At 39.3% G+C, this 259,400-nt stretch overlaps 6 protein-coding genes and 1 long non-coding RNA gene across 8 annotated transcripts; 1 reads left to right on the top strand and 6 right to left on the bottom strand.

The window, feature by feature from the left end:
• Nucleotides 1–1,292: 1,292 nt before the first annotated feature.
• LOC117827138 (plasminogen activator inhibitor 1 RNA-binding protein-like) lies at nucleotides 1,293–15,661 on the bottom strand. Its single transcript, XM_034703633.1, has 9 exons — nucleotides 15,160–15,661; nucleotides 11,671–11,890; nucleotides 11,253–11,393; nucleotides 7,510–7,581; nucleotides 7,128–7,202; nucleotides 6,653–6,839; nucleotides 5,274–5,339; nucleotides 4,921–5,112; nucleotides 1,293–3,065 (listed from the first exon to the last, which is right to left on the bottom strand). Exons 1-9 carry the CDS (start codon nucleotides 15,413–15,415, stop codon nucleotides 3,006–3,008), a joined length of 1,269 nt encoding a protein of 422 aa, XP_034559524.1. The 5' UTR covers nucleotides 15,416–15,661; the 3' UTR covers nucleotides 1,293–3,005.
• A 3,207-nt stretch (nucleotides 15,662–18,868) lies between these two features.
• LOC117826792 (3-keto-steroid reductase-like) lies at nucleotides 18,869–25,933 on the bottom strand. Its single transcript, XM_034703135.1, has 9 exons — nucleotides 25,746–25,933; nucleotides 23,636–23,839; nucleotides 23,415–23,507; nucleotides 23,148–23,262; nucleotides 21,412–21,606; nucleotides 21,038–21,142; nucleotides 20,867–20,923; nucleotides 20,658–20,756; nucleotides 18,869–19,086 (listed from the first exon to the last, which is right to left on the bottom strand). Exons 1-9 carry the CDS (start codon nucleotides 25,778–25,780, stop codon nucleotides 18,973–18,975), a joined length of 1,017 nt encoding a protein of 338 aa, XP_034559026.1. The 5' UTR covers nucleotides 25,781–25,933; the 3' UTR covers nucleotides 18,869–18,972.
• Nucleotides 25,934–27,876: 1,943 nt separating this feature from the next.
• Nucleotides 27,877–45,375, bottom strand: LOC117826682 (discoidin domain-containing receptor 2-like). Its single transcript, XM_034702935.1, has 19 exons — nucleotides 45,359–45,375; nucleotides 43,063–43,330; nucleotides 42,211–42,219; nucleotides 41,370–41,460; nucleotides 40,040–40,142; nucleotides 38,452–38,689; nucleotides 36,864–37,011; nucleotides 35,752–35,854; nucleotides 35,426–35,609; nucleotides 34,702–34,942; nucleotides 34,501–34,566; nucleotides 32,832–32,968; nucleotides 31,647–31,857; nucleotides 31,337–31,560; nucleotides 30,929–31,056; nucleotides 30,586–30,804; nucleotides 29,517–29,745; nucleotides 28,701–28,850; nucleotides 27,877–28,323 (listed from the first exon to the last, which is right to left on the bottom strand). The coding sequence occupies exons 1-19, from the start codon at nucleotides 45,373–45,375 to the stop codon at nucleotides 28,189–28,191; spliced, it is 2,901 nt and encodes a 966-aa protein (XP_034558826.1). The 3' UTR covers nucleotides 27,877–28,188.
• A 1,266-nt stretch (nucleotides 45,376–46,641) lies between these two features.
• Nucleotides 46,642–76,547, bottom strand: LOC117827354 (carboxyl-terminal PDZ ligand of neuronal nitric oxide synthase protein-like). Its single transcript, XM_034703919.1, has 10 exons — nucleotides 75,804–76,547; nucleotides 74,989–75,060; nucleotides 71,062–71,154; nucleotides 70,917–70,975; nucleotides 70,721–70,829; nucleotides 63,829–63,955; nucleotides 63,284–63,411; nucleotides 57,193–57,354; nucleotides 49,206–49,374; nucleotides 46,642–48,469 (listed from the first exon to the last, which is right to left on the bottom strand). The coding sequence occupies exons 1-10, from the start codon at nucleotides 75,906–75,908 to the stop codon at nucleotides 47,937–47,939; spliced, it is 1,557 nt and encodes a 518-aa protein (XP_034559810.1). The 5' UTR covers nucleotides 75,909–76,547; the 3' UTR covers nucleotides 46,642–47,936.
• Nucleotides 51,348–161,868, top strand: LOC117827356. Of its 2 annotated transcripts, none has more exons than XR_004634194.1 (3): nucleotides 51,348–51,729; nucleotides 133,567–133,674; nucleotides 161,750–161,868. It is a non-coding gene; the product is annotated as an uncharacterized LOC117827356 (long non-coding RNA). The 2 variants fall into 2 exon arrangements; XR_004634195.1 differs by lacking the exon at nucleotides 161,750–161,868 and adding an exon at nucleotides 142,539–142,975.
• rgs5b (regulator of G protein signaling 5b) lies at nucleotides 103,680–105,224 on the bottom strand. Its single transcript, XM_034703920.1, has 5 exons — nucleotides 105,095–105,224; nucleotides 104,891–104,980; nucleotides 104,725–104,789; nucleotides 104,456–104,619; nucleotides 103,680–104,337 (listed from the first exon to the last, which is right to left on the bottom strand). Exons 1-5 carry the CDS (start codon nucleotides 105,136–105,138, stop codon nucleotides 104,161–104,163), a joined length of 540 nt encoding a protein of 179 aa, XP_034559811.1. The 5' UTR covers nucleotides 105,139–105,224; the 3' UTR covers nucleotides 103,680–104,160.
• Nucleotides 149,957–184,376, bottom strand: LOC117827353 (BMP/retinoic acid-inducible neural-specific protein 3-like). The gene is made up of 8 exons (XM_034703918.1): nucleotides 183,884–184,376; nucleotides 183,402–183,714; nucleotides 174,972–175,174; nucleotides 169,216–169,433; nucleotides 164,914–165,019; nucleotides 158,388–158,624; nucleotides 154,226–154,448; nucleotides 149,957–151,252 (listed from the first exon to the last, which is right to left on the bottom strand). The coding sequence occupies exons 2-8, from the start codon at nucleotides 183,680–183,682 to the stop codon at nucleotides 150,118–150,120; spliced, it is 2,403 nt and encodes an 800-aa protein (XP_034559809.1). The 5' UTR covers nucleotides 183,683–183,714; nucleotides 183,884–184,376; the 3' UTR covers nucleotides 149,957–150,117.
• Nucleotides 184,377–259,400: the final 75,024 nt, after the last annotated feature.

Raw genomic sequence — 259,400 nt, 5'->3', positions numbered from 1 at the left:
CTTCTGAATGTACCCAGTGTTTGTTATGTACATCTAAAATAAAGTTTAGAAAAAACAAAATAAAAACTATTTATTCAGCTCTTTTTTTAATATTTTCCACAAGGAGCTATTTAACAAAACACAACATTAATTGAAAAGATTAATTGCATTGCACTTTAAAATTGACTACAAGAATGAAAAAGTACTGAGCTCCTCAGGATTTTTTTTTTGCCTTTTCTTTTCTATTAGTTCTTGTCAACATTATTAGTACTTCAATTTAATTTACTAATTTATCTTTTTGCATACAGGTACGGTATTATACAATTTAGGTTGATTTACTATCTTGTCAAGCTTAACCTATATCTTAAAAACTCTTTGTTCAGCTGCAAACTTTGAAAACAAAGAAAAAAAATAGTTTGTTTGCTGAAAATACTTTGAATGGTCCAAATACTGTTACCTTGTACATGCTTCAAACTGAGACCACAAACGTCCAACTCTCAATACAGAATATGTAAGATACATTATAGTATGTTCTTCACACTGATACTACCTCAATAATTTCTCATAATTTTTTAGGATGCTTTTGGCCATCTATCTAAAATCCTGCATTTGGTTTTATATCTTAATGTTAAATAGAACAAACAAAAAATAATATAAATATTCAGTGGCAGCCAAAAACATAAAAATCACATTAATTACATAATAAGGATTTAATGCATTTTTCTAGCTGTGTCAATTGGTTTAAAATTCAAAGTTATTGTTTATCTTTTTGGGTTACAGTTACCGAAACTAGCAAGACTACATCAGAAGCCCTGAAGTACCAAAAATACTTATCTCCAGGCAAAATAAGATTTTTTTTTCATTGAGGACAAAGTTGAGAATATGAAGAAACTATCAAAAACTACTACTCTTAATAATTTTACTTTCAACCTAATGTTTCAACATTTCAGCTTAATTCCCAATATGAAATGGAAAGGCAATCCACTTCTAACTTCTTAACCCAAAACGCTTCCATAATCTGGAGATTTCCACTATTGTGAAATTTTTTGAGGTAGTGGGATGTGGTGCTATTGAGTTCAAACATCCTTTTCAGACCTATTATTATGAATCAGGGTAGAATGAAATTTTTAAAAATCTTTTTACTTGTTTTAGTTAGGTGTACCTGAAATAAATTGTCTTCCAAATATAAATATAACCCCTCTAAGACCATCTACATCTCTGCCACATCTCACTGGGATTTACCTTGGATGACGTAGCACTGAAGTCTAGAACAGCTTCATTATGCTTCAATAGATTAAAGAGTCCACAGCATGTTCATTTACACTTTTAAAATCACAGTTTCGATTTCAAACAACCCAACAGCCACTGGTGGAGTACATGTAACACCTCTAAAGCAATTTATTAGAACAGGGATGTTTGCAGAGAAAGTTTCACCGTCATGTGGCTCAAACAGTCCTACAAGAAAAATATGCTCCAGCCGTCTGTATCAGTGCATCACCAGCTAGTCTTTGCAGAGCACAGCATGTAAAGCTTTAAATTCACTCAAATATGGTCATAATCCCCCCCAAATCCCACCCCATACCTAATGTGAAGTATACCCACTTCATTTGAAATTCACTGGAAATGCTGACACAGGTGGCTTGAAGCACCGTTAGCTTACTTTACATTCTGTAGCTCATGATTGTTCCACAATGACTGCTGATGTTTCTTTCAGACAAATTATGCATTTGGTGCTGCTGCACGAACAAAATAAAAATTAGAAAACAGCAAATATGGTTTACAGAGAGGGGGAACACAATCTTCAGAGGGCTGGTGCAGATAAAACCAAGTGCTTTGAGATCTGAGTGACGGTACAGATACTCTAAGAGTAAGATATGTCCATGGTCTATCTATTATTCTCACCTACATTTCAACAATCACATCTTCAAAAGATACCAGAACTTGCAGTCTGCCGTTTGTTTGAGAATGGCAAGTTCATAGCAGAGGAATACTTAAGATCTAAGTAACTAGCTGTCAAATTCACACATTCAACATCTCGCTTTGCTACACACACACATACACACAATCACACACACTCTCTCACACGCTCTCACATTCTCTCTCACACACATCCTCAAAAATAAAAAAAATACAATATTTGCTTTGTGGTCCTGAAGTTAACATTAGTACAGTCTGTGTGACCTACAAGGACCAGCCTAAAGATATACATTGGGCCCTGGGACAGCCTGAAAACACAGGTAGCACATGTGGATCAGGAGATACAAAGCATTACTAACAACTGGTCCACCAAAAAAAAAAAAAGGCAAGCTATCGACAGAAAAAAAAGAGAAAAAAGGAAAAGAGGCATTTACTTCACTGCACGACAAGCAGAAAAATACCAAGCTTTAGTAGGAAGTCCCTTGACCTAGTTACCCATCCTGAATTTGTGCCTCACAGAAGGATGGGTACTCAGGGTCAGAGTAATTACACTTTAAATGCATGTTAAGCCATACTTCAGATAACTAGGACAATATTCCTATGTAGTGTAGTGCTACCACATCAGTGTGTTTTTACTGGGAGGAAAAACTCCAGTAGAAAGTCTTTTCTAAGATGACCCCATAATACTGAGCTGAAGTCATGAGGGGGAAAAAGCACAAAAGCTTCAGGGGAATTACACACACTTCAAACTAATTGCAGAAATGCATTGATTCAAGCAGCACAAAAAAAAAAAATCAATGAAGTATGCATAATCTCTGAAAAGAAGGGGGAAAAGTATGAAAACATCCCTGCTTTCATGTTCCTAAATACAAAACTTCAGTGTAACAAGAGGTCCTTTTTGTCTTTTGTTCTCCTTTAAAACGGGTAAAATTTTAGTCCTCTGGTGGTGTGAGTGGTATGGGATGACAGTCTTTTTTTTTGTCATTTAAAATTTTTTTTTTTCTTCTTCTTTCTTTTCTTATATATTTGAAGATGTGGTAAGCATGCAAGCCTCGTAGAGGAGGGACCCGGAAGGGCTGATGGATGGGCTGGTGGTGGAAAAGGAGCCCTTAGGCCAGAGCTGGGAAGGCCTCAGGATCATCCACGTTGGGGACTGACACTCCACTAGCCTGTGAGGAAAGAATAGATTTAAAAAAAAAAACCTTAGCAGTGCTCATGCTAAATCTGATGCCACTCATACATGTGTGGTTAAAGCCATACTGAGCATTTCAGTGTCTTTCACCTCCTTGTTTAGCCTCTCCAGGCAACAGTCTTAATGTTTTAGGTTAGGTTGTAGGTTAATCCCCCTGTGGGGACTTTTTCAAGCAGAGTCCTACAATCTATCTTCTAATGAAGTTAGCATTAAATCAAAGCAGAGATAAAAATCTTATAAAAGCATTCAAATATTTAACTGGTTATACATCCTTTCAGAAATGTGCACTTTTTCAAAACAAAGCCTCTCAAACATTAAACAAAGTACAAAACCTTCAACCACTGAAATTCATATCTACCTCAGAGAATAGTTTTCAGAAGAGATACGACTTTCAAGTTCTGATTCAGATATGAAATTGATATTAAGCTTTTAGGGATCCATCTCATCCTGGACATGCACTTTTTGAGCTGCTACCCTCTGGCAGATGTTTTAGGACATTAAAAGTAAAAACAAACAGACTAAAAAACAGTTTTTATTCAAGAGCCATTACTGCTCTCAACACTGCTTGAGTATGGGCTTTGTGACTAATGACTTTGTGCAATATAGTCAAGTGCAATAATAACAAACTGTGCAATAATAAGACTCCGTGATTTGATTTGAATGTTGTGTATGACAGTGTTTTTTATTCCTGTATTTATTACTTTTTATACCTTGATTTTTGTTGTTTTTGTCACTTTTAAATGACACCTAATGAGGACTGCACCTTTCAATTTCGTTGTACTTGTCGCAATAACAATAAAGGCATTCTATTCTATTCTAATGTTAATTTTGAAAATAATGTCTTAATGTCCTTAAGTTGAGGACCTAAAAATAAACTTTAATTCATGTTACTTTAAATAGTTCCCAATCATGTTTACTCCTTTTATGTCATTTAATCCCATTTATATGTCCATTGGCAATATTAGACAGACTTTAAAGCTGACATCCATTCCATCTTTTGCATTTGTTTGTTGTTTCTAATGTGCCTGTGATCTCAACGGCATTGGAAATGAGGGAAACCTAAATGTTTTTTCGAGAATAAATAAAGGTTTTGAATTGAATTGATTTAGACTATAATCACTTACATGGTGAGCATTATATATGACCTCTGGCATGCAGATACTGTAGCTAACGTTATGTTGCTAATGTGACTGTCAAATGGCCCAGCGTTGTTAACCAAAGTAAGAACAATCATTCTTAACATATCTCAACATCTAGTTGTTTGTTGTAACTTTAGAAAATTATTGTACAATGTTGCTCATTGCTCATTAACTAGCACAGAGTCCCTCACAGTCATCTTGTGCTTCTTACATTTCTCCAGAAAAAAAGCAACCAGAGGGGGTTAGGTGGATTCACTGCCACTGACAGTGACCAAATGAACAGAGTTAACTTTTGTAAAATAATGAATATCTCTGGGTTGAACATTTTTGGAAGCACCTGGGATAACATGAGTGCACAAATCACCACGGGTCTAGACTGTTTGAGAAATTGTGACCAGAAAATGTTTGTGATGTCATGCTCTTCTAATTGTAATTTTAAAAGTTAATTATTTCTTGTCGTCAATCATTCACATAACTATGCACTATCACTCCGCCAAGCCCCCCTCTGACATGAGGTCACTGTGTGTGTGTCTAGCATCATGTGGTCACTGCTCTGTTATTTCAGGGATGTGTGTTTCACTGCAGGTTTTCCAACTCAGTGCTTTTACAGCGTGTCCGCAGTCAGTGAGCTGAAGCTTTTGTCAGAGACACTAAACCTTTATTGTTTGCAGTGACAACAGCTTTCATTGTTACCTTTTCGGAGCGTCCTCCCCCGCGTGCCGGCCTGCTGCCTCCCCCTCCACCGCGGCCTCCCCGGCCTCCACGAGCTCCCCCGCGCCCGCGGCCGGGGCGGCCCAGGTCTCCAAAGTTGATCTCCAGTTGAGATGTGATGTCGTTGGCTGGTTTGCGGAAGTGGTGGTCACTGGCGTCGTCAGGGTTGGCATGCTGAAAATAAAACGCCACAGTCTCAATTTCTGCAACTGCAATAAAACCATCACCGTTTCCTCACAGGCAAGTTTACACAGATAGTTGACACTGAATATTTTTATGGACTGTGTGGATAATGGAGGAGTGTGTGTGTGTGTGTGTGTGAAGGCTGCACGCACCTTTGGGAACAGAGTGTGTGGCTCTACTTCTGTGTCTGGGGTGTCAATCACAGCTCCTGCAGGCCTCTGGAATATGAAAACAGAAGAAGGCTTTCCATTAATACGACAACAGACACACAAGGATGTTCATCTGAAACACAGTTTGTGCATGCTACAAAGGTCTAAGATGTTCTACATAAATACATCAGTCATGAAGAGAGAGAGGGAGAGAGAGACGGAGAGAGAGACAGAGAGAGAGACAGAGAGAGAGACAGAGAGAGAGAGAGAGAGAGAGAGAGAGAGAGAGAGAGAGAGAGAGAGAGAGAGAATGTTAGGCCTTCAAGCAGTCAGCTTTCAGATTATGTCTGAGGTGTTGGCAGTGCTTCAGTACCGCTCATGTATCAAAGAACCGGGTCCTGCATAAGCAACCTCCTGATTAAAAATAGAGCTGAAACAATGACTCAATTGCTAAACAGACAGAATTGATCCACAACTGTTTCGTAACGGACTAGTTTCATTTGTTTCAGACAAACAATTACAGCTTCTTGAATTTGTGGATTCGCAACTTTAGGGCTTTTATCCTTTTTTAAAGGAGAAACAGGAAAAATTAAACACATTAACATGTGCTTTATGGAACTGTGCTGTGCATCTATAAGAATTTCTTACACTTTCATACACACCCTTAGACGAATGGAGAGAATAATCAGTAAAATAACTTGAAAATCTACCCTGTGAAACAGCTGTAGTTTGCACGTGTTTCCAGAGAGTCTGTTTGATAATATTTTTAAATAACTATGATTATTTTTATCCCATTAGATTTCATTTAGATTAAGTGTAGTAAGGGATCTGAAATAAATAGATGATGTATGTGCTGTGTTAAAAATAAATATATGTGAGGCGCTGGTGGCCTAGCTGTCTATGCGCCCCACATACAGAGGCTACAGTCCTCGTCGCAGGTGTCGCCGGTTCAATTCCAGGCCGTGATCCTTTCCTGCATGTCTTCCCCCGCTCTCTACTCCACATTTCCTGTCTCTCTTCAGCTGTCCTATCGAATCAAGGCAAAAAAGCCCCAAAAAATATAACTTAAAAAAAATATATATTCATGTACTTGCTCAAATCTCTGCTGGTGTTCAAGTTTCCTACATTTGCTCATCTTATAGTTCCTGATGTCTTCATTTTGAAGTATTGTTGCTTGTGTGCTGTATAATTTAAATGAATTGAAGTTGTGACATTTGTTATACTTAAAGCACTTTTACTGTGTCAAGAGTACTTATGCAGTTCCCAAAAGTTCCAAATTCCCAAACTGTCAACTGTGTGATGGGTTTAAAGGTTTAAAGCAAAGCTGGTGTTCAGTGAGCAAAGTGACTAAAATGTAAAGAAGTTTTAAACTCATGCAGCACCTCGGTCACATCTTCACTCTTGGACTTGTGCAGCACGTATCCCTTCTTCCACTGGCTGTCGGCTCCTTCGTTGGGCTTGCGAATGTTGAACTCCACCTTGGTGCGCTCCTTGTCCTGCATGGCCTTCCACTCGTCCAGGGTCATCTCTTTGGGGCCTTCATTTTTCACCTCTTGAACCTCGTTTTCTCTGGAAAGCCAGCACACAACAATGTTGGACCTTAAAGCTCAGAGTGCCAATCCTCTTAGCTCCAGACATGCTCTGTAATCCCCATGCCAAGAGGTCAGAAACAATGTTGATCCCATTTGCACTAAAGCTTTGTGATAGAAGTGCACATGAAGAGGTACTCTTGTGATGCAGGGCAACGTGATGGTGTAGAACTCTGCACTGACATGTTCTTTTGTAAAAAAACATTAAATAACTTGACCTCCAGATGTCCGCTGAAACCTAAATATCAGATAGTAAGTGGATACTCACTTGTTCTCAGAGCCGGCAGGTGCATTTTCCTCTCCCTCTGGAGTCGTCTCAGGAGCAGCGGTCTGTTCAACTTCACTGGAAACAAAGACACACAGATGATCACCAATACTGAAACATTATCTCTCCACTGCCTCACAAAGGCACAAATACACTTTATGTCTGATGCAGTTACACTTTATTTCCCATGGTACACTTTGGTACATGCAATGCCTTTATGTTTAGACACTCCTTTATCTAATGCACCACTGACAAGATTGAACTTCTCCATTTACACACAATAACAGAGCCACTTAACAGAGCACACTCACAGCACCACATGTCAGTGATGCGCTACCATCTCTGTGCAGTGTTGCTCACATAGACCGACGCGGTTTAAACTCACCTCACTTCTTCCTTCACGGCGCCCCAGTTGTTTGAGCCGCCTCCACCGCGCTTCTCCTCGCCTTTCTGGTTGCTGAGGGAACAGAAAGGATAACACGTTAGTGTATGTGGTCTAAAACTCCTTCAAGCCTCTGAATATTTGTTATAAAATGGCAAAAAATCATATATAATATTAACTGAGAGTCTTATCGAGCATCTACAATCATTTGGGTGAATATTAAGTCAAGAGATGGAAGCTCTGCAACCTCAGAGTGAAACATGCCAACGAATCACTTGATGCTCAGTTACACATTTATTGCTGCCCATATCATGGTGTGCTGAAACATTTTTAATACTGCCTGTAATTACTACTATTTAACCCATTTGTAACATTTGTATTTATCTAAATTCCATTTGTTACATTGTATATCTCTAAATTGTATTCTATCTTTATTTAACTTTTTTATTTAACTTATTTTATTTTACTAATTGGAACTTTTTCTTGATTGTACTTATGTCTGGGTTACTGCAACAACTGAATTTCCCCTCCGGTCCAGGGGATCAATGAAGTAATAGCTTATCTTATCTTATATCACGGTGTGCATCTAGCAGCATACCATACCATAGCTGAGACAACCCTTATTCTCAAAGCTATGGATGCAAGCTGACTTATGTCTCTGTAGCAGGATCTACTGCAATATCAGGATGAAACTAAACTCCACTGGCAATGATCAACTCGTGCCAGGAAATAAATAGACAGGTGCTGAAAGGACGCAGATAGAGACACAGCAGCATGTGACTGTTCCTATGAATGGTTCACGGATGATAAATGAATAACAGGTCCGGGATTGTGGGTATCCCACACCAAATACTGAGTTTCTGTGCGTCTGGCACTTGCATGGTTGTGTGCAGGACAGACGGATCAGCCTGGATCACTGGCGCTTCAGCTCCTTCTCGCTCCCCTACACACATTTATGCTGTGAAAATGGGAAGAGACTATCAGCCGACCACTGTGCGCCCTTCTGTCTGTGTGCTGTTAAAAAGGAAAAAACCTAACTCAGTAGTGGGAGGCAGTAGAAGAATAGCTATACATGAAGTCTATTTTGTCACAGAGCGGTCAAGGGTACTGACAACCCCCCTCCGTTTAAAAAAAGGAATTTTGGGCACTGAATTATTTCAGAACGACCACATCCAATTCAGATCTTATGTCAGGAGAGTTGATAAATACTTACAAGATAAGACTTCAAATTAACTCTGTTTTTCTAATTCATTTTTGGATGTTCAATAAAGAATTTTGTTTCCAGTGGCTTTAAAGCTAGGGTTGGTAGTCTCGGAAAACTAGCATGAATTTGAATGAAGCATTTCCTCATGACTCCGTCAGAGGGGACAGGCCCGAGGTAGAGCGAGAGGGGCAGTAAATAGAGTCAGGGGAAGCAGAGGGTGGGGACGAGGAGTACACGCCGAGGGAATGTACGCGCAGGAGGCGGGCAGAACGGCAGGACGGGATTTGAATGGTTTAAATTTTTGGCACCCAAAAAACGGTGATTGGTTGGTGTTTTCCCAGGTTTACTCCGGCTGTAGATAGCAGCTTTTTTTGGTTCTTTTTTAAGAACACATTATGTATTGATTGCCATCAGGACATAAAGATCCTTTTAACCAGTACAACAAAAAGTGTATCTAAATCTGACTACCAACCCCAGCTTTAAAGTACATAAGGAGGAGTGATGCTGCACAAACACCACCTTCCTGAACTCACGTCTGTATTTGGAACAAGCTTAGGGAACAGTTCTTGGAAAAAGAAGTGCAATGCTGATCTTAATCTGAGTGTTGAAAACAAGACTTTCTCAGGATCCTGCATTAGTTTCAAATCCACACGAGCATTGTAAAAAGTACAACATTTAACGGTTAACACCAGATGATTAAAAACAAACTAAAGAACAGGACGCTGGAGTAACTAGTAATTAGTGACCCCTCCAAGCTCTTCTGAAGGTCTTTATCACAATGGGTGGGCAATATGGCCGAAAATTCACATCCGGATTTTTTTATTTCTTTTTTGCTGAATTACAATTTTATCACCATTTATTGAAAAAGGGGCTGTTTTGCAAGTTATTAACGGGTACAACTGAAATTATTTGCCTCTTTCAAAAATAAGGTAAACAACAACAACGCTCAGATAAAGTGCACTCCTGCTACATAACGGTTAGCTTCTTAAGCTAGAATATCAGTGTATTCACTTCATTTAGTTTCTGAGGCAGCACTCTGTATAAAACTATTCATCTTAATAATAAGTGCATAAGTAAAGCAATAAGTAAACCTGAAAGGCATCTTTTTAATTTATTACGTGTGACAGCTTTGAAGCAGGTGACAACGACATGGAGACAACAAAGTCCACCTAAAATCAATTTATGGTTAAAAACAATTGAATGTGTATTAGAAGATGAAAGCATAATTTATACTATAAGAGATGATGTGAAAAAAATGCATAAAATCTACCCTAAAATCAGACTTGGCAGAATGTACAATTTCATAAACTTACATCAAGAATAGATAAGCACTAGACCACCCCCTTTTTATTTTTACTTTATTTTATTTTTATTATGATTATTTTTTGCTTTTGCTTTTTTTTTGTTCCCTTTTTCTTGAACTGTGTTAATTTTTATTTTGTGTGTGGTTGTTTTGAGTTTGGCTTATTTTATTATGTAATTTTTCATTTAACGTATGTAACAATATGGGAAAAAAAATACAATGTACTTGAAAGTACAGTGATCTGGAAAGTTGAAATTGTTTTGCAATGAAGTAATAAAAAAATAATAAGTGTATGCACGAATTTTGGCATCATTCACATGGTAATCTAAATATATGTAGGGTTTTTTCTACAGGGTTGGTGCATACGTTGAGGGTTGTACACGTTCCAGTCATGATGTTTAAATAGTAACTTTCTTTTGTTCTGCTCTGATTGTTAAAGATTATTCGGAAACTGTTCAGTTGAGAGTTGAGACTCTTTCCCCATGATGAGTGTTGTTTTAGACTTATTTAACCTACAATAAAAGACACCCCTCTACATTTTAACCAAGTGAACCATGGGTTGTTTTTACTTCTTAATGGATGTGTCCTCAGATAATTAAACAAAATCTAGTGACTTTCAAAAAGGAAATATTCTCAAAAATGCAGAAGGTAGTCTACCTCTAACTGGAAAGAGACAAAGACACCATCATCTTATCAAGTCTAACTTCAGAGTTCTAAATAACCATATAGTACCCATACAGGCAGAATCTGGTGTAGCAGTTCAATCTCCCTCAAACAAACATAAAACCAACATTTCATTATCTAACCTTGTATTTTGTTTCAAATAATAAAGTTAGTCTGATTGTTTTTTAACCAGTGTGAGACTCTGTCTTTGTGTTTACTATCTTTGCGTATGTGTAATCTGACACCAAGAGACAACCTTGCTGCTCTGCTAATGAGCTGATACACTTGTTGTCACAAACACTCAGAACTCGCATGAAAGCTCTTTCAATGCAGTGTTGACATACTCAGCATACACAGCTTATTAATGCAGTGGATTCACTTGATGTGGTGGCCATGCAGTGTGTTTAAGCCTGTTGTCTGCATTGAAGTGCAGAGTCTGTGCATTATAAATGATTTCAACATGCGTCCATGTTAATGTTGAGGTACAACGATCTCTCTGGATTGGTGGATCATGGACATGTTTGAATCCGTCAAAATGTAGAATTGTCCTATCACTTCTATTTAGGACTGACTCACGATTTGTCGCTGCCGCTGTGTCTGTCAAAGTCTCTCTTCCCGCGGGAGTCGAAGCCGTCTCCTCGGCCCATGCCCCGTCCTCTTCCACCACGCCCACCCCGGCCGCCACCACGCCCTCTTGGGGGCCTGTCTCCAGAGGGCCTGAAGGTCAGACATAAGCACAGTCAATTATAAACAAGTGAACCAACATTTCTGATTCAGAGCAGAGATTGGACCCTTTTGAAACAGGTGACATTTGACACTTTGGTGATCTGATATCAGTGCAAAAAGCTGAGAAAGCCCAGATGACTTGTGATGTGATGTTGAGCTTAAATGCGCAATTACTTGACGTTTGTGTATGTTCGTTTATCACACCATGAAGTCTTAAGATAATCTGCATGTTTAGCCTCACCCCTCATCATTCATCACATTCACTCACTTGTCTGCAGAGAACTCTCCTCCTCCTCCTCCTCCTCCTCCTCCTCCTCCTCCTCCTCCTCCTCCCTCAGGCTTGTCTTCAGCTGGCTTCTCAAAGCGGCGCTCACGTGGAGGTCTCCGGTCTGGCCTCTTGTCTCCGGGTCGCCCTTCACCCTGTCCACCCTGATGCTGAGATCCCGGCTGGCCCTGCTGGTCCGGTCTCCGGCCCACCCGCCTGATACCTGAAAACACAGAAACCATCAGTTTTTTGTCTTGATGAATTTGACTGACAATAAATACTTGCTGCCATCGGCGTTTCTAGACCATTTTTGGAATTTTATACCAGCAACGTCCCTAAAATTTGAGTTGTTTTTTTTTGTTTTTTTACTGTATATTTTTTTTAACAAGCTAGAAAAGTTTCAAACCACACAGTACTTGGTTGAAACGTAATATTTTAAAAACAAAAATACAGCAGCTCCAAAACTTATCAAATTATATAATACAGACAAGAAAGAAAAGGCAGAGAAAAACATTGAAAAAGTCAATTTCTGTTAATGTGTTTTCCATGTTGTGCATTGCATTTCAAATGAAAGTCAAAAAATAACTCCAATGTCAATTTTTGGTATTTTTGGTACTCACTATAGCAGGGGTTCCCAAAGTGTGGGTCGGGACCCCCTGGGAGGTCGCAGGACACTAATGTGGGGTCGTGAGATGTCTTCCAGAATTGTTTTTCTTTTTTAAATGATTTAAAGTTGCCTATATTACCCATTATTCTAAAAAATATTGATAAAAAGTTAAATTTCAAATAAAACCTTGCAGAATTAAAAATGTTTCATTAGTTTTCTATCTATCTTTGTTACCTGATGACTCTTAAAGTTAGGGTAAGTTAACAATGAATTAATAGATGCATTAGTAGCAGCAAGTTAATTCACAGCACCACAGGAAATACAGCCAGGTGTGCATGTAGGTGCTTAATTTTCTACAGACCAGCTAAATGAAGTATGAAACAACATTTAATCACTTTGAGGGGGGGTTGCGAGTATTTGGTACCTATATTATGGGGGTCGCGAGCTGAAAGGTTTGGGAACAACTGCACTATAGGGTGCTGGTTTACTCCAGTAACATACACACTGTTTATGTATATGTTGAGGAGCTGCTGTATCAAAATGAGTCGTCTTTCCCCGTGAATTAGTAGAAGTGTGAAAAAGTATCGATCCAGCATTATATCGCGATACTTTGACCTCCAATATGATATATTTCATCTCTTAATATCAATATTTTTGTAATAATAAAAAATTCACATTTTAGCCGAGTTGGAACTAAAATACAAGTTGTTTTCAATCAAATAGTTTTGACTCGATTTGTCCTTTCAATTTTGAGTAATATTGTGTGATTTACATATACACCATCCTTATTTTTTTCTTAGTGAACTGTGTAGAATATCGCAACATATAAAAATATTGTGATATCGTGATATATCGGAGGGCGACAGGGCTTACTCCATAGCTGCCCCCGCCCTCTTGAACTCCCTCCCCAAACACATACGCAACTCCACCAACCTACAAACATTCAAATCCCAAGTCAAAACTCATCTCTTCAGAACTGCTTTTAACTATTAATGATCCACTGTGTTTCTAATTTGTTTCTTTTATTGTGACTCTTATTGTGTGCTATTTATCAAGTGTCTTTGAGTTCTCTGAAAAGTGCTATATAAAATGTATTATTATCATTATTATTATTATATCGTGATACTATCGTATCGTGACCCAAGTATCCTGATGCGTATCGTATCGAGAGGTTCTTGGTAGGGATGCACCAATCCTAATTTTTTAGGTCCTGATACCGATATCGATACCTGGGCTTTGGTATCTGCCGATACGATACTAGCCGATCCGATCCCGGTATTGATTTAACAATCTCTATTCCTTAATGTGAGGATATAATCATGTTTTGGCAACTTCAGGCTTTTCTGACTTTGTAAACCAAAATAAGAGATAAGATTCAAACTGACAGTATCATTAGTCAAGAGATTATAAATATGTAGCAGCAGTTTGGTGAGTTAATCTTCATAACCGACAGATATTACAATTCATCTGTAAACCTCAGCAGTGGATAAGAGGAATTAAATATTCTGTATAAAAAAAACTGCTTCAAATGAGAAAAAAAATATACGTCAACATAGTGTTTCCCACAGAAGTACAGTGTCCCTGTGGCTGGGAGGAGGGCTATAGTGCCCGCTGTAGTGCCATATGGATCGGCGATATATATCGGCCCCTTGTCGCCGATATCCGATCTAGCTTTTTGAGTCCGATCTAGCCGATATCCGCTACCATTGGATTGGTGCATCCCTAGTTCTTGGCAATACTCACCCCTAGAAATTAGGGTTACCATATGTTTCTTTTATTATTCCAATCCATGTATCTTTTGCTGTGGCTCAGCATTTAAATAACCTTTATCAGATTTGATGGTTTAGTCACAGACTTTCCCAAAAATGCTTTTCTTTCACAAATGTGAGAATGAAATTGCATTAAAATGTACAAAACATACTAGTATCTGTAGTGGGACGGTCGCTATTGGACAACTACCTTAGGAAGTTGGGAGGGTGAGGGTTGGCAGGGTAATGGGGATTTATTTTCTATTGTCTTATCTGTCCTTTCTGTTTAATTGGGGATTTTTGTTATATTCTATGCAGATACTATGTCCTATCTGACTCTTATATTACATCTTTTTGTACTGTCTGCAAAAATTTAATAAAAAGATATGCAGAAAAAAAAATGCACAAAACTGTGAAATTTACCCCTTAACATCTGATCCTAGACTCGCCCCTGCTTGCTGCATTGTAGTATTGTATTAGCAGGAGTGTCAGCTTTCATGCAAAGTAAAGGTTTAGTCTGCTGGTTTACTTTCTGTCTGTCTGTCTGTCTGCTGTAAGTTTCCCTGCAACTATCATCACCACAGCTAACAGAGGGCCTCTCATTCATTGACACACTGCTGTTGTTTGTGATCGCAGTTTAAGACGAAAAGAAAAAAAGTATTTACTCAAGGGCGATATTATCAAACCAAACAAAGAGCAGCCTGTCTAGTTCTTTCAGTATCCGGGTAAATATTCTGCGCATTTGCTTTTTGCAGAGCCTCCAGCTGCTAACAGAGCTGCGCAGGCAGAGCACGAAGCAGCAGCAGCAGCAGCAGCATCCTCCAGCAGCAGCAGTAACACAACACCAACACTGACACTACACCTTCCTGTCGGATGCTGCTGCTGCTGCTGCTGCTGGAGGAGGAGGAAACCATCTTTGAAGCACAGGACGAACAGGTGCATTCACCTGAGCTCTCAGGATGATGCAGCCTCCTCTAGTAGTGCAGCTAACCTCAGTGAGAGCTTGACCTCACGCTGTGTTTGTCTCTCTCCAGCTAACGGAGCTAGAGGATTCTGCACATGACAGATGATGCGATAAAACACGAAGATAAACCCGCGGAGTGACCCGTGGATAAATGAGGGGGGGGGAGCTGGTACCTTCTTTCTTCAGGGGGACAGGAGCCTGGGACTCATCCTTCTTGTCCAGCAGCGGGTTCTTTCTGTCCTTCTGTGACTCCTTCTTAGGCTGCTTGGCTGCTTGTGCGGCAGTCTTGGTGGACCCAGCGGCGGCCCCCTCCTTCTTCTTGTTTTCAGCAGCTTTCAGGATCTCGAACGGGTCGGACTCATCGTCCAATAACTGGTCGAACCGGTTGGTTACGACACAGCCGAAGCCTTCTTGCAGGTGTCCGGGCATGATGGCGCCCCTTCAGCGGGATTCACCTCCGATTCTACGAGGCTTGATGCGAACGATTCGCTGGATGCTGCCACAAGATGGCTGGGAGAGCTGCCCCTTCTCTTCCGGTGCGAGCTCCATCCGGGACATCGAGCCGCGCCGCACGCACCAATCTGAGCACACTGTTTTTATTTACATTATGTAACGACGTGCTGTCATCTATGGCTGTCATCATGTCCTCAAGAACTAATCCGGGTTTTACTTTCTGAGGGGATGCTTCATGTAAGGAGAGCTGTCAGGGACTTCAGTAAACCAGGTGCTGCTGTGAAAAGGGGAGACCATCTCACATAAATTCAACTGTGTGTACTACAGTAAAAATATCACAAATTCACACTTCACAAAAATAAAATATGAGTTTATCTAAAGGCAGACCAAAAAAAGGTCAAGTCAAATAAACAGAGGGAAAAACAAACAAATAAATGGTTTTCAAAAAAGAATAAAACATCACTCAATGCCAAAGTATTTCCTTATTTTATATTCTGAAGTGCACATAAACAGATACATTAATAAACAACATTAATTTAATGCTAGATACAATTGTAAATAAAATTAGATGGACAGAAAAATCAATAAATAAAAACTTGACAAAAAGCTAGACTTAAAGCTGCTGTTGTTAGGAATGAATTTGGAGAAAAGGTCATAATGCCCATCTGTACTCATCGGTAAGTGAAGTCATTTGAGACTATTGCGAAATCTCTGCGTTTTCCAATGCCTTTGTATCAAGCATTGTTATTATTCCCCTTGTTCCCTTTATGATGGACCAATCATAGCTAATCTCCAATCCTCTGTCCTGATTGGTTAAGGGGCGGCCCCTGCTACATCCTCTGATTTTTTATGAGTCCTGCACTATCATGACTGCACACGCCGATCTGTGTTGGGGGGCCAAGAGGAAATCTGGTTGGGAGGGATAGTATTTACATTCGAAGTCCCTCTGTCTGAACAGATGTTTACTCTGTGGCTACTAACATCAGCTTTAAAAAGTATTGGGTAAACTAAACAGAGATAAATAAGCCTTTAATAATTGCTCAATGTAAAGCCTGCCTGAAGAATAACATTTAAAAAAGACCACTGAAACACAAAAGCCAGGTTAAATGATACAATTAAATTAATAATTCAATATTTGTTTTAGTTAATATTTCATACTATGACAAATGTTTCAAAAAGAAAACAAATTTAATTGCGCCGGAAGGTTTTTACCTCTCTCTACTCCCTCATTTCCTGTTACATAAATGAACATTAGGACGTAAACTCAATTAGAAGACAAACTAAAAGATAAAATTGAAAAATATCTAAAGATATCTGTGAAATAATGAAACAAAATAATAATTTAACAATAATTCAAGCCTTATGTGAGTCATAGGTCCTCAGTCTCCTTTAAACAATGTCAACATTAGCCTTCCAATCAAGTATTCAATCATTCATTCATATTCAACAATATGTAAATTACATGAGAAACATGTACAAGCATGCAGGTAAATAGAAGCACAATGGTTCCCTTCAAAAGAGCATGGACCTGGATTAAACATCAGTATATGTGAATAGGTGAGCTCTGCATGGAGACCAGACATTCATATCTATTAAAAACTCTGAATGTGCAGCTGTGACTCCATGCTGCTGTTACAGACACGCGTATCATGAGATTAGGAGGGATTTGTCGGTTTATAAAAAGCAGCAAATGGTGTGTTTAGGTCCAGCGAGGTCATGCTGTGTAACAGCTGGTGGTAACATATCCGTCAAGTCTGCCTTCAAACAGTCAGCTGTGCAGCTCACTGAGAAAGATGTCACACTGCTGGAAGATAAACACAGGCTCCTCTGGGTGTAACCTGAGGCCTGTTTGTTTTGGACTCAAGGGATAGAATAAAAGCCTGTTCAGGTTCTCTTAAGGGTTAAGTTACTGTTTTTCTGAAGTGGCTTAGAAATGGATTCTAATGCAGTGAGGACAATGTAGCCTATATGTATATATAGATCTTCATTTCCACTTGTGTTTTAAAAAGAATAGTTTGTATAATGACCATCTTTCTCTAAATAATAACATACTATTTGTAAGTATATTAGTATCTGTTACTATCTGTTATTTTCAATTACTAAGCAGTGCAGAGCAAGACTTTTTTGATTAGTTTGTCCAAACTTGGGCACTGACTTATATTTTGCAGTATATTTCTGTAAACAATGTTTAACTTTTGAAGGAATCTCCACAGAGCGGCAACATTTGAATCTACTGAGCTTCAATCTTTAAGGACCCAAAAATATGATCCAAATCATCCATTTAAAGTAAACACACACAAAGAAAGTTCCCCATTGAAATGCAAACAAGCTACTTGTAACCTGCTGCAACACAACCTAAATCCCTGATTTTAATAAAAGTGCCACCTCTGACATGACAAATAGCCAATCACAGTTTAGGATTTTCAGGGTGCCGGTCAGATTTCAGGGGTGGTCATTTCCTCATATTGGTTCTCAGTCATAATTTGAAAAAGGATAAAAGATTAAGTTTCTTTTTTTGAGTAATGTAATTTTTTTTGTTTGTAGAAAAATCAGTAAAAGTAGATTTAAAGTCCAAATGATATTCTTGTAACTGACTGCAAAACAAACCTGTTTTGTGTGACCTCGCCCACTCCTACAAGTTTTGACACAATGTCAGTAGTAGTCCTCCAGACAGAGGTGAGGGCATGCAAATACCTCAGGTAAAACCTCTTTGGTAGGGAAATTAGACTTTTTTTTTAAACTTTAGGGTAGAAAGTATCATCTACAGGAGATTCATAAAAATTGACTCCATTGAAAGGATAAATACAATTATTTGCATTGATGCTAAAGTCAAAGCTCATTTTAAACATTTGAGCAAATCTACATAGTTTATCTTAATTTTGTGCAGTTGAAGCATACATTTTAAGATTTCAAGTCTTTCCCTCCTTTACTGATGCTAACAATACAACAATGAAGGTTTCATAATTTTCCAGACGCCAGATTGCAGGATTTAAATTCAAACTGAGGAGGCAAAAAGCTTTGTTTATTAGCGAGTCAGCTGTGTGTGTCTGCAACAAACAGCTCAAGCCAGAAATTACACATTGAAGAATCCAGCAGGTGTTTCATTTTTTGAAATAAGCTGTGCTAAATGTGTGGGAGTGACATATAATTTGTTGTACCACAGATGGTACATCTGATGGTGGTGGGTCAAAGAGCCAGGAAACCAGAACATAAAGAAACAGCTAAGTAGAGTCTGTAATGTAAGAAGTCTATTGTAGAAGAAACATGATCCAGCTATCAGGTGAAGACAGTCAGCAGAGGTATCAACGTTACAGCAACACAACAACAGAGGAGACTTTGCTGGTGATCTCTATATTGAATGTGAAAGAGGCCGGTGCAGTCATATGAGTGTTGTGAGTAAATGATTTTCAATGGTGTGAACAGCAGGAATTAGGTTATAAAAAGCTTTTATTGTTCTTTATCACGTATTGCATTTGGTCCATTAATACAATCTTTTATTAAAAGCATCACTACTTCTGTTCCTCATGGAGGAACTATCCAGAAGCTTCCAAGTCAGCATTTCTTTCACTTAGTTTCCCTTTGACGTCTTTCTCAAGTTCAATAAGCTTTAAATAGAGGACCTCAGACATCTCTTCATCTATGTCCATCTGAAACATGAAGAGAAAACAGAACATGTTGAATTGATCACATACAAATACAACAACTTAATCAACATATCACATTCTAGATTTTTAATGTACGTTATAAAGTTTTTCTTCTTGAAAATTAACATGCATCCCATTTAATCCCAGTCTCTGTTATGGATTGTTAATTTTTGTCCAAAAGTGCGTTCAAACATATGGTGAAGCAAACTTCATATTCATGAGTACATCAGCAGGAGCCTTTCATGAATATTCGTCAAGCTGAGGATAGAATTAGCAAACTGAGGGGTATACTACGAAGCGAGTTCAACATATCCCAAATCTATTTGCCTGATCCGGCTTCATTGAACCTTACAAAGGAGATCACGCTAAGCTGTTACACGAAGCTGGTTATCAACATGATGAGTCAATCTAGAGTTACCCTGAGCACGTTCACATGAACGGGGGTGGAGAAAGAAACATTTGACCAATCACAGACACGGACAGTCTGCCATCAGCACATCAACATCATTTTTTTTAACTTGGAGCACTTGTATTCAAAAATATGGAGAGGTTAAACAAATAATCCAGACTAACATCAACACAGCTGTGTTTGAAACATGAAAGAATAACTAAGAGATAAGACAAAAACACTGAGAGTGAATGAGTGAATGAGCAAATTACATCTAATTTCTCATAATTAAGTGTGCATGAGATCTGACTATAATAACTCTGTTTATCCCTTGACAGAGATCTCTCTCTCTGATTTAATCTTGTGTCGTGTGTGACAGTTTGAGACTTAATATTTCAGCTGCAGCCCTGACGATATTAAACTGAGTGCTGTGGTTATAGGACTAATAAAATTGAAAACATGATTCAAAGTGTTGGGCACAGTTTTACATTTAATGCAGTACAACAACTTCACCTGACTCACCTGTTTTATATTGTTTTATCATGATGTCAGGAAAGAAAATCAATAACTGTCATCAATATTTTATATGTAAAATCATACAGGTAGACAAAGTGTCCTGACCGTCTCCCTCCAACTTGCGATCATCTCACAGAGCCCTACCAAATCACAACAAACTTTATCTCAAGATGCTTTTACAATCATAGCAGGTCCAGACCGTACTCGATGTTAAACTATGAACAGAGATCGAGCACCAAGACGGACACACCGTGAGTTAGACTCAGTCTGATCTCATCTTAATTCACCATGAGCATTGCACCTTGCAGTATGTAGCTAGTTACAGCGGCGATGAAAACTTCCTTTTAACAGGCAGAAACCTCGAGCAGAACTAGACTCATGTTAGACATAGTCATCTTAGTCATCTGCCTCGACCGAGTTGATGGTATACATCATTTTTAAACCTACCATAATGTGCAAGCTTTTCAGCAATGGTGTTGCTCACTTTTTGTAAAAAAGTCACTTAGTTCTTTTAAAACAATGTTGAAAAAATTAACAGAGTTGCATTGTTTGCTATTCCAGTCTTTGTTTAAACTTTGAGTATTTACACAAAAGCCCTCAAAATGTCTCTTCCTTCAGTCTAAACACTCAGTGGGATTTGGTACAATGTCAGTGATCTTCGTTTACTCACCCGTCGCGGCTGAGTGTAGTTTGTGCCGAGTCCTGAGGTCAAACTGTGATACTTTGCTCTGGGATCAAGACACTCTGGACTTTGAAGGAACAACCAGTTCTGTGACAGCAGAGCAGGAGTTCATTTTATCATATACATCACTATGAAAACACGACTTGTTGAGGTATTTACACAGGCACACACAATAACAGACTGGGCTGACAACATACCAAAGCCTCTGCCCCGTTGTGAGGTGTCAGGGTGAATGTGTTGGTGAAGATCCGAACCTGTGTAGATGAACAAGAAAAACGAATCACCAAAATGTGAGACAGTTCATGTGGCATGATAAGCAGCTCTGATCTTATTTACAAATATGAGTAGAATACAAAGTCCTCCACTACCAGCCACATGATGGGCATGATGAGAGTCCAGAAGAAGGAGGGGAGGATACCGTAGGTCAGATTAGTCATCACTAGTCCTGGACAGATTACAGAGGAGAACAGGCCCTGTTACAGAGAGGGGGAGACGAAATACAGCAAATTAGTGTTTAATCAAAGGGTATGTGACCCTCCCACTAACATGAACACAATGCCACCTTTTATTTGTTGCTATAATAAAAACAAAAGATCAAATCTATAAAAGAAGTAGAGGAACAATTGAATTCTGTTAAAGAGGTGGTACAATCTTTTTTCCATGACCTTGTATTATTTTGTAAAGACTTGTAAATAAAAGTCATGACCGTCCCAGTGATGTGCACATTGTGTGACAGACACACCTGACTGTTTTTGTGTCTGTTCAGGGCCACACTGAGCATGTCTGATGCATACTTGGAGGAGCTGTAGGGCTCTGTCCCATTTCTGTGCTGCATGTCCTCCATGCTGAAGGCAGAGCGGCGTGCATTGCTCGAGGAGGTCCACACCACCCTGGACGAGTGACCCGCCTGACACAGCAGAGGCTCCAACTCCCTGATCTACACCACAGAGAGACAAGGACATCAGCAGGGCAGTTATTATCTGACAAACTGTGCAGAGGTAACAGCCTGACCGGGGGAGACAATGATAGGGATTAGAATACAACAAAGAGTCATGTCATTAAGCCTTGTAAGACACCATGGATAAAGGTCTCATTATACTTTATCAACTTTCAAAAGTGTTTTAAAACAACTGTTTCTGGATTTAAAGAAAAGGAGTCTTCTACTGGCAAAAACATGAATTAAATGAAAAATTATGCAAATGTTGTGTGTTGTACTACTGAGAAAACATTTAACCACTGTTATTTAATTATATTCATTGTGTGCTGTTGCATTTAAGGTTTATCATAATCTCTTTTTATATATATGTGTTTTTATGCTAATGCTAATATTATCTCTGTGGTGTAACTCATCTTTTCTTCTTTTGAATTATGTTGAATTATGTAATAAATGTATTTATATTACTTAGTAATTTAGTATATGCTTGTGTTATTTTATTATTAATATCAACTATTGTCTTTATGTGTGTGTCAATTTAGTATTTTTTTTATTAATTAGTGATATTAGAACATTATTTGGGTGGAGGCTTCATATAAGCTCTCTGAGTTCTCTTCCTCTTCCTGCACTGTATATTATTTATCTTTGTTCTTTTTTCTTGTGTACTTTTTTAATTGTGCAAATACATACACATAAGCACCAGATATCACACTGTTATCTTGCTGCTTGAAATAAACAAAAGAGAAAAAAATGTAAGTATGAGACTGGATTGTGTAAATTATCTCAAGTAGTTGACTGTTTTAAAAACTGGGTGATATGAAAAATAAAACTCTAGGGATGACACTTTGCCACTTTTTAATATAAAAACATATAATTGCTTAAAAGCTGATAAAAAGTTAAATCTATGTAGGGTTGCCAACTTATTCCGTACAAAATAGGGGACACAATATTTTACTGTGGACTCTTTCAGGTTCAATGTTTGTTAGGTCACCACTGACCAGTTCAACCAAATGTCTTCTCTGTTTCCCATTGCTAGTTAAAGCTGCAAAGTCTTTTCTCTTTTTGCTGGTTTATCCATATTCTCGAAACACACTTTCCATTAACATATAGGAATACAATTATTTATTGGGACTTTTGATTCTGTGAGTATGTTTTGATGCACACAAGGGGTGGGCTGTGATGTCATGCTGTGAAAGGCATCACATGATGGACATGATCAGTGCATGATGGTCTACTGTCAGCACAGTGTTGTCCAGTGATTACAGAGAAGTAACGACAAGGGGTGACCCACTTGAGACAAATCAAGTTAGTTAGAAACACGGGGTAGTTAGAAACCCAAATCCATGTCATCCATCACTATCTTTTTTTCAAGAATCAGAGACATATGTGATGTGCAAATACATGCATATGTGAAACCACACCATATGCATACACTGTTGCAACAACATGTAACACTGAGGACTGTTTATGTACTCTGTCAAATAAAGGAATGTGTTCTCATTTTGAATATCTAATGTGGAGTTTGTGTGGAGATAGGGCTGTACCAGGATAAAGTGTCCAAACAAGTTGGTGGCAAAAACCTCCTGGAGACCATCTGAGTTGATCTGGTCCTGTTGAGTCAAGAGTCCCTCTCCTGTTGCAAACATGTTGACCACATTCCTGTAGAGAGAGGGTCACTGTTAAATCAAAACACAGAATCTGGATCACATGTTAAGATGTACAGACATCAAGCTTCAGCCAATATGAAATCAAAACAATACAGAGACACTAAAGAATGCAAAGTAGGTAAGGAACTGGGTTTGGTCTTTTACCTGGAGAACAGACCCTTGAAAAAAGCGTTGACGTCCACCTGTGGATTGGGCATAATTCCTGCATTGAGATACAGGAAGTCTACTTTGCTGTACCTGTGGAAAACACAAACATGCATTGAAGATGAATCAACATGTTTATAGTTGATAGGTGAGGAGAACAAGGAGCTTTAATATCAGCTTCTCAACAGCATCATGGCATCATTTTATCACGTGTTCAGTACCTGGTCTTGGCCTCCTGTGCAGCGGTCAGTACTGACTGCACAGAGCCCACATCTAGGTGGAGCAGGTCCACAAGGGCATCGGGGTGAGAAGTCAGGAGAGTGGAGCGAGCAGCCTCAGCCCGCTGCATGTTTCTGCAGGCCAGACACAGGCGAAGTGTGCCGTCCTCAGTCAGCAGCCTCTCACACAGGGCCAGGCCGATACCACTGCAGACAGATGGCAGACAAACACAGGCATGTAAACACAAATCTGAAGTGGGGTGATCGCAAAGACCTACTGACTAAATCAACTTGTCAACACTGATTGTCTTGGATTACCAGTTGAAAAAAAAAATCGTGTCAAACTCAGCAAACTCAGTTCTTGTCGTTGTTTTATATTTTAGCCTTACTTACTGCACATATTTATGTTCGATTTTTTAGAATGTCAAATAAACCATGCTGGTTCTAAAAAGTAAAAAACAATTTCCCTCCATTTCATTTTCATATATCGTTTAAATTTTGCCCCACCTGTAGTATTTTTTAACATAGTCCACAGTGGATATCAAACGTCTACACACCCTTGATAAAATGCCAGGTTTTGTGATGTAAAAAGATAGTGAGGTCATCTCCTGTGCACAGCCCTCTTCAGATCAACCCACAGATATTCAACTGGATTCAGGTCTGGACTCTGGCTGGGCCATTCCAAAACTTTAATCCTCTTCAGGTGAAGCCATGCTTTTGTTGATTTGGATGTATGCTTTGGTTTGTTGTCATGTTGAAAGGTGAAATTCGTCTTCATCTTCATCTTTCTAACGGAGGCCTGGAGGTTTTGTGTTAAACCGACTGGTGTTTGTAACTGTTCATACTTCCCTCCACCTTGACTAAGGCCCTGGTTCCAGCTAAGGAAAAACAGGCCCAAAGCATGATGCTGCCCCCACCATACTTCTCTGTGGGTCTGGTGTTCTTTATGTGATGTGCAGTGTTGTTTTTACGCCAAACATACCTTTTGGAATTATGGCCAAAAATTTCAACCTTCAACCATCAGACCATAAAACATTTGCCACATGCTTTTGGGAGACTTCATGTATGTTTTTGAAACATTTTGCCAGGCTTGGATGTTTTTCTTCATAAGAAACGGCTTCCATCTTGCCACCCTACCCATAGCCGAAACATATGAAGAATAGGAGAGATGTTGTCACATGTAGTACACAGCCAGTACTAGTCAGAAATCCCTGCAGCTCCTTTAATGTTGCTGTAGGCCTGTTGGAGGCCTCATCTTTTCATCAGTTTTGGAGGGATGTCCAGTTCTTGGTAATGTCACTGCTGTACCATATTTTCTCCTCTTGATGATGACTGTCTTCACTGTGGTCCATGGTATATCTAATGCCTTGGAACATTTTTATACCTTTCTCCTGACTGATACCTTTCAACAATGAGATCCCTCTGCTGCTTTGGAAGCTCTCTGTGGACCATGGCTTTTGCTGTAAGATGCAACTGAGGAAATGTGAGGAAAATCCTCCTAGAATTAGCTGATCTTTATTGGGATTAATCAAAGTCACTTTAAATTATGACAGGTGTATATTTACTACTATTTGTCATGAGTTTGAATTTGATTGTTTATTCTGAACACAGTCACATCCCCAGTTATTAGAGGGTGTGCAACCACATTGTTTTAGTTTTTTATTTTTCATTCTTCCTCCTACAAGATTTCATTTAAAAAAAAAATTGGATTGTGCACGTTATATTTCAGAATATAGATGGAAAAAGTTCTGACATGATTTATCTTGGTCTCATTTTTTACATCACAAAACCTGGCATTTTAACAGGGGTGTGTAGACTTTTGATATCCACTGTATATGTAGGCAGCCTTTTTCCAAATGCTATACAAACACAATGGATTGCAGAAACTTTAAACTACAATTTTTTATTAAAACTCGGGATTACAATAGTATGATTAAACCAGATTTTGAAGCACTTAATCTCTCTGTAGCATGTATTCCACTGTGTGTGGCAAAAGTTGAACAAGTATTCAATATTTACATCTCTCGCGAGAGGGGTTGTCACCAAAACAGACGTGACAATCCGGGTCTTTAAAGTCTTTATAACCATTAACACGTGTTATTCCTTTACTTACCTGTTAGCACCGGTTACCATTACAACTCGCTCCATGTCTGACCGAAGCTAGCAGTGGCTGTAGGTGAAAGCAGGACCAGTACAGAGTCTGAATCCAGATATGAGTTCCCTTTGGAAATGTGCAACCCATGGTCTCATTCCGTTGAGAAACATCAGCCTATGCGCTCAGCTGAGATGTGGTGTGATTGGATGTCAACAAACAGCTGGCCAATCAGAGTCCGGTACGGAAAGCGACGAGGGGAAATGCTCCAGTTGCGCGAAGGAGTCACTTCTGAATGCTCAACCATGAACCATGTACCTAAAAGCTCCAGGCTGTGGTGAAGAAGTGTCTTCTCGTACAGTATCAGTGGTCTTTAGCTGGACAGCTGGTGAAGTCCTTATTCTTGAGGAGAAAGACAACATGTTGAAATATGAAAAGTGAAATGTATTCAATGTTCTTTATTTCCTGTAGTATTCAGTTCAGTAGCCCTGAATACACGGTTATTCATAAATGCAATAAGGCAAAAATATGTGGCTCAAATATTAAGTGGAGTGAGCATTACATTTGCTTTATTTACAAGTATTTTAACAGTTATGTAAACACTTTAATAAGGTAAATTATATGTATTACTGCAAAAGGACACACAATGTTGTAAATAATCACCAAATACAGTGTTGCATAAAAGTTTTACACAATTTCAAATATTGTCATGAAATATTTGTGGAATTTTTTTTTGTGTGTTTCAAGCATTAGACAGACATAAACAAATACAAATTATTATTTTTTTGTTTATTGTTTACAAGTAAAACTAACAAAGCTAAATTCTTGACAGTTTCAATATGTCAGTTCTCAACATTGTCAGTATCAAAGTCAACAAATAACAGAGAACATTTAGTGTTCATCTAATTTAATCAAGAATTGTCTAAATGTTACAAGCACCTCTCATAAACAACACAAGTAATAATAACCATAATATATGATTAATTCAATTCCAAAACCAAGTAAATATTTAGCTTTATTTGGTGCAATACTTCACATTATAAGTTTTTTCTACAGCAGTTATATGTAAACTCTCTATAAATGTGTATCTGTAGGGAAATCAATATTAGTGACTATTTATTTGCACTCGGAAGGTCTCATCTTCTTCACTACTGTCTTACATGTACAGTGGTGGAAAACAAGTTTTCGGACACCCTTAAAATTTTAGAAAATCTAAAATATCGCCATGAAATATTTGTGGAAAAATATTTTTTTCTGTTTCAAGCGTTAGACAGACATAAACAAATACAAATTATATTAAGTTTTGTTTATTGTTTACAAGAAAAACTAACAAAACTGAATTCTTGACACTTTCAATATGTCAGTTCTCAACATTCTTGGTATAAAAGTCAACAAATAACAGAGAATGTGTTCAAAACTGAACAAAAAATAAATACACCTGGCTGTGACTGTACTAAAAGAAATTGCACTTGAAGACCTAAGAGTGATTCACAATGCAATATTTGGGGTGTCCGAAAACTTTTTTTCCTCCACTGTATTTGCAACGTATTCATCATTACTTACAGGGTCTTTTTTAATAATGTGATTTTTATTTTATACAGCAAAAGGACATAAATACATGAATAAAATATGAAGACAACTTTAAGTAAAGGCATACACTTCTTAAGTTATGAATATTGAGTATTCTTCATTTACAGGGGTCTTTGACAGTCATTTAAAATAATACTTCTTAATGTACACTTAATATATTTTTTGAACTGGATATGAACATGTTAAAAATCTATGATGTACTTAGATTTTCTCTATTTTCCCAAAATACTGATGGAACAATATACACTTAATTTACATCTGCATAGGATACAAACATTTTAAAATATGCAGGAAATAATTAATCAAAAGGTAACTGTTTAAGATGTACATTTTCTTTATGTCTGCAAAAGTGCATACATATTGATTAAATACTTCAGTACACTGCTTAAGAGTGAAAACACATATATAATCCAGCAACAGACAACACTCTCATTCTTTCATATTGAAGTTAAAAAGAAAATATGGCAAATATATATTAAAATTCATAAAATATCACATATTTGTTTTGACATTCACTAATAAATGTGCACTAGAAATAGATTTATGTACGAAGCAACTTTAAAAAAAAAAAAAAAAAAAAAAAAATGCTTCTTATAACCGGAGACTGACATTGAGTAGTCAAAAGAGAGACATGACATAGGAAAGAAAAATAATTCAATAAATACTCATATGTGTAAATAGTGCTAACTTGCATATCTATGATTTAAAGCTCTGTTCAAGTTTATACCACCCCTCATATCTTCCCAGTTACAGCATCATTGTGGTAAGTAGGCAAAAAAACTAATGAGAAACATTTCATTGGTTGTTTCAGACTTTCCAGACTGAAGGGAGAAAATGTGGCAGTGCAGGGCAGAGAGAAGATCTGTCCTGTCTGCTACGCTAGACTCTCCGTCAGCTGAGCGTGGATATCATGAAAGCTTGGCCTCTGCTTGGCATTCCTCCTCCAGCAGCTCAGCATCAGATCATTGTAGACTGAGTCAGGACAATAGGGAGGCTTGGGTAGGTACACCTGAGAGGAAAATATCAATGTAGGATCAGAGGAAGCAAAAGTTTACAAATTCTTTGCTCAAGCAGAGGTACAGATAATTGTGGAGAAAGGACTGGTAAAAGTAGCATTAGTGAGTCTACATGCAAAAGAAATGGTAGGGCGATTAAACTAAATGTTTTTCAGACTTCCATTATATGTATAATCCAGAAAATAATGACTAGTAACTTGTCATGACTAATCACTGTGGGATTAATGCTGAAAAGGGCTTTCAGTTGTGTTTTCATTTCGACACATTTTGAAAAAGCAAGGACAGGATTGTTGGAATTTTTCTCACAAAGAAACTAAAACTGAAACCACAAACATGTTATATTGGTCACTTCAACATATGAGCTTCTCACCTGTTTGCCCTGGTCCCTGAAGAACTCTCCTGTGTTTTCAATGACCTGCTCATCAGAGAGCTGTGAGTACGGCTGCTCCTTACACAGAGTCAGGATCTCCCATAGAGTCACACCGAACGCCCACACGTCACTGGCCATGGTGAACTTACCCTAAGATGACACACAGCAGAAATCAAAATATAATCCAACATAAACTCAACTTTACAATTATCAATGTGATCGAGTCTCTTCATTGATCTGTTGTCTTTTCAATGAAGGAGGTTAGTGAGGAAAATTTTGCACAATATGATTGGAAGACACATAAACAGAATATACACTGCTTCTGTAATCATGTGTCCGTACAAACTGCTAAGTTTTGTTGTGCTTTCCCACCTTGTGATAGCCAAAATTGCACAGAAATGTGTATTTTTTTAATTTATATTTTTGGGGAATTTTTGGCATTTATGGATAGGACAGCTGAAGAGAGACAGGAAATGTGGGGAGCAGAGAGTGGGGAAAGACATGGTGTAAATGGTCGTGGCTGGAATTCAACCTGCAACCTCTGCGACGAGGACTATAGCCTCTGTATTTAGGGCGCTTAAACCACCAAGGCCACCAGCTCCCCAAATGTGTCTATTTTTTTTTTATACTAGTTTGCCATTCTCTCATTATATCAAAAAGCCTGAGAGAGTAAACAAAAGCTAAGAGGGGATATATTGAGTCTGAGCGCCAATGCTTGGAATTAGCCCCTCTTTTGCATCAGAATATATAATCTACATAGTTCCTTAAAATAAACACAGATAATCAAGCATCTCCTGAACTCTACACTGCACTTACCAGCAGGATGCTCTCCCACGACATCCAACGAATGGGCAGCACGGCTCGGCCCTGGATCCTGTAGTAATCTCCTCTGTACAGGTTTCTGCTCATGCCGAAGTCAGCGATCTTTATGGTTAAGTTTTTCCCCACAAGACAGTTTCGTGTCGCCAGATCACGGTGGACGAAGTTTAAAGATGATAGGTACTTCATACCTGATGCAATCTGCACAGCCATGCCGATGAGTTTACTGAAAGAGAAGGTGCAGGTGATTATTGTTTCATATAGTGTTTATATTTACAGCCCAAAATATACAAACAAGACGCACATAGTAGGCATATGAATTACAAGTTGCATTAACATCCTGGTGTTTTTCCCGTACTCTAGAAACAAAGTGACCAACTTATATGTTGAAAGTTAACCCCTATTTCTTTGTTTTGTCATTGTTGCACAAAACCTAATTACATACATCTTATTTATCAAAGGTGTTCTTAACTCAACTTAATGAGGACACCACAAAATAAAATATGACCTATGCTTGACTGTGCATTCCCACACAGCTAACACAACCCATTTCCTCCAGCGTTTTTGAATCTGCTGAAAGGAAGTATTCCTGTTCTTCAAAGGAACCCCTCATTGAGTTTTTAAAATGTCTGTAATTTTGATAATCTATGACGAGTTTCTTCAAATCTAGCAAGTACCTTTTTTTCAAATTATGCTCACACTGTAAGATAAATTATTTCTGGAGATGTCATAATTTAGCTCTCTGGATAACAGCATGGAGATTTGAAGCCTGTGGGGAATTATATGTTACACTCTGAAGAAAAAGACATTCACATTTTCACCTAATTTATCCAGGAGTGCAACCAATATCGCCCTGAGCAGGCAAAGAAAAGCAAACACATGAATATTCAGTATGAAAACACAGCATGGGGTCTGCAATGCTGCTTTATTTGATATTCATATCCCTGCAGAATGATTCAATAGAAGGAAGACACAAGCAATATATTAAAATTCAATGCATTGTAACATAATGTTTACTCTGTGTATTATGTCATGATTCTAATCTAATGTGAGTAAATGGGCCTACCTGGCCATACTCTTTCCATCTGTCTCTTCTTGTTCTGCTCTATTTTCATCCGCACACTCTTTACGTCTCAGGCTGCACAGGAACTGGTTCAGATCTCCGTTCTCCATGTACTCAGTGATCATACACAGCGGGTCTGTGTCCACACACACCGCCAGCAGACGCACAATGTTTGGGTCCCTCAGGCGAGACATGATGCGGATCTCTTTCAGGAAGTCGTTCCTGCGGGAGGAAAGACAACTTCAATTTTCCGCTTGATTAACAACTGAATAAAACATTGAGTGGAATTATAACAAGCAGGTGGTGTGCATCATTTAAAAACAAGAATGTAACCAATTTCTTTCACCTTGCATTCTTATTGGCATCTTCCCGGAGTGTTTTCACAGCCACCAGCAGAGGTGACTCAGAGTTTCCCTCTACAGCCAAATCCTCATCCAGAAAGTCCTGCATGCCCTCTGCCTCACACAAGTGTACCTGTTTGGAAAAGTACTTTTCAGTTCATGATGCACTTGGCAATGCTCGGAGCCATCTGTTTAGCTCTGTGTAATATCACTAAGTGAAGCCTATTTGTCAGCATGCACTTGTTCTTTTACCACAAACATCAAAACAGATCTATCACGAAGTTTTCAGGGAAAAAAACCCTCAGAAGTTGCATCAACACAACACTGTTGGAAGGAGTCCAGAAGTGAATGAGTGTATTTCAAGACTACAAAATCATTGCCAGAAAACATTACAGCTACCAAAGTGCACATACTTCTCCAAACTGGCCCTCTCCCAGCTTCTCCTTGAAGGTGAGCTTGTGTCTGGGGAACTCTCTCATGGTGGAATCGGTGCCAGCGAACAGATTCATGTTGACGGCTGTGATGGAGTTTGTGCTGCTGTCTGAGGACTCCTGCAGGCTGATGATGTCTGCCTCAGCATAATGAGGAGCTCCCTCTGAACCACCAGCTGCAGGAGCTTTACGGGAGGAGATTGGCCCTGATGTGGAAATACACAATAATACACTGAATCACAGCAGCTGCAGCTAAAGCCCACTGTGTTTATTTTGCTTTGTAGAATCTTACCAAGATGATCTGTGGACTGAGCAAACTCAGGTAGTTTCCGGATGAGACGTGAAGGTTCCTGGTAGTCGGCGCAGAGAGGAAAGATTCTCTCGTAGGTGGAGTTGGAGGTGGAGCCGCCATCGCTGGTCAGAGATGAGTGAAGGGAGGAGAAGGCCTGAGACTGGACTGCAAGGCGAGCTGTCAGTTCATCATCCAGGATCCGGCGAGATGCCTATTCAAAATTGAAAATGTTAAATTTTAAGATTTGGTGTTTGTTGTGTATGCCAGTAATTGTGGAAGAGCTTTAGTGTAAGGAAATCTGGGAAGAGTGTCCAATTTGTCAAATGGACAGTTAATAAGTTTGGAGGTTCTAAACAGTGGAAAAGAGAGGCTGCCCACACTTAACAAGACATTTGATCTTCATAAAAGCTAGACAGAAAGTAGACAATATAGATGGATTAGAAAAATAGCCCCACCAATCATCAGGATATTTTATGATGCAAAATGTCACCAATTATCTAACAGTGCTTCACATAAAAACACATAAAGTCATTCAGAGTTTTACGTCTGATCTTTCATTTATATCACCAGGGTGCTACAATGCATTCAAAATGTTTCATTTTGGAGAAGTTTCTCTCTATATCATCCTCCTCAGGAGACTTTTTAATACCAATCTTCCATCAGCTGCTGATTACTTTGTGCACCAGTCCATTTCAGATCATAAAGCTCACCTCATAATAGCAAAAAACTCATCAACAAAGTCATTTCAGCTACCGCCTCTTTAATGATATAGGTCTCCTCTGGAGCTGAGGGAAACTTTATCTTCTTATCCATTATACTCTGATGTAAGTTATCTCTACCTTCACACATTCTTTCTCCTATGTATTGAAAACTATGTGAAAAGGTAGAACAATCATGTATTATATGTGTTCTGTGTGGGCTATAGTCATTTATGTGGGTTTATCCTGTGTTGTTTTTCATTTTAGATGTGTGTCTGAACATATCAGCGTATGGTGAACCAATTATTTTTCATTGTACTTTGTATTCTATCATAAAGCTCTACCCAACTACCATCCTATCATCCTCATATGAGAGTAACTTAACTGAACAGAGGATTTGAAAAGGAGTTTTGATATTCACGGTTTATGATAAAGGGAACAAACTACACTCAATACATCTAAACCAACAAAAACCCTCTCTCCTCACCTTCTCCAGCAGCCTTTGCCACACCTGCCTCCACAGTATGATGACTATGATGGTCAAAAGGATGGCGATGATGGCCACCAGGCAGCCAATCAGGATTCTGGTGTTGCTGTCGTCCACTTTATGAGTCGGATCATCTCCTGACCAACCAGACAAATGAAAGTTTGGGCGGATGAGTTTAATCCATCAGATCTTTAAATAGCATGTTTTTTTGTATAATCCCCCTCATCTATTTTGACAGAAAGTACCAGTGCAGAAAGAAACCTCTCAGTGTTTGATCATTCTGTCTCAAAAGCTAACAGCAGGGGGCAGTGTTCAACCAGGAAACAGTTCAGAGTGAAAACCTTTTTATGTATCTGCAGTTATCTAAATCAGGCCTATTCAATGGCTTTATTTCAATCAAATTTAAAATAATTTAAGTATGTGAACAATTAACCTATTTATCTTATAAAAAAGTGTTAGCTGTTTCAATAAACACACTGTTGAATGTAACTCATTTTGCTATTCGGTTAGACTCTTCTTTAAACCCTCCCCTTAAACTGCTGAGGTTAAATAATACAAAATATCTTTACTTAATATTAGACGTCACTTAAGACTGAGCAGAAAAGAAGACCAACATATTTGTATACACAATAATAAAAGATGTCCTTATGAATGAGCTAGTAACTAATTTGTATGTCTTTTCAACATCAAGAGAGGTAACGTCTATTCTAAACCTAATCCTAAATTCTAAATTCTAAACCTTCCTTTAAATTAAGGATTTAAAAAATGATCAAAGAACCTATCATATTTTGTTAAAGGGCCAACGGTTCATCCAATCCTTTTAAACTGATTTTCAATTTTTCTTTATATCCTTTTTTATTTAATTAATTTGATTGTATTGATTTTATATTCTTTTTTTAAGTATTATTTGATTATGTATTTTATTATTTTACCCATCACAGTTGTTTCCTGTCCCTCTGTTCTTTTGTGAAGCACTTTGGGCTGCATGCTTGTATGTCTGAAAGGTGATGTATAAATAAAGTTGAGTTGAGACCTGCGTTTGTTTTTGTTTTTTACCTTGACATGTTTCAACTACAAACCTCTACCTCCCAAAAGTCATGTGATGTTGCTGTGACATTGTCCATCAGCTGATTTATAGAGGTTTGGTCACCCTACCCTAAGCGGAAAAATGACCATGCCCCTTGAAAGTTTTAGGACAGCATCCCAGGTATGTGACAGCATGGCAGGAAGTCTGTAGTGGAAGCATGTTGTGGTAAAAAAAAGATAACACTGGTGTTGTTACAAGAACTGTTAAACGGGGCGCCGTTGGCCTAGCGTGCCCCCCATATACAGATGCCGTAGCCCTCGTTGCAGAGGTCGTGGATTCGATTCCAGCCTCGATCATTTCCTGCATGTCCTCCCTCACTCTCTGCTCCCCACATTTCCTGTCTCCCTTCAGCTGTCCTGTCCATTAAAGGCAAAAATGCCCAAAAATATAACTTAAAAAAAACAAAAAATGAACAGTTAAACAATAATATACAGTGTCAGACCAAATGAACCTATTTGGATAGTTTCGTCTGCTGCCACATTACTTCCAGGCAACCACAAATGAAGCAGCCTGAACTCCCTCTCTTACCTCTTCCTTTGAAGAGGAAGGGGAAAAGGTATCATGACGTATTTAGCTGCTGACCTGGCAGTGTGTTTGTGGGGTGTCCATGTTTGCGAGGAGTTAGAGAATTGTTGTACACTGCTGAGCCTACAAGAGAAAGAAGAGAATACAAAGTCAAAGATGAGACAGCTACAGGTCAGTGAGCATGACGACACTTTAAGAGTTTAAATGTGTGAGAAACAAACAGAAGACTTTATAAAATCAAAGTTTGAGTGAATCCACCTGACTGGAAGGCGACCTCACTGAACAGCAACCACTCATCGCTGAAGTGGAAGCGGCACTTGATTGCATTGGCAGTGCGGTCTCCAAGCGACACAGTGACAAAGCGGGCGCTCTGGCTCACATGGTCTACGGCCGGCCTGAAGGTCACGGGGTCAGCCTCCCAGTCTGATCCCGAGCGGAAGTAACAACCAGCCTGTCTGAACACCCTCACACCTCTGCTGAACATGTTGTTACAGTGAACCTGAGGAGGTGGAGTTTAGATTTAGACAGAGTCACTTGACAAAAATCTGTGGTTTGATTAAGTAATTAATCATCCTGCTAAATCTACAAAAAAAAGTGTGTTTTCCCCTCCTATTCCCTCGACTATGATGTCTAGAAGAGTGATGCAGAAGGGTCAGAATAAAAAGGAAAGGATGATGCAGGAGCAGGTGTAGTGATGACTAATCTGTTTTGCTTTAGTGTGGCTGAGAAATCCTTCATGTCTGGACACAGCACTCACACATCTTGTGATAAATAGCCTCATTATGCAGGGATACTTTGCATCATTTTATACATTTTATGTCTCAATAAAAATCACAGGAGCTACAGGAGATGGATGCTTGCCCTGTTTTTATGCGGCACATCTCACTTTGCAGCAGTGTTACCTCAGCATTTTCTAAATAATTCCCTTCTGTGATATTAAGCTGTTCGGTGCACTACTCTTATGCTCTGACCAGCTATTTACCTTCATGGAGGTGAAGTTTCGGACGTGGTCGAACTCAAAGATCATCTCTACGTAACCTTTAGGGAAGCTCTTGTTGTTCCAGCCCACGTAGTCGTAGCCGGGCCACATGCCGTAGATGTGGCTGTGGAGGAAATCACCCAGACCCCATGTACCGTCTGTCAGCTGGCCCAGGCCTTTTGTTGGTCTAGATGAAAAAAAAGGATGGAGGAAAGACAACATTAGCATAGCAGACACTTCCTTTATTGATTTTAAAAGAGTCCAAACAGGCAAAAATGATTGAAAGAAACGTTATTATGGCCTTTCTGAAAGTAGCTGAAAAATGAGACCTTTCAGCGGATGCTCCATCGTACACAGAGTCATTAAAGTAGACATCCAGGCCTCTGTAGATCATTTGATGTCCCTCTGGAATACTGTAGGACATCAGGCCATCTACAGAGAGCAAAGATCAAAGTCCAGATAAAAGACAGGAAAATACATGGACTAAATTACATACGAAAGGACTCATGGTTTTGAAATGCAAAATATGTGAGGGATTAAGCACAGTGAGCGGGTGTAGTGGATTAAAATGCATCTGTTAAAGTTCCTTCACTAAAACAACCTGCTTACTAAACATCACCCTGCTTGTTACATGAGTACTTACTTAGCAAAATCAATCATTTGACAACAAATGTTGATTTAAAAAGGATTATATCTCTCTTTAATAACTAATGGTTCAATACACTCAGTTTAAGCTGCATCTGTAGCAACAGTGGACTTTGTAGGGTTCTTAAAATGAACTCTCTTAGCTGTTATAACTCACACTAAACTGAACATTTCAACTAATGGTGAGGTAAAACAAGGTGAACAGATCCCTGTGAATCAGCGCCACGCCTCTGTCAGAGTCTGTGACATTTTCTTTTCCATTTATCAGCCCCTTAACACGGCTGGATATCATACTCAGTTCTGTTAAGTGTCTCATGTGCCATCTCCAATTTTGCAGATTTCTCTGCAGTAGCATGCAGTTTTTTAAGGAAAAGCAGAGCATTTTGTAACTGGCCTATCAGAATCAAGTACTTAAGACAGCCATGTAATAACAAAAAGTCTTACAGAGTCTCCAGATCTGGGATTTGATGCATGTGGTATTACATCAGAAGATTAATGAAATAAAAGATGATTCAAATTCCTGAGGTATAAAGCCAAGTCATACACATTTAATTTGCTCTACACCATCTAGGACACTTAAGTAGTATTCTCATAGCATCCTTATTAGATAGTTGAAATCTATGTTAGCTGAATTTAGAAGATTTTAGCCTTGAATCATATCAGGTGAGGGTGATTTCCTGCACTTCAAAAGTCCTATTACCACCAGCAAGTTCCAAAAACTGCATCAAGACTTGGGTTTCAAACAGCATGTGGATGAGAGATACTGCATTCTGTGTAATTTAAAGTAATAACTAACCAAGCCATTCACAGCCGTAGAGCTCCACTCTCATACACACGATCATGGAGTGATCCGTCACAGGCATGAAGCGCACAAACCGGGCTATGATCGGAGGCTCCAGATCCTTCAGCACCACATCATACGCATTCCTGTTCCCCTCGATCACCTGGCAGAGGACATGCAGAAAACACAAAGAAGAATGAGTGAAAGAGTGATAAAAAATCAATCCACATCAATATTCTCCACATTGATGTTTGATTCTTCAAGATAAACTCTGCTTTGCTAAAACTAGGTTGCTGTACTTTGAAATGGATATGAATTCTGCAGCATTTCTTAAGCTGCAACATTTCAACTTTGACAAATCTCTCGAGAAAATGGCATAATTGATCTTCTGCTTGCTCCACTGCATATTTTATCTAACCCATAACATCTGTAACTATCTGCTGTTATCTTTTGATCCCGCACCCTGACATATCTCAGCAGTGGTGAGAGAAGTTTTTTTTCACATCAGATGGTGTGATGATAAAATACATGGCTGTGAAACTCACTCAATCCCCACAGGACCTCGCATCAAAGTGCCAAACTTTACGGCAGAAATAAACATGTTTACAGCTTGATTCCAATAAACAGTTTCCGTGTCTACAGCTCATTTTTCAATCTAAATTCAACTCGGCTGAGGATGAATTTTCATATAACTCGTCCATTTTAATTGTATTTGTGGCTGAAAGTTATGCATCATTTATCATTTGATTGACAGGTGAGTGCTTCTGCCAGCTGTCTGATAGGTGACAGCTCATCAGTGCCACTCAACTTGACATCTCAGCTGTGTTTGTGTTCTTGGTGTCTTTTGGAGCAATACTACATCCTGCTGTGTAGTTCATTGTACTCACAAGCTGCCACAATTCAGTGCTCTGGTTGTTGCAGTGAGCGAGATTCTAGAGTTACTTTGTTTACATGAAAGCGTTAATCAGTAGGTATCACTGTCTGCTTTAAGTGTACATGGCTTGTTAGCTTGTTCAGTGTTTTTTTCTATTTGTCCATGAATAGGAGTAAGGGATGTCGTTGGCTTTTCATGCAGAGAGGGGAGATCATAATGAAGGGGACACAGACTATAAAAGATATGTAAATATAACTCTAAGTGATGTCACCTCATGATTACTGTAGAGGCCTTTGAAAACCCAATGACGGTGGTCACCATAAGGGTTGTATCACTTAGCCTTCAAAAGGAGCCTGATTCTGAGAAAAACAATGTGGTCGACTAGCTCATTCACCTGCTAATAAATAGCCATGAGCATGAACCTGTTGTTGACTGCTCATTCCTCTCCAGCTCTGCACTCTCGGCCAAATATGGTCACTTCCAAAGACTGTAACAACCATGACTCAGGTTTCATAAAGTCCACAAACTAAGGGGTGATGACACTGTGGCTACATCTACTTCTTACTATATAATATAAAAGTCTAACCAAGGCTAACCTTCAGCTCAACACCATACTGCACCTGATCAAACAGCAATGTCATGAAAATGTGCCGACGTAAACTGAATCAAGACTCTGATTATCTTGATAAAATGAAACAACAACACACAGTGATATCTGGGCATGCTTACCTGCCTTCCCTTCCTATCATGCCAGCCCACCCAGTTGCTGCCGTCACGGCTGTACTTGATCCTGTATCTCTGGGCAAACTCTTTACCCATCCCGTCCGCATGGCGACCTTGAGTGCCCACCAGTGTGATGAAGTGCAGTGAGCGCAGGTCCACCTGGAGGTACTCTTTGAGGCCGTCTGGCTCTGACATGATGTCAGGACACCAGGCTCCATCACCGTCTCCGTTATCCAGGTCAAGTCTAAAGAGGAGAGGAAAACATGAGAGAGTTCAGGTAGAGAGGAACAAAGGAAGAATACAAAGTAGCAAAGACGAGATGCAAGAAGGGGAAGGAGGAAGAAGAGTTAGCAAGAGAAGGAAACAAAAAGTGAATGTTTGCATGATCTCCTCTGTACTGATCATATTAAATTTGTATAACATTATCTTAGCTTTGTGTAAATATCTAATGGACAAACAGGAGGGAAATCTTTCAAAATGCCTCCACTAAGCTCTCACATAGGAAACTTTCATAAATGCTGAGCCTCAAACTTCATTCTTGACTGTGATGACAGCAGGTGACCAACAAATCTCACATCAGAGCTTTTTTAGTTGCTGTTTTGAAGCTTTTGGAAGAATCCAATGATCTTTGTCCCCTCATGTAGTTTGCTCAGTTGCCATTAAATTTGAACATCTATAATTTAGCGGCACTACATTTCCCATGAGCACCATCACCCACTGTCATAACATCGTGTCTACATTATAGACTGTACAAAATATGGACGTAGTATCCGTGACATTACCCATTGGTATCACTGGTGCTACAATACATGTCAGGATAATGTAAATATGCACACGGTTGAACTTTTTTTTGTCCTCAAAGAGCAATGAGGCAATCACACACAATGAAATCTTGTTCATGACCATTTTGCTCTTTTACCTGGTTGTAGATTTTCTACATCTAAAAAATTCTTCAACAGAAACCCGCTCCAGTATCAGCCATTGGTAGCCATTAGTGCAAAACATGATGTTAAGAGAAAACTACAAAATGAAAAAAACTCCTCCTGCTTGTTAATTTATTTCTTACTGCCAAACTTTACCAACACAGTTCTAAACATAGACACTACAGGCTGAGTGCTGATTATTGACTCAACTTTTTCCATGGAAAGTCTGACCGAAACACACTGATAATCTCACTGATAATATCACTGTACAGGCTGTGAAGAGGCATCAGTAAATAGTGACACTATCTTAAAGTCAGTTAAAAACTCCTCACAGTGCCTTGAGCGACAACTGAGAAAAGTGCATGTAGATCTTATGGTTTGATTAAAAGCTCCAGAAAAGAGACCAAAATAATCGTTTTGTGAGCAGTTGACACGAACTGTTTGGAACATCAAGTTTCATGTATCATTTTTATTACCAGGCAGTGGTTGCTTTGGAAAATATAGGGACAGAATTCAGCTGGAGTAGCTCTGACATTCGGGTTGGAAAAACTTTACAGGTTATAACTTAACATCTGTTTACCCAGACTTAATCAAGACAGGTTTTTACTGTGTTTTCCAGGGTAAATAAAATTAATTAAGCAAAGTTAAAGGAAAAGTGTCTTGAAACCTGCCTGCCGAATCTTGCAGCCGTTGACTCGGACCACTGACTGGATGCAGAGATGTCTTCGTCCTGAATCTGCCCACCGGTCATACCAAGAGGATACCGACACATTTCTAAAAAACACACAGAGCATCTCTGAGACACACTTTTATATGGTTCATTTTTCTGATTTAGTGTTAGTGTTTTCTCACGTGTAGGTTTTTATCCCTTTCGTGGGTTTGCAGGATGTGAGGGAGAGTAAAGTGGTCAGGTCCCCTCTCCCCCTCCCTCTAAGTCCCCTTTCCTGCAGCCCTGTTGGCCTCAAAGCCAAACAGAGGCATCACTGTGTGGGTGCCAGTCTAAGCAGAGCGAGGCGGGAGTGGCCTCAGAGATGCCTGCTCTTCCTTCTTCATAATTTCTACCAGATCCACGTGAAGGAGATTTTTGAGTTCTGTAGCACTGGCATGTGTGAGGTTACAACCCAATCAATTAAAAATGAACCTGAAAACATCAGAGAGGCTATATGGTAAAGAAACTGTTATGTGTATCTGCAACAGTGCATCTACTTTTGTGTGCTCTAACCATCTCTACCTGGTCATTATTGGACGTCTGTGTTTTATTCACCATCCCACACTGAACGCCTGACATGTGCTTCAGGAGAGCAGCAGAACAAATAAGCCTTTTACTGTGAGGAGGATATTCGAAAGTGAAATGACTGCATGTGTGCGCAAGCGAGCATGTGTGTGAGAGTGTGTGTTACCTACAGCTACACCTACAAATTTTCTAACTTTTTTTTTTTCCATGAATGCCCCCTGCTTGTGAAAGGTCTGCCTGTTCGGAGGATATTTGCTGTCTGACCATTAGGTAAACCACATACACACACACACACACACACACACACACACACACACACACACACACACACACACACACACACACACACACACACACACACACACACACACACACACACACACACTCTATCACACACATACACATACACTACATTCTTACATTCTTGCATTAAAAGCCCACCCACCTAAAATTGCTTCCTTTCCACATCTTGTCAACATTATCCACTGAATAAAATATAAAGACTTTTTTGAAAATGTTACCTGGCATATCCATGTGAACAGCCTCAACATTGTGCCTTTATCAAGCATTTGTGAAATGATGAAGTTACATTAAAATACCATAAAATTCCATTTATCCTTTTTTGTCTGACAGACGTGTGTATGGGACAGGGTGAACCTTTAGTGGGATACCTATGACAACTTCAGTGTACCCTGGTTTACATATTCTACCATTTACTTGATTGAATAAAAAAGGGCATGGATGTAAAAGATAAATAACCAACATACCTGGGTTAACTTGACATCGCACAGCAGCGGCCAGCAGCAAAAAGGAGACATGGTGTAAAATCTGTTGAACCGTCAGAACATTCATCCCTTTCTCCACACACCTGAGAGTTCATGAAAGGTAATAAGTCAAACAAAATATCTCTAAGATACGAAAATCACAAGCCTCAGAGTCACAACTGCTATTTTTTATTAGAATATGTGCATAAAGAGCTTGGTTGCTTGTTCTTAAAGCTGTGTGGAAAGAGTAGTATTTGATACATGTTACCAGAGGTGTGGACTCGAGTCACGTGACTTGAACTCAAGTCAGACTCGAGTCACAATTTTGATGACTTTGGACTCGACTTGACAATAGCATCAAAGACTTGGAACTCGACTTGGACTTTGGCATCAATGACTTGGACCTTGACTCGGACTTTAGTCTGATGACTTGAAAATACTTGAGATTTTGAGCATTAGATGAAATAAAATGACTGTACAATGTCTCCAGAAGTTAATTTGTTTTTGCACCGCTTAGCATTGATTACATCCTGAATGCTATGTCAGCACTCTTTTTCTTTGAGGTTAAGTTCTGTCGCTCGCACTGGTCTTATTTGTGTTTTCTACCTCTTTCAACAAAATGTCAAAAAGAGTCAATGTAAACACCTAATGAAGACCATTTTCTTTTTTTCTGTGACTAAGTCTGGTTTTATTTTATCAAAAGAATAAAACAATTCAAAATACATTCATTGTATTGGTCAAATTCAATAGATTGTTACATTGTTAAAATGGTATTTTATTTGGTAAACAGTGCTTATGACTTGTAAGGACTCGAAAATTTCAAGCCTATGACTTCGAACTTGACTCGACATGTCTTGTCTTTACTTGAGACTTGACTTGGACTTGGGATTAAAGACTTGAGACTTACTTGAGACTTGCAAAACAATTAATTTCTCCCACCTCTGCATGTTACTAAACACAAATGTTAATATCATAGTTGTAACTCTGGCTGTTACAAAAAGTTCTCCAGAGATAAACATCTATTCAACCCTGTCGAGGTTCGTGCCGGTAAAAAGCACACACAGTTCTCTGTGTAACCCAGAGTCTCTCTTCCACAGTAGCTGAATTTTACTATTCTTGGAAAAAGTCATCTGTGGAAGTCTTAGATATGTTTAACTTTAACAAACACTGCAGATATACTCAGCTTGCACCTAAGACTTCTGTTCAGAAACTGTGCCAAGTCTTTCACGTGGTGATTTCACTAAAGATATGCTGGGATGATGCCATTCTCTCCCAATGCTACAGTGGAGAATACAGGCTCGTGGTGAGTAATCTCATTATTTCATAAAAGACCTTTTTATACATATTTAATCTGGAAATCCAGTGTCTGTGATAAATGTTTCACTTCAGAGCCCTCAAGCGTTCACATGACCAACCACTTACTCACCAACTTTGTGAGTAGTAATACTATTCCTGTGTATTTATAAACTGCTTAAACAAGTTAAATACATATAAAGCGCAGATAGCTGCTCCCATTTGACCTTAATGTAAACATGTAGCTATATTTCTTATACTGTAGTCCTTAATGATGTATTTTCCAGTATGATACACACTCTATCTTGAGCCGAGCTGTGCTGGAACAAACTTTCTTCAAAGTCAGTCTCCCCTCTGAGGTCAATAGTCACATATTAAAAACAACAACATGGATTTGACTTACTTTTGCAAGTTCTTCTCTTGATACTATGAAACCATCAGTTTCAGGAAATATTCCACATCTACCGCTGTGAGTTAAGGCATTCAGTACTGAAGGCGCTGACCTCTTCCTCGTGAGGACTTTCTGGGAGTGGAAAAAAAGAGAGCGAGAGCTAGAGGAAGAGAGGGGAAATGAAGGCTGATGTAAGAGTCTTTCTTGCTGGAGGAAAGAAACAGAGAAAATAACACACTTTGGGAGTTTGAGGTGAGGCCCAGAAGTCCCAGAATTCCACCTGATCCACAAATGGTTTCAATTACGGCCCACAGAGGCAGCTGAGTGCAGCGGGGTCTGGCAGCTTCCGCCAAGAGCTACTGAAAAACACAGACTGGACTTCATTTTTCCAGCAGAGGAGAACCTGCTAATTACTGAAGGACACATGATGTATCTGGAAAAAAGAACTGGATGATAAAAGGAGGAGTTACAGCTAGGATTAAAAGGAAAAAAATCAACACAGTAGCTACAGAAGAGGGCAGGCTAATGCTTGTTTACATTATTATGAGTTAACATGTTAACCACAACACCTATGAATAGGTATTTGTATGTTATGCGACAGTGCCTGCTTACTCTCTGTTTCTTCCAACATACAATCTTTGGATAATAATGTTTTACAGTAATAAAAATTCAGAGATTTTCAGTACCATGCCTTCAGCAACCTTAAGGGATGAAATCGACTCAGCATTGAATTTTCCACTCACAGTCCTTAAGAACTGCTGCTGCAGCAGCACAAGATAAAAGTCTTCCTCCAGGATGTTTTGGGTAAAAACAAAGGCTGGTGTGAGAAAAAAGAAACAGAAAAAATGAAAAGTAGGGTGAGTAAAGTATTTTACAACAACTGTATATTCAGAGCCTCTCATGTTTCTCTCCTAAACACATTACTTTGAAGATTGTCTCTCTATCAGAGCCCTGAGTGCCAGCTGCTTATCACAAAAGATACCATCTCGTATTTTGGTGTTGTAAATGAAGTATTTTACATCTCATCTCATGGTCATTTAAAGAAATAGTTTAACACTTTGTTTATTTTAAGAGTTGATCAGTTTCAGTTTCTTCAAAATTAGCTCTTGTGTTCCTAAATTTCTGTTCAATTTAAGCCCTAACCTCCCACAAGATTTTTGGAAGCACTTTAAAGTAAATGAATGAATGAATGAACGACTGATTAATTTCATTTCGATCAGTAGCAGCAGAAATCGTCACAATCACAATCATTACAAGAAAAAATTAAATAGGCCCAATTGTGGAAACCTCCCGTTCCTCTTTCCTGAATACGCTGGGCTGAGCTAACTGTTTGCTGGTTAGCTTTATATTTAGCACACCTAAGTGGTATCAACAACTAGATTTTAAGCATTCAGACACATCTGTTCGATCTTTTAAAATGTCCAATGTTTATGTGAGGCTAAAGCTAACTGTTTGCTAGGTATAGCATCATATTTAGCATACATGAGTTGTATTAGTTGACGGCTGTTGTCCTTCTTCCCTTCTTAGGTTACTCTAGCTTGTTCATGGATTGAACACACACAGGTGATCTCAGTGGTCAGACTTTGTTATATAGCACACCTGGATAGTGAGATTTTATAAACCTACATTCAGACACAACCAGTCTAGTTTTTCAGCCCTGTTTCCTGTTTTTAAATAAGCTAAGATAAAAGATTCTGGATGTCAGCTTTAAAATTAGCACACAGGTGGTATCAGTTTGATTTATTACATTTGGACATCTGGCTTAACTCATCCCTGTTTTCAGTTTTCATGCTAACCTAGCCAACCGCTTGCTGGCTCCAATAAATGCAGAAAGCATCAGAGAGGCATTTATCACCTTACTTACATCTCTAATGAAAAAGAACAGTCATTTCCAAAAATGTAAAAAATGTTCTTCATTGGTTGATTAGAGATGAGTCATTCTGCCACCATTACTCTCTCTGTCACAGTGTATCAGATAATTTAAAAGGAGAGAGACAAACCAGAAGATTGAATCATAATAAATCCTGATGCCTGCTTCGGCTCTCAGGGAGACAGAAAATGGATCACAGACTAACATCTGCTCGAGGTTGGATATCACCTGGACTGAGTTTTGATTGGAATACTGATATTATGAATATGCTTTACTAAACACTAACTCGCTGGCATTGCTTGAATACCACAGGGATCATGATTAAACTATCAGGATTTATACTGTTGGGATTATAAATATTGATGCAAATTTTAATGACAACTCCATCTTTTACTTTAGAGATGTTTCATTGTTGACTGACATGTTTGACTAAATTACCATTCAAAGAGCCTCATCGCAGGTCTGACTAGAAAGACTGAACAAAGGGATAAAGGTTACAGTGACACATTTTTCCTGAATTAATCTTACCCCCACAGTAGTTGAGTGTGTGAGAAGAACGACCTTACAGACCATTTTTCATAACAATAACACAAATGAAAGCAGAGGCCACCTCCTGAAGGCCGCCCACTATCTGTGTCAGCTGCACTCACGGAGCCACAGGGTGTCATCACTGGCTGTAGGCGGATAATGGCTGATATTTTTCATATTTTCCAGCTTATCTGCAGCGTTACAGCATTAAGCTGCTGCAACCCTCTGCACACTCAGTTAGCTTAATGGAAGATGACCCCATTTAATGACCACAGTTGGTGAATTTCTAAGAGCTGCCGCCTTCGCTAAAGACCTTCTGCACGCAAGTCCACATCCCATTTTCTCAGCCAATTATGAATACCGGGACTAATGAGGAAAACATTTTGAAAAGGTCAGCACGGGAGCTGGAGCTGCTTATTGTTTCGTTAGAGACATATTTCTTTTCATAACACCACAAGATTTATTTCAACAATTTGTTACTCACCAAATTAACTGAAAGCATCAAAACACCAGAGGGTGTTTCAGAAAGGGCATGAAGGAGAAACATCTATTCGAGTGCACTTTAACTTTTAGTACACCTATGTTAACAGGCATAACCTTGGAGGAGAATACGGAGACTGACAGGGAAATATGGGTAAAAAGGAACTGCAGACAGATTGTGAGAGCTAAAGGAGAAAGAAGCGGTTGACAGGCTTCAGGAAAAGAGGGAAGGAAGGTTAGCAAGAGAAGAGAGAAGGGAAGAGATTTATCGATTTTGGAAAGAGCTCAAAGACACGTCCCCAATTCAGTGATTCAAAGCGCTGGCCAGCTGTCAGCAAGGTGGAGCCGCTGCGACAGCTGGCTCTGAGAATATGAAGTGAGTCTGGGAGTTTTATGTGCCTCCATCTTAGCCTGCTTTGGACTTTTGGAACAATTCATCTGAAGGGTGGAGAAACAGTGAGCTGTTTGGTGTTGCTGCAGTGTACTGTAGTATCAACAAATAGTACTGTCAGTATCAGAGACATTTTTAATGCAGCATGTATTGCAGCAGCACCTACAAACAGCTCTGATGTGTCACTGATGAACTGCAGCATAAACAGGATAAAGAATAGCATGACACAATCTTGTCTGTATTTTGTGCAACGTTTGAAAGTTTAAATCAAAAATGTTTTGAAAAGAAAAAAGATGAAAAAGAGAGATACACATGCCACATGTAATTATTGGTTACTTATTGTAACAAGCACAGTCAAGTTTTATTTCTCACACTTCAAAATATGTGTTAGCATATCCAGACTTCATAGACCTTCATTAAAAAACAGCATAATGAAAATGTCCATGCTGAATGTGTCACAAGTCCATAAACAAAGACATTACCACAGTGTAACAAGCTCAGTGAGAGGTGATGGCACCAAGTCAGCTACAACAATCATCAAACTGACACACACAGTATGCAAAACAAATACTAACAGACAGCAGAGATTAGACAGAGCCTAAAACACCAGACTGTTTAAACTATCAGACAACCCAAGACCAGAAAAGAAGCGGAGCTGTGTCACATTCATAAAAGTACACCTTCTTTTTTGGAAATGAGTCAAAATAACAGGAAATACATTTCTTTTCTTCTGAAATGCAGTTAGTAAATCCAGTGACTGTGAGGAAAATAAATGTTGATCAAGGAGCAGCTGATTTGATGTTTGAAATTTTGCTCCAAACTAAAACTTTTGTAAATGACTGAATACCTGCAAAACTAGAGATATTCCCATCACACTTTGTGTTTATTCTAATAAGCAAAACTTAGCATGGTAACACAGTCAGGAGTTGAAAGGTAGTGAACAGGGGAAACATTACACAAGCATGCTGTTAACATGGTGGCCTTTGTATTTGGCTCGGCATTAAAGAACTTTTAGAACTGCAGACTATTTAGTATTTAAGTCAGATTTAAATCTTTATGGTAAAAAACTTGATTTTTGAGGACTAAAAAAGTGGCTTTTTTGACAGTAATAAAATAATTTGTGATTTGAATTTTGCTGTCCAGCATGTCAGTCTGAAGATGTGATGAGAATTTCTGAGCAAACTTCTTCTAATTAAGTTTGTTTTCAAAGTTATGATTCAGGATGTAACCAAGTTTACTTAAACATGAGGCTCAAATTGATCAATTATACATCAACTTTAGTTCAGCTTTACATTCAGCTATACGTTCCTCTGTTGTTTTTAAATTTAACCCAAGGTTACTATGTTTAACCCATTATACATTTTTTCTGTGTATATGAAGTAAAAAATCTAAACTTCAAAGAGAAACTCAAAACGTAACTCCTCGCTACCTAACAGTAGCAATGCACACTCAGTCTGCACACTTAGTATCAACCACTAAATATTAATGCCTGCAGGTGACGCAGTGAGCTGTTTTCACAGCATATGACCTCTGTGTGATTTAGTCCCATGAGTTTCACCTTGTCTCATCTGGATGGTGCATAAATTCAGTCCTGCATGTGTTGCTTTGATTGCATCACTACACAGCCATCTCGTCCCCTAAGCAGTCCGGCAGACTGTCTGCATTCAGCACGTTAAAGAGTCGAGCTGCACCGTCAGCCCCAACGCCCTCCTCCTGACCCCAGCTGTCCCGGTCATCACTCTCATCTGTATTTGACTCGTACTCTGATCCAATCCCCGACTCCCTGAACCGCAGCAGCTCCAGAGCTCCCAGGACCTGCTCCCCCAGCGGCAAGCTCTCATCTGGGGCTCCGTCGCTGGGAGTCTCCTCCGTGTCCTGGCCCTGCTCCTGGCCGTCCGCCCCCCGAGAGGAGAAGCGGAAGCACTCCAACCGAACCCCACTGCTGCTTAATCCCAGAGGGCTGGCAGCAGTGTCCACAGTGCCCGGAGAGCAGGGCCCAGAGAGGCTAGAGGCCCAGGCACTGTCACTAATCTGGAGCATGGACTGAGCTGCTAAAGCACCAGAAGATGAAGAATAGGTGAGGGTGTTACTGGCTACACCTGGAGGTTTGGCACGGAAAGTGATCTCCAGAAGACTGTCCTGTGAGCCCACTAAGATAAGAGACAAAATATCAAAAGAAGGATGTATCAGATTCAATTGCTAGTTATCACCTTTTACTTAAAAACAGAGAGACAAACCATGAGAAAAGGGGACTGAGCAGAGCCAAGGAAATTCAACAGAGTTGGGTGAGGTCTGTGCTGACAGGATTTGATAATTTATGACTATATGGCAGCATATTGCCACTGGCTAAAAGCAGAGAGGGGGAGCAGAGTGCAGAACTGAAAACCCTTCGAGGGCTGCCATAGAATAATTGATTGTGTGCCAGAAATGAATATGAAAAGGAGCCATAATCACAGAGAGGAATCAAGAAGAAAGAGATGATTAGCAGATAAGAAAACACTGAAAAGGATGTCAAACCGAATACAAAGCACCTCGTATCTACAAAAGAAAGCTAAAGGGTGCATTTGGACAGGTGTGCAAAAGTGAATAACAAAAGACTCCAACAGTTTCCAAAAATATTGAGTTAATTTTTTAAGGAATTTTAAAAATGATTCCTGTAAGATTTTCCCACAAGTGTCTGCAACTTTACAACCAACGTTTCTAAAGATTTATTTTCCTTTTTCCAAGGAATGTTTCCAAAAAATTCAAGAGTGTTCCTGAAATGATTCACCAAGTTTCCCAATGCAAGTTTTGGAAACCTTCCAACCAATTTTTTGTTTTTACAAAAGTTCACAAAAACTTCCAACCAGGTTTAAAATTGCCAATGAAAAGTTGTCTGACACTTACTGGATGTTGGCTGTCCAGCAGCTTTGAGCTCCAGCTCCTGGATCTGTTTGACCAGCAGGGAAATGTGCTGCAGTAGGTCTGTGTTCTGTTGCAGCAGCCTCTGAACTCTGGCCTGGGCTTCAGTCCTCGCACAAACCTCCACTGAGAGCTGTTCCTGGAGTACATGAACCTGAATAGATCAACACACACACACAGACACATCTTAGAGAGCACACACACAGATTCAGTCAGACATCAGCTTGAAAGATACAGACCGAAAACTCCCTTATATTTCATCTTAATGACCACCGTAGACATCGTCATTTGATAAATCACCTTAGGGGAGGCAAACTGTTAATTGAACTGCAGAGAATCTCAAGTACAGATTTTATGATGCATCAGCATTATGAATCAGCCTCTATCAATGAGATCAGCCAGGATGGGCTGGAAGCTCTAAAACTAAAAAGAACTCTACTTCAAATCATCAAAGGTCCTGGAGCCTCGCCTCAGGCATATTTTATCTAATGAAAAACTTTCCAGAAGTGGATGTTAAAGTTTATAGGAATGAAAGAAGTGAGAATTTAATAAGCCCAAATACCTTGCCACATCTTATCTAACACATTGCTGGCTGAAAATGAGAAAAACAAATTATAATTATCATCCTCCATGTTTGATGAAACCAGCATTCTCTGCGGTTTTACTAATTTGCCTGAGATTTGTTTTATTTTGATTCTCATCACTCATTGGGGTATTACATCAAGGATTTCAGTACCTCTTGAGGCTTTAATTACTATTTTAACCATTGACAATCAAATCAATAATTTAATTGTAGTCTAATCGAAAGTTTGGTTCAAATTTAAGTATCTCTGCAACTGATTATACTAATAATCCAAAATGCAGGTGTAATGTGTGGTGAGCAGGTGCTTTTAATGGATTGGAATCTCGACAGGGTGAGCAGGTTTGTGTCAGTAGGGTTTAGTCCAAGCAGCAACCTCCGGTTTCAAAATATGAAGCCAATGCGGAAGTGTTATAAACTGCAGTTCATCAAGTGTCCGCTTGAGACTGGCTGCAGAAACACTGGAAACCACATACACACACACACCAATTCAGCAATGATGAACATGTTAACAGCCTGGTTCAAAAAACGGCTTTGGTCTGAATAGCTAATCTCTCTATCAGCATACTGTACTGGGGATGAATTTTTTTGTAATGTGACAGTTCAGAAGCTATTAAGATTATGAGTTTTTCCCATTTAAGGATATTACTAACTTGACTGACAGGTGGGAACACTGTTGCTGTTGGCTAGGAGGCTAAAGCCTGCCTCTTTACCTCTCCCAAGCTCTACAACAGTTAGGTTGTTGTCAGCATTTCCAATATGGTTCCTGCCATCGATTGGCTTCAAAACAGCACTTCAGAAACAGATGGGTGACGTCAAGGATACTACGTCCATTATTTACACAGTCTACCGTTTAGTCCAAACTCAAACCCGGTTTAGTTCAAACCAAACTCAAGCAAACAGAACCAGAACCAAACTCAAGCAAACAGAACCAGAACCAACTCAAGCAAACAGAACCAGAACCAACTCAAGCTCACAAAACCAGAACAAGAACCAAACTCAAGCAAACAGAACCAGAACGAGACTCAAGCAAACAGAACCAGAACCAACTCAAGCTCACAAAACCAGAACAAGAACCAAACTCAAGCAAACAGAACCAGAACCAACTCAAGCGAACAGAACCAGAACCAACTCAAGCAAACATAACCAGAACCAAACTCAAGCAAACATAACTAGAACCAATTCAATCAAACAGAACCAGAACCAAACTCAAGAAAACAGAACCAGAACCAACTCAACCAAACAGAAACAGAACCAGAACCAAACTCAAGAAAACAGAACCAGAACCAAACTCGAGCAAACATTATTAATGTCCTCAGTGCAGGTTGGCATTGAGAAAAATCTGATGGCTTTTTTTTTTTTTTTAAGAATTTTGAGAAACTCCAATCCAAGCACTCTTCTCGGTTTAGGTTTATGCTCTAATGGGATTTTTTTTAATCAAAATTTCCCATCTTTTTATTTTTCTTCTTTGCACTATTTGCGGACGCAACACAGACGTGCTGTTCCGCCTGCAGCGAACTGATCAGCTGTTCTGATCTGCGGGCTTCAGAGAGACAAAAACACCTCCTAACTAAAGACTGAGTGATGAACAGCACAGATGGCATGCTGTTTGCTGCGGACACACGGGGACAACTTTATGAGCCGCAGTTTATGGAGGAAAACGCGGGGAAACTTGTATGCGAACTGGAGAGTAGGGGAGACAAAGTTACCTGTTGGTGCAGGTGTGTCAATTTCTGTGAGCTTCTGCCCACTAACCGAGAACGTTGCTGTCACGAGTGGGACTTTTGGGAAACAAATCCCAGCAGGACTGCAACCTGTCCACCAGAGTCCACCTGCCCTTGTCAACGACGAAGTTTGTCCCCGACTTTCTTCATCGTTCAGGAGTTACATCGGGAAACCAGTAAAGCCGACTGGAAGAGCATCTTCAAAGTAAGTGTTCGGCTCTCATTGTTTTTTTTTTATTGCAAAGTGACACAACCCATGGTCCACACGGTAAGTTTACATGGTCAAAATTAACTGTCAGCTGCTGAAGGGAAAGACTGAGCAAAACTCACATTGTACTGTGTCCGCCGGGTGATTTCGGATATTGGGTGCTCAACGTAATGCAAAAGTGAGATGCAAAAATGTATAAATTCACAATATGTATAACGTGCATCATAGACTTACACAGCTGATTAGTGCGCTGCATGCGGATGAACACTGTGATCCATCCGCAAATAGTGCAAAACAAATAGGCTTATAATGGTAAAGTAAAGTGCTGAAATTTCTCAATAGAGGATACATTTCTCATTGAAGGGCTCGAGCAGATCGGTGTTGTTCTAGTGACATGTAACTTATACCACCCATAGACATTATAAATAATGGACGTAGTATCCGTGACGTCATCCATCTGTTCATGATCGCTGTTTTTAGGCCAATCGTCGGCGGGAGCCATATTGATATTAATGCTGAACTCAACCAAACTTAGTGTGATGTAAAGAGGCAGGATTTGAGGCTCCTAGCCAACAGCTATGTGTTCCCGCCTGTCAGTCAAGCCAGTTATGTCCTTATTTGGGCAAAACTCGTAATCATAATATCTTCTAAACTGTCACGTTAGAAAATATTTCACCCCCTTACATTGTGTGCCATTTTTTTAACCAGGGTGTAAACCATAGACTGTAAATAAAAATGGACGGAGCCTGTGAAGCTACTGTAACAAGCTCCGCCCTACAGCGTAGCGTCACAAGACGCTGTGTGCCCTTTCAAGTTTCCCTCTATGGCGGCTGTGAATCAAAGGAAACCCAGAAGTAAAACCCTGTTTTTTAAACTCTAATAACTAACAAAAAAGGAACTTCTCAGGAAAAAGAGGCCTTGAACACAAAACAGTCAAATAATAACTACAATGGGGGAGACAGATTTTTTTTACCTATACTGCAGCCAGCCACCAGGGGGCAGAAGCTCTGCTGAAAGCTTCACTTCCAGCCGAGCGAGATGCACCCCTGGTGTAAACATGTTTATTAATGCTGCAAATAACATCTTTTTTGAATTGGTGTGTATGTGGTTTCCGGTGTTTCTGCAGCCAGCCTCATGCAGATGCTTGATGAATTGCAGTTTATTACACTTCCGCACAGGCTTCATATTTTGAGACCCGGAGGTTGCCGCTTGTTTTGAAGCCAATCGTGGGTGGCAGCCATATTGGAAATACCGAACGCAACCTTACTTCTGTCGAGCTAGTGTGAGGTAAAGAGGCAGGCTTTGAGCCTCCTAGCCTACAGCTGCAGTGTTCCCGCCTGTCAGTCAAGTCAGTCATGTCCTTAAATTGGCAAAACTTGCAATCTTAATATCTTCTGAACTGTAGCGTTATAAAAAAATTCACCCCCGTACAGTGTGTGCCGATAGTGAAATTAGCTATTCAGACCGAAGCCGTTTCTTGAATCAGGCTGTAAACATGTTTATTATTGCTGTAAAGAAAGTATTTTTTTAATTGGTGTGTATGTGGTTTCCTGTGTTTCTGAAGCCAGCCACAAGCGGACGCTCAATGAACTGCAGTTTATAACACTTCGGCATGGGCTTCATATTTTGAAACCGGAGGTTGCCGCATCCCTTTTATTAACATGTGTATTATTTTTGATACTGGTATTTGAAACATCAGCATAGTGGCTTGGTCATGTTAAAACTAATTGGAAGTACAGAAGCATAGAGACACTAGCTTTGTTGTAGAGTAGACCCTAAATTTGCTTCTGACAGCCTCCTTTGTTGTCAATGTAAACACAGTGGTCCCTCTCGCTCCTGTGAAAGTGCACAATGATTTAACTCTTTCATCTTGTGACCATAGCAACCACATAAACCACTCCGAGGGGAACAATAGAGGCGGGTTTTTCTGGATTTTGAGTTCCAATAAATGTTGACACTTTAATAGCAGAGAACAGACAGATCAATCAAGAGAGGCTGACTGTGAGCTTTCGCTGTCTTTTTACCCTCACTTCATACAGTGCAGGCTTTCTTTTCCATCATAGTCGAAGGAGTAGTTCAACCCCCTCACACTGTCCTTCGGAGGACTTAAGGCTTGTCCTTTTTTCTTTTTTAACAAAGGCTAAATGTCGCCTATTTTTCTCTGCTGGAGGATGTGATGGCATTGCTTGAGTCTAGTAGTTAGGCTTGAGATCTGTGAATGAATCAAGGTGATATTTGAAGATCCAAAACTGAAAATGTGAGTATCTGAAGAGGTGTCACCGATAGAGGTATTAGCCTATATTTCTGAACAATGTGCTGAAAAGAGGAAAATAAGCTATTTAAGAACATGTTTTTAAAAACAAAAACAAATGAATGAACAAACATAAGTGCTGAACAAATCATCCTTTAAAAAAAGGCAAGAATACCAGAGCTTTACAATGGGAACGAATAACTAGATTATACTGATCTCAAAGGTTTTGTCTCAGCTGTGTCCATGTTTTAAAAGAATAAATCACAACTGTTGTAGAATTACATTCAGTAAGAGGCTCAGAATTTGGCAGGCTTCAACATAGTACGGCAAATAATAAAGTCTTCTAATAAGTACCCCTCCATAATTGGCCAGTGACTTACAGCTCTTCCCTCACTTCTTTCCATCTAAGTGGAAATCATTTTCAGATTTGCCAATTGTTGTCCTGAACATTTGGCAGTCCCTCAGGCTGCTGAAGAGATCTGTGTAGAACAGCCTTTAGATATGTTAGGATTCATTCCAAATGAAGGAGGACTGGTTAACACTGAAACATAAGCAGGGCTAATTCTACCAGTTAGAGATTAGGTAAAGAGAACCTAACTTCAGAAATCCCCAGTAAGAGAAGATAAGAGAGGGCTGGTTATATGTAAATGAAAAGATGGCAATAATTTAAAAGTACACTCACCCCTGGCTTTAGGAAATACAACAACTTCCTGTTTGTTGGGCGGAGAGGGAATATTATTGAGGTTGGAAAAGCACTTTGAGGTATTGAGTGCATTGTTTTTTGTTTTTTCATTTCCCGAAAAGTTATTTTGGGGTTTTATTTTTTTTAAAGTAATGTTTTTTGGGCCTTTTTTGCCTTTAATGATAGGATAGCTGAAGAGAGACAGGAAATGTGGGGAGTAGAGAGTGGGGGAAAACATGCAGCGGATGGTCGACCGGCTGGGAGTCTGCGATGAGGACTGTAGCCTCTATACGTGGGGCGCTTAGACCGCTAAACCACCAGCGCCCCTTTTGGGGTTTTATGTGGGGAGATCATTTTTGCCTTTTCATTTTAAGCAATATAATAACCTGTGAAAAATCATGCTGACTGAAAGGGAGTCATCAGTGTTTTGCGTAAAGCCTCTTTTCTAAATCTGCATTAACCCTAAGCAGCAGTGGCTGACGCAAACGTGAGTATCACATACTTGTGCGTCGATGTGTCCATGTCACGCAGTAATACTTGAGGGCAGTGTAGTCTCTCTGATAGTTGGGTCGCCTGTTTCCGGCCCTGCAATGTTTTCTGCTTGCTTTTTAAAAGCGATACCAAACTTATTATGTTAATTTTGAGCTGTTTGTTGCTGAATATCATACAGCAATGATCACATGAAAGAATAGAGAGGAGATGTTGGAGGAGATGAAATGCACGGCCAATGGACGGTGATTCTGGAAGTGCTGTAAGTGCAGGAAACACAATGCTGTTGAGCAGACCAATCACAAGGCTTGTGGTCTGCATTGATTTGACACTTTGTTACATTTTGGAGGAGAAGTGCGTCAGGCTGCAGACGTAGGCCTCTGTTTAGGTCAAGCAGCAAACTCCGGTCTCAAACGATGAAGCCAATGCGGAAGTGCTATAAACTGCAATACATCGAGAATCCGCTTGAGGCTGGCTGCAGAAACACCGGAAACTACATAGATATGAATGGGAAAAAGACGATCTTTGCAGCATTAATAAACATGTTTACAGCCTGGTTCAAAAAACGGCTTGGCCCTATGAAGCTAATCTCTCTAATGGCACACACTGTACGGAGAGTGAATTTTTTTCTAACGTGACGGTTCAGAAGATATTAGGATTACGAGTTTTGCCCAAATAAGGACATGACTGACGTGACTCCCGGTCGGGAACACACAGCCATTGGCTAAGAGGCTCACACTACGTCACACTCTGCCTGGTTGAGTTCCGCATTTCCAATATGGCTGCCGCCGTCGATTTGCTTCAAAACAGCTCTCAGGAACAGATGGGTGACGTCACGGATACTACGTCCATATTTTTTACAGTCTATGGTTTAGGTACAGGGGTAGACCATAGACTATAAATAATGGACGTAGTATCCGGGACTTCACCCGTTTCTGTTTCCGCAGAGCCATATTGGACATGCTGAACTCAACCTAACTTCTGTTGAGCTAGTGTGAGGTGAAGAAGCGGGCTTTGAGCCTCATTGCCACCAGCTACAGTGTTCCTGCCTGTCAGTCAAGTCAGTCATGTCCTTAAATGGGCAAAACTTGTAATCTTGTTCAGACCGAAGCCGTTTTTTGAATCAGGCTGTAAACATGTTTATTAATGCTGTAAAGAAAGTATTTTTTGAATTGGTGTGAATGTGGTTTCCTGTGTTTCTGCAGCCAGCCACAAGCTGACGCTCGATGAACACTTCGACATGCTTTATTCTTTGAGACCGGAGGTTGCAGCTTGGGGTAGACCTATGGCGTAGGCTACGGTACCAATCCTATGCACAAGTATAAACCAGGCTTGACTGCTAAACTGAACACATTCATAGAATGTGCTCGTATTTTGGTGAACATTGAACTGCATGGCTGTATTTGCAACTCAAGAATGCGTATGTGAGTGTAGTTGACTCTGGAGACAGTAAACAGCAGGCAGCTCACCTCCTGGGAGGATCTGTCAAGTATCTTAAGCTGCAGAGAGTTGCTGCTACTGTGGACTTTGCTTTATGGCCGCTGTAGTCGGATTTAGGGCCCCTGGCAGGCATAGGGCATGGCTTATGCTGTTAAGTCGGTAAGCCAACTATTAAGCTGACAAAATATAGCTATATGAGTGTTTTTAAGTTTTCAAAGCTGCTGATGTTTTATTGGGATTTTCTTGTCTTTTAAACTGAATATCTTTGATTTTACAGAAAGTACAGTAATTCATTTAGTTTATGAAATATCAGTGACTTAGGGCTCGGGATGAAGCAGAGAGGCTCCACTGAAAAATAATTAAGCTGCAGCTATAAAAATGAACGTGACCTAATTCATTTTTTGAACCATGAACTAAGTGTGAATTTAGTATGAACTTGCACAACAGAGTCATTCATGTTGTGTTTTTCCTTGTTTTGATATTGCACTCATGCAAATTCAGCCATCTGCAAACCTTGTGTAGATGACCATAAACAATAAAATAATGAAGAAAGAAAAATATATCTACCAGAAAGAGAAAAAACAGATGCCATCAGTACCTGTGCTGAAGCTGCCAGTGCCTGCTGTTCCTGCTGCTGCAGTTGTTTCTTTAGGAGCTGGACCTGATGCTCCTCAGAGAGGGGAGCGTCTGCTGCCGACTGACCCAACACAGAGGCCCCAAGGAGGGGGGAACTCAGCAGGAGAGATGGGTCATCAGAAACCTATGGAAAATACGACAGCAATTTAGCTCTACTGCTTCCAAAGCATCAACAAGTTGAAGTCAGGTGAATGGAAAATTATGCTGATTGCTTTTAACATCTGCACAAAAAATAGCATCTGCAGTGTCCACAGTACAGATACACCTGGAAACATAAGCATCACACAAAGACATTTAAGGAATATCAGGGAAAAAGCTTCTCAAGTCTAGATAAAAATACGAACAAACAAACTTCACATTACGTTTTTTAACAAGTTTAGGCAATAAATATATGTCACTGTTTGTGTACTTATGGCTGTAGATGGACCTTATAGAAGATAAAATTAGAAGTCAAGCAAATAACATTTTTACAGTGGGGAGTAAAACTTTTTTCTTTGCTAGTCTAGATACTTAGAGAGGTTAGAGCTACAGCGAGTCATTGATTCAGATGAAAAAAAACCCAAAGACATCCACTGTAACTCCTTAATACAATGATAATTGCTTTATTTCCAAGAATTTCCAGAAAGATTTTGTGGTAAAAACCTTGAATTATGTGTATTTTTGCCTGAAAATCCACAGTTCAAAAAGCTTTGAGCCGCAGAGTGAGTGTTTTTGTTTGTGCTGTATGTAGTGCAGGTAAGAAGATGAGGTTAAGACAGCTTCCCGGGGTGGAAGAAGAAGGATCACGGTTATTTCCACCATATGAAGTGTAAAAAAGAATACGGCGTGTGTTTTATTTCACACCAAAGGCAGATCAATAAAGAGGCCAACGGTGCTCTGTTGATGTAGGATTCTGTGTTGCTGCCTGCTCCTGTGATAGATTTCCACTTCACGGGTGAACTGTTTGATGAATGAAGAATGAAAGAGGAGCTTGGTGTTTGAATTTAAGCTACTGGCTCAAAATTATAAAACTTGCAAGCGCAAAGGCCTTCAATAATTTTGATTTTGTAATAATACATCAATCAGACTCAAATAAACACCCACAGAACAACTGGGTGGTGGCAATGGGTCATTTTGAGTTAAAATTGGTTAACCTTTTGCCTGGTTTTTAAATGTAGTAAATATTTGAAATCATGTTTTAAGATTTAAATGGAGCTTAAAGGTTGTTTCCCCTCTATCTAGGCATTAGGAGTCAATCAAGCAGGTCAATTTAACAAGAGACCCAGGATGAGAGTTAAAACTCTATTTCTGACTACAGATAGGAGGAGACACCTGGGCCTGCCAGATCTGAAATACGAGCAACGGGCTGCTCAGTTAAATGTGATAGTGGCATGGATTAGAAAAGATGAGGAAGCAGTTTAGAGTAGAGTCCAACTAAGGGTTTGTCAGTATCAATATCATTGAGTCTGTCTTCAAAATTCAAACTGAAAATGATAGATATAACATACCCTCAGAGTTTGGACTACAATGCTCAGGGGACTGGAGTCAATATCAAGAGCAGGGGGTCCTGTTTTTATTTGTTCATTTATTTATTTTACTAGTTTACCCTTTTTTTTGTGTATCACATAAGAAAGACCCCGACGTGAAGTTGTTGGGTTTCTATTTCCCATTACCACCCGCTAGCTATTCAATATCCATCTTATTGCCCAGATACCAACTAACTATAGAAACAAGCTGACACTAAGCATTGATCTAAAGATGGTTTCTTGATTTAGAATTTCTCCTTAGCCTATGTACCAGCCAAATTAACATTGAACATTTATTAGTATATTATCCTAAGGATAATAAGGTCCTCTTCCCCTCGACTTTTCTGTTGGTGATGGTTTTTTATTCGGTCAGTCCTGTCACACTGACAAAGCTCATGTTGTGTTGCAGTTTGAGGTCTCTTTGTGTCTGCTTTCTTCAATTTGGTAAACATCTCTCCTTATGCACTGTTTTCCAACTTCTTGTCTTCTTTTCTTTGCTGCTGGTTGTTCAGCCATTAATGACCAATCTAAAGTTTTATATACAAAATGTAATATATTTAGAGTCCGTTGCAAAATTCTGGGAATTTTCAAAGTTGAAAACTTTCAATGGGAATCTACTTATAACAAAACATATTTATGCTTGGATATGATACCTTTCCATTAAATTACCCTCAATTCCCAGTTAACTCCCATAAATTCCCATAATTCCCATGGAAAGTTTCCAATTTGGAATATTTCCAAAATTCCCCAGCTTAACTTCCCATGCAAATTTCCACCCCTTTGCAACCCTAAATATATATATTATAATAGAACAGTACACTAGATGTGCTGCGGATTGATTTAATATGTGTATCGTGTTGGATCAGGTTGTCCCTTTCAGAGATAATAACCATTGTCAAAGGGTTTTGACCAATCAGAATCAAGCTGGGGGACAAGTAAGAGAGTTACGTTTTTAATTGTTTATTCATTTTGGATTAAAAATAAAACCTTTGTCAGTGTCCTGTTTTAAAAATAGAAATAAAAAGCAAAAAATAAATAAAATTTGGGACATTAATGACAAAAGATGAATGTTTAGATGCTTAAGTGTAGTAAGGAAGTGGGAAATGTCAGTGTCATGTGTGACCTACTTTATGTTTACATATTATGATGATAGCAGCTTTCACTTTAGTTTATTGATTCTAAGTTATATTTTAAACTCAGTTTCAAAGATAAAGCCACTGTATTACTTACTTTATTGTATTATTTATCAGTATGTAGACGTGTGTCTTGGTACACAGCTACGAACATGTAGCTATGTGGCTATGCTAACTAGTGCTAGCCCTTATCCATGAAAAATAAAAATCATCCACTAGATCTTCAAATCTGCAGACATGGGGAGTAAAACCGACCTCTGGCAGAAAGGCAGCAGGACCTTTCTGAACCATTGGTCACAGATTTAGTGTTTCTTGTTGTTTTATTTGTCAGTATGTCGACGTTTATCTTGGTACACACCTACAGCTACAGCTACAGCTACAAACATGTAGCTATGTGGCTATGCTAATTAGCGCTACCACTTTTCCATGAAAAATAAAAATCATCCAATTGATCTTCAAATCTGCAGACGTGGGGAGTAAATCCGATCTTTGTGTTTATTAAGACAGCTTACAACTAGCATGCCTCCCTCCTAAGCTCCTTGTTGTGCTCCGTGTGCAGGTAATGAAAAACGGAGGGGGGATTCAGTATTATTTTATACAGTCTATGGGCTGAACAAGCTCCGAGCTCTGACTCCGTGACAGACCGGATATTGTTGTTACGTAACAAAAACACGGAAGTCTGAAACGGCTCGTTTCACACACATTTATAGAAAGGTGGAGAAATCAGAACAGGGGCAGAATGGATCTTTTACATTTTCGGGGGTTTTGTAGACATGCCAGGGAACATATTTCAGGTAGAGAACCATTAAAAAGTCGATTTTGCATGATATGTCACCTTTAAATAGACAGATTGACCAGACGGGCTGTTGTTAGATGGTTCCACAATACAGGAATCATGACTCACACAATTATGTTAGAGTGCTGCTGGGAGGAGGGCAGCCATGAAGGGCAGGACTTATCTGTCATATCTGAGATGGAGGATCAATATGGTGGACTCTGTTGTCTTTAATACAGGACTGTGAAGGACACTTGACCTTTAAAACACACAAAGGGGCGGTAAAGCTGTATATGGTATTTGAAACTAGCAGAACTGCATCATATATTGAATAATGAGAGTGTTTTTTCTTCAAGTGACTCTGCAGTTAGATATAGTATCTTTCATACCAATACACTATATGCCAGCACGGCAGTGGTTATATCTGCTGAGTTATAAAGCTGAAAGGGTGCAGACAAAACCGACAAATACGAGAGAGCTGCTTGTTCAACATCTAGGATCAGCAGAGCACCGAGGACCTAGATATGTTTTCATTAATAAATCATATGATGGCATCAATATTTAAGAACTTCATGGAACGTTTTCTTGACAAACAAGCTTTGAAGACACAGCTACTTGCTGCTTTTTCTGATCCTCATCCGGCTCTGAATGATGCCAAACTTTCATCCTGACCCAATAGCTGTAAACACCCAAGAAATGTTTATTGCATGGCGTTCAGTGTTTTTTGTTCTCATACTTGATGAATTATTGGTAAACATCTTCTGCCAAAGAACATCTCGTTTATGTTGAAGTGTTTCTTTTGAAGGGAATGAGCATATGTAGTTTAACAACTTGTAAGTGTTGCATCAGAGTGAGGGGGGGGGGCATTTTGTGAAGTTTTTCATGGACTTGATTTGTGTCACAGTTTTCAGCAGCTGCCTATAGAAGAAGAAGCAGTATAAGAAACAGGAGTTAAATAGTCAAATATCTGTTTAAAGGAAGGGTGCCTGGACTCTACAAAGATCCCTCTAATTTACTTAAGACTAAGTGATCCATGGACATCGACATGAAGTCAGAAATCAGGATACCTGATTTTTTACTGGTGAAATACACCCAGAAAAGCCTGCTGTAAAGGATTATGTAATTTCAACCACCTGTGCTGTAGCCCAGCCAAATATTCCTTGGCAAAGCTGCTGCAGAGATAGAAAGCTCCTTTAGCCAAAGAAGACGATATACAACTGTTTTCAAAGTCTGACTATGAGAGGACAGAACTTGGTTTTTGAAATAGGTACAATATTAAACCAAAAATGCCAAAGCTGACTTGGTTGTTGCTTCTCAAATTAAGTTCTTATTTAATATCTAAAGAAAATTTAAGATTTTGGTTGGTTTATTTTAGATGCAAAGACTTTCAATTTAGTTTAAACTTCTCAATATCTTATGAACAGTGTTTACAGTAGACCTTTTTTGGTGTGGTTGTTTTTGACCAATTTGGCTGGAAACATCCCAGAATTTTGGCCATATAGAACAACAGTCAGACATAAGCTGTGATTAGCCATATATGCCTAATAACCTACATTTCTCAACAATAAAACACGAAGAACTTTAAAGGTGTAACCCAAGTAATTAAATAATTTTTTTCTAATTAATTAATTCAATTATTAATATGAGGAATGTCCGTGTCAACCAGCTGCACTGAGAGGGAAAAGGTGGGAGAGAAAGAGATGTAAATATCATTATTTACTAGTGTTTCCAGACAAGCTGTCAAAACATATCCCTGTCGGTTTTATTTGTTAGTATAATGCAAATGCTATATTGTATAATATCCTGCAAATGAAAAGTAAGTTTGTTTTCAGCAATATTTCCCTGTGCGTTTCGCTCTTTAAAGCTAGCACTAGCAGCATAGTCCTCCCCCGTCCCTCCTGTCCCTCAGTTAAGTGAGAGGTGATCAGATTCCATCCTGATCAACTTACTGGAGACAGAATGCCGGCTGATGTCGTGCTTGTACACTGTTAATTCACTTGTGCATATTACACTACAGTTGATTGTTGAACCACCGCCCACTGCCAGTACGGGAGTCACCTTTTTACCGCCTGTCTCTTACAGAAATGAAAGTTCAGCTGTGTCAGTTGATTTCTTTTAAAATCAACCAAGAATGTTTGTTGTCCTGCTGCTTTTGTTGAGCAAACTTAATTGGTGATTTAGCATCCAGGTCCTGGGTTAGGGTAGTCACTGCTGTCTTTGTGCTGCTATATTGATTAGTAAATGTGATATTTGGTGTTTGGGTGACAGTAATCATCAGTGTGCTGTCAAGTATGCTGGCATGGAAAGCGTCAACCTCAAATACAAAAAATCTTTGGGAGCTATATGTTCATTTGTATTTGGCATTTCTTTCCCACCTACATTTTTTTGAACTGTCTTTATTTGGACAACGATTACACATGAGCCGGCAAATACCAGACTTCTCCTAGATCAAAATGTTGACACTGTTTCAGTTCTAGCCTGATGTTTGTTTCTGCTTTCCTACAAATTGGAGCCAAAAGCATCCATAGATTACACCTCGCAGTGTTTGCTTCATCATTGCAGGCTTTACAAACAATTTGTGTGTCTGATGGCTTTATACAAGCCTCACTGAAATGTTCAAGGACAACTTCTGTACTCTACCTTCCCGTCGTTATTGAAGGCCTCATCCTTTTTGCTCTTCTCAGGGTCTGATGAGGAGACGCACTCGATGCTCTCCTCTGTGGTGCCTTCAAGGTCGGTCTCCTCTGACAACGCGAACCTTTTCTTTGCTGCAGAGAGACCAGATGATTAGGATTTGTATGCAATTTTCACTGCTACTTTTGTAGTTTGCAGCATATATCTAGAGGCAGTGACAGCAGCAGCAGCAGCAGCAGAGCTGGCAGAAGCCCATAACATCTTTGATCAATGGCTCACACCAAAACACAGCTGCAGCTTCAGCCTGGCAAGCCGCAGGAAAAAAGAGTGATGGTGGATAATGACATATTTTCTCTGAGAGGTGTGCCTTGTGACTGCAGGTATTTCTGTTAGTGTGTTTCTGTTAGATGGGAGGAAAGGAGATTGTGTGTATGTGTGACAGAAGGAGAATAGGAAGGACGGAGACAGGGGCGGGGGGGGGGGGGGGGGGGGCGGGGGGGGGCAGGATGGTCTGGATTAGTGGGTTTAATGTGTGTGTAGGTGTGGGTCACCTGGCACTGCTTCCAACTCCTCCGCCTTCCCCTCCTCATCCTCCAGGTCGCTTTTCTGCTGCAGGGTCATCTGATGACACACATCGAACGCCTGACCCACAGTCCGCACGATCCTCATTGCCTGTGACTATAAGGAGGACATAGACAGAAAGTGTGTTTGCGTGTGTGTGTGTGTGTGTGTGTGTGTGTGTGTGTGTGTGTGTGTGTGTGTGTGTGTGTGTGTGTGTGTGTGTGTGTGTGTGTGTGTGTGTGTGTGTGTGTGTGTGTGTGATGAGGTTTTGGGAGCAGGGGCAGGGGAAGCAGCAGCATGAGCACAGTAAGAAAGGATGCACAGCAGGGGAGAAAATTAGATGCCAGAGGAAGAAAAGTGGAAGGATGAAGGAGAGTGTGCATGTATGTGGTTTGTGCACAGGTAAATAGAAAGATGATGGGAAATATAGACAATAGTGGCAGGTAGAAGAGGGAGACGGGAACTAATAAAAACCGTTAAGTATTATGAGCATGGAGCGTGGTGTCCTTGTCTATCTGCTCTGCATGCCTCCTGCTGTCACAGTGATGGATTGGTCAATTTCAGAGGCGAGTAACTTTGATGGCAGAGGGAGTGGTATGAATTTTTTTGCTATTGTAGGAAGCTCAGATGGCATGCCAGCATCACCAGGTCACCAGACAGTGACATTTTAATTAGTTTGAATTGAAAGAAAAAGTGTGTGAGTCCTAAAATCAGCATTTTGTCACAGGACATGTCATGCATATTCAGTATCCTGCATGAAACATTGTTTCCATAGAGACAACATTGAAATAAAAAAAAGATTTACTCCCGTTTTCAAGCAAGGATAAAAGATATTAAATTTTCATAAGATGAGTCACAAACAGCACTGATACATTACAACAGCACAGTTAATAAACAGTAAGAGTGACTCATACACAATATGTAAAAACAAAAACAGGGAATAAAAACAGAGATATTTCAGTAATATTAAAGGAATAGTTCTGTGTTTTGTGTTCTGTGTTTCCCAGTGAGGATGCTCACTGGAGTGAGATGCAGAGATTGACATCTCATTTCCCCCCATCAAATCTATATATGTATCAACCATAGGAGGAGAGCATCCAGCTGCAGCCCCTGAAGCTAAGCGCATTGTGTACCAAAGCCCCAGGCATGCCGGAGGTGACACGTGTAGATTTTTAAAATTCAGAAAATACTCTTATTAGTTATGGGAAAAATTACAATAAAAATGTCTGAAATACTTTTGAATCAAACAGGTTACATAAATAGATAACTATTTTTTGTAAGGTATACTTACAATACTTCATTGTATATGTTTTACATTTTTAGAATTAAAATCATATGTTATGTTAATGTTTAACCGTTAAGAAATGGTTCTACATTTGGGTCACTTCTGTAATTAAGAAGTAATTAAAACTTCATTCTACTGTACATTTTTAAAAGTTTTCAAGAATCAGCATCATATACTTTTTTTTAATAATTAAAAAAAAAACCAATAAATGTCACCTCTGGCATGCCAGGAGCATTTCTGACGCTATGGGGGGTAAGCTCAGCTTGGCATGAATCTTAAGCATGGAAACAGCTGGCCTGGCCTTGTTCACAGGTAATTAAATCAATTTTAAAACATATAATATGCTCACTAATGAATATACTTTATCTTCTTAAATACTTTCATGTCCAGTTAGTAGCTAAGTTGCGGTTGTACCTTATCATCTCATATAGACACATAAGACCCAACACATATCTTATTTTAAATCATCAGAAGTGAAAAAAAATCAAACATTCCAACCAAATTCTATAAGTGATGAAGTCGCTAAAAAAAAAGATAAATTCCACTTGAATGGTTGTCTGGTGATTGGAATGAGCTAAACAAAGTGTGACCTCCACCCAGAAAGCCTGGTGAAGAGTCCTGTTTGACACCAAAAGTAAACTTTTTTCACTGTTTGAACCAATCCCACAATGTTCCACCAGAGCATAAGTAAACAGTGCATTAAATGTCAGATGTTTAGGCTCCTGGGACGAGTTTTTAGTTAGGTTTGAAACAGACTGAAGTACTGTAACTATGTATGAGGCAAAGTGAGCCACAGAAGCAAATGTGACCATAATAGACAAGATGATTTATTTCTAACTTAAATGAAACTGCTGCTGTAGGTGGTCGTTAGGTGTCAGATTAAGTGATTAAAGAGGAGCTAAACCCCTGAGATTACGCTGAATCGCATTTACCCTGGAATTGGAAATAATGCCTTCAGAACGTTAAAAGTATCAAAGAGGGTGACGAAGAGTAGCATGGCCACTTATTCCTTCCTGCTGTCACCGTTGGCCGTAATTTTATAAAATCTATGCACCCCACACACACACGAAAACACACAAACATCAGCAGAGCTGTGGGTGACTAACAGAACCTATGGCCAGAAGTTCCTGCAGAAACCTATGGCCAGAAGTTCCTGCAGAAACCTGAGCGTTTATGACTATCTATATAACTCTTTGCGTCAATCCCCTCAGTCTCTCTGACTCAACAGAAAAATCAATGGAGAAAGTTTCTTAAAGAGGAAAGCTCGCCATCATTCTGTAAGAACTGCCAGAGCTGTTGTTGTTGTGTGTTGATGTACATATCATCAACTTACTCCAGTAAGCATGTCAGCTAGCTAATTAGCTTGACTAATGAAATGAACACTGAATGTTTTACTGCACAATCTCATCATCAGTATTCAGACAGTGGATCAGCAGTGTGAACAGCCAGTGAAGCAGGGGCACTACTTTCAGGTTGGTAGATGTGATTGAGGCAGAGGGTGGGTGAAGTGATTGTGTATTATTGATGGTGGCTTGCTAATGTTAGCTGTTGTTAGTTCATCCACGTATGTCCACTAGCTTTTTTTTTTAACTTATGAAAAGGATACTCAAAATAAATAACTAATAATTAATCAGCCAAGTAGCCAGGTTTCCTAAGAAACACTACAAGCTGAAAGCTAACCTACAACTAAAGTTACCTGCTAGCTTAAATTGGAAAAATATGACAGAACTACTTCCTGAAACTGCTGACTAACTTTCTTAATTTTAAACCCACAATTCTAAAACTGACACTAAAACAGCCTATTCTAACAGTACAATCCAGCTACTAAACCACAGGTCACAGTATAAATCAGTTAAATCAGGGTTTGGAGAGGAAAGCTGGCATCACATAAATCCCCTGCCTTCAGATCAGCCAATAGAAATATTCAATCTGAAGAAGGCTGTTGCGATGCACATATCTCACACAATATGAAGAATTTAAATATGTTGTACTCACAAGTTGGAAATTTGACTTGAATTGATCAACAACACTACTTAATACCCACGAACAGAGCTTAAAAAATGTTGTGGGTGTTTAGTTAATCTTTAACTACACACTACCGAAAAAGTCTTTGTTTACATTTTCCACAAAAATACATTTCAATTATGTACAGGTCAATATTAGTCCACAGATAACAGGTTGTACTTTGTCCACAGGATAGTGCCAAAATTGACAGACCAAAAGTTTCTCACAGGAGCTTTAAAAAGAATGAAATCAAATGCTACCATGTGTGTTTTGTAACAACCCAAACAAATGCTGCCGCGTGTGTCTGTGTGGTTTAAGATGAGATATCAGTGTTTTGACAAGCATCAGATTTTTAAAACCTGTTATAAGATTGCATTTGATGTTATAGGCTACTTTTTTTGGGTTAGAGTAAGGTCAGCTATTCTGCTGTCAGTCTTAATGGTTAGTGTGCGCTAACAATTAATCTTCCTTTTTTTATCAAGAAGATAAATAATTGTCTTTTGTATCTAACTTTTCCTTTAAATTCATAAAGCAAAACATCCAAGATCACCATATTTTTTCACTTTATTCTTGTGTTTGCATTTAATGGTGTATCTCCAAGACCAAGGTTAGGCCCTGTTAAACATATTGTGTCATTAAGCTGAATCGATTGGTCTGCAACCAATTAAATGTAGGTTTCATTGTTTCTTTAGCTGAACACACACCGATAAAAATCCAATGTTTGAGACACCAACACTTCCCTGTATTGATCCTTACATATGTCTTTCTCCCTAAAGCCTTAATACACAGTCTAGTGGCAACAACCTTATCCCCCGGAATTAAACATGATCCCCCATGTCCTTCCTCAGGCTCACTAAAGGTGAATTTTTAAACAGGTTTACTATAATGAATAGTGCCAGAGGCAAAATGGAGAAAAATAAAGCATTATTCAGGAAGCATTCAGGAAATATGACAATGGCACTCAAGCTTGAAGGTAGTACAATCAAGTGATGAAGCAAGAAATAACACAGGAATTAATTGAAGAAATAGATCATTTAACCATTAAAACTTATTTTTCATAGGCCAAACACAAAAAGATTTGTTGTCATTCTGAGCTGACATCTAAGCCCTGCTGAGCTTCAGCATGCTCTGATGAAAACAAATCAAATCTGCTCTTATCAGCTGCTCCATCTCCTCCTACTCAGCGCACGTGCCTCGTCTGCACTGTACCGATAAGGCTCTGCGGCCCCGGGGAGACAGTCAGGCACCACTGGCCATGTGTCCCTGACAATGTGGTGGGTGTTCACCCTGCTGCAGTGAAAATGTCTTTAAGTGTTAAGTGAAAAAGCCCCTCTATTTTTTCTCTTCCCACCACCGTGATTAGTATTCAGCCTCACTAAGTCACCATAAGTCTGGTCTCCATGGTGAAGGGACGGGAGACAACCTCGCTGATGCTCTGTCTTTGTCACAGAATGTAAAAATGCTCGCTGCTTGATACGCAGATAATGGAGATTAGGGAATTTGAACAAAAACACACACAGGAGCTCGGACTCTCAGATTAATTAGCCCGGGTTTATTAGCTTGTGTTCACAGTTGTGTGCAGTTTACTTACTGATCAATGCTGGAGAGAGTCCACGCTTGTGTTATTTTTGATAATTCCATTATTACACCAAATCCAACAATGGGATCGTCCATCCTTTTACACTCTGCATCATGCCCCAACTGCCCTGTAAATCTCTGGTCCCAGCACATCCATTCTCAAAAAAGACATAGACCTATACTTTTACATGAATAGTTTGATGATTTCACAAAGTATTTTTTTAAATTGTTGTCTCCAGTTGAGTAAAAATATTGACACCGCTCTTGTTTTTGAAGTTGCTATCGTTAGTAGCAATTGATCATGTCTTAGCACAAAGAAATGACAGAAGTTGTGAAAGGTAAATGGAATCTTATAGCCTTTCTGACCAATTCACACCACATTCACTCACTGATAGTAGAGGCTGCTATACTTACAGTAGGGACCATCACTATTAGCTAATCTCATTCAAACCATAGACTGTATAAATAATGGACGTGCTATCAGTGCTGTTTCAAGGCCAATCGGCGGCAGCCATATTGCTGCTGTTGAGCGATTGTGACGTAAAGAGGCGGGCTTTGAGCCTCCTAGCCAACAGCTACAGTGTTCCCGCCTGTCAATCAAGCCAGCTGTGCCTCTCATTGGAAGACTCGCAATCTCAATATCTTCGAAATTGCCGCGTTCACCCCCCCTACAGTGTGTGCCGATCGAGAAATGAGCTATCTAGACTACACTTGTCTTTTGTACCAGGCTGTAAACATGTTTATTTCTGCTGTAAAGATTGGCTTTTTTGAATTGGTGTGTATGTGGTTTCCGGTACTTCTGGAACCAGCCTCAAGTGTATCCTTCCACATTGGACTCCTATTTTTTTAGACCGGAGGTTGCCGCCTGATTCACACACAATCACACACTGCTGAACAACAGTGGGAGCAATTTGGGGTTCAGTGTCTTGCCCAAGGACACTTCTGCATCGAACCGCCGACCTTCCTATTGATAGACGACTATCTCTACCCACCGAGCAACAGCCACCCAATGCACTAACACAGTGTGACACAGTTAGCTTGTTGAAAAGGTGACAAAACCATCCTACATGCATATAAATCCATACATCTCTATTTAGTCTTTTCAACGTGTCTATGACAAGACTCATTTTTTAGTGCCTTCAAACATAGCAGAAGAGAGTTTCTTTCTCTGCAAAAACATAAGTATTTGCTACAAAAATGGGAAATTATCTTGAAATGGAATGGTTCCTCTGAAGAACAGGAATACATAACTTTAGGCTACTATCAAAAGCCATATCTTCTTCTGAAATTGCTTGCACAGTGAAGCAAACAATTCTTCAAGTCAAAATCTCACTCTTGATGGGACATTTTCCGCTGCTGTTTTTTTGTCTTGTTGAGCGGTTAGTCTCAGTGTGGTTGTGATGTTTGGTGAGCAGTAGAAAGGCTCATAGACAACTTTTTAAAAAATCAATTATAGCTTCTACAAGGAACTTTTGGATTGTGTTGTTTTGGCGCCCCTTGTGGACCAACTACGACTTATCTCTGCATACCTGAACAAATAACCTCATCCTGCTTTCTTTTAACAGTCAAAGACATCACCTATCGAGATCATTTGCTTTTTCTTCAGCATGCAATAAAGGGGTCTCACTTGACACCTACCCTGCAGCAGCAACATTGAAAATAACACATCGTCTTAATTTAATTAATTATTGTTTAATAATTACTCACAAGGGCTATAAGACAACACCTGCCTGTTGTCAGTCTTACTGCTTATACAACTAACAAATGCATACTCTAATATCACCAATATTTGTTCATGTCATGCAAAATAGCAGGGGTTATTTTTGAATAATGATAGGTTGGCGACCTGTCCAGGGTGTACCCTGCCATCTGCCCAAAGTCAGCTGGGAATGGCTCCAGCCCCCCGTGACCCCGAATGGGATAAGCAGCCAAGATGATGGATGGATGGATGGATGGATGGATGGATGGATGGATGGATGTTTTAATCATTTCAGTTCACCAGGAATCAAACCTACTTTTCTCTTTGACTTGAAAACATTGCAGCGGAAAACATTGCTCTGTCCCTCTCTGGCTATGTAACTGAAAATCTTCAGGTCTTGAGCATCGTGTGAGACATAGAAGATCCTGTTGAAATGAAGACAAAACACAATAGAGCTCTGATTAGCTTCATCATTTTGATTTATATGATTCAACACCAGTTACAAGCCCTACCTGAAAATGGGATCCTGTGTCACTAAAGTTGTATTTTCATCCCAGGACCATCCTTTTCTCTGCAACAACACAAAAACAAGCAGGGGTTTAAAGGGACAAAGCTTGGATATTCAGTACAAAATAACTAACATTTTACAAGACTTACCTTCCTCTTTTTGCGCAAAATCACTTTGACAAAGTCAGTGGATACAACAATATTGACCTTCTTTTTCTTGATGTTCTTCAGTTTGAATTCATACTGTGAAGGAAAAAAAATATATTCAAGTTAGCATTCAAGATCGTCAGAATAAATTAATCTAAAAAAGTTCCTTCAGACCAAATTGATTTGAATACTGTGTAGTGTGACTGGCGTATCACATGTGCTGGCTGAGATGGGGCTCTTTACATAAGATAAATGATGAACTGGAAAAGAGGGAAAGAAAAAATCATGAAGATAGGAAGATATTTTTGACTCTCTTCTCCTTAGGGGAAATCTGAGACTGAGTAAACATTGAGAAACTGTCGGTTTCTGTTTCTGGGAGCTCTTTAAGCGTTCAAAGGCTGGCGTCCCACAGGGAGGCAGACACGTGCGGGACACTTTCATCCCTCTCCAATGATTAAGAGTCTGTACCCCTGCCTCATGCCACTGCAGGATCAGACTCTAAATACCAGGGCTCAGAGATCTAAAAAACCCTAGAATCCATGTAAAATAACACGCCTGGCTTTGAAAACATACAGTCCAATACCAGATGATTAATTGATCAGATGAAGTTCTGATATATCACTAGTCTTCTCTTTGCTTGACAGACTTGGATATTCTCTGTCATCTTTTCTTTACTTTGTGTAAAAACAACTGAGCACTGTCTTTTATTTCCTGCGGGATTGCAGCTCTCTTCTCATTTCCACAATGACATTTCAGAGTAAAAGAATCCCACAGAAAGAAAGGAGATTATTGCTGCCAACACTCCAAGTCATATCTGGTGATTTTAGCACTAATGAGCGAGGAGCTGTTTTTCTATAAGCCTGTGACCTGTGAAAGCACCCAACTCGTTCAGTGTCATTTACTCTTCCTTGCTACATCCATCTAATGGCTCTGTGGGAGTTTTACAGTCAGGTATAGAGGCTCAGGTGAACATGGCTCCAACAGTATATACATGTTACTTAAGCTAATTCAGACTTAGACAACCAAACCACCAATCTTCACTGTCAGAAGGTGAAGATGGAAAGGTATCCATAAACTAAATACAGAGGTGAATAAAGCCACACTACCATCACGGATTGGTTAGTTTATCCACTTATGAAAGTTTGATATTTTGGCCATCACCATCTTGTTCAGAAAAAAAAAAATCCAATTAAGGGACGACAGAGCGGATATAGATAAGATCTCCATCACGTCTACAGTCCCCTTGAAGCAACTTGTCAATCACAGTTATTAATACTTAAAGCCCAACCAGCTCTGTTGTGTACGATAGATCAAGATATACAACACATCAGTGAACGGCACGACATGTTACGTTACGTTGCTTTACATTATGGTGCTTTACGTTATGTTGCATAGCTTTACGTCACGCAATGTTGCCTAACGTTACGTTACCTTCCGTTACGTTGCCTTATGTTACGTTGCCATACGTTGCGTTATGTTGCGTTACGTTACATTATGTTACGTTACGTTACTTTACGTAACATTGCACTACGTTACGTGACATTACGTTGCTTAACGTAATGTTGCGTTGCTTTACGTAACGTTAAGTTACGTTGCTTTGCGTTATGTTGTGTTTTGTTACGTTACGTTGTTTTATGTTACATTCCGTTATGTTCGTTATGTTATGTTACGTTATGTTATGTTACGTTAAGTAACGTGACGTTACGTTACGTGACTTGATGTTGCGTTATGTTCCATTACGTGTCGTTATGTTGCTTTACGTTGCGTTGCTTTACGTTACGTTGCGTTACGTTGCGTTACGTTGCGTTGCTTTAATTTACATTGCGTTGTGTTACGTTGCTTTACGTTGCGTTGCTTTACGTTGCGTTGCTTTACGTTGCGTTGCTTTACGTTGCGTTGCTTTACGTTGCTTTGCTTTACGTTGCTTTGCTTTACGTTGCTTTGCTTTACGTTGCTTTGCTTTACGTGAAGTTGTGTTACGTTGCGTTGCTTTACGTTGCTTTACGTTGCGTTGCTTTACGTTGCGTTGCTGTACGTTGCGTTGCGTTACTGTACGTTGTGTTGCTTTACGTTGCGTTGCTTTATGTTGCGTTGCTTTACGTTGCGTTGCTGTACGTTGCGTTGCGTTACGTTGCGTTACGTGAAATAGGAAGAAATAGGATCATTTTCCTATCTAGTTTTATTCACTTAGTCATACTGTACTGTCTATTTTAATGTTTATCAGTTGAGGCTACCTTAATACAGGATAATAAAAAGAAGGCAGATTTGATACACTTTTGAACTGGCTCCTCTTTTAAAACCAAGCTCTTTGTTCAAAGTTTTTCAGATACCATGATTAGTTTTGGTATTGGACTCTTAAATTGCCTGCTGCCTATTTCTGTGCCAGTCACTGTCCCAGTTTCACATCATGACCAATTAGTATTTAAAAAATATGAACTTGTTTCAGGTCAGTTATCAAGTGATAATAACACATAACAGTGCAGTAATGTCAGGTTAAGCTAGCAAAATGTCACCATTCAGGATTTTTCCATCAATATTGTATTTGTTTCAACTGCACAAGCCTCAGGGACTTGCCTAATATAGCTTATTAGTATTACTCAAGTCTAAGTATTGGTTTTAGTATTAGTATCAGAATGGAAAACACCTCCACCTAATGCTAACTAACTTCGACTAACTCTGCTCTCCAGCACAGTTCATGCTGTACAGGTTGTGTCAGCTCACCTTTACTCTTCTCTCTAAGCAGCTGTGAGTGTTTTCAGGACATGTACACTCTTGAATATTTAGCGTGAGTGACTTTCCCAGAAGCAGAGACTCTTAATTACTGAGCCATCACAGAGCTCACAAACAGCCCTCACTCTCCTGCTGACATGCTTTTATCTTATCAATTTAAATCTTGCTCACATTGGACATCATTTTGTTTATTGTATTCCACTCCTTTCTTCTACTCCTTATCTCCCCTTAGGTTATTATTTCTTCTGTGACGCCCTGCAGAAAAGCACTTTGCAAACTTTGCTTTCAGATAAGAGCCACATAACAAAGGAGCTAAATCAAAATGTGTTTGTTGGATGAATGAAAAAAGGTATTTCCATGGACACAGCTTTCAAGGTCTTCAAATGCCTTTTGATTAACTTTTTTTTAGGATGTTTCTCCTCATGTTTTCAGGTGCTGTATTGAAAGATGTTCAGTCAAATCTGCATGCAAGAGCCTCTAAGAGGCAGACACTGATAGAGAATCAATTAATCAGGGATCTCTGAGTGATTTGTGAGGCAAGAAAACTCTAAACACACAGCATCTTTGAATCCGTGCCAGCACAATCAAATGGTCATAACACTGCAGCAAACACGAGGGGATCAGGATTAAGTCTTTCCTTGGTGTCATTCTGGATGTGTCTGACCTCTGAGCGACACAGTAACTTGGGTTGTTAGATTAGATCTAACAGCTGACAAGCAGCTAAATCCTTTCCTCCCTTTGCGTCTCTGTGTGTAACGCTGCAGTCATGTGTAATGACAAGGCAGCGCTGTGTTTCCTGTGGCCTTGTCAGGTCTGCAGGGAGGCTGTGGAGCGAGTTGGTTTTTCTAATAGTACACATAAAACCTGCACGCTGTATCTCTCCTCAGCCATAAAATCTGTCCCATGAATCCTGCCATGATTTAGAACGCTGCTGACAGCCCACTGAATCTGCAGAGTGTGTGGTTTTACGTTGACTGGCGATTAATGCGTGGAGAGGGATTTTGAGGGGAGTAAGGATGCAGGGAGCACAAGGTGAGACATGAAATACAACAGAGAGAAAGAAAGAGAGAGAGAGAGAGAGAGAGAGGTAGAAAGGGTGCTTTAATGTGAAAGCACCCCATCAGTAGGCAGGTCTCTGTTAATGTGTTTAGTCTGATATCGACTCAGGGGTCAAGTTCAGTGGTGGGTTAAGTATCTTACTCTGATCCTCCTCATTGCAGCGACTATCTCCATCCTGCTACCGGGGCGACCCACCTCCAAACTGCCAATGTACTGCAAAACAAAAGAGATTGTAAGATTGGTGACTTGAGGGAATATACTCAGCTTATTTCTTTGGGAGTGCAGGTTTGTCCAACTGTTTCATTTCTTCTGTTGCTCTGACAGCTTGTATTTTTCTTACACTTTGGAGATACTTTCTGGGGAAATCAATACATCCCAGCTGCTACAATTAGTCTGATCATTCATCTGACAATTTTTCATCATGTATACCCAAAACACTGAGGAAAAAAGATCCTCACGGTCCCTCTGTTCATGTCTTCAAATAATAATTTGAGTACTTTGGGAGTTTTGAACCCCAAATGGACCTGAAAATAGTTTTTGACATTTCAAAGACCAAATATTTGTTTGCTTCATCAAGAAAACAGCCAGACATTTCATTGAATATTCCTTCGTGGCAGCCTCAACAGTTGTCCTGACTTTGCTTGGTCACAAAAGTTGAAGTCAAACATGTCAAAATGATCATAGGATTGTCCAGCATTCATTCCAAGTTTGTCCAGACATGAAGTAGAGCAAATAAGCAACAAGCAAAGCAACACTTCTCCATTCAAGGAAGGTCAAACGTTTTAAACTCGTGCAAAATGGATAAAAATAAAAGTACTGCAAGGATAAAAACACAATCAGTGTGTCACAAACTCGTAAATGAGGGTGCAGCTGTGACAGTTCAATAGTTGGCACACAATGACCATCATGCATTGATTGCTGTCACTCATAAAGTATGTGTTGCAGAGGGTCCCTACCTTCGCCTCGAAGCAGACCCCATGCTTAAACACCTCGTCGTTGTGCATGGGGATCCTTAAATCGTGCGCGTCATCCACTAAATTGTACTTGGTTACCCCTGGCATCGCTCTGATGCTCGCGGACTCTCCTGGTTTACGACAGCGCTAGAGCACCTGCAGATCTGCTCCTCTCCTCCGCCTTCACCGCTGCTGCTCCCTCCTCTCTCTGCTCCCTCACCGGAGAGGCGCGTCACTCCGGGGGTCATCCGGGTTCACGAGCGACGGATTGGTCGGTTTATGGATTCAATTAACACACTGATCGGTGATCGGTGATGACACCTACTGACCCTCCAGCTCCGGTCTGAGGCACGACGGACAGAAGCAGCACGCACCGCCGGGTTCCCGATGACGCACGGATCTCAACGCATGATTTTTTTTTTCTGTGCACTGTAGCACAGTGGCACCAATTTTGGTACTAATTGATCAAACTGAGGGATCAATATTCACGAGCACGGAGCGCGTACTGGACGCCTAACTGAGTGTAAAATGTAACAAATGACGACGGACTGTGATTATAATGACTCTATCAGCAGCTACTGTACAGATAGCGTTTGTTTGAAGGACATCTAGTGGCTATACAGGGAATAAACAAATCCCAAATCTATGTCCATGTGGATTCCAGGAACTCCCAGGGATCCTTGAGGGGTTATTGATCTAGCTCAGCGATGTGGGAATAATGTAGCCTTTGACTTCAGAGAAGGTCAAATACCTGTAGAAGGATGAAAAACAAGAAAGATGATAAAACTATAAAATAAACCAAACATTGATGGTCCTGTAGTTGACATGGAAACCAAACACACAAGGGCTTTGCTTTTGGCATTGATGGAGACACATGTGTTGTGGATTTCTTCACAGGGAAATTAGATAGTGGTACCTTACCTTTGTTTCTTGCAGTCTGGTGGGATTTATGCCTTAATTCATAATGTAAAGGTTTGTGTGGGGGACATGATGTTGATTTTCATGTCTTATTTGTTAATCATGATTATTTCCTTTTTATGGTTGACTTCATTTCCAGGTTTGGGTTCATGGGTGTGGTTTTACCTTTTAAGTACCTGTTCAGTTGTGTGGCGAGAGGTATACAAAGAGGCTGAGTGGGGTTGAATATTTTTTGTTGACCGCCATGCCACCGTTATCGTCATTATTATCGTTTATTTAGAGCTTTTTTAGTATTGAATTATTTTGAGTGTTTTGTTAATAAATAGAAAACTTTCCTTGGACTTTGATTTTGATTTATGGCAAGACGTGTCACAAACACAAGCCCACTTAGCCTCTGCGGCACTTTTCAATCTTAGCCGCTTTGGTTTGTATTAATAAAAGTAAAAAAAAAAAAATCCTAAACCATTGGCTGTTTGCCTTGTCAGAGGCGGGACCAATTAGGCTGAGTTGTAAGTAGCTGCTAGTACCTTTCTTTGCATTTGAAAGATGCACTTTTCCCCACATCATTGTGGCACATTAAAAGCAACATGAATATTGGATGCTCAAATGTTTGTGGTCCAATAGATATAACAAGCAGTGTTCTGCATGAAAGCAGAACTACTAAAGAAAATTAACAAAACACATTTTTGTATACACGGGCCTTAATAGAACCTCCCATCTAATCTCTACGGTTGTCTGTCTATTGCTTTGTTTGTCTGATTATTTCTGCATATGTATTTTGTTTCTATCTTGCTTGTTTTTATATTTTTGTGCCTGTGAAGCACTTTGTAACTGAGCGTTTTAAAAGTGCTATATAAATACATTTTTACCGTCTTACTTACTGACCCATATTTTGGTGATATCTTGATACAGCTGGACAGGAATGAGAGCATTCTCCATAACAAACAGTACTTTCAAAAATGATCTGATTTGAGTTTTCTTGCTTTATGGTACATCATTTAATTGGTAAAAAAGACTCAAACTAGATTTTCTTGGCTTTAATATGAATATCTGTTTATGATTCTATAGCAGAGCACATTCATTTAATTAGTTTCGGGAATGTCAGTGATTGAGGGCTAGGGATTAAGCAAAGGAGTCTCTACTGAAGAAAATAATGTAGGAACAGCTCTGACAAATTAACGTGGATTAGTTAATTTGTCAGAGCTGTTAAACTTGGTTCAAAATTGAAATGAATGAACATGAATTAGTTCATTTAACCTGTGTGAACTGAACTTTGAGCTCATTTTCAGTGTGACCTTGCACAACACTGGTGTCAAGTGGAGACAGTTCAGTAAGCTTTTAAAATGTGTGTGCACTCAGACTTCATGCCCCCCCTGAACAGGTCGGTTTGGCCACCCTGCCTCTTTTCAAAATGTATTTAAAGTGCCATAAATCTTGCATTAATTGTATCCCTTTGTTCCATTTCATTTTGAGTTCACATAAAAACCATATGAAGATCAAATCGTTAAAATACAAATTACAAGAGCATGAGAGAGATTATAGCCTACAAACCCACAAGGGGCTTGTAGAGTGGCATCCTCAGGCAGAATATAAAGAGAGACATTGATAATTTAAATCTGCAGACTCGCTGACAGGATCAGTCAGAATCAAATGCTAATAAAATAAATGGGTTTTCTACACATCCAGAATGTCCCACAAAGTCAGTACAGGTTCAGACAGTCGATAGTTTGGAGTAAAACAGCCAACCTCCTTGGCTTGGACTCGGGTAATTGGGACTCATCTTGGACTTGATTCCTATTCTTCTCTGATGACTTGGACTTGACTCAGACATGAACACTTAGGACTCCAGACTTGACTTGGACTTGAGTTTTGGTGACTTGACTACAGAGAAATATGTCCCAACTGTCCCTAATTCTACACTCTTGCCAACACATGCTTTGAAAGGGCTACAGCTTCATCAAATTAAGTCACACTCTTAAATTTTAGTGATTTCTCCTCAAAGTGCTAACACTCAGACAATTCGTCTTTGTCTTCCTCTTCTTCTTCCAGCCCACAATCTCTGATCCATTATAGAGTATTATGAAGCAGAGCAGGAACCATTACGGTGGAGCATTTTCTTTCATGTCAGATGATATGATACAAGCCCTGTGGTGATGTGGTTTGAAATATATATAGATTAGGATAAGAAATACAATTTGCCTGACTTGGAGAGTTTAAATGGCGGAGGATAAATTTACAATCCTGATTTAATGCCTCAGGGAAATTACTAAATTTATTTCCCAACTGTTAAAAGAAGTCCTTTGTGAGAAGCCACTGCTGGACCTTGCCCATAAAAGGCTGCAGGACAGGCCAAAAGAAGGAGATTCCCCTTGACCTTTTGTAGTGAGTGCATTACTTTTACATTCACTGTGAGATTTTTCGAGCTTGGGAAGTTTTTTGTCTCCTCTATTTAGGTAAGAAGATATATGTCCTGCTGACTACACATCCTCCACCGCCAAAAAGAGCACTGCCTTCTGCAATGTTCAATGCCAGCTCTCTCGTCTTCCGGCATCAAGTGTGGGCTTCTATACATTCAGATTACTCTGTCCACCCACACAACACTTACCGTGACCCAAGCCAGGTCAGGATTATGATATTTGGGCCACATTTGGCTTGCACATAACTTACTGTAACTTGAGCAGGGTCCAGCTCCTGTTATTTGGTACATATCTGATCCACTTATTATTTGCTGTAAACAAAGCAAGGTGTGGCTCAGGACATTTGGCTGACATCTGGCCCACAAAACACTTACTAAAGCTCAAGCCAGTTCCGTCTCAGGGTAATTGGGCCACTTCTTGCCCTTCACTTGCTGTAAGCTGATCAAGCTCTGGCTCATGATATTATTCATACAAATACACGCCTGGCTTACCATTACCTAAGTTAGATATTTAGGCCACCATCTGGTCCTCACAACACTTGCTCAACCTGGGCCAGGTCTGGCCCACTGTTCCACAACTAGCTTACACAACACTTATACCAACATTGGACAGGTCTGGCTCAGGACATCTGGTCCAAATCATGCCCACATATTACTGACCATAACCCAAATCAGGTCATGTTCATGTAGTTTCGACCACATTTGGCCGACACTTTAAATGCCTTAAACCGAGCCAGGTCCAGTTCAGGCCATCCCAGGCCCATCTGGCACATCAATTTTTAGACACGTCTGGCCCACACGTTCATTGTCATAACTTGAGCACTTGTTCATTACATTTCAAGATACAAGATTCAAGATTCATACATTTTTCCCAAGAGAGATTTGTTTCGGCCAACATTTGGCCCAATCATTACTTGCCATTATCAAAGTGATGTCCAGCTCATGATATTTTCCCAACATCTAGCCCACACTACACTTGCCATAAACCAAGGCAGGTCCGGCTCATGACACCTGGCCTTCATCTTGCTCATATAACACTTGTAACCCAAGCAAGGTCCATAAAGTCCTTCTCTGCGGATGTGTTATGTCTTACAGTGCAACTTTGCTGGTCTTGTTCAGTTCATGCATTAATAGTGTTTTCAGATGAAAAGTCTTGTTATGCTGTCTTTTAACAGTCAAAAGTATCACTGCTTATCAATATTTGCTGTGGCCAATTTTAAAAAAGGAGTGTCATGGAAGCAGATTTGGCCTAATGGTTAGATTGCACGCCCATATAGCAAGCAGCCCGGGTTCGATACATACCTATCAATTGGTCCATTTAGTCCTTCCTCGCTTATTTATTGAGAAGGTGATTTAACATCAAGCCTTGGCTGACAGGATGGAGTGGCTCCAAATGGTGTGCTGAGCTAATGTGAGTTGCACCTGGGTCACTGGTGTTTGCAGAGCACTGCTCTCTGGCAACTGGCTTAGTAGAAGTGTATTGTTTGGTTAGGTGCTTTATGAGACTAGAATTACAAGTCTTGGAAGTGGACATAGTCTTCTTTTCTGCACACTAACTACAACTCACAGCTATATTCTTGTCCTTTTACCTTGAGGAGGGAAAATGAATGCTGGTATTTTAATGACTTGAAGCTCATGTCTGAATGATCATCAGCCATTATGTGTATTTAATGTGCAAGATAGATCTATCTCCCAGGATGCTGCTGACGTAGGGCAACCTTGCCTCTAAGTCAGATGATTCATCTAATGTGGCAATACAATACCCTTTAAATTTCTGCTTCTCTTTATCAGAGCGGGAGGAATTAAAAAGTGATCTCATACTATTAATAGTCAGATAATATGACTCCACACAAATAATACCATCATTGTTAACATAATGCATATTGAGAAGCAGCTGTCTTTGCCTATACGTTCTCTAGATGAACAGAAGGGGAGGGGTAGGTCGGTGTTGTATTTAAAACTTGTTTCACTGCCCCCAATTGACCAAGAAAAATAAAATAATGGGATTATTTTCTAAGCAAACAGTTGCCAATTAGCAATAAGTGTATTTAAATCAGGAGGGACTTTGTTTTGAGTGAACTTGTATCTTTTTCACAAGTTTAGAAAATATGACGTGTGCAATGTCTCTAGACTCAATTCTAATGTCCTTGTGTACTCAACAGGGAAGTGAAGATGAGAGCAGGATAGGATAGAATAGAATGTACTTTATTAATCCCTGAAGGGAAATTCAGGTGTCTGGCAGATAAAATTATAAAAATCACTCCCCCATGGAGTCTAGACACTGGTGGTAGTGAATGTTGTATGCAGGATGAACTGAGCAGCTGGAGGTGGATACTAATGAAACAGACTGGAGGTGACTAGGGTGGAGGTGGGTTGAAAAACTTTAATGCTGAATTAAAAAGAGAAAAGAGGAAAAAAGATAACAATTTTTGGCAGCATAAGATGATTTCTTACTAGAAGTAGAGGCTAAACCTGGTTGGTTTCGTACTTGAAAGAGTTTTGGGTAGTAACCAAAAGAAGAGACCTTGGATACAAGCAGCTGACATGAGTTTCTTGAGAGGGGTAACTCAGCTTTAGAAATAGGGTCAGGAGCTCAGACATCCAGAGAGCTTGGAGTAAAGCTAGTGCTCCTTCACAGCGAGAGAAGCCAGTTGAAGTGGTTTGGGCATCTGATTAGGATGCCTCCTGGACGGCTCCCTTTAGAGGTTTTCCAGGCTTGTCCAACTGGGAGGAAACCCTGTGGTTGACCCTGAGCTGGTTGCATAGATAGTGTTTCTCATCTGGCCTTAAAACGCGTGGGACTCTCCTAGGAGGAACTATAGCGATACTGGTGTGAGTGATATCAAGGCTAACCTCCTGACAATGTGACCTGACCCCAGATAAGCAGAAGAAAATGGATGGATGGCGAGAGGGAGGGGTATTGACATGAATGAATGTTGACTTAAGAATCAGTCTCCCCACTTGAACTTACACTCGGCTTCATCAGGAGCAATATAATCATTCATGTTAACACCCTTCTATGTGGACCTGAATAATGAAGGTTAGATAAATAGTTAAAGGATAGTTCTGCCAATCTACGCTGTAAAGCCAAAACAATGAAAAATAGTCCAGAGTTGGGAACTGGGTTAACTGCATATAAGGAACTCAGCTGTTCAGCTCCTCCAACCTGTGGCTTTATCACTAGTTGACCTTTCCTATTCACAATTATTTGATATGACATTTTGATATCAGCATCTTTAAGTCTAACACATTTTTACACTTTGATTCCTTTTTTCTTTGATAGTTACAGAACTTTTTACTATTGATATTCTATAATTGAACAGAAACACAGGACATTGATGCATACTTGAGCAAAAAACACCTGTAGCTCACTGGCCCAGTCTCGTTAACTCAAAACACTACACTTCAAAAAGTAGTATTTAGAACCGACACCACTGATGAAAACTGTTCCATTTTCTCAGCAAACTTCACTCATACCATCCCTCCAGCAGGTGGCAACAGAGCTCTTTGGTACAGGACATAGTACTCTCAACAGCACAAGACCAAGCAGAAGAGATAAAAGTCAGCCACCCATTCTTATAATTTGAACATTCTCTTTTTTATTTTCCATGCCTTGTTCATCTTTGTATTGCTTGTCCTTCATTAACCTGCGCCAGGAAGCACTCAGTGTGATTGTTGTTCTCTGTACTTGTCAGTGTACAAGTCCAAATGAACAGAGTGCTCTGACACTTCACAAAATCACCTCATTCACTTATTTTTTTCCTTTTTGGATTACAAGTGTCTGGCTACTGTTTTCTGGGGACAACATGTCCTCCGAAATCTCACCGTATTGTGTCAGGTGCTCAAGAAAGACTTCCGTAAAATTGCCTGTGCACAAGTAGATGACGTTTGGGCCATGGCAGCCAGTTCCCACACGTGCCGTCTTGTGCCAACTGCTACGATGGCTGGTGACACGGTAATCACGTGTTCTCACATGTGTTTTCAAGTGTTTTTATGTGATTCATATGATGTGTTTGTTGGGTTCATGTGTGATGATGCACTTCCACAGAAGATGCTGTACGAGTGATTTTTTTAGATTATGAGGAGGGACAGATTTATGTGCGTCAGATGCTTAAGTTATTTTAAACCTCACACTCACTCGCAGGTAAGTCTGCTGTTTGAATTGTTGTGAGTGGGCAATCAGGGTCGTGCATTGTACAGTATTTTATATCTTTCTCAGATTCCCACCTCCCACTAAAAAGAGCTGGACACACACGCACACACAGCTGTTTTCTGTTCTCTACTCTGCATTAAACATATGGAGGAATCTCGACTTGTAGTTATTCCTTGAAGTAAGCCACATCCTCCATATTTGCTGCCTGACAAATGTCCCTTCTAGCATTTTTGTCTCTGGCCGCTGAATGCTATGATTGATGGGGTTGTGTTTCTTGATGATGTCACTGTAAGACATATTTCGGGATTGATCTAAATGAAAAGTATTGGACTAACAAGAATTTTAACCTGATGATTCGGTTCTGCATGAAAACTCAAAGGATCACTCAAAATTATTTTAATTCATCATCATTTGAAGCAATCCTGTCGCCAAAGAGTGTCTGAGGTCCTTCGCTCACTGCAATCCTAAGTATTTTGCAGTATTTTCCAGGTGGGATGCATGTGTGAATGCAAATAACAGAATCTATTCACCTGACTCTCTATTCAGACTTTGTCCTCCCAGCACCCAAGCAAAATGTCCTCGGGAAGTAAGGCCAGTCGATGTGTAATTGCAGCAGGTAAAAGTCTGGAACATTTCCTGTGACAGAGTGGGTGGATGATGACGTTTACATCGAGCAGTTTCAATCCTTTATGCTCTTCATAGCTGCCTCAGATGTCTGTATTGTGTTTTCTATTATTGTATTGCAGACACGTCCTTGTACAAGTTGAAGTGATAGAAAAAGGTCACCATTACAGAAGACTATTTCTTCTACAGCACAAGCCACCCATCAGCCCTCCTCACCCAAGCTAGGGATTAGGGGCAGCTATTGCAAAGGCTCAACCACCCCTGGTTTTTAGGTGTGTTTTAGGTGCATCCAGGAGCAGCTGGTTGAGCTGGAAGGCAATTGCAAGGAAAAAGCCCAAGTGTGATGCGCTCCTTTTTGTCAGGAGGTGAGCAGCAGCATTCTGAAGGAGCTGCAGGTGCTGAATGGATGACTGCATACAAAGCCCACCTACAAATAATTATAATAGTTCAGACAAGCTGTCATAAAAGCATGAATCACCCTCTCTAAATGTTTGGGAGGGAGCTGGGTCTTTACCTTAGCCATCAGTCTTAACTGGAAGAAGCTGGACTTAAAAGCACTGTCAAAGCCACTAGAGGGTTAAGAGTAGTCCCATTCAACTATTAATGGTGTTCAAACACAATGACCTCAGTCATTTTCTCGTTTACGTTAAAAAAGTTCAGGCTTAGCCATGACTTAAAGACATTCAGACAATCCAGCAAGGGCTGCGTCGATCCCTTCCCTTTTAGGCTGAAAAAACATTTATATTTGCACATAATCAGCAAAGCAAAGCAATGAAATGAGACATCATATTTCTTGAAAATAGACCCCAGGGGCAGAATTTACAGAGAGAATGGGATTGGGCCCAAATCAGACCCAAAAGTAAGACGGGGCCACCTAAAAAAAACAACTAATGGAGTATATGGAGCTGTAGCAGCACGTCCAAAACAGAAACCCTTTGAGGTGCTTGTGTTAAAGACTGAAGACCTGAAAGACCTTCAACTATGTTGAAAACAAGACTAGTACATATTCAAAAGGGCTTAGGAGTCATCCCCTGGGAACAAGGACTACATTCAATCTGAAAGCCTCAATGCTAAATTTGGATTTATTGCTCATGTCACACTTTAGCTGTGGCCTGTGTCAGACTTTTGTGTGAAACTGTGTAGTGTGACTAGCTAAAGGTCACAGCCCTGAACTGACCTGAATGCACTAAAGAATAACAACAAAGATGCCACACACAACGTGATGTTTCCAGAAGTTAACTTGGTTGCCACTGATTGGTTTACCCTTTCAATGTCGAAATGGATGTGCAGTAGAAGCTAATAAATCTCTGCACAGATGATAGTGAGGAGGAGAAAAAGACAGGGAAGATATACAAACAGAACTGTGACAAGTGTTACTCAAGAGTGGATCCAAAGTGGAATGCATTCACATTCAGACTGACATTACAAAAGATCCAAATTTGATTAATGCCCACATATGAAGGTGGCCCAAATCTGATTTAAACAGATCTTTTACCAAGTGCCTCGTAGATTCTTCGAGCAACTGTTGATATGCTGAACTAACTGACCATTACTCCAGAGGTACAATGGTAGTATTGGAGTCTTAACTTGGTTTACACACACACACACACACACACACACACACACACACACACACACTCACACACACACACACACACGACAAACCTTGTATGATTTGCATATTGTTATCTGTTTGCATGGTTGAGGAGCAGCCCAGGGAGTGAGAAGTCACGAAGGTGACCAGGAAGCATGAGGTTGTAACAAGCTCTCTGGTTTGTCTCACAGCTCTTTGAATGTGTTTAACGATGCAGTCATCTTATACTCTGAAGAGAATAAATACCATGTTGAATCTTCCGTCTGGGTCAGTTATGCAGACTTTGTCTCACTTGTTAGATCATGCTGCCAGCTGACCGCTTTGCAAAGCTCACTGAAGGCCTGAATAAAGCTCACAAAGACAAACTGTTGTAGTTTCAGTCTTCCATTTTCAGATCCCCCCCACTGTATGCCTAAACTCAAAATACAATCCATGCATTCCTATGCAATCCTGTGACAGGCTGATTTTGTTGAGGGGTGCAGTGTTTATTTTATCACGTATCTGCAAAAAGTGTGCTGTTGATACAAATGCCATCATTCACCTTCATCATTTTCATCGATGACTTTTTACAGGTGTTTGTTAATGGCAAATCCACAACCAGCTGCTGAGGTGACGTCAGTTTAATATATGATGCCTGCTGTTTTTTTCCACTGTTGGAAAACTACTACTACAAACACTACTGTTAGTAGCTCTGTGTCAGAGCCTTGCTGTATCCCAGTTTGGTGATACTTTAGACAGGATGTTAAGTAAGATATTTTGTAGTTTCAAACTCTTAATCATCACAAATGGAGATGCAATTCAGAGTAATATGAACTGAATGTCTGTCCACCACAGACACAATTAGTGACCGTTACCAAAGGGTAATACAGCCCTTTTTGTTTATGAACCCTGTGTGGTCATTGCACTTTATTTTGAAGTAAAATTATACAGAAATAAAATAAAATAATAAATAGCCACAATCGCTACAGACAGTTTTGTTTCTTGACTTTGAGTGATGGTCATTCCTCTATACCAGTTGTTCTCAAAGTGGGGTCCTGGGACCCCTGGGGGTGCGCGAACCATAGCGTGGGGGTCCGTGAAATAATTTGAATACATTTCTAATAAATTATAAAATTTAGCTCTGTCATAACAAAACAGCATACACCATTGTTATGATACCATTTGGTGGCTTGAAGGGATACGTGAGACTTGCTACTGTTAATTTTTTGAAAGTGTTTAAGATCAATTACTTGAAAAGTATAAATGCTGTCATGTTGAGTCCACAAGGAATGAAATGACCCTCTGTTTTAAAGTATACAAGTGGTATTTACTTGATTCACATTGAAGTGTTATCTCTGTTTATCACTATGGTATAGGTGTGAAGTATTTACATTGATACGTTTTACAATAGAAATAGTTCCAAGGGCAACTAAGAGTGCAAATGGTAGTAAGCATGTGCTTTAGTGATGGGAAGTTGGGCTCTTTTCAGAGAGTCGGCTCTTTTAACCCTGCTCCCAAAGAAGAGCCAGCTCTTTCGACTCCTGAACTCCTCTTATTTTAGGATCTTATGTAGCCGTATATTTTACCTTGACTTTGCAAAAAATAATGGTTTGTGTTGAAAACCCTTTTACATAAAGTGTTTTTATGAGAAGCCTTATAATTGCCCAATTTTGCGCATTTATTCTGTTACAAAACCATTCTTACCTTAACCCTAGGGTTAGGGTTAAGGTTATGATTAAGGTTAGGGTTAGGGTTAGAACCAGAACTTAACTTAAGCAAACAGAACCAGAACCAAACTCAAGCAAACCGAAGTGAATCAGTACTGAAACCAGAACCGAACCAGAACCGAACCAAATGGAACCAGAACCGAACCAGAACCGAACCAGAACCGAACCAGAACCGAACCAGAACTGAAACAGAGCCCAAACAGAACCCAAACAGAACCCAAACAGAACCAGAACCAAACTCAAGCAAATATAACCAGAACCAGAACCAAACTCAAGGAAACAGAACCAGAACCAAGTCAAGAAAACAGAACCAGAACCAAACTCAAACAAACAGAACCAGAACCAATTCAAGCAAGCAGAACCAGAACTCAACTTAAACTTGAGTTTGGTTCTGGTTCGGTTCTGGTTCGGTTCTGGTTCGGTTCTGGTTCGGTTCTGGTTCGGTTTGCTTGAGTTTGGTTCTGGTTCTGTTTGCTTCAGTGTGGTTCTGGTTCGGTTCTGTTTCGGTTCTGTTTCGGTTCTGTTTCGGTTCTGTTTCGATTCTGTTCTGGCTCGGTTCTGGTTTGGTTCTGTTCTGGTTCGGTTCGGTTCTGGTTCGGTTCTGGTTCGGTTCTGGTTCGGTTCTGGTTCGGTTCTGGTTCGGTTTGCTTGAGTTTGGTTCTGGTTCAGTGTGGTTCTGGTTCGGTTCTGGTTCGGTTCTGGTTCGGTTCTGGTTCGGTTTTGTTTCGGTTCTGTTTCGATTCTGTTCTGGCTCAGTTCTGGTTTGGTTCTGTTCTGGTTCTGTTCTGGTTCAGTTCTGGTTCGGTTCTGGTTCGGTTCTGGTTCGGTTCTGGTTCTGGTTCGGTTAGCTTGAGTTTGGTTCTGGTTCTGTTTGTTTGAGTTTGGTTCTGGTTGGGTTCTGTTTGGGTTCTATTTGGGTTCTGTTTGGGTTCTGGTTCCGTTCTGGTTCTGTTCTGGTTCTGTTCTAGTTCGGTTCTGGTTCGATTCTGGTTCTGCTACGGTTAGCTTGAGTTTGGTTCTGGTTCCGTTCTGGTTCCGTTCTGGTTCTGTTCTGATTGCTTGAGTTTGGTTCTGGTTGTGTTTGCTTGAGTTTGGTTATGGTTCTGTTTGCTCGAATCTGGTTCTGGTTCTGTTTGCATGAGTTTGGTTTGGGTTCTCTTTCCTTTAGTTTAGTTCTGGTTCTGACCCTAACCCTAACCTTAATCATAATCCTAACCCTAATCATAACCCTAACCCTAACCCTAACCCTAACCCTAATTCTAACCCTAACCCTAATCCTAACCCTAACCCTAACCCTAATCCTAACCCTAATCCTAATCCTAACCCTAACCCTAACCCTAACCCTAACCCTAATCCTGACCCTAACCCTAACCCTAATTCTAACCCTAACCCTAACCCTAACCTTTATCCTAACCCTAACCCTAATTCTAACCCTAACCCTAACCCTAATCCTAACCCTAACCCTAACCCTAATCTTAACCCTAACCCTAACCCTAACCCTAATCCTAACCCTAACCCTAATTCTAACCCTAATCCTAACCCTAACCCTAACCCTAACCCTAATTCTAACCCTAACCCTAACCCTAATCCTAACCCTAACCCTAACCCTAATCCTAACCCTAACCCTAACCCTAATCTTAACCCTAACCCTAACCCTAACCCTAACCCTAATCCTAACCCTAACCCTAACCCTAATTCTAACCCTAACCCTAACCCTAACCCTAACCCTAATCCTAACCCTAACCCTAACCCTAATCTAAACCCTAACCCTAATCTTAACCCTAACCCTAACCCTAATCATAACCCTAACCCTAACCCTAACCCTAATCTTAACCCTAACCCTAACCCTAACCCTAATCCTAACCCTAACCCTAACCCTAACCCTAATCCTAACCCTAACCCTAATCTTAACCCTAACCCTAACCCTAACCCTAATCTTAACCCTAACCCTAACCCTAACCCTAACCCTAATCCTAACCCTAACCCTAATTCTAACCCTAATCCTAACCCTAACCCTAACCCTAACCCTAATTCTAACCCTAACCCTAACCCTAATCTTAACCCTAACCCTAACCCTAACCCTAACCCTAATCCTAACCCTAACCCTAATTCTAACCCTAATCCTAACCCTAACCCTAACCCTAACCCTAATTCTAACCCTAACCCTAACCCTAATCCTAACCCTAACCCTAACCCTAATCTAAACCCTAACCCTAATCTTAACCCTAACCCTAACCCTAATCATAACCCTAACCCTAATTCTAACCCTAACCCTAACCCTAATCCTAACCCTAACCCTAACCCTAATCTAAACCCTAACCCTAATCTTAACCCTAACCCTAACCCTAATCCTAACCCTAACCCTAATTCTAACCCTAATCCTAACCCTAACCCTAACCCTAATCTTAACCCTAACCCTAACCCTAATCCTAACCCTAACCCTAATTCTAACCCTAATCCTAACCCTAACCCTAACCCTAATCTAAACCCTAACCCTAATCTTAACCCTAACCCTAACCCTAATCATAACCCTAACACTAAACATAATCCTAACCTTAATCCTAACCCTAATCATAACCCTAACCCTAACCCTAACCCTAATCATAACCCTAACCCTAAACATAACCCTAATCATAATCCTAACCCTAATCCTAACCCTAACCCTAATCCTAACCCTAACCCTAAACATAACCCTAATCATAATCCTAACCCTAATCATAACCCGAACCCTAACCCTAACCCTAATCATAAACCTAACCCTAATCATAACCCTAACCCTAAACATAACCCTAATCATAATCCTAACCCTAATCCTAACCCTAACCCTAATCCTAACCCTAACCCTAAACATAACCCTAATCATAACCCTAACCCTAATCATAACCCTAACCCTAAACATAACCCTAATCATAACCCTAACCCTAAACATAACCCTAACCCTAATCCTAACCCTAACCCTAACCCTAACCCTAATCCTAACCCTAACCCTAACCCTACCCCTAATCCTCACCCTAACCCTAACCCTAACCCTAACCCTAATTCTAACCCTAACCCTAATTCTAACCCTAACCCTAACCCTAATCATAACCCTAACCCTAACCCTAACCCTAATCCTAATCATAACCCTAACCCTAACCCTAATCCTAATCATAACCCTAACCCTAATCATAACCCTAATCCTAATCATAACCCTAACCCTAATCATAACCCTAACCCTAATCATAATCATAATCATAATTTTATAATTTATTAGAAATGTATTAAAATTAATTCACGGACCCCCACGCTATGGTTCGCGGACCCCCGGGGGTCCCAGGACCCCACTTTGAGAACAACTGCTCTATACAGCCTCTTTTATGAGTGTGTAATAAACTTTCTTTACCTTAGAAGATGAGCAGGAGATTTTAGGAGAGTCCGTGTTAAATGATCCACCAAAGGTAAGGAACTGAGTTATTACACAAGTAAAAGTGTTAAGAAAGTGAAAGGTTGCATATTTAAACACTTGGTACCACCTTGATACCAGTTTCTGATTGGCTAAATCGATGAGTTTAAGGTGAGAAACCATCTGACTCAAAGTAATTACTGAAATGTTTTGTTGACTAAAACTATACTATAGCTAAAACAGAGTCGAAGAGGAGACATTTTTAGAAAGATGTGTGTGAGACAGGCTCCATACTGAGTCTTGTGTTGATATATCACATGATTTAATTTGTTTTCCCTGCACTCTGTCATAAAACCCGGGCATTAATCTTGTTTGTGTAATCTGATAAACTGGCAAATAAAGATCCGGAGTGGTGTTTATAACCACAAACTGGCACGCGACAGATGGCAGACTCATATGAGATCAGCTGCTTTTCTGCTTCAATCGTAGGTCAATAAACACACAGCCAGCAGTGTTTGTGGGAGTAGCAGAGGACAGACCTGACCTTCCCAAAAACCCAATCACCTTGTGAGTGTGGAGGCCACACACATTTCTGTTTTTTTTTATCATTTAGTCATGTGGATACTGGAAGACCTACGTCATGCTGTTTCCTGTGTTGGTTGTGTACTCCACATAGAAAACAGACCTTGATATTTGTTATGTGCATCATTTATCCTCAGATTGAAGATTAGGTAGTAAAAAAAGCAAACAGACAAACTGCTGGTGGATTCATACAAAAGACTTATTCATCTGTATGGAAAATCTCCTTTGGCTTATCAATGCTCCTCTCGAAATTCTCCATGGTGGATACGATCTAAAAAGACATCCTCAATAGTCGAACACTACCTTGTTTCTGCTGGGTTGGAAGAGAAATCTGCTCTTGAGAAAAAAAGAAAGTAAGATCAGTGTCTGGGGAGTCTGGTGACAGAGAGTGGGTGAGAGGTGTCGAGGGAGATATTTTCTGTCCTAAACAAGCTGTCGCTTTCATCTGCTGGTCCTGACATTTCTAAGGCTCCCCTCCTGTTGCTGGAAAAGACAGACACAGCATATGATCTGACAAAAATAGTGTTGTGATAGAAATATAGCATGTCATTCTTATGTTCAGTTTAATGCAAAAGTGTAGTATGGGAGGGTTTTTTAAGGAATAGTTGACATTTTGGGGATAGCTTTTTGCAAAGAGCTGACAAGTATGACGTCTCTCTCAAGTCATTTTACTTAAAATTAAGCAGTCCAAAGTTTGTTAGCTTCACACCCACCTGCCTTTGCACACTGGATACAGGACATTTTCATTTTTTTTTAATTAGAGAAAATGAAGTATTCAATGAGAGGCTCGACAAAGACTTTTCATAAAATATGAAATCCCTTTCTGAATTAAATTAAAGAAAAAATTCAGCTGCCTGCAGTTCCAAGTGATTAGCTTCTGCCCTTTTAATTCAAAAGTACTGTAACCTTATTCAGTCCTCACAGGACTCCAGGCACCTAAAATGACATTGCCTACAGGTTTTTTTTTGTCTGTTTGTTTTTTATCATTATTGTTTATTAAAAAAAAATCTTTCCTCTTCTATATACAATATATATTTTTTTACTTTTTCAGGGGTAGAAATTAAAAATTATTTAAAAAACAAATATATATTTATATATACTATATATATATTTAAAATAAGTTTGTTAGCTATAGCTTAAAAAAATATTCAAACATTGATAAATTACCTTTGTCCAAAATACAACAACAGCACCTCAAAGGTTACTAAATCAAATATCATGTCTTGGTTGTGTAAGCATTACGTTGAAGTTAGTAGTAGTTAGTAGTTGGTGTGGTGCCATGTTCTAGCAACATTTTGTAATTTGGTAGTTTTTAGGTTTTAGATAATTTGAACTATGTAATTTACAGTTTTTTGTTGTTATGTATTTTTATTATTCCATATTTTACAACATTATATCCCAGGAGTAACTTTCCAAGATGCCAGTAAATCTTTAGGGTTAGGGTTAGGATTAGGGTTTGGGTTAGGGTTAGGATTAGGGTTATTATTAGGGTTAGGGTTAGGATTAGGATTGTGGTTTGGGTTATGATTAGGGTTAGGGTTAGGGTTAGAACCAGAACTAAACTTAAGCAAACAGAACCTAAACCAAACTCATGCAAACAGAACCAGAACCAAACTCAAGCAAACCGAACCGAACCAGTACTGAAACCAGAACCGAAACCAGAACCGAAACCAGAACCGAAACCAGAACCGAAACCAGAACCAAAACCAGAAACGAAACCAGAACCGAACGAAACCAGAACCGAACCAGAACCGAACCAAATGGAACCAAACGGAACCAGAACCGAACCAGAACCGAAACAAAGCCCAAACAGATGCCAAGATGCCAGTAAATCTTTAAATAATGTGTTTTTACCTCTACATAGTGGCCCACCACTACATAATACACTCATTCATTTTGGTGTATCAGGTCTGTTCCCCAAAGTTTCCTTTATGCCAGGTGATCAGAAAGGAGGCGGCTAATTCTGTCAGCTAGTTAACAGTGTGGCAGCTAACATTAGCCTACATGCTGCAATTTCAAAGGAATGTTATAGCATTGTGACTAAATGTTACATTAATGAAAACATGATACATTACCTCATCCTTGACCATTAGTTACCTCATAAAGAATTTAATCATTTCATCAGCAAAGGTGCGTAACACGAAGACAACAACTTCTATCATTCAGGACACTTGCTTCTGTTGTTTTTACTGAGAAACCTTTTTTTGGGTTTAATTAATAAGAAGAAAAATCTTGGTTGATGGTTTCATTCTTAATGCCATTTTAAACGCATGAACTCTTGGCTGTAGCCTCATATTGGGGCTTCAAATGATCCATACCAATACTCTAGAAAAAAAAAAAGATAAACATTTCTCCTAAAATGTAAAACCCTCTCTTGTAAAGCATGCTTGCCTCAGTTTGACTTCATGTTTACTCTGTCCTCCACTCTTCAGGACTTTGTGTTTCCATTTAAATAACTTGCTGTGGAGTGGAAACTTGACACTAATGCTTTAAGCTGTATTACTGCACAATTAGTGTCTGATTTATGTCTGGACTTGTCCAACACGTTATATAACTGTAAGGCTTTAATGGGTTCATGGGTTTCACAATATTGTCTGAAATGCAGTCCCATTAGAGGAATCCATCCAACTATTGTAGAATAAATTAAGAAGTAGTAAACAAACAGATCAAAACATGGTGGGGAGTGCTTTTAGGTTTTCAGCAGTGAAGATTTACTCACCTTAAATAATGCCTGTGGACATGTTGAATAAACTTCCTGTGTGAATAATGTGGGAATGGGTTTGATCTGAAAATGTGGGGACTTGTGTTGTGTCTTGACATGTGCTGCTGGTTGCAGACGATTGGCTCATTTCCCAAGAAGGCGGAGGTTGTTTATGTCATCATTAGGAAGTTTCCTGAAATCACTTACAGGATACTCTAAAATAACGGGAAGTGGTAAGAGCTCAGCCAACACCATGGAGGGAGTGTTTAATGGTGCTCTCTCCCTAAATGAAACACTTTAATTCAGACATGGTACTTTTTTAGTCTTGTAAAACATTACATTAAAGCAGGTCTACACAGGCCTATTTGTAACATCAAATACAGAGACCCAATCCAACTCCCCCATGGGCAAGCACTTAGCAACAGTCAGTAAGACAATCCTCCCTTGAACAGGGAGAAAATCTCAAGCAGAGCCAGGATAGATGGACAGCCATCTGCCATGGAGCCGAGAAAGGGGGATGAATTGGGAGCAGATAGAGAGAGATGTTTGAGAAAAACAACCAGATGGGCAGAGGAACAAAAAGAGCGCTTTCAGATACTACATATAGGCATAACATCATTAACCATTCTGATATATGACTATAGCAACTTTAATATTGACATTATATGGACATGGAAATGAACTGCTCTTATAGGACAATTTCTGATTTCTACACCATTCAAAGTAGGTCACATTCACCCTTTCACACAAACATTCACACTCTAATGGCAATGGCTTCTTTGTCAAGTGCCAATCTATCCATTCACACGCTGATCTCTATGCCCTGGGGGACAAGTTGGGTTTCAGGGTCTTGCTATTTGACAAAGGATGTAACTGAACATCAAATCAAGATATATGATTCAAGAAGCTGTGTCCACAGTGTGAACTACCAACCTTCCTATGAAAGAGATCTCACTCTTCCACAGAGCTGCTGCCCCCCCCTAAAGTACCTGTGGTATCACTAGGTGTGACTAATAGAATGAATTGTAGAAGTGGGAGTCCAGGAGGTCTACAGCAGCAGGCGGTTCTCCACAACTAACCCAGGATCTGCTTTCATAACTTTAAATGTCGTAGTTTTTCTGTCTACTTTTCTCTGCCCACACTGGGTGGAAGAAAAGGGTAACACCCTGGGCAGGCCTAAACATACAGGAAAATCACATCACACACTCCTACACACTTGTCTATCTTAAATCTGATTTGCATGTCTATAAACTGTAAGAGGACGCCTGAGGCCGAACTGCAGCAATACTGAGTCTACAGAGAAGTCACACCACATATTTTAAGGTTCAACATCCTTTTTTCCAGGAAGTTTAAACTTAAAGCAAATATTTGTGGCTTCACCTGAGTGAGGTGGACCATTAGTATGTGCTATAAAAGACTTTGCCTCCAATTTGGCCTTATGTAATGAAAATAAATGTAACCAGATGTTGACAAATCAGACGGCAGCTTTCTTTCTTTTCTTTCTTTCTTTCTTTCTTTCTTTCTTTCTTTCTTTCTTTCTTTCTTTCTTTCTTTTTTTCTTTCTTTCTTTTTCTATCCCCTCTTCTCTATTTCTGATTTTTGTATCCTCTTTTATCACACCAGTGCTTTTTATCTCAGGTAATCACATTGTTAGGTGTTTATTATACCTCTCAAGAGGCTTTTCAAAATAAGAGCACACAAAGGAGTTTATTTGTGGTAGCAGCCTATTTTTTCATTTTCAAGTCATATGAAATGAAAATAAAGCTCTTGTGGTAAAATTGAAAATTTTTAAGTGAGTGTTGGAAATGGAGAACTCTGCAGTGCTGGGTTTGTTCCCTTGGTAACCTGGTTTCTATGACTGCAGCTCTTTGTTTTTAGTGCTCTACCAAGTTTGAGCACCGCTGGCGATGCTATTAATCACCACTCACACAGCGAGTGCGTTTTTAAATGAGCCTGCTGACTCATTTTTACCAATGAAGTGGGTGCCCAGATGAAACAAATCCAGCATTTGAACAGAGCCCCGCCTCCTTGGAACCACATTATGTTTCCACCCTGCTGACATTTAAAGCAGTCCTCTTAAACTGATCCCCATTTAGAAACACTCATGGAGGTGCAGCCTCCCTCATAACAGCTCATACAGGTGTGGGACGAGTCTGATCACAGCACAGACAGTAAGAGTTTATGACCCTAAATATTTAGAAAAGGACGCCCTGAAATAATATTTGATCTTCTTCTTTTAAAAACATTGTGGTTATTTCTGGCCAGCTAACTGGGAATATCATTCTAAAAATAAAGATCACCTGACTGAGTCCAAGTTAAAAACAAAAGACATTGAAATAGAATACAATTTGTAAGAAAATCGCTGCAGAGGTTAATCTTTTTTCAGATACAATTTTTATTCTGAGTTTGATGCAGGCTGTGATGAAAGCTTAGAAAATATGTTTCTCTTTGAACATAATATCATGAGACAATTTACCTTTTATTTTGGATAATGAAATGACACAATAAGGCAACATTTAACTGCAACTGCATTATACTGAGAAGAGTAGATACGTTTTAGAAAAGTTCAAGGAAAAATTTACCTTGGAGAACTTTTTTTTTTTTTGACGTACATTTTAAGCATGCGCTCTCGTTTTGGCACTGAATCACAGTAAAAATGCCTCTTAAAGCTAGGATTGGTAGACACGGAAAACTAGCATGAACTTGAATGTAGCATTTCCTCAGGACTCTGTCTAACCCCTCCCCCCTCCCCTCGGAGCTCCTCCAAAATGATGCCTCCGCTCACAAGCACGAGCGCTGCTGATTCGTGACCATATGATCGTGACTGATTCAAAAGCACATGGTTTTTGTTTTACATTACGTCAACTCATCACTCACTCAGCGGTAAGAAAACACCAAAACATTATCATAGTGAAAACACAAACATGAAATGTACGCGCAGGAGGCGGGCAGAACGGCAGCACAGGATTTGATTGGTTTCATAAATTGGCTCGTAAAGGCACGGATTGGTTGGCGTTTTCCCAGGTTTACTCCGGCTGTAGATAGCAGCTTTTTTTCCTCTCTTTTTTAAGAACACATTATATATTGATTGCCATTAGGACATAAAGATTATTTTAACCAGTATAACAAAAAGTGTATCTAAATCTGACTACCAACCCCAGCTTTAAGCTCTTGTCAGCTGTGTCCCAGATGATTTTCATCCTTCTTTTGAAAGTGGTGGTCAAAGAACTCCCTCATTTTTCCTGAACTATTATGGTTTGGATTGGCAGCCTCTTGGTAGGGGAAACTCCAGCAGTTAAAAATAGCCTGATGAAAATTCATTGAGACTTATTTCCAACATTTTAATAGGCTTACCCTTGAATGCATTCTTTTTTCCTGGTAATTACCTTATGAAAAATAGCTTCAGGATTTATTGCAGACAAGATTGGGAAACGCTCAAGACAACCAATGTCATCACGCTCATCAGTTTCATCATGTTATTAATTGGTAATACACTGGTACTCATTTAGTCATGGTATGACGTAATGGTAATCAGGGCGGGCTGGTCAATGGATATTCTAGAGAATCACAGAGCTGCTTCTGGTCTATGACGGGTGGCAGTATGCCTTTCATTGTCAGTTTATTTTTCATTTGTCCACCTTTGTATTTGTGGTTCCTGCCTGATAACATTGAGGTGGAACAAATCACAGCTGATAAAGAAAATTTGCTCCTCAGCTAAGTTATTCAATTATACTCACTTATTACCCAGCTTTCTTATTGGTCTTCCAGTTGTGTAAGATACTTAGTTCTGATTGCCGACAACCCCTGGACAACGGTTTTTAACTTTCACTAACATGAGCAACGCCAGAAGCAAACTGATCATACGTAGTGTGCAAAAGAGTTCCGGCACATTTTTCTTCTGCTTGTTAACACCATAGATAGACGGTGAAGTGACGTGAAACCTCTTCCGTTTGCATTGTATTGGTAAGTAATGTGGTTAAAACATTAGGTTTGGTTTACAAGCTAATTTGGCAGGCTAAACAGCATGGATATTTAGAGCAGTGCTAGCAATGAGCAGAGCAGGTGAGAGCAACTTTAACTTAATGATCACTACAAAGAAACTTAAACCATGAGAGGTGGTGATGATAGCAGCAGGGTTAAGTGCTGTGACATTTGCCTTGTTTATTTTTAAAGGTGTGTGAACTGCAGAGCTCAGAGAAGAAGGAGAGCTGAATGAGGACAGCTTAATGTTAAAAGATAAAAATACAGTGAAGCCATGGAACGCTTCTAACTGTACACATAAATTATTTTACATCAATAAAATCTATATTTTTTTGCCAATCTGTCTATATCTTACGTTGGTAGCAGGTTAGTAACCAGCTACTATAACCCCTTCAGGGAAGACAAGACCCCAATGCAAAGTTGAGGGGTCTTGTCTCACCCTTTTGGGATTCTGTTTACTAACAGGATGAGACAATGTTCCTGCTAACCATACTTTATCCCTTACATTTTAAATAAAGGAAAGGAGAAACAAGACACGGACAAGGAAGTGTGTTCAAGAATTAGCCCCTCTCAAGTAATGAGCAGCTCACGAGGAAGGTTTGAGAGTATTTTACTGTATGGTGAAAAAGATTTGCTACCTAGCCCAGCTTTAGGAGACACAATCTGATTATAGTCATATGTTAGCGTAAGAATGTTGCGGTTTGGAAATATTATTTCTGCTTTATTTCAGATGCACAAGTTATTAGTTTTTCTGTATGTGAAGTGTATCATTAGGCTTTGATTTCTATGTGAACAATTTCTTAATCTTTGTCAAGTTCCTCTATAGATGGATAAAGTTTTTTACATTTTTTTAATTTAAAAAATATATATATTTGTGGCATTTTTGCCTTTATTTGATAGGATAGCTGAAGAGAGACAGGAAATGTGGGGACCAGGCGACCCCTGGGACGAGGACTGCTACTCTGTATGTAGGGCGCTTAGATCGCTAGGCCACCAGCGCCCCGGATATAAGGTTTTTAAAGGAAGAAGTCTGGCTCAGGTGGGAGAGTAAAGCAAGTCTGATATAACCTGACTACACTGCAAAGAGGACTTGGTATTTAATTAAAAAATATTGTCACAAATTGATATGGATTAATTTATACTCCTTATTAGATTATGACTTCTTTGGTTGTTTTGTCTTACTTTTGCTTAACAGCACAAAGAGGGTGAGTGGATGAAAGATAGGGAGAGAGGAGGAGAAACAGCAGGATGCAGTCAGGAGACAGAGAGAGAGATAGCAAGAACCAGGTTCTTCACGCATTTATTCCACCTCTGACTCTTTATAATGGGTTTTCGTCAAGTAACAAATATCTGGTGTGTAATGCCTCTTGAGTTGAAAATTGATAAAAAAGGATCACAGGAAACGAGTACAAAGTCCAGTCATGCTCTGACTGGTATTAAACTCAGTGTGATTCAGCTCCAATTTGCTTTCATCATTGTTTTCAGGCCTGTGGTCTGTTTACAGTTAAACACATGGTACAAAAATGCACAGCGTGGATTAACAGAAGTATTTCCTGTGTTTGATCAGGGCAGGAAACCTTCAGTCAGGTATTTACTCAAAGGTTTTTTAAAATTTTACATTGATCTGAGGAGCTGTTGCTGCATTAAACCAACTAACGAATCATTGTCTCCTTCCTGTGAGCGTTTCTCTCTGGTTTTATTCCACTGCATGAGATCTTTTGTATTGTTATTCATCTTAAGAGTTCAAAAAGCTCCCCGACTACACCTTGATGATAACACAATCTGAAGTTACATAAAAACAGAACGCCTCAACATCTGCTGTCCACCCACATACAGCCACACCTTGTCAGGTCTGTGCATGCTTTCTTAAGTACACAAGGACATTTTATTACACAGAGAAGATATAAACCACAAGCATCTGTCCAAGCAAACTCAAAGATAATAATATTTTTTAAGAAATCTTTTTTTATTTTCAATTAATCTCTTTTACAGTTCATCCACATTTAGAAGAGGCGTCATTACACATCATTCTGTGTGAAGAGAAAGAGGGATGGAGTGCAGTGACTGCCTCCATTATTTTCCACCAGTGTGAGAGTGGTTTTAATGACTTTGCCCTCGCCTCTTTAGGGCCTAAGTATTTGAACAGGACTTGACTGATGGAGTAGGAGAGTGTGGGGGGAGGAGGAGAGCAGCAAGGAGGTGGCAATGATGGACAACAGGAGAAGAATAGAGAAGGGGCTGATGAACAAGAAGGAGGGGAGGATGGAATGACTCACAGGCTTAGAGCTGCTGCTAAAGGAGTAAACAGACCTGCCTGTAGAGGTGCTCAGTATATTGGCGACCTCTGGCTCCATGGTGACCATCCATCACACTCACAGGCTTCCTGGCAAAATGAGCCTGTTTTTGAAAACACACAGAAAATAATGTGAAAAACCCCGACAGTCCTCTGATCAACAAGTTATGTAGGGTATTTTACAGAATGAGGTTAACTGTTTTCTCCTGTTTACTGCATTCATGCGGAACTAAACTGAGTCTGAAACATCACTGTTTTATTTAGGTTACTGACATGAGAGCAATATCAATGAACTAAGAAAAGGAAGAGGTGTGTGCTCCAAAATAGAACACAGATACTTATACTTATAAGATGATATTTTACTGGCTTGGCGGGCTGGTTAGCTTTGCTTAGCTCAGGTCAAGCTGAGTATAAATACAACGGAAAAAAATTACCTGTAAAGTTATCTAAACAAGTTATATCATGTGTGCTGTGTGGATTTTGTTACTTTTGACAGAGTCATGTTAGCGTCTGTACCAGAGCCGGCCCTAACTGACTTGGTGCCCTTGGCAAGATTTTCAACTAGTGCCCCTTGTATTGTAACCAACTCCAACAATCACATATACACTGAAAGACAACTGACAGCTTTATGTTTTACAGGTTTTCTGTATTTGAAAATAAAAATGACCTCTATAAGAACATTAATAAAATGGTAATAACACGGGAAAAAAATCATACAATTTCAAAATTCATAATGTAATAGTGGTTATACAGTATAAAACAATCATTTTCACAGTACAAGACACTTTCAACAAAGCAACAGTAATGTATTAATTGAAGCAGAAGCAAAATGCATTTTTAAGCCTAGTCTTCATTTTCTATCTAATGAAGCTAACAGCTTCCAAAGTGTAAAGGAAAAAACAAAAACAAAACAAAAACGAGTAAATCATGAACACTTGTAGTCTTCAAAAACTGCTTTGGAAACCATTTTTTTTAAAAACCAAAAGTGAATCACAAGATTTAAAATTTTCACTAGCATCAGTCCTCAATGTAACCCCAAATTGTATTAGATACATTAATATTATTTTGCCAATTATCTTAAATTTTTCTTCCTTACTCATTTAGGGTGCAGGCGGCGCCCCCTATGGACGGCCGGCGACCCTAGCATTTGCCTATACTGCCTATGTCACGGGCTGGCCCTGGTCTTTCCTGCTTTCAGTGTTTGTTTCAGGTAGGCTAAGGGGCTACTTATTATCATGGAAGTGTTTATTTTGGCATACTGAGAATGAGTGGTATAAATGTATAATTCATTTAACTTCCCTATGTTGCTATAAGCATAATTTGGTAGCTAGCTTACCTTGGCTAAGGACAGGAAACAGGGAAAAAAGCGGGTGTCTGAACTTATACTATACCTACCATCCCTAAAGTTCATCACTGAAAAAGTAATATCACTTCGGCGAGACAGAGCCTGGCCAGTTGCCCCCTCAAAGTTTTTTGATGTAATTGTGACTATACACTTTAAGGATAGGCTCAAACTGGATGAAAGATATAAAAAAAGTAGGCTTACACTGGGCAAAAAAGTAAATATGTAAACTTCCAAAAATGATAAACATATCTTTGTATTAGTTTTGTCAGATTTTAGTGCCCATAGTGAAGTACAACCAGGCTTGTGAGTATGGTGTTACTAAGTAACGTGAAATACTGTAACTCCACTGCTATTTGCAGTGACTAGTAGTGTATCTACTTACTTTTTTAATTAGAAATAATGCCGTTGAAATTACAATATTATGGGTGAATTAAAGGACTCATCGCTTGTTACTTTACGTGAAATAATCAACAACAACAAAAGATGCATCACTTGGCAGGCAAGGTTATGCCTACATCAGCACAGAAGCATGCAGGGAGAATATCCCATGCAGTAAACACACACAATGGCCGATGATCATGAGCTTTCTGTCTTGGAATTCCCAGCACTATTTTTCCCTCTTCAAGGGGAAGGACAAGAACATAGTGGTGAGTTGTACTCTATGTGCAGGAATGAAAACTTTGTCCACTGCAAAATACTGGTAACTCTGATCACATGAAGCAACTTACCAGATAACACGCTTCTACTGTGTAGCTTTCATGTTATCCCAGCAGACTGAGGAGGAAGTGCTCCATCCAAACAGCCAAAGCTTGATTTTAAATAACTGACAGCTCCACAATCTGTAGGTTAGGGAGGACGAAACAGACTGATTACAAGGACATGCTTCCCAAATCAGCTGTTAGGTCTGCTGCTTTCAGAGAACAAATCAGCAAAATCCGGCTGAGACGAGAAGCAGGGCACATTAATAAGAGTACTGAAGCACAGAGATGAAGCTCTGAAGATAACTTACCCAGTAACCAATTACTTTTATAATGCAGTAACTCTGTATGTAATGGAGTTATTTTGGGGTACCTAATTATAATTAATTTCAATTAAGTAATTTTCATTAGTTACAATAAACAGATTTTTAGCTTAGCATATCAAATTAATAATAACAATCCATTTTATTTATCACGCACTTTACATTCTGAACAAATCTAAAAGTGCTACATGACATATTGAAAGGGCAGTAAGAATAAAAACAGATGGTAAAAAGCAGACACTTGTTGAAGACGCTGTAGATTAAATAAAACAAGTAAAAGCAGCAGGAAAGGTCAGATAAAAACTATGGATAAAACCAGGGAAATAAAGACTAGGGAAATGCCCTAGTATTTATTTCCCTGGATTTATCAAGTGGTTTTATCAAGTGAAAAAAATGTGAATTGAGCCCTCATCAAATATTAGAAAAGTTTCCTACGAGCACATTTAGAGTTCTCTTATTTACTTCTTTGTGAGGTAAATGTTACTTTTGAGAGAGTGAGGCTAGCTGTCCCCTGTTTTTAACATTTGTGCTTAGCTAACAGGTTCTTACTCTTGAGAAGACTTTAAAGAAGTACACAGCTCAAACTACCTGCCTTTTCTCGCATTAAGAGTTGGATTTTAGTTGTCAGACAGGCTTTAGCTCCTCTGCTGTCTCATAATCGGTACAATAGGTCTGTATGTGTGTCAGCATTGTAGTTGTATGTCTTTAATTGTGACCTGTGTGACTTGTGTGTCCTGTTTGACAGTTTGCCAGGGTGACCACACTACTTGATCCTCTGGTAATAAGTAAGAGTTTACATTTTAATGAAGTTATCTACTTTTATGACTCCCAGTAGTTCTATAGTAAGGAAAAATGTGGTTAAAAATGACCTTAGTGCTCACCTCTCTCTGTCACATACACGTAAAAACTCGCTTCATATCTTCCATTCACGGTGACCCAAGGGAAAAGGAGTCATCCAGTCACATACTTGTGAAGTTGAACTGCTGAGGCCCAAAATTAGTTCGTAACTATGACAGCACACATGAGTAGGTCTTCTTTTTCCTTCCTGCTACATTTTTTCTGACCGCATTAACCACATCCTCCATCTCTCAGTGAAGACTTCAAGGAACAAAGAGTAACCTTTTTTTTTCTGTGGAAATTTCTCATCTTTTATTCACACACTCATTTTTTACATATAGTACTTCATATAAAACATTAAATACAACATTCACATATCAAAACTTAACTTAGAATAAATAATAAATAAATAAACTTTAGTGCATGGGAGTCTCTCCCAGTGGTAGCTGTGTGATAGCAACTTATTTAAGCTGCTCATCATTAAATAATTTATGCCACTGTGGCTGCTTTTCATGCAGCCCTGTATGTACAGTACAGGTGTCTCTTTTAGAGGCAGACATCGCTTGCAGCTCAGTCTTTTTCCAGTCTTTTCTCACAGCTTCATGTCTCTTTTATCCTCAAGCTTGAATTCTGATCTCTTCACAACCATAGGTGTCCACAGTGCCTCCACAATCCCGCACCATAGTCCTCAGACTGAAGTTTTCGTTCCATGTGAACCTTTGCAGTCTCTGCTGTGTGCAAGAAAGCTCATGTCCCTTTTGAAAGGGTCGTCGTCTGCTTGTAGAACAATAGTTTTAATATTTTCTTTTAGCCAGTTTTGGATTTTCTGCTGACTTCTAGGTATGTTGAGGACTTGAGGAAGCGAGGGTAGCAGTCTTTCTCCATCAGGGTGTAGATTTTAGCCTGGGACAGGTCAAAACAGGACTGTCCTGGGTGCTCTAAGTTCTTCTTTGTGATGGCTTTGGTCAGATGGTCGAGATTTACCTATGAGGGAACAAAATAAGTCATTAGGTCACTATCAGCTCATTGCAGAAAGATGAAAGAACGTCTAGAAGTGAAAAAGTATTATTAATTAATAATTAAATAAAGTATTGATATTTACCTCTCGTGGTGCATCAGTGCCGATGAACTCGTCGTAAATTTTCTTTGCTTTGCTGGCCTGTTTGGAGGGTTTTGTTGCCTGGTAGTCCTCACAAGCCAGGTAGAAAGCGATGTTTTCCTCACTGAACTCCGAGACCAGGAAAGCTCTGAACAGGCACAGTCCATCTGGAAGAGAGAGAGAGAAGAAAACACAAGATTAACATCTGGTTTTCATCCTAAAACATCTGGAATTACCGAAACATCCGTATCAAGTCTGAGCTGAGGACTTACTTTGACTGGACAGCAGCTTGTCAAACGACTCCTTCCATTTCAAAGGCTCGTCCACATTCAATCTGCTGCAATAGAAACACACTGTTAGGAAGAGTTCTTCAAATCACTGCTGTGCATTTTAAATTAACAGACATGCTTCAAAGGAGAATTTGAGAGTTTCTCTTACCTCAGTTTGTCATTTTTCTTTGACTGGCCGGTGATGCTCTGTTCGGATTTGTGTAGTAAACTTCCAAACAAAGCTTTCAGCTCCTTTGCCCTGGGAAAATAAACACAAGAGAGAAATTAGCAACTTGGTATACACATCAAACAATAGGAGCAAAAGAGAAATGTTTTCTATTAAAAAATAAGAAAAATGTGATAAAGTTCTCACCTCTCCAGGCAGGTGATGGGCAGTGAATCCAGTCCTCTGCACATGATGAGATGTTGGATATTTCCAAAGATTAAGGCGTTTGTTTGTAGTAGATGTCTCACAGAGCTTTTTGTCCCTGTTGGCAGTGAGTGAGCTCTCAGCTGGATTGCCGTCTGTGTGGCAGAGTGACTTCTTATAGGGCAGTCCACTCTGTGACATCACGCCTCCCAGCCAATCAAATGAGACGTGTGGGAGGATGGGGAGACTTCTCCACACTGATTTTCCTCCAGAGAACTTCCTCCACATGTGTGATGAAGACGGAATTACTTCACAGCTTGTAAATGTCTTAGTTCTCAGTCAGGGTGTGTGAATGTGAATATGTTTGTGTGTGTGTGTGTCATATTTAGGAGAGTGAATGTGTCTTGCTGTGTTTCAACACTTGTGAGGAGAGCCACATGTACTCACAAGGACTAAAAAAATACCCTAAAGAAAGGATGTTATGATACCCTTGTGTTTAAAAAGTATCAAGGTTTGGGGCAACAGGATCTCAAATCTAAATGACTGAACAAGAAGATCTGTGTTAAATCAAGTCCTTAAAAAAGCTACATAATAACATTTTAAATATAATATTCTACTCTATAATATTATTGTGTGTTTTAAAAAGTCAAAACTAAGTGTTTTTGTCTTAATTCTAGTAAAAAAAAAATCTCATTAGACCTTATATGAGCCTTATTTATGTAACATGTCTAGATAAACACCTTATTTCAAGATATAACGAGCTAAATAAAAGACGAGAATTGCTTGTGATGGGCAAAAACAAAATCTTCTGGGGTAAACACATTATTTATATTCATGAAATAAAATAATGTCTTTTTTTATGAATGTGAATGTAGTGTTTAAAGATTGGCGTTGTTTTTTTTTGTAATAAAATCTTACTTTTTCATCATATAATCCAAAAGATATTTAATTATTTTGTGAAGTTTCAATAAGGAGGGAAATTCATAAATCAACTTTCAATTCATACAGACATTTAAAAAAAAAAAGTGTTCTCATTAAAAGCCCCCCCCCCCCCCCAAAAAAAAAAAATCAGTATTCATTATTTTGATAAGCAACTATCCAGAAGAACTATGAGTTATATATGCACAATAAAAAAATGTAATCTTACTAGATATATTTGTTTAATTGCTGGTTATAGTAGTCACTTATAAGCCACATTGACCGGCTCATGCTAGAAGCAATTCAGATGTTGTTAGCAGTGCTGATGAAGTCGGCTGTTGTGAACATTTGAAAGAGTTTCATGAACAAATCAGGATGTATTACAACAGTCAAAAACGTAGGTTAAGTAGGTTTTTAAGAATGGAGGAAAATATATATATATGTATTATAAGAGAGAGTGAGAGAGAGTGACAAGTCAGGGAGCAATTTGTATGCTTGTCATCTCTCATAGCTGCAATTACTGAAATATTTCTGAATGATGAGAATGGAGGGATCATGAAATAGAGGTCCTGACAGGTGTGGTAACTAAAAAGTATGCTTATGTTGTGATGAGGGAAAGGTTACCTAATCCCTGTCTGGACTATCGTGTTGATTCTTCTATGTCCGTCCAGGCATTCCTGGGTAAAAATAGTTTGGCCTATATATAACCCCAGGATGGAGAACTATTGTTTATTGTGTTAAAACATCTATATTTAGACTGGAAGGAGAGCCACCTAACAGTAAACTTTAATAATGAGTGATTTCTACGGACATTCTTAGGAACGTATTCCGGACATTTCAAATCAGGCAGCAGGATAAAAAAGGAAAAGAACTCATTGATAGGGTGTGAGCTGGCTTCCCCTGCAGACAGCCACTAACAATACTTCACCTCTAGCTGGCTGCTGTGTCCGATACACAGCATACTCTGTGTCAACAGCAGAACGCCGACAGAGGCTGTAATAATAAGCCGCTTCCTGCCTTCTCCTTGTGTTGAACTCAGTCTTACAGGCCTGCAGGGAGAAAAGTGCTTCCAAGAAATAGCTGAGAGATGAAGCCTCCAGCAGTGGCTGTTATGTGTATTCTGAGAGGGAGAAAGGACAGCTATCCATAGTGTCTGATCTCAACACAAAGATTGAGAGGACCTCAAAATTGATCAGTGCTTCTCACTCTATGAAAGATTAAATGAAGGATATTTGAAGTGAAAATAGTCTGGGACACTACTATGTAGTTTAGTGTATTATATACATGATGTCTTTCTATTTCAAAGATGTCTGAAACAGTTGCTCTGTTTTATTCTCTGTTTTTCTGTTGTAGCTGAAGCTGTGTGGAATTATGGGATTGAATCGGGTGGATTTGCTTTGAAGCCAAAGGATTTTGGGAATGTCTCCACTTTTGTCTCTTCCTTGTAAAGATACAGGTGCAGGTTTACTGAAGATTTACCTGAGAGGCTGCAATACTGTTCCATGTCAGACTGGGAAATGAAATTTCATCCAGTGGGAATCACTCAGATTGAATTTTTCTTTTTTCGTAGAGCCCATTTATTCTTAAAGAGACAAATATGCACAGTTTCTTTCACATTACTTAAGACCCACTTCTTTCTATTCCAGGATGCAGAGGTTGATTATTGCGCATCCTGTTTTTTTTTCTAATGGAATGAAATGCTATTTGGACAGCTGTATTTTTAGACGTGACATTGAATTTCAAACTTTATGGTTTGATGTCTAAGATAGTTTAACCATACTTTTCTAAGCTGATGCACTTTATTTAAAAGCTGATCAAATTACTGATGATTACATACAGCACTACATACACGGGTAGTTTCTTATTTGTTGCTTCTATACACTGACATAACGACAGGCTGTATCTGATGCTCCTTCAGTGACACAGGTAGTGATTCAATGGACGTTATATCACCTGATATCAGTGTTATTTAACAAGAAGGATCCAGATGACTCCTTTCACCCACTGACACAGATACACCCACCGCCTGAACAACAACTTTGGTCCCCTAGGTTTTTGTGTCGTCCTCATTGACCCTTAATCTGGGTTATTTAACAAAGGAGAGAGAAATAATGATACAAATCCACAGCAGTTGCAGACACACGTATGTCAAGATATTATGTGTAAAACTCGGCAGACTGATACACAATGTCATAATAGGTTTATTCTCATTCTCTTCTCAACAAATAGGTCATGCTGTTGTCAAAAACCAGGCCATCCGAACAACATGAAGCTGACACGATGTTTTCCACCCCGGTCTTACTCATCCTAATTCAGCCCTTAAAAATGTCACTTACTTTTGTTATGAGAAAAGGGTTTTAGACTTGTACCATATAATTTGGATATTTTTTTCAAGGCTTTTTGGTATTGATATTTTTGTTGTGTCATCATCTATGTTGTGTTTCAACGTGGCATACTTTGCTTAGTTTGGATTTCTTTAAAAGATCAAGATTCAAGATTTATTTATTTGTTTCGAGGGAGATTTGTTTTGGACAAAAGGTTGCCACATAAAATACACTTCTTAAGGTGCATTTCGACCAAGAGTTCCGGGGTCTTTTAGCCCCCAGAACTACTTTCCCTGGAACTAAAAGGTTCCTGTGCCCCCATAGTTGTCTGTGTTTCGACCACGGACTGAAATCCCGGGTAGATTATGCAAATCAGGCCAGTGACGCATGGAGAAAAAAAATAAAATAAATAATACTGTGAAATCTTAATAAAAAACTGTATTCATTCTCAGGAACTCCCTCTGTGTTTCTACAACTGTGTTAACTCCAAAAACACCGTAACGTTCAACCGAAAGTCCCATGACCTTTGAAAGTACTACCCCCAAAGCAGGGGCTTTTCAGGGGGGAAATTATCTAACCCTGAACTAAATTTAGACCCTGGTTCCTCTGGTCGAAACGCACGTAGCTCCGGGGTAAACTCCCTAGTTCCAGGGTAAAGTTCCTGCGGTCAAAAAACGCCTATACAGTACATACGAGATATATGTATGGAAGAGTCAATGTATGGTTAGCATGTGGTTATGGGAAATAGAATCCTGACAGGGTGAGACAAGATGCAAAGTGGAGGGGTCTTGTCCACCCTGAAGGTAACTTAAAGTTGCTCTCACCTGTTACGCCTGTTGCTAGTATTGCTGCACAGGATCCAATATGTAAATGGCTGTGTTGTTTAGCCAGCCACATTAGCGGTTTTATCTCCCCTTTTCGGTCTATGGTGTCAACAAGCAGAAGCTAAAGGTGCCGAAACTTTTCTGAGGATTGATTTGACATGATGTGTGATCAGTTTACCTTTGTCATTGCTCAAGTTAGTGAAAGTTAATAACCGTTGTCAAGGGGTTTTCAGGGGGTTTTGATCAACCAGAATCAAGCATCTCACAGCAGTGTAATTATAATACATAACACAAGCAAAACCAATACAGTGAGTGCCAAATGACGGTCAAGTAACACATTAAAACAGTTTTTAAATCCCTGAGGGGTTAAGTGAAAAGATTAAAAGTAAACTCTTGTTAAGTCCAAATGTATATTGATGCTCCTTTTTCCCACATAAGTTGGAGAGAAGGAGCAAAGCAGTGTTTTTGCAGTGATGCAGTTTGAAATTTAAGCACAGAGAAGTCTAAGTTGACTAAACTCTGTGTAGAGAAATTCAGCTTTCAAAAAGAATTAATTTAGCATAAACATAAAGTTTACCCAGCATATGTATTTCAAATCTATCTCAGTTCAGTCAGAAGATGTACTAAACCTTAAAAAAATCAAGACGTCCGCCAATGGCTGTGATTTTGTTTTTAAGTCAATGCACATAAGTCCAGCTGTGTACACCTAAATTTCCCTCAGGCCAATAGTTTCATTGCATTGTTAATTTCCATATTAAACCTGTGTTTTCTTTACACACTATGGACTGACTCTGCACCCTGCCCCTCTCTCGCTGTGATGTTTATCATTCAAAGTCAGATCGGGGTTTCTGGAAGGCTCTCTCTAAAGCGGGAAGTACACAGCCATAATGGAATTCCCAGAGAGTCTGACGAGTCCCCGGCTGATGTGACCCTGGCCTCGAGCTGGAAACCCTCTAAAATCAACACTAATGCCTTCTTCATACCATTTCCTCTCTTCCACTGAAGCTCACATGCTTGGATTTGACTTCTTTTTAGCTAACAGACAGTTCCACCTCTAATCCTTGAAACATTGGACATGAAGTGGACCATTTCTTGCTTTGTAAATCTTATATTGTAAACTTAGTGCAGTATTCAGGCTGTGGATGCTGTGGGATTGGCACCATCTGTCAATGTACAGAGAAGCCATGATCAACATATTCACTAATCGTCCTATCTGACAGAGCAGGTGGACACTTAGCTAATGTATCCACACTAGGAAGCCCTGCCGATGGCCACCAGTGGTGCACATGATCCTATCTGTGTGTGATCAAATGTCATCTGGCCATTAAACATCTGGAGAAGCAGCAGCAAGGATGATAAATCAATGTTAACAAGCCTCAGATACGGTGGAATATCAATGACTGCACATGAAAAAAATAGATAGAGTGTCTGCAGAGCTGCTGGATTCTCCCATCTGTCTCTGTAGATCTCTGTGCCTACACTGCTACTTAAACTGAGTGTATTTTTAATTCTGATACACTGGCTTTAATGACTACATGCACAAATTGTTTTTCACCCATCTGGTATCAAGCTGCACGAGCCCGCTCTTGTAATCTGTAGAGGAAAATCATTGCATGTTGACAACGGTTAGCTTGATTACAGAGCGTTCTTTTCATCACATGGGGCACGTTCAGTAAGATAGAAGAGCTTTCTTTCTTTTCGTGGAAGAATTACAGCCAAAAAGAGTGTCTTCATTTTTCCAAAGAATCCTCAGCAGGAGGCTAATATGTTTGCACTCAGTAGCACCAAAGCAAATGTGCCCGCAGCAAGGCTAGCAAAGCCGCAGCAAGACGTGGGTAGACACATGGCTAATTGGGTACATTGCCAGAAATCCAGCAGCAGGCAAGGGGAAAGCTGTTTTAAAGGAAATAATCAGGGACAATATACAAGGCTAATGTGTCTGTGCTTATTCTGCAACATGGCTGCTCTGCAAGAGGATCGGGTGAGCAGGAACAGAGGGTTCATGAGGTGCTGGTAAACATGGCAGAGATGTCAGATCAGTGCAATGAGGACATGGGTGTTTTCTGTCCAATTTTGTATCACTTTTAAAAGACCATTTATGTTATGTTTGAGAAGACAGTTTAGAGGCACTCTGAGGAGTTTTTAACTGATGCCTCTACGTGACCTACATAGTAAAGTAAGATTATCAGCAACACGATTGGTTGTTTAATTCTACTGAATTTTAGTGCCTGTGTTTGGTTCTGTGAAGAAAAGCCAGCTGCTTTTTGTCAAAGAATTATTTTTAACAGAGACAATTGATCGATCATTAATATGATCGAAATTTGAAATTAATTGCTACATTAAATCAACTACATACAATTATTCATCAGACTCTGTAGGTGATGCCTACATCAGCACATCCTGGCCTCCTGGGAGAAAGAATATCCCAAGCAGAAAACACTCATTCCTTTATTCCTTTATTGAGATCCCCATTAGCTGCCACTAATGCAGCAGCTACTCTTCCTTGGATCCATATAAAACAAACATAACATACAAAATATACAGGAAATACAAAACTGAAAATGCAACAAACATGAAACACAAGAACAGAAAAATGCTACAAACAGAGAATACAACAACTGAAATACTACAAATGTAAGATACATCAACTGAAAATGCTACAAACAGGAAATACAAAAACAGGATGTTCACTAAAATTCATTAAAATTCATTACTACACATGCACGGTGGCTGATGATCAATCAGGTGTGAGGCTTCTGTTCAGGAAATACCAGCATTATTTTTCCTCCTCAAGGTAATTGACAAAGTGGTAAGTTGTAGTCTATGTGCAGGACACAAAATTTTGCCGAACGCCTAGACTAGTAATCTGAATCTCATGAAGCACCAAACCAAACAACACACTTCTACCAAGAGAGTCTTGCAACTCTCTCGTTAGCTTGGTGGACAAAGGAGGAGCAGTTCCATCCAGACAGCCAAGGCTTGATTTGAAATCACTGCCAGCTCCACAATCTGTAAGCCAGTAAGGTACAGACTGATTGTAAGGTTTGTTGTTGAAGTCATGCTTCCCATATCAACTGTTGATTCTTCAGAGAACTGATTAGCGAAATACCAGTGAGGGGAAAGGCACGGTTCAATATTAAGAGTATTGAAGTGAAGAGATGTAAATGATAAGTTAATTTCATTGATCACTTTTTGGAAGCTGACTCAGTATTAAATCAGAGTTCATAAAGTTTATTGTTAATATTACCCAGCACCACATATTTACGACAGTGGGTGATGGTGCTCATGGGAAATCCAGTCTTCTTCCCAGAAAAAACACTATTGATTTCATATAAAGCGGTTATCAGAATCCACACATGAGAGTTCCTCACAGTGCCTTTAAAGTATAAACCTTAAAAGTCTAGTATTTAAAGAGAAAAACTGTTCTACAAAATTGATTGATTTGATTGTATTGAAGTTGATCACAAGAAATTTAATTGAAGAATTTACCAGACTCAAAAGTTGAAGTTTTTAAAATCAAGGATCTAGCATAATGGATTCTTTACCCAAGAGGACACAAGAAGTATATGACTGATATTTGGTAATGAAAACCACACACATCAGCTACATCATCAATAACACCATTTTGTCAGTGTAAATCATCAGCATGCAGTTTTTTCTCTTTTTCCATTACAACAATGTAAGTCAATGTTTGTCTTCTTTTAACAGGTGAAAGGTATTCTGGGACCAGTCAGTTGAAAGTATTCAAGCGAGACCATCTGTTAAGAGCTACTCCTGCTCGGTAACGCTCGAGTACGGAAATCTTGGCTGATCTCTCCTAAGAAATGAGCTGTGAATGTGAATCATTAGAACTAAGCGACTAAGAGCCCAGAGCCTTGCTAACAGCTCTGTTAGAGTGTACTGAGGCACAAAGATGAATGCTAACATCAGCATGCTCTCAGTGACAATGCTGGGGTGCACATGCTCAGATAGTGTTTGTAAGTAATTGGTTACTGATGAGTCTGTTGAGCAGACGTTAACGTAATGAAAGTATAAAAGTCGTTCTTTTGGAGTTTTCACTCGAATCCACGAGTATGGGCTTCATGTTTGAGCCAGCTGGAAACTCAGGGGACCATCGAGGAATCAGGACTCATTTCCGAGCCAACTTAAAGGAAACTGTGCAGCATTTCAAGTGTTTGAGATATTTGTTTGTTTTCTGGAGGACTGAATGACACTGAATTGCATCACCAGAACCTCAATGCTGCAGTGCAACCAAAGACATGTTTTAAGTCAAGGGAGGACCTGCAAGTCTTTTATTCCTCTCAGCAACACAGACAAAGCAGTTTGATTAGGTGATAACAAAAGCCTGTATCTTAAATCTACAACTAGTGTCATATAATAACAGAGAGTGAACAGAGAAATTATCACCGCACAGGGAAAACAAATTCAGGGATACAAATGAAAGTCATTATACCTTTTGTTCGGGAGAGAGCGAGAGAGAGCATAGAACACAATACAGATGCCGTACTGCTGGTGAAATCATCCTCCAAGTTATCCCATCTTTCAAAATGATGTGTAATGGAGGACTTTATACCCACTCAGAGCTGGGTGTAAGATTTAAGCTGTAAATTGTGCGTTCATTGGAACTATCTCAGTTTAGAATATTCGTAGTATTTTAATTGCGTCACAAACTGGAAATGGTTTTAAAACTAGGCCACAAACATAGCTGGTGCAACTGTGGTGTCTGAGAAAGCTATGTTTAACATGTTCCAACTCGTATGTATGTTGTAATGCTACATGTCACTCATTTATCACTAAAACTATGTTAGCATGTTTCATTGAATTGAAACAACAGAGGAAGAACTAACTCGGGCAGAGGTCAAGGGAAGGCCCCACTGACTAGAAATATAGGTACAGGGCACGAGGCATATAGGACTCCATTTAAGAGGGATATCCAATTTATGTATAGTGTATACAAGTAGTAAAGGGTAAGAGGCACTTTAACATTTAAAGTGTTTTTTGTTTACAGTTTGGTAAGTTTTCATTTTTTAAACATATTTTATACTACTATATAGTTCATACCAGTTGTCAAGGAATACAGGGCAATTTATTATTTGAAAGTGTTGTGTTTATTAACTGTTAACTTGAAAGAAAGTTTACTGTCAAGCCAAAAGCATAACTAATTTGGGGAGAAAAAAATATGTTTTTACGCACAAAATACGTACCACACCGTGTACCAAATACCAAGGTACAGACTGTACCGGGGCCCAAATACTGAGGTACGGACCGTACCGTGGGTTACTTGTACCGTTGCACCCCTAGAAGCTACATGAGATAACATTATAAATTGACAGAACAAGTTTACAGTGCCACATGAGATGTCATGAGACACTGACACACCAAAAGCACAACAAGCTAGATAAGGGCAAAGGGAAGCATCTACTTATGTCCTCTGCAAAAAGACATAAAATGCCATGCTTCATTATAGTCCAATTGTTCTGCAGAACTGCTCTTGCTTTATAACTATGTGAGGAAGAATAAAGCTCTCTTATTCAACTTTGTTGGACTCTGATGCTTTTGCTGAAGAGGATCTTGTAAACTCTAAGACTTCAACTGAGAACAGAAAGACACTGGTAGATTAGAAATATTCAAGTGTTGTAACCTTAAGGACCTGGACTTAAGGTGCATTTTGACCAAGTGTTCTGGGGTCTTTTAGCCCCCAGAACTACTTTCCCCGGAACTAAAAGGTTCCTGTGCCCCCCATTGTTGTCTGCGTTTCGACCGCGGGCTGAAGTCCGGGGTAGATTGTGCAAATCAGGCCAGTGACGTATGGAGGGGGAAAAAATCAAGGGAATCACAGCGTCTTCTTTTTTACACATACAAAAAAGATAGAACAAATTAAAGAAAGAGAAATCAAGTGAATCACAGATGTGTGTGATGTTAAATGTGGACGGCAGGCGGAATAAAAACACTGCAGTTAATCTACCAATCAGACACGTTTAGCATCGCAGGCCCTGCCCCCCAAAAGCCCCAGGACCTTTGAAAAGTACTACCCCCTTAGCAGGGGCTTTTTAGGGGGGAGATTATCTACCCCTGAACTAAATTTATACCCTGGGTCCACCGAAATGGGTTGAAATGCACATAGTTCTGGGGTAAAGTCTCTTGTAAAGTTGCTCCGGTTGAAAAAAGCCTTTAGTCCACATCTGGCCCCAGACTGGGTTCAAACTTTGCTTAAAAAGACTCAACAAACCCAATGAAGGACTTGGTATCCCTTTAGAAGAATGGTATGGATTAGTGTACTGAATGATTCCTGTTTTCATTATAATTATCGCTATACATTTAACACATTGCAACAGTCTGAATTCATCCCAATAAATAAGGCAATCTATTTATATAAACCATCAATGCTTTTCACCCAGCATGGGTACATTTTACCTGCGTATACCAGCCATGCTTTAGCACCACTTAGATAGAGTCAGATGAAGCTAAAACTAGCCTCAAATTAATCCGTGCCAATTTAGTGGTGGAAAACAAAAATGCTGTTTGGATATAAGTTGGACTCACAAGAGGCTTGTTGCAAACACGAGTATCAAAAGAATAAGAAAATTGGATTGTCATTAAACAGATAATTTATAGATCATTTATGCACTTTAATGTCTAGCCTTTTTTAACTTTATTGCTATACTGAATGCTGCAGTTTTTCCTCCCATTGTGCAGGCCTGATGTGAATACAGATGTACAACCATAAAACAGAACACCTCCTGCCAGGTCTGCTGCTAAATCTTGCTGTGTTATCTTCATTCTTCTTCTCTCTGCACCCATTATTCACTATGTTAAGAGTGTTCCTTACAGATGAATGTTCAGATGAAAAACATTAAATAACAGCTGCATGTTTTTCATATGCAGTGATTTATTTTTCATTCTGTGTCATCACAGGACAGCCCTCTGTAATCCTTATGGATCCATAACTCTGCCTCATTGCACTTGAAATAACTAATTTCTCATGAAGAATGGATAGATGCGGGACTGACGGTTTGGCAGATTGTGTATAATGAAGCTTCTCGGTCAGCATGCATCCACAGCAGCTTGCATGCAGCCTGCAGGGAGTCCAGGAGAAGTTCAGACAGAATTAATCTGCAGGATGATTGTTTCTTTGGCTCCTTCACAAAGTGGAGCTCTGAGTGCTGCTGGTAGCTCTTTGACAAGAGCTCAGAGGGCGCAGTGAGCGTTAGATCCCTCTCATTGCTATGCAGGAGAGAGTTGGAGGACAACAAGCTAGTGTCTAATTTGCATTACAGCTAACCTGAAGGAACAAAGGGGAGAGAAATGTTATGGGATATTAAAATGGACAGGAAAAGATAGCTCACTCAAGCACTGGAGAGGGGCTTCCAAGTATGAATTTAAAGGTCTTCTTTTGCATTGAGAGGCAGTGCTACAATATAATGTGTTTCATAAAAATATCTACATAAGGTGCTTTGTTTAGAACCAAATGAGTCAATAAAATATGAAGAGAAAGTAGAGTCCAGACTCCTCTTACTAAGTGAAAGTGGAAATCAGAAATCAGCCCCCGTCTCTGCAGAATACCCGAGAAAAGGAGGCTGAGCAGACAGCAAAAGTAATAAAGTCTGACCTTTAAAAGCTCTCCCCACCACTAAAAGAAAATTAAACTTGAAGGCACCACATTTTAGCATCTGCCTTACTGATATTTGGGTTTCCAAGACACCTCAGTGGATCTGTTAACTGTGATCAGTTGTGTCAAAGGCACAGGCAAAGCAATAAAGGAGGAGTGCACATCAAGGTTAGTTTGTTTGTATTAAAGTGCCAGTTGAATCCACTTGTGTGTTCACATTGTTAGGAAAATATTAAATGTGCTCTGTTTTTGCTATGTAGCTTATATGGCTGAATATTTCAGAGGAAAGAGGTTAGAGTACACAAGGTATCTGGTCAATACCAAGCGGCAACCTCCGAGTCCAATGCAGAAGTGCTAAAAACTGCAGTTCATCGAGGATCCGCTTGAAGCTGGCTCCGGAAGTACCGGAAGTCACATACACATGAATGGGAAAAAGACAATCATTACAGCAGAAATAAACATGTTTACAGCCTGGTACACACTATGAGGGGGTGATTTTTTTTCTAACGCGGCAATTTTGAAGATATTGAGATTACGAGTCTTCCAATGAGAGGCACAGCTGCCTGTGGGAACACTAGCTGTTGGCTAGGAGGCTCAAAGCCTGCCTCTTTACATCACAATCGCTCAACAGCAGCAATATGGCTGCCGCTGCCGATTGGCCTCAAAACAGCTCTTCAGAAACAGATGGGTGACGTTACGGATCCTGCGTCCATATTCTATACAGTCTATGGTCAACACACTACATGAAACCTATAAGGTTTGCTAAATATGCTTCTTCCTGTAAAGTAGAATGTTCAAATGTAAAATACTGGTGTCTTCAAATGGGGTTGTGTTTACCACGAGAAGTGACCATATGAACGCCCTTCTCTTAATGTATTCAAAACAATGTAAGTCGAAATGTTGTGCTGTGTCTGATTACGTCCACAGAGAGGGCCTATGGACTCCAGTTTCACTCAAACACATTACATTTTTATGTAACTGATAGGGTCTTAAGTTAGAGGAGCAAGAGTAGCTAACATTAGCGAGAGCACAACTTGTACAACGTGGTTTGATTAACGCCAGCCACCTACCAAGAGAAGTGGTTATCTAGATGGTTCTTTTGATTTGTTCCTCCTAACTACATTTCAGCACACATGACAAAAAAAAAGTAATATTAGCATTTCAATTTGTAAAGCAAGAAGGACAACGGTTCAACTTTTGGCGTTCATGTAGCCGTTCATCAAGACACTCATTCACACGACTTTACGAGTTCTATTTGAAGGCAGCATGTCATGTGTCATCAGTAAAAAGATTCTTGTTGACATCTTAGTGTGTTTAGGTTGTGTCCTCTCATGCAAGCAGCTCTTTTGCTGTTAGAGGATGTTGAAATTAAAACATTGTTCTTATTCCGAGAAACAAACTTGACAAGAACATTTCTCTTACCCCCACTGGGGTTAGCTTTCATGTAAAAAGTTACAGATACACTGTACCTTATTTAAACCTTGAATCTAGATGACATTAACATGAAGGTTCCCAGTCCAGACACACCGCTTTAAAGCTGGGGTTGGTAATCAGATTTAGATACACATGTCGTTTTGGAGGAGCTCCGAGGGAGGAGGGGAGGGGTTAGACGGAGTCCTGAGGAAATGCTACATTCAAATTCATGCTAGTTTTCTGAGACTACCAACCCCAGCTTTAATACAGGATAAGCTTTGTCTCACATCTAACATTAATGAGACATAATTAATCTTTTTCATGAGCCACAACTGAATTTTAACACATCAGTACAAAACAAGTTACTGACAGAACATAATAGTTCAAAAGTTTATTACAAAGAGAATACCATGAATGCATTCATATTTAGAGCTTCTTTCAGTGAAGATGTTTTTCATGCTCCCTGCATATTGAATCTGATAATAGTTACATGTGATATTAGAGTTAACACTTTGGCTCTGCACTTGACCTTTGAGTCACATCTGAGCAGAGAAAGTGTGGATCATATGAGCAGAAGGGGCTGTGAGGATGAGACAGTCACAAAGAGTGAAAAAGGTCATACTCATGATCACAGATTCTCCAGTCACATGTGCTTGTGCGTGTAATTAAAACAATAATTGCACCTTCTTCTTCTTGGATTGTCTGTGAAATCCTCCCACTTGTACTGGACGGCTTAATCTCCTGTCATGGCAGCGTTGGCTTCAAACCTTTGAAACAACACTAGGTGTTTGACACAAGGAAAGAGAGAGGAGGTGGAGCACATTAAGTGAGAAAAAGGTATGGAGATGTAGAGAGCTGCAGCAAAACCTGTACAACAATACATTTCATGCTTCACCTCCTGCTGAATGCCAGTGTAAATTGTCCACCCACATAGCAACCTGCTCGGCACACTTCTCTTTGTAAAGCTGCGGTGAGTCACAGGTAGTGTGGTAAACTTCTGTCTCCTAAAAACACCTGGAAGTGATTGAAGTGACTAGAATCATGGGAACAAAAGTGGAAAACCAAGACTGACTCAACACAGACAAATAATGCTAGCTTTACAGAAACAGTGTGAAACATACCCGTGCCCACTCTAAACTCATATCAGTGACACATACATAGAACCAAGGATTTAACCCTTTAGTGATCCACTCGACATTGTTTAGTTTCAGAAGGCTATGTAAGGGGTACTGTATGGTCAGCAGGTAGTTATGGGAAATAGAATACCAACATGGTGAGACAAGTTTAAAGCCGCTTATTACCTGGCTAATAACTAAAAATACAAAACATAGTTTAAAAGATGATTTTATTGGGGGCGCTGGTGGCCTAATGGTCTAAGCGCCCCACATACAGAGGCTACAGTCCTCGTCGCACGGGTCGCCGGCTCGATTCCCGGCGAGTCGACCATCTCCTGCATGTCTTCCCCCACTCTCTGCTCCCCACATTTCCTGTCTCTCTTCAGCTGTCCTATAAAACAAAGGCAAAAAGGCCAAAAATGTAACTAAAAAAACCAAGGAAAAAAAATGATGTTATTGATTTAAATTCATTTGTATACACTTTTTATAAAATAGTCCCAGTGAACTCTTTCTGCGGATTGATTTGACATGCTGTGAGATCAGTTTGCCTCTGGTGTTGCACATGTTAGTGAAAGTTAATAACTGTTGTCAAGGGGTTTTGACCAATCAGAATTAAGCATTTTACACATCTGGAAGATCAGTAAGATAGCCGGGTAATGTATTAACTTAACTATAATTTTATTTTAAAAGAACATTTTACCACAGTATTGATTTTATAACATTAACAGATTCATATTCACTAAATATTTCTATGATTTGAAGATCTGCTCGATGAATATGAGATCCTCACCAGATAAAGCCAGTTATTCAGATTCCACAACATATTTTTGAATACAATCTTAGGCTTTTTATGTGCTTTATTTTGCTGTTTTTCCCCATGAAGAAACAACGCATGTCATTCCCTCTTTAAAAGCACTAATACAATATTCATATCACTAACATAAAGGTATGTTACAACCTAGCTTATGAGGGTAAAGGGAAGCAACCTCAAAAAAAGATAAAACAATGAGGCAAACTGAAGCTGAGAAGGACTGTGGGTGCTGCTTAAACCAACATTTAAGTAGAAGTAAAGGAATGTAAAGTAAAGCACTATCCCCTCTCAGAATATTTATATAGTATATTGTATATATATTTCTTTACAATTCCCCACCATTAAATATTCATAATGAGAGACTCTTAAAGGAAAACAGGATGAGATTTTTGTCAGGAGACACCACTGACTACTGAAGCAGAAACAAGTAGTAAAGCATAAAAGGAAAAAGTGAACATTAAACACTTTTAATTTAATCATTTAAATTTTAAATCATTTGTGCAACTTACAGTTGTTTTAATTAAATAGAAACAAAGATATGCAGCTCTACTGTAACTGCACAACCTTCTTATCTTTTGTTTTGAGTTTGAACTCCCATTTCCTAAAATAACCGTTATGACATGGAAAGACAAAACTTTACACCTCTTTTATAAACTGTTGCCTTTATGCTAGTTCTAAATTTTATTTAAAATGTTTCAAAGCTTTTAAAGTCTGACTTGATTTCTGTTTTGGAGCATTTCTTCATACAGCTGAGAGCAAATGGGACAGTAATGATCAACAAAATTCCCATGTTGCCACACTCAAGCCTAAATGGGTCCTCTCGTGTCTGTCTGCAGGCCACAGTCATGTGTGGGAACTTTGTGTCCCCGCGGGAGGAATACCATGCATCACTGATGAGCCACAACATTTGTCACATGGTTCATAATATTGTCTATGTAGAAGATGAAGAACTGCAGCAATCACATCCGGCTTTTATCATTACAGAGTCTTGAACTCTGGTTCCCCTCCCAAGAAAAGCATTCTTGGCTTTGTGCCGACTGAAACCACTGCAGAATATTTTTCATCAGAAGCAACACATTTCTGATGACCGACCTCTGTGAGTAAATCATAAGCGGAAATGAAGCAAGAGTCAAAGATGCACCTGATAAAAGACAACTGTCCTTTAACTTCTGGGTGAGATAAGGCAGATTTGACAACTTTCCCAAAATGCCAAGACATCTCCGTCTTCAGAGTGTCACATCAAAACAAAACAAAACCTGCCTGTCCTTTTGCTATCTCTTGGTCGGAAGCATCAAAGACTGTCTGAGATGACAAACATGAGACTGCTTTGTGCAGATAATTTGACAAAGTCTTAGATGATTTGTAGGTTTTTAGGTCAGTAAAAGGCAAACACGTGCTTCTCCTGATGTCACCCAACACTTCATGGCATTTTCAGTCCAAAGGAATCATCTAAAGCAGTCTCTCTTTTGTTGAGAGCACAGTGTTTGATGCCAAATGCTGTCCTATCCGTCAGGCCAGATGTCCCTCAGTACTGGAAATGCCTCTTTAACTTTCGGTGACAAAGGGTCAAATACAGTCTGTGGTCTCATTGCTCACTCTTGATTCCCCCCCCCCCCCCCCCCCGAGACCACTGACGAACCAGCACGTGACCAACAGGCAGCTCTCTTCTGTGATTTGTTTTCCATCTATCTGTACAGGCCCACATTTTACAAGTTTCTAAGAATTGTACTGTACAACGCATTGAAGCAGAAGTTTTCAGATGCCTGTATCAAGTAACTTTGTAACTACTAACCTTTGATGATAACGTTTCAAAGTCAAGGATTTATTTGACATCTACTTCTTTGTTCATCATTTTAAAAATCTACAATATTTGATCAAAGTACGACCCCAATTCCAAAAGAGTTATGGCCCTGTATAACATGATAAATGGTTCATGGTTCTTAAACTATTAAAACCCTATGTGTAATTGAAAAAGTTGTGTAATGCTTAGAAAAAAACACCCGATAGAACATCTTCCAACTGATTAAGTGAATTTGCAACAGGTTAGTTACATGAGTGGGTAAAAAAAGGCTATTCCAAAGAGGCTGAAGAGGTTCCTCACTCTGTGAGAAACTGTTGGAGCAAATAGTTCAACATTTTCAGAATAATGTTTCTAAGTGTAAAATTTGTATGAATATGAGGATTTCATCAGTTACAGTACAATATCATTAACAGAGAATCTGGAGAAGTTTCTGTGCAAACATGACAAAGCCACAAACCAGTACAGTAGCTGTTATCTTCAGGCCCTCGGGAGGCTCTGCATCAAAACCAGACATGACTCTGCAGTGGAAACAGTCTGTGAATGAGATATGTTGCTGCATCCCACATTGCAGTTTAAAACTGTATCGTGCAAAAAGGAAACCAAAAATGTCTGTGACTTCTCTGGGCCTGAGCCCGTATAAGATGAACTGTGGCAAATTGGAAAACTTGCCTGTGGTCTGACAAATCAAAATTTGACATTCTTTTTGGAAATCATGGATTCTGTGTCCTCTGCTCAAAAAAATGCCTTGTGTAGCTGTCACATTTGGGAAGTCACTCTTAATACTGAACAACATATACAGGTTTGGGAACAATATACTGTATGCTGCCATCTGGACTGCCTTTTCAGGGTTTATGGCCTGCAGTCCCAACTTGTAACTCATTGAAAACATTTGGTGCATCATGAATCAAAAAAGATGACAAAGAAGACTGTTGAGTAGCTGAAATCCTGTATCAGGCAAGAAACTCCAAAAACTGGTTGGTTCCTGTACACAGGGGCAACTGTAAACATGCCCTTGTGACAATTTCTTCAATGTTTTGCTGACATCAAATTGAAAATGAACATATATGTTGAACAGAATTATATATATTCCCCCCTCCCCTTTTTTTTTTTTACAGTGTCCCAAACTTCTTTAGAATTAGAATATTAATACACATGAAGCATCTTTATCTATTCCTGTATCAGGCAGCTGTAACAAGTACAATATTTAATAACCTTAAACATATTTCAGAAGAATATTGACATTTAACCCTTTCAAAAGTAACCTGCACTAAAGTTTTGCTCTTGTAGTTTGAAACCATTTGATCACACATTAAGTTTGCATGCAGTATTGGCCTAAATATATCCAACCCTTACTTATGTTCTAGCACACATCATGATATTGTGTTAACTGATGACGAAATGTGACTGATAATAATAATAATGATAATAATAATGATAATGACAATAGCACAATAATAATAATAATAATAATAATAATAATAATAATAATAATAATAATAATAATAATAACAATAATAACAATAATAATAATAATAACACGAACAACTAGAACAATCAAAATAATAATAATAATAAAAATGATAATAATAAAATGATACTACTACTACTACTAATGGTAATAATACTAACAACTGTAATAATAATAATAATAATAATAATAACAATAATAACAATAATAATAATAATAATAATAATAATAATAATAACACGAACAACTAGAACAATCAAAATAATAATAATAATAAAAATGATAATAATAAAATGATACTACTACTACTACTAATAGTAATAATACTAACAACTGTAATAATAATAATAATAATAATCACCATAGATATAATTATCATAATTATCATAGTGATGATCATAGTATTTAATTCAATTTAATAGTGACATTTATACATTTTCTTGACCATTATCTTTTTAAACAAAGTTATAAGTGTATCATATAAACAAAGTCAAAAGTTCCAAAATAAATGAAAAAAGTCATTAAAGTAAACGAATTACAGTCACCCAGACTAACAACAAACATGGTTATTAATATTTTCACATACACATTTAAGGAGGGAGGTGAGTTTTCAGAAGTTGTTGTTATGCTCAGTTAACCATCCTTAAATCTTCCTGCATAAACCTTTCTTCTTCTTTTTTTAAAAATTGGTTCAAGTCCTTTTTTCATGAGTGTTAAATCGAAGCAGTTAAATTAATATAGGTACACAGTGTCAGTTTGCTTCAGTGTTTGTCCAGCAGATGGCAGCAGAGACACATCACTGCTGTGTCACCTGCAATCAGTTTCACATCCTGACAAACCTGCAGCAGCTCTTGTTAAAGTCCCATTCATCACTTTGCATTTATAACAACAATCTGTCGGCCGCATTCAGCCTTTCAAGGTTCAGAGAAGAATGAAAAGGGTCTGTTGAAGACGTGAAACAAAGCTGTAGTTTTCTTTATTGATATATGAAGCAGCATCTTGTTCTAACAGTGGATAGCTCTTAACTATGAGTAGAAAAGAAACATGGCCCCTGAGCACTAAAACTGCTATGAGCTTCAAGGCCTTGGCAACACTTGGCATGCTTTGTGACATGTATAATAGGATTGTATGAGTATGTAAGCCTTAAAGCTACTGAGCACTCTATGTCTTTAACACTGTGCATAGAAAGTTTATTGCATGCACAATTTTCTGGAGATTTGACAGATGAATAGAAGCAGGCTGGAGAATGCTGTATTTGTTTTCTTGATCAATTTTCATACCCAGCAGAAACCCCTGGAAACTTCATTTTTGCGTTTGTCTTGCATCTGTCCCCCCCAAAGGGCCACATTATCTCGCATATTTTCATAGCAGACAACAGAGGAAATGTGTAGAATGCTTTCATGTGTTATCCGCAGGGTGCAGATGTGCATTTGTAAGCATATTTTATCATGTATGCCTGTGTTTAGTTCTAAATAAATCCAATCATTTCAACTGTGTCCCTGACGTCTCTCCTCTGAATTTATTAGAAGAAAAAGCCAAGGTGGATACAAAAGTATACCAGCACGAAGAGTTTTCCTTTATGAATACATTTAAGTGCTTGCTATAAGGTTGCTTTCTTCAAAACCTATTGTGGCCACTAGGCTCAGCAGGTGTGATTGAAGCCTAATGGGAATGGATGATGGCTTTAAGTGCACCTGTCTGCAGATGATAGCTTAAATCAGTATTCTCTCTTGCAATGAAAAGTGGAAATAGAGGCTGCAGTTGAAGCAATGGTGATGTCTCTCCCCTGGTCTGTGAAATGGCTCAATCTCTTCATTTGCTTCTCTGTTTGATTGTTATAAATCTTTTAGAATCACATTATCTTGGCACTCTCATTACCAATAGTGATTCTGTGACTGTGAAAGCAGAGTATATTTTCATAACTTTTGAGATAATACTTTGAACCTACAGTTTTCCTTTAAATACTGGCGCTGATGTTCAATACAAGCAGTTCAAAGAGAGGGTAAAGCAAACAAGAGTGACTACATCCATGGTAAGCTAACAGCTCTGTAAGGGCCAAAATACAGCAGTCAGCAGTTTCATGTCAATAGCCTGCTAACATATGCATGCTAGCTGAACAAATGAAAATCTTAAATTACATAGTCAAGCCGGAAAAGTGGCACGTTTTACAGTATTCATCATTATTGAGTTTGCTAAATTATGAGCATTTGTTAACTTGCTTTAAGAATTATGTAGAAAGACTAACACTCTACAGCCCCGCCAGGTTAGTAGTTACAGTCACAGTCCATGAGAAACATTGCTAAAATGCTAATGTGTAGGAGTTAAAATTCCAACATCTCAAGTCATAGCCAAGCGGCAACCTTCATTCTAAAAAATATGAGTCCAATGCGGAAGTGCTATAAACTGTATTTATCAAAGATCTGCTTTAGGCTTGCTTCGGATGTACAGGAAACCACATACACACCAATTCAAAAAAGCCGATCTTTACAGCAGAAATAAACATGTCTACAGCATAGACTGTATAAAATATGGACGTAGTATCCGTGACGTCACCCACCTGTTTCTGAAGAGCTGTTTTGAGACCAATTGGCAGCGGCAGCCATATTGCTTCTGTGGAGCCAGTATGACATAAAGAGGCGGAGTTTGAGCCTCCTAGCCAACAGCTGCAGTGTTCTCACAGTCAGCTGTGCCTCTCATTGGAATACTCGTAATCTCAATATCTTCGAAATTGCTGCGTAAGAAAAAAATTCACCCCCCTCACAGTGAGAGGACATCGAGAAATGAGCTATTCAGACTACATTCGTCTTTTGTACCAGGCTGTAAACATGTTTATTACTGCTGTAAAGATCGTCTTTTTCCCATTCATGTGTATGTGACTTCCGGAGCCAGCCTCAAGTGGATCCTCGATGAACTGCAGCTTTTAACACTTCCGCATTGGACAATATTTTTAGACCGGAGGTTGCCGCTTGGTTTACAGCCTGGTACAAAAGACGAGTGGAGTCTGGATAGATCATTTCTCGATCGGCACACACTGTAGGGGGGTGAATTTTTTTTCTAACGTGGCAATTTTGAAGATATTGAGATTACGAGTCTTCCAATGAGAGGCACAGCTGACTTGATTGACAGGCGGGAACACTGTAGCTGTTGGCTCGGAGGCTCAAACTCCGCCTCTTTACTTCACATATGAATATGTTCCCACCGACGATTGGCTTCAAAACAGCGCTTCAGAAACAGATGGGTGACGTCATGGATACTCCGTCCATAGTTTATACAGTCTATGGTCTGCTCTCATTCCCCTCAAGAGCAAGGTAGATTTCAGCCTTTTTTCACTTAAATAGACCAGGCTAGAGCCAGCACATTAAACTGCCCTCCTTCCATTGTGCGACTAAAATCACTGAAAAAACACACATTGGTCATCAGATGAGTTTTTTCAATGAGTGGCTTATGTCATATCCACTGAAACAATTCCTCTGCAGTAGAACAATGAGGGACATTCAAAATTAAAAGACCTACATTTATTTACGCACAAGGCACTTTTTAATTATTTAAAACTCAGGAAACAGCAACAGTATGGGAGGGAGAGGCTCTAATGATGACTAACGTCCCTTGCGCTTTACATCAAAGAAGGTTGGCTGTTATTTACTTATTTTTGCAGTAAACACATGGCAGTATTTTGTACTGCATGCATTATAGTTTGTTGAGTCTCTATTGATATCTTAAGGCACTGTGGTCAGTGACACCAAGAGTTATGTTTAGAGATAGTGAAGAAAAATACTAATTAGTTGTGTGTGAACGTCTGTGTCTGTTTCTCCATGTATTACAGAGAGTGACTGAATGAAGGCTTGATGCCGTTTCATGCTGTACTTTTTGAGCCGTATAGGGCTTAGGTGAAGCAGGTGTGAAGAGAAACTTCAAGCCCTCCGTCCCAATAGAATCTCAGTTTAACTGTATCAGCAGAATCACTTTTATTTTATTATGAGAGGGAGCACAGCTGTGTCTCTGTTTGTGCATAAAAAAGTGAAAGAATACCCATTGTGCACTCTTATACCCATCCTGCCATCATTAATGCACCATCTTAATAGCAGCAAAGCATTGTACCACTGACTTTAGACTTTAGACCAGGTTTTTGTTGGTCTAAAGAATAGAAAGTAGGAGTTGAAATACACAACTGATGTGCTGCCGATGAGCGGGGATCCCGGAAGCGCTGTAAATGCAGGAAATACTAGCCACCGAGCAGACCAATCACAGAGCTTGCGGTCCGCGTCGATTCTACACGTAGTTACATTTTGGCGTAGGTGCGTAGGCCTCTGCGTGGGTATGGGAGCTACGCGGACCCCCGGTTTAGGCTACGCCGTTGATTGGATGCAGAAGTATAAATCAGCCTTAAGGTGTAGACACTTTTTGCTTTTGCAAGACAACAAAGCTACACCTTTGTTTCTGACCATACTTCATTTTAAGACCAACACTCACAGGAACTAAGCCAGACATAACTTCACTTCCTAATTACACAACGTGGGCTCTGGGTATAAGAATTACAAGTGCGTCCGGTACACAATAACAGCTTGCACTACAGGCCAAAAAGATTCCCCCCGGCAGTCTAAAGGCTGATTTATACTTCTCCGTCTCCCCTACACAGCAGGGGCTGACGCGGACATGAGCCCCACATACTTGTGCGTCGGTGTGTCCGTGTCGCGCAGCAATTCTCCGCCGAAACGCCTGAGGGCAGTGCGGTCTCTCTGATAGCCGGCCGCCTGCTTCCGGTCCCGCTACGATCTCTGTTTACTTTTCCACAGAGTTTCAGAGCGTGTTATGTTAATCTACAGCTGATACATGTTGCTGTTTATCATACAGACATGATTACATGAAGAATAGAGAGGAGGAGATGAAATACACAGGCGATGTGCGGCCGATGTGCAGGCGATGTGCGGCCGATGTGCGGCCGATGTCCGGGATCCCGGAAGTGTTGTAAATGCGGGAAAGACAAAGCCGCCGAGCGGACCAATCACAGAGCTTGCGGTCCGCGTCAGCTCTACGGGGAGTTACATTTTGGAGGAGGTGCACGTCAGCTACGTGCGAAGGCCTCGCCGTAGGTACGGGAGCTACGTGGACTCCCGGCGTAGGGTACGCCGTTGATTCAACGCAGAAGTATAAATCAGCCTTAAGCCTAAAGCATAACTAAGAGCTGGTCCAAGTCAAACCCTAACCCTAACTAAACTTTATCAAAAAGGAAAGTTTTAAGCCTACTCTTAAAAGTAAAGACGGTGTCTGCCTCCCAGACTCTGACTGGTAGATGATTCCAAAGAGAACAGGCCCAATAACTAAAGGCTCTACCTCCCATACTGCTTTTAGAGACTTTAGGTATGACGAGCAGGCCTGCATGCCAATAGCGTGATATTCTGGTGATGTAATAGGGCACTATGAGCTCTTTAAAACATGGTGGTGCCTGACCATTAAGAGCTTTCTAGGTCAAAAAGAAGGATTTATATTCTTGATTGTATGGGTGCCAGTGTAGAGAAGCTTATACAGGAGTAATATGATCGCTTTTCCTACTTCTGGTCAGTACTCAAGCTGTAGTGCTTTGGACCAGCTGAAGAGTCCATGGAGACTTATTAGAGCAGTCTGATAGAAGAGAGTTACAATGATCTAACCTCTGACCTCTTTGTTTTCAATGTGCTTGTGCTCATGTATCTAATGTCAAGCTAGCTTTTTTTAAACAATGATTCAAGGCGGAGGTCCAAGTAATTTTCTGTAAATGTTAAGAGAACTGTTAGTAGAATTACACTTACATCAGAGGGACAAGAAAGAAAAGAGGAAAATTACATCTTCAGAACAGTATGATCAGTTTTGAACGAATTCATCAGAGCACTTAAGCTAAAAGGGTAATTTCATAAATGGAGATGAAAACCATTGAAGTGATTTGTCTACCTAGCAAAGAGATTTTGATGGTCTTTTCAGTAAGAGCGAGCTATTTGGAGCACCAGGCTCTTATACAACCATTAGCTTTAACAAAGTATTTTTTAGACTAAGAATATCACTAATCTGATCATATTTAGTCGGCATTAGCAATAATGAATGAGTTTGTGCTGAAAGTGCAGCATTAATGATAAGAAAATGGATGTAAATCACCATGTTTTCATGAAAGATAAATCAGTCTGCTAAGAAATCCAACATGATTTAAATGGATTTAGTCTTTCTTAGCTTGCATCAAAGTAATGTGGGAGCAGGTGTAGCATTCACAACCATTGTATCGTTCTGGGAGCTCTGTATGTTTTCAGCATACATAATGAACTATTTTAATTAGAGGAATTGAATATTTTAAGGTACATGGCAACTGCTATCAATATTCAAGCATTCCTGCTGTCTCAGTTCGTCAGTCTGGAATTTCCAGCCACAGTAAAACATGCAACGTGAGCGCAGACTACACAATTTGGTCTTTATGAAGTTTAGAAAATGTTTCTGAGCCCCATACAGACAGAGGGCTGTTAAATAATTTCTCTCCTTCTACCCATCTCACAGCAGCCCTCTCTGAGTTTGATCATTATAAAATATTTTATCATTGTTGAGGGTCATTAAGCATCTGCCATAGCAGTAATAAAACTTACACATAGTTCAACCCCTTAAGTATTTCAACAAGCCTTCAGTTGCCAAATTAGCATATGGTAATGGTCCTCTTGGAGGCCCAGCCCAAATGTAAGCCTGTTAATTGCAACGCAGCTTAAAATGTCAGTTTCTTTGGCTGTAGTGAGATGAGAACTCTGGAGAGCTGTAACCGCCACATCGGTGATATAAATGCATGTTACTTCAGCTCACTGGGGCGTCTCAGCCTGCTAAGGACAGACTGCGGAGGACGAACAAGGGCAGCAGGAATGAAGTGAGACTTAAAGCTAATCGTAATCCCCCCCACACGCTGCATGTTAGCTCAGGCTTTACTCGAGAGAGCTCTTATGGCTTATCAAGACAGAAATGAAGACTTAGCCCGCACCGATCATGTTTAATTAAGAATCACTGGTGAATAGTTGAACGTAGCGCTAATAGAGGATAACATGTCTTAAGAGACCGGGGTCATTTAGAGAAACAGCTTATGAAATGATACGTAGATAAAAGCTGTTTCCTGATGTGGAGTGAGTAAAGGTGATGTGCAGGTTAATCACAGGAGCCAGTAATTCATTGCTTACACTTAACACTGCATGCACTTTTGAACATTAATGTTAGTTTCCTGTAGCAAGTTCATAGAGAGTTTCTGTAGCCCCTTTAACACGTGCACTGCTCTCCTGAGCATTTCCAAACACCGTCTGGATGGGGTGCATGTCTCAACACAAAATCTGAATGAGCTCACCCTGACTTTAGGTCAACTTTTGTTCCTGCTAACCCCCTTCCTAAAAGTCTGCACAAAGTCAGGGTGAGCTGATGTGTGAACACAGCCGGTAAATGGGTTGTAGTACTCAAGTTCAGTACTAGGATAAGATAATTCTTCACTGATCCCCAGAGGGAAATTTTCAGTTCATCTAAGGACTTGAGGCATTTGCCAGTCTAGTCTGATTTTAGACTTTAGACTTTAGACTTTAATGTCCCCTTGGGGAAATTATTTTCCACAGCACCTTTCTGCATTTCCACAGACATAGACAAACACAAGAACATACACTGTAGGCTCAACAAACTGTCCATGCTTAAATAAGAGGTTATGTATTGTGAGAGGGTTGTTATCGCTGAATGGAACCGCTACAGGTTGGGATCCCACTCACCCTGTATTCCAAGCCTTGTTTCAATATGTGCCTACTTCGTGTGCCATCTTCAATTTTGCAGACTTCTTTGCCTCAGCCTACATTTTTTGTCTTCAACCTCTCCTGCCTTATCTCTGCTGTTTTTTTTTTTTTTTCAATCATAGACTATTCAACGTCAAACTGACTATACGTCTTTCTGCCCATTTCTTTGATTGCAGTTAGTTCTCTGGAGTTCAGAAGTTCATTCCTGGCACCTGGGAATAGCTAACTGTTAGCTAACGGAGCGCTGCTATGTGCTTACCAATCAGAATCAAGTGCTACACAGCCCTGTAATATGCTTGGGTAATAGCACATAAAAAGAGCTCACGTAATAGTTAGCATTTAAACTTTTCTGTAAGCTTGTCTGCACTGCTATACATGAAACTTTTGCTGTTTTACTTACATCTCAGTGCAGGCTTTTTTGTTGGACCCATTGAGCTAGCCAGCCTGATCTCATGCCTTGGCATACCAAATACCAGTGCTTTATTAATGTCCATGTCTGCATGAGATGCACCATGCTTTCAGTTCACTGGAATTTAAAACCTATGAAGTAGAAAGGCCAAAAAAGTCCCCTCAATGTGTCAGTGGGGGCGGTTGAGGAGCTAAATACCAGAGAACACCAAGTTTGTGTCCTGTGTGAAACCAACAGTACTTTCGGTGCTTTCACACCTGGATCATAGTTGTTTTGACAGCAGGGGGTATTTCTCTCCTTAGTTTGGATCGTTTGGACAGCTGTGAACACAGCAATTGAGCCGAGATCAAGCCGAGATCAAGCCTAGAACAGTTGGTCTCAGCTTGCTTCTAACTGAAAACTGGGGAAGTTTGTTATCAGTGAGAACACATTCAACCCAACAGACGGCTGCTTTACTCATCTCATCACACTAGTATTAGTAGTAGTAGTAGTGGGCTAGTGGTAACAGATGCAGTAATACAGCTACTAGGCAATTTTGATTTCAACAAATAGTTAGCATAAAAATAGCGATAGCTTAACGTTACAAACCTTCTCCATCCAATTCCACATCAGTAGAAGAGCAGGTGCTACGTGTGGCAACATCTCAGGACTCAACATTTACCGGTTCAACAACTTTTTTATTGTAGAAAATTCTGTCAAGCTCATCAAACCAGGGGAATTTGTCCTTCTCATTACTGTAACCTCCACTTTTGCGAAGCTGGTCCCTTACCTTTACATACTCCTCCAAAATGTAACTATATGTTGAAATGACGCAGACTGCAAGCCCTGTGATTGGTCCACTCAATAGCATTGTATTTCCTGCATTTACAGTACTTCCGGAATCGCCGTTCATCGGCCATGCATTTCATCTCTTCTGACGTGTCCTCTCTGTTCTTTCCTGTAATCATTGCTGAATGATCAACAGCAACATGTATCTGTAAATTAAAATAATACGTTCAGAATCACTGTGAAATAGTAAACAGAAAATGTAGCAGGGCCTGACACAGGCGACCCAGCTATCAGAGAGAGCACACTGCCCTCAAGCGTTTCGGTGGAGTATTGCTGACACATAGACGTACAAGTACGTGTTGCTCACATCCATGTCAGCCACTGCTGCTTAGGGTCAATGCATAGGTATAAATCAGGGTTTAGAGGCTGAAAAGAGTCTATTGGTATGAAGTGTTACTGAGGATTGAGAGGGACTACTTTTTTTGGGTGTATACATAATTCGTCAAAATCAACACCTGGCCTGCAGCTCATGTACAGTTGGAGAGTTTCTGAAACTTTAAGCTCAAAGGTTTATTTTGTATTTTTTATGGACTGTAACTTAAATGTTTTGATTCACTCTTATCACTTTTGCAACCATCTGCTGAACCTGGTTAATCACAATTTCTGTTTTGCACATACCTGCCAAACTCTTAACAGCAGGGAAACTAAATTTACAACCAGCAGGAGAGCAAAGCAGAGCCCGATATTTTCCCTGGGAGTTTAAGGAGACCAAAACAGGGTTTGGTTTTTGGTTTTAATGTGTTGAATCAAATAAATTTGTGATGAGCCTATCCTAAGTTCTCTAATTGACTGGTTGCAGCGTGCAAATGCATGAGCAACATGTCCAGTCCAATTTGGTAAACTGAAATAATGTTTAAGAGTTTAGTTAGTGCAGCAAATGTCTTAGCAGTTTAAGTATAAGTTCTGTAGGACACCCCTTCCTTGACTTTCATTCATCTTACTCAAAACTTTCCACACAGGTCACAGAACATACGATATCTTTCCTACAACAAACACTAATCTCCTGGAGGATTTATGAGGACTTGTCTCTGGTCAGACCTGTGGTTGTCATTGTCATCCTGCATGTCTTCGACGCTTTACAGCCCGTGAAATAGACCCGGCAGATGTTGATGTTTTGAGAGCTGGCAGTGACTTCTTTCCTGTTCTGTTTTCTTTCAATCCTCTGTTCTTCTCTTTTTTCTTTCCCTGCCAGGAAAAGTGGTTCACTTGAGGAGGATGGCTGGTGACAGATGGAGAAGAGACGAGGTTATCAACCCTGTCAGACAGTCAATCAGGATGAATAACGGTGTAACAACGTCAGGTTAGACTCTCATTCCTGAGCCTTGTTCTCTCTAATTTGTTTTTCCTTTCCGTCATTTGGCATTCATGTGTAACAGATAAATACTTTATAGTTTTATTCTCTCTTATTTCTAAAATAATTCCTCACATTTAGAAGTTTCAAATCAATCAAAACCTTAGTTCGATGAGTTCCTTCTCCTTAAAGGTTTTTTGGATATGACAACCGTGATGTGCAGGAGTAGATGAATATTGCATATTCAACACAATTACTGAACATGTGCTGGAAAGCTTGTTTTGATGATTTTCAGAACTCAGATTTATTTATTCAGTATAGCCCTTCATCACAAAAGCCTGTTTGAAATAAACCAACAGAGACGAGCCAACCTAGATCTGATCTGAGTCAGTCAGAAAATATAATGATGGAATTCGGGGGAAAAACAAAATAAAACTCAAAGAAATAAATCAAAACACAAAGAAAAGTAGAATGACATGATGCCTGACCCACCCAACCTCACCCAGTTTCCCCACCATGACCATCCTTAGAGCATCAAACTGAATTTGACAAATCCTGTTTGCTTTAGTCTGCAACTGTGAAATCTACCAAAATAAAAGCATCAAAATAGACATGACCTTCAGTTTAATAAAGTGTGTGAGTGTGAAAATTCGCTTTGCAATGCACTCATTTGTCTGTTTCATCCCTGAATGCTGAGAATGAGATTTGCGACCAGGAAATCAGTTAGTGCAAGGCAGCACAATGCAACAACCTCTGTGAAATTCAACCGATTTGTCTCAATTTCCACCATCAAAGTCCTCCCAGGATCATTGTGATCCTATTAGTGAATGTCTCAGGGTGAAGATGACTCCATTGAGTCGTGGAGAAGGGGGATCCGACAGCTGAGCGGGGGGTTCGAGCTGCGACGGATGAGAATTGAAAAGGTGGAAAGGAGGTATGGTGGAGAAGAGGAGACGAGTTTGTAAAAGACACCTGAATTGTGAGTAATGAAACCAGAGAGGAGCACAGACATCTCTTTCATCTTCAAGCAGGCCTGAATCGCTCTTTCATCATCATCATCTGAAAAATGTGCATGCTCATAGAGCCGACACATTTACCTGCAGGGAGGAGAGACACATTTCACTTTCAAAGAAGATACTCTCCCACTTTCCCTCTTGTTATTGCTTTTCAGGTCCTTCAGAGTGCTAAGTCATTAAATACACAACACACACCCACTGTGACGAACACAGGCAGGTGACAGTTATTTGCCTAGAAATTAGCCTTGTTATTGTGCCTGATGAATGTGCGGGGAAATTAAGAGTGAAAGCTTTGAATGGCAGGCCCACAAAGCAGAATAACAAGAGCATGGGGGGGGGTGGAAGGGCCCCTCATCAGACGACAGAGAGCAATGTGAGCAGCTACAGTTTCTATACTGCGCAAATGAAATGATTCGAGGGGAAGGCGGTTTCATTGCTTTGATTTCTGTTGGTCTGTCTGCTGTAAGGGTTCAAGTCGAGTCACATCAAAGTCTGTTGGGTTTTTTATTAGGCTTTGGTCTGTCCTGAAATATCTCAAGAACTATTTTTATGTACATGACATAACGCTGAACACAAATTCATGGTTCACAGAGGATGAATCCTGCTGCCTTTCGTTATTTTCCTGGCTTGTCGTCTGGTGCCACCAGCAGGTCAAAATGTTCATCTTTCAAGTATAACATCAATATCCTGTATAGATGTTATTTCCTTAGAATTGCATTCCTCTTTCTTCCTGTGCCTTCTATCACTACCAGTCAATTATAAGAAAAGCTCTTTGTTTGTTGAAATAAAGCAGAATTATCTTAAACCTGCATTCCTTTAAATGATAATGTTACAATGTTACAATGTTACAATGTCATTTAGCAGACGCTTTTATCCAAAGTGACGTACATACGAGAACAAGAACAACACAAGCAAAGATCTAGACAAGAGGAAACAAGATCAGTAAGAGTAACAAAGTGCTTCAAGTCAATTTGGGTGCAGGTACTGCCAAGCAGTGTAAAGGCAATGCACAAAAGTAAGTATGGAATTATTATTATTTTTTTTTTCAAAATAAGGAACATCTACAGTGAAGCAACCAAACAATTTAAGACCTTCCATTATCATCATCAACAATTAACATCACCACAATAATGACCAAAGTACCAAGTGCTGGGTCACTCAAGAGCTGAACACAGATTCCCAGAGTAGAGCAGGACAGTGCGAGTCAATTGTAGCTGGAAGATAATGAGGACTTTTTTTTGTAAGCAATGTCAAAATCAATTGAACTGCTTGAGAAAAAGGCTCCTTCTTTAGGCATCTTTCATAACTCAGAAAATATCTTAGTAATGCGCTTATTTCATTATTTTTTTCCTACACTTTTTAAATCTTCTATGGCACTTTAGCCTTTTAGAGGACAGCTGAGGAGAGACAGGAAATGTAGGAAGTAGGTAGTGGAGACCATGCAGCGCAGGAGTTGACACAGTGACCCCTGTAACAAGGACTGTAGCCTCTTTACATGGGACACCTGCAAAGCCTGACAGGCACCCTACCATCACTAGTTTCAGTTCTTCTTAAATACAAAAGATATGCACTTTTTATGTCATGGTCCCTTTCAGAGTCTAACTGATAACAAATTTGGAACCAATCATCAATCTTCCAATACCAGTATACTCTCCTGGGAGTGATGGCCAACTTCTGCTGTCCAAGGTTAGCCTGAAAGGACTTCTGTTTAAGACTGCCTTCCCCGTGTGTTGCCTTTTTTTGCAGTCGGACCTAGCACCCAAAGGATTATTAACTATACTATCAAAAGTTAGTTGTCAATAGACAACTAACTTCATGACTGAGGTGGTCTCAAAGGTATTCACTGGGACAGACAGGACTTTATGACTAAATTTACTACTTTACCAAAGGTTGAAAAAATCAGCAAGATGGCATAAACTCAGGCTACACTGCATTCTGCAAGCACCAAATCCCCATTAAAGGCCTTGAGTTTAGTAATTTTGCTTGCTTGCCAAATAGTAAGGATGGAGAAGTGGGCTTTGACTAGCTTGAGAACTCGTTAGCAAAAACTTCTAATCATAATGGATGCATTGGAGAAACCTCTAGGTAATCTGTAAGTATCATTATCAGCAACATTATGCTTTTTTCACCCCTTTTTTTTCTTTCATTGGTGCCTATTTCCTTTCTCTGAAACATTTGGAAATATAGAGGCCTTATTTTCTGAGCTTCATCAGTACAGACTGCATTATTTCTTTGTTAGTGGGTCAGCCAAAAAAACAAAACAATCATGGCCACACAGATCCTACCCACGACATCTTCAGCATTTAAGGGACACCTGTTTTTTTTTGGAAAACACTTCACATCCTCTTTTTGGATTACTTGATAATCCGACTGCAAACTAAATCTTCCTTTATAAACCCTGCAGATCTCTTTTAACAAGTTGGCCTACACTTGATCTGACTGAAGAGATTAATTTTAACCCTAGCATTTTCTGAAATTAAAACACGAATATATGTAAAAATCTATCGCCAATTTACAGGGACTCCTCTGTCTGTCTGTGTACTTTTGCTCTCTTCCAACTTTGTCTTTATATTGTCTGTTCAAACCTAAACCACATTTGTGGGAAGTAGTGCTGTACAAATAGATACAAATTTAACTGAATGTTCTCCTGGCTAAAGTCACAAAACTCACATTCGCTAGTCCTCATTCTCTTACCAGCTTATGCGCAGAGTGGGGGGTCGGCTCAAATGCTGTTTTAATAAGTCATCATGGTTGCAGGTTGTACAAACATAGATTATTTGAAAAAACTACTTTCACTCTAACATTAGCAGCATAAAACATAATTCCGTAAGTCTGTATATCCAGAGGACACTACATTTGATAACCCTAGCAGCTGTTTGACAAAACACTAAGCTAGCATTCCCCTGCTGTCCCGCTTATATTAGTGTTAGGTCTGATTGTGTTACACGATAAGACAGAACGTTTTCCATGTATATAAAACGTACACTTTAGTTAAAGCTGCTGTTGGTAGGAATGGTAAAAAACGGCTTTGTATCAAGCAGTGTTATTATTCCCCTCGTTTCCGTTATGACGGCCCAATCATAGCTAATCTCCAGTCCTCTGTCCTGATTGGTTAAGGGGCAGTCCCTACTACATCCTCTGATTGGTCATGAGTCCGGCACTATCATGACTGCACACGCCGATCTGTGTTTGGGGCCTAAGAGGAATTAGTTTTCTTTAAACAGCCGGAAACTCTGTATGCTAGCTATACTAGCTTTGTACTTGTGCTCATGCTTTGTGTCTTTCATTTTCAAGCAAAGCAAGGATATGAAAAAAGAGTAAAAGTTTGTGCTCTCGTCTCTGTGAACATCTGCCAGTGATTTGAACCTGGTTTGTCACCATCTCTTTGCGTGTACCCTTGTGTGTTTGTGTGTATGTGTGCGTGAGTCAGCGTGCTGCTGATCTAAAGCTCAGTGGCCTTACTTTGTCCACAAACAGAAGACGTGATGTGCGCGGACCATCTGACTGGATTTACTGTGACCCAGATAAGCTGAATCTTCAGCTGCTGCTGCCTCTGCTGCTGCTGCAAAGACAACCTGGCTTTGCTTTACATAACTCCTTTCTTAATTGAGGAGACAGTTCAGTTGAAGAAGAAATAAAAACTTTCAAAGGGCATTTAGGTAGGAGTTTATTTTCACTTGAGGTGAGCTTAATCACTGGCTTAGTCTTATAACACCTCCTAGCCCCTTCCCCTCTGCATTTAGCCTCAAATTATGATTCCTGAAACCTTCTGTCCACAATGGCAGGAGTATAAATTGGATTCAAGGCAAATGACAGATAGCATATTGAGCCTTATAAATTCTGTAGGGGAAAAGCATTTAGAAAGATGGATTTCTTTGATTTCAAGACATAAATTCTCCATCCTGTTGATGTTTTTGAAGCCGTCTTTGGAAAGGCCAGTTTACCCTCAATAATTGGCTGTAGGATTCCCCGGCTGTGAGATTGCTGTTTGTCCAGTTATGGCAGCTTCTGCTTTCTAACAGTCCCTGCAGGCCTGAAAGTGCTGATTCCAACTGTTTTATAAGAGAACTTACTCTCTCTTAATCGCGAAACAGTCTCCAGATGCCTTTTTTAGTGCGAGTCAGCCCCAGTTTGATTAATGTGATTTGGGAGCACTGAGTGCTGCCAGGCTCAGAGGTGTCAGCCTGCACTGCTGAATAAATGAACATAACTAATTGTTTGTTTATGATTTGAAATATTAATAACATTGAATATAAGAGGCCGTCGGTTGTAAACTCCATTTGGGGAAAAAAATGAAAACATGTAGTCGGTTTAGCTTCGTGTTACCTTTAGCTGTAACAGCGTTGACTGCTAGGTGACCAGACACAACTCATTTCATATGTTAGTCACTAAATTAGCTGGACTTTGAGGTCATCATTTAAGTCCCATTAGACAGAGAAAACTGTATTTCAATTAAATAAGCTCATTTGATATTTGTCGGGGTAACCATTCGGAGGGGAAACTGTGAGAGATGGCAGTGAAGATTGTGGTTTCTATTAATGAGGTGATGAAATATTCTCCAATAGCTTACTGCACATTGCACGCCTGCTTCACTTCAGTGTGTGTCACTCACAGAGCCCAATAAAGAGACATGCCATCACCGATACAGTTCAGTTACACATCCATAGGGATCTTGGCTGCAATGAAAGTGGCTTCCACAATTATCGTTGAGTGTGATTGCACTTCAAGGATCCTTGTGTTCCTGTCCTACAAGTATACCCAAGCCGCTGATTAATGGACTATTATACAGTATGTTCTGTTCTGCAGCCACTTAGAGGAAGTGTAAGGCTTTCCACAGGCAGTGGGATAATGAGTACAGAGACTGTACTGTGCCTGTGATCGAGCCCAGGAAATCCCACCGAGTGGTTCTGTTCAAATGTTGCCGTTTGGAGCTCTGCTGGGGTTCATCGGGATTTCTGCTCCCCGCCTCTCAAACGCTGCGAGTTTAAAGAGGATGACGCCGAATCTGGAGACTAAATCATGCATCTCCCTGGAGGTGCAAACCTCGAGCAAAGTTTTGTTTACGCTGTGCTTTATCAGTGATCTTAGAAGCATTGTAAATCCTTTCCATCTCCTCTTTCATCTCCATACAGCACCTTGATCCTCACTGTGTCATTAGTGCTGCGGCAATAATGAGAGGGTGGGGTGAAGAACTGCAACCTTCTGGTTGAGTTGCTATCCCTATTTGTGTGTGTGTGTGAGTGAGGAGGGGAGAGGCACCAGCACAACTCATTACAGAGAGACTATATGTAAATCCGAAAGCCTCTGTTGTTGTTAATCTTGGTGAAGAAGCGTCTCTACATATTTTGTGCAGCACACAGCATGCAAAATGAAATCAGATGATGATGCTTATTATGGACGATAGTGGAGAACATGGAGCAAGATCTGAATTATTCTGAAGCAAGTAATCAGTTACCTCATTTTTATTTTATCACACAGAGAAAGGACATCCTCCGGCTAGCAAAACAAACCAACATGTTGATTTGCAGCTGTAGCACATGGTGAATACTTCCCTCTAAACTAGGGATTTTTGTTGTTTCATTGTTGCCATTTCCCTCAGAGTTTCTTCAGAGGACACATTCTCTGAAATGTGATTTAGGTGGTGTCAATTAAGATTTTTTGTTTTGTCACCCTGCATTACTGACACTATTTCATCCCCAAATCAGTCTTGGACATTACGTGCAGTATTAAGTGACAGAAGAAGGTCTTGCTAATGCTAATGCTGATTGAGAGGATTTTCCACACTGTCAAAGAAGACCCTTCAAGAAAGGCTTAATATTTGCATTTTTGACTTAAAAGAATCACTTTTCTTTTTTGATGAATACTGACAAAGTGACATTTTGGAATCCCTCAAATATAAGGTGGCATATAAGGGCAAACAAGGTGCAAAAGCTCTCTTTATCAGGAGAAGCTGGCTGAAAGTGCTTTGGAGACAACAGATACATTTAATAGTGGCCATAGAGCTTTCTGTTTTTATGCCCCTAAACTGTGGAACTCTCCGCCTCTGGACATTAAAACAGTGAGCTCTCTGGGTGTTCTTAAAAGTAAACTAATGACTTCACTTTTTAATCTGGCTTTTAACTTGGAGTAATTTCTTTGTAGCCCTGGACTGCATTATTATCATCATTATCATTTCTATTTCTCATTTTATTCTATCTTATTTTATTATATGCCTGATATTTATCAGATTTGATTTTAATGTATTGATTATTTTTTTATTTTAGAGTTTTTCATATTGCTTTCCTCGATCTTGTTTTAGCCTTGTATCATTTCACATTTTGCTGTTGTTTTCTGTCTATCTGGGGTTTTTTTTGGAGCACTTTGAGCTGCAAGCTTAAATGTATGAAAGGTGCCATATAAATAAAAATGAGTTGAGTTGAGTTACGGTAGCTACAAAGCTGTTGTTCCATCAAAAACTTGTTCCCTATAAAACATAATCCAGTTCTAGCAAAGTCAGAGACTCAATGTTATTGTTTCTCAAAACGTTCTAGTTGTCCGACACAATACTTACTGCGGCCTCGACATCAGGACAACTCTGCTCCTGCCAGGTTAAGTTAGCAGTGTCCCAATTTTGGGGGTTGCATCATTCAATTCATGCGTTTTGTTGCACAACAGTGACACATAGAAAGCTGTCCCATTTCGGAGGCTCCTATAAATGTGGCTGATAAATGCATCCTACTTTTCCTGGGTCACAAAGGATGCATACAATGCATCCTTCACTTCCTCATCTTCCTTTTCTGTATCATTTAATACAAAGCATTTTACTTAGCGCCCCCCACAGCCCTTTAGCATTCCTGTTGTGATAACTGGATTTGCAGTGTATTCCACATTTCTGTGTTTTTGACTTTACACTTTATGCCTTTCTGTTATGTAGTTTCTATTAATGCAGTTCCTGCAGCTTTTTGCATTGTGCATTTTTCGGTGGCATTTGGGGTTCACCATTGCAGTTCTCTGAGGGTCTCTTTTGCAATTTGCTGCTTATGTTTCCAGATGGAAAATGGTCTATACAGTTGTTATGCATTTGCCCCTCAGTCAACATAATCCCCATAAAAAAACACATAAAACTCTACAACAAAGATGGTCTTTGAGGGTATCTGGTTTGGCTCAGTTGGCTCAGTTTGTTTACTGAGGCCACAGTCCTCCATGCACCGATCGCTGGTTTGACCCCTGGCTTTAACCATTTTGTGCATGTCATTCCCTACTCTCTTCCTCACAACACCTGACTATTGTTTTTTTGACTATCTAAAAGAAAAGTACATATAAACTTACAAATCTGGTCTTTGGAGGCCACAAGGTTTGGACTGGCTGTGTTAAGTGTCCTCACAAACATCAGTGTGTCTACTCTCACTTACTTTGCAATAGTCATATTACATTGCATAAGCATCATACTATTCGCCGTCTCATCATTATTCCAGACCACAGTACGCCCCTCATGACTACTGGCAGAATAGCCTCGCTCTTAATTTTCTAAATTAACATGTCCTCATGTTAATGAATGAGGCTTTAATAGCTCTCAGTAGACCGCATTTAGAATGGAAGTGAAAAAATCCTATGAGTGCCCAAGTAGCCCACCCACATTTCCTGCAGTCAAAAGGTTTTCTTATCGAACATTGATGGAACCATTGGATGTTCAATTAGGAAATAAAGAAAACAACATGATCTCCAAGCAGCTGGAATATGTCTACATAAAAAGCAACAAAATTAGATCGATTTTTTCGTGATCTACATTACAAATTTGAAACATGAAGCTCTGATTTAAAATGTGATGACCAATAAGCTGTTTCCTGCTCCTTTGTGTTCTCTGTTTATCATAAAAAGGTCCAAAAGGAAGCGATGCTCTGCACTTTGTTTCCAAGGAGAATCTCCCTGCAGGCTTTTAAAGCAAGCTGTCTGTGCTGCCTTGACGTATTGTCAGCTATTATTCCTGATGCCTCCCATGGGGTCGTCCTCTCCATAAACTCTTCCCCTTCACTGAGCCCCGGCCTCCCATCACCAGCATGCTTGTTAAACAGACTCACACATTAGTCTAACTCATGTTTCCTCTGAGGCCTAAAGGCTGCCAACCCAAAGCTCCTGTTTATCACTCAACCCCATGTGTATATATGCGTGTGTACATGGCTGCCTTTACACATTCATACACCTGTGCTGCCCTCGGATAAAAGAGCTTGACGTACTGTATGTGTACATTTCTTTCATCCCAGCATCCTTCCTCTTTATCGCAGTGTTTGCTTTGTTGGGTTTGAACCAGTCGATGTGATCCAGAATATATTTAAAAAAAGGGAACATTTATATTCTGTACTCGAAGAAAAAATAAATATCTTGATAAAGACGGACTGCTGCCAAAAAATTTATCATAAGTGTGTAAAAATATTATCGCAGCATATTCAGACTTGCCCAAGCTGAGAAGAGATTCTCTCTTTGATCATGCATGGCAGGTTGAGTTGGAAATTATCATTTTATCATCAATGTATCTGTTCTGCAAGTGTTAAATTCAAGTATATCATTAAGTAGAGGAGCTATCTGTAGGGTAAGCGAAGGATTCCTAAGCAAAAAATTTGAATCTGAACATCATGGTGACAAATGAACTTGGCAGAAGAAACAGACTAGGTCAGAGGGTCCACATTTGTGCAGGTCAGAGCACTGGAGCAACCTGTTTCTAAAAAACTGTAAAAACATTGAGTCAGTGCCTGACACACAAACTGAGTGCTCTTTATAAGCAACAGCAGCAGGCCATTGCACAGCAATTAGCAGGACAATAAACAGAACAAACCTCTCAATCTGACTATGGAATCTTTAGCCTCAGAAAATTCCCATTATTTTGTCAGCACTTTTCAGTTTAGCAGCAAGGTCATTATGGGCTGTCACTTAAAATCAACTTGACCGTTTGCTTGCCTGTCAGTGATTTTTTGTTTTTAGCAAGAGTCCTTTGGGTTTATTCTTAATTAATACGTCACTGATTTTACGAAAATTGTATGCATTTGCCCCTTTATTGTTAACTAAACTAGTATTATTAAATATGTGAGAGGATAATGTACAGTGAATAATAAGAGGTTATGCAAATTAGATTCCCGACAGGTGGGGAAGTACCCTGTCTAGTCTTAAGGCTGATTTATACTTCTGCATCGCCCCTACGCAGCAGGGGCTGATGCGGACATGAGCACCACATACTTGGGAAGGCAGTGCACTCCCTCTGACAGACGGTCATCTGCTTCCAGCCTCGCTACGATCTCTGTTTACTTTTCCACATTGATTCAGAGCGTGTCATGTTGATCTACAGCTGATACATGTTGCTGTTTGTCATACAGGCATGATTACAGGGAAGAATAGAGAGGAGGAGACGAAATACATGGCAGATGTGTGGCCGATGAGCGGGGATCCTGGATGTGATGTAAATGCGGGAAATACAAGCCACCGAGCGGACCAATCACAGGGCTTGCGGTCCGCTTCAATTCTACGCATAGTTACATTTTGGAGGAGGTGCACGTCAGCTACGTGCATAGGCCTCTGCGTAGGTAGGGGACCTCCGGTGTAGACTACGCCATTGATTCAACGCAGAAGTATAAATCTGCTTTTACCCTTGAAGGATTCTAATTTGCATAACCTTCCACACATAAACATTATCCCCCTTATTACTTAAAATTAAAACACAAACAAGTCGACACAAAACACTTATATAAATATGCTTTGGTTGATTTAACAATTATTTATTTATACACCTTAAAAAGCACAAAAATTATCCCTCCAACCATGATTTTTACACTATGCTGGTATTAAAAATAACCACATTTTAAAAACAACAAAATATTGATATTGTGCTAAAAATAAGAATATGGAATTATTATGTAACTAATTGCTTCATAGTGGGGGGACGTGGTATTTTTTACACCAGTTACCACTTGCCATAATGTGAAGGGAAGACGAAGAAGAGCAGCAGCAAGAAAAAGACAACATTGTTCGGGGTCTGAGATGCACCTTCAGTAACTAGCTAGCTAGCCTTTGCCGCAGCGTGTTGTTTCTCCTGCAGCACAAACCACTTAGGAGATGAAAGCGGGGTACTCTACCCATAAAACATGTTTTGGTCCTGATAATCCTAACATAAAAATCTGATATTGTGACAGCTCTATCTTCGACCATCAAGCCCATGGTCACTAATGCTTCCATGGCAACAGATTTGTATTAGCCTCCTTGCTGTACAAATTATTGTACTGAACAATTCCATTGAAGGCCACATTAGACAAAGTGAACAGGACTTCTGCAGAAATGTTTGTTAACATGTCCGTCCTCATTCAGCTCTCCTTATCACAGCTTTGCAGTTGACATACCTTTAAACATAAATGAGACAAGTGTCACAACTTTTAACATTACTGCTGTTATTGCTGCCCCTCATGGAGATGCACTGACCAGCTCTGTTGCTGTTGCCTGGACTGCAGGACATGGTGTTTCTCCACTTTCCCTTATCAGAGATGGCTGGGGTTCAGAAGCTCCTCAGATGGCTCTCACATCTGTGCCTGGAAACATTCATTAATTCCCGACTCTCGAAACCAGCCTGAGAGGGAAACTGTTTGCTATTTTAGAATCCAAACAGAAGCTGATGTTTTTGCCACAGTGTCAACAGGCAGTGGTAAAATGTGGTTAATGTGCCGAACTCCAGTCTGTATATTGATTTGATATGGCGTTTGATTAGGATGTACCCGGCCTCACTTTTGCAGTTGAAAATTAGTAACGACTGTTATAGGGTTTAGACAAATCAGACACAGCCAAGTAATAACTTGCTTTAATCATGAGGTTTGTAGAAAATAAAAAATGAAACTTGAATGATGTTCTTTGTTCACACCATAAAAAAATAGGGAAATTAAGGTGAAGCATGTTCCAGGTGCCCAATGGCCACGTAAGAGGGGGTCTTGTAAAGTAAACAAGCACAAAAGCTCATAAAAAGCGTTAAAGATTGTTTTCTATTGCATTTGGTTCACATTCCATTTATAATATTCATTTATGATGTAAATGACTGATCTTAGCTTAAACCTCCTGTTATGTTGCGGGTCAAATTGACACTTTTTAAAGTCTATTTTAGGCAATATATGCCTTTCAAACCAGCTAAATGCAGCATAAAAATCTGGGCAGCATGTGACTGAAGAGGTGTGGTGTTAATTTATCAACATCACTTCATAAAAAACCCCAAAACCCCCTCCCCCCAAAAAAACTATGTCATGTCAAACTATTGTATTCATATTTAGGGCTTTCCAATGTACATTAAACAAAGTTTTAACATTAATTTTAATGAAAACAAGTGAGTTATCCATGAACCATCTGTGTGAATTAAAGAACACCAACGGACTAAACCTTGATTTAAATGGTTAGTAATGGATTTAAAAATTAGGTTTAAAAAAATATGTGTATTTTGATTTTTTGGGGTTCTGACACTTTTGGATAATTTAATATGCCCCCGGTCAAACAAATATTGTGCGACTCTAAGCTCAGTGGTGGTTTAGCTGTTTTGTATTTAGCCTACAGGCATCAGAGTGGCATCGATTCTCTTATTGAACTTTCTGCAAGAAAGCTCAGAAGAATATTTCTGTAAATGGCTCTTCCCAGAATTTTGGAAAGTTTTAAAACTACTTGTAACTTTTCCTGCTTTGTGCATGTAATTCTGTAGTCCTGATAAAGCTCATACATTCTTGGGGGCTTTTGATTCTTTGGAGGTTAATGTGATATGTAAAAACGTTGTTAACTTTGTATTGTAAACCATTATCTTCTATTGAAATATGTTTCTGTACTATCAGCTTTGACCCAAATACATACAAATGTAGTACATCAGAAATTCCCCCTTATGTGCCTTTTTCACCCAAATGATCCAAAAAACTTTTTGAACTAATCTTGGGGAGAAGTTGAATGTCCTCAAACCAAAGTCTGACCTCTAAACCAGATCTGCTCACAACAACAAACTCTGTCAGACTCACCTGAGAGGTGTGCTGGACTGCTTCCAACAGCCCTGCACCACATTTCCAAACCCAGATGCAGAATATTTGCTTGTTATAAAGATTTTAGAAACACACCAGATGCTCCCTGTTTAACCACAGGCTTTAATAACCCTTTACCGGGACACAGTCCAGATTCAGTATCTTCCTCAAACACCACCTTTCCCTGCAGTGGATTTTACAAACTTTGGATGTAGATTTTTGAGTGTTAATTAGAAGTGTAGCTTCTTACATTGCGTAAGCAGCTAAAAAATAAAAGCTGCTTGAAATGATTGCCCAAGAAATAGGAAATGAAAAGGGTGTAAAAAGGGAATTTTGAAGGGGGATTTAAACTTGATACGACTTAACTAGCCAATAGCAGAGCTCTGTGATGTCTGATGGATCAGTAAAAGACTCGTGTCATAGCCTGGAGACACACAGCTGTGTCATAAAATAAGTCAATAATGTCGTAAAATCAATGTTTAGACTAAAAGAAAGCCTATGGAATATGGTAAAACTTATTACCATAATAGTAATGACATCAAAGCCTCCAGAATCATTTTCAGCTTTACCCATCAATCCAGGGCTACATAAACAGATTAAGCAGATTTTCACCCTCTTTACATTCATCCTGAACGATGGCTTTAATCTCAGGAAAAGATGTCTGGTGAATCTTGATGAAGCCACAACTTTCCTATACATGCTCTTAAATGCTAAGCAAATGAAAACTGCACATGCTGCTAGCCTGCAGCTCCTCTGTTGACAGCTCTTGGCAGATTAAAGCTGATTTCCCTTTTGGTCAGAGTCACTCTTGTGAGGGTCCAGCTTCAGGCGAGAGTCCTATCCTTGTCGCTGATACCTGCCTTACTTTTGTTTGATGCCGGGCATGTCTCTGCTGTGCCCTAGCTCATCTATCACAGTAAGTGTGAATGGCGGACGGGGACGTTGGAGGAACAGAGGAAAGCTGCTCTGACCCTCCCCCCCTCTCTTGCTATATACTTAGTAATCTGTGCCAAGGCTGCTACCTCAATGGAGAATGGAGACCTTGTGTTCTGAGGCTCCAGATGGGCAAAAACAACACAGCACACACACACTCTCCAGACACATAAAGAGATAAACAGAGAGGCTGTGTGGGTGTGTTGATGCATGCTAGTATTTTGTGTTAGAATGATTAAAATGTGACGTGATAATAATATCAAAAGCCCCCTGACAATTTGATTTTTCACCCTGCTTCGATACAATAAGTGATAGGCTTGTTAATGGATACAGTATTTGCTGCCAAGGGTTTAACAGATTTGGATCTTTCACATGAGAAATGAACTTATTTGTCTTTTTGTCAATTCTTTTAGTACTGGTTTGAATTTGGCAAAGCTAGGGTCGGAAAAGATGTCACATATTGTCACTGTCCATCAAATCTGAACAAATTAAACCCTAAAAACCTGATACAATGATTGACCATATCCTCATGGCAGTGGTTTTTCTCTGATCTCATGCTCAGGGTGGGAGGCTAAACAAAAAGTTACCTAAAGAAGAAAGTTGTTGTACTTTGTCCAAGGCAGGAGGTCACATGAATCTAGAGTAGACCGTTATGATTTTAGCTATTACTCATGTTTGGCAACTGAAAATCTATGAAGGAGAAATCAGGTTGTACTTCACAGTACAACGGCATATTTTATATGTATTTAGCTCAAATAGAAAACAGCCAACAACAACATTCAATCACCAAACTACCATTTGATGGTACAAGAGAAAAGTGTAAAATTCCTGGCTAACATTTCCGTTAGCTAAAAAGTGGTTGCTGCTAATGTTATATATCAGATTTGTTTTTGTAGCTTTAAGGGTTTTCGTACAGATTTTCCTTATCCGCTTTTATTCAGTAGCTAATCAATCTCCAGAAATAATACATAATTTGTCAGAAGACGCATGCCTCTATCTCCTCCCATTTAAAAAGTGAAAGCCAAAATATTGCTCTGACGGGCGTTGGAATGATGCAATGCTGATGGATTTTGGAGCCAAAGCATGCGCAGGATCGATCTGGCCGGTGGACTTGCGGATGTCACGCCCCTCCTACCAGCCAAAACACTCATTTAATTAACAGATACAACAGCAAAGATCCCTCAGGGGTTTACGGTCCACAGCAGATTATTATGTTGGTTTGAAACAGACATTTACAGCTAAAGAGAGTTCAATGTTCTTTACTCCAATATTCTGCTGATCAGGTAAAGAATGCTCAAGGATAATAGCACATTCCCTCATAATGGCGTCAATACAAGATTAAATGACATTTCTCTGAAAATGTAACACGAGTCAGTATGAAAAGAACCAGAGCTGGGCACATGACTATTAATCTGTTAATTGTTAATTACTTTTTTGTTGTTCTACGATAATTTGAAAAGCAGTTATCGCAACCTTTGACTTCTTTTAAATTTGTTTTTCTTCAATTCGTCATTTTCCTGTTAGTTGTCACACATCTGTATCAAGAGGTGGTCATGGAGGGGAGAGAATTTATGAAAGATTTAAAAACTTGTCCCCAAAACGGGGCACCACTGTGCCACTCACTGACTGACAACAATGAAGACATACCCGTTTTCCTCGCAGTCAATATGTTTACCTGAAAAAGAAGAATGATCCAAACCTTACTTTAACATAAGATGGATCACAGATGACTTGAGCAGAGCATACGGCCTTAGTAGATTTGAAGTGGATCATTATAGATATAATGTGTTTGGATTAAATCCGTTACTGGACTTGGATTGTGGGGAGCCTTTCTGTTGTAGGAGGGGTAGGATTGTCGGACTTTCATCTGGTTTTAATGTTAACTTTAATGTTAACACGCGTTAATTTTCAACAGAAGTAACAGATTAACTGTTTTTGAAGTTAGCGTCTTTAATGACAGATTGACACTTAAGTTGAATAACTCCAGTTAAATTTCTGTGTCCACCTTTAACAAGAAGCAACTGTCATGATAGAAACCATGTTTGAGCTGTATCTTAATTCTCAAGTGTAACCCATGTTCCATCTGTTATTATGGAGGAGCTGGAGCTCCAAATGTTTTGGCTTCCCTTTTAGGCAGCTGTGATGTTGTCAATCTTTTTAAACTGTCTATGTTTGCAACCTAAAACTAAGTAGTAGTACTACATTAATAAAGCATTAATTCTGCCGATGTGTCCAAAGACAGGAAATGTGTTGGCCACTATAGTAATATGGTTAACAATGATGTTGTGTGTCATATTTTGAATTTAATAAAGCCTTTTTGAAAATAGGAGCCTTTATACATAAAACTACAGTGAAATGATAAAAACACCAAATTTAATTGCACAAAGTGTATGTACAACAAAGCCTTGAACAACATAACCACACACTTAACACAAATAGATCCAGCTGACAAAGGATACAGGCCTGTCTGTGGCAAGGAAATAGTACAAAACATCTAATAGTGTCCATTAACTGCACAATTTATTTGCCTCGTACTCTACGTGGTTTGGTTGTCTGGCACTAAAAGCCTGCAGGGCAGTGAGTATCCTGCTCACGTCTGCGGTGGATAGTTTAAGCCTGTGGCGGAGCAGACAGGCGAACAGATCCACGTGTGGAGCCCCTGGAGGCGAGAGACGGTTAACCCTGTAGCGCAGCTCCACCAGCTGCAGCAGGGCTGAGTCCTGTGATCCCTGAGTGTATGGGTAGTCTATCTGCAGAATCAGGTCCTGGATGGCCTCAGGGTCAAAGTGCACACTGTATCCGAACAGCTGCATGCTGTTAACTTTCATGTAGCCAATGTTGTTAGATGGTTCTGTTGCCTCCAGAGGCTCGTAATACACAGTCACGTTCTTGTTTCCTCCTGTCACTCCAGCAGGGTCCCTGATACGACTCCTCAAGTAGAAATGAACAGTCTCAAAAAAGCTCTTCCATCTGTTTCCCAGAGTCAACGTCCAGTTATAACAGTCCAACGGGATATCCAGCTTGGTCCGCTCCCAGTCTGGGTATCCGTGCTGCCCTACAGGCATGGTCCAGCTTTCTGAGTGGCTGCCCCCAAAGGGATTTACAAACAGAGACATTGCTGGTTCAAGCGTGCTGTTTCTGGTGAGGCAGAACTGCAGAGCGAGCCCTAGCAGCATATGAACACGGTTGGACTTCACCCGGTTGCTTTTGAGCGTGAGAAGCATTCTTTTCCTCCAGGACGGGTCAAACCAAGTGTTCACACGCACGTCGTTGCTCACAAACACGGCATGCAGCGTGATGCGAGGGTCTCTTCGTTGTAGCAGATAGCGTAGCTCCAGATCCTGCAGGTCACGGTCACTCTCCAAGCCCAGGTAGGGGTCTGTGGGGTCGGGCACAGCGGGCCGGCAGACCCCTTGGGTCAGGGTGAAGCCCAGGTTGCAGCTGGAGCACCGTGTGCGGTTCTCAACTGAACAGGAGGTACAGCGGGAACCATCGCCCACAGAGCAGGGGATGAGGCCATGGCAGGGCGGGTGGCTGTAGGGGCAGGAGCAGCTGCGGCTCTCGTCGCTGAACACTCCAACCTGGTTGTTCTCACTGCAGTATAAGACGGAGAGGGCGTAGTTCAGCCAGAAATGCAGAGGCCTGTGGAGGAGAAGACAGCTGTGTTAAAGTCCTACGGTTTAAAATCACAACACTGAATATAAATATAAATAATGGACGTAGTATCCGTGATGTCACCCATCTGTTCCTGAGCACTGTTTTGAAGCCAATTGTTGGTGGCAGCCATATTGGTAATGCTGAACTCAACCAAAGTGTGACGTAAAGAGGCGGGCTTTGAGCCTCCTAGCCAACAGCTATGTGTTCCCACCTGTCAGTCAAGTCAGTCATGTCCTTATTTGGGCAAAAACTTGTAATTTTGATATCTTCTGAACTGTCCCATACAGTGTGTGCTGATAGAGAAATCAGAGCCAAGCCGCTTTTTGTACCAGGCTGTAAACATGTTTATTAATGCTGCAAAGATTGTCTTTTTTGAATTGGTGTGTGTGTGGTTTCCAGTGTTTCTGCAGCCAGCCTCAAGCGGATGCTCAATGAATAGCAGTTTATAACACTTCCGCATAGGCTTCATATTTTGAGACCGGAGGTTACCGCTTGGACTGGAGTTGTCCCAATACTGAAACCAGCATCAGCATCAAAATCAGTTTCTGATACCAAAAAATGTGACATCAGCAAGTATGTCAGTCGGTACAGGATCAATGAATAGACTGGATTATTGTTGTATAAGTGATAATATATGGAAAGGTGAGACTGACGCAAATGTCACCCTGTCGGGATTCTATTTCCCATAACTACCTTCTAACCCATACATTATCCAGCTTATTACCCGGCTGCAAGGAAAGGGTCACTGCTTTTAACACTGTTGCTGTAATCACATACACTCATGGTTTGAGTTACTTTTTGTCAAGTAACCTAAAGTTGCTCTGACCTGCTCCACTGCCATTGCTAACACTGCTGGACAGGATCCAATATGACAATATCTGTAACCTGCTGTAGCATGCTTACTGAAACTAACTTTCTAGCCACATTGTTTTGAAGCGAAGAAAAACCAACTAACTACCTCACCTTACGATCTATGGTGTCAACAAGCAGAAGCAAAATGTGCCGGAACTCTTTACTGAGGATAGATGTGACATGACGTGTGATCAGTTTGCCTCTGGTGTTGCTCATGTTAGTGAAAGTTAAAAACCGTTGTCAAGAGGATTTGACCAATCAGAAGCAAGCATCTTAGACAGCTGTAGATCAGTAAAAAAGCCAGGTAATAATTACATTTAAATGATACAGTAACAGCATACACAGTACACACCCTAAAGGTAACTTTGAGAATCTTTTGTAAACGTTTCATGTCCATATCTCTTTTTCATGTTATCTAAAGGGTCCAGGGCTGTCTTGATGAAACTTCAACCCCAACGGAACAAGAAAATCTGAACACAAAGAAAATACCTGACTAAAATTTGCCCCACATTTTAGTCACAGATGGCTTCTAAATCATTTATGATCATTATGCCAGAAATGCTGGCTTTACACAAAACCTCTCTGTCAGCAATTTCACTGTCACACACCATAGTGGTACGTTTTTCAGAGGCTTTCATTATAAACATCATTTTTCAGAGTAATAACCATGAAATTTGCTCATGTTTTTGCCCACTTCATGGTAATAAAACTGAGGCTGCACTGATTTTCATCTCTGTTAAAAGTCAGTAAGTTTTCAATAAATAATTGTTTGACTCTAATAAACAACAACAGTTTGGTGCTAGCAGAGAGTATAGTGTTTGGCAAAGTTGGCAAAATGTTAACAATCAGTATTCTTCCTTCAATAATATGTAATTAATTTTATCACACTGATATCTAAGGGGCTCACTGTTGGCCAATACCCAAAGAATCAGTATAAGGATGAAAAAAAAAGAGATGGGAACATCTCCAGTTATTGCAGGATATGTAATCTGATTTTTCATTTTGAGTCTTTGTTATGTTTTTGTTTTTTTTTGTGATTATGCAGGGAAGGAAGATTAATCCTGCCTTTCATAAAAAGTACATGTTGTTTTGATATGAGAAAACAACTTCAGTCAAACTCAGACTCAGCTGGAGACAGAGACGCAGAATCAGATCAAAATGAGCATTTTAATCTATTGAAATCCCCCTGCTGAGGAGCAGATGGATGCCTCTGAAACACGCAGACACGCACTCACATGCAGACAGATAAACACACCCATACTTACACACTCTTAAAGTCTTTATCTACATTTTAAAGTTATACTACTTTGACCATGGTTGCAGCACAAAAACAATGCTGTTAAAATTCAATTACTGTGAGGAAAAGAAGATTAATAAAAACCACAATATCCTTTCTAAATGAACACAAAAACCTGTTTTACTTCATGACCCTGCACCACTATAGAATCCTTTTTTTTTTTTACAAGCAATAGGAGTGTGATAAAGATGTGTAATTGGATTGTGGACTGAGGAGGCTGTGCCTTCATTTGACTCTGAGCTGATGGATTGTGTCATTTAGTTAATTTCCTTGCCAGAAATAGCTATCAACATGGAGTGTGCATGAGAGAGGCATAAATCTGAGGGAAGTTATGACCACAGAGGTCTCTAAGAGCTGCTGAAATCTAGTGTGCAGCATGGGAGTGATGCTGAAGCAGCAGCTGTAACAGTAATAAAAAAATCAGTTATGTATTAGTGGCCTTGGCAGCTTAAATTCCTGGATGTGATTGTGTTAAAATAAATGGATTATTATATGAGGAATCTAAGATGCCGGATTGATTGTAATGCAGTTTAAATCTGCAGACGGTGAAACGAGTCTGTTTGGCCGAACATGATCCCGTTTGTCTCGAACAGAGGAGCAGCCCTGCTCCTGTCAGCACTTTTCACCTCACTCCACAACTCCTCCTCCTCAAGTGCCTTCTAATAACCACTGTTTCGCTCGGCTGCTTTCCTCCACCACCCGGCACATAAATCATTTTCATAATTATAAGTTTTTTGGGAGCACCTTGGGTTAACAGGTTGCAGCATAAATATTCCTCCCCCTCGTCCCCGTCTCGTCTTGCCTCTTACCTCGGCCTCTGCAAAACGACTTTGGGCTGTTTTCTGCACCTCTTGCTGAGGCTGAAGAGCTTGTTAGCGGTGCGGCGGGCTTTGGTGAGAAGCTGGTCGCTGCTGGTCTCCAGCTGCCTGTAGCGCTGGGACAAGCTGGCGTCCGTCCTCCACAAGTGTTCCACGACAGATGTGTTTACGGCGTAATGGGTTGGCAGTTTCCCAACAAAGCTCTGAAACTCGTCTAGTGGGAGGAAAGGAAACATGAATAAGTAAACTGCCTCTGGCTACAAGCCGCAGGGTAACAATATCAACAAAAAAACTGCTCAATGTTTGTCCCAGAAAAGCAAACAGCTCAAGAGGAGGGATAACAGCTGCAACATGCCAGAGGAACAGGTTTTGTTTTCTGATTTCTTTTGGAGGAAGGATTCTTTCTCTCATCTGCTTGTCATATTCTGTTTCTGTAACCAGCTATATGTTAATCACCATCTTTTTTCCCCAAGAATACAGCACTGCACACCTTCAAAGCAGCAATTAGCTAGAGTGACACTGAAAGCTAAATTGCTGTTCCTGCCTTCAACAATGTGAAAGCGAGGCGTTTAGCTGTAATCACTTGTGTCAAACGTAACAAAAAAATACAGTGCATTTCTGGAAAGTTCCCAGACACTTTGTGCTGCAAGGGGAAACTTTTGGGCACATTAGCATGTCACGTCTAAGAAGTAGAAGTAGTTTTGACAAATAGGTACACATATAACAGTAGTGCATTCTTTTGTTTATTGTTTTCAAAGTCAATGACAGGATTGATTTGGAATCCAAAATTAGACACAAAGCTGAGACACTTAGTTTCAAGACAACAGGAGTTTGAGTCAAAGGTGTGCATCTATAAGCTCCTCTTTAAAAATCAGTTCATTCTAGTGCAATGATGAAAGCATAGGTGTAACCTTGGATGGGTTTTCTTAAAAAGCAGGTTCTTTCCTCTGTATCACGGCCAAAAAAGAAATCTGTCAAGTTTTGCTGCAAGTATCTGCTTAAATTACCATGCAAATACTCTTCAAGGCGCCTAATCTTCCCTGCAATGGTGTGATGTTTTTATGGTAATTATGGCACTGTCTCAAAATTAATGCAACGATACATTATTCGGGAATTGGCTGCCAGCCAGCTTTTTCTTTAATTGCTGGTCATTTATTTGTGTAGAGGTCTTTTATAAGTGCGTAGAGCTAAGGGAAATGAGTGTGGAGTGAGGCTGACACAGAGTGCTCTTCCACAATGGGAAACTGTTGTATTCACCATCATGATTTTAAGCTAAGTGGTGCTCTGTGGCTGGAGTGTTTAAATCAAAAGAGCTGAATGAACAGTTCAATATGTCAGATGACTTACATTTTTCTCTCTGTTAAATATTTTTCACCAACATTTCCATGATGACAGTATTGAATTGTTGACACTACTTTTAGTTAGTTTCAGATAAAGTTAAAGGTTCTTCTTGAGGGTAAGAGGAGAACATCCTCTCATGTCTGAAACAAGATATGAGGCTAAAGTAAGTGACAAGCTCCAGTCTTAAAATATGAAGCCCATGCAGAAGTGCCTAAAACTGCAGTTCATTGAGTGTCCTGCAGAAATACTAGACAGCACATAAACACCCATTCAAAAAAGAAGATCTTTGCAGCAATAATAAACATGTTTACAACCTGGTTCAAGAAATGGTTAAGGTCTGAATAGCTAATTTATCTATCAATTCACGCTGTACAAGGAGTGAATGTTTTCATAACTCATTATTTTTGAAGATATTAACCCTCCTGTTATGTTGCGGGTCAAATTAACCTTTTTTAAGTCTATTTTAGGCAATATATGCCTTCCAAACCAGCTAAATGCAGCATAAAAATCGTGGCAGCATGTGACAGAAGAGGTGTCATGTTAATTTATCAACATCACTTCATAAAAAAATCAAAATTTAAAATAAAATAAACATAAATCTATATGTCATGTAAAACTATTGTATTTATATTTAGGGCTTTCCAATGTACATTAAAAAAGTTTTAACATGAATTTTAATGAAAAACGAGTTATCCTCATTGAACCATGATCTAAGAATGAAGAACACCAATGGACTAAATCTTGATTTAAATGATTAGTAATGCAGTTAAAAACTAGATTGAAAAAAAATGTGTATTGGGATTTTTTGGGGTTCTGACACTTTTGCATAATTGTATAATCCCCGGGTCAAATTGACCCAGGACCCAGAGAAACGAACATAACAGGAGGGTTAAACTTACGACTTTTGCCTAACTAAGGGCATGGCTGACTTGTTTGACAGGCGGGCACCCCGGAGCTGTTAGTAAAAAGGCCCAGCTCTTTACCTCACACTAGCTCGGACAAAGTTAGGTTGTGTTTAGCATTTCCAAAATGGCACCCGCCGACGATTTGCTTCAAAAAAAAATGTATATAGTCCATGAGCTAAAGCTAGCATTAAGTTAGCTTAGCTTAACAAACTAAATATAATTTGAAGAATGACACACAAAAAAAAACAGTGAGCAGAAGAACAAAATAAAAACCTTTAGAAACACCCACACAAGAAAGAATCAGTTGAATAGCTCTAAAAAGTTAAATAATATGGAGCTAAGACAAGCATTGAGGTAGACTAGCTAAGTGAAATGAAATGTATCCAAAGTGTCCAGTAAATAAGAATATATGAAATCACTGAAAAGATTGAATGAAAGTTTAACATATTCCCTTTTCTGATTCTGATTCTGATTCTAGATATTTGTTTCACCAGGTTTTCCATTAAAATGGACTCTGATTGTTTATACAGCTTGGAATTATTAATAGTACTTAAAGCTGCTGTTGGTAGTCCTGGAATAAACATCAGTTCAGGGAGAGATTTCGAATGTCAACACTACCCCTCAATACCAGATTTCCCTCTCACTACACCCCTCTCCCCCCTCTCTGCTCCTGTACGCTGCACTCTCAATCAGGACGATGGAGGAGGACCAATCAGGAGAGTGGCTCTGATTGGTCAGAGCTGACTGGAGCGATTGGAATTTATAGATTGCTGGATACAGAGGCATAGGAAAATACAGAGGTCTCACCATAATCTTAAAATACCTCATTTATTGATGGCTGTTGATGAGTGTTATGACTTTTTTGCCAATCACAGCACAAAATAAGTACCGTTGTTTTACCCCAATCCTACCAACTGCAGCTTTAACAGTTTTGGACATAGTTAGCTTACTTATTTGATATTAAGATAAGAATGCTAAGACCACTTTATCTCTGAAAACTAAGTATGAAGCTCAAGCTAGTTAAAGTTAGCCCAGTTTAATAAAGTTATTGTTATAGCAAAATAAAAGAACAAATTACAGCCCTCAAGCTGGCGGCCTGAGTTGCTCTCCTCCCCTCATGTCACTCCTCACTCTTCCAGTTTCCTGCTCTATCAACTTTCTTATCCTCTCTAAATACTGAACACAGAACTTAAAAAAAATAAAATGTAATCACTTTCAGACACCCTTAAGTAGAATCGCCTGTCCAGCTCATAAAAGTTGAACTTACATACTTGGTGTTTCACATTCGTTTAGGTTTAGGGACACGACCAGCATGTCTCTAAAAACACTTTATAAAACACCTCTAAAGCTCCAATTAAAAAAAACCTCAAATTTAGCATTTATAATTTAATATGTATTTTTACATGAAGTTGTCAGTTTTTAGCTACAGCCACCTTATACTCATATAGCACTAATAGTACTCGTATAGAAAGAACATCAATGAGCATATTTATTTTATAGGATGTCAATCTTTGCCTTTCATTCCACCTCTGGTATGAGATTCTTCAAAGCACTTTGTTGACAACAGATGGACTTCTTAAAGAGTCTGTTTTTTTTCTCTGCAGCCCTGAGCACACAAGAACATCTGAACCATCATTTGATCTGACACTTTGATTGACAGCTCTCCTGATTCCTTGTCGTGCAGCTGGCAGAGTTTGACAACCAGGAATACTTTTAGAACAAAGGCATGTGTACATGTTCAACCTTATCTGCAAGTGTATTACTCTTTTTCATAGAAGTATAATCCTGACAGCCAGTAATTCTGTGGAACATATTTACAAGCCCATGTTCAACCTGTGGGTTTCTTTCAAGCTGACATTTTCAGCTCCACTTTCTGAGGATCAACTGTGAATTGCAGCCCAACTAACCTGATTCCTCAAACTCCTGGTTGGCCTGCCTCCAGGCGTCTGTGAAGCGCTGCAGGTTTTTCTCCAGTGTGTCCAAATCAGCATGAGGACAGTTACACTGAGGGAAGTCCGCGCTGCACTCGCACCAGCAGTCACTGTTCTGACACATGAACTGACCCTCAGATTTACACCCGATGTAGTCCAGAGCCGCCTGGATGAAGCGGCCCTGCAAGTAGCTGGGGAGGATGACCTGCAGCCCTGTGAAGGAGGACAGACTGGATGAAGATAAAGGCCGACGTCATGTTTAACATAAGATTTATGAGGTTAAATCATGTCTCACAAACATAAAAGGATGCAAATATACTTTATATCTCCTACTATAAGCATTTGAAGTTCTATGAAGTTCAAGTATGCATTTAATAATATCAATCAGATAACTCCCAGTGAGCACTTAGCAGGATTTCAACATTGAACTTCGGCTGAAAACAGGATGAAAAACAAAAAAACTGGCATAAATACAGAGACAGACCGCTGGCAACATGTTTGAAAACTCTTTTTTTCAAGTAGATTTGATACATTTTTTTATCTTAGGTGTGAAAGAGGAACGGAAACTATTTTTCTGACGCCATTTCTCCAATGGTATCCAGTAATAGACGTAATTTCAACCTGCGTCATTATTTAATACAAAAATCCTAAATAAGGGGCGATGTGGACATTAGGATATTGACAAGATGGTTCAGAGACGGAGGTGCAGTGGAAGGTTTCTGGTTGGAATCCTTGGTCGGGAAGGTGCCGTTCTGTGTGGAGTTTGCATGTTCTCCCCGTGCATGCTCGGCTTTCCTCCACGTTCCAAAAACATGCTCGCCTAAATTGCCCGTAGGTGTGAGTGTGCGTGTGAATGGTTGTCCGTGTCTCCATGTTAGCCTTGTGATATATTGGGTGTACCGTGCCTTCTGCCCAATGTCAGCTGAGATAGGCCCTAATTCCCCCCGTGAACCCAAACGGGATAAACAGTCAAGATAATGGATGGATGGTTGTTCAGAGACATCGTAAAGGGAGCTTTTTAAAACTTTCCCCACATTAAAAAGAAAAAAGACCACTGCACATGCTCATACACTTTTGATGTGGAGGTCTGACCATGATTGTGGAAAGACCCCTGACCAGTGACGTAGGTGACTAATACCTGACAGGATTGTGAAGATGAACAGGTTTGTAAGATTACAGTAGTGGTTGAATGAGCTGAATATTTAAGGTCATTGGACTGAATCAAGATCTGGTCTGTGAATCATTTTCATGGTTTTCAGGTGAATGTGACGCACTGTAAGATAGTAATTTTAGCCGTGATATATACAAGATGTGAATAATAATATGACAGAATGTGTGACGAATCTTGTGAGCGATGCAGATTTTCCAATTAAAAGAAGTCTAAACAAAGACGTTTAGTCAACATCCACTAATAACTGTAAAAACGATGACCCAAGACATATTTTAAAAATTGAATAACAGACTGCAAAGTGTACAGGGCCACAGCTCTCTAATCATTGCACCCCACCTTCGGAATCAATGAAGACACACACTGGCATGCTCTTATGTTCATTTGTTCGCATTGATTCAATATAGAAAACCCAACCCCCAGATAATCAGTCATTGATAACTGATGAGTGAGTGACATAACGTCACTGAAGAGGTGCGCTTGTTTAGGCTCCTTTAAATCTGCAACACTATATACATGTGGAATGTACTTCATCATAATTTGTTAAAATTGATTTGTATTGTATCGTACTGTACAAAATTATATTCTCTCATATGATATATTAATGTATCAGTGTTCATTTTTTGGCTCTTTCAGTCTCAGATTGAAAATGCTCATTAGATTTAATCCCAGTTAAGTCATTTTTGCACTTTATAATTTGAGTGTAGTTTAGTCAATAAAAAGTCATTACATTTCAGTCAAAACGTTTTCTCTCTAACTCATTCATACAGTCGATCAGAAATTTGTATCAGGGTTGTATGAAGTGTTTAAATCAAATATTTCCCTCTCAACACTTTTACTTTGGTGATTTGTTAGTTGTACAATTTAGCCTAGACTCTCCCACCGATGCAATGCTGCTGCGTGTCCCTGCCTGCGGATCTACTGAGGCATGGTAAATGCCATGCACACAGACCGAAGTGGTAGTGTAGAGGAATGTTCCTTGTTACAAGTCAAGAAAAAAAAGTTTTCTTTGGCCACTGTGGGTATATATTTGATTTATTTTAGGACAAAGAAAAGTTATTTGAACACGTGTGTGTTTATCATCTTGTTAAAAACAAACACTCCTCAGATTTTTTATGATCAGTAACGTATTTTTATCTAATCAATGTCTCTTCTTTGCCAAAGAGAAAATATCACTGATGACCATTTCTGGTCATAATTTTCATAAACAAAATTAACACATTATCATGTTGTAAGGTATCATATCCTAAAGCTTTGTATCGTATCATATGGTATTGCAAATTATTACCAGACTTTTTTACTGATCTTCTGGCTGTGTAAGATGCTTGATTCTGATTGGTCAAGCCCCTTGACAATGGTTATTAAAGCTGGGGTTGGTAGTCAGATTTAGATACACTTTTTGTTGAACTGGTTAAAATGATCTTTGTGTCCTGATGGCAATCAATAAATAATGTGTTCTTAAAAAAGGGTGAAAGAAAGCTGCTTTCTACAGCCGGAATAAACCTGAGAAAACACCAACCAATCCCTGCCATCAGGATCCAATTTATGAAACCAATCAAATCCCGTCCTGCCATTCTGCCTGCCTCCTGCGCGTACATTTCATGTTTGTTTGTGTATTTAACTTTCACTATGATAATGTTTTGGTGTTTTCTTACCGCTGAGTGAGACATGAGTTGTCGTAGTGCAAAACACAAACGATGTGCTGAGGACTGGTTTTGAATCAGTCACGATCATATGGTCGTTAGACAGAGTTCCTAGGAAACACTACATTCAAATTCATGCTAGTTTTCCGTTACTACCAACCCTAGCTTTAACTTTTACTAACAGAGGCAAACCGGTCACAGGTCATGTCAAATAAATCCACATTTAAGAGTTCTGGCACATTTTGCTTATGGTCTTTGAGACTGTAGACCGTAAGGTGAGGTAAAAATTTTAGTGTCTGTCCACATCAAAACAATGTGGCTAAAACGTTAGCTTTGGTTAGAATGCTAAATCGACAGGCTACGGACATTTTCATATTGGATCCTGTCCAGCAATATTAGTAACAGCAGTGGAGCAGGTGAGAGCAACTTTAAGTTACCAGACTCTACAAATAAACTTAAACCATGAGCGGTGGTGATGATGGCAGCAGGGTTAAAAGTTGTGACTTTTGCCTTGTTTACTTTTAAAGGTATGTGAACCGCAGAGCTCAGAGAAGAAGGAGAGCTGGATGAGGACAGTTTGATGTTAAATCGACTGAAACAGGGAGATAAGAATCCATCGCCATGGAACACTAACTGACGAGGAATCACTGGGACTATTTTTTTAAAAACTGCTTACATTAATCATTTTAGATCAATAAAATAATCTTTTAATCAATATTTTTCGCCAACGTGTCTGTGTCTTATGTTAGGGGTTTTGTCTCACCCTGTCAGGATTCTATTTCCCAAAACTACCTGCTAACCGTACATTATCCCTTACTCACTGTATCCTATTGTATCTTATTGTATGGCATTGTGTCATATTGACTGGAACTGCATTATATTGTAAACCTCCCTCAGTCTGTATCCATATCACAGGGAACATACAACTCCTGTTTTAGCACAAGAACAAAGGCTGTCAGTAACTTTTAGAACTGCTTTTTAAGAATAAGATTTATTGCTAACCTTTATGAGACCCAGCTATACAGCCTCAGATCCTGAGGAAGGGTCCTTTGATTTGTTCACTAATCCAGGCTCATGACAAAAGAGGACTGTATGTTCTTGGTTGAAGTGCCTGTACTGTGGAGCTGTGCTTCTGCCAGAGGACACTAAGCTTGCAAAATCAGTTTCATTCCTCAAGCTTTTAGAACATGCTTTAAGTATGTCGCCAACATCTTTTTAACCTCATCCTATTGCCACAGAACGTCATTGATCTGTAACTTTTTATAATTCTGTACACATAAAGGCTCTGTGTTGCTAAGGGAGAAGTGAGTAATAAGTCGTGACTGCTATAGAGTGGATATTGACCAGAACAGATACTTAAATGTTTAGGTACTTAATGACTTATTAGGTAGGTAAAAAGCAAAGATTAGTTCAGAAGTAACTGATTTGAATTAACAACAACGTTCTGGACCTGATTTATCCTGAACCAATGCCACAAATACCCGAGAGGCAAACAAGTCTATTTACTACAACCTATACAGCTGATTGTTTAGTAAAAAGAAACTGCCAGAGTTTCACAGTCTCATCTTCAACAGACTAAAGGAAGAGGAACAAAGGGCTTCCATTGGAAAACAATACAGCTTAATTAACTACAAGCTGATAAAGAAAGCTGAGGGAAACACTGTGTGATTCTGGTTCTTTTCTGAATCAGAGAATTAAAACCATAAGTAACAAATTGGATGAATAAAGTTAGAGCTTTGTGTTTTTTCCCCACAAGTATCTTCCACTATGCTCACATCTACCTCATCATTAAATACAACAAAACCTCAAATCAGAGTTATCCAGGAGCTGCTTATTAATGACTTTTTAAGTTTACTGGTTGTTCCTGTTTTGTTTCTAACTTGTTCTTTTGTAAGACACAAAGTATTTAGTCATGTGTTGTGATGTCCCCCATCAACCTTTAGTTTTGACTTGTATCACAATGCACTTCACTTGAGTACTGATTCATTCCTGAAAAGAGAACCACTTGACAAACAACATCTCATCTGTGACACCCACCTTCTTTCTTTAAAGATTGATGTCTTAAGAATTAGACAGAGTGTAAAAAATATTGACTCAGGCTGTCTTTTTGACAGCAGGAGTTTTCCCCAGGAAACAGAGACCTTTTGAGGAACTCAGTGCATTTCTGAACCAGGGTCTAAATTGAGTTCCCGGGAAGCTGATAGTCCCTGCTTGGGGGGGGGGGTTGTACTTTCCAAAGATCCAGAAACTCTAGGGGGCAGGGCTGAACATTCATGATTGGTGGAGCACCCACTTTTTTTTTTTGTTTTACATCATCCGCCATCCACAATAAGATTACACACAACTGTGATTCACTTGATTCAATGACCCCTTAACATTTGTATTCTTCAAGCCCAATTACATGAATGCCTCTCCCAATGCACAACCGTGCAAGTAGAGTTAAAACAGCTGTTGAAGTCTGGAGGGAGTATTCAGGAATGCATTCTAGTTTAGACTTTTACTCCCCTCTATGGCTCTGGCGGTGAAATTACTTTTATTACTTCTCTATACGTCACTAGCCTGATTTGCATAATCTTCAATGGACTTCAGGCTGCAGTTTAAACGCTGACAACAATTGGCCATAAGAACCTTCCTTGAAGATAAGTTCTTGGAACTAAAGGTTTCTGGTACTTCTGATCAAAAAGCACCTTAAGTCTTATTGGCTTCTTTAGAGGTGTTATGAAGCCCAAAGATGGTGGTTGCCATATTGAAATAGTGATTACAACTAACTTTCAGCATATCTAGAAGGAGGCGAAAAAGTTGAATTGAGGCAGACCTCCTGGACAACAGCTTCAATACAGCCACAGTGTCAAATCAGTCATACCCTAAATTATGCCTGATTACACTAACTCTAAAACTTAATACAAAAAAACCCCAGATGAGTTAAAAAAAAAACGTAGTCCCTTAAAGTTCATATGATTAAAGAATTTTAGTCCAAAACTGTTGTTTTTACCCCAACAGGTATTTAAACATGGATGTTGATGAGGTTTCTTCGGCTTTTGAAATCCACCTCAAGTGGACTCTCGAGGAACTGCAGTTTTTTGCACTTCTGTATCTGCTTCTTTTTCAACACCAAAAGAAGATAGTCCAATTTGGAAAGTGCCCTTATTTTCTTTTCCCACAGAAAGTTTGACAAAAACATGAATGTCACTAACCGAGCAGCTGTTTAGCTTAGCTTGACGTAGAGCATAGCTGAGATACCAGAGAACCAGGGCGGAAGCTAGGCTATTCACTGCTGCAAATCAGGCCAGCTCCTCCACATACAGTAAATTTTCTAGTTTTAAGAAACTCAAAACCACCTTCACACTATTCTCAGAGGCGGCACATATTTGTCCTTCACAGCAAGTAAAGAAAAATACTAAGATGTTTGGAGCTAAGTGTTTCATTAAAGTCTTTACAATCTGTTTTTCGCACTTAGTATTTTTTACTTCACTATTATTTGATGTGCAGTTGTGCAACTCTTTTTTCTTTAAAGTTGTTTTGGTGCAATCTAGAACTAGAAATGCCTTTAATATTAGTGATGTTATTTTTTTTTTATCTTATGTTAAAAACGTCCAGAACTACAAAGGGAAGTCTGTTATGATGAACTTCAACAGTGTTATTGGCAACAACAAACACAAACATTACCAGCAATTATTCAGCAATAACTTACCTTGTAGTTGAACCTTATTTTCTGGGCTGTGAACCAGTACAGAGCTGACTGTGTCCAAATTGTCGTAGTTGCTGCATCCGAGTGGTCCAGTTCTGGTTTCTGTCACCTGTAAGGATACGAGGAGAGTGAGATTGCATTTGCGTATGATGACTTTTTTCCTTTCATTACGTTTGAATAAAGAGAAAAGAAGGCAAGTAATCCTGGATAAGTCAGTGGAGACAGATATCAATGATATCATTATAACGTAACTCATTTTCCTCCCATATCTTTAAAAATGAAGGTCAGAAGCGAATATAAAGGTTTTTTTTTTGCCTCAAATGAATTTTGAATGTAATGACTCACAGTGGAGAAATATTAAAAAGGTCTCCTATTTGAAAGCTTTCCCTCTTCACACAGAATAATCAGTTCGGTTCTGTTAGAAGAAATCAACTTCTCACCGTCTAAAACTTTGAACTGCTTCTGCTTGCGTCAATTAAAACAGCAATTAATCAGGATGCCACAAAATTACAAATTATGACGCACAGAAACAGAAAAGATTATCACTTCTTAGAATAATTTCATGCTCAGAATAATATTTATTTCTCACTCAACACTCCAGAACGTGTGTGATTTTAATGAGTGGTCATGTGTCGCAGGTGCTGCTTTACATCCCATAAAATGTAGAATTCATCTCCCTCTCCTGCTCTGATCCTCAATCTGCCTCAACTCCACACACACACTGCAAAGTGGCAAATGAATGGAAGTCAGCCTGGCTGGGAATTAATGGAATGATACGTCCAATCCATCAGGCTGATTCATAACCAGAGGAACACGTCCTCAGTTTGGTGGGGGCACTTGTCTTCATCAGTGGCTACTCACTTTAGCATCTACGTTTGCCCCTCAGGCTGATTAATGCACACACTCTAATAGCCACTTCAGATGATAAAATGGATGATTGGTGTTTTATAGTACAGGACGCACGACTGCTCCCCCATTCTGCTACCTCACTCTCCTTTTTAAAGCTACCGGGGAGGTAATCTCTCAGAAACCTCAGGTATGTTTTCTACTGCTCTGAATATTCAGTAGATTAGTTTATAATAGGTGGTAGCCGCAGACATGTTTGACCAGCTCACAATAAATGTCACACTAGTTTTATTTATCAGAGTCTACTACAAATCAAATCATCCATGGGAATATAAAAGTTTTTAGTGTCAATAAAGTGCAAACCAGAGAGAGATAGATTTGACTGTCTACCTGCACCCTGCAGCTAACAGGTGAGGTTTCTAAGTGTCAGGCCAAATCTGTAAATGAGCATTTGTTCTTAATCCTACCTGATTTAAGAAGTCATGGAAATACATTCCTTGAGCTGGATTTAAGAGAGTTAGGGCATATTATTTTCAAGTTGAGCTACTAAAGTGTCAAACTTTGCTCTATATGAGTGAAGTAAAGTGACAAGCCTTTAGCAAAGATTAATTTATTTTAAAAAAATCATAATGTGTTCATACTTCAAGTATTTAACCCTTTGAACTCTTCATTAAAGTTCACAAGGGCCCACTGGGGTGTTTTGCTTTTTTTGTGCTTGTTTTGTCATTAAGGTTATCAAAATGTACTTTGATATTTTTCTAATCTACATGCTTTAAATATGAGACAATATCCATTATTATTTGTACATTTGATAGTATCAATAAGCACCAAAGCTTATCTAAAAAAGAATAATGTCTGCAGTCATAATTTTTGGCCCAAAGCAGCTGCAAGCAAAGGATGAAGAAAGAAAGCAGGGGTGGTCCATCAAAGTACAAAGATAGAGAGTACTGATAAAAAACAAAGCAGTGAAAAAGTGAAATGAGACTGTATTTTTTGCTTATTCATGGCAGTTTTGCACTAAAAATGTAAAGACAGATAGTACAGATAAATAGTATGTCCACACATCAGCACAAACATGAAGGATGGAAACCATTTTTTTTTTCGTTTGCTGCTGAAGTCGCAGAGCCACTGCACTGCTGACTGTTCTCATTCACAGGTCAGCAAATACTGATGTTTTTTTTTTAAGTCCTTTCAATGTTTCATAAAGATGCACCCTTTAAGTTTATGTCTGTTGCAGACAAATTGACAGCAGAGGAGAGACAGAGAAATGTCACCTGGTCCCTTTATGTTTTATATTATTTCAAAACTGCAGACTGTTGACAGGGAGCTTCACGACATTGCACAAAAGCTGACGTTTATGAAATGTCCAAATAAGAAAATTAGGAAATGCAGTCAGAGAAAAAAAATCCCTCCACAATATGCCTTCTCTGGATCATGAACGATAACTCAGAGGAAATATTTTATTTTGGGTATACATTAGGAAACTCCTATTTAAAATCTGTGTCTGAATCTCCCCTTTGATCACTTGTAACAGCATGTCAAATGTTGGCCCAGCTTGGGTGACTGTTTCTGCATCAGCACCGTGTGCAGGTTGAAAATCAAATGTAACAAATTGGTTACTTGGGTGTTGAAAAAGGTATCAATGACATTGGAAATTTACTGGACTCATTTCAAAGTTTTAAAGCCTGATATTATTATAACTCAAATAATCAGGTAGATAATTGAAATATATTTAAATGCTTCATATCTCTGTAATCTGTTCAATCCAGGCTTAAAACTATGCGAGTCAAAAATCCTCAATTTTTAAAGTGTTAGAAATACTAGAATATACAAAAAGGGACTTGTATCTTACATCTTATTTTCTTAAACACAAATCATACTTACCCAAATCAAGTAGGAACAGGACCAAAATATTTTTGCTCTAGGAGATATTTAAAAATTTGACATTCTTTCTGACATTTTGGGATATTCTCTTTTTGTGAGCAGAATGCAAAGTAATTTTGTATAGTTTCATCCTCAATAGAAAAACTGTGAAAACAATGTTTGTCAGCTTTATTGTACTCTTCTTTCTTTATATCTTCAAGTCTAGTATGCTGTAAGTATGTAAGCTCATGCTTAGACAGTTTTTGTAAATCATTTAAACCCCAAAAAAGAGGCCTCTGTGCCACCTTCTGCTTGTTTTCACTATGTCTTACATCAGGTGTAATGCAACACGATGACATCATCAACAAAGGTATCATCGTGTGACGTAAGAGAAGAAAGCCCCGGCCTCTGCTGCAAATATAAAGTCTCTATGGCAATTAAAGGCAGGTACACACACACTACAGGATAATCAGGCTGATTTTTGTCCCGATCTCCCCCTTACGATCAAAGCCAACACAGGTCCGATTGTCTGATGTTTGTGAACGACATTGTGTCTGATTTTCCTGTGGTGTGGGGTGTGTTAAGAGTGATTCTGTCCGGTCGGAGCCGCTCAGAAGGCCTCAGAAGGAGAGATCGTAAATAATGAACATGTTTAATATTTGCGACAAGAAATCCTGTAGTGTGTGGGATGCTCTGAGAGGAGCCGAGCACCCACAGTGTGTAATGTCACGTTAACCGGAGAAAAAGCCAATCAAGACTCGAGCTGACTCCGCAGACTGATGGAAGAGGAAGTAAAAACAAACCAAAACATGACGCCAGCGAAAACAAAAGTCTCTTGGACCTTTTTCCATAATCGTTTTTCTTGTTTGTGTGTGTTTTCAGAAAGTAAGAGGCTGAAAACAATCATCAATGCTTCTTCCTGTTCGTCCGCCATTTTTTTTACACCGAAGTCACGTTTTACTACACGAGATCTGGAATATTGTGCTCCGTAGTGCACACCACACACTATAAGATCAGAAGAGAGAGATATTGTGCGATCTGTCTTTTGTTATCATCAAGTGTGTGGTCTCTAAATGTGTGAAGGTTTGAAGAATCCTGAAATGTGTGCCAACCTTAAGGCTTTGATTTCAGATTTGTTATACTTGGGTCACTTAAAAAAGTCACAACATACTCTACATGTTGGATAGCTGTGAATTTATGTGGGCACATACGTTCGCATTGTTCATGTTCAGCAACAAAAGAGTACTGTTAAGTTTGTTAAGAGTGGAACTAACCAAAAAAACAGGCAGTTTGGATCAAGTTACCAGTTAACAGTAATAAACCCAAACACATGCTCAAACAACACAGTGAAATACAGACTCATACTCTTACCCAGCTGATTAGTGTATGCAATATGAAATCATTTTCTTCCTCACTGAATAAATATTTTTTAAATGTTATGTAACATCAGCTGAAGCCAAAACCAAGTCAGTCAAACTTGATGCTTCACATATTGCTCTTGTCATGTGTAAACACTGGAGGCTAACAAACTCAAAGCTTCTTTCAACAGTGGCTTTCTAAAGCTGATGTATTATATCTGTCTGGACTTTCACGTACCCGTATGGCGGTGGATGCTATCTGGAGGTGGTGCAGTCTTCGCAGGGTGCTCTCTCTGTCGGTGAAGTAGGAAGCAGCAAGCTGGTGGAGGGCCTCCAGGGTCACCGTCCCTGTACTGTTTGAATTCCTGTTGCTGCTATGCCCACCCTCCGTCCCAGAGGATGAGGACTCCTGGCTGAGCTTCCTCTTGTCCACAAATATTGTCAAAGACTCTTCCCCTGGTGACAGACAGGCGGAGGAAACGGGAGCTTCATTAGCCTTGACTGAGTCGAGCTAATCACCTTTCATTAGTATCTTTTCAGATGGAAGAGAAAAGCGCAGCAGTGATTAAGTGCTGTGTGGGAACTGATGGGTTAGATGATTGGAGGAAAAGGCACAGACAAGGTCTCTATATTTATTAATGTCCCCAGAGAGCTCACTCAAGATCATTGACCAAGGTCCTTTAATTGTTTTAATTATCTTAATCATATTGGCTGAAAACTACATTAAAAACAAAACACATCTCAGATTAGCATCTTCTATCTGGGAGACAAAGACATAATATACTCCAAAACATCTGTATCAATTACTGCATGACAGCCAGGTGATACAAATTACCTCAACACACTGTGGAAGTCTTTTCGCTCTAAAACTTTTCAAGTTAAAGTGATACAAAGCACTTTGATATACCTATTCATTTTTTAGCCTCTGCATCAACTTCTCCAAAGTTTCAGTTGCAGAGGTTCATATTTAAAATAACACTACAAAAGTTGTGATGCCTGCCTGATTGATTGGGCAATAAGATAATGGATGGAGAATTTAGGACATGTGGCTATATATTTCAACTTAAAATAACATAACTGATGAACCTTCAGCTTTCAAAGGTTGAGGAAGACGGCTGTTCACCAATGAGATTATTAAAGAAAGCTTTTCTCCCGACACTGTTAGCGAGCGCTCGCTAATGGTGAATTAATGTTTAGGTTCACCTGCAAAGCACATTGAGTTTGAGTTGGTATATAAAGTGCTACATAATAAAACTGAGTTGAAAAGAAGCAGACAACAGCTTATGCCAGGAAGTAGCTGGAGGTTTTGACAAAGTTAAGTCCATTGCCTCTCTTATTCATTTTTTGAAGACTTTAAAAAATAACTTGAGCATCACTCACAAGCTGACTGTATGCTTAAAGATGACTGATTGCTTACATTAGCTGCTGTCTCATAATCACACATGTTGTTTTACCTTGAAATATGTCCCACTGGCTCTTGCTGAAATTTCTGATCAATATTCAGCCATTAACAACATTATTCATCAGGTAGCTTAGATTTATTCAATCCAGAACTTTGCACTGAGCATTATATGACATTATTACAACTAGAGCTGGGCGATATTGAAAAAGATGTTATCATGATAAAAAATTTCATATCAGTTGATATCGATAATTATCCCGATGAATATAAAATCTTTATTTCTTTCAAATTTAAAGGCAGATTTTTGGTCCTGAGTGAAAATTGAAGACATTTTTTTAGCTTATATCTGGATTTAGTTCTCCAACAGGCATCTTGAATCTCACAATTTATATGATGCTAATTTACATGATCTTATTTAAATTCATCACAAAGATATATCAAATTTTATACTTTGTGTCAGTCTAGTAGAGTATTGTTTTGAGTAGGGCACTCCCCTGTAAGGTCACTAAGGGTTACGGGCAGAGTGATATAGTTCCCACAGTGCAGTGAACGCATCACGGTTATTCAGTGTTTAGTGGTACTAGGTTTTCGGTTTTCTTCAGTGTTGCTGTCGCTCGTTTCAGCTGTTTACATTCCGCTCCCAACGTTTTTAAACACGCCTACCTCTCACCCTGCAATATGATGGGCTGTTCAATGCTGTCTTCATCTTCTGTTTAATGTTGGGTGAGAACTAGCATATAAGGCACATTAGCGCCTCCTCCCTTTACAGTGGTTGGGGGATGTAAGTACAGGTTTAAGTATATCACATTTTTATCAAACATTTTTAATATTTATACTGAGAAAAATTATATCACGATATTTATCGTCATCGTTTTATCGCCCAGCCCTAATTACAACGTGTTCTTCACACTCTAAACATGCTGTCAGAGAAAAATGGCTGACATGTAAAAGCTAAATAAGAGGATGATTGTTGTCATAAAATGTGAACTATGAAAAAGGTCTAAACTTCTTAATACAGTGCTTCCAATGGGATGGCAGATTTTCCCACTTTCTCTTTCATCGTGTGCCTAAAGAGACGTGTAAAAATTCTGCAGTGGGTTATTACATCTTCAGGTAAAAGAGACATCATAGTGTCGACACTAGGACCAGCATAAAAAATAAAAAGAAAACATAAATAAGCCAAATTGTACTTTTATTATGGGCAGGGCTGCGTTAAGTGTGTTTAAAGTAGTGTGTGTTCACAGTGCAGAGGGTGCTCTCTAGCAAACCATAACAGAATTGAATCATCTCTAACTCTAACAGCATGTGAAGGCCATTTTGTCAATACACAACTCATTGGCTCTTATCCCAAACTTCTTCTTGCCACAAGCACTTAAGAGACTGTCACTTCAAATAAGGAGACATCCGTAGATGCGACGGCTCTTCTGCACCATATTGAGGAGAACGACTTAAAGTAAACACAAAAGCAAACAGTAATGCCCTTTTCTGCACAGCTCCCACTGCAACAAGAACCAATAACTAAAATCTTTGTTGTTGTCAGTCACTAAAAGATGTATGCCTTTTTTCTCTGTATTGAGCTATATCAGCAAAGCTTCTGTCTGAAAAGTGCCGTATTGATCTTTCTTATATAAAGCTCTCAGTTTGCCAAAAGATAAATACAGAGAGGTCCTCAAGTCATTCAATTTCGGCTTGTTTCCTCCACTGTAGAATTTAGTTTTAGTTCAGAGATTGTTTATCAATTTGTCTCCAGGATTATAGAAAAACTACTGGCCTTGTTTTCATAAAACTATGTGTAAGGTTGAAGGGTGAATCAATTACATTTTTAAGTGGATCAGGACTTAAATCACTAAAAAGAAATACTGCAATACTTGAAAAACTGAATAGATGTGAATATTGTTAAAGATTGAAATATTGTCCTTGGAAAAAAAGTATGCACTTTCTGCAGTTCCTAAGTGTGACAGACTGTACCCTGATTACCATTATTATATTTTATCATTATTTTGAAGTACAATGGATGGTTAGAGCCACATTAAAAGGACAGTGTGTTGTATTTAGTAGCATGTAGTAGAACAGACTTAGTAGAAACGGAATACAGTATTTGTAAGTATGTTTGAATTAGTGTATAATCACCTGAATATGAAAACTGTTTTGTTGTAGTTAACTTAGAATGAGCCTTTTATATCTGCACAAAGAGCAGGTCCTATTTGATAGAGGGTATCGTGCACCACCATGCTTCTAGAGCAGCACTGAGCAGACGACAAACTAGAACAATTGTGTTTTTGTATTTATTGAGTGGCCACAGTTGATGCACCAGTTTGGAGAATAAGAAAAATAGTGGTGTTGTTGTTGTTGTTGAGCACAAAATAAATCATTGTGCTAAACGTTGGAGGATCATATTTATTAAGCATCACAGGAGCTACTTGTCAGAGAAGGCCATCTCACAGGAGGTGTGAGCAAGCAGGCATTTCGAGCAAGGATCCGAACACTAGATATTGCTAAATATTCCTATTTCTACGCACTGTACCTTTGAAGAGGACAACACTTTTAAATTTTGAGAATAAATTCATGATTTTACAGGAATAAAGAAAGAGTGTCAAATTTACATGACTCGAGTTGTAATATCACAAGAATTGAGTCTTAAATGTTAGTCAGGTAATTTAAGAAGACAAAAGAAGTTTCAAATTTTATGGGAATTAAGTTGTAAGAGAAGTTGTACATTTCCAAAAAATAAAGCTGTAAGGAATAACAAGAATCAAGTTCTAATGTTAAGAGATTAAAGTCTTACATTTCTAAATTTACAAGAATCAATTTGCAATGATCTGAGAATCATATTATTGCTAAATATCAATCAAGTTGTAATATTACAAGAAGAAGTTGTAATTTTAGTGTATGGTTAGCCTATGGGATACAAATTGTTTTAAATATCAGGACTCTGAAATGATTGTGTAAAATGTGAGTATTAAATATGATTATTAGTGTCCTATACTACAGTATTACTTCACAAGATGCTCTATGTTACTCATATAAGTTCAGGCAGCTTGTTGCTCTTTGGATATCTCCCTTCAAAATCATATACAGGCTAACTGTAAGCTAAGATAAAGACCTTATTCTTTGAATAAACTGTGGGCTCCATACACAGAAACAACATGCTGCATCATGTCCTTTATGCTCTCCTTTTTATAATCCTTTTTTCTCTGCAGCGGTTTTATCTGTAAAAATGAAAATTATCCCCCAAAAATTACTTTAAATTGAGGCCCCAAATAGCCAAGTTGAGGTTAGGGAATAATTACAGAAATGTTGCAAGATAATAAAGTCAAATTTGGTTAAGTAGACGCATCATTGGAACCTTGGAGAGTGCAGTTTGTTTCCTGTTATCAATATTCAACATTTCTTTCGACTAACATTGTTTCCTTTCTTAATAAAGCAGTCTTCAGCCTAGAGCTAACCCAACCATAATGATCTCTTTGGTAGGGAATTAATATTCATAGGAAAAATCACTGGGACCTTTAGCCCCTCTCCACAGGAGGACACTGTTTGTTAGAAACTTTAAATCTCTTCCAAAAATATCTCCACTTCAGTATTCATAGATCAGATTGTTAAAATGAAATAGCTTTGACTGTTTCATGCTTTGTTAATGTTTCCATCCATCTCTACCTTCACCTGCTCTCATGAAGTTTTATGACTTTCTGGTGAAGTCACTTGAAGACGGACAAATTCTGAAGGCTGTTTGACAAAATCAAACCAAGGTCATATTCAAGAACTTGCTTTGAACAGACAACTGCTTCAGCTGGATCAAGTTTTGACACTTACATCTTAAGCATTGTCTGAATGTCTTTTAAGAGCAAAAGATCAGGAGTACTTCAAGGTGAATCTGAAGAGTAAGACCCTGATATTAAAAACTCTGAGTTACAGTGCATTTTACTTCGCCCACTGTCAGACAAGTGTATCTACACCTCTTCTTTTTCTATTTTGGATTACAGAACAATGGTATATTGTGGTAAATGTTAAAGAAAAGCTTTTCCCTCAGTTCTGAAATAATGATAATGCCAAAGCATATGTTTACTGTCAGTTATTGGCCAGCTGCTGTATTCGTTGGCACGCAAAACGTCACTATTCTCCTTTATTGTGGTTTATCGCCAAAAGCTGTTTCCAATAATATTTGACTTTGAAACGTCCTCAAATCTGACATTTTCTTACAGGAAACACTTTTCATACTGCCACTTTTATAAATAAAATACACTTTATGCTGATTTAGTGAAGAAAGAACAAATAAAATAGGCCATTTCCATTCAGATAATAGTGTACAAAAGACACAAATCTCCATTTAGTAAATCATGTTATACTGTGCCAAACAAAGATATTAAATCTGTGTTTCACTGCCTTCTCCAATTATTTTTTTGTACACTAAACTAGAGCAAATTGATGTTTTTTGTGAGCCAAAAAACACTGATCCAGAAAAAATGTATTACATGCTTTGTTGTTTGTAAAGCAACAGACGGTAAAATCTGTGCCCCATGTGCCGAAGTGAAAAAAATCCTATTAGAAGCTGTGTGAATGAGACACTCTTTGAAGCTCAGCATACTGTACAGTACCTCCGAGAGTGGCAGAGAGGAGGAAGTGGGTGCCATATTTCTTGATTAGACTCTCGGTGATCGACTGGAGGGTTGGGCGCCTCCCCAGCTGTCGGATGGTGTGCATGAAGTCGGGGTCGAGGGGCAAGGCGAGGCCTCCGCTGCCACCAAGGCTGTCCCGCTTCTCCACCGCCAGGCTGTTGACCTTCCATCGACCAAACTCCCTGGAAACACAGACGAACACACACACACACAGAGACACACACACATTTTTTAAATTCTTAGTTTAGTTGTTGGTATAAAAGGCCTCAGGCAGCTGTTTAACAAGCTGTGTTGAAAGAAAATGTGTGTTACATACGTCGAGGTGGGAATTCTGTGCAGCGTGCTAACATTCATCAGAAACTTACATCACCCTCACATGATGAAGATTTAATGTTGTATCCCCCGAGGAGCTTGGATAATGATCCTCTGGTGTAAAAGAAAACCGCAAGTAACCACATTACAAAAGAGAGTCACACAGCTGGCTCAGTCGTGCCATTTCTCTCATGTCACATTTATTCAATAATTCCCCATCAATTTTACTGACACATATTTTGTTTGTTTCATTTTACTACTTGTTATGTTAACATTTAACTTCTCTACATAGCACAAATACACAATCTTATCCTGGGTCTATTTGTGTTTAGAGTTCATAATTCCTCCTCTGAATGCAGGTTGACAGTAACGACAGACAAACATAGTTGTTATTTGAATTACTCAACTTTAATTGATAGTTTGATTTCACATTTTTATACTCGTGGAGTTCAGCACATTTTCTTTGTGTACCAACCATGTATCTGTCACTGGATTTATGGAGTGGTAGCAGAGGGTTGCTGGGTTGTTTCACAACTTTTTTAGTTTTCTATGAAGTCAATAATGAAATCAAAGTCACATCCATGTCTAGGTGGGAAGCTGCTGACGGTACTACCATATTCACTTTAATATAAGGCAGTTTTTTTTTTTTTATCAAACTAAATCAGACAAAGTGGGACCACCATGTTATATTCACGGTTTAGTAATTCATTTCCAATACTTATGACAACAGACGGTACCACTTATCTGTAAAGAGAATGTACCCCTCAAGACTAAGGCCAGCTGTCACTCACCGCTCAGGGAATAAAGTTGGAGTAATGCGTTGAATGAAGTTGCTCAAAAGAAGGACGAGTTAACCAACAACTGAGGCAGAGTTATGATTCCTTTTTTTGAGGAAGAAAAGAAAAGATATCCTTTATGCGTCCCACAACGGGGAAAATTAAGTTATCAGTGATGTCTGAGAGTCCATAGATGGCGAGCCTGAAAAGATTTTATCAAAAGGTATACTCATTAACTTGCCTGTCATCCGTCCAAAAGACTGCAGGTTGTTTAAATGTGCTTCATTTACAGATATAATCATGTTTTTTTCCATTTAAATGTGACATTGAATTTTTTAATAAATTCAATGTGTTTTTTTATCATTATAACCAATTAAAATATTTTTCTTTATGGTTGTCTTATAGTCAGGGTTGTCTTCTATTCAGGCCAGTAATATGTATTTTCTTCACAACCATACGGAATGAATAGAGAATGCTGTGATGAATTCAAGTCTTGTGGGAAACTTTTTCAGAAATGGTTCTGTATTGTATCTTTATTTTGGTCCCTATTTAAGGTTTTAGTGCCAAACCCTGTAGGAGAAAGGTCAGTCCCAAATGCTGGTCATTGGAGATGTACTATGCCTCTATAAATCCAGCTTCATTGTGGAAACCAAGGAGCAAGATCAGAAACAGACACCAAGATTTGTGTTGTGAGTTAATCTGTGCTCAGTTTCTTATGTTGATAGTTTTTTCATCTAATATTTTATTTGTTTTTTGATTTGCATTTTAGCATTTGTAAATAATCTCTACTGAAGGGACCTTCAACAAACCGTCTTGACTGCATCTCAGCTCTCTTAAGTTGAATCCATGTGTCCCCCACTTGCATCTTTCCCTTGCATCTTAGTCCCTCCCACCAGAGATGCATGAAAAGACCCAAGAGACCAGCAGTTTGTTTATTCTGTGTCCTGCTTAGAGACATACGGACCATTTCTTCCATCAAAACACTGTATTATCAAATATTTAATCATTTGCATTTGTATTGACTGATAAGCTGATAGTAAATTCTGTTTTATGGACAAAGATACTTTTATGGTGTCTCATGACATGAACAATGGAAATTATTTATTAGATCTTGTTTGGGGTAAATAAATATCACGTAACATTTTACAAACACAATGTTTATTAATGCTCTGTTTATGTAACTTTGACATGATAATAAATGTAAAAAATGTTTCTTACTGGCAGACAGATTCGTACTCTCCATGACTTTAATTCTCTCAGACTTAACAGGAAAAATTACTTATCATGTACTGAAATATTTAGGATTAAGTTGTTTGTGATCTTTTGGATTTTAAGACCAAAAATTATTTTTGTTAGATGGTTGTTCGATCAGAAAACAAATCAAATACTGTTTTTCTGAAAATTGAGGTTAATAGTGCATTTTCATCCTCATGTAAAACACTTTTTTATCCCAAGTTATCAAATATTAAAGCTGTACCAAAAGAACAACAACAACATGAAAATGATCTATTTCAATTGATCTATTTTGTGTCTGTTTTAATGTCCTCTGGTATTAAACTCTGATAAAGTTTTAGTGAAGTTTGATCCACTGCAGCATACAATCAGTGAGTTATATTTGACACATGGGTGCCCCAGCTGCCCTGGTGTATCCTTGCTCCTCAGATTTCCCTCCTCTATCCTTGATCCTCTCTCCTCCATGCAGCAACTGGGACACTACTTAAAATACTAGTGCGACCGAGGATCGAAGAGCAAGGAAATATAATTTAAGAGCTTTGGGATGCAGAGCATGAGTCTGCCTCCTACTTCGCCATAAGGCCTCTGGCTACAGTATCTCATAGAGTTCAAGATTAGTTTGAGTTACTCAGCTTGTGGGTGGTAATTTATCCATTGTTAGATCTTAAATTGAATCCATTCCCTGGTAATAGCATAAAGTTCATAAGGGCAGTGATGTGTCCATTTGAATCGATTGAGACTGGACTTTATTTAACACCATGAGTGATACAGTCTAAAGGGGGATTTTGTTGCAGTGAAAGAAATCAACCTGCATGCTGGATCTTTTTTCTTTGTCTGTAACCTTGCTGCTGTACGACATCTTGGCACAGAAGCTCGACTTTTCTACCTTTTATCCAGCCCGTTGACGTTTGCTTCATTAATTGTTTTGATGCTCTTTTTTATGGTAGTGAGGACTGTGGCTAAAAATGTAAGCTTTAAAACAGGTTAGAACTTTGCTGGAGAAAGCGTCATCACATTTTTAGATATCAATAATAAAGAGTTATTGCCTAAGAAGTTTGCTTGCCATACTCACACAGCAGCCAGTGTTCTCTGATATAACCATCTGGGTGAGGTAAGAGGCTTAAATGTAGTTAATATTTCGAACTACTGTTTTCAGGGTTGTGAGTTGTATAGACATATAAATATATTAATACTTTCACAACTTCCTGATTTATCAGCACTAGATGAAAACACTAGACACTAGAAAACACGCCTAAAAATCTGGAGGTGCAATGGGTCATATTCCGAAAACAACATTTTATTAACCTTTTGTTGACAGTGGCTAGTGTTGAAAGTAAGTGTTTACCCCACAAACCCCATTTTTTAGAAAGAATAAAAACTCCCCTGCTCTTTTAAATAAAAAGTAGTGGAGATCAGGGCCCTAATGCACGTCCAGCCATAAGCGATGAAAACAAGCCGTTTGTACTAATGGTGAAAAGAAAATCGATTAGCGGTATGCATGAGCCAGATTAACACCCCACCAAAGCATTACATTTAATGGCGGTAGACTCCACCATTACAGGTGTTAACGGCAGGATTACCGCACCTGTTAGGATGTTTAAAAAATGGTGGATATTGTGATTATACGTTACTGTTTAAGACCAAATATGCGAAGACAACGGATATTTGGGGATCGATCGAATCATTTGGAAAAGTATGACGATGTCGGAATATACAGCAAATTTAGATTTAGGAGACGCAACATAATTCTTAGGTAACCAGCAATACCGTGAAGTGAATCCTTCCCAAACAACTCCGTTAACAAGTCCTCATCCTTTCAACGGGGGGACAGGTGGTCCTCCACCTGTACCACGTTGTTGGCGGTACTTGTTGTGCAAAGCCGCTTTCATGTTATTTTTTAGGTCTTCTACTATGCGCTCAGAAACACCACACACATTTACCTGGTTCAAGATCTTAAGCCAAACTTTGCCTTTATCCTTGTTTGTTATCTTTGACGAGTGACTTGCTGATAATAGCTGTTTGTTCTATATTCTTGTAATAAAATGTCCATTTCTTCCGCTGAAAATTTGTTTTTTCTTCTCTCAGTCACACCGGTACCACTCGCCATGTTTAATGTTGTTTAAGCGTAGTAGGCATGCGCAATTTGAATTTGTTGGATAGGGGTTTTCCAGTTGGTTCTCTGGACATATGGCGTTTTGCACCAGCCTCACTTTCATGGCGCAATTAGTTAATTGGCCAATTATTTGCAGTTGTGCATTTGGCTAACACTATGGCCAAATGGGCCGTTCCATAACAGCATGTTAAGACTAATGGTGCCGTTTGTGTAATGGCTGGACGTGCATACGGGCCCTTGTGTTCAAGCTAAAGTAGGCTGGTTAGAAAAGGGTGACTTTGCTGTCATGGCTAAAGGGTTCATTTTATTGAGATAGTAAGTATTGTTAATAATAGTATCAAAACAACTACAAGGTGTGTTTATTTTCCTATCACCATTTTATGCTAAAATGTCGGGTTGTGTCAAAAAATGAAATGATTGAATTTTCATTTTAATGATCAGATAAAAATTTGTAAAATCGATTTATATCTTCTCTTCCCGAGAGTGGCCACTTGTCTTGTGAGAACTGCCTCTGCGCAACTAAATCTGGCCACACTAGAGGCTGGTACCTCAAAACAAACATGGCAGGAAGCTGAGCTGCTCTACTGAAGGCACCAACAAACCTTTAAGCAGATGTCTGGTTACATTTTGGTTTGAAAAACTCTGAAGACAGAAAAGCGCTGGGCAAAAAGGGGACGCCATATGTGAGATGTTCAACATGACGGTAAAATATGTGGAAGCAAATCAACAGAACCATTTAATGAGGAACCCCCCCCAATATACAATCTGCAATAACATACCCCACCAGAGAAGGCATTTGCATTTAAGTAACCATGAGCTCTCTGTGTGCCCAAATAATAAAAAAAATAGGCTGCCAAAACTTTCATACCTCTGTACAGCATTGTTAAAAAAAAGTGGCTGCCAACACCTCATTAATATACTTGAGTCATGCTACGTGTCACGCGAATGTTTCAGTGAAGCTGCCATTCCAAAACTGTATGCAGGGGTGAAACAGCGAACAATGCCCAAGGCTTGCTCTGACAGTGCATTATGCATCAGTGTAAATGATCAGTCAATCCTACTGTATAGCTGCTTAAGTTAATAGATGGGGTGTAACAAAGTAAACATCTGGCCAGTGAAATACACAGTGAATGTAGGAATGCATGTGCACAGCAAAACGTCCAGCACAGGATCGGGAGGACAGTATGCAGTCTAAAGCAGCCTCATCAAATAAGTGTTCACAGTTTTACAGAACAAGTTATGTAAGATTAAAGACTACTGAAGTGTGTTGATTAATCATGTTAGATTAAAAGAACATTATTGTGACTGCTTTGGGGTAATTTCTTATTGTAAACCTAAATATTTTAAATAATTCACCATGTTAGAAGCTTGCTTGTGCAATCACAGAATTAGCTCTCTGAGAATCTCTGTTAAAACTAAATTGGCATTGTGATGGGAATTTTCTTTAAAAATATCAATATCAAATTGAATGGAATCAGAATCTTGTGAGTCTGAATTGCGTCAGTTCAGGGAATCTGTAGAAATGTAACATTAGAATATATTTTATGGTACAATTTGAACAGATTTTATGGTAAAAGTTACCATAATTTAGACTTTTTCAAATTACTAAAATTCTCTGCAGTGTTTCCACAGAAATCAGTTACCTTGCTTGCACCTGTCTTAACAAGCTTTTATGTGCTTTAAATAACTCCTGCAAGAGTTTAACAGAACTCATTAAAATGCAATGCTGTTCCTCCAGCAAGGTTTCACAGAAAGGTGTAAAACTAAAATATAGTCCCAAGACATCATCATCTGCCATTATTTATTATCTTTTGCCCTTCGGACACACGTCTCGCTGAACTCCAGCTCTTAACAAACCAGCAGGGAGATACGACTGCCACTCTCTCTTCACGGCATCAGTTAATGTGTACCTCTCCCACAGTGCTGCCTGCTGCTCTGTGTACCTCCCTCTCCTCTTCACAGGCAATCAAATGACTGCCATGAGAAAAATGATCGGCAGAGAAATAATTGGGGAGCCGGGACAGTGTGGAGTGTGTCATTACAGCCAATCATCATAACGAGGGGACAGAGTGAGAGTCCATCCCTGGTGGACAGATGGGGCTGTGTGGATCCAGCCCAGGGTTAAGCCTAAAGCTATCCCATCAGCATGCACACACAGCAATCCGAGGTGAGGTTACTGTAGAGAAATACATATCTACACATGACGACATCTAAATGTTGGTATTGTTAGTTGATAGCGGTGAAACAAATCCATGGAGGGAAGAACTCTGAAAGGAGCAGATACAGGGAGCCGCTTTAATCACATGCCGCTGCATGACTGACAGTCACTGGTGGTGTCTCAGCTATTACAGAAGTCAGAGGAGCAGTTTAGACCCTCAGGATGTTTAAGAGCACATATTTAAATATATCAGCAACTCTGTAGTGGCTGATTTAAATGTCGTTATGACATATTTCTAGGAATAAATTACTTTAGTTTTTTGCGATCTATTCTTTTCCTGTTAAAGTCGCTGTGTTAAATGATAGCAAAACAGGCAATTATACTGAAAATTGGTTTAAATTGACTTTCCTGTCAGTTATCAAGTCAATACAGCATTTTTTTTTCTAACCTTGGTTGAATCCCATTTTGGTGGCACCCTTAATCCATAATCCTTAAAACTGCCTTTGGGTGAGAAAATGTGAGCAGGCAGCTTACAGGCTGTAGGATCGACTGCTCCAGGGTGAAAAGACCATCGAGTGGTGAGATGTCAGCTAGCCGATACGGGTGGCAGCCACATGAGACTGTCCAAGCTGTCCAACCTGTCCGCTCCTTTGTCACTTTCAGTGATTTTCGCTGATTGTGGAAGAGGTTTGGGAAAGAAGAAGCCTGAAGTCAAGGGGATGCTGGGATGGAAGGTGCATTGCAAAAAGGCAGGTGTGACTAGATAAACACCTCAGCCTATAAGATTCCTGAGAGTAAATAAAGGACTGATTGATTCATACAGTTGCATGACTCCAGACTTCAATAAATTAAAAAAAAAAGAAATTCAACCTTTGGCCTGAAGCATCCAAAAGATCAACTGACTAAATCAAGGGCGGTTCCTGGGTTGTCGGGATGGCAAAGTCTGAATGCCAACACCAGGGGTTACCACATAAATGATCACACTCTATTCACTCTTTTCAACAACTGGAGACAGGAATAGTACTAAATGCTGTTTGGACATGTGTATTTGTGTGCAAAAACAACTCTAAGCCCCCCCCCCCCCCCCCCTTCATCAGCCATTGCCCAAGTTAGACCACCCAAGGCAAAAAAAAAAGTCTGGACATGTCCCGAGCAAAATGCACGTACAAACTGTAACAACTTTTCATTCAGACTCAAACACTAAAAGACGTGGGTCTGGAACGTATCGATCAATATACTGCACAACAAAGCAGTAAAACAGAACAATGCAAGCCCAAACAATGGTTGTGATGGATGTTTCAACAAGCAGCAGCAGCAGCAGCAGCAACTAAGTGCAGCTCAGGGACACTAACTCACTGGAAGAATAACCCTATTCGCACTCTGTCATGAGATTAACTTCTGCAGCAAGGGTCATTTTCAAACATAGGCAAAAGCTCAATTATGTCCCACCCTGAAGACCCAAGAGAGGAATATCTGCTGCTTTTCACCTGACTGATCAGTATTCAGCCTGACAGACAGAGCAAAGGGCACAGTCCGCGTCGCTACAGTACTTCTTCAGATTTGCTCATCAGCTCGCAGCTAATTCAGTGCAGGTGTGATACCTGTGAGAGTCATCCTGAAAGGGAGCAGGTTTTCACTGCAAACACTACAGCAGATGCTTTCGCTGATTAGATCCTCTCTGGCTCAAAGTGCTCATCACTGAAATGATCCAGAAGTATGTTGGGGGAAATGAGAACCTGCAGACTAAAACTTCTGATGAAACTTGTAATACACACAAAAATAAAAACACACATGCAGCAGAGCTCTATCAGGCTCACCTGTAGATTTTGTATCTGGTGCTGAAGCCCTGCTGATACCTCTCTGCAGCCTCTGTGAACTCCAGGGACTGCTGGAAGGGTCCTTTATCGGACAGCAGCCAGCCCAGAGAGCCCGGGATGCCGTCGCCTTGTCCGACTGCGGCTGCGGCTCCACCGGCCGGGGCAAAGGCGGATGCGCTGGGCCTGGAGGTCCAAAGGCAGCAGCAGCAGATCCAGAGGCTGAGAGCTGCCCCCTCCCATGGCAGAGACAGCCGCTTATGACTGATCCTCTGACAGCTCATGCTTCACCCAGTGACACCTCATTCTCTCCGGACTGGGGAGAGGAAAGAGCAGTAAGGGAGTTATTCACACATTTTGGTGATGAAGAAGTAGTGCGTCGCGCAGAATAGAGGGTTGGATTAGGACTGACCTTTTCTGCACATATTTGTGTGTTAAATAGACTTCAGGCATGATCAAATGTTGTGATATGAATGGACACGTACCTGATTATCCAATATTCAACTCTTTCGATCTTGCAGGAGCTGTGAGTAAATCCTCTCCAGTTCACTGATCCGGTTAAATACATCAATTCGTGATGACTCTTTGATTTCTGCGCGGCTCCAGCTTTATTCCTGCTCTCTAACAACTTTTATTTCAGGGCTCGATCCCTCAGTAACCTCCGCTCATCCATCCGCTCCTCCTCGGCGGGAAGTTGCAGCTGCGGAGACGCGAGCGCAGAAGAGTTCATTCTGAGGCTGTCAGCGCGCTCAGAGATATTTCCAGAGGTTAAATGCAAATTGTAGCATCCTGCATCACGAGTGGAGTCCTTTAATTGCGACGTGTGCTCCTTAAAACTGTCCTTCTTTCTTCGTTTTCTTTGTAAATGTCGTGTGAGCGGTTATATCCCTCCTCTGCAGTGAGAGCTGGTGGATGAATGAACGCGTGCTTGAACACAGAGAGCTTTTCTTCCTCCTCTGTGTGTGTGTGTGTGTGTGTGTGTGTGTGTGTGTGTGTGTGTGTGTGTGTGTGTGTGTGTGTGTTTCAAGTGAGATAGCAAGAGGGCGAGCAAGTGCATCCTGATGAGGGTAATAAACACACTCTGGGTACATTCAAGTTTTGAGGACAGCAGGAGGAGGAGGATGATGATGATGGTGCATCACTGGCTTCCATCATTTACCATTACCTCCACATAATTCCTCCTCATTATTTCCGATCACAGCGTGCTCCTCTCTGTGAGCTAGTGGCACAGTAAAAGTGTTAAAAGGAGCTTAATAATAGACTAATCATCTCTTGGTGGGTTTTTTTTGTATTATTTTATTTTCCAGAAGAGCTTCACAGACAGCAACTCGCATGACTTAACAGCTCACAACGACCTCTCCTATGATGACATGCACATTGCATTTGTCAGAGAGAATAATTGCAGGCCATTATGAGGGAAAAAGGTTTTGTATTTGATGTGATTTTAGCATAAAAGTGGGCTCATTTTGCCTCCTTGAAGTAAATTAATTTGCACTGAAAAGAAATTTTCTCTTAGTGCAAAAGGATGCTCCAATCCATGATTATGCAAAAGTACAGTCTGACCTGTGGCTTGTAAAATATAAACTTTGATTACTGGGAAAAGATTTTAGAAAAAGTTTCATGGAAATGTCATAGCCCTAATGAAGAGGATATTTCATTTATATTTTTCATTCTGATTGTAGAAAAATTGAGATAAAAGCAACTGATATACTTTACTTTAATTCACTTACCAAAGTAGGTGTCGGTGTGAGATCTGCCATGACATACAGAGAACAAGTCTGGTCACAACAAACTGTTAAGACAGTAAAAAGGGCATCACAGAGTATATTTCTCATTGTCTTAGAGGAGGATAACACGATTGCTGCTTGTACATAATTGCAGTAAGTATACCAAGAGGAGGAAAAATACCTTATTTTTTTAACTCAAATCTTTTAAGATACCTAAGTAGTCATCAGCGCACAAATATGTACTGAAGAAATATAAAGCAGTGGTGGCCCCATTGGCACTATACATATGTAACAGTGTGCCCATAGTGCCGATTTGTTGACTGCAGAAAATGTAGTAGACACAACCCAAAGCTCAAGCAATCAATAAAAAAATTACTGAAATACCATTATTTGATGACCTACTTTTTTAGTACAAGTTAAGGATTTTTCCAGCTAATGGCAGTTTTTGGAATAGTATTCCAAATCACTGCTACTGTTACAAATCCCTACCTGACCTATGTGATGTGATCTCAACACACATTCACAGTCTGTTCCATAACGTCAGTGACCTAAGTTTTAACATTTGGGCTAGTCAGACAAATATCATTCTCATTCATTCATTTGTACCAGGCTGTTAACATGTTTATTTCTGTTGCTGTATTTTAACATTGGTGTTAATAGAGTCTCCATGGCTTTTGGAGCCAGTCTGTGGACACTCAAGGAACTGCAGTTTTTATCGCTTCCACATTGGCCTCATTTTATAACATTGGAGGCTGCCGCTCGAGTTCAACAGTCTTTGACCTATCCACTGTAAAAAAAATAAAAGTAAGTCTGTCTTTTAGATGGTTGCCAACTTGAGTTTATTTTTAATACTTGCCTTCGTGGAATGTGCAAGACTCACTGCTTGCTCAACCACTTCACCTTTGAAAGAACTAGCGGCAGCTGAACTAAACATACTGGGTAACTTATTCCCCTTATTCCTCATTTAATTCTGCATCAGTTTTAGTCTTGATATGAAAATAGAGATTTAACTATAGAAGAATGTGACCTGTAAACAGTACTCATGAAGAGTAAAACTACTAGAAGAGCAGAAAAGGTTTTTGTATCAAACATGTTTGAATCTTCTGTAAGTTGTGAGTACTAATATTAAGCCTAATGGGGATTGACTCACTTCTGGAGCCAGCCTCCAGTGGCCACTCAATGAACTACATATGTTTAATATTCTGCAGTGGCTTCATTTCTCAGCACTGAGGGTTGCTGCTCGGTGAAATCATATTACTGATGTAGTTTCTCAGACAGTTATGGGCGAGACAGGTGGAGGAACAGATGCTGATGTGAGCCCCCTCCTTCTCCTCCTCCCTCCTAGCTGCAACATCACAGCTACTTGACACACAGCAGACAAATCTCTCAGACATGTGAAAGCTGAATGACGATGGAGGAAAGTTAGCTGCCACCAGCCTTCAGATTCTGGTGGAGGAGAAAGCAGGGATGTAGGTCTTCGTGTGTTTGTTAGTGCAGTGACAGGTACAGCAGATGAATCTCTAATTAGACTCTTGTGTCTGCTCTTTGGGGACTACAACAATGATACAAAAGCTAAATTATCCAAGCCAGAAGTTGTTTGATGTTAGTGCAATTATTCGTTTTGTGTGCCAAGAGAGTCCTTTGTCTTCCTCTTTCAAGTCATCTTGTCATTATGCTCGTCACTCACACCGAAAAGCTGATTGACAAAGGCCTCTCTGTGTTAAACAGGCTGTGATGAGAGTGTCTGCTTCCATGATGGGATTGAATCAATAGTCTGGTTCCACTGATTCCCCTTTTGCTTTAATGTTATTTGGCCAACAAACCCCCAGGATGCAGCGGTAATGTTTTCTTCTTTCAGGCTTGAAGTAAAACAACTCAGTGTTAGGAGTCACAATTTTTAACGCAAAATTGTTGCCGTCATCATCAGTGTATCGAAAGTGAAGCAAATGTGGAAATTCAAAAATCTGAATATTTCCTAATGGCCAGCAGAGGGAGGATTTAATGGTTGTAAAACAAAGTGCTATAGTATGGAAGTTACAGCTGACAACAAGGGCAGAATTCACCTCCGCACAGTGAGTGCCGATTGGGAAATGAGCTATTCAGACTACATTGGTTTTGAGACGGTCTGATCTACGAAGATTCTCAGTTTACCTCACCAACCATTCCTGCCTGTATGCCGGCGCCACATAACCTCACCCTGTTACCTGGCAACGGTAGGAAGATAGCTATTGTGGCTACCTACATGGCACCGTTAGTGTCACGTAACTAATACAACCATTACCAACATTTCAAAGAGAATTTAAGTTTCTATGCACTTGCCTTTTGCACAAAGAATTGTGGGATATGTTGGGCCACAAAGGATGCTCATGTAGCTGGGGAAAGGGGAATACATTTGTTGCTGAATTTTAAGGAGCTTTGAAATGGGACAGCCCTTGACGCGCTGCAGTGATGCATTCGGTCTTCAAATGCAGCCTATGTGTCAGCCTTGTGATAGACTGGTGTACGTTTCAGGTGTACCCTGCCTCTCGCCCAATGGCAGCTGGGATTGGTTCCAGCCCCCCCCCACAACGAAATACTGAAAAGATGGTAGAGATGATGAAATGATAGATGGATGGAATGATGGATCGATGTAAATAACCCCTAGCTGCACTTGCACTAACCTCTATGCCCCGAAGAGGCTCACAGCCCACACTCCGGGAATCACTCCTACATATGGTAGGCTAGTTTAATGATAGGTCAATTAGGACAAAGACTTGATCATGTGTTTCAATCCATCATCCAAGTAAGTTCACTCCTGTGCAAAAGCTAGTGTTTGATGAGAGGCTTCAAAAGGGTGGGTCAGTAATGAATGACATCATCCCGGCTATGTCTACTTCACGTATACAGCCTATAGTTTTAAACAAGTAAAACACTACTAAAGTTAAGGCCAATTTTTCTTTTATCCCCCACCAACTGGATGTAGCTCCCCAGGTGGCCAACCTTAGCTTTCAGGACATCTGTAATGATAGGAGAGCTTGTGTTTGCTTGTGCAACAAAAGGAACGCATTAAATATTCCAGCTTGTAATTTGTGCAGAGAAGAAGAGGAGAAATGAAGGAGGCTAAATGAGCTTTTCCCTCTGGGCTGCAGATTGTTATAGTCTCTTGAAATCTGGGTCTTTGTTGTCTGTGTGAGCTGTAATTGAAAAGTTCCAACACCCTCCCTCCCCCCGCCAGTCTGTTTCTGTCTTCCTTCCTTTCTCCCTTTTTCTCATCTCGCTCTCTCTATCCTAGTTTCCCCGTCTGACACCACATAACTTCCTCTCCCCCCGTCCTCGACCAGCACTCTCTCTTCTCCTCTTTCAGCATCTTTCATGCTTCTCATTTTTTGAATTCCATGTCATATCTCAACCCTCCCTTTCCGTCTTCGAGCCGCGGTCGCCTGCTGCGCTTTAGGACCCGTGTAGCTGATTTTGATCATTTGCAACCCAGCCTTCCTCAAGCATATGAGAAAAGAGGCGGAGAAAAACAGAAGATGATGTGAAAGAGCTTGACATGACAGTGGTGTTAATATGCCTGAACACAAATGCCAAACATGCAATATGCCAAAGCAATCACATCCCAAGAGTGACATTGTGATTTCCTGCCACATAAGAAGTGAGGGGAAAGAGGTTCAGCTGCACCTTATGTGACATCAAAGCTAGGGCATCAAGCAGGACTCCGACTGTGACTGTATATGTGAAGCTTTGCGTCGGCTCTGTTGAAATGAAATAAAAAGTGATAAATGGAGGAGTTCTGTGGACTTGTTCCTGTTTCAGCTGATATCAGGCAGTAACTACAAATGTGTCTCACCAAGTAATTGCTTCTTCTGCTGCTTTTTTTCTGAAAGAATGAATTTTACTTGATGAGCAGAGTGTACAACAGATCATGTCTGCGCTGTGTGCCGTGTTCCCGTTGTTCTTTGAAAGTCTCTCAAAAAAGGAAAGGCGATGTTACTTGGCAGCAGGTGGTGAATGTGAAAGTGCAAACAAATTGGAACGGATGATGATGATGAGGTCTCAGCTTTGCTAATTCCATTTAACCCCGAAGTGAAAAGACAGCGATTGGAGCAAAGCCTCTCGAGTGTGAGTAATTGGACAGGGATCGCAGAAAAACATGTTTAGAAACCTAACAGCAAATGCCCTCACGTCTAAATGTAAGCACGAGGGGGCTGCGGCACATTAGCTGTTGTTGCAGCACATTAAACATGATCTCAACACTCAGATTCAATAAATTAATTAATTAGATGAGTTGTGAGATCTCTCCTGTACACCTTTCCATGAACAAGCTCTGCTTTTGCTTTTATGCTAAGGAAGCAAACAACAAAATGAAAAGCACGGATGGATGTGAAAGAAAAGTGGAGCTGTTTTCCGACAGGTCTGGGGTCTACCTGGTCGAGCGCTCCTCAGTTCTCTTGGTTATTCAGGTCAGGGAACGCACATGTCCAAGGCTTTGTCAAAGGATTGGCTTCTGTGGCCCAGCTGCTATTTTTGCCTCTTCCCTGTTCATGCCCTTTCATTCTTGAGTCACACTGGAGCATTGGAAGGCTGACCTAGAATAGTGAAAGCCTGTCACACGACAGGACGTGAACATCTGTGCACAGAAAAGGTAACAAACAGTATCACTACTTAGAACCAAAGTGCTTCTCTATTAAATGGCCTCATAGTAGCAGTGTATATGAAGCCAGTTGGTGAGGACTGATGCCTTTAAGTGATATTGCACATACTGTATAAAAAATAGATGTATATAATTCAAAGCCTGAGAGAGTGCTGAATGCCAGGGTTCAATCCAATGCATATTTGCCCTCCAGTTAAGTGCGAACACTTGTCATGAAACCTTTATACTATATTCTTATGACGCACTGTTCTCCAGAACTGAAGAAACTAACTATAAGCTTCCAACAAAAATGGATTCACTGCAAAAGGCAGGATATATATTTAACATTAACAATGAATTTTCAACATTTTTTGAATAAAGAGTAACTTCATTTTACAAAAGACTAGTTGATTGATTTAGAAATGAGTTAGTTTTCCTAAATGTATACACTCTAAAGTGAGAGACAGTGTGCCAATGTTATCATTGTAGTGCAAAAACTAGTCAATTTATTTTTCTCATTTCTTTAAGTTGCTTTACTTCTTGGGTTTCAAGGTTATGGGTTATCTATGCAGGGGTAACATTTTTAAATTACAGTCTCCTCATTCAACTTCACCTTTGGCTTAATAAAAGTTAAAGTTGTAGTGCACTGAAAAAATGAATTTGATTCTGTAACAGCTTTTGGTTTGGGAAGAAACTGAATAAAATAATCTGCTTTTGCTTTGACATTGTGTAAATGAAGGTCTCTCATCTTTGCAGCTACCAGAGTTAAGGAGAAGAATAATACTAACTTTAAAACACTTTCAAGTTTACAGGAGAGTTTTTTGCTGTTCCAATAGCCTACCTTTTTTAAGGGGATAGTTGGGTATATTTGGAGTAGTGTGTCACTATTAAGTGAACTAGCCATAATGGATGTCAGTCAGTTCTGCCCCTTTAATAAGAAATTGTCAGGAGAACCAGGCACTCAAGCTGGGCTACAGTTTTCTGCAGACGAGGCCAAGTCGACCTCTTAATTTAGCTAATTTTAAAATACTCTGACCCAAGCACTCATCTCGGTCTAAGTGTACACTGTACTGAGAACTTTTTCAGCACTTTACTTTGCCATCATTCGTTTTTGCACTATTTGCAGACAAGCTCTTCTACCAACCTCACATCTATTTGGGTTTGCAGGTTTCACAGAGACACAAAATACAGCCAAGCTAAATAATGAGTGATTCTGACAGCGTTGATGACTTTCTGTTTACTGTGGACACACCTTTATGAACTGGAGTTTACAGGGGAAGAACGAGACTCAATGGAGCAAGGAGAAAAAGGGGAGAAACTTCTGTGCTAGCCAGAGAGCAGGAGAGATTCCAAGTTACCTGGTTGTGTAGGTGTGTAAACTGTAACTGCTTCACTCACCAACCAGAGTTCCCTAGTATAATCAATGCTGCTGTTTGTTACCGACTTTCTTACATATTCAGGAGTTAAATGAGAAAACCAGAACTTCCAAAAAGAGTATACACTTATACCTTGAATAATACTTTTGTTGAAATGTATTAAAATTGTTAACATGGTATACCTGGCCCTGTCTGTAGCAGTTGACAGCTTCCATTCTGGTTCCCTGCTGGTGTCTTAACTTAGGGGCTGAGCTGGCTGACATCACATGTAGCTTATTCACTTAGTATTGACAAGTATCCCAAACAACCTTACTTGGGGAAAAAAACAAAAAACTTCCCCTTAAATGTGATTTTTAATGGAAATGTGATCAAAAAGAAATTCATTTTTCACTGAATAATGAATTATTCTTGAATAGGCAAATGTGTCCTTTCTTATTTCATTTACACTCCTGAAGCTAACTTACACTTCAACTGAAAAAGTTTTCTGAAATCATATTTGTATGTGACCTGGCTTTAGAATCTCCATATCTGGCTTTATTATAAGAGCATTTTCTGGGGTGAAAGATTTGAAAATGTAATATATTGTCAACGTTTCATACACACAAAAAAAACAGGCATATCCTTGTGAGGCACCTTTTTACATATTCTATTATATTCTTACAAAGCTTTGAGGTAAAACCTGATTGAAACCACAAATTAAAGCTCTTTTCTTATTCCAAGCCGAGCAGTCACCATGAACTTATACTCATGTAATGCTTGATTGTCAGAAGATTGAAAGAAATTTAGCACTCATGAATGTCAGTCTTGAGTTACAAAGCACAAAGTTAGAATTCATCTATTTCTATTGAGGTAGAGCGCACTCCTCCTTCTTTGACATCAGGTATACTGGGGAGAAGCAATGGATGTTGTTAATCTGTCAACACAAATCCTGATCTTTTCAGTCCTGGCCTTTGGACAAGCTGAAAGAGATGGAAATTGTGAAAAATAATGATAACAACTGAGCAAAGTAAGTATGATTTAATTGGTTAAATCAGGTAAAAGGGCTTCTTTGTCCTGGTATATGTCATTACAGCAATTTAAGAGGTGTATTTTTGTTTATGAAAGCTGAGTAATTAGCATTTAATTCTTCTTTCTAACATCCTGATAGTGAATCATTTCTATTGTGTTACATAAGGCATGGAAATCAGTTTTTTCAACATGTTGCACTTACTTTGGACCCAATTTAAATTATTTTTTCAGCCTACATATTAAAAAGGGTGTCTGAATTTATAATGGAGTATATATCTACACACATTGTGTGCTCTAAGGTTTCTGATTTGAGATGTGTTTTTTTGCTCTTTCATGCAGGGTAATTGAAAAACTATTTTGAATGACCCTTTGTCTCAGACTAAAACTTTTAATATTCCTTTCCTGATAGTTAAAGCCATTTGGCAGCCACTTCAAACCAATAAAACTGACAAATACACAATCAACCCACAAGTTGAACTTGTTATAAAATAATTGCTCATGTAGACATTTAGAAAATTAGCAATTATTGTTAACCAGCTGGGCTCTAGATCTATCTTCTGCCAATTTATACTGACCAGAGGGGAGCCAGTGTTAGGTAAAATGTATAGTGGGCAGGTGGTTATGCAAATTAGAATCCCTGATGTGAAGTGGAAGGTCTTGCTCACACTTATTACCTGGCTACCAACAAAAGACATAAACACATTGACACAAAATATGTATTCGAAGATGATTTTGAAACATTGGCATGTCATTTAGATTAAAAAGAACATTTCCATTGAAGGTAACGCTGAACGGGAATTCTGCAGGAATAATAAGTTGACATCACTGTCCTTATTCAGATCTTCTTCTTCCTCGAGTTTTGTAAAGGGAAAGGGGATTTGGCTGTCCAGTAGAAAGGTAGTGAGGTCAGCATTGCATTTAAAACCTTTTAGATCTTGTAGCGCCTGCCTCTGTTTATACGCAACACCGATTTTTATGCGTGTCTTGTTTCTTGCTTTCAACCTCCTTCTTGTAAACCTGCTTCTCAGCAAGCATCCCCGGTATGTTTGCTGTTTTCTTCCTTGTGTATGCGGTCATGGCAGAAGGAGGAATTGGAAGTTTGTGTCGAGGTTGTCTGCTATTGTTGCTTAGATAAGATAAGATAATCCTTTATTCGTCCCACAATGGGGAAAGTCATGGAGTTACAGCAGCAAACAAGAAGGTGTACAATACAAGAAGTTCAACAAGAATATATATATATATATATAAATGTCCATCAGAGATGACAGCTTGGCCATAATTCTCCTGTCAGCTACCACCTCCACAGGGTCCAGGACTGAGCTGGCCTTCTTCACCAGTGTGTTCAGTCTTGCTCTCCTGTATCCTGTCCACCCACAGCAGGTGAAATCCTTCCAATGTGTAGGTACTTTGTTTGACGTGGTAGGGGCCGCCCCTCAACCAATCAGGAGGGTGGGTCGGAGATTAGCTCTGTTTGGTCTGTGATAACGGGAACAAGGGGAATTAAACATTGCTGCACATTGCAATACAAAGGCATTGGAAAACAGTATTTGCAATAATCTCAAATTGCTTCAATTACTGATGAATGCCAATGGGTATTGTGACTTTTTCTCAAACACAGCAGAAAAATAAGTACAGGTTTTTACCCAATCCCTACCAACTGCACCTTTAAGTCATGGTTTGCAGACCATTTGGAACAGCACCACATACAGATGGAAGCTTTATAAGAAGCAATATTTTTGTGTATTTTTATTTGTTAAAAAATATTTTTCAATTGAAATAACACATATGAGGCAGGTATTGTGATGATGACATTCAATAAAACCAATTTTAATCTAAGTTAAAGGTGTTAATGGTTTTTTATATAAACGTCCAGGGTTAAAAGTTAATTTGAAAAAAGCAACGCAGATGGTAGACAATTAAAATCTTCCACTGACTAGTTATAACAGCATATTGATTGCCCCACAAGCTATGAATAGGGTATTGTATGCCACTTGGATTATGAAGAGTTTGCTTTCTCTGCTGCGGTTGACTCATCTGTGGACTTGTCATTCAGAGTTGTAGCTCCTTTTCTAAAATTACTTTGCTTTTTGTATTCCTGATATTCTATTTGTAGAACCTTGGACTTCCTCAGTGAAAGGAAATGACAACGAACATACTGTTGTCTGTGTTGCATAGCCACCATAATATAATGCACATGTAAGTATAGCATAGTGTAATCCATATCAGTCCCTCCAGGATTTTGCGGGATTTTTTTGTGATTGTTGCGGCCCAAAGAGCCTGGATTTGCGACAGCTTTTTGAAAAAATTGCGGTGAAAGTTGCGATTATTTTTTTTTTGCTTTTGTCCCCCAATGCTAAAATACAGTTGTTTTTAGAAAACATTCTTGATGTGGCCATTGACTGTATTCAGTCACGGCACTCTGAAATTAATCTGCATCTTTGATGACAAGGAGTTGATCAAAACTTACTGAATGTGTCTGATGTTTCACCAAACTGGATTAAATCAAGCTGTAGACGCAGAGGTTTTTACGGTAACCACGGCAACAACGTCAAACATCAAATAGTAAACAGACGTCCCCCGGTTGTGTCTTTGTCACTAACGCACACCGGGGGTAAAAATCATCAATGAAGATGAGACAGATGCATGGAGGTGAGGAGAGCTGGTTCATAAAGCACACCTGCTGCAGGTAGGTGACCAAGCGAACACTGAGCCCCTCAATCTATAAATAATAACGTTGTCATCGTCACTTGTCCTGCCTGCTGTCCTCTCTCTTTTCACCCGTTCTCTGTGCGTGTTTTGTTGTTGAAAAGTGCCGATCAAGTGAGGACTTATGTTTATGTTCCAAGGAAGTCAAATTGATGACAAAACCGATGACGTGCAGGGGCTGAGGTTAAGGTAATTGGTCAAATTTGCGGGAAAGTTGCGGTGATTGTATAAAATTGCAGGGCCGCGAAAAAATCGCGCTGATTGGTTGAATTTGCGTTGATAGTTGCGATCGCGAAATCGCAACTTCCTGGAGGGACTGCCATATGTTTGCACTGGATGACTACATATACTCAAAGGAAGGCCAATGCTGTATGTCCTTCACGTTGATTGATTATTGATCTCAAGCAAGAGACATTTTCTTTCCAATCTAATCAACAATAATACAAACCACAACTCTAGTTTTAATACATTTTACTTCAGCTTTTTCAAAATGGTAAGCAGTGTTTTGCAAATATGTGAAATACTTCTTTACTAAAACATAGGTTCTTAAACTATTTAGCAGCTCCCCTTCTCAGTCAATAACCTTGTGATTATTTCTTAGGTACAAATAATTTCCAGTCATAACTTTTCTCAGCTGTAACTTTGATACACTTAAGTACTTGCCTCTCCCTCACTGGGCTGCTCCATTGATCGACTCAGTTGGCCTCAGAGTTAGGGTTCAGCTCACTGGGCGTCTCTCCGGCACAGCCAGAGACCCAGAGAGCCGCTGAGGATTATTTGATGGACTGCTCCAGTCACCTTGGTCATATGGGAGAACAAAGTCATCATTTGATTATAAGATGAATGTTGGGATGGCTCCTTGTGACAGCTTTGCAACGCTCGTAATGCATCATAATTGCTTCTAATGTATTTTTGTGGGCCTTAGCACGGGGACAGCTTTGAAGAGCTTTTGTGAATATGTAATGATTCCTTGGTCAGTGGTGCATTAACACGTGGGGAGAAAACATCATCAGCAGTGTGCCGGGGCAGTCACAGTGTCATTTGAATACATCGCATCACATCTAATCCAAACAATCACTAATATATCCATCCTCACTGTGGACAAAGCTGTGTACACACTCTGAAACCTGTTGCAACATTTCCAAATAAATCCGTTTGTCGTCTCTCCAGAGAACCTCCAAACTTTTTTCAAAATGTACAGGTGGCACTTTTCTGAAACAAAGCGTGACCTTCAGATCTCATTATATGAAGTTGTGTTTCTAATTTGCCTGAGATGAGAAATTCAGTTGCCAAATATTCCTCTGCTGAAGACACTTGCTGGCTCATTACACAGAAAGAATATATAATGATGTGTTCCAGCAGCAAGGTCAGACTCATCACGAATCCTCTGGTCAAAAGAGACAGATAAACTCTTTTTCTACCTTTATGGTTTCTAACACCCCCTCAGTGTGACTTTAATAATGTTATCATACTTTTTTTTTTTTTACATTGTCAGAGCTTATTAATAGACGGAAAGAGCTGTTGTATGTTTGTTTGATCCACACTGGCTACGTGGCTCAGGAGATGTCCTGTCTACTGCAGTGTTCCAGGAACACAGGATGAATTGTCTTGATTTTAAGACCAGACAATCATGGTTCTTTAGAGGGTTAGAGCATCATTGACTGTAAATCTCACCGGTTTTAGAGCCAGAGTCTGCACAGTGGAGATTGAGTGGTGGAGCCGCAGAACTGATGTCCCACTTCACCACCCAAAACACGCATTTAACTTTCCGATACAACAGCAAAGATCCCTCAAGTCAATACTCCACAGCAAAACAGATCCTTGTTTCAGTTTGAAAGTTCCATGACTCTTGTGTTAGTGTTTGTTGTGTTTTCTCTATTCTTCGATTAATGAAAACTTGGATATAAAAAGCTAACTTAAATGACAAGAGGCAAGTAAGTATGTAGGTTAAACAAAAACCATGATCACCAGTATTTTGATTTTGTAGTTTGACCCATGTCCCACCTGGCAACATGGAGGAGGCAAGCTTTAAGACCTATACTAAAGTCAGTCAGTAGGTGGAGCACCAAATGTTTAGCTTTATGTTTAGGGAGCTGTCAGGCTGTCTATCTTTTTTATAGAGTCTATGAAAGCCATATTGACCATTGGTGACCCCCTGACCTTTCCTCTAACCCGACCCTGTGGTTCAGGTGTCAAAACTTCTAGAAGAACTTCCCAACATCTAGTGCAAAGACTGCAATGAAAAAAACTCTGACGGCCAAATTCCACCTGATCTAAGTCTGGTCTGTCTCTGACTTCTGCTCATTTTGTTGAGGGCTGAGTTGTTGTTGTTAGCCATTTAAGCTTGCTTGTACTGCACTTAGACCAGTGCTTCACTTCTCATAGGTTTACTCTGAACTTGTAAAATCAGCTTTAAGCCTGTGTACTCAAAATGTGAATTTAATTACAACAGTCTCAAGATTGACTATAATGGACAAATCATTATGATAATCTTAAACAGCTTCACCTCAGTGTGCAATTTATTCCAATCAGTAATGTCTTTTGTTGTCTTATTGTAATGATGCTTTTTTTGTACATAGGCATCATAGTAAATTAGGGAAACCTCAATGATTTTGAGGTTGAAATAAAGCTTTGAATTTAAACTTGTCAACTGTAGCTGCAGATGTTAGTGTCTTAAGGGAGTAGCAAACCACTGTTTGGAAATCCTGCCCTTACCCCCCTGTCCTTACATACATGATCTGATAAAAGTGTGCTAGTGGCTACTTTGGTTATAATCACATTTTCATGAATTTTCTTTCCCGATGAAGATTTTCTGGTTTGTTGATTATGTTGCTGTTGTTTACCTGACAACATGTTAGCTACATAGACTTTATAAAATATGGACGTAGGATCTGTGACGTCACCCATCTGTATCTGAAGCGCTGTTTTGAGGCCAATTGTCGGCGGAAGCCATGTTGCTGCTGTTGAGCGAGTGTGGCGTAAACAGGCGGAGTTTCAGCCTCCTAGCCAACAGCTACAGTGTTCCCGCCTGTCAATCATGTCAGCTGTGCCTCTCATTGGAAGACTTGTAATCTCAATATCTTCGAAAGTACCACGTTAGGAAAAAATTCACCCCCCTCACAGTGTGTGCCGACCAAGAAATGATCTATCCAGACTACACTCGTCTTTTGTACCAGGCTGTAAACATGTTTATTTCTGCTGTAAAGATCGTAGTTTTCCCATTCATGTGTATGTGGTTTCCGGGACTTCCGGAGCCAGCCTCAAGTGGATCCTCAATAATAATAATAATAATAATAATACATTTTATTTAAAGGCGCCTTTCTCGGCACTCAAGGAGACCGCACAGATATATATATATATATATATATATATATATATATATATATAAATATATATATATATATATATATAAATATACACAAATTTACATTAAAGGAAACAAAATCAAAGTCAAAATGAAAACAATATAAACTGACAAAGTGGTAAGAAAAAAAAAACTGCAGATGAACTGCAGTTTTTAACACTTCCGCATTGGACTCATATTTTTAGACTGGAGGTTGACGCTTGGTTAGCTAACTAGCCAACAGTACTCCTTAGGGGTGAGTAGAGGTACTTTTAGAGCCAAATGTTATACCTTTATCTTACAGTTATGAGCTACAATATGTCACATTTAAGCAATTCGCTGATGTTTTAATTAGTGTAGACTAATTTAACATTCTGAGTGTTTTTCTGTTAACTTACAGTTTTCAGAGGATAAACAGTATAAAAGTATGTGACTGTTGAGCTCCTATACCCCTACCAATACCAGCAAAACAACTAAACAATTTTATACTTTAAGCATGTTAGCAAACAAACATGAGCATCTACTTGCTAACATGCTTCTGTTGCCCCGGCTAAATGTTTTTGGAAAAGCCTATTATCCTTTTTTGCTGCCCTATGTCCATCTGATTGGATCATCAAAGGGGACATTTCCATGTTATTCTACATTAGGGTTTTTGTTGTTCTGTGTAAGTTTTATGTTGTTTTTTTTTAGTTGCGTTAACTCAGTTAGCAAACTTTCTGGATAGCTACCAAACAAGCTTAAATACTAAGGGTCTTTTAACGAGAAGAGTCGAGCTGCCATTCACAGACAATGTTTCAGAGCTCACGCACCACCACAAACTTGAATAGCAATGAACTGATCCTGGATTCAGATTTTCTTACAAATGTATCTGCATCGGCACAGCGAACCGCGAATGAAGGTCATGAAAGAAGGGCAAAAGGTTAGAAGGTTAGAAGGTTAGAAGGTTAGTTCCCTGAGAGGGAACATGAGTGAGAGAATGAGGAGGACAGGTGAAAAAAACCTTTAGCAGGAGAGGAGAGGAGTGAGGAGTGAGAATAGAGGGAAAAGCAGAAGTCTAGAGTAGAAGAGAGGTGAAAATGTGCAATGAGGAGCAGTGGGAGAGGGGTGAAGAACTGGTGAGAAGAGGACTGAAGTCAAAGTGGACATCTGGATCTGGAATGAATGAAGGAGAGAAAAGAATAAAACACAAAGAAGGGATGATATGTGAAGATCTGGGGATGAAGACGAGGGACATGAGATGCAATGTTTCAAGAAGAAGAGAGCAGAGGTGTCTGGAGAAAATGTAAGAGAATCAGATATGCATTTGATCTATTTTGCATTTTGAGTTAATGATCTGAAGTCTTTTATGGAGCTAAGAGTTTGACTAGAAGATCAAATTCATTATTGTAAAATAATGATATATCCCCATGTTATTAACTCCCTTTGTAATAACCAAATCTAGTATAATTAATTGAGTGAATGTGCTCTTTTGGTTTGTATCTAATTCTTAGTATCAGCACATTTTCTTGGTATTGTTGTGGATCCTGATTCTGGAAAAAGCCATTTTTATTAAACACTTATTAATATGAAGCAAATTTGTCAGTTATTCATCAATATTTGGCACGAGATCTGCACAGCATCATAGATAACTAAAAGACATTTTCAACACTTACTCCTGTCCTCCCTGTTGTAACTTTAAATCAGAAGCAGTAATAAGCTTGTACTATCTCTCCTGTGCATTAACTTAATTCCAAATACCAGCAAAGCTAATAATACAAGTTGTGTTTGGTCATACCTTTTAGCATGTTAGCATTTAGCCTTACGCACATTGGTGCTAATGTCACTTCACTGTGCAAAACTTTGAATGTAAGAGATAATTTCAAGATAATTATTTTGTAATTTACATCAGATTACAGTAAAGTAACACCTAAAAAAATAAATAGAACTGGACGATTTTCAACATATGAATGGCTTGGTTGATTTTGAATTTTTGACCCATGATGTCAACTTTTCTAAAAGCTGCTGACAATTATAGCCTCTCCTTGTTAAGTAACTTTAAAAATTAGTGTCATCAGAAGACGTGTGCACCATTTAAGGTGGCAGGTGTTGTAATTGTTCACTGTAAAAGTAACAAGACACATAGAGATTATATCATCTCATATTATTTTAAACACAGTAAAGCACTTGAGCAACAGTTAAGGAGAAAAATTATATAGCGCTTGCCCTGGGCCCCCCCAGGTTCGGGCCTAGCCCCCAGTGTTTACATGGTCTAGCATAGCCCCTGGCTGTGACTAAGCACAGGCTCACAGAGCCTCTAGCATGGCTGCAGTCTCACAGTCCTCTTCTTATTTAATTTCACCAAAGTACCTGTTTTCCCTCTACAGCACGAAGGAAAAACATGGCCTACAAAAAGTAGGCCACATTTTCACCGGGACATCATGTAACATTTTGTATTTGGCAGTGAGTTATGAACCGTGTTATTGATGTGAGGAATTGTTGGGTTTTGTGCTCAAAGACAGATATGACATTCGCTCTGACCTGCTTGCTGTCAGGATAATCTGCCCTGTCAGCTTTCATAAAGAACCAAAGGACACAAAAAGAGTCCTTTGACTCAAACTAAGCCTCTTATTCAGATTTTAAGTCTTTGCTCTTTTCATGTGTGCTCTTCCTCTTCCATTTCCTGTCACCCTGTGTATCCTTCTCTGTGTTTATCTGTAAATCTTTACCCAAGCCTCTTACTATCAAAACTATCTGATATGTGATAGTGGTGGAGGATAATTAGCAGAAAACACTCCTGCTTCATTTTCCAGAAGTTAGTGAAAATGTGTAAGCACCGGTTTTCTTTCACCCCGAGCTTCTCTTGTTTGCAGCACATCACTGATTACATGGTAATCTCTCCCTCTGTGTCACCTGTTACCTGCAGACGAGCCGCTGCTCCTCATTAACCTTCAGCTACAGTTAGGTGTTCGTCATAGCAACTCTCACCCCACACAAAGAAAACGCAACACTCGTGCTCTTCATGTGCCGAGCTCTCAGCGTACCAAAACAGCGGGTGTGAGATTATGCTGTCCAGTGGATGAAGTGTGTCCAATCCCCCGCCTGGAAAAGAGATCAGAAAACAGAAAGAGAGAGTGTGTGTGTGTGTGTGTGTGTGTGTGTGTGTGTGTGTGTGTGCGTGTGTGTGTGTGTGTGTGTGTGTGTGTGTGTGTGTGTGTGTGTGTGTGTGTGTGTGTGTGTGTGTGTGTTTGGACTAGTTTTGATTTGCTCGTGAGTGTCATTTTGAGCTTTTGGTTTTTATGGGAAGCGAGGTCATTTTGGTCAGTCCTCGCTTCACCCACTTTCAGTTTGAAGTTGAGGATTAGGATTTTGGATTATGGATTAATTTTGAAATTAGGTTTTTGCAGGGAAGATTTCAAGGCAAGAATTAACTCTGAAGTCGCGTCTAACACCTGCTCATGGAGATAATTTACATACTTCAATAGATTTAACATTCTACGCTTGCCCTTGTGTATTAAATTGTACAGATTTATAAGAACACTAAATCTCATAAAAATGGACGTCATTTTTTCATATTGATTTTTCCATCTTAATATATAGTGCTATACTTATCTTGTGAAACAGGTCAATATTCTCTTTCATTTCCAAACCATTAACAGCAGCACTATAGACATTTTTAAGGTGGTTAAAATGTTTGTGTGCCAAATTCTGGGTGTGTAACGTATCTACTACAAGATTAATTAGTCAGAGACCCCAAGCTTACTGAACATGGGATCAAAGAGGCGATAATATGCTATCGTTAATATTTTAAAAACAAATATATTCTTATATGTTTGTTGTCAATACTAAACATGGGCAAAGTTTCAAATTATGAGTTATGTGTGTTGTGGTAAGACTGCAGGCTGCTCTGAACAGCTTGTTTAAAAAGTCATATGAGAATTGCACGAGAGGGGCACAAAACATAAACAATTTGTGATGTCATTAATTGTTGAATCTCCATAAAAGGAGCATAATAAATGAAATACTTACCAGACAGAAGCACTGTACTTGTTCTTTATTGCTGGGGAATTTTTGTCCTTTAAGGAGTGGTTTATAATGCTCATTTTGAGACTTGTGTGGCGGATACCTCTATACCTCTAAACATGATTTACAGCTCAAAAATGTCTTTATTTATCTCAGATTTGAGTTTATGAAAACCCTCATACTATATAATCCTGTCTGAAGCGCTCTCTTTAAGCCCCACCCACTTCATAATTAGGATCCTGAAAATCAAACAGTCCAAAGTCGGACATAGTCTCAGTGACGTCATCAATTGTTTGTGAACAGAAGTTTTGAAGCCCAACAATGGTGGCGCCATTTTGGAAATTCTGAATCAAACTACAGCGTGACATCCGAACTTTGCTGTTGCGGATAGTCCAGGACCTAGACTCAAGCTGGACTCCAGTCCTAATCCTCAGGCCCACTCTACTTAGAGTGGAGAACTGATTGCTTGGACTTGGACTCAAGCATTGACTTACTTTCGGAGAAGGAAGATGGAGAGGCGGATTTATTTGTTGATTAATACCGTTTATTTGATTTGGTTTTTTTTGTATAAGACCCTGATATTATTAATTCAGTTTGGGGAAGCTATGTTCCCTTATATGCCCGACCATGTGTCGTTTTGTTCAGCAACAGTTCCTGCAAAGATGCCTTAAGCAAATGCAGAAAGACAGCAAATGCAACCAAGAGCAGTGTTACAGAACCATCGAGAAGAAGGCAGGGACAAGCACCTGTCCAGGATGCACCCTAAAAAGTAAGTCAGATGCTTAAGTTACTTAGACTGTTGAAATGGGACTGATAGCAATCAGCTAGCTTAGGGTGACATCGTAGACTGTGTAAAATATGGACGTAGTATCCGTGACGTCACCCATCTGTTCCTGAGAGCTGTTTTGAAGCCAATCGATGGTGGCGGCCATATTGGAAATGCGGAACTCAACCAGGCAGAGTGTGACGTAGTGTTAGCCTCCTAGCCAACAGCTATGTGTTCCCGACCCGGAGTCACGTCAGTCATGTCCTTATTTGGGCAAAAACTCTGAATCTTAATATCTTCTGAACTGTTGCGTTAGAAAAAAACTCACTCCCTGTACAGTGTGTGCTGATAGAGAAATTAGCTACGTAGACCCAAGCTGTTTTTTGAACCAGGCTGTAAACATGTTTATTAATGCTGCAAAGATCGTCTTTTTCCCATTCATGTCTGTGTTGTTTCCGGTGTTTCTGCAGCCAGCCTCAAGCGGATTCTCGATGTATTGCAGTTTATAACACTTCCGCATGGGCTTCATCGTTTGAGACCGGAGGTTGCCTCTTGGGTGACAACAGCCTCTGACTCAACTATTTGTCAAAAATGTGTGGTTGATTAAAAGTCTGACTGATAGTGGGTGGGTTGCTGGTATTTTCAGTTTATTAGACACCTGCTGTGATCCAACTGTGGCAAAATGGCGAGTGTCTCACAGGGTACATTTATGCACAGTGCTGTAACTTCAATGATAGGTTAAATCTCAAGACATGACTACAGCATGAGTAAGAATCTGCTGTTAGTACATTCTATTTATCCAAAAGGTCGCAGGCAGCAGACAGTTTGTTCACACAGTCAATAGTTTAGAGTGAAGCAGCAAGTCATACATTTAATAAATTACTTGAACACTGGGGCTCGAGACTCTGACTTAAGGTTTTGGTGATTTGACTTTAACACTTGGTGTTTCAGAGTTCTTCTCACAGATGTTTACTGTTGCTGGTTTATTTGTAGAAGGGGTCACTGTCAGCAGGTAAGCAGGCTGTTAGCATTTTGCCAGAGAACTGTGAAGCTATAAGGGTTTGCAGTCCTTTTTTTATACTGGTTTGAGACATACTCATATATACATATTTTTTCATCAGAATTGCATTCAAATTACCTGAGCAGTTAATTAATAAATAAAATGTTGCAACATTCTGAAATAATGTCAGGTATTTCAGTCAGGTTGGTTTTCCAGGTGGGTGGATTTCCCCTGGGGGAATTTTTGACTCATGTCCTCCTCATTTCTAAAACTTGCAGTTGTTATGGAAAGATTGTGTCATATCTTATGTGTTAAAAAGTCAACATCAAAGTCAACTGAGGGTTTAAGTTGCGTTAAGTTACCAACACAGACTGTATCTGCAGTCCAGTGCAGAAATTCAGAGTAAACCAGGCGACAATAACATTAATTCAAAATGTATGTGACAAATTAAAATGAGCATTAAATAAACAGATTTCATAAGAGACTGAGTTGTTATGTATGAGACCTCAGAGGCCTACAGGCCTCTGAGCCGCTCACTCTGTTTGGGTTAATGAGTCATGATAGTGAATGCAGCACACTCTGGATCTGAATCAGCTGGACTGACTTTCCTCTGCAGCCTCTGCATTCATAAACAGGTTCACTGCAGGACAAAAAAAGCAAACAGTAAAGAGAGTCAAAAGTCAGCACACCTGTCTGAATTATAATGATGTGTAGTTCAGCTTCACCGCAGACAGTTCGGTTTATTAGTCACCTTTCATCAAACAGTAGGAACCTCTTTTTTCCTCCCCTGTTCTGATGTTGAAGACGACCTGAGATCACTGATTTCCTCCAGGCAAACAATGACACATCTGTATAGTTATGAAAGAGCACATTGACACTATTTTGACTTATTTATGTTTGTAGTTGTAATGAAGGCTTTACAAAAGGTTGCTATGCCCGATGGTTGTCAGTTATATCTGAAAATGTTTATTAACCAGTGACCTGCATACAGATCAGAGTGCCTGTCTCCAGGTGTGAGACTGCCGATGTCACAGTAGTGGAAATTAAATGAAAAATCCATAATCGCCTTTCATTCGGGTTGTCTTTTAAAAACATGGAAGTATAATTAGTGGTATTTATCTTTTTGAGTCTTATTTAATGTTGTGGACAGATTTCGCACAGAATTTCATATGGGGGCTGGAGATTTATTAATCATTAGAAAAGCAAGCAATGGCCTGTTTACTGTCTGATCAAAAGGATTCAAATGTTTACAGCTTTAATCATTAAAAAGAACAAACTCCTTATTAAATGTAGGAGCAGATATAAATACAGGAGGATCAAAGCTTCTTTTTTGTTCTTGGTTTTAAAATGGGATGCTTTCATGAGCCCCTCGGGTTTGTGATATCACCTGCACACTCTATTTCCCTGCAAGTTTTTGCCACTTTAATTCATTTGTTTTTTTGACTTTGTCCCTGCGCAATTAAATTAACTAAACTTGTTCACCTTGTCTGTGCACTGATGTGACAAAGCATCCCACATGGCTGATAGATGACAAAGTTCAGCAGCACTTTTGACGCAAATCTCCACTTCACTTCCAGCCTTTTGTTTAAGATGGCTCTCTTGTAAGTTGAAGTGCTTTTCAAGGACCGTCCGTGGCGTGGAGTGAATAAAGTGGCGGCCAGTTTCTCATTTCACGGCGAGTTTGTGGCGCGGTTCTTAGCCTCTTGGCTGCTGGAGAGGTGACAGTCTTGTAGCGTGGGTCAGGAGGGAGCAGACACCATAATCGATCCCTCTAAACTCGATCCCCAGGAGTCTGAGAGTACATCTGAGAGGAGTGTGTCTGTGTCTGTGTGTGTGGGTGCGCGCACTGAAAACATGCATGGATGTCTGTGTGTGTTTCATTAGTAGTAGGAGGGTGCCTCAAAATAGAGTGAGATCCCTGCCGGGGTGTTAGAGCAAATATTAGTAGAGAGGAATGTGACGCTCAGCAGCTCTGCACTGATATTTATGTAAGTGTGTCCTGTGAGGCTGCATTCAAACTTATCTTACAACTCTGCAAGTTCTCGCACCTAATGACAAGATTTATATCTGTGTTTCTAAACTGGGAAATCTCCAGTCTGAGCTCATTATGGTTATCCTCCTCCTCTGTGTAAACAAAGTTCTGTTTTTTGCCTCTAAGCACCATATCTGGTGTAACAGAGCCCCATTTACTGATAACTCATTAAGACAAAGCCAAACAGCTAGTTTGCTGAAATACCAGCAGTGAAGCTCATTTGCATTCCAAATGTGCGACACAAATGGGAGTATGAAATGAACACTGGGGCAAGACGTGGGTCCCCATGCTTCACTAAGCTAAATTAAAGAAATGTTTTGTGTATTCACACACACATATACACACATACAATTACACCCCCAAAGCACAGGCGCAGTGACACACAGACATAAACTCAAACTCACACGTTGTCGACAGATTAAAATGAAACCCATCAAAATATTTCTCATAGCGGTGTGAGACTCACAATCAATACTGAAGGTGGTGGAGCGTAAGAGTATGAAAAGATAAAGAAGAATCCAATTCAGGCGAGTGATGTTTTTTATTTTGTTTATTTGATATTTCTCTTTATTTCAAGCTTTATTGATAGCCTCAGTGTCAGTTTGTGAAGAATATGTCACAGTGCAGCATTGATCATAGCTGTAATTATTTAGGCTTCATGTCTTCCAATTTTCATCTGATTAATTATGGTCAATTAAGTGCATTGACAAAACAGATACCAAGAAGAAACAGATGAGACAGTGACTCAGGGTTCAAGTGTCTTTATCAGTGGTAGTCAGGATCTAAGCTCATTAGTTGTTCTGAAGTTAAAATTTCAGCTGGTATTTCTTTTTATGCAACTTTATACTTCTCCTTTTTATTATTTAAGAGGAAAATGTTGAACTTTTTATATTTTTCAGGCAGCTCCAGTCATGTGATCTTATATTAAAGTTGCATGAAAAGTTTGAAAAGAAGAAGAAGCTGTGTGAAGTCTGATAAAAGGTCTCATGTGAGTCAGCGTCCATCAGGACAGAGGACTTAACATTTGAAATAGAACAAAATATGAGGTTGTGGAGTTTAAAAGAGCAATGCTGTGTCAGTTCTTCTTTTGGAAAGTCTCAGTTGATTTCATTGCAACAACTTTATACGACCCAAGAAGTTAAAGAATCAAGATATTAGAAATATAAACATTGAATAAAAATGTATTCTTTTGAAGGTTCCTCTGAGTCACTGCCGTAGACGGCCTGCTGCTGTGGACGTGCCAGACTCCAGTGGCTACAACTACAACTATCCATTTCACCACTTTCATCTCCCTCTCTCTTCATCTCCTCTATCCCTCTTTCCAACCCCAACTTGGTCAAGGCAGATGTTTTTCTAACATGAGTCTGGTCCTGCTCGTGGTTTCTGCCTGTTAAAGGAAGTTTGCCCTTGCTGCTGTAACTTGCAAAGTGCTCTGCTCATGTTTGATTAAGATGAGATCAGACTGAGTCCTGTCTGTAAGATGGGACTGGATCTTATCCTGTATTGATGTTTGGTCGTTGTTAATAATTGAACATAGAGTACGGTCTAGACCTGCTCTGTTTTAAAAGTGTCTTCAGATATCGTTTGTTGTGATTTGGTGCTACATACTGTAGATAAACATTGATTGACTGATCATTGAAGCATTTTATGACTGTGATTTTTTTCCCCAAACTCAAGAATCATCTCTTGACCTCTCAGAGTTATTATGTGACCCTTGGTAGGGGGCCAGAGCTCTGGGTTAGAGCAGCAGATCTGAGGAGCTTTAGTCCAAACATTAATTGGCCTGGATCTGAAAACTAGTGCACCGCAGGGCACGTTATGAACTCCCTGTCCACACACTATCATGAAGCCATTAATAAGACCAAGATCTTCACAAAGTTTATTAACAACCAAACTGTGGTGCGTCTGCTCATAGACAATGAAAACACACATCTAAAGTACTCTATCAGACCGAATAAGAAAACAAAAGACTGGATAAAAGACAACCTTAATTATAGAATGAAACCATTATTTTTAGATTTATTGTTAAATAAAAAACATTTGCAGACCAAATCTTGTTTTGTGAAAGAAAATATTTAATGTGAATATGATTATTAAGGAAACAGTAAATGGGGCACTTGTGGTACCAGTATTCATCACCAAAACCTTGAAAACAGGTGACACCAGGAAGGGGCTTTGGTGTGCTCAAGCTACCTCTGTAATAGTCATAGCACCCTCACAGCACCCCAAGAAAATTCTGAGATTTAATCAAAGTTTCAAATTAATTCTCTTTACATGTGAGTCTTCTATATTTCAATTTAAGTCAAGCCATAATAAGTTTATATATTTTACTCTGAAAAAAATATAATGAAACCCAAATCGGATGACTATTTTCCGCCAATGATGCAGCACGCATTGAACCTTTGACCTTACGTACACTGACTTAGCGTTGGAGCGCCAGTTTTCACTTGTTTAGCAACAGTGTGTATCACAATGGATCATTCTGTCTGTTATAAATGTCCGCGCAGTTAAAAACAGCCAAGAGATGGTGAGCCAATTAACACTTATTCAAGTGCTGTTTTATGGAGCTGAGGGAGATTTGGAAGTATAAGTCACTGATCGGGACGAAGAAAAGTTTGAGGATGGGACAAGGAAGGGGACCCGGATTCTCTGTTGAGGAATCAGGCACTGCCAAAGAAACTAGCGACCATCCCCGTGAGTGTCCAAGCTCTTCAAACAACAGCAGACATCAGTTGGTAGGCACGTATTTTCCTTGCTGCGGTGCGTAAATTCAATGCATTTGTTGTTTGAGGCACATGTTTAGAATTCCTGGAGGCCTACTTATTCCTTTGCATTGTTCATTGATATAATGATGAAGAATAGAATACTGTTTATTTGGTTTGATCTTAGTATCTGAGCAATAATTAGATGTATAGCTTGTTGTTGCGTGTATGCAGGCCCTGTCACTGGCTCGGTTGCGCAGCGCGTAATTCTATATTCATAATTTGGTTTTGTAGGCAGACTTGTTTGTTCACCTTCAGCTGACACCTCTGCTTTTTGTTTTACATAGAAGAATGTCACGGGATATGCGTTCATGCACCAGTCTGTATGCGACTCTGCATGTGTGCGCATAAGTACGTTTGTAGGTTTAAGCACAAAGGTGTTTGTGCGCATAGAGCGTTGGCAGAACATTGATTTTGATGTCTTATATTTGAGAGCACTATCACTGTCGCCACTGCTTGGAAATGGAAATAACATGTAGTTTATTAAGTATTAGGCCATCCATCTCAGTTTAAAAAAAACACCATATGTAGGCTCTACAATCTCCAAGGCTTTGAGCTGGATCATGATTCTGATAATGCGCATACCTCTGCTCAGTTTTCAATAACATATACTCTCCTGTCATGCTCCTGTGGCAGCTGCTTTAATGGTCACAGTAAGATACTCTGTTGGCATTTTTAAGTTGCCCTTTTTGGGCTTGCCATCTTCAGACTCTTGACAGTTTTTAACAGATCTGATAAATTGATAAACCATTAATAAAATCTGCATTATAACTACACCTCAGTGGTTGGTTGATTTGGCCTACTTTAGAGTCACTTTGTTCTGGACGATTGTTGTGTCTCACCATCTTTCATCCTCCTGGCCCTGTAGTTGTGAGTGACTGCTTAGCAAAAGACAAGCTCACTTTTTCAGATGCACTTCAAGGGAGAGAAAACAAAATCCATCTTATATTTGGGTCAATACAGTAAATAGAGTCTGGCTGATTGATGAAAAGTCAACGATATGACACACACACAAAATAACACACTGGAAAATAAGTTTCAACACTGTCTTTAGACTCATGTTGAAATCATAGTTTGAAAACCACTTGAAGTTTGACGCTGAGTGTCAGGCAGCATTGAGGTTTAAGTGTCTTTGTTGGCAAATAAAATGATCCTTTAATCCTTCCATCATTTGAAGCAAGGCCTCCACACTCCTCACACAGGTCTGTTTCTTCACATATTGTCAGTGTCGGTGCCTCCAGCAGGTAGTTATCTAAGCTCAAACAAAGACTTGCTTCACTGTCCTGTATTTAAGCCTCTGTTTAATCAGCAACATTCCCAGTTGTCTTATGCCTACCATGCAAAAAAAGAGACACTATGCTTACAATATTTTAAATTAACTAAGCAAGCCCTGATTGAAAAGACGATTTGCAATTAAATGGTATATAATCGAGAAAAAGAAGCCTTCAAAAATGAACAGTCTTTGTACCTTTTGAATGGAGATATATTTTCAGCCTTTTCAGCGCAGCTCTAGCAAATAAACTAATTAAGCTGCAGCAAATTAAGTTCCCACATTTATTGTTTATTTGAAAGCCGAACACATCAGCATACATGATAACTACCCATTGTAAAAGTTGTTTATAGCTTGTTTGCCTAAAGCCTGAAAATACTTTTCTACTCTGAAAAACATCTTGCTCCTTTTTGTGTCTTTTATGCGTTTATTTGTCGAGTAAATAGGCACCTCGGTTGTCTTTCAAAAGTCATTATGAAACAAAGGCCTGCAGTGATAAGAAATAAAAAAGGTGCAAATAATTCATTCAGACAAAGAAGAAATTTCATCTTGATTCTGGCTTACTGCGAGCAACAAAGACAGAGATAACAACCTGATGGCCAAGATTATACACCATGTGAAGAGAAACAGACACAAAGAAGCTAAACCTTAACAAAGACCAGACATAAACTGCAGATTCCTCTCCTTAGATCAGCTTATATGACTATCTTGCATCGTCTAGAGTAATCTAACATGGCCATGAAAACTCTTCATGTAGAATAATCTACCTTTTGTGTATTTGAAAACGTACTATGCATCTGCTATTTTTCAAAGATACAATTATTACTATTAAGAATTTTAAAGCATACAATTATCTTTGAGCCTTGCAGTTAGCATGTATTATGTATACAGTACATAAATGCACGTACCGTACAATTATTACAGCTGCAGGAGTCATCTGCTTGTGTTCCTTGTGCTCTGTGTAAGGGAAAAAAAATCACATTTTTATTATGACTGATGCCAAAGTTCATCATTAATTAATCCACTGTGATTTTATAGCTTCAGTGGCTTGGCAACACAATAGTTCACGGTACCATATGTTCAGCACTGAGGTCACTTTATGGCTTTAGCTCCAAATATGTATTAACCTGGAATGATAACTGTGTAATAAGAGGCTGGAGTGCCTTGGAAATTGCATGGGAATTAGCTGTGTCAGTGGTTGGTCAGTCTATTTGTTAGAGTCAAAGAATCACAAGAAAAGCTTATTTTCCTCCTCCGGCTTTCATCTGAGAATCATAACTGAGAGGCCTCAAAGTCACCAGCGCTAAAATGGAAAAGTTTCTGTCGAGACTTGCTTCAAAGCTTTTAAGATGCAGGGTCACTGTTTAGCTTTGGTTAGGTCTAAATGAAGACAGACAGCTGCTTCTGAAGCTAAACATGAGTCACTGTGCTTCAATTGAACACCACTGATGTTTCAAGAGTTGCTTTGTGTTCAAGCTTGAATAGTTCTGGCTATTTCTTGAAACCTGCCATGCTGTCTTTGTTTGGTTTTTTTTGCCATGGAGTCAGCCATTCAGAGCTCAGGGACTCTAACTTGGTGCTGTTACATGCAATGTGTTCTCAGTGCCAACTCGTCAACAAAGGCAGTTTGGTCCTTGGCTCTAGGCATCAAAATGTGAAGATCACAGGGAAAATGTGAATTGAATGTGTCATAATACAGGTACTTAGCTTTTACCAGCCTCTTTTTCATTAGCATTATAGTGCAGCTAGCAATCTGCTCTTGGTTGTCATATCCCAACTCTATCTCCATTCTAGCCTTTCACATTGCAATTCAGAGTGAAAACAACAGCATCATGCAAAGTCTTGGCCAGAAGTGCTTCATAGCTAACAGCTGGCTACATAGGAAGCCCAATAAAGTTAGCCATGCTCCCAGAGGCTGTATGTCATTAGTCGGATTGATTTAGAATTACGGATAATCAGATTGTCTCTGGTGTCGCTTTTGCCATTGAGATTAAATCCTTGATCTGGGGTTTCTATCAATCAGGATCAAGTATTTAACACAGCTAAGAGTTAAAATGTTCAATCTCTGAACCAGTCAACTAGCTGATGGTGATGGTTATGTATGTCCATTGTCTGCTGGATCAAAGCACATCATTTGTTTGACTATCCATCCACCGTTTTGTTGGAGGCCCTTTTGTGACACCAATCACCGTCCAAGTGAGGGTAGATTAAGTTTGAGGTAAGTATAGGACTGTTCAGCCAGCACAGACTGACCTGAACTCAACTCCATTGGACATCTTTAGTAGATTAATACACTTTTAGAAGCTACCAAATACTTATTTTGTTGATTGGGCACAGATATTGACTATATAGAATGGACGACGGGCCTACATTTCTACTGCTGGTAGAGCCACAGGACTGACATCAATCCCTCTCCACTAACCAAAACATGCATTTAACTTGTCAATAAAATCTTAAAGTTCCTTTAGGTGGGTACAGTCCACAGCCAAGCAGATTCTTGTGTTGCAATGGAAAGTCCAATGACTTGAGTGTTCTTTCCACACAGTTCCTCATCTACTCTGCTAATCCTGAACAGAATGCTGCAGGAGCCCATATTTGGGGCAGCTGTGGCTCAGTTGCAGAATCGATTGTCTCGCAACTGGCAGGTTGGCAGTTTGATCCCTGGTCCTGCAGTCCACATGCCGAAATGTCTTCTCCTCGGGCAAGACACTGAAATCCACCCAAAGCTCCAGGTGGCTGTGCAAGCGGTGTGTGAATGTGATTTCTTAATACTGATGGGCGCTTTACATAGCAGTCACTGCTATAAGTGTGTGAGTGAGTGAACGTGACTTGTAATGTAGAAAGCCATTTGAATGGTCGACTCAATACCATAGACTGTATAAAATATGGACATAGTATCCATGACGTCACCAATCTGTTGCTGAAGCACTATTTTGAAGCCAGTCTGCGGCGGCAGCCATATTGCTGCTATCGAGCAATTGTGACGTAAATAGGCAGGCTTTGAGCCTCCTCGCCAACAGCTACAGTGTTCCCACCTGTCATTCAAGTCAGCTGTGCCTCTCATTGGAAGACTCATAATCTCAATGTCTTCGAAATTGCAGCGTTAGAAAAAAATTCACCCCCCTCACAGTGTGAGCCGATCGAGAAATGAGCTATCCAGACTACACTCGTCTTTTGTACCAGGCTGTAAACATGTTTATTTCTGCTGTAAAGATTGTCTTTTTTGAATTGGTGTGTATGTGGTTTCCGGTACTTCCGGAGCCAGCCTCAAGGGGATCCTCCATGAACTGCAGTTTTCCAACCGCATTGGACTCATATTTTTAGACCGGAGGTTGGTGCCTTTTCAAGACTAGAAAAAGTGCTATAAAAATATAGTCCATTTGCCATTTTGTCAACAGAGCTCAGGGGTGGCATTGGACCCCCCTTAAATCTGATTGGCCCCCTGAAGGTTCTAATTCTAATGCAAAAATGCTAATGTATGACTGGCTGTTGTCCTAACTATTTAGACAGTATTGCAGCCGGCTGCTAGCAGCTTTCAGTGCATCTAGTGGCATAGATAGAGAGTTAATACTTCATGCAACCCCTGCATAAGTCAGTGCCTCAGTTTGGCCACCCCAGTCAAAAAAGTCTGGACATGCCCCTGACAGATCTGTCAAATAGTTATCTTTTAATGTTTTGAAAACCAAATGACTAATTAAAACTAAAAACTCTCCATAAAATGAGCATCTTGACATACATTAGCATAATGAGAACAAACCTTTATGACAAAAAAATACAAAATGTAAAAAAATATAAATATATATTTGTCATGTAATTTAATTTTATAGCTTTTGGTTATGACCTATACTACAGCCAGCCAGAAAGGAGAGCTATAAAACTTTGGCTTCACAGTCAGTAAGCACTTATTGCTATCATATTTAGAACTAGTCTGTGGGCACAAATATTCACAGACACACACCTAAACCTTGGAAGTTCTTAAAACAGTGGCAGCTATGGTAACTGATCCAATTTCATATTCACAACCATGCTTCTAGATTGGCACATCCAACAGGCATAAAGGTTTGATCGTTATATGTTTCATGGCATTTTGTGTGTGCACTGTATTATCACAGTCTAAAGTTTGGTGCTGTGTCTTGAAAGCAGCATTTTGAATGCTGAAGTGAAAAAAAAAAAAACTAAGAATAGTCCAACTTCAAAAAAGAAGTTTGGTCTGGAGTCATGGCAGGACACAAATCCTCTGATTTCTGCTTGTCTTTAAAGAAAACATTCTGCTGTCTTTGTTATTGATTTGATGCAGTTGTTACATTTCGAATCATACATAACAGCAAGACTTCTAACAAGAGTGGTTGTTTTTAAAGACAGGCAGTTGAGATGAGTTCATCTCAATCATCTTTCTTTGCACAAAAGACTATTCAGTATTATCTGTGGAGCCATTGGTCTTTGCCCTTGAGTATATTTTTATCTACAAAATAGTTCTATGAACCCTCATTTGTGGGATATACAGTTTGTAGTCAGGTAGTAAACACTTGAACTTTACATATATGTATTTTACAGAGACTGGATTAATTGGTTGTTAGAAGTCAGCACATCTTTCTTGTTTTGTTTGATGTTCTTTAGCTTGTGTAAGAATTATATTTTGTTATTCAGTGTTTTAATTCACACATCCAAGAGTGTCAAAAACATATGAGAGACATATTTACAGAAAATTCTGAAAACTATTTCACAAACTAATTAAATCACCTTTCTTTATTGCTGTCAACTTTCCTGTAGACACATTTAAAAGCTATCTAAAGCTATACATGAAAGCTATGTATTCGGTTGTTTGAGAGAGGATGACTCCAGCTTTAGATTTTTGTGCATATCACGAGGGCTAAGTTAATGTTAACATCTAAAATTTTATGTAGCACAGCTAAAAAGAAGAAAGACTGTGTCAAAAGACTGTTCACTTTGATGAGTTTTTCTAAACTGGTGGATCAGTTGAACCCAGAGCAGGTTGAAGTTGTTTCGATGGAGGGTTGTGGTTATAACAATGACAAAAGCACAGCAGAAGGTAACATTGCCATCAGCAGCAGAAGCAGTGGTGTAGAGCATTGGCACCTGCCACCAGCATACATGACTGCAAAGAGGGGAAGGAGGCCGTGGGCTGTTTTGGACAAATAAACAGAGAAGCACAGATTTTATTTTATTTTTCAAACTAATGTTCATTGCTAATGTTCAAGTTTAATAGTTACAGTTGTGATGATGTTGGTTAATGCATTAGGCCAATACATGGGGAAGTGCATGCATGTACAGTAGAAGCATGGTATGCAAATGGCTCAGTGCATTGGGTGTCTACATTTTATGGCTTAGATTAATTTAAGTCCCATGATGTACAAGTGGGGCTTTTGTTCTGTGAGATAGTAAAATTGTTGTTGCTTGTGCTGGCAATTACAAAACTGGCAAATGTGCTGTCCGTGGTGCTGAAGCAGAGCAGACTGACAGCAAGTTACTCAGAGAGAAGCAGTAAACAGCTGATTCAATGAGCTTATCTCCAGACAAATTTGATTGATTATTGTGAATAATCCTGTGTGCCTCTGGCTCTGTGCCTGTTTGATATATTCCCTGAGTTTTTTATAACCCCCTCAGAACAGCACTGTCTGTTGTCTGGGACCTCAAAATGCAGGAATTAAGAGCTGCTCTTAATATATCTCACACCACAGGCAAGATAATCTTTGGAGAATCAAAAAATCTGTATTTTGTGAACTTTTGTTGAAAGGGGGGATCAGGCCCAGAATTAGCCTGATTATCTTGTAGTGTGTACTCCTCTTAAGTGATAGATCTAGACCTCAAAGAAATACTGTAGGTGTGGCTCTCTTTCTTTTTATTCTGTAGTGAAGCATTGTTTTGAGGAAATGTGTGATGTTGAGTCCTAACTCTCTGTTTTATACCATATTGGGTCCCGATGGCCTCACACACTCACACCACACTTACTTCAATTAAGTCAGTGAAGGTTCAATTTTATCAAGCTTTAGGTTGGACTAGACCTCAGACTTCAGAGAGGGAAAACGTAGTTACAGCTCAAGGGGGGGGAGCAAGGAAAGATCATTACTCATTGCATTTTAAAAGAATGAAATCAACAAGGCAGATGTCCAAACAGTTACACTTGTAAATCAAGTTTGAACTACATATGTACTCTCAGTGACTGACACTTCACTGGGTTGTGAAAATGGTATGATCCAAAATTTTCCAGGCTGCAGTCATATTTCACCAATTCAATTAAAATGTAGCAATCCTAGTGGCACTGGGTAGGGAAGTTTTACGGCAACTGGGATATTGCAATGCATGTTAATGCATTTTCTGATTTCTTTCCTTAACCTGACTCCTCCCGGTAACATGATTTAACGTGCAAATGTAGTCATAAACTCAAGTGTGCATACTGAGCATGCCTTTATTGTTGTTTAGGTGTTCCACACAGCAACTGTATAATTTAAAATTAGCTACCAAAGAATTATAAAAAGTAATCCCATTTCTCAGGTTATCTATATTTTTTAGGGGGGTGGGGGGGTGTTGAAAATGCAGGACAAGACAGTTCTTCTTCAAAACAATGCTGGGATCTCTCACACATGGATAAACACACACCACACTGACACAAAAACGAAACATTAACATGTAGGTGTATGACTTTTATGACCATCTGCTGCACCGTTTCAGGGGGATATAAAAAGTGGCAGCAACACTCATCCATATAAACATGCCCTCATCAAGTATTCCTCCTGTGCGGGATCATGTGTTAACTTTCTGGACCCCTGAGGAAAACTACAACCTTTGCCGTCTCTGTTCAGAAGTTTCCTCATATATTGTTAATTTGGTTACGTTAACTCTGGTGCTGCTGCTGTGATAAGTTAAGTGCAGAGAACTAATGCTGAACTTCAAATGTTCTGATGCAGTAAGTCAAGGCAGTCCACTCACCAAGTTGTCCCATCTTTGTCCCAATTTTCTCTCCATAGTTGCTTGATGTCTTTTGAATAATGACATTGAGTTGATGGATGCAGCCATCAGTCACACTAACATTCAAGTAGGCCACTACCTGCATAAACTCTGCAATCATCAATCGCCTCATGTTGCCATTTATCCCAAACACAGATGGGGAGCTGGAATCAAAGTGGCATAAAAATGAGGACATTGTGTTGAAATATGTGTACTAGGATGATAAGTCACCTTTTTACTTATCAGCTTCTTCAGGAATAACTCACAATGGCAGCAATTAACGCAAATTCAAACACTAACTATTTATCCATGTTTACGTGTTGAAAATGGTAAGCTGTCCACTTTGTCGGTCTATGATACTTTTGGTTGGGTCTGTAGACTATTCAAGAGGCTTTTTCACAGATGTGTGATTGTTGCTGGATTATTTTAGACTAGTTTAAGAATTCCACAGCATCAGAAATAACAAGAACAACAGATTAATGGCCTGTGTCCATCTATGGCATTTTTTGCTCTGGCTTTGCTCCTTTTCTATTCAAAGACAGATGAGTGTTTTTAGAGATCAATGTCCCAAGCACAAAACCCCCCCTCAGCACCAGTTGGTTGTTGTTGCACTCACCACACTCACTTGAAAATAGTTCAAATGTTGCAACACTCCTGTGCTTTTCAATGTCAGGGCTCCCTAACTGACTTATTAAAACCAGGATGAGGCAGATTTAAACTATAAACTACTGATATAAACTTTGTTGACAACAATGGCAGAGAAGAGGCACAACTATTAGGTCTAGAGATGCTATTATTGCTATGACACAAGTTCTATCACCTGTGTTATTATTTTCTTTTGTTCAATATTATTTTTATTGATTTCTTTTTTGAGTGCAAAACTGCAAATTTCATATTTCATGTGTATCTTTTTTAAAATAAATAAAGCACAACATTTTATAAAGGTATAAGCAGCCTGTAAACTTCATGATACAGTTGAAAAGAAGACTTGATAAAATAAAAAATAAAAAAAATCAAGTAAGAAAAGTATCTACATATACGCATAGATACACATACATATATATATTTATATATTCACACATACACATATTTATACATATATACACACGCATGCACGTATATACAAACGCATATATAAAAGAGAAGAGGTATTTCATATATTTAGACAAAGTCCAAGTTCAATTTACAGCTAATCAACAAGCACATTGCACAAATCACTGCGTTCCAAAAAAATGCACAAAGGGTTCCCACAACTTTTCATATAGTATCAGTTTTCCTCTGAGTATGTATGTTATTTTTTCCATAGACATGCATGTAGCCATATTCTTAACCCATGCCCCAATACTGGGTCTTTCTGTTTTTTTCCAGAACAGTCCTATCAGCCGCTTTGCTTGCAGGATGCACAACTTAGTAAATATAAATTCTTCCTTTCTCCATGAAAGGTTGAGAGGATAGACCCCTAAAATAACAGCCTTAGGTTCCATAGGAACCTGAACGGGCAGAATTTTGTTAATAATAGACAACACAAAATCTTTATCTTGTCACATTCCCATATACAATGTATGAATGTTCCTTTTATGAGACCACACTTAAAACAAAGGTCAGGAATGTTATCATTGAATCAACTTTACATTTCCTACTGAGGGAGGCACATTGGGAAACTTTCATAAACTAGCATCAGTAAATGCGAGCGAGAAGAAGTGTGAAATTTATATCTTGGAAGCTGGCATTTTCCCTTGAAAATATGGACATTATATTGTGCACACATTGAGCAATTGCACATTTAATATCAATTAGCCTTTGTTTTATTTTACCTTCAACACATTTCAGTTGTCTTTTTTTCTATATTTTGCACAAAATAATAAACAAAACTGCATTAGGTGTGTAAGGGCACAACTACTAAGGAATTCTGCAAGATCCTTGAGGGACTGACATAACGCTGGTCTGAGTGGTTCAGATGAGGTGAAGGTCAGCCCGGAGGTGCAGTGCTGATTGAAGGAGCCCTGATGGATGGATGTGGACTAAAGAAAACAAGGTCTCAAGCTGTGTATTCCCAATGACACTCTGCAGTGTTACAGCACACTGTCATGTTAACGGTGTGGCAGGTAGAGCCGCTCACAGATGACAAATGACTGTGTGAAGTTGAAGGGCAGAACTGTCATTACTCATCGTGTTCATCTAACAGTTTGACACAGGTATCCATCAGATGTTCAGGCAGTGAAAGCTGGGACATATATTACTTTATTACAATTTAATCACTTTGAGTTTGTGAAATAAGGTGAAATGTAAGCATGTCAGGGTCAGTGAAATATACATTAGCTCACCTGGTGTTACATGTAAATGCAGTGCGTCCATTCACTGTATTCAAATGGCAGCAATTGTCTTTCAACTTCAGAGTTGGAAGCTATAATGTTGATATGATGTCATGCTGTGATGGTCTAGGTGTCAAGTCCTACAAATATAGGGGATCTGATTGGTTGGGGATTTGACTTGTAAAAAACAACGAGGAAGTGTTGTGTTGCCAATAACACGTGGCAGTTTGTAGGGTTGCAAAGGGGTAGAACATTTCCAGTAAATTTTCATGGGAAGTTAAGCTGGGGAATTTTGGAAATATTCCAAATTGGAAATTTTCCATGGGAATTATGGGAATGAACTGGGAATTGAGGGTAATTTAATGGAAAGGTATCATATCCAAGCATAAATAATTTTTTTGTTATAAGCAGACATCCATCCAAAATAATACAATTAAAACAGATTTATTTGTAAGTAGAAATTTGTCAAGTTCTACATTTTTTATTGAACAATCAATTCTTTCATTGAAGAACAAAAACCTGAATGTTGAGTTAAATATTACTCTTCCCCCTGAGCCCCTCTCCCTCAAAAAAAGTCCCATTCAACATGCAAATAAAAAAGCATCTTCCCTCAAGCTTCTCAAGCCTAGCCTCTGCAGAATTCTATCATCTGTGCATTTGATGGAGGAATGCACAGTGCATGTAGGGGGTGTGGTCTCAATCACCCCGCAGTAAGCAGTGTGCTATGTGCATGTGATTGAGGAATTGCATAGATATTCAGCCATACTTGCACAAAATCTGGTTGTTTTGGTCAGGATTATGCTAAAATATATTTTCCCCAACTATATTTAAGTCTCTATTAAGAGCAAACCTTCAATTTAGTAAATTCCTGGTTTATTCCCATAAATTTCCATTGAAAGTTTCCAACTTTGAAAATTCCTGGTATTTTGTAACCCTAGCAGTTAGTAAAGTACTTCTAGAAAATGTATCCGTCTTTATCTTGCTATTTCTCCATATCAGAGTACGGCAAACAACATCATCAAATAATCAGATTACATCAGTAACAACCACTCCCTGAGCTTACTCTACTGTTTTATAGTGATCAAAGATAAAAGGATTAAATTCCAAGCTCTCTTTACGTTTAACAAACTTACTGCAGGATAAGAGCCTACCTTGCAATCCAGGTGCTAATGTAGGGGTTTTATGCTCGCTCTCTTGCTTTGTGTGATGAACCAGGCATAAACATTCATTCAACAGCAATCTGTTAATAACGGTAGGTAATAACACAAGGAAATAAAGTTTCTTACAGTCAGCTCTGTGGTAACAAGCTCCAGCAACAACTGCAAAAACGGAAAGAAATAATTAAGCTAACTGTTTATTTGCTGACTAAATGAAAGAGATCAGTGAGGCTACATTTAAGCTAGCAAAACATAACATGTTGAGCTTAAATTTGACCAAAAAAAAAAAAAGGAATTCAGTCTAGCGTCACAAAAGTATTTGAAATAAAACTAGCGGATTCCTCCAAACATCTCCTTTGCATTGGTACTGCTTCATAACTTTATTGTTAGCAAATGAGTAGCTGAATGCTAACATAAGCTGCTGACTTATTGTCATGAAAGGGCTATCAAACATTGTTTTATACTGAAGTTTACTTTGATGTTTACTTTCACTCTGCATTGTATTTTTCAGCTGCTGCTAAATCAGAAGGCAGTGAAATGGTAATGATAGGTTGTATTCCATTCAAACCTTGAATAAAGCAACATTTGAACAGCATGTTAAGTGCCCTCCCCGAGTGTAACACCAGAGAAAAGTGGCTGCTGTGGGAATATGATCAACGGGATCAATGTTGTTGTGACTTTAAAATTAATGATTTAATGTCAAAATGATATGCTGCATCATTTTCTGCAGCCAAAAGGAGATGCTCGTGATGTGGGCCACTCAGAACTAATTGCTTTAATATACAGCGTATACTTCTTTAAAAGCATACGGTTTTATGTAGAGTCGAATGTGTCACTTGAGATTCTATAAATCTCAGTAACTGACATGTTTATACGAGATCCACCTGACGTTAGAACACTTATGACACAAACATGACAGAGAAATGGAAAAACCCATGATGACAGATGTGGTGCTGAAATAAAGGTTACATCAAGATAAGTCATATAACTGTTATTTGTTACTTCACTTTGTTTACATTAGTACATCTTGAAATATTTCACAAAAACGTTCTTCAGTAGTCCCCAAAATCAAGTTGTACCCTCAAACTAATTGGTTTGACCAAATATTAATGACAAAATATTAATTTCAAGGTCATATCACATCACATTAGAGCTCCCCCGTGGATTGGCTCAAAAGAATGATCTGATACATTATTTCTTCATCTAATCCTGCAGCTGTTAGATATAATTTTCAAGATTTGTCAAATATTATTGTGACATGTAATTTGTGATGGACAGATGGTTCCTGTTGGTCACAGTCTGTCTTTTTAGAATTATCAAATATATTTGACAAACACCTGCTCACCCTGCATGTAAGTGATTTTACACACATGAAGTGATGGGTTTCAGCAGAACACATGCCATAGAAACAGTTACAATGAACAGTTAAATCTGTTGTTTATTATCACCACAATGTACTCATTGTTCTGTTGAACACCACAGGTGACTGATTAGTAGATGATGAGTCTGTTTGTTATCAAGCATGAAGAAACTGCACTAAAAATAAATTACCCTGCACATAACCACCTGAAACATCTGTTTAACAGGGGAAGTCAATGTGACTGGTTGCTTTATATTAATTCAGAAAAATGTTCATACAAAGCTGGGATGTCTCCACAGTGGGAGAGAAAATGTTGTCTCCTTTTAATAAATAACATTTTTGTACTTGGAGTCCCTGAATTATCTTTGTTTGTACAGTTATGGTAACCTTTTTTTGTGTTGCATTTCATTTGGAATAAACACATGAGTCATTAGGTATTTGTCTGTGCGCTTTAGACGATCTTGAAGATGAATTGAAGCATCTTTACCTCTCGGTTGCTAGCCCTTTTGTCAAGCTAAGCTGACTCACGTCACACCTCTTCAGCTAACCAAAGCACACATTTAACTTACCAATAAAACCTTCAGGAAGGTCAAAGATCCTTCAGGTGGAAACGGTCCACGTCAGAACAAATTGATTTGAAGAAGACTCTCATGGCTTTGGAAAGTTAAATGACTCTTCTTTCTGGTCCTCCTCCACTTTGACAATTCGGTACACATTGCCAAAATTTGTCAACACAAAAACCTTGAATACCAAACTTTTTAGACAGATTAACACTTCCATATGATAAGAACTGACTCAAGTGACAGAATGATTGATGATTAAGAACAATACATTTGACGTGTATTACAATCCTCTAGTTTGACTCTTGTTTCATCTGTGATAATGGATGAGGCAGGGTTTATAACCTTTACTGCAGCCAGTCATCATGGCTTCATTTGGAGGCTGCTGTTCTATCCATGGTTTTATACAGTGTATGGAAAACATGATGCTAGCATTCAAATGTCTATGATTTATTCAGACATTGGAAAGATCTCATAGTTATAAATAAACAAAGTGTTCAGTTTTCATTTTGTTCAGTGAAAAAGGCAAATATTGAACACTGACTCAAAGCTTGATCCATTCTTGAAATTCTTGAAGACGTTTCACCTCTCCTCCAAAAGGCTTCTTCAGTTCTGACAAGACTGGGGAAAAGCTCGAAGATATAAGCCTCTAACAGTCGAGGGTATGTCCAGGAGTCACAAAAGGGTCCTAAGCAGGGTCGTTAGTGACTCCTGGACACACCCACGACTGGTAGAGGCTTATATCTTTGAGCTCTTCCCCAGTCTGGTCAGAACTGAAGAAGCCTTTCGGAGGAGAGGTGCAACGTCTTCAAGAATTTCTACCAGTCCAGTTGCCTTATGGATCAAGCTTTGGATTACCATGACCTGGATGACTTAGAACCTTCACAGACATTGAACATTGACCTTAACAAAACTTTTACATTCTCTGTTACTAAAGAACTGCTTGGTTTAGTCAATCTAATAATTGTGATTTTCACTCGGGAGCCTCTTGAAAATGAGATGGTACATCTCTAGGGGTCTATCCTAATAAATAAATTAAATGAAGAAACTGTTAAAAAAACAAAATTAAAATGTTCCCTCTTGTTAAAATGTTAGATCTGTTGTACAAAACCAACATTGATCTTTAACCAGTTGTTACATTTAAGGGATTCAGATTAAGCCAGGTTCTTGTTTTAGCTGAGCCTTTTAGCTGTTTCCTGTCATCTCTGGTTTTCTCACTGTTTGTTTTGCTCTCATACTTCTGTTTGTCACATTGATGCAAAACAGACAACGATTTGGGCAAATAGGAAATCTGATTGTGTTTAGAAAACAGGATCCAGATCTCAATTACAGACTTCATTTTTTATTTTGGCAGATAAAACAGATTAACTCATACATCTAGTAGGATGTAATTTATTCAGTCATTCTAGTAGATAATAGATTTATTTCTTAAATGATTTATTTTTCCAAGAGAGGGGAAATAAATGTTTTGTCACAGAATTTTTGGGACAGATGACTCGGTCACAGTTGGTTTAAGACAGCACGGTGTCATCCAGGCAAACACTTTTAATGAGCGACAAACTGAGACATGGTTGAGAGGTGACTGAATACTGTCTGTCTCCTGATGTGTAGCGTAAAGGTTCCTGGAACATCTGTGTACATCTGTGTGTGTGTGTGTGTGTGTGTGTGTGTGTGTGTGTGTGTGTGTGTGTGTGTGTGTGTGTGTGTGTGTGTGTGTGTGTGTGTGTGTGTGTGTGTGTAGTTATAGAGGCAGATGGAGATAAATATTTAATAAAAATGTTGTATATGTGTATATGTTTCTAAGGTTTTAGATTATTTTATCTACAGATGACCAAATAAACTTCCAAAGTGAAGTAAATACCAGCTGGTTATTTTGTCATTTGCACCTGGTGTTCTCTGTTTGCAGGGGAAATGTGGCGTCTACAGGAGACACAGCTGCTGACGATTTGACAAGTGTGACATTTACAAATAATTCTCTGAGGGCTGTTAGATACATTTTCTTTCCTGACAAACTTTGATGAAAGCCAAGAAGGCACAATTGATCCCTTCCCATTGTGTATCTTAGTGTTTTTGCATCAGCATCTGTTTCCTTTGCTGGCTTCCTTCTTGTAGCTGTGATTCGCGTGTTCACCTTCAGGCTGGGTGGACTGATCTGCCTCCATGCGGACCCTTTAAGTCTGGTCTGCCAAAGCAGCTGAGAACGAGGTCCTGATTGCTTGTGCTCTTTTCCGGACCATCATTTACCAGATGGCTCCTTTTCTAATAAAAGGTCCAGAGCTTTTCTATCTGTTGTAATCACATGGATTAGATAAAGTGCTGTTTTCAATACACTTTTTATATTGCAAACCCATATTTTCAACTTTTAGAATGTATTTGTTAAAAATTATGTTTTGTAGCCCTGGTTCTTGAGTAGAAATATGTGCACTCATTACCACTCACAGCAGTAATTTCCTTCAACAGAAAATTCATGATTTTCTTGCAAAATGAGACCCAATGGGTTATGATTAGCTGAGTAGGTTATCAATAATAGAGGAATAAAACAACATTTACCCTGAGTATTATTAAGAAGCCAATCTGATGAAAGAATGAAACACTTTCTATGCCACAGAAACGCTACAGCCCTCCATGTCTCCTATACTGAATGTATAGAGACTGTCCTTTCAAAGAACACGCTCACTTGGCAGAGTGCTGCTCTGCCGACAAGTACAGTTTTACCCTGTAATTTTCCCCAGAAAGCCTCTTTTTTTCACATGTTGAGTCATGCGGCACCCCGACTGAGTCGACTGTAATAATGACAGTGGTGGGCACAATTTCAAAATAGCAGAGTAATGATCAGCAATCCATCAAAATAATCAATTCAGAAGATTACTCATATTTAAATTATATACAAAGACATACAATTAACAAGCAGTTTCCTTTTAGATGGCGCATAAGCTAACTTTGAGGAGCAATTGACAGCTGTATTTCAAGTTGTCAGGATTTATGAGAATTTTATTCAGCTTACTTCTTCCAGCAATCAAAAAGAACAATCAACCTATCAAATGACCTATAAGTAATATATTAGACAACATCCAGCAATAGCATACAGCCACCTACGTGATGAGATAACTATCAGCTAAGACATAAGTAAAAGCAAATATCCCTGTTTGGTAGTTTAGCAGAATTCAACAGGAGAGGCTTAGCTTCTTAACTTACATATTGTAAACATGACAGAAACAACTAGCTTACAGAACTATCAGCTAGTGATATATATGATGTAATGTTGGCTCATGCCATGTTTTCTGCAAAGATTAGCTTTAATACAAAGGTTTTGCAAAATAAGGTGCAAGAGAGGCACTGTCAGTACCTTCTTATTTAATCTACAAAGGCTTTGTATATACTAGGGATGGGCATTTCAAGCCAAAACTGTTTGATAATCACTGGCATCTATTTGGTGATTATTCGTAATCAACAACATTCCCTGAGACATCACGTTTGTGTGGCAGTTGCGGTCAACCTGCACTGGCGCGAGGTGCGGCTAGTAGCGGGAACTGGCAGCGTCTGTCTTGACCTTATGTCAGTGTTTCTGTGATGCAGCAGCGTGGCATGTATGTTTACATTTTACAGCCATGCTCAGTCTCTGTCATTTACTCCGTTTCTGAATATCACACTGCTACACACGTACTGTATTTCCAGCGACTGTCACTAGGGCTGCCACAAATGATTATTTTGATAATCGACTAGTTACTGATTATTTTTGTGACTAATCGGATCATACGTAAATTGCAGCTTATTGCACCAGCATGCAGCTGCCCTTATATAACCATCATTCGTTTTGTGCTTGAAGTGTTTAAGGTATGTGCTAACTTAAAATAAAGACAATTAAGATGATACTGCATTCAACTTTTAATGAACTTTGCAGCTTGTAGCAGCATTTCTGACAGTTTCTAATGTGATAGTGCAAAATAAAATGAAGGCACAACTCTGGCCTTAAACATTTTTAGCTGTAAATGTTTAGTGCATTGTAAAATGGAACCAAAAATGGTGCAGTATGTATAGTTGCACTATGAATACTAAGTAAATAGCTCACTTTTGACGTTAATGTTAGCAGCTAACTAGCCAATTAGCTTACTGAGACAACTCGTGACGTGACGTTGATTGTTAAATTAGTTGCCGGCGATTTTGATTGTTGACGTCATCGTGACTAGTCTACTAATCTTGGCAGCCCTAACTGTCACTAATATTTACTTATTCTTTTGCTATTTAATGCAGTTAGCATTCTTCTTCTCCTTTTACTTAATGCGGTTAGCAAACAGCTTTAAGACGCTCTATAACCACCATCTGGCAGGAATACTGTATTATGACCAGGCACCGGTGTAAACCATGAAAAATTTTACTTTTTTTAATAAGTAAAGGAATATTCGAGCATTCAAAAATTATGTCACATCACTAATATGTACTTGTAAAACCAGTACAACAGTGTTAATTTATATTATATGATGTTTTTGAAAATGTAATTTACCTCATTAATTGTTCATTGCATGCACTTGTTTTGGCTTTGCGGTACATTGCATTGTGCTGACGCCACTTTTTGACAGCTGTTCTCCCTCATTAGGTCGACCATGCATTTAATGAGAATGCTGGTAAACTTTGACAGAAATTAAACATGTCAAGTGCTTGATATTTTAAACTCCACATGGCAAAAACAGGTGGTACCAGAAAGATCTACACAGCTGCGCAGAAACGTGTCTAAAATGTCTTCTTAAGTGCACAACATAACTAGAACATTATCTGTATCCCAGACCCAGAATCAGTCACATTAAAGCTATTTCTGCTTTTTTTAGACAGGCTTTCTCTCCAGCAATCTGTCACTGTAGACAGGAGCGGTACTGCCATCTTCCTCGCAGCAGGGACAGAAGAGAAAGCTGCGGTCATGTGGCTGTGTCCCCTTGCCTTCTGCCATCTGGAGATGCTGTTAAATACAGACTGACTTTGGTGATTACAGTCCGATTTGTGGCCACGCAGCCATATTCTAATTCATTTTATTGTGCCGTGTGGGTTGGCCATGATGTTCACCCGGATGTTCAGAGTTCATATCGGAGTGACCTTCACCCAATCTGCTAGTTTCACAGTCCTCACGAGCTTAACACTTTCACCTTTCCTGCCACAGTGTCAGATCTGAGTAAAAAATAAGACTAAGAAATATTACAGGTGGCCTTCTGTTCGTCGAAATGTTTTGTTTTTTTTACTTTTTTTGACCTTAACGCCACAGTGCACTGACATGAGTCACAACTAATCCTGGCTTACTCACAGAAGTCACCAGAGAGAGGGGTAATGTGAGAGAAAAACACAAACCGGTCGCAGTCGTAAACAAATAAATGCATTTTATTTGTGTGTGTACAAGTGCAGCAGCGGGAGAAAGAGGGTGGACATCCATACCCAACAAACACTTAGACATTTCATGCAACTTGGATGATGGATAGAAATACATTAAAGTATATATGTACAGTGTATATCTCGTCAGATGATCATAACTTGTACCCCGTGCTGTAAAACAAGAATCCCAAGTCATGTTACACAGTTCCATCTGCAGGATGGATGACATTGAGGTAATGTTACAACTGTAGTGGCCTGGAAAATGAGTGGGGACCCTGACCATGGTACATATACCACGGTATGGTGCACTTACCATTATAGTAGTACTTCTATGGAACATGTACATGTACCATTAAACATGTATTATACCAAGGCTATACATGACCTACCATACACGGTACTGGTATCATACTACAAGTAACAAGTTAGTACCATACTACCATTCAAGTACCATGGCACTTGTAGGACAGTACTACTGTGGTTTATATATCACGGTAAAATAACTGTTTTATTGACAGTACCATGGTACTTGTATTCACACATGCAGCCCAGCCGGAAAACTTCTGGAAGTTTTTATGAGTTTTGTGCATGTGTGAAAGAGAGCTTAGAGTGTTGTTTAATTTTCAAACATTTTATTATAATGTGGAGGTTTTGGCACACGATAGGATTTTCCCTGATGCCACCAATATAGACAGTAATATGTTTGTTTGCAGCAGTCTATCTATCTACCAGCAACAAACTACTTTTGTACCTTATTGCTTTTTTTCTATGTTTGGCCATGTGGTTTCATTGTGTTTGGAAAAATGTGTCAAGGCACATAAGGCACCTGATGACCCAGGAACAATTGACACACTTTTTAACTGTATTTTAGATATTAAGTCACGGATGGCAGAGAACTTTTTACAGCTCAACCAGGACAAAACTCAGGTTTTAGTCATTGGTACTGGACCTCAGAGAGAGAAACTGAACACCAAACTCCAAGCACTGGCTCTAAAACCATGTGAGCAGGTAAAGAACCTGGGTGTGATCTTTGACTCAGTTTTGAGCCACACATTAGAGAAATAACAAAAAAGGCTTTTTATCACCTAAAAAACATTTCCAAAGTGCGTCAGTTTCTCTCTCAAGCCAATGCAGAGACACTAGTTCATGCTTTTATAACCTGTAGAATTGATTATTGTAATGCTCTTCTTTCTGGTCTCCCCAAAAAGAACATTTCTCAGCTTCAGCTGCTCCAGAACTCAGCAGCTAGAATGCTGACAAAGAGGGCCCACATCACACCAATTTTAAAGTCTCTGCATTGGCTTCCAGTATCTTTTAGAATAGATTTTAAGATTATTTTATTGGTTTTTAAAGCTCTTAATGATCTTGGCCCTTCTTATTTATCAGATTGGCTTTTATCATATGAGCCAGTGAAAGCCCTCAGGTCTTCAGGTAGCGGACTTTTAATTGTACCAGACGTAAAAACTAAGACCCACGGTGAGGCAGCTTTTTATTATCACGGCCCATGCCTGTGGAACACCCTGCCTGAGGATCTGAGGGCTGCCCAGAGCATAAATATTTTTAAAGGCAAACTCAAGACCTACCTTTTTAGTCTTGCTTTTAACTAAGTTTTATTTTTATTCTTAACAGTTTTATCTATTTATTTATTTATTTATTTATTTATTTATTTATTTATTATGTATTTCAAATTTAGTCACTTTTATTCTACTTTATTTATTTATTTATTTATTTACTTATTTATTTATTTATTTATTTATTTATTTATTTATTATCTGTTTCAAATTTAGTCACTTTTATTCTACTTTATTTATTTATTTATTTACTTATTTATTTATTTATTTATTTACTTATTTATTTATTTTAAGTCTCACATCTTATTTTCTTTTAATGGTTTATTATTTTAGTCTTTTATTCTCTTAGAAATGTATTTTACTTTGGTGATTTTATTTTCCTGTTTTGAGTTTTAACATCTTATTTTACCTCCAGTGTTTCCTCATTAAGATAACATGAGAGCATTTCCTCAGTTTGTTCAGCAAATTATTTAGATTTTTTAATTTATTTATTTAATTTATTTTATTGTTTTTATTATTATTGTTGCATATTGTGTTGTTAACCTTAGGATTGTGGGGTGGGTTTGGGGTCGGGGCTGGGGCTGGGATCTTTTTCTTAATTTATTCTATTTTGAGTTGTTTTTCTTGTGCAGCACTTTGTGTTACAATGTCATTGTATGAAAAGCGCTTTATAAATAAATAAAGTCTGATTGATAAGGAACCACTATATATGAAATTGTCCTTGTGTGGCAGAATTGTTGCACAACATTTTCAACAGCCGTCAGCTACAGTCTTATAAGAAGTGGGACGGTTGCTAACAATCCTCCACAGATTCCACACGGAAGGTCTTAAGTACATTTTTATTTGATTTCACTCCAGCTGTGTTAGCATGATTTAAAAACAGCATGCTGCTGAAGTAAACATAATCAACACATAATGACAACCAGCTCCAATCTGCAGGAGTTAACAAGGATGAGAATTACAGCTCAGGTGAGGGCACAGTTGGAGATAATGAGGATATTTCATATAGAGAGTGCAGATAACACAGAAGAAAAAAATACATACTGTAGGAATCATTAGTCCTTTTAGAAGGTCCAGCGGAGAAATGAAAACAAAAAGCAAAGCAGAGATTGACATCTACTCATCAAAGAGTCTGAGAACTATTGACAGAACAAACATCTATAAATAGAGGGAGGTTAAGGTTCAGGTGCACTCTTCTCTCTCGCTCTCTCTTTGTGCCTTCAGACCTGCATTCAGCCCCAAGGCTCGGCAGGCTCAGATGTTTTAGTCTGAATCAGGGCAAATTATGATAAGCCTGGGGCTAAATTTGTACATGCAGATTTTCCTGTTTCACTGCGCTTTTGTACTCGGGCTTTTTTATAGAAGGAGCAAAATTGTGCACTGAAGATAGGGGGGATTTGAATTCCTCTCAATGGCTGTTCATTTTTATTATCTGGCAGGACTTGATTTGAGGTGGCCATCTGCACGCTGCTAATTAGTCCCTTCATTTTATCTTGTTGAAGGATAACTCTAATTGAGGCATCTTGGGTCAAAATGATTTAATACATTCTTATGCTCCAGAATATGTGGTTTCAGTCCTTCAGTATTAACACAAAAAGCTGTTTACCATATGGGGAACAACATTGTAAAGAACAACATCCATCTACACAAAAACCTTTTGTATGTGATTTCCCAAGGCAGATTTTCCCTCTTCTACAGCAACACAATCCCATTTGATTATAGCTTATCTATCCTGCACAACACAGCAAAAATCAAATTGGATTGGGTTTTATTGTTTGCACACAGTCCACCTGCTACACAAACAAACTATGATTCAGATCAGACATGTGATCCTTCCCCAGCTGGATGAGTGAACATCTGAGCCTTTGTTTCTGTAGTTCAAACTTAAATAATTTTTTAACATCATAAGCATCAGTGCTCTGGGAAGAAGAGTTTCATCTTCAAGCTCAAGATGCCCTTAAATAGGAAAAATAGTGAAATATATTGGCCTTACTTGCCTTAAGTTACTAATTCAACTAATTAGCTTACTTGAAATGGTATTGTATACGATGGCTGACAGACCTTAACACAATGGGACTCAAACAAGAACATCCAAATTGACAAAGGATGAGCAAAAAAGGGGGAACTTAAAATGAATCTGGCATTGTCTGAAGAAAGAACACTGCATACTGCGAAAACAGAAATGCTGCAAATGTGGACACAAAAAATCAAAGTACAATTCACTCTTGGCCAGTAGGATTGGACTTTATGTAGCATCCAAACACACAGCCTGTTCTGGGTTCTCAAAAACTGCAGATAGAAAGGTTTCCTAACATGTTAGGGGTATTATAGTGCACAGGTTGTTCTAGCGGAGTAATCCCTTCAGGTTGAGACAACTCTGTTTTCATCTCTGTTTTTCTCAGAGTGAATAGACTGCGAATGTAATGGATTTCTTTCTGTGCATTGATGTAATTCCACTCCATTGCAATGACCTGTTAGCATAGCAACGATCTGCTCTCAAGGAATAGCAACTGATGCTAAGCCAAATTTTGCCAATCAGAATCAAGTATTTAAGTGAGGGATAATGTATAGTGAATGGATGGTTAAGCATATTAGAATGGCGACAATGTGAGCAAGATGCAAGGGGGTTATCCTTTGATTGATTTTTGCTGACCATCATCAATTTGACCACACCTTCTGTTTAGTTCGCCCTTTGTTCATTATGAGTTTGCATTTTTACCGGTTGCAGATGTACACCGGAAATTTTGCAGGGTACAAACAGAACAGCAGATTAAAATGTAAGCTGGTAGCGTTGGCTGCTGCTGGTGATCAGATAAGTGCAGACAGAAATTGCAATGAGTACATGATGAGTGGACTGGAAGTATCAAAAACAGACGTACCAAACTGGATTTATTTCATTACTTTCTGACTCTGTTTTTTTAATAGTCTCATGGCTGATTAAAGAACACTTTGGTCACTTACTATTTGTTTTTGGCATACCAGTCATTGGCAGATAGACGAAAAGGATCATTTTGGATCCTGCTTTTATATCTACTTGTTTTTCCTCAAGTAGCAGTGCAGTGAACTCTTTGAGTCGGAGTACATAATAATTTGGGATTGACAAATAAATGTACCTAATTAATATAGCAACATTGTTATCATGCCATCAGACTGGGTGCCACATTACCCTTTGAGACCCCTCATCCACTCACTGAGCATTATACGTCTCCCAACCAGCCCCCTTTAACAGATGAGATGTTTGTTCCTGTGAACCCACTAGGAGCCACCACCGCTCGCTGCTGCAGTGAGGAGGGAAAGTAATGACATGTCATCTGATAATGGCTGCAGTGCAGACGAACTGGCCCTTTTAATGGATTTATAATTAATGCTTGTGTATTGGCCGATGCCACTGATGGCTGCGGAGAGGCAGGATAATGTTCTGGAACTACAAAGTCATTTTAGATCAGTGTGGATCAAGCCGAGGCCACAGAATCGGAGATAAGAGGTGCATTTTTATTCCACAAGAGGTGCTGGGCTGGCAGCTCTCTGTCCCTCCTCTCTTTCCTCTTCATCTCTTTCTCCCTCTCAGGCAGGGCATTAGAGGCCAGCGACTCTCCAGGCTGCTCGATACTCTCCACTTTAAGGACTCAGGGTCATTATTGCTCACTAGTTTGAGGTCAGTGATTTACAACATAATTGCTCTTCTCGGCTGGGTGACATTTTTCATTCATAAAGCTCCAAATCCTCATATATAAGAACAGTAACATAAGGAGTTTGTGTTTTGAGGTCTGAGGTTGTGTTCTGGTCTTTTCCCGTCATTTTTTTTCTTTTTAATGAGTGGAGATAAAAGGCACAGGCAGTGAAAGGGAGGTTTTTTGTAGCCATCTGGTGTCCTGTGGTGCAGTATACTGTACAAAGACAGGCTCGAGAGGCCAGAGAAATCTTTGATCATGTCGAGATGTCTTTAAAACCCACAGCTGAGCAAACTGAAATCAAGGTTAACAAGAGCAGGGCTTCCAAAATGAGTGATGACTCATCAGCCAGGAGTGCCAAATCATTTATTGTATTATTGTAAAATTTACTGCAAGTTTAGAATGTTAAAATGCTACAAATTTCACACTGACCTTTGTTTAATTTTCAAGATAGTTCAAAACAGAAAATAAAGCAACCAGTTTCAAATTAGCAGTGTACATTTTTTACATGCAGTTATTTAGCAGCCAAAGCCATCACACATATGGTTGCCAGTTGTTAGTAGCAAGACAAAAATTGTACATGGAAAACTTGAAGGAACGTTGCTATCAGGAAAAAAGTGACAATTTGAGCCACAAGGGGAAATGGAACATGGTAAATAGAATAAAGAAAAACAGAAACATGAATGTTATTAAAATTTTGTATTTAGATGTATATCTTTGATTTACCAAAGAACTTGTTGGCATTCAAGTAAGGGATAATCCGAGCAGGGCACATATTTGTTCATCCATTAATTATCAGGGTTATTTTTTTAATCAACTTTTATCTGAAACACTAATTTGAAAATGACTTCCCAACACTCTAATTTGTGGATCTTTATTAATATCAAGTGTTTGGAGTAAATAAGTTATTGGACTTGGATAGCGGGGACCCTTTCAGTTGCAGCAGAAGCGGGGGCAGAGTGTTGGACTTGTTTTTGCATTAACGTTATGTTCTGTTCATTTTGAGCAGAATTTAGGGTCAACTGTTAGAGTTTTTTGACAACTGTTTAACAATGTTAAAGTTTTAATTAACCGTGCCTGCCTTTGGGGATAATGTTTAATGTTTAGATGGTTATGCAAAATAAAACCCAGACAGGGTGAGACAGTTGAAAGGGAGGGGGTATTGTCTGAAGGGATTCTGTTTAAATAGCGACCAGTTAACTATACATTACCAGGCCTCAAACTAAATATGCAAACCAGTTAAAACTTATAACTGATTTAAAGATGGTTTTATTGATTTTAATACTTTATATTCATACATAGTATCAAGACTTTGCTCCATTTTCTCTACTGGTGATATCAGAGAGTGACCTTTTCGTCAGACTGTCAACATGAGGGGGTGCAGAGTTAATTACTATTGTACCATTATGGGATTCTGACCAATCAGGATCAAGTATTTAACACAGGTAGTCAATTAATAAGATACAGACCATACAGACGAGAGCTGCTTGACTTAATCCAAACAGTGTGATAGATTTCTGTTACAAATGTAAATACTCTGACAAGAAATTAATAAAATACATTTTGCTGTTACATTAAACATTCGTCAGCTTGTGCCATATTAGAAATGCTGAACACAACTTAACTTTGTCCGAGCTATTGTGAGGTAAAAAGGTTGCCCGCCTGTCAATCAAGTCAGCCGTGTCCTTATTTAGGCAAAACCCGTAGGTGTAATATCTTCAAAAATAACAATTTATTAAAAAATGCACCCTCTGTATAGTGTGTGTCGATATAGAAATTAGCTATTCAGACCTAAACCATTTTTTGTACCAGGCTGTAAACATGTTTATTATTGCGGAAATTAGAAATTAGCAATTTAATAGGAACAAAGTCAATACAAACAAGATAGAAGTACAATCAACAATTAGTCAATAAAAACATGATGAAGAAAAACAAGTTAGAAAGTGCCATCAGCAAAAACGAGATAAAGGAAAACAAGATGAGAAGATCCATAAATAGTTCAATGTATGTTGTGGAGCCCAAACGTACCTCAAAGTTTCATGGAAATCTGGAGTGGTTTTGAAGACATATTCTTCACAAGATTAGCTTTTAGACTGGTGTTGTAATGAATTTAAAGGCAGTGACTGGTAAATCTTTTACATAACATGTAGTTTAAAAAAAAAAAAAGAGTTTTTGATACACCACTGAGATGACAACACCTTTCAGGCCTGATATTAATGTTTTTCAGTGATAGTCTTGAAGAGCATGTTTTGGAAGATCATACTTGAAATGTACACTCCTTTTACCGACTAAGAGAAAGTGAGGAGCAGCCATGATGTCTTTGGAGTTATTCATTCATTCTTAATGTTGATGATCATGATCAGAGTGGCTTGGACACAAAAAATTGCAGTTTCAGAATATTAATTTGTAAAACTTCTAAAAGCCTTTCATTTATCTTTAACTTCCCACAAAATGTTAGTTTGCTTAAAACTTTCCATTTTTAAAATCCATATATGTTGCACACAGCAGGCAGATTGGGTTACACACACTATACAAAACCCCTTACATCTCTGTGTGTGTGCATGTGTGTTATTTCTGGCAGTTGTATACTTCCTCCCTGCAAACAGCTTTTGTCATTTTACACAGGTCCCTGCATCACAAATATCTCCTTTTCTCTCCTGGTAAACTTATTTTGGGGGATTTTGGGATGCTGTGCCCTCCTTTGTTGCACAACAGCGCGTTCCCTCTCTTTGTGACTTGTGGAGTGACAGATGTGTGAATGCTTCCCCCTCTCATCTGTCTCAGGAGCGTCACACTGAGATGAGGAGCACTGGTGTCAGTGCCGGTCAGTGAAAACCTCTGTGAATATTTAAGACGCATTCAAAGCCTTTTATCCTGTGTTGTTGAAACAATAATGTCGGCAGAGACCCCCGTCCCCCTCGCCTCCACATCTGAGAGAATACGTGACGTGACTCGCCACATTTCAGCATATGAGATGGAAGGTTGCATCACTTAACTTCCTCAAAACAGCTCCAAGGCTTCATCACTCGACGGGCGAGAGCAAGCGTGGCACAAGATTGTAATAAGAAATGTTTTTTTTCAGCAGTGATTGGGTGTGTTCTCAAGGATCAGGTTGGACCAAGTGCAACTCTTTCACCTACTCTTGGCCCATCTTGTCTGAAGGTTTCAACAGACGTGTAGCAGCTTCTCTCACCTTTAGGCAGCCATCAGTCATACACAGCGTATTTTCTATTCATGGTATCACATGCAAGCAAACGAGGCGTTCATGATGCTCCCAGTGGAGATCCTTTCTAGGACAAGCGCTGCTTCCAAGATCAAAAAGACTACAGCAACCGTTTGGCCCTGTAGCAAGCACAGAAAACACTTTTGTTCTCGACTTTACCCTCACGGAGAACAAAGGACAATAACAAGCGCTGCATAATTCCAGATTTAGAGTTTCAAAGAGTCTTTTTTGAGATATTAAAGTCTACATTTGTATATTTTTATGTTAGTTTTTATTTCAACTTGTTTTGCTTAAGTTTTGCATGCTCTTCTATTCTCTTAAAAGAAACAAAACCTTAACCTTTCAGAGGTTAAGAAATCTCTGATTCAACATTGTATCTTTTTCATTCTTGTACTTACTGAGCGAACAACAACTTGAAATTTCAAAACAGATCAAACAAAAAGGACGCCTTTACCTGATGTAAACCAAAAAACAGAAAGACTTTAATTTTTATTTTGATTATTTAGTCTTTGGAAATACTTAGAACATTGTTCTAATAGGGCCTGTCAAAGAATGTTTTTTTTTTAATAGGGATGAATCACTAAATATCAGGCAACAATGCTTTATTTATTTTTAAAAATCAGTTATTCTGTATTTAATACAGTTTTTAAGTCTGCACACTAGAGCTACTAACATTCATCTCTCTGGGAGTCCCTGAGCTCTCTTTTTTTGTAGGTTCCCCTTGCTCATTGCTTCGGACGACCTGCTGCCGTGGACCTGCCAGACTCCAGCTGCTACAACTATTAATATCAGTCTTACCATTGTCCTCACTGTTATAACACTAATGGTAATTTTAGAAAAGAGTGGCTCCAAGTGCGTTAATTGATGTTATCATTCTTACCCTTATTATTGTGGTCCTTATTGTAGATTCTAATACAAGACCTGTCGGATTTAACTGCCTGAAGCAATAAGATCAATCTATTATCATTAATTTGCAGTTACTGCAAATAGTACACGTACTTCACCCTTATTATGTTAGCAGGTAGTTGCAGGAAATAGACCGGGTGAGACAAGACCCTGACGTGATCGATTTAAACATGAAACTGTTCTCATCCAGCTCTCCTTCTGCTCTGTGCTCTGCGGTTGACACCTTTTAAAATAAACAAAGCAAATGTTGCAACTTTTAAAACTGCTGCTATCCTCATCAATGCTCATGGTGTAAGTTTCTTTTCAGAAACTGTTAACCTAAAGTTTCACTTAACTGCTCCACTGCTTTTGCTAATATTGCTGGATCCAGTACGAAAATATCCGTAACCTGCCGATTTAGCATGCTATCCAAACCTACGTTTTAGCCACATTGTTTTGAAACGAAACGAAAAAACTATGGTGTATGGTGTATGATCTAAGTGGAAGAAATATGTGCCAGAACTCTTTTCAGGGGATTGATTTGATATGATATGTGATCAGTTTGCCTCTGGCATTGCTCATGTTACTGAAAGTTAATAACCGTTGTCAAGGGCAAATTGGAATCAAGCATCTTACACAGCTAGAAGATCGGTACGAGAGCCAGGTAATAATTGACGTTATCATTCTTACCCTTATTATCGAGGTCCTTATTGTAGATTCTAATATAGGACCTGTTGACTTTTACTGCCTTAAGCATTAAGATCAACCTATTATCATTAATTTGCAGTTCCTGCAAATAGTACATGTACTTCCCCATCATTATTGCCAATAACCATTAGCCTGTATGAGCTGTTGTTGTAGTTGTTGTCTGTTTCTTTTCATCTCTCTCTTTCTACACCTCCCTCTATCCAACTTTATAATCGCAGGACATGTGAACAGTGAGAATGAGTTAATAGACCACTCTGAATGAACACATTATCATATAAGAGAGCAACTCTTGCCGTTGGTTTATTGTGTTGAGCCAGATGCCAAAGTGTCCCTGCTGCCATCTGCAAAACATGAAGTCGTACTGTCCCTCACGATGTACAACTATCAGTACAAGCTACCTTGCAAACTGGACGATTCATAGTGAACTCTTTGCACAGCAGGCAGTGATTTGATGCAGGGGTACTGTCCAGAATGCCACCATAGAGAGACAAAAAGGTTCAACAAAAATGTTCAATAACTTCAACCTAATAAGGTGTTGTGTTATCTCACATTAATGCTCTCCTATTGGTTATACTTCAACAAATAGCACAGGAAGATATGCTTTGTCATAAATTAAGATTAATATCTTACATTTCAACCCCTCTCACTCCGCACCCCCTGGGGTAAAAGTTAGTACTCAGTAGCAGCTGATGGTGTCATTAGAGGACCAGGTTGGTCTACATATAACCAGCAGGACTAGCTACAGTATCTCACAAAAGTAAGTACACCCCTCACATTTCTTCTAAAGATGATGCACAAGAAAGTCCGCAAACAGTGTACTAAATACAAGCAGACTAAGGACATGTATTACTGGAACCATGTCTTGTGGTCTGATGAGACCAAGATACATTTATTTGGTTCAGATGGTGTCAAGCGTGTGTTGGGGCAACCAGGTGGGGAGTACTTGAAGACAAGTGTGTCTTGCCTACAGTCAAGCATGGTGGTGGGAGTGTCATGGTCTGGGGCTGCATGAGTGCTGCCGGCACTGGGGAGCTGCATTAGTGATGTGTCATGATCAAAAGCTGCGGCTCTGAGAGCCGATGCTTTATAGTGAATCAGAAGAGCTGGCTCGCATCGAGAGAGAGCCGGCTCCCAGTTTATTCCTTTCGCTGCTTAGCTCTCACAGTGCTCAGCCCCAGCTCTGCTCACAGCAGAACTTTGTTTTGATTGGTCAGCATGGCGGCCATGAGGCCAGTCACATGTGAGGATATAGGATACAGGTGATGGAGGGGAGGCTGTGTATCGTGGCTACATCTGTTCCTTCTGAGAGGGTTAGGGTTACGGTTCTTCTCAAAAACAGGGCAAATACTCACTGAGAGGAGAGATCGGATCAGCCCATCCAAGCTGAGGCATCAGATTTTTGTCAATGCCAACCTGAGGACATTAATAATGTTTGCTCCAGTTTGGTTCTGGTTCTGGTTGCTCCCGTTTGGTTCTTGTTTATGTTTACTTGAGTTGGTTCTGGTTCGGTTTGCTTGAGTTTGGTTCTGGTTCTGTTTTCTTGAGTTTGGTTCTGGTTCTGTTTGCTTGAGTTTGGTTCTGGATCTGTTTGCTTGAGTTGGTTCTGGTTCTGTTTGCTTGAGTCTGGTTCTGGTTCAGGTTCTGTTTGCTTGAGTTGGTTCTGGTTCTGTTTGCTTGAGTCTGGTTCTGGTTCAGGTTCTGTTTGCTTGAGTTCAGTTCTGGTTCTTTTTGCCTGAGTTTGGTTCTGGTTTGGTTCTGGTTTGGTTCTGGTTCTGTTTGACTGAGTTTGGTTCTGGTTCTGTTTGCTTGAGTTTGGTTCTGGTTCTGTTTGCTTGAGTTTGGTTCTGGTTCGGTTCTTGGTTCGGTTCTTGTTTGGCTTTCTTGAGTTTGGTTCTGGTTCTGGTTGGTTCTGGTAGGGTTCTGGTATGTTTCTGGTACAGTTCTTGTTCTATTTGATTGAGTTTTGTTCTGGTTCTGTTTGCTTGAGTTTGGTTCTGGTTCTGTTTGCTTGAGTTTGGTTCTGGTTCTGTTTGCTTGAGTTTGGTACTGTATCTGGTTGCTTAAGTTAAGTTCTGGTTCTAACCCTAATCAAAACTGACCCAAACCCTAATCCTAATCCTAACCTTAACCCTAATCCTAATCCTAACCCTAACTCTAACCCTAACCCAGAATAAATGCACAAGGTAAATCCTACAGCTACAAAAGATCCTAAATTAAGAGCCATTCGGGAGTCGAAAGAGCCGGCTCTTCTTTGGGAGCAGAGTCAAAAGAGCTGGTTCTCTGAAAAGAGCCGAACTTCCCATCACTATGTGACATACTGAAGCCTCCCTTTGGAAACTGGGCGGCAGGGCAGTATTCCAACATGATGACGACCCCAAACACACCTCCAAGATGGCCCCTGCCTTGCTAAAGAAGGTGAGGGTGAAGGTGATGGAGTGGCCAAGCATGTCTCCAGACCTAAACCCTGTTGAGCATCTGTGGGGCATCCTCAAATGGAAGGTAGAGGAGCGCTCTAACATCCACCAGCTCTGTGATGTAGTCATGGAGGAGTGGAAGAGGATTCCAGTGGCAACCCTTGAAGCTCTGGTGAACTCCATGCCCAAGAGGGTTAAGGCAGTGCTGGAAAATAATGGTGGCCACACAAAATATTGACACTTTGGGCCCAATTTGGACATTTTCACTAAGGGGTGTACTCACTTTTGTTGCTGGTGGTTTAGACATTAATGGCTGTGTGTTGAGTTATTTTGAGGGGACAGTAAATATACACTGTCATACAAGCTGTACACTGACTACTTTACATTGTATCAAAGTGTCATTTCTTCAGAGTTGTCCCATGAAAAGATATAATTAAATATGTGCAGAAATGTGAGGGGTGTACGCACTTTTTGTGAGATACTGTAAGTATCTGTGCTAACAGTATGACAAAATAGCCTGTAGGCTGCACAGTGAGCATGTCTCTCTGTGGAGGAGTGGAATGATTTAATTATGAGTGCTATAGAGTGATCATACTACAATGAAGGTAGCATGTTTTAACCAGTCAAGATTAGTGAAGTCTAATGAAAGTGAATACATACTGCAGAACTATAGGGACACAGTTTGCCTACGCAGTGTGGCCTTTGGATGGCGTTAAAATTACTGAATTGTAATCCAAGTCTGCAAGAGCTGCATTTATCAACACAGCTGTCAATCATGATGTAACACAACCTTTTATATCATCAAATAACCGACTTAAACCAGCAAGATAAGAACTAGCAATGGTAACAGAAAGCAAGTTTATTCTGCTTGTGTTGATTCGAACGTTTGACCCGTGTCCCATCTGTTAACATGGAGGATGTGGGCTTAATAATATACACTGTAGCTATAGATAGCTATAGCTCTGTATGCTTTAGGGACTAAAAACAGAGCAAAAGGAGAGCATACATTCAGCAGAGAGATACTGTAAACACGACTCACAATGAAGGATATTGTTGCTCTTTTTTGTTAGGTTGAGTGACTAGGAGAACTCTTTGCTGACAAGACACATTAATTAATCAGCAAGGATATGTTAACATTGGGTTGTTGCAAATTCTTAGCTTTGTTTTTTATTGGAAAAATCAAAAAGAAAAAGAACCACAGATGTAGCTTCAATTCTGTCTGAGAATGAAGTGGTTGGAATGCTAATGAAGGTGTTGACCTTTATAAAAAGAAAAGTTTTGATAATTAACTTATTCCACTTTCATTATAATTCTAAAAACTAGTTTGTGGCATCTCAAATGTTATAGTGTAATTACATTAAACTTGAATTAATCAAACCTATTTTTAGATGTTGTATAACACACCATCAATTTTCTCTGTCACTGCCACATGACAGGCCTTGTATTAAAAAGGTCAATTAATAGTTTCTGATTGATGGAGCATTTCCTCGCTCCAAGAAATCCCTGTGTAAATAAAGCTTTCATCACATATTTGACCTTGAAGGAACCTCTAAACATTTGTTGATGCCTAATGTGTTAAACTTTAGAGAGGAATTTACTTAAAGGTTGAATCCATGTTAGTACAGATACTGCAAATTCAAACAGCACATCTGTTTCTATTATTTTACGAGACAGTTCTTCTGCAGTGCTTTCCATCAAAACAGCATAAAGATGTCACATAAGTATCTCAGAGCTAATACCTGAGTCTATAGATAAAACTACATGTTAATATTCAATATCAATGATTGTATATCACTTCCATAACTTCTCAGTGACGCCCCACATTAGTTTTCAAAGACGGGATCTTAAAGCCCACAGATAGCGGTTGGTATATTGGAAATGTTGACTCAACCTAACTTTCAGTCAACCTAGCAAGAATAATTATGCAAAACCTGTAACCTGAATAACGTCAAAATGAATGAGTCAGGGTGAACATGGGTAAAGTGGGACAGTTAAGCCAAATCATGTTTATATTTATGTGTATATACTTCCTTTACTGATATCCCCACTAAGCAAATCATAAGAAAGCACAGAATCAAAATGATGGTTCTGTGGGTTTGGCATCATAACCAGGGGCTCGGGACAACATATTCAACAAGCAGTGATCCAGTAGGTAATAACATAGTGTTTTTGATATGATGTTAAGGTTGAAAATCTTTATATTTCACGCATCATAATGTTGAATCAAAATTTGTATGAATCACATTTATTTTCCTCTTTTCTTTTGTGCCAATTTTGACACTTTCTATTTTGACAGCCATTCAAGTCACTGAAATGGGGGAATAAGAGTTCCCTTTTAACTAAACTCTTAAAGTTTGCTAGCAAGATGTTTGAATGAAGCTGTACTGAAATGTTGCCTCCTTTGCATTTGTTTTCATTTGCAGTGGTTGTTTCTGCGTGTGAGTTGTCTACTACAATTCAACAAGATATGTGACAAGATATTGCTAAGTGCAATTTAGGCTACTTTGGCTCCACTGCATTCGGGTTGGTTGGTTCTTCTAGATTTCACCAGTTGAGCTAACTCCAAGACATTTCTGTCTCAAACTTTATTCTCCAGCAGTTTCATCAGCAACCTTGTTTCCATTTTTCGGTGGTTTCATTTCAGAGCTTGTGATGTTTGTGGCAGGTTTGTTGTTCAGTTGTAGCCTGGCTTGTTTTTTTTTTTCGTGTCCACTTTGCTTCTTTGTCTCTCCACCAGATGTTCGTCCTTAGGCAGTAGATGAATCAGTTCAGTCTGTTTGTTTGTAATGAAATTTAGCCTGTGTGTAATTAACGATCTAGGAGGAGAGCTGTTCAAGAAGGTTCCTTTTTTTAAATTTCAAATTCACATGAAATATAAAAAGGGGATCCAAATTAAATTATTATTGCGTATTATTAATAAAGTTAAATAAACTGAATGTTTTGTCCCTTAAAGCTTAATAATATTAATAATAATTTATTTGTTGAGCACTTTTCAAAACCAGGTTATAAAGTGCTATACATGGGAAGCAAAATAAAACAGGCAGATCATAAAAACGCACAAGTCAAGATAAAGAAATAAAACATATATTAAAAGACATAAAATTCCCCCTAAAAGAACTCTAAAGGAATACAATTATTTAAAAATATATTTCTCAAGACGGTTAAAATAAAATAAAGTGAAATAAAATTCTGATAAAATCTGGGAAGGCTCTGCGATAAAAGTATATTTTAAGAAGGGATTTAAAAGAGCTCACTGACTCAGCAGACCTGGTCTCCTCAGGCAGATGGTTCCAGAGTGTCGGACCCCACACTGTGAACGCTCTGACTCCTTTTGTTTTCATTTTATTATTAGGAATGCAAAGTAAACCTCTGCCCGAGGATCTCAATGTACATGCCGGCTCATAGGGTATTAAAAGGTCTGCTATATAGCTCAGAGCAAGACCATGCAGGGCTTTAAAAGTAATTATTAAAATCTTAAAATCAATTCTAAAACATAGAGGGAGCCAGTGCAAGGAAGCTAAAACCGGAGAGATGTGGTAAAATTTTTTGGTTCTGGTTAAAACCCTGGCAGCTGAGTTCTGTACAGTTTGGAGACAATCAAGAGATTTGTTGTGCAGGCAGCTAAAAAGACTGATACAATAATCCAGCCGTGAGGAGATAAAAGCATGTAAATCACCCATAAAGGTGTCCCACTTTGCCTGAAAAAATGTTGGTTTGGGTCAGTGTGTGTTGATATATTTTACAGCTCTTAAAGCTGGGGTTGGTAGTCTCAGAAAACTAGCTTGAAGTTGAATGTAGCATGTCTTCAGGACTCCGTCTAACCCCTTCCCGCCTTCCCCTCGGAGCTCCTCCAAAACGACGCCCCCACTCACATGCACGAGCGCCGCTGACTTGCGACCATATGATCGTGACTCATTTAAAACCGGTCCTCACCAAAACATTATCATAGTGAAAGTTAAAAATAAAAACAAACATGGCTGCTGTTAGTACTCACAACTGTCATGCTAGCATTATCCAGTTGTACTGGTGACATGATATCAGGAGAAAAGTTATAACACAAATAATACTGTAACAGCTCTACTCTTTGTTAAACGTGTTCAGTGTAAATGTTCTTAATTCCTACAGTGCTGACAGTCAGTGAAGGCATCAGGAGAGGTGTAGAGTGTGTGAGCGGGAGAGAGGAGAGACAAGAGGAGAAGTTCTTCATTCATTCAAACATTGATTGTTGCTTTGTTGGTTAGCGTGATCACGGCCGACAGTGACCGGTTATTAAAGATTAACGTGTTCACGAATCAGCTCGTCATCCCTACAGAGTCCGGACGGACGCTACAGTACATATACATTTTCTGTAGGACTTACTGAATGTCATTAATTCTTTTGCTTGTCAGAGCCCCCGTGGTGAGAGCTTTTTAGAGTCTGATCCGGACTACAGTCCTAAGCAAAGCACCTCATCGGGTCAGAGGGAACAGGCCCGAGGTCCAGCGAGAGGGGCAGTAAAGAGACGCAGGGGAAGCAGAGGCAGGGGATAGCCGGGGTGCACGCTGGGGAAATGTACACGCAGGAGGCGGGCAGAACGGCAGGACAGGATTTGATTGGTTTAAAATTTTGCGACCCAAAAATTGTGATTGGTCGGTGTTTTCCCAGGTTTACTCCGGCTGTAGATAGCAGCTTTTTTTCACTCTTTTTTAGGAACACATTATGTATTGATTGCCATCAGGACATAAAGATCATTTTAACCAGTATAACATAAAGTGTATCTAAATCTGACTACCAACCCCAGCTTTAAGATATGTAGATCTGTATCATTTGAGGGGCTATGGCATTTGACTCTTCATTTAAACTGATGCATATGGAAAGTTTATAAAAAAAGTCTCCCTCTTCACCCGTATCCACTGTTAAAAGAATTCACCCACCTTAGAGTGAGTATTAAAAGAAAAATGGGCTAATCAGGCCACAAACATTTCTTGTTACAGGCTGTAAATATGTTATATTTTGCTATAAAAATGTAAAAGGTATTTAAACATGTCTGTTAATGGGAATTCCAGACAGCCTCAAGCGGACACTCAAGAAACTGCAGTTTTTAGCACCTCTGTTTTAGCTTGGAGGCTGCCCTTGTTCAATATGGGAACTTGTTGTTTACACAAAGATGCTGATTGTAAATGTCTTCTCCTTTGTGAGTAGAATCTCAAACGGTACAAGACGGGTGACTCCGATAAGCAGCAGGAAAGATTTATTGCAGTTTGTTGAAAGCTTAACTGGATATGTGGATTGCTTTCATTTGTATGAGTGTGGTCGAGAGCTGACAAGCTCTAAGTACAGCCTTCAGTGTGGGGTGAAAAGTTAATTGTTAAATCAGTCTGACTGAGTTGTACGGCTGACCAAACATTATTGACTGTGTGCAGAACGTGTCTTGTTTATCTGCTGTCAGAAAGTCCTAGCGGTTAAAAAAAGATATCAGATGTAGGTTTAAAGCTGATCTATATATCTATCTATCTATTGATCGCCTTCTCTGCTTGACAGTGAGAGATAAAGCTGCATTTTGAAGATCTCTGCAATTGATCTATTCTTCTCCTTCTGATAGCTAACACCTGAATTACTTATTCATCACTCTTGACTGACTCACAGTTTGAAGGACTGACTAATTTACTTTGCCAAAAAAAAATCTATTGGGCCTAGACTTACATTTTCAGCATGAGCGGTCTCTGCGAGTCTTTTGAATTAAATAGAATGAATATTCAAAGCTGAGTGTTTTCCTCACACATTAATTAGTTCTTATAACAGAAATGTGGGAAAGGAAGGGTGTCCTCTATCACACCCACACTTAATCCTTCTGAATATTAGCAGGGAGGAACCTCCACAGCAGGTCCCTGGTGAGCTTGCATGAATACCAAAGATAGACTTTTTTTTGAAGTGAAGAAGAATGCCTCACCTATCTAATTTCCTGCTTTTTGTGATAGCACTTTCCTCCATTGAAAGAAAATTACATCAAATAGCAAGCTCCTCTTTCCAATCTCTCTCCACTCGCAGACAAAGAAACCAAAAGAAAAGAAAGAAACTGGCCGAGTGATCCATGTGGTGGATTCATGAGTGGGCTCTTACGTGATTCTGTCCAATACCGGCTCAGTTGGCCCAACTCTGAGTTGCACACTTGGTAAACCACCCAGAGTGCTGTTCTTTTACCCTTGACTTAAAACAGAGAAGATTGCGTCCTGAAGACAAATGAGGCTGGCTGCTGGCACAGAATGAAAGGTATCGTTTAATCTTGGCCTCGGATACGATCTAAGTGGGTTAATTAGGGCAAAACAGCACTCCCTCTACCACAGGGAAGATGGTGTGTTGATACATCTCAACAAGGGGGCGATCAGAGATGCATGGTTGCAGGGTTGATCTGTAAAGATGCCTCTAAAGTTTGAAATGTTATCTGAAATCTCAAAAATAGAAGATAGAGAGTTCATTTACTTTGGAGCTTGGAGTCAACCAGCTACAAACATGTGTCCTGTTTAATTCAAAGTTGAACTTGTCTAAATTAGTTTGGGTTGAAACTGTACAGTGACAAATGACCAACACTTGAAGGGAGATCCTAACTCAACAAAACAGTGTCAAATGCATTGACAGACAGATTGTATCATGAAACCCAGACAGAGATTATGAAAAATGTAAAACATTTGTTAACATTTTAAAATAAAGATCCAACTATGGCATACATTGTATATTATACTTATTTAATTCTATCTTAGATTTTTCTTCAAGCTCCGGTGAGGAACTTCCATTTTGTGACGATTATGTTGCTCTTTGTTGACTGAAGCCTAGTTCATACTCCTGAATTGACTCTATGCCGTAGCAACATCATCATTGTTAGCCAACAGCTACAGTGTTCCTGCAGTCAGCTGTGCCTCTCATTTGAAGACTCATAATCTCAATATCTTCGAAATTGCTGCGTTAGAAAAAAATTCACCCCCCATATAGTGTGAGCCGATCGATAAATGAGCTATCCAGACTACACTCGTCTTTTGTACCAGGCTGTAAACATGTTTATTTCTGCTGTAAAGATCAGCTTTTTTGAATTTGTGTGTATGTGGTTTCCCGTACTTCCGGAGCCAGCCTCAAGGGGATTCTTGATGAACTGCAGTTTTTAGCACTTCCACATTGGACTCATATTTTTAGACTGGAGGTTGCTGCTTGGTACTACATTCTTATGCACTGGAGTGTCTGCATCACTCTGCAGTACTCCGTCAAAACACTAGTTGGTATGCCATGGTAGTAGCTCATCTTATCACCAGTTTCCAGTCCCACTTCATTCCCTTCTTGTTCGTACACAGGAAACCATGGCTACTCTAAGTATATTAAAAAAGCCGATTAGCTGACAAATGTTTAGCAGACGACAGAGCCGATGTAATGTACAGCCAAGGGACAACACTTCAAGAAATGTAAATGCAGGAAATATGATGCTTTCTACTGAACCACTCAAAGGGCTTGCAGTCTGTGTTGTTTCGTGTGTAGGCTTCTGTATAGATACAGGGCTATGTGGACCAATGTATGCTGCTGCCTAGATTTGACACACAAGTATCCTAGCTTAACGAGTTCCTCCAATTTCTGATCTTGTCTTGTACACGTTTAAGTGATATCTTCCGATGAAAAATCTCATCCTGCTTTCACCAACTGTGTTTTTTTTTTCTGTATCATGCAACAAAGTGTGAACATGTAAACAAAGGCTTTATCTGACCCCTACCATGCTGCAGAAATTACAGCAATTAAAAGTTACTGTAAAGAAATGATTACCATCGTCCCTGACAGTCTTCTTAGCCATTGTTGAAGGCATCTACATTAATTTCAAAAGCTTAAAAAGACTTTACAGGAACTTTAACCACACACAGTACAATCTTGTAACCCACTGTGTGCCCGTGACATCTCTTCTATTTGCAACTTTTCCTGTGTTTTTCTGTGTCTTGTCCTTATTTGCAGTTGAGGTAGAAACTTCAGAAGTTGCAATGAAGTCGACGTTGAAGGTAAATGCCCATTAGTGAATTGTTGGCACTGTAGAACTAGCCATGGCTGGGGGGTGTCTTTTTGGTGGCACTAATTGGGGGTAAATCTACAACAGGCTCTTAAAAATATCATCATGGTTGATGTTTTCAAGTCTACTCATAGGCTGACATCTAATGGCATGTGTGGAACAGTTTCTTAAGTCGCTGCTACTTTGCAGATGTAACCCTAGCTGCCCTGTAAGATGTGATCACTGCACATTCACCATCTGGTCAACAACAACGTCAGTGAAAAAGTTTTACTACATACATTTCACATTTGGACCTCTGACCAGTGATTATCTGAGTAGTTTGACAGCCTAGTGGCTGGATGAAGACATCCTCTTGAGCTCACGATAAGCCCAATCACACAGTTTACTAAAAATGAGGCCCGTAGGATAGTAAAAGAGACAACATACAGCACCAGAAAAACAACTGCCTCATGCAAAGTAATTATCTTATATCTGGAAGACACACGTTTCTGAACAAAATGTAATTGGAAATTGACGAGGAGACATTTTACTGAACTTAAACTTTCAAGCTCAAGGTGGTAATATTATGTGGATCTGGAAGAATCAGAGAGAACATTCATGAAAATCTGACTGACAGTCAGGGCAGATGTGTCTAACATGAGGCTGGTTCTGCTGGAGGTTTCTGCCTGTTAAAAGGAAGTTTGTCCTTGCCACTGTAACTTGCTAAATGCTGCAATTGCTCTGTTCATGGTGGATTAAGATGAGATCAGACTGATTCCTGTCTGTGCAATGGGGCTGGATCTTATCCAGTCTTGATGTTGGGTCTTTGTTAATAATTCAACATAGAGTATGGTCTTTACCTGCTTTGTTTATTAAAGCGTATTGAGATAATGTCTGTTGTGATTTGGCACTACATAAATACAGATTAATTGATGGATAGTTCAGTCTTGAACAAAGCTGTATATCAACTGAATTTCCAGGATTTCCGTGTGTACAGCTGTGACATTTGTGTAGTTAAGAAATACACACACTAACATAATATGCCTTAGTGTTGAGTTGTAGGAGCCAGAAAGAGAAACTTTGTTCCAAGCAGAGCTCTACATTTCTACTTTCAAGCAGAAGCACATTCTTGGTCATTATTTAATCTGTGATCACTCATACTTATTTCTGTATTTAAGGCTCTAGAGAGAACTGTGAATCATATGAGTATAGTGGTTTTTATGTTATTAAAATTATGAAATTGCTCTCCCTCCCTGCCTGGTGTGGTGCTGTTTTCTTTAGTTTGTCCCGTCCTCATGTGCAGTGCTGCCAGTCTAACTGTGATTAGACAGGAGCTGATGGGGCTTCTTTTAAAGCATGGAATGTGCCCCGCCCTCTTCCTCCACTGCCAATGTGATCGTGTCGTTTGATTGAGTGTTAGAGATGACAGACAGTACTAAATATCGATACTTGAGTGAATCTAAAAGATGTCCTAGTTGTGATAGGGGAGAGTTGCCTTTTGTTTTATAAGTCTCCTGTTTTCCAGTTGGGGAGTCAGGTAAGGACTTTTCTGTCATTTGTTTTTATTGAGCCAAGATCGTTTTGAAGAGATGTTTTATTTGTTATTTTGGCATTTGCTCTCCCTTAGGTTTCGTTTAACCTACCGTTACTACCAGAGAACCCATTAAAGATAATGATGACTTGCCAAGTGCTGCAGAAGGCGCATCTTTTTCCTGCTGGCACGGATGTCAATCTTTTCAAGTGAAAGTTTTAAAGTCAGATCACTCTATTAAACTGCATAGACTACGACACCACATGTTGTGAATGACTGATCAGGATACTGTCTTGTGAGCACTTCATCAGAGTTTGCGATCATAGAGTGCAGATAGACAGATGTTTTATAACAGGGATCTGTGTGTTCATGTAGTGATCTTTTCTATGTTTTTCACACTCAAAAAAAACTTGTTTTTTTTACTGATAATCCACAGAGCTGTAAATGTACATCATGCTCCACTCTGCTGCTCAGTCACATGAAAGCACCCCTCCCCCTCTCTGTGCCGCCAACAGTTTGCATCATAGGTTCTTATCATCATTTCATGATTTATAAAAAAACTAACGAAGGTGTTTCATGTTCTGTGTTGATCTGCATATGAATCAGGAAGGTGAGATCTGATCACAAGCGGTCACTGGAGGCGCATGATCTGGCCATGTGTGAACTGCTGTGATTAAAGCCGTCTAGTCTAATCAGCTCAATCAGACCACGTCGCTATACCAGGTGTAAGTAAGAACTAATATGAAGCAAGGACAGGCGATTGCAGATCTCAGCCAGTCTTAACCCTCCCCTCGTGGAGAAACTTCTCTTTGATGTTGCTGACATCCTTTTTAGCGATACCCCTTCCCAGCATAGTTACACAGTGTTGGTAAATGTCAAGTTTCAAAGCTATACAGTCTATACCCATGGCTAATTCATCCGCAAGCAATTATCTAGGAACACAGTGTTTCCTATACAATGTTTCCAGATGAGTAAGAACCTATTTCTGTTGGTTGCTGATCCCTCAAGTAGCTGAGAGAGCACACCAAGACCTTGCCTCACACACCTCCTATGAGAGAGCAGGCAATAGTTGAGTGGCACAAATTGGATAAACTTAAAATAACTGGTTTCATCTCCACTGCCGTTTGCTCTTCGCAGGAAAAAGAACCCTCCCTTGTATGGGGTATGGGAGTAGTGCCTAGTCCCACAGAGAGGGCCTAAATAATTTTCAAAAAGTAATTAAAAAGTCAGATTTGGTTTGATTGGTTCATAATTTCACAACTGTAAATAGATAATTTATTTCTAAGAGAATAAAAGCTTCAAACCTGACTTTGGTTTGCGTTGGAATATAAAAGGTTAAATGAAAGTGTCCGTCAGCCTATCAGATTTTTTATCATCTCTGCTATTGCTGGAAGGAAAACTCTAAGCTTCCAGCTCTGTGATTGGTGGTCCAGACATACAATTATTGAGTGTCCTGAAACAGCAGTTCAATGAGAGAACAGATTTTAATGACAGTTAAATTAAACCTCAATCAGCCGTTATCCTAACTCGAGAACATCATAGAGGGATAACCCTCATTTACAATGATATTGAGCCTTTTATATAAGCAATCAAAAGACAAACAACAAAGCAATTATAAAATCCTGAATAAGGATCAATACCAAACCAGAACACTCCCCAAGCATGATAGATCAAGACCCCTGAATACAGATTTTATATTCTTATTAAGAATGTTTAAGTAGAGGTTATCACAAGTCTTTTTTTTCTTTTTTAAAGTTATATTTTTTGCCTTTTTTGCCTTTATTGGATAGTATAGCTGAAGAGAGACAGGAAATGTGGGGAGTAGAGAGTGGGGGAGTACATGCAGTAAATGGTCGACCGGCCGGGAGTTGAACTGGCGACCTCTGCGCCGAGGACTATAGCCTCTACACATGGGACGCTTAGACCGCTAGGCCACCGGCGCCCTGTTATCACAAGTCTTAAACATGAAATAAATGAAGCCTGAAGTATTCACGTGTAGGAATTTAGATTATCCAGTACAACCAGCTTCATTGTCATTTGATTGTTGGATACAGTTCATTATCATGTGAAACAGACACCAGGAATACATGTTTCCTACATACCACCATTATATTTGTCTGAGTTGTTGCACCAACACACTCTATCCAGATTCCTGAGGTCAACTCACCAGGTGATTTTGGATGTTCCTAGATTGGGGCTAAAACCATAGACTGTAGAAATAATGGACCTAGTATCCACGACTTAACCCCATAGGCTGTATAAAATATGGACATAGAATCCGTGACGTCACCCATCTGTTCCTGAGCGCTGTTTTGAAGCAAATCAATGGCGGCAGCCATATTGGAAATGTGGAACTCAACCAGGCATAGTGTGACGTAAAGAGGCAGAGTTTGAGCCACCTAGCCAACAGCTATGTGTTCCCGACCAGAAGTCAAGTCAGTCATGTCCTTATTTGGGCAAAAACTTGTAATCTTGATATCATCTGAACCGTCGAGTTAGAAAAAAAATCATCCCGGACAGTGTGTGCCGATAGAGAGATTAGCTTCGTAGAGCCAAGCCGTTTTTTGAACCAGGCTGTAAACATGTTTATTAATGCTGCAAAGATCGTCTTTTTTGAATTGGTGTGTATGTGGTTTCCAGTGTTTCTGCAGCCAGCCTCGATCGGATTCTAGATGAATTACAGTTTATAACACTTCCTCATGGGCTTCATAGTTTGAGACCAGAGATTGTTGCTAAAACCCAGAAATTACAGCGACTCTGCAGTAGCTGCTCCCAGGCTGTGGAACTGCTCAGACCCAAAAGAGTTTCAAATCTTGAATCTTGAATCCAGTTGGGTTTGGTATCCAGGCATTTTATGAAGCAACAATATCTTTGCTTTTATTTATTGTGTATTTATTGTGTTTTTATTGTTTTCTTAACCATTATTTGCTCCTTTTTGATATCATGTTTTAAGCTTGTACAGCACTTTGTTGAAATGCAGCTTTTTTAAATGTGCTACATAAATAAACGTAGACATTATTTGAAATACAGAGAGCCATCAATCAGCTTGTGTATTCAAACCAATTTCATTTTAGTGCTGTGAGATGACAATTCCAGGCACTGAGCTGTCATGTTAGTAGACAGCCCTGTGAATAAATGTCATTGTGAAAATCATAACTAAATTATATCTTCTTCAACTGCTTTTTGTGTCTTTCATTAGTGTCTTGTATCTAAGGCTTTAAGATTAAGTGTCCAATACTTCACCAACTGCCTGTTCTGACATTGAAGGCCAAACACCTCACTGCTGCGGCTGTTAGACGAAAAGTGCCTCATTTAAAGGCTCTTAACTTGCAATAATAGTTGTCTAAAAACATGACAGTCTAATTCATTCACTTTTAACACATATGCTCTTAGCTATTACAGATTTAAAATCCTCGCACTCCAATTTATAAGCCTCACACTCCAACCTGCCACCTACTGTAGCTCCCTACAGCCCCTGTATCACCTTCAGAAAACCTGATACCATAAATGTGAACATCAAATGTGTTACATCATCTCCCTGACAGTGCACTTGGCATTAGAAAAACTCTATAAGGCAAGTCAATCCTGTGAAGGAGCTTGTGGATTTTTAGCACAGAAAGTTGCTTGAACTCACATCATTATCTGATGAACTTTGTTAACCTCACTACATTTTAGCATTCAGCACTTAGCTGGTTTATTTTTAGACTTTTTCAGGCTGCTTGCACATGAAATTTGCATGAGGCACCCAAACAAAACTGAGCATATCTCTTCTACACCCAACATGGTGTGCAGGAAATGACAGGGCTGCTTTTTCTTTGTCTTGGCACATATCTGAAACATGCTCTTATAAGTAAATGAAATTGATTCACACAACTAATAGCATCAGTATAATGTCAGTGACTCTAATCCTCCATAATGCAAATGTATTCATTTTTGAGAAGGCAGCTGATTTGTACACAAGGTCACCATGGTATGTAACAGTTTACTGTAATTGACATATCACAAGTCATTAGGAGAGATGACACTTTTTTCAATGCTTGCACTCAGAGGGTCAGTCTGATATAATGAAGAGCTGAATCTGTTAATGGGCATCTCATTCCTTCTATTTAACACAGCTTAATTACAGAAAAGAAAACTATACAGTGCATGCAGGTATTTATGTGGGATGTAATTACAAAAAGTAGCATGCTGTAAACAAGCTGCTTTTGGTTTATTAGGTTTTGGAAACTGCTTTGTCCACATTCTCTCTTTAATCAGCCAGGATGGGCCTACACTTTGATGGCTGCTGATTTTAATGATGTTCTTAACCATCACAGGTCACACTCAGAGCACATTTAGTTGTTTCTTTATTCATTAAAAACACTTTAATGAGGCCCAAATGAATTGGGTTAACTAGAGCATAAGCTATTCAGAACTACTAATAAAGTTAATACTGTATGGGGGCTGGGAATGCTGGAAACTGCAATGTAAACATTATCATGTAATGTATAGAAATGATGTAAGCTGTTATAGGTATTACAAGAGGATTTAGTTTCCTATTCATATCCAGGGTGTCTCTACTGGCCGGACATTAAAGATTAAACTCAATATTAACGCTATTAAGGAGTCAAGGAGCTCAGTGTGCTCAGTGCTATTTAACACACAGGAAAAGTCCAACCTCCCAAGTTGAAGTTGCATATCCCTACATTACCCCACTATGGGAGCCTATGGAGGATAATTTTAAATGACTATGTGAACTTGACCAAACCAAACTGTACTGCTGCCTAAGTCCTATTTGAATATTATAAAAATTGCATTTTCATTTTAACTTTGATTTTAAAACAACATTTACAAATGAAGAGTTAATTTGCAAAAACAGACAACTCACTTTAATTTTTTCTTTTTTAAGTTTAAAAAAAAAACCCAACAATTTTTCTATTACTAGCTTTAGGTATTATCAATCAATTGAAGTTGGGTGGCTTTGACTAAGTAAAAATGACATTACTATAAAAATAAACTTACTTAAAAATATAACTTTATTAAAAATCTATATTAATAAGAAATTTGTTTTTTGAAAATTTATAAAAAAAGAGATATCTGTTTTTTGCAAATGAATTCTTCAAATAGAACATTAGGCTAATTTGTTGGAGCAGTTAAGTAAGGGCTAATGTATGGTTCGAAGGTAGTTATGATTATTCTTTGTAGTGACTGGGTAACCTGAAGTTTCATTCTACTTCTCTGCTCTTTGCTAATACGGCTCGACATGATCTAAAAAATGTACGTAGCCTAAGGGAAACTAACAGTTTCACCTCACCTTACGGTCTATGGTGTCAGCAAGCAGTAGCAAAATGTGCCTGAACTCTATTCCGCTGATTAATTTGACATGAAGTATGATCAGTTTGCCTCAGGCATTGCTCATGTTAGTGAAAGTTAATAACCGTTGTCAAAGGGTTTTGAACAATCAGAATCAAGCATCTTACACAGTTGGAAGTTCAATAAGAGAGCTGGGTAATACATTTGTGTAACATGTCAACATTTTTCTAGGTATCACTTTTAAAATTGTGCATCCATTTTTCACATTCATATTAACCATAAAAGCTGATACAAGAATATGAAAATTTGAATTGCAAATTATATAACTGTAGCCATGTCTGTTTACTTATGTGTTTGCATTTCTAAAAGTGTGAAGGCATAAGGTGGCATGTCAAATAAGCAATGAGACAGAGCAAGTCCTCTACCAGATGCAGTGGGAGTACAACTTTATTTTTAACTAAGGATGTCAAAGTTAACAAGATAATTGAAGCACGCATGTTTTGTGATTATGATTCTCAGTCCGCCTTGTAGGAAACCAGGAATTTGTAGTGTTATTGAGAAACATCTTTTGAATGGTAAGTTCAGCTTCAAAGCACTGCCAAATGGTTTATGTTGAGTCTGAAATACCACTTGAGGTCAAGCACACAGCTGATGCAGAGAGCTCCCCACTTCCTTGCCAACATTGTCCAGGTGTCTCTTTTGCAAACTTGCAATGGTGGCCTTTATTTTCCCCCATGTGAGGTCAGAAAAAGTTACATTGTGTAAGATTAATTGCTTGAAGTGTTAAGGATCCAGGGAATGATCTTTGAGAGACGTAAAATTTGACTGACCTCTTTACTTGTGCAATGTGTCTGTTGTTGTGAGGTCTGACATTTTAGAGCTACTTAAAGTAAAAGGGAATATTTGGTTACACTTTACAAGTTTTATGTTGGACATTACATTGTGTTAGTATTACTAAGTAATGTAACATTCAAGTCAATATACTCATCTGTTGCTTGTTGGGCTTGAGTTTGCCATGTAATGCTTTCAGCATATTTTTGAGCAAGCAGTACCTTTGAGGTCATTCTGGAGAAATGTCTGGGCAATATTTGTCGTTATTTTGGATTATTGAATATTAATATACATACATTTACATAACGCAAGCATATTTTTCCTCTCCCATGATGATAAGATCATTAAATACTTAATAAATATCCTCTTGTCCTAAAAGGAAAAAATCAGCAGCCTTCACTAACCCCTGAAATGAACCAGCTTAACTGAATTCTATACCTCAAATCCATTTTCATGAAGAAACAACCTGTCGGGATTAAAAAGCTTTTAATATCTGAGTTTTCTCTCTTTCCCAAAAGACTGCATACATCACTGGTCACCTCTTGTTTCTTGAGTGACAGCGTGATCAAACAGTGGCCAATGGTATGCTAGGACATGAGCCACTTAACATGCAGGTAGTTCAGCAGCATGCCAATGATATCCTCCCAGGGTGCCAGTGGCATGTGCCAGTTCCTAGATTGGTGTGCTGATCCCGTCTGCGGCATGCCATTAGTGTGCAACTTGTCTCCCAAAGGTATGAACAGTTTCCTAATCCCAGGTGTCAATGATAAGTGGAGGGCCACTATCAGACTGTCACACAGTACTGCCTATGTTCCACCCTCATGATGCATAATGTAACTAATACCATTGGTCTTGTGTCAGGACATTCACTGCTGTGAATTTGTACTTTTTTGTCTTCCTTGACAGTGGGAACACACATAGAAATGTAAAAGAATAATGAACGTTTCTCTTGTCTGTCTGCAATGATAGAAAAGTTATTTCATAGCCATTACTTTACCAAACTTTTATTTTTTTTGTATAATCATATTTTTATTTTATGTCTAACAGTCAAAGTAAATCATTTGTGCTTAGTTGTTGTTATTATTATTATTATTATTATTATTATTATTATTATTTTTTTTTTTTACATTTTATGCAAATAAAGGAAATACAGACACAAAAAGTAATATGAATTATAATATATATAATATTTATATCTCTCTTCTATTCTGTTCTATTCTATTACCAAACTTATCTGAGCTAACAAAGTTACTGTTATCCTAGCCAGCTTAGCCAGTCAGATTAAATGATAGTAGACAAAATGCTCCCATGTTGGATCATATAAGTCTTTGTCTTGTTGGAACTCTTTGACTGGCTAACCTGTTGCTAATGACTGTTTTTACCAGCATATTTTGATTGGAATAGATATTGGGATATATGTAATTATATTATAAAAGATCATGTTGTTCTAGTGACTTCATGAAGCATGCAAAATCACCCCTCCGCTTTCTGCATTTAGAAGTGGCCTCACATTGTAAACTCCTGCTAAGATAAGCAGCCCTATGTAAGCATGCAGTCTCATCCATCCTTTTCTAGTCTTCTCCATTTACCTTCAAAATATTTAATCTCAGCACAGTATTCTTCTGGTGTCAATGTTTGAAGAGAAAAGGCAATAATGATAAGGCTAACTGCTGTATTAGCCTTATGTAACTTTAACAAGCGAACTGTGATTTGCTGGAGTGTAATTCTAGACTTTAATTTGATAGCATTTGTGAGCAGCTTTCAAGAACTAAGGGACACTACAGCAGATGTGATAGTTGTGAATGTTCATTTTTTTCAATTAAGTCTGCAACTCCAAAACATTTGTGAAGCTATTTAACAATGTGCAAATGTTCTTCAAGTGGTCACTGTAGTTAACAAAAACATGCAAACATTTGCAGTTTGAATTATAGCAGATGATTTTTGATCCGTTCCTTCCTCTCGCTGCTTTCTTTGATTTTGGAAAGAGAAGCTTAAAGGTCAACTCTTCAAATGTCAAGTATCACTTTGACTTGAGCACCATGCAATTTGTTTTTACATCAGGGAGAATCCAAAGCTAGACAAGTACAATGTTGGGAATGAAAATTGATCAATTATCATTGACTCACTGCTGATTTTTAACCAGTTGATTTTATAAGTCCTGACAAAATGGCTTATTCCATTGTCATTTGAAGTGACCCTCTCTCAAAAATCTCACAATGACATGTGCTATCAATAATCCAAGTCTCCGTGGACACAAAAATATGTTTATTTCTCCATTGTGTATGACAGCAGAGAAATATTCTCAGTTTTGCCTGCTGAGTCACTGTATTTTTTTCCCCTTTCATGACAAATGATGTATGTGGTCGTTAATGAGTGTCTCACAAAACAGATGTTAACCATTAAGAAAACAAATATAATTTTATCATCATTATTACAGAAATTATATAACTTGAGAGTGATCCAATCTATTACAATCCTTGTCTCAGCAGGAGCCTGATTAAAGCAGCTGAGTAAAACTATGTTCCGTAATGTTAACTACTTAACACAGTTGGTATTATTGAAAGTCAATAACATAAATGTAATTCTTCACCTCTGACTTTGACTTTCCTCGTGTTCAGAGAAGAAACCCTGCTCGGAATCAAATTCAGAGAGCACTTTTGTCTTCTTGAGTCTCCAGTCTGACCGATGGATAGTTTTATCTGTGACCTGGTTTCTTTGCATATTAATCACGCTTCCATCCTCGCACGCTGCAGGCAGAGGGATTTCACAGATAACAGTCTGTTTATAGTACACCGATAATTGCTGCAATGTGTTTCACAGACCATCAGCCAAATAATACACTCTAATTAGGCTAGCCTTGTACAAAGTGAGAGCAGGGAAAGTGAACTTTCATAGATTGGAGACGGGATCAGAGAGACCGTGATGGGAGGAGGAGGAGGAGGAGGAGGATGAGGATGGGGAGGAAGAGCAGCTTCAATGATGAGTCATGAAACATTCAAAGCTTCACAATAACTCAGAGAGAGAGAGAGACAGGAAGAGAAAAAAAAGCAGGTGGCACTGTGGCAGCATTTCATGATGCACCATAAATAGCATAAATAAAAATACAAGAATATACCGCCTGTAATTAGAGATACAATAGCATGCGGTGGGATGATCGTGACTCACTGGCTCTTACATGGTGCAGAACAGATCGCAGTGAGCGACAGGAGAGATATTTTGCACCGTGATATTGTTGTAGGACTTACAATGACTTAAACAAAAAAACTGTGCAGTGGGAATCAATCAATCCATCCCATTTTTAAATTTATATAACGCTGTTATCTCATGGTGTAATATCATGACACTTCAAAAAAATACAGGTTAGACTGCATTCTCTGTGATATTGTTCTCATACATCCAACATTGTGGATCTTGGATTTGTAGGGCCGGTAGGGACCAGACCCGACCAACTTTAAGAAAAAAAAATGCTGCTTCCATGTCTGCCCCCACAGCCTATCAGAAAGGAATAAATTCTGTTTTCTTTAAATGTCTTGGATGTGTCATGTGATGTAACAGAATTTTCTAACACCAAT

This window comes from Notolabrus celidotus, chromosome 15, assembly GCF_009762535.1.
Source record: "Notolabrus celidotus isolate fNotCel1 chromosome 15, fNotCel1.pri, whole genome shotgun sequence".
NCBI lineage: Eukaryota > Metazoa > Chordata > Actinopteri > Labriformes > Labridae > Notolabrus > Notolabrus celidotus.
Note: the sequence above shows the minus strand (reverse complement) of the source record. Positions and strands in the feature narration are given on the sequence as shown.

Coding starts and splice junctions, on each gene's coding strand:
- rgs5b (XM_034703920.1), bottom strand. CDS start 105,138: ATGTGCAGAGGACTGGATTCACTGCCCATCACCTGCCTGGAGAG. Junction 104,620..104,724: donor CAAGCTGCTGTCCAGTCAAA/GTAAGTCCTCAG, acceptor TCTCTCTTCCAG/ATGGACTGTGCCTGTTCAGA. Junction 104,338..104,455: donor GCACTGATGCACCACGAGAG/GTAAATATCAAT, acceptor GTTCCCTCATAG/GTAAATCTCGACCATCTGAC.
- LOC117827354 (XM_034703919.1), bottom strand. CDS start 75,908: ATGCCAGGGGTAACCAAGTACAATTTAGTGGATGACGCGCACGATTTA. Junction 63,412..63,828: donor GGAGTTGGAAGCAGTGCCAG/GTGACCCACACC, acceptor GTCTCTCTGCAG/CAAAGAAAAGGTTCGCGTTG. Junction 48,470..49,205: donor TGCTGGACAGCCAACATCCA/GTAAGTGTCAGA, acceptor CTCTTATCTTAG/TGGGCTCACAGGACAGTCTT.
- LOC117826792 (XM_034703135.1), bottom strand. CDS start 25,780: ATGGAGCGAGTTGTAATGGTAACCGGTGCTAACAG. Junction 21,143..21,411: donor ACAGACACAAAAACAGTCAG/GTGTGTCTGTCA, acceptor TCTCTGTAACAG/GGCCTGTTCTCCTCTGTAAT. Junction 20,757..20,866: donor ACAACGGGGCAGAGGCTTTG/GTATGTTGTCAG, acceptor CTGCTGTCACAG/AACTGGTTGTTCCTTCAAAG.
- LOC117827353 (XM_034703918.1), bottom strand. CDS start 183,682: ATGAGCTGTCAGAGGATCAGTCATAAGCGGCTGTCTCTGCCATGGGAG. Junction 165,020..169,215: donor TAGCATCCACCGCCATACGG/GTACGTGAAAGT, acceptor GTATCCTTACAG/GTGACAGAAACCAGAACTGG. Junction 158,625..164,913: donor AAATAAGGTTCAACTACAAG/GTAAGTTATTGC, acceptor CCTCCTTCACAG/GGCTGCAGGTCATCCTCCCC.
- LOC117826682 (XM_034702935.1), bottom strand. Junction 37,012..38,451: donor ATGATAGGAAGGGAAGGCAG/GTAAGCATGCCC, acceptor GTCCTCTGCCAG/GTGATCGAGGGGAACAGGAA. Junction 34,567..34,701: donor TGAGGTCGCCTTCCAGTCAG/GTGGATTCACTC, acceptor TTTCTCTTGTAG/GCTCAGCAGTGTACAACAAT.
- LOC117827138 (XM_034703633.1), bottom strand. CDS start 15,415: ATGCCCGGACACCTGCAAGAAGGCTTCGGCTGTGTCGTAACCAACCGG. Junction 7,203..7,509: donor GCCGTGAAGGAAGAAGTGAG/GTGAGTTTAAAC, acceptor CTTTGTTTCCAG/TGAAGTTGAACAGACCGCTG. Junction 3,066..4,920: donor GGGGAGGACGCTCCGAAAAG/GTAACAATGAAA, acceptor CTTTCCTCACAG/GCTAGTGGAGTGTCAGTCCC.